General features: G+C 45.7%; 2 protein-coding genes, 2 non-coding genes and 3 pseudogenes across 5 annotated transcripts; 4 read left to right on the top strand and 3 right to left on the bottom strand.

Annotated features, from left to right (window-relative positions):
• Positions 1 to 1,836: 1,836 nt before the first annotated feature.
• Positions 1,837 to 32,976, bottom strand: PTCD3 (pentatricopeptide repeat domain 3). Its single transcript, XM_055399207.2, has 24 exons — positions 32,820 to 32,976; positions 31,305 to 31,357; positions 31,159 to 31,195; positions 27,263 to 27,308; positions 19,851 to 19,919; positions 19,256 to 19,360; positions 17,720 to 17,843; positions 16,141 to 16,256; positions 15,530 to 15,600; positions 14,250 to 14,337; positions 13,752 to 13,812; positions 13,216 to 13,301; positions 11,992 to 12,136; positions 11,047 to 11,097; positions 9,315 to 9,404; positions 8,996 to 9,024; positions 8,055 to 8,161; positions 6,866 to 6,944; positions 6,677 to 6,767; positions 5,732 to 5,817; positions 5,039 to 5,187; positions 3,363 to 3,404; positions 2,743 to 2,901; positions 1,837 to 2,465 (listed from the first exon to the last, which is right to left on the bottom strand). The coding sequence occupies exons 1-24, from the start codon at positions 32,921 to 32,923 to the stop codon at positions 2,387 to 2,389; spliced, it is 2,067 nt and encodes a 688-aa protein (XP_055255182.2). The 5' UTR covers positions 32,924 to 32,976; the 3' UTR covers positions 1,837 to 2,386.
• LOC129540144 (small nucleolar RNA SNORD94) lies at positions 3,839 to 3,974 on the bottom strand. The gene has a single exon (XR_008682602.1). It is a non-coding gene; the product is annotated as a small nucleolar RNA SNORD94 (small nucleolar RNA).
• A 298-nt stretch (positions 32,977 to 33,274) lies between the features above and the next one.
• POLR1A (RNA polymerase I subunit A) lies at positions 33,275 to 122,199 on the top strand. 2 transcript variants are annotated; one of them, XM_088841346.1, is made up of 34 exons: positions 33,275 to 33,461; positions 39,943 to 40,147; positions 41,503 to 41,652; positions 45,286 to 45,393; positions 46,525 to 46,610; positions 47,009 to 47,112; positions 52,026 to 52,112; positions 52,736 to 52,841; positions 53,109 to 53,271; positions 55,083 to 55,253; positions 56,321 to 56,443; positions 59,040 to 59,270; positions 66,347 to 66,601; positions 72,105 to 72,296; positions 93,823 to 93,972; positions 95,610 to 95,793; positions 98,376 to 98,458; positions 98,574 to 98,732; positions 100,369 to 100,467; positions 101,453 to 101,605; positions 102,884 to 102,966; positions 103,419 to 103,584; positions 104,403 to 104,624; positions 105,738 to 105,952; positions 108,560 to 108,727; positions 109,766 to 109,901; positions 110,373 to 110,530; positions 115,223 to 115,349; positions 116,947 to 117,057; positions 117,679 to 117,975; positions 118,631 to 118,831; positions 120,074 to 120,191; positions 120,667 to 120,831; positions 121,210 to 122,199. In XM_088841346.1, exons 1-34 carry the CDS (start codon positions 33,385 to 33,387, stop codon positions 121,308 to 121,310), a joined length of 5,154 nt encoding a protein of 1,717 aa, XP_088697472.1. In that variant the 5' UTR covers positions 33,275 to 33,384; the 3' UTR covers positions 121,311 to 122,199. The 2 variants fall into 2 exon arrangements, with proteins under 2 accessions (XP_088697472.1, XP_088697471.1); XM_088841345.1 differs by having other exon boundaries at positions 116,941 to 117,057.
• LOC129540143 (small nucleolar RNA SNORA76) lies at positions 41,252 to 41,378 on the bottom strand. The gene has a single exon (XR_008682601.2). It is a non-coding gene; the product is annotated as a small nucleolar RNA SNORA76 (small nucleolar RNA).
• LOC148776151 (protein FAM171B pseudogene) lies at positions 80,528 to 81,265 on the top strand (annotated as a pseudogene).
• On the top strand, positions 81,375 to 83,247 carry LOC148776150 (protein FAM171B pseudogene; annotated as a pseudogene).
• An 893-nt stretch (positions 122,200 to 123,092) lies between the features above and the next one.
• LOC148776149 (small ribosomal subunit protein eS19-like) lies at positions 123,093 to 130,915 on the top strand (annotated as a pseudogene).
• Positions 130,916 to 243,793: the final 112,878 nt, after the last annotated feature.

Raw genomic sequence — 243,793 nt, 5'->3', positions numbered from 1 at the left:
TCTGTATGCAGGTCAAGAAGCAACAGAACTGGACATGGAACAACAGACTGGTTCCAAATAGGAAAAGGAGTACACATGTCAAGGATGTATATTGTCATCCTGCTTATTTAACTTATATATGCAGAGTACATCATGAGAAACCCTGGGCTGGAAGAAGCACAAGCTGGAATCAAGATTGCCAGGAGAGATATCAAAAACCTCAGATATGCAGATGACACCATCCTTAAGGCAGAAAGTGAAGAACTAAAGAGCCTCTTGATGAAAGTCAAAGAGGAGAGTGAAAAAGTTGGCTTAAAGCTCAACATTCAGAAAACTAAGATCATGGCATCTGGTCCCATCACTTGATGGGAAATAGATGGAGAAACAGTGGAAACCGTGGCTATTTTTTTAGGCTCCAAAATCACTGCGGATGCTGATTGCAGCCATGAAATTAAAAGACGCTTACTCCTTGGAAGGAAAGTTACAACCAACCTAGACAGCATATTAAAAAGCAGAGACATTACTTTGCCAACAAAGGTCCGTCTAGTCAAGGCTATGATTTTTCCAGTGATCATGTATGGATGCGAGATTTGGACTGTAAAGAAAGCTGAAGAATTGATGCTATTGCACTGTGGCATTGAAGACTCTTGAGAGTCTCTTGGACTGCAAGGAGAAACAACCAGTCCATCCTAAGGAAATCAGTCCTGGGTGTTCATTGGAAGGACTGACGTTGAAGCTGAAACTCCAATATTTCAGCCACCTGATGCAAAGAGCTTACTCATCTGAAGGCTGACGCTGGGAGATTGAAGGCGGGAGAAGGGGACGACAGAGGATGAGATGGTTGGATGGCATCACTGACTCAGTGGACATGAGTTTGGGTAGACTCCGGGAGTTGGTGATGGACAGGGAAACCTGGCGTGCTGCAGTCCATGGCATTCTGCAGAGTCGAACATGACTGAGCAACTGAACTGATAACCAGCTAATGATAGTTACATTCAAGTCTGCATGGCATCTAATGTCCTTTGATTTGGGAATCCAGTAGTCTGTTTTGGCCTGGGTTGGGGTTAATTTTGTGGTGTCCTAGTTCTTCCTTGCTGCTGGAGGGTTTTCTCTAATTGTGGATAGCAGCAGCTACTCTCTAGCTCCAGCTCATAGGCTCAGTATGTGGTGTATAAGCTTAGTTGTTCAGCCACATGTGGAATCTTCCTGGACCAGGGATCAAACCCATGTCCTCTGCATTGCCAGGTGGATTCTTGTTCACTCTACTACCAGGGAAGTCCCTCAAGTCTTTCTAAGCTCTATAAATCTGTTCTTTGGTTTGACCTTCTTTCTAAAATCTTTTATAAAGCCCATGGTTGTGCAGGTCAGCTAGACAACATTCTTTTACAGGTTAGTCTCCTTTCTGGGCCAGGCTGGAGACTCCTTCACCACCTCCCACCCTCTTTTGCGTACCTTTCATTTCAGTGTGCCATGCCCTAGCAAACTGCCTTATCTCAAAGAAGTAAGCCCATTTCTCTGGTATACTGCCACTCCACCACTAAGATTTAAATGATTCTATAATCCTTGCCTTACCCGTACACACTAATGACTGCTCTCACAGCAGGTCCTGTTACCAGCAGTAAAACAGCTTTACATCATGACCAGGTACACTTACATGATTTGTTTACTAGCAACAGGCAGTCATGTCAAGGAAACACTTCAGTCCTCTATCACAAGGCTTCAGATCACTGGAAGTACAGCACACCTGAAGAGAGTGCCAGCACTCGCAGAGAAAGGGAGAGGACACACCCTTGTGTAAGCCGCAAGCCTACTGGGAGACTACGGGCTGTACAGAAAGAAGGCAAATGCACACATACATACCTTTGTCACAGTATTTATTTACAGCTTTCATCTTCCCAGCGGTGCAGCCTAAAGTCCTGTGGTTGTTCAGTTCTCAGATGCACCATGTTCCACATACAAACATCCCTGAACTTGGGATACCACTGACCCAATATCAGTGTGATCAAACTGCACAAAAACTTCCTTTAGACTCTTGCTCTGAATTGGAGGAAGTGCCACTGTCACAGTATCAGCCAACAAAGGGTACAGTCCACAACAGGGGAGGGCAAACGGCACTGACGTCAGCTGACAAGACGCCTGCTGCAGGTGTGCTCGAATGAGCCGCACCCCCCACAATGTGTCCAAAGAAATGAGAACAGTAGCGCTGCTTCTGTTCACACGGTAAACCTCACACAGGTGGCTTAGCCTAGGAACTTAACCTAAATAAGCTAGTTTGTAGCAACTGTATTTCAAGGTTCACCAAATCTGTACCCTGTTTTCTTCATATTACAGATACTAACATCGCAGGTATCCAGTGTAATCACAGGCACGCTGGTCACAGCCGCTCCTGCTTCACCCACTTTTCATCTTATTTGCCTTCGCTGATATCACTATCGCTGTCACTATTGCTGTCACTGGTCAGTGCAGTTAGGTCTCCCAGGGCTTCCCTGTAAGAAGAATAAATAGGAGGGTCACACTGCAAGTCAGGCTTCGGGGCTGGGGGTCTCTACAGCTGCACTATAGCAACAGAGAACAAGATCCAGTAAGTCAACGTATAGGCCTCCCTGACTCGTATGACAATATCATTAAACCAACACGTCCTGACTTTCTGCAAAGAAAGGGAATTCAGGGGTAGAAAGCTACAGACATGTGAATGGGCAGAAAGATGGGCTGCTCCATCTCTTTTCTTCATGGTGATGACACAGAGCCCAAGAGCCCACTTACTTCTGTTCTTGGCTGAGGGTGAAGTCGGCAATTAACCTCTGGGTGAGACCCTCACAAATGGGCAAGCTGAAGGAATTTGCCAGCTTAACGACCTCAATGGCCTGGGCAGGGCTGCTGGATGCTTTGGCACTATCCATAAACTCATTCAGCAACTCATTCCTGTAAAAGGCAAAATGTCAACATCTGCCAACCACACCCCGCACAGATTTACATACAGAATCTAGTATTTTACAAAGATCAGTAGCTTTGGAGACAGTTACATGAAGTTTAAAGGGCTAATGAGATAATGAATACTGTTAATTCAACATGCCTTCATCCTCAACATCTTCATCATCAAATTTACCATCTTTAACATGATTCAGCATGCCTTCATGTGGATCTATCCACAGTGTATTAACAACATGTTGTGATCACTGAGCACAGAGTAAGAAAACTGCACTTGCCTCAGGATGCCTTAGATGGTGGGAGTGACTGTTCATTTGCTTGCCTAACAGAAAAGTGCCCAATTGCCACCACTGAGGTACATGAGAAAATTCCACACCACCCCCCAACCCCGTAAGAATGAAACCCACATGGCTAACCTAGGATGTATGCAGGCAGGCCTGTTAACTTGAACTTACCTGGGGATCTTATTATGTTTCCTGAAAAGCCCCAGCATTCTCCTGTTCAAGATGAGATAGGAAAGAGATTAGGAACAGTAACAGAACAGATGGCAATCGCGTGACCAGAGCTATTCTCCTGGACGCAGACACTAAGTGTCCTCCTTCGACCTACAGCGGAAGCTCCTGGAGACGTACATCTCTAAGCTCTACCAGCTCCCAGCCCTGTATCTACATGAGAATCACTCCAGGTGCCTCAACCCTCCTCTCCAACTTCATGTGTGAACATTACACACTGCACAGGCAAATGTGTTTTGTTATGAGCGTTGAGAATTGCTGGGGTTCACCCTCCTCTAGAGGATCACTTCAGTCCCCCCAGGGAGGGACTATATCACGTGGGCAGAGGGAAGGGAGGGAGGCAAATACTGTATAATCTCTTCTCTCATTCGTGATCCAGTGTGTGAGTCCAGTGTGTCTTAAGCTGACATTATGAAGAGCAGGCTCAGATTAAGGCACAAGTCTCATGTAAGTGCTCACCAGCATCCTGCCACATGCAGGATGAAGGAGAAGCACATACACTCAGCTCCCATCATCAGCTGAGGTCCGTACCCCTGCGCCAATCATCACAGCCTGATTCACAACAAGAACGTGTATCAACCTGCCCGAGTCAACGACTCCAAGCATCACAGGTCAGCAGCTGTGCAGCAGGTCGTGTGATTCACCACCAGTCAAGACCAGTTGAGGCAGCAAAGCCTCCACCAGTGAACACCCACACACAACTACCCCCTCACTGGCCCTCAGAACTAACATTTACATCCAAAATAACACACAGTGGAACCACGCAACTGTGACCACCCCAACCAAGTACTCCTTTGTTGACTTCCCTGCTTTTGGAAAAATGAATATGCATAAGGTCTCCATTCACAATGAAATACTAGAAATGAGTATGAGAATGAAGTGCCAACATGAACTCACAGAAATAGAATACAGTGGCACAAACCAAAGATGGGTTCTAGACAAGGCTAGGTTTAGTTGATACTGGTAAATGCCACTTTTTCCTTAAGTCCCAGTACACAGGCCACATTTTAAGCCGGGACTGAGGGTGTGGGGAAACCATCCATAAATGAGACATCAATGCCCAAAACACTTTCAAAATTAAGATTCTCTGGTCACTGTGTTCTATTTAGGTGACTAGAGATACAGAAAATGAAAATAAAGAGACTGAGCCCACTGAATCACATTCTCTCTTAAACACGCACATTGATTCTTCTTCCCCAAGTTTGCTTTTTAGTTAGTATTTGGATGTTCCCATAGAAAACTCATTACAGGGCTTCCCTGGTGGCTCACTGGTAAAGAATCTGCTTGCCAGTGCAGGAGACATGGGTTCGATCCCTGGTGTGGGAAGGTTTCACATGCCGTGGAGCAACTAAGTCTGTGCATCACAACCACTGAACTTGTGCTCTAGAGCCCATAAGCCACAACTACTGAAGCCCTGGAGCGTACGCTCTGCAATGAGAAGCCTGTGCGCCACAACTAGAGAGGAGCAGGCGCAGCAATGAAGGCCCAGCGTGACCAAAATTAAAACCAAACCAAAACACACCTCATTATGCATAAACCCGTCTGTCTCCTGAGAAGCCACACATCACACAGCCGTATGAGAGATGTTTCCAGTGACACGTGGTGTTTCGTGTACTCACCAGGCTTCCTGGCTTCTCCCAGCCCTTAAGAAGAGGATGGCGATGTAGTTCAGAGAACTGGCTGGCCACTCTGAAGCAGTCTGTCTAGCATCCTGGCTTTCGTAAGTCGATGTGATGTCTGCAGCACAGTCAGCAAACGCCGCCTGCAGCTGAGAGGCCCGGAAGTCAGCAGAACTGCCTCGCTAGTTTTATGACAATTTAAGATCAGCAGACTCCACAGGACCATTAAAATTTTTGAGCACTGCATTTTACCATTTGCACACATCACATGTACAGCACATAGTAATACATATTAACAACAACAAAAAAAGGCAAAGCACCCGACCCTGATGTAATAATTTGTTTAGTCATGTATTTCAAATCCAACCAAGCATTTTCTCTTTAGAGATTTAAAAAGGAAAGAAAAAGGAAGGAAGGGTATTCTAACTGGTTGGGTATGTTGAGATGTGTCTTTTTTATCTTTTCAGCCACACCACACATATCCAATATCTTAACTTGGGACCCCTGTTATGGAAGTGCGGAGTCTTAACCACTGGACTGCCAGGGAAGTCAGATGTCTAGATTTAAATCTGGGTTTAGGTGGCAGAATTCTGCACAGTAGATGAAACCATGGGAATTACCCTCCCCAGGTCCTCAGTATTAGAGGATACGCTGGCTAGTGTATATCTAACAACGAGAGCAAAACAAGCCTACCTCTGGTGGGTGCTGATCCCTTGCCATGAGCATCAGCATCTCTTCTTTTAGGTCATTGCGAAAAGTATGACCATATTCTTTACTATCTTAAAATAAAAAGGAACAGAGCGAGACATGATCACCATCATGTAAAACTAATGTTCTTTGACCTTTGTCCACTGTCAGCAGTCATCCATACTGGGGCAGAGGGTGGGGGGTGGGGGAAGGGAGAAGAAAATAAGGAAATTCACTGCTGACATGTATTCCAGGATTCTAGAAACTAGCATGATTCACCGTAGGAAAAGGAAATAGTGAAAGCCAGTGCCAGTAACTGGCTCCCGGGCAACTGCTAACAGCATGTGGGCCACACTCAAGCAGACTCCCGCTCCCTGTGGGAGTCATCCCATTGATGATGGGAATCATCAATGGTCCCTGTACATGATCATCAGAGCAGTGTCATAAGGCAGGAAGGCAGTGTCTCATATCAACTTGAGGCAAACGGGAATGGATTTTATGATCACAGTTACCTAGTGGGTGAGCTACAGCATCTTCTGCAGTCAGTTCACACGCATAACCACACACACAAACCCAGTCATGGCTGTAACTTGGAAACCATACTATCACCAATATCACTGTTAGCTACTGAAGCACAGAGATGCATCACAGTCCAGTGAATGAACGGCAAAGGCTTTGCAGGTTGAGATTTCAGGTGACCCGTGTAACTAACAAGTGCACAAAACCCAGCCTTTTCTGGTCACAAAGGAACCAATTGAAGTCCTTTCCACCCCACTGTTACTCATGCAATCCAACATGAAACACAAGCAAGTCACCCTGAAGACCTCAACTACAGAGTTTAATGTAGTGAAAAACTGGTAGCTTTCTTCCCTGACCTCATTAACACTCTTGTGAATCAAAATGTTAAGACAACAGAGTAAGATGGGTTGGGACAGATAAACTGAAACTGACCTTTCCAGATCTGAGGAATCATTTCTAGTCGATTGGCCACGTCTAATGCTTGGAGAAGATCTATCAGTGTTTGGGAATGGGGAAAGAAGACCTGGCAAAGAAAAATAAAAATACATTTTTAAAGTGTAACTCAGCAAAGACACCCACAAACATCTACAATTATAAATGTTAAGTCATGAATCATCTTACCGAAGGTATCAGGTCCTTATACCACTTCAAAGTGACATCAATTTGTTCCATTAGACAAAGCAAACTAAAGAACTTGGAACTGTGATGGAGAAAGAAAGCACGTTTAGTCTAAAATCCCTGCCTAGTAGGGGAATGATTATACTACAGCACAGTCATATAATGACATTACACAGAACTTAAAGACAGTTTATAAGTCACAATTTCAAGTGACACAGGTCAATGCGTGACCCAGGAGGTGCTGCTAACTGTGCTTTCTGGACTTAACAGTTTGACACTTCCTTATCTTCAACTGGTCACTGATGCCACCTCTATACACTCTCAGCTCGTGGTGGAGAGGAGTGAGGATACTACTCAACAAGTGTTCAATGTGAAGAGAGGACCTGGACACATGGAAGAGAACCACCACACACCTACGAACAGGCTGCCTCCTTACGTTCTTGTTTTTATCTGCCTAAAAGCAAACCCATGTAAGGAGTCTCTCTGGGCTCCAACATCTTTAAAAACAAAAGAGGCTAAGATGAAATCTTTAGGGATTCACATTGCTATGAATTTGAAAATATAAAATAGGATGGCGTGGCTTCCTGGGTAGCTCAGCTGGTGAAGAATCCGCCTGCAATGCAGGAAACCCCATTTCAACACTGGATTAGGAAGATCCCCTTGAGAAGGGTTAGGCTACCCACTCCAGTATTCTTGGGATTCCCTGATGGCTCAAAGGGTAAAGAATCCACCTGCAATGCGGGAGACCTGGGTTCAATCCCTGGGTTGCAAAGATCCCCTGGAGGAGGGCATGGCAACCCATTCCAGTATTTGGCCTGGAGAATCCTCATGGACAGAGGAGCCCTGTGGGCTACAGTCCATGGGGTAGCAAAAAGTCTGACAGGACTGAGCAAATAAGCACAGACAGCACAGGGAAAAGATACATGGATTCAAAGTTACAAATACAAATAGCTTAAAAGATACACAGCAGACACCTGAGTCTGACAAACCAGTTTTACCACTGTTTGAATCTACCAAGTGTTGACAAATTAGTTTTATCATTGAATCTTCCAAGTGTTCAACTAACTCGTATTGTTAAAGTCAGGATCATGCTACCTAAAGCAAGACTGCCAAGTCGCCCACCTGCAGAACTGACTATTGGTTGCATACAGGTATTCCATTAATGCAAAGGATATATTTCCAATACACTTACTAATAAAAATTACGCCGAGGATCGGGGCCAATGAATTTCCGGTTGTCTCCAGTGTTTAAAAGGCCATGGACCTGGTAAGCAAGTTCCAGATCTCTGAGAGAAGAGCACTGAAAATGCATAAGTAGTGAAGAACCATCACTCAGTGGAAAGGTGGCTCATTACATAAAGCGAAAAAGTAGATATCTGGGGAAGCACGTATACTGATTTAACACATTACTCACTGACAGCAGATGAATTATAAGAAATTGGGGGTGGGGGTCAAATCATCAAGTTCAGTGAAATTTAAAACAAAATAATGTTCATCTAGTAATTACACCTGTATTTAGTATTAGACAGAAACACCTGGGATGCCATGCATAAGACAGATGGAGTGCTATATCTAGCATCACTATACTGGCAAAAATCCCCATGAAATAACTCCAAAACCCACCCAATGAGAAGTCATTCCCTTCTACGGAATACTATACTGCCATCAACAAACAAGATACCATGGAAATGAGTGTGGACATGCATGTCTGAATACCCAGAGCAAAGAACCTGGAAAGACACATACTAAGTTGTAAAGCAATTATCCTCAGGGAATAAGACTGCTAAATTCATTCTGAAACTGCTTGAAAATTTTTCCTATAATTAGCATGATAAGCTGAAAAAACAAAATTAAACATAAGCATCAATCTAATAAGTTACCAACAGGCAAATATGAAATACTCTGAAACCTTATCTGAAGAAAGGTAAGAAAAAAGACAACAAACACAATCAACACAGGGTAGGAATGCTGTGATTTTGTAGAGATTTTAGAGGAATAAAAAATTAGGACTAATGACATGAAAACAAGCTAAAGTTAGGGAGTGAAAGAAGCAGGGAGAGTCCTTCCAACCACCAATGACTAATTTAGGAAATGGAGAAAAGAGAAAATGTTTTAAGCAAGAAATGATACTTACAACCCTCATGGCTGACTGAAAAAACATATCTGAAAAATCAAAGTTCAGAAGAGCCTTGGTTACTATGCATAAAGTATATTTTCAGGGCAGTAACATTAATTAAAAGTCCTGACAACAAAACTGGTAAGGTGTAGGACAAACCTCAAAGAATGAAAACACAAGGAGAAACAACACACAGCACAAGCCACTGACACTTCGCTTTCTCAGAACAATCACCCAAAGATGACTAAACTAAAACAAACCCCATCCTCACCATAAGGCTCTATAACCTGGCACTCAGGAAAAGAGACTGTCTTACGGCAGCAATTTCTGAACATACCGTCATCGGGGTCCTTTGGAGAAAACTTCTTTCCCGTTATTTCATCCATGATATCATAGATGATGAGGGATGATCCTTTTGAAGGGCTTTCTGCAGAAAAAGAAGGCAATTGGGTTTTCTCAAGAGCCCACTTCCTGCACAACCATGAGGGAGGCAGAACTAGTCCTCCACCCAAGCCATGGAGCTGGCCAGGCATATCCCTGTGAGAGGAATGAGTGCACCCTCTGCTGAGTGCAGCTCTCCCCAAGGCCTGGGTCAGTCACACTGCTCCCAACAGACTCAGACCCTCCTTCTTAGTCTCCTCACAGGGCGGACTTGCACTGAAATGGGAGACAGACGGACACCCTCACCAAGCCTACATACTTAGAAAACAAACATGTTTTTTGCTAATAAACATTTGTGCTCCTTTTAAATATAACCAGGATGAGAGCCAAGAAACAGAAAACTGTAGAATTAAAATGCATCTATAACATTTCCAGTTGAACATTTCACATTATTTATCTGTATTCCCTCCCCCACCTATCCACTTGCAAGTGATAATATAGTTTCAGTGATAGCACAGATGTACTTTTGAATGCCCTCAAGGATGTTTGCATTTGTTCAAATTATTCTACTATCCTAATAACCTATTTTATATGTATCATCTCTTCATTATTTTAGGCTTTTTCCTTTGGGTAAATTCCTAGCAATTATTACAATCAATTTATATCCCTAAGACACACTGACACTCCTGTCCTTGTGACCCTGGGTGTTACTTACAAAGCATAAGCACCAGTGACTTTAGTTAGCAAAGGTGATGTGTGATGTTGTAGTGGAATAGGCTTTAGGGTGAGAATTACTTAGTTTTAGTACAATACCACCAAAGTTTAATAAAATTTTAGATGACAAAATTACCGTGGAAACGGTTCACCTGTTTTCAAGATAAAGTGTGAGAATGTGAATTTTGCAAAACTACCCTTTCAAAATAAAGATTTTCTGTTGTTTTCACACAAAAAGCCCATTACAGAAAAGATTGGAACTGTCATTTCTAAACCTAGGGCTGTTTCTCAGGTTGGGGCAAATGGCTAAGAACCTGCAGACTGTGAGTGCTTACTACATGCCTCCCAAGCATGAACAGGACACTACACATAATTCATTTCAACATTACATTGTGATGGCATCACTCAGATAAGATATCCAGTCCCTTCCCACACATCTAGTAAATGGTAGAGATGAAATTTCAACTCAGGTGTGCCTTGCTCCAAAATCCATTCAATAGAGCACAGCTGACCTAAAATTAGCTAACAAATGGAGCCTTGAAGTTCTCCCATGAGGCTTCAAAATAATGTTAAGGTTTACTGTGGAGCAGGACTATCCAACAACTTCCTGCAAAGATGGAAATGTTCTATAACTGCATCACTGACGATGCAATCAGCAGTCACAAGTGGCTGCTGAGCACTAATGCTATGAAGGAATTTAATTAAACAGCCGTGTGGCTAAGTAGCTGCTGTATTGGATGGCACAGTTCTGGAGGGCAAAAGGAATTCCAAACTCTAAAACCACACACTGCCCGTTAGTACACCGAATGACCTTCCTCCACTCCGACTTAAGTTTTACATCACAAAAAGATGACGCTACTCTCAAGAGTAACTTTTTGCACAGGCTGTAGACAATGCTATTCTGTGAACTATCCAATCTTAATTCATTAGCAGTTAAATTAGTCTAATCTCTACATAAATAATGACATACATACCATGTTGATAAAACAACTGAATAATATGATGATATGTCGCAAGCGAGGGTTCTTATGTTACCAGGTACATAGAAAAAAGAAAAAAAAAAAAAGAAACGTCAAACACAGCTATATGAAATACAGCTTACTAAGGTACAGTGAATAAAAACATTAATGGTACAGAAGTAGAAGAGGCATTCCGTTCCTCTGAACAAAGACATTTCCCAGCTGATATGATTAATGGAAAAGTGGAAAGGTGTCACAGAGATCAAATTCCTCTTAGACAGTCCAGACAACTATCACTAAAACATTACAGTCGATACTCTGTGAGTTTCATTTAAGAACACTAAAGGATACTAAAGTGAACTGATTCAATAACATAAGTACTGAAAAATATACAACATACTAGCTCACAACTCGGAGAAGGCAATGGCAAGCCACTCCAGTACTATTGCCTAGAAAATCCCATGGATGGAGGAGCCTGGTAGGCTGCAGTCCGTGGGGTCGCTAAGAGTTGGACACGACTGAGCAACTTCACTTTCACTTTTCACTTTCCACTTTCACACATTGGAGAAGGAAATGGCAACCCACTCCAGTGTTCTTGCCTGGAGAATCCCAGGGACGGGGGAACCTGGTGGGCTTCTGTCCATGGGGTCACACAGAGTCGGACACGACTGAAGTGACTTAGCAGCAGCAGCTCACAACTGGGTTCAAATACTTAAATTATGCCAGAAAATGTCATGAGATTTTAAAACCAGCCAACTGTAAGTGAACAATTCTCCCTAGAATCAAGAAATCCATTAAAAAGTATCCAAAATCCTAAGAGTGTAATTTGCTACCAACAGCAAAAATTCCTACCATATTATGTAAACAGCACAGAAAAGTTTAGTCTCTTTTTTGATCACCTGGACCTGAAACCTCAGGTCAGCAATGCCTTCAGTGAGGGACATGAGGACACACCCTCACCTATCCCGATGGCTTTCATTTCCCGGAAGGTCTGTAAGGCTGGCCATTTTCCAAATGCATAAAATCTTCGGAGACATTTGAGAATAGTGTTGAAAGTCTGTAGACTGGGCTTCATGTTCTGTGCAACCATTTGTTTCAGCAGGTCCTAGTTGAATCAAAAGCAGGAGTATTATTTTTTTTAATACCTGGTGGGTAATTTGTCCAATAAACTAACAGAACACACTAAAAGAATTGGGCTGTCTGCCTATGTTTAAAGCAGATTGATAAATAAGCTCCCCATTTAAGAATTATCTAGTGCCCTCTAAACAGTCACTCTAACCCCCATGTGATGTCGGTGTCCAACTGTCTTTAGCGGCCTAATGAGTCTAAGACTGAAGCGAAAGAAGAGACTAGAACAGTTTGGTCTTTTCCTTTTTACATGAGCAATATGGTATGGTATGCACTTCTCTGGTGGCTCAGTGGTAAAGAACCCAGCTGCCAATGTAGGACACGTGGATTCGATCCCTGGGTTGGGAAGATCCCCTGGAGAAGGAAACGGCAACCCACTCTAGTATTCTGCCCTGGAGAATCCCATGGGCAGAGGAGCATGGTGGGCTACAGTACATGAGGCCGCAACGAGTTTGACACAACTGAGTGACTGGACAACAGTGAATGGTATAGTGTGGTTTCTATTCCTGTTACTTTGTTCCTGTGATACAGTTTTTAAAAACTTTCCTAGTAATTTTTTTCAATAAATATTTTAATGAAAAAAAAAAAAAAAACACACACACCACACAATTATAAGGAAATAAATGAATACAACATAGTAAACTGGTCTTCCTGGATTCTAGCTGTATGCTTGGGTCACATGTCAGATACAGCTACTTAAACTAAGGGTTGCTAGAAGGGTGTGAACAGGTCACTACAAGTGGAGTGCCCAGTGCGGTGACCACCACAAAGATGCTCAGTGAGCGCTCTCTCTACCCTGTGTACTCCTAGTAAAGGATGTGGTTGCTGGCGGTGCAGTAGGTAAGTCATGTGCAACTCTTGCAACCCCATGGACTGTAGCCCACCAGACTCCCCTGTTCATAGCATCTCCCGGGCAAGAATAGTAGAGTGGGTTGCCATTTCCTTCTCCAGGAGATCTTCCCAATGCAGGGATTGAACTCACGTCTTCTGCATTTCAGGACTCCCAGCAAAGGATATTTTGGCCTATTAGTAGCCAAAGTGAGGGTTCCTCCTTACCAATATATTATTCCACTTTTCTTCAAATTTTGCATTCACCACCAATGCTGTTGCTTCAATCAATGAATTGAAGGTGTGCACATCAGCTGTAAAAGAAGAAAACTACTTTAACAAAATTTGGGGTTGGCGATTAAAGGCCAAGTGGTCATGCACATGAGTCCACAAAACTAGTAAACCGCTCTTTTCTCTGGCTCTGGACTCTCGCTTCAATCACCAACATCACAGGAAAAGATTAAGAATGAGCGAATCATTAAGGTAAAATCCTGTGATTTCATAGACTCGATATAATGATGCAGAGGTAAAGAATCCACCAGCCAATGCAGGAGACGCAGGTTCAATCCCTGGGTTGGGAAGATCCCCTGGAGATGGAAATGGCCACCAATTTCAGTATTCTTGCCTGGGAAATCCCATGGACAGAGGAGCTTGGCAAGCTACAGTCCATGGGGCGCAGAGCTGGGACATGACTGAGCATGCACACACGCCCACACAAGAGAAGGGAAGGAAGGACAGAGGGGAATTCTCCAAACACAACTCACCACGGAGTCTGTTGTTTAATAGTTCAGTGTACAGGCATAATGCCTGTGTATGAGCTCGGTGCTGGAAGAGGGAAAGGATGAAAATTAAACACCATAAAAGTTGTCTTTAACAAATATTTGCTTATCTACTGTTCTCAGAAGTAAAAGGACAGACCAGAATGGATAGTGTTTTTCCTTTTTACATGAGCAGTGTGGTATAATTACTGTTTCTATTCCTGTTACTTCAACCCAGTGATTTCAATTTTTAAAAACTTTCCTAATAATTTTTTTCAGTAAGTGTATCTTATTTTAATTAAAAAACAACTATGAGAATTACGTTGTCAGAAGTCGGGGATGGGAGGATGAATTACTGGCATGAAGCGGGTAGAGGCAGTTCCCAAACATCCTTCAAGGCTCTGGAAACCCGCAATGAAAACAAACTATGTGGCCCAGCTGTGAAGGGTTCTGAGGCTGAGAAACCCCGATTCAGAAGATAAAACTACCCAGAACAAATATTACCTTCACCATTCCTCGAATCATGGTGCAGTAAGAATGTGCATTTTTCTCAGGCATCAGAGCAAAGATTCTCTCAGCATGGTTTTTGGCTCTAGACACAAGAGTAAACGTGAACCAGCGGAAACAGATAAAACCAGCAACAGCTACCGCGTGGAGTATTTACACCGTTGCTTGGAACGGTGGCAAGCCACTCCAGTACTCTTGCCTAGAAAATCCCATGGATGGAGGAGCCTGGTAGGCTGCAGTCTGTGGGGTCACTAGGTCGGAGCGACTTCACTTTCACTTTTCACTTTCACACGTTGGAGAAGGAAATGGCAACCCACTCCGGTGTCCTTGCCTGGAGAATCCCAGGGACGGGGACCCTGGTGGGCTTCTGTCTATGGGGTCACATAGAGTCGGACACGACTGAAGTGACGCAGCAGCAGCAGCAAGCACTTTCTGCATATAATTTCAAGTAACTCTTCCCACCCAGAGAGGGAGATCTGGTTACTATCATTTTAAAAATGGGAAAAACTGAGGCTCAAAGACCTTAAGTTGTCCAAAAATTTACTGGTTAAGTGGCAGAACCAGGACTTGAAAGGTGTAATATACACTCAGCATTGTAAACAAAAAGCAAACTGCACAGTAGAGTACACAGTGAAGTTCCTTCACCCTCTTTCAACTGGATATAATTAACCAGAGGCAACCACAGACATGTGGTGTCCTGCAATCCTTTGTCCTATTCTAGCTTATATAATCTGGCTATTTCAGTCAGTCAGTCAATGTGCTATGTTATACAAATCATGCTGCATCTTTATTTTCTCTGTTACCAACACATCTTGGAAAATAGAGCCTAATTTTGGGCCAAAATGGTACTGACAAGTCCCTGCTCTTAACTACTATAAGAAATTATTAGTATCTACTGAAGAACTTTAATTTAGAACTATGCTCTGGCATATGTGTATTCTAACATAATTTTAAAAATTCTGAACCTTTTTAGAATTAGAGATCTATAGTGCAAGGTAGGACTACCAATGAAACTACCAAAAGAACCATAACCATGGAGTTAGGCGGGGGGGAAAAAAAGAGAAATCAACACCAGTCCTGTACCTCTAGCTGGTTGGAGGTAAAGATCTAATAAAAAACAGTCCAAACACATACGAAAACCAACTGTGACATTTATAGTGCACACAGAGAACAAACTGCAATTCAGAATACTACAGGGTTGTATCTTCTTCGGGGGTGATGGAAAACATTCCACAACCGTACAGATCCATAAAAGTTCTAATTATCCTGTAACATACTTCCAAGTAACTCCAAGCTGATGACCAGCCTTCTTCTTAGACTTCACGTTCTCTCCCTCTTCGGCCTCTTCCTGAAATGAGCCATCACCAGCAGATATAAAACAGAATACGACAACGGAAAGCATTCTCCGAGTTATACTACTCAAAACCAGTAAGGCAAAGGAAATTTCAGAAAAGCAAAGGAAATAAAGATTCGGTAGAAGGTAAAAAGGAGACCCAGTGTTTATTAAGAAATATTAATTTTGAGAGTATGCTCATTCCTCTCTGCCTACATATGCATGAATTTTCAAGAGGGCTGGGGCCAGGGGTTTCCCTCTCTGTCCCATAAACAAACATATTGTCACTTTAAGGAACAACAACAAAGGGGCCCATCCAAACATTTCTGGTCACTGGTTTCTGCATGTGGCACGCAAGGTAAAAATACTTTTAAGGAGGGAACCAGGGTAAAACAATCATTAAAATCCATCTCCTCCTCCACATCACCTTTCATCCAGGCTACATACTGCGCTACACCACACCTCTGCACAAATCTCTACCCTAACATAAGGCACGAGAACTCGCCTTAGAATGAGAAAGAATTACTACCAAAAGAAACTTTGAAAAATCATTACCAATTCTTCTGATTGTTCCTGTTGTTGGAAATTATAATCAGTGGAGGGTTCTTGGTTACCATAGTAACATAACAAATCCAAGAGACTGTTAGTTGTTTCCAGAGATACAGTGGTTCCTGTGGGTGGGTGGAAAAAAAGGGTGGGGGGGGAGAAACTTTGAAACATCAAAGAACTAAAGCCTATTGGATTAAAAGTCTTCACTTTTCCTATGAGCTGTGGCCCTCCTGGCTACATATCCAGTGTCATCCATTCTCCAAGGGCGTGTATGCACACCCCACCAGCTTAAACATCTGGAGTGATGCAGACAGCACACGATCCCTAACAGTGCTATTTTTCTTAAGAAAATACACTGATAATACAAATGACCATTAGGAAACTTAAAAGCCTTTTTTAGAAAAGACAAAATGGCAGAATGGAGGAAAAACAGGTGACGGAGTATAACTTGATTGCCTCATAGCATCTCAAAGCTGTATGACCCTGAAGATTAAAGTCAGTCAGTTTCCTTTATAAATGACTACAAGCAGACCAACTCATAAGGTGTTATAGAATTAAATGCCTACAAAGTGCTTGGCACTTATTAGGGCCTTGATATTAAATGTTTCTATATTTCCTCTCTTAGTATGTCGACTCATTCCATTATGCTGAATGAGTTGAGTGTTACGGCTCTGACCCTGTCCTTAGTAAGGTTCAAACAGCTGCTTGCACCTACACCACACAGTGTATAAAACAGAGGAAGACAAGTCTTAATATAAATGATGTTTATCATATTTGACAAGCAGAGGGAAAAGTCTCCCTGAATGACAATCTGCACAGCAATTCATTTGTACACCTGATGCTTTAACATGCTACACACTAAAATTCTTAGTTTTCTGAAAATGTTTCTTGCCATATTCAAGACTACACTGAGTGATTCAATCCAGTTTCTGTCTCTTGTATGTTTGGCTGATTTTTATCCTAAACCACTGAGCAGCACTCCAGATTCCGAGTAAGCAAAGTTGCTGCCTTCCATAATACTACAGGTATATTCTCATCTTATGGTAGCTTACAAGCCCTGCCACCTACACCCCTAGAGGTTCATCCACATCAAATTCAGACAGCCACAGGATCTGAGAGACAGAAGGATTAAAGGAATTGAGTTTTTCAAGGCTACAGTGCTAATTAGTGCCAGAACCTACCCAAGCTTTTGATCTTGCAGCTTAGTGCTCTTTCCTTTTTAAGTATTTCTTTCTAGTCTGTTTTATGCCTCTCAAACATAGTTAAACAACGTAAGAAATGTGAATACAATATGAACAAACCTGATGTTAAAAACAGAAGCTAAGGAAGAAAGGCTGTAAGATTTCTCTACCTGCACAAGAGGACAACACATCAGCATGGACAACTCTATCCTACCCACAGTTTAAAAATGACACTAAAGCAGAACTTGAAATGTGACTTCGGTACCAAGCAGAGGAAGTAGCATAGCACTTGTAACTCGTACTCACAACTATCTAGATCACATGCACAACTGTGGCCTACTTCCACGCCCACATTCCCAGGGGAGCGTCACATGAACGTGGGGGCTTCAAATGAACTTAGTCACCTGCTTGCAAAAGCTGATCAAATATGTCCACAGAAGCTTTGACTTTTTTGAGCTTGATTCGTTCCTGCAGAGCAGCCTCACTTATTTCTTCAATCTGAGGTTCAAAGTACTCAGGCATTAAACACTAGAAAATAAGACGGTTGAAGTTAGTGCAAACAGGTCAATGGGAAAGCACAAGAGAGTAAGACAACACATTATAATATTTGTTCAACACACCATAATATTCATGCTTCATGAATTAGATACTATCTATCATTTTAACATGAATGTCTCTTTAAGGAATCTAACTACCTCTCCAGTCACCAAAACAGGATTACTTAGAGACCTCCTAAGTTGGGGCAGAGAATTTTAAAGCTCCTAATTATAAATATTTAGCCTGTATTTGAAGAATCCTGTATCAAAGAACTAAAGCCTATTGGATTAAAAGTCTTCACTTTTCCCAGTGAACTAAATTCACTAATTTCAAGCTGAACTTACTATTTTTCCCTTGCTAAAACCATCCTTCCTACTTTCCTTTCAATCTTGGTTGAAGGTTCCACAATACACCTAGTTTGTAAAGACAGAAACCTTCCATCCCTGATAACTTCTTTAACTGTAAACATTCAGTACTACCAAGGTAGGTTGATTTTACCTCACTCACCAAATTACTCAAATACTTAGGGACCCTCGGAAGGCTTCAAGCAAAAGTGAACTGAACACTGAAGAGAAATTATTAGTCAGAAACACAGAGGGGTGAGAGTAGGCCCAACAAATGGTCATTCCACTGCTGTCACTGTCTTAGTTCAGGATTTCAATATCTTTACGGACACAATCACACCGACGCCCTAATTTGTCCCCAAGATCTGCTGCTTGAGAAGCACAAGGGGTATCTGGGTGGCTGGGTGTGTGCGCTTAGAAAGTAGGGAGATGAGACAGGAAGCAGTTTTAGACACAATGAGTCTGAGTTACTATTTCCGCTACTTAACTCAGAGGCAGAGCCCACGTTCAGCTGACCACTGTGTGACACACTGTGTGACACACTGTTGGGTGTTAGGCATTGCACTAACACCCAGCAGGCCCTCCACACTTACCCCTCACGACTACAGAACAGAGAGGGCTGGAAAAGTGTCTGGAGTCCAGAGTAGAGACATTGAGGCCAACATAAAAGAATGCCAAATGAAGTATAAGGGTTATTGAAGCAGGAAGATTAGAGTCAGAAAAAAGAGAGTGACCAAGTACAGAATCCTGAGAAAAAGACACCAAGGTTTGAGGAATGGATGGAAAACCAACCAATGGAATCAGAAAAGGCAGTCAGAGGTGAAGATCTGAGAGCCTGGTGTTGCAGAAGCCAAATGAAGAAAACAAAATGAAGAGCAAATACATGTAGGTTTCAAAATGACAATAAAGGTTAGTACTGTGAACAATGATAACCATAAATAATAAGAGACTTTTCACCCAAATACTGTAGGCATTCAAATGGCTACTTAAACATTAGCTATGACAGCTTAGTTTTTATTTACATAGTATTATCTGAAAATTGCAATTACCTCTCCTTACCGGTATATGAGGCTCAGCTATGTCCTTCTGAAAATATTTGGGATATGAATTAATAATAAATTTTGCTGCATTCTCTCCAGACTTCTTTGCCAACAAAAATGAATGCTGTATAAAGAAAAAGAGTTAGATGTAAATTGATATTACATATAATTTAGATCAAAGTTACACCCTCAGCAAGAATTATTCTGCCCTCCCCTGCCCCACCCAAAGAACATTGGAATACACAGAATTCCAATTAGAAGTTAAACTACCTAATTATTATTTATCCAGCCCTGCTGAATGTGACATAATTTCAGGTTGGATCCTACATACAGCTTGAGGTGTGTAAAAACAATACATTTAAACTGAGTGAATTGCTCTATAGTGGGAAAGATTTCTAAGTACTAAAAATCCAAACCAAATACCTTCTCCATAGCCAACCTCTAAAACTTTTTGATAAAAGTAGTAAAAGAATCAGAAAATGTACCAATTTATCTATCAGCCTCTATGAACTTTTCAAAGGTGTCTACAAGTAAAATAAGTCCCATATGTCATCCTGTCACCCAAACCAACAAGGTAAAACATAATACTAGCCAAGTTACATAAAAATACTCACAGATTCCACAGAGGATGTCGGTATGAGGTAAGGATCATCCTGAAATGCGTAAGGTACAGCTGTGGTATCCTGTGGGGAAGACACACAAGTCTCTTTAGATAGGCTTTTATTAAGAGGACCTTGTGGAAGTTTTAACTGCATGTATCACAAAGCAGAAATATGTATGTTGGTAGACACTAACACCTACGCTGTACCCTAGGCTCTGTGAGACTTGGTTATAGTTACTCACAATTTAAAGCAAACAATGGCTCAAATCCCCACGACTGGCTTTAACTAGGGGCTGCTATCAGCAGGGATATCACTGTTTTAAATGCAAAGTCAAGACCTCTGAATTAACCAGCCTGGGCACCAGTTTCCTGAACTAGGGTGTCCCTTCAACCCATGGCACTAACCACCCAAAAGGCTCCTTCAAATGGAGGTTAATATTTATGGGGCCCTCTCAGGAAGTGGGAACAGCAGCAGCGTCTCCTGTGTCCTGTTTCCCAAGGTTCCAAACTTCTGTAAGTTGTTTCAGGTAGAAACCTGAAAAAGATGAACTCTTTGGCACTAGCAGCCTCTCTCAGAACTGCCCCCAAATTACTTCCTCTATTCTTCCCCTCTCCCTCACAGCCCCCTTCTCTGGGCCTTCTGGCAACTTTGTTTCACAGAAAAAACTCAACCTACATCCCAAATCTCTTCTGACAGTCCCCCTGCCACCCTGAAGTTTTCCGCTGGACTCTCTGGGGGAAGAGCTTCCCTGTGGTTCTTAACAGAGGGATGCTCTGATCTACAGCCTGGAAGCAGTACTTTTTAGGGCTCTCACTTCCTGATACCACTTTCAAATCCTGTATTCCCTTTGCATTCCTCTGAGGCTCACTTCATCTGGTTCACAGGTGGCGAAAGTGGTAAAGAACCTGCCTGCCAACACAGGAGAAGTAAGAGACACAGGTTTGATCCCTGGGTTGAGAAGATCCCCTGGAAGGAGGGTATGGCAGTATTCTTGCCTGGGAAATTCTATGGATAGAGGAGCCTGGTGAGCCACAGTCCATAGGACCAGAGTTGGACACGACTGAAACAACTTAGCACGTATGCATCCACTCTCTACCAAGATGTGACGGGTATGAAGGACAACTCAGAGGAAGCAGTTCCAGGATGGCTTCCTTAGACCATTACTCCGATTCCCAACTGCTGCCTGGCTCTGTCCTGTCCACCATCAAATACCTGTTTGGGCCTCTAGTTTTCAGTCACATGCCAGACCTATCTCACTAGATTTTATTCTTGTTTCCCACATTTTTCTCCCTCAGTGATTTCTAAGCCCTTAATGGTTTCTGAGAAACTAATCGACTCTGGCCCTGTAGCTCAGATGCCTCACACCAAATCTACCCCCAACTGTACTTCTCTGACAGAGCGACCTCCCCTCTTATCGTCTCCATTTCAGTGAAGGGTACCAAGCACTCTGCAATCCAAATCAAAGATCCTCTCCTGTTACTTCCATTCAACTAAGCTGTCATCAGTTGTGGCTGACTCCAGATCCTTAAATCCTCTACCTGCTCCACGGTCCCTTTTCCCAGACACCACTGGCTTAGTTCAGTGCCTGCCTTATTCACTCATTCAATATTTACTGAGCACCTCATATGTGCCAGGGAGAGAACAAAATCCTATCTTCCACAGAACTCACAATCTAGTTGGGAATAAAATCTCCAGAAAACAAAGCAAATGAAACATATAGTAAATTTAAAGGAGATAACTGCTATGGAAAAGGAAGGGAGGGAGGACAAACTGTCTGAGAAAATAAACATACGATTTTATATGGTGTGGTCTGGGAAGACCTCAAGGAAAAGACTTAAAGAGATAAAGGCAGAAATTATGTGGATATCTCAGGGAAAAATAAACTAGGCAGAACAAATAGGAGGCATTAAAGCCTCGGGGCAGACCTGTGCCTGATAAGAAACTTGAGAATTAGCTAGGAGGCTGCCTGGTTAGAGAAGGGCACAAGAAAGATGGCAGGAAATGTGGTCAGAGCTGGGGTGGGGATGGGGGTGTCACGTAGGGTCTCAGGCCTCCTTGGATGGACTTCAGTTTTTGTTTCATTTGTAACAGATGAGAAGCCACTTGAGTTCTGAGTAGAAGAGCGATGTGAGTCAACGTTTTAGCAGGGTTGCTGTGGCTGCTTAATGGGTTGAGGAAGTCAACAGAACAGAGACTGCTGTAATTAACCCAACCCGGTAAGAGATGACGCTGGCTTGGATGACCTGGTAAGCACCGTTAAGGGTAGAATGTGTGGTTCCTGAATGAATGAATGATTGTCCCCTGGATTTTAAGAGCCCAAGCCCAAATCAGACAAATGTGCACGTAACTCTACAACTTCTTTGACTTAAATGCACCCTGGGTCAATCTCACTGAAAAACTGACAGCAATCTCTGAGGTCTATTTCCCGAGTTTACATTTCAAGTGCCTAAAATTTATGGATATGTGAGCTGAAAATCTAAGTATCTTGCTAGTATGGAGATGCAGTATTTTAAAAGCAACATCAGAAACTTCCAGGATGTATTTGGCCCATAAGTTTAATACCCACAATCGAAGAACAGTTCTGGAAATCTGTGACCACTGCCTCTAGGAAGGTGAGAATCCACACAGACATTGTGGTTAAAAAAAAAGAGAACTTGAAAGTTCTATTTCTGAGGTATTTACTATGGTTTCAGTTTATCTATCAAGACTACAGACCCCATTCTTGAATTGTGAAGGGAGGAATTTATTCACAAATAAATCAGATAGCTGGAGCAATAATAAAATAGCCAGCATTTACTGAGCATGTCCTTTGTGCCAGGTGATGTCCTAAGCCCTTTCATGTGTACTAACTTATTTCTCACCCAAAACCTCAATGTTTGGTGCTATAAGTAAACACCCATTTTACAGATAAGGAAACAGATTATAAACCAGATGTATTTTTCTAAAGTAAGTTTGACATAACATTCATAATATAAGCCATTAAAAAAAAAGAACCAGCTTTTGGCTTTGTTGATTTTTGCTATAGTCTCCTTTGTTTCTTTTGCATTTATTTCTGCCCTAATTTTTAAGATTTCTTTCCTTCCACTAACCCTGAGATTCTTCAATTCTTCCTTTTCTAGTTGCTTTAGGTGTAGGGTTAGATTATTTAGTTGACTTTTTTCTTGTTTCTTGATTCTCACCCTCCTAGAGGCAGTTGTCACAGATTTCCAGAACTGTTCTTCGATTAAACTTATGGGTATTAAACTTATGGGCCAAATACATCCTGGAAGTTTCTGATGTTGCTTTTAAAATACTGCATCTCCATACTAGCAAGATACTTAGATTTTCAGCTCACATATCCATAAATTTTAGGCACTTGAAATGTAAACTTGGGAAATAGACCTCAGAGACTGCTGTCAGTTTTTCAGTGAGATTGACCGAAAGCCAAAAGCTGGTTCTCTGAGAGGGTAAATAAAATTGACAAACCACTAGCCAGACTCATCAAGAAACAAACGGAGAAAAACCAAATCAATAAAATTAGAAATGAAAATGGAGAAATCACAACAGACAACACAGAAATACAAAGGATCATAAGAGACTACTATCAGCAATTATATGCCAATAAAATGGACAACGTGGAAGAAATGGACAAATTCTTAGAAAAGTACAACTTTCCAAAACAGAACCAGGAAGAAATAGGAAATCTTAACAGACCCATCACAAGCACAGAAACTGAAACTGTAATCAGAAATCTTCCAGCAAACAAAAGCCCAGGTCTAGACGGCTTCACAGCCGAATTCTACCAAAAATTTAGAGAAGAGCTAACATCTATCCTATTCAAACTCTTCCAGAAAATTGCAGAGGAAGGTAAACTTCCAAACTCATTCTGTGAGGCCACCATCACCCTAATACCAAAACCTGACAAAGATGCCACAAAAAAAGAGAACTACAGGCCAATATCACTGATGAACATAGATGCAAAAATCCTTAACAAAATTCTAGCATTCAGAATCCAACAACACAATAAAAAGATCATACATCATGACTAAGTGGGCTTTATCCCAGGGATGCAAGGATTCTTCAATATCCGCAAATCAATGTAATATACCACATTAACAAAATGAAAAATAAAAACCATATGATTATCTCAATAGATGCAGAGAAAGCCTTTGACAAAATTCAACATCCATTTATGATAAAAACCCTCGAGAAGGCGGGAATAGAAGGAACAGTCCTCAACATAATAAAAGCTATATATGACAAACCCATAGCAAACATTATCCTCAATGGTGAAAAACTGAAAGCACTTCCCCTAAAGTCAGGAACAAGACAAGGGTGCCAACTCTCACCACGACTATTCAACATAGTTTTGGAAGTGTTGGCCACAGCAATCAGAGCAGAAAAAGACATAAAAGGAATACAAATTGGAAAAGAAGAAGTAAAACTCTCACTGTTTGAAGATGACATGATCCTCTACACAGAAAACCCTAAAGACTCTACCAGAAAATTACCAGAGCTAATCAATGAATATAGTAAAGTTGCAGGATATAAAATCAACACACAGAAATCCCTTGCATTCCTATACACTAATAATGAGAAAACAGAAAGAGAAATCAAGGAAATAATTCCATTCACCATTGAAATGAAAAGAATAAAATACTTAGGAATACATCTACCTAAAGAAACAAAAAACCTATATATAGGAAACTATAAAACATTGGTGAAAGAAATCAGACAGGACACTAACAGATGGAGAAATATACCATGTTCATGGATTGGAAGAATAAATATTGTGAAAGTGAGTATACTACCCAAAATTTATAGATTCAATGCAATTCCTATCAAGCTACCAATGGGATTTTTCACAGAGCTAGAACAAATAATTTCACAATTTGTATGGAAATACAAAAAACCTTGAATAGCCAAAGCAATCTTGAGAAAGAAGAATGGAACTGGGGGAATCAACCTGCCGGACTTTAGGCTCTACTACAAAGCCACAGTCATCAAGACAGTATGGAACTGGCATAAAGACAGAAATATAGATCAATGGAACAAACTAGAAAGCCGAGAGATAAACCCACACATCTATGGACACCTTATCTTTGACAAAGGAGGCAAGAATATTCAATGGAGAAAAGACAATCTCTTTAACATGTAGTGCTGGGAAAACTGGTCAACCACTTGTAAAAGAATGAAACTAGAACAATCCTTAACACCATACACAAAAATAAACTCAAAATGGATTAAAGATCTAAATGTAAGACCAGAAACTATAAAACTCCTAGAGGAGAACATAGGCAAAACACTCTCCAACATAAATCACAGCAGGATCCTCCATGACCCACCTCCCAGAATATTGGAAATAAAAGCAAAAATAAACAAATGGGACCTAATTAAAATTAAAAGCTTCTGCACAGCAAAGGAAACTATAAGAAAGGTGAAAAGACAGCCTTCAGAATAGGAGAAAATAACAGCAAATGAAGTAACTGACCAAGAATTAATCTCAAAAATATACAAGCAACTCCTGCAGCTCAATTCCAGAAAAATAAACGATCCAATCAAAAAATGGGCCAAAGAACTAAACAGACATTTCTCCAAAGAAGACATACAGATGGCTAACAAACGCATGAAAAGATGCTCAACATCACTCATAATCAGAGAAATGCAAATCAAAACCACAATGAGGTACCATTTCACGCCAGTCAGAATGGCTGTTATCCAAAAGACTACAAGCAATAAATGCTGGAGAGGGTGTGGAGAAAAAGGAACCCTCTTACACTGTTGGTGGGAATGCAAACTAGTACAGCCACTATGGAGAACAGTGTGGAGATTCCTTAAAAAACTGGAAACAGAACTGCCATACAACCCAGCAATCCCACTGCTGGGAATATACACCGAAGAAACTAGAATTGAAAGAGACACATGTACTCCAATGTTCATCGCAGCACTGTTTATAATAGTCAGGACATGGAAGCAACCTAGATGTCTATCTGCAGACGAATGGATAAGAAAGCTGTGGTACATATACACAATGGAGTATTGAATTAGTTCTAATGAGGTGGATGAAACTGGAGCCCATTATAGAGTGAAATAAGCCAGAAAGAAAAACTCCAATACAGTATACTAACATATATATACAGAATTTAAAAAGAGGGTAACGATAACCCTCTATGCTGCTGCTGCTAAGTCACTTCAGTTGTGTCCAACTCTGTGTGACTTCACAGACAGCAGCCCACTAGGCTTCGCCATCCCTGGGACTCTCTAGGCAAGAACACGGGAGTGGATTGCCATTTCCTTCTTCAATGTATGAAAGTGAAAAGTGAAAGTGAAGTTGTTCAGTCGTGTCTGACTCTTATTGACCCCATGGACTGCAGCCTACCAGGCTCCTCCGTCCATGGGATTTCCCAGGCAAGAGTACTGGAGTGGGGTGCCATTGCCTTCTCCTAACCCTCTATAGGAGACAACTAATCTTCGAATGTATAGGCATAAAGTTGTTTCTATTATTTACATTCTTAATGCTTCTATGAATAATTCCCATTTTGAATATTATTTGCAAGATTTTTCTTGTTGATTATTGTTACCTGATGTTTCCCTTTTTAGAGAAGCTTTTTAAGGCAGCTTTGACTCTGTTGAGACTCTCAATTTTATTTTTATTGCATTAATACCTGGTATGTATTAGGTGCTTTCTTCTCTTTATGATTATTCTGTTTATTTTGCTAACTTCTTAAACTGGCTGTATACTTGTATAGTCACTGCTTTTCCTTTTTATGTGAAGTCTACTACATTTAAGGCCTCAGTGGTTAATGTTTTCCATATCCCGTAGGTTTTTAGACTTTGTATTTTTGTTATCTTTTTTTAATGATGTTGTTTTTAAATCCATGTACTCAGTAAGTGATATAAACACGTTAAAAATTTTAAAAAAAGTAAAAAAGAATTAAAAAAAAGAAAACATGTAGGAAATTTTACATGTCAAAACTAATTCCCTGATGTATCAAGAGAACAGGTAACTTTGTGGTAAAGATGAAACAGAACATTTGGCCCCAAGACCCAGATTCTTAATCACTGAATTTCTTTGAGTATGGTGGGTACACTGTTCTCAAAGTGGTTCTACAGGTCACTTGCCTTAGAGTACCACACTCAACCATTCCCTAGGAACATGTGTTTCAACAAGCTCTTCAGGTTAAAAATCACTGGCATAGTATAAAAACACTGAATCTGGAGGGAAAAAACCATGGCACCAACTCAAGGTTTTAATATCCTAAGCAGCCCTGAGCTAATCACTTTAAAAGCTTTAGATTTCTTATTGGTCACATGAAGAGTCTGAACTAGATAGTGCTATGAAACTCTCTAGATCCACAACAGTTTAATTGTGAATAAAGAAGAGGTATGAACATTAAGTTTATTACTAGCTGAATTAGATACAAAAACCTGAAATTCCTACTTACCCTGTGCACCGTGGATGCAAGTGCTTGAAGTACAGCAACTTTATCCCTAAGAATGAGAATCACAAGTTAACCCTCATCAGGGTTTCTCACACTCACAATGTGAACAAGTGACTCGACTCTCAGAATGGACTGGCCATTAACAAAGATCACATCTCAAGTAAAGCCAGTTCTGATCTCTAGAATAATAAGTTAGAAAATGAGAAAACTGTTCAATTCTTTTGACCAAAGGTGATTAGTACATGTTCCTACTATGCTTTGCTATCCTCTCTGCCCTGGTCTCTATAACCATCACCCGGGCTAGCAATTTCCACCCTCATCTCATAAAACTTTCTTAACTCTGAACCTTATGTCCTATCCATTTTCCTCTGCATTCTTACTGCAGTTTTCTGTAATATTCCTGCCTTTATTAACTAAATTGGTGACTTCCAATTCAGCTATATATGGGAATAGATATGAAAAACAGAGAAACCATCTACAAAACTTTACACGTCAAGACTAATTCCCTGATGTATACAATATCTACTGGGTTTTCTAAAATAGCAGTTAATGTAATTTTAGCTAGAGAAAGACATTCTTTTCTCAGTATTCCCTAATTAAATCTTTCATTAGCATATTTAAGTCTTATCAAGTGAGTAATTCTGTGGACATGAGTTTGAGTGAACTCCGGGAGTTGGTGACGGACAGGGAGGCCTGGCGTGCTGTGATTCACGGGGTTGCGGAGAGTCGGACACAACTGAGCGACTGAACTGAACTGAACTGAATCTTCATAACATACTCAACAAACGCAAGTGAAAACACCAAGAACATTCAAATCAGTCACCAGTTCCTTAAAGGGTTATTTTAAAAATAATCTCAATGAATACATTACACTGAAAAAAAAATTTGGCAGAAAACAACAAAATTCTGTAAGGCACTTATCCTTCAATTAAAAAATATATTTTAAAAAACCCCAAAAACTAGACTATTCTATCTGATGTTATTTTGTGACTCCCTGCGACTTCACTTTCACTTTTCACTTTCACACACTGGAGAAGGAAATGGCAACCCACTCCAGTGTTCTTGCCTGGAGAATCCCAGGAACGGTGGAGCCTGGTTGGCTGCTGTCTATGGGGTCGCACAGAGTCGGACAAGACTGAAGCGACTTAGCAGCAGTAGCAGCCCCCACTCTACTATAGGTTTAGTGTTTATATTTCCAGAACTTTAAAGGGTACTTTTACACACACATCCACCATAAAAAAACAAAACAAAAACAAAAAAACATGTCCCCATTATGAGTATGTGTTCCACAAGTTTGCATTATCCATGTTACTATGTGCAAATCTAATTGATTTCTTTAAATGTTATGTTGTATGATAGCCATTTTTTAATCATCTCCTTACTATGGGCATTGGGGCCATTTCACCAAGTAGTCAAGAGCACTCTTGTCCATGTCTCTTTGGGTGTAATGGCTAACCAATTAGGTACTGCACGTTTTAAAATTGCGGTTCTGCCAGATTTCTCTCCAGTGTGTTGTTCCAGATGACTGCCCTACCAACAAATGCATCTGAGTATCCATTTTCCACATCTTCTTGCCAGTGTGGTAAATTTTAACACTCATTTCTTTAATGAGTCCAGTCACCTATGCACTGATCATAATTGGGCTCCATGCCCTCCCTAAAGTAACTACACAATACAGATTAATGCACTCAGAAGACTCTTATCCTGTCACAGTTGTATATGAAAACTCAGAATAACCCTCTACAATTTGTTAAAGTCTTCTATAGCACTTGTGATCTGGGAAATCACAGCCTTAAAAGATGCTTCATCTTTCAAATAAGGCAAGAGGAACTTATAGCCTTTATAGTTTCTTTTCGATCTAAAGCACAAATTCCTGAGCCTGGAAAGCAGAGGCTCTCTATTAGAGAACCTCTATCAATCACTTTGTCTCTAAGGGGACAGACAGTAAATATTTTAGGCTTTATGGGCCATAAGGATTCTGTTACAACTACTCAGCTCTGCCTTTGGAGCATAAAAGTAGCCACAGACAGTAAGTTATTAAGTGACTGAAGCTGTGTTCTAAAAAAGAAAAAAACTAATTGACACCTAGATTTGTGTTACGAAATAGTCTTCTTTTAAAACTTTACTTAATGGGCTATAAATAAACAGGCCTCAATCTGTTAACCAAGGCTCTATATCAACTACTCTATTTCTCCTAAAAGAGCATTTTTTAGAGGCTGGCCTGCATGGTCTCCCACCACCAGAGTTAGGTCATGATCACACCCCACCCTGCCTTGCTGTTTTCCAGATTTGTAGGGCGTGTACAGAAGAATTACCTGCAGGAACATGCATTTTAAACAAAATTCCCAGGTGATTCTGATGCCAATAAAATCATCTGACCCATTTTAAGGTACAGTTAAACTGTGTTTTCAATAAAGAAAAGTCAAAGTCACTCAGTTGTGTCCCACTCTTTAGGATTCCATGGACTATATATATCCAGACCAGAATACTGGAGTGGGTAGCCTTTCCCATCTCCAGGGGATCTTCTCAATCCAGAGAGCGAACCCAGGCCTCCCAAAACTGCAGGTGGATTTTTTACCAGTTGAGCCACCAGGGAAGCAATAAAGTATAAAATATGCCCTCTAACTAGACTGTAGGCCATCTGAACACACTCTCAATACACTTCCTCTCTTGTATTCCCCGTGGGACCTTTGTCAGAAGGGAAAGAGGCACAATGAGTTGGTAAAGCGCACTGGACAGGAATGCCATTCGAGAAATGCCTCATTGACACTTATGTATATTCCTATTCTGATCTAGGTTCTGATTCTCAGGCCCGCGTTTTAGTCACTGGGTCGTATCTGACTCTTTGCTACCCCATGGACTGTAGCCCACCAGGTTCCTCTGTCTATGGGATTTCCCAGGCAAGAATACTGGAGTGGGTTGCCATTTCCTTCTTGAGGGGATATTCCCGACCTAGGGATCAAACCCCATCTCCTGCATTGGCAGGCAGATTCTTTACCACTGAGCCACTAGGGAAGGTAAAAGTGAATCTGAATATATCCATACAATAAAATACTATGTAATCACTCAAAATTAAAATCAGAGTACAGAACAGTACATCTAACAAATCACTACTAAACTAAATATCCACATAAAACTTATGTATAAAAGGTTATACTGCAGAACTTTAAAATAACAGCTGCCATCTACTGAGATCTGATTATGTGGTAGTAACTGTTGAAATGCTCATGTAATCCTCTGAGGCAGGTGGTATATTACCTACATTCTACTATGGCAAAGAGAGATTAAGTAACTTGACTTTGAATATGGTGATTGGTGGTAATTTTATTTCCTTTTTGCATGTTCAATTTATCCCACTCCCCTTTTGGCAATGATCATTAATTTAAGAGAGCTTTTTTTTTTTTTTAATGAGTCTGAATCTTCAAGTCATACTCAAAAAAGACTTAGTTTTTTGAAGGATCTTTCAATGCATTCAGTAAAATCATTACTATAGAATTTTTGTAAGTTTTAATTCTTACATATTCACAGATGTTGAATATGTATAAGGCAATTTGTTCAAGGATCTATCCAGTGGGTTAAAAAGCTAAATTTTGCAGTTTGCACCATTTACCTACTAAAGACCACAAAGATAATTCTTTTTTGGGGTCTCCTAACAATGTGAAACCTCCTTAAGAAAGAAAAACAGGAATTATTCTAATAATGATACTCATGACTGACCATCACTATGTAAATATTAACCCAAACTTAGTTCAGATAGGTCTTTTAACTCTTAAGTAAATCTCACTCCCCATTCACTCACTACTCTCTACCTCCAACTGCCATTCCTGTCACTGGCTTCTTACCTAACAACATTTCTCATAAGCACTTAACCACTTTTTGAATGAGTGCTGAATACTCACCAAGTTTTCTTTCTTGGAATGACTATTTCTTCAGTCCCTTAATGTGAAAAATAAAACAAAAGCAAATCAGTTTCCAATACTACTACTATAAAGAAGTACAATGCATTAACATAAAAATGGCGTTATTTCAATACGTTTTTATATACCTGCTACATCAGCTCCTTCAACCTTTGTGACAGCTGTACTTCCAGAATAAAATCTGCAATAAATAATGAGAAGACATGGCCTCAATGGCAAGTTCAAAACCATTACAAAATAAGTATAAGATACAGATATAATATGGCCAATTTTTAAAATCAGGCAGTCTTATTAAATAAAATCATAGAAAAAAAAAAAGGAAAAATTTAGTAGTACTTGAACATCTGACCTGAAATATAAAGGACTTTCAACTCTGAAGACCTAAAACACTGGGGCTAAAAGATTTAATGGGTTCCTGATTATACATGGATGATGATCTAATGATCATAATGATCTAATGATAATAAAAGACAGAGCCATTTAAAGCGAATTATGAAACTAAGATCACCATGGTTTTTCATTCCACTTTCTTCAACAGTCAGGAATGTACCTAATACCTGTGTCTTAATATAAAGTTGGAACTGTTATTATTTTTTTAACTCAAAATATAGAACTGACCCCTGAATGAGTTTTAAAATGTTATCACGTTAAAAAAATAAAGTCAACATACCACACAGACCACATACACTATCTTCTAAGTATTTTCCTCCTAAACAGCACTGATACCCTTCAGAAAATTGCCAAGATGTGATTAAGATAGAAAATTACTTCCTTCACTGGTTTTGGTCTCCAGTGTCCCCTTAAATCAACCCCTCTCTGCACTACCTGGTGGAGCAAGTTTTCTTTTTTATGAGCCGAGTTGAGAGAAGGCCTTAATATAAAATGTATACTGTAAATTACACAACTCACTTATTCCTCACTGTTTTTCCATGGCTGCCGCGAGCTCCAGTCTACACATAAGGGAATTTGTCTACTATCACCTCACAAAGGAAATGCAAACATCCAGTCTAAAATTAGGTTATTTCCAACTTTCACAAGTAATTGCTGGCTTTCATACTTCCACAACGCTATTGTTTGTATTGGAAAAAACACACACACAAATGATACACGTGCCAAGTTTTAACGATCACAGCGATTTCATTCAGATTGTGTTCACATCTTTTGGGCTTTCCTGTTTTTATGAACACTGGGAAAATTTCTTCCGTCAAACATCCCCACAACATCCAGTGAACTCGTAATCTGCCTTTAATCTGGGAAAACCTGACTTTCCCCCGTTCCTCCCGGGTGGGAGAAAACGAGTAAGGGCGGATAAAGTTTTCCTTTTCTAAAAAATACGAAGAACGGGGTGACTAATAGCCACACTTATTAGAATGCAGGATCCCCAACAGAAGAATCCTAATCTTCCCGAGAGTTTAAACCCCGACGTAGACCAGCCAAGTAAGAAATCTCCACTCCAAAACAGCGCGTTTGGAGCCCTTGCTCAAAAACGTGCCGCACCGCGAGCTGGCTTGCCGGGTCGCGCGACCACGAGCGCGCGCATTCCACTCCACCCCATCTAGTTCCCCAGCAATAAGGGGGAAAGGGGATACAAAGAGCCAAGGTGACCCCGGTTCTTTCTCTTGGGTTCTCCAAGCTTCTCTTACCTGCTACTAGGGGTCCGTCCACAGGGACCTGCCCGCCCACCCTTTAGCGGTACGCGAAGCCCACAGCTGACCCTCAGCCACCTTGCGGACGCCGCGGACGCCATATTTGGCGTCTTCGCATAGTATGCTGGGAAAGCACGCCCTCCACCTTAAGGCGGGAGGTGGGAGGTGGGCGGGAAATAGCTCGGCTATTGGCTGAGACGGAACAAGAAGAAATCAATCATAAAATAGGTTACAAGCTCACGGTTAGAAAGACTTTGCTTCAGAAGTTGAAGGCTCAATAGGCCTCATTTCCCTCGAAGGTATTTCCTAAAAGGTTATTTTAATTTCTTATATATAGTCGATTATTTTCAAAATAAAAGGACGCGCGAGAGTCGTGAAATTATTTTCTAACCCCCCTCGAGCGGAAATGATATTGTCCCTGTAAATCTCTTTAAGGCGAGCCTTTCTCCCGCGCAAGCGCAGTTTAAAATCACATGGTGGCGGACCGGAGGTGGTGTGAAAGGTACAACAGTGGTGACTGGGCCGTCTCTCTGGGTGTAGGAGCTCGGAACTGACCTGGAGGATGTTGGGCTCAAAGAATATGCCCTGGCGGCGGCTGCGGGGCATTTCCTTCGGGATGTATTCGGCCGAAGAACTCAAGTAAGGAGTTGGTGGGAAGCATGCAGGAGTCCCTTGGGGTCGGGGCCGTAAACTACTGTTCCCAGCAGGTCTTGCGCTCAGTTTCTCCTCAGAGTCCATTGCTGTGTAGCGCATGGCCTGCTGGGAGCTACAGTTCTGGGAACGTCTTGGGCTTACGAGCACTGGCCCGGTGTGGCTGGTTTGCACTTGGGTAGGTGGGGGTTCCCAGATGGAAGCGTTATCGTCCACCAGTCTCCTCGTTAAATCAACCTGGTTTGTGGAGTTACTGTAATGTCTCTGACGCAGTTTATTAAAGCGCATGATGAGTCTCCTTTGTAAGATGTTTATTCTTCAAGACTCAGTTCATGGGACAACTTCTTGGTTGGATGTCTATATTCTCCGCCTAGTTATTAATACTAAATCAAAAAGAACCTCTTAAGTCCTCATTTTCATCGCCGTAGCTTTTGACAGAGCTTTATTGTTTTCTGGCTTTTCTATTTCTGTGACATGTATTGTTTTCTTCCTGACTCAGTTTATCAACCCATTAACATTTATTGATCATCCAGTTTTTGCCAGGCACTAAGCTAGGTGTTCATGAAAAGTGAAAATGTTAGTCTCTCAGTCCTGTTCAACTCATTGCGACCGTGTGAACTATAGCCCGCCAGGCTCCTCTGTCCGTGGAATTCTCCAGGCAAGAATACTGGAGTGGGTTGCCATTCCCTTCTCCTGAGGATCTTCCTGACCAAAGGATCGAACCCAGGTCTCTTACATTGCAGGTAGATTCTTTACCGTCTGAGCTGCATTCCTGACACATTGGTGAACAAGGTCCTTGCATTCACTGGCTTATATTCGAATTCATCTCAGGCTCTTTAGCTGATTCCTCTTTTCCTTAAATCTTGCTGTTCCTCGAGATTCTATTCTAGTCAAATAGCTTTTCTTTCCCAAAATGTCCTCCCTAGACAATTTCACCACTTTCATGATCTGTACTCTCAAATTTAAATCTCCAACCCAAATTTCTTTCCCTGATTTTTCAGACTTCTTTTTTTTCAGCTGCAGTTGAACATCTCTGTTTGAATTTCACACCAAGATCTTAAACTCATATACCAAAAACTCAACAGCTATCCCTACAGGGAGGGAGAACTTGCCCCTCCAAAATGGTATACCTTAATCTAGTGCACAATGTTCACTATTTTGTAACAGGGCTGTAATTCTAGACCCATTTCTCCTGACATCTCATTTGCTTATTGGGTTCTTATTGTGTGTCATCTATATATTTCTTTGTTCTCTACTCTCTTTTTCATCAGACCGTATGTCTTGTTTGAATTGTCTTTTTCTTTTGTCTCCCTGCCCTTACACCACTCCAGTCCATCCTCTACCTTGCTGTTAAAATTATTCTTCAGAAGTGCAAATGTGATGATGCCCCTATTCCCCTTAAAATTCTCCAAAGGCTTTCCATTTTCAACAAGTAAATGATACTTTCTTAGCTTAGCCTACAGGTTTACCCACAATCAGGCCAGTGCTGATTTTATGTATAACATCATCCCTTCTTTCGCCCTACTGAACCACTTGCACATTCCATAAACTGCCATCAGGTTTCATCATCTGCACCTTTCTTCAAGCTGTTTCCTCCACATGCATTATCCTTTCTGCCAGTGGGGTCTTCTTCCCTGCTCTCACCCTACCGCCCCGCCCCGGAGGCATCTGGAGAGCATCTCTTACACTGAAGGCGCATCTCAACCTCCCTCATTTCTGAGATCTTTCCGCAACTAGTACAGTTGTGTCATGGTTCCTCGGTTACTTTTTGTGCTTATTTGTATTTTTGTGTCTCATCACTGGCTTTTCTTTTATCCTGAACTCTCATTGACTGACTGGATGAATAAACTCCTGAGCTACTACAGTATGCTGCTCCTGAAATTTCAGTTGTATCATCACTATCCATAAATTGATACTATTTCATTCAAAAGCAATAGAATTGATTTTTTTAGAAGTGAATTGTGGAGTTTTCAGAGAACTGCATGAGTGAATTTATACCCATTACTAACATTTGATCTATTTGAGTCTAGGGTGGAGAAATTTCAGTAATTATGCTACCTTTTGTTGTGCTAGGTTCTAGTAGCTTCCTAGCTCACTTGGAGTAAAAGCCAAGTCCTTAAAATGGCCCGGAAAGGTCATTCTGGCCCCTGGTATTTCTCTGAACTTACCTCTGTACTCACTCTGGCCTCCTAGCTGTTCCCAGAGTGCCATAGACACACATCTATCTCAGGACCTTTGCGCTCCCTGCTTCTTCCTCCTGGGAAGATGGCCAGCTCTGTCATCTTCAGGCCTTTGTTCAAGTATAAGCTTCTCAGTATGGACTCCCCCCAGCCATTGGCCCACTCTGTCATCCTCCCCTTTTCTGCTTGCTTTTTTTCGTAGCATTTTCTTCCGTCTAATAAACTATGTGCTTACTAATTTTGGTTTTTGTCTGCCTGCTTTCAATAGGATGTAAAGCCCATGAGCGCTGGGACTCTTGTCTGTTTTCCCAGCATCTAAAAGTGTGTCTGGCACATTAAAAGCACTATTTGTTAAGTGTGTGCATGGGTGGGCGGAGGAGCTATCTGTTCAGCTCCTGGTCCTTTCCATGTTTACTATAACCATTTGTGAGGGTGACGCTAGTTATAGGAGAGGAAATTCCTTCCCAGAGAATAAGGCGACTCTGCTTCTGCTGCTGCTGCATCACTTCAGTCGTGTCCAACTCTGTGTGACCCTATAGACAGAAGCCCACCAGGGTCCCCCGTCCCTGGGATTCTCCAGGCAAGAACACTGGATTGGGTTGCCATTTCCTTCTCTAATGTGTGAAAGTGAAAAGTGAAAGTGAAGTCGCTCAGTCGGTCCGACCCTTAGCGACCCCACGGATTGCAGCCTACCAGGCTCCTCCATCCATGGGATTTTCTAGGCAAGAGTACTGGAGTGGCTTGCCATTGCCTTCTCCGAAGGCGACTCTAGGAGGCAGCAAAGGTCATCCCGAATCCCAAGTTTGTTAGTCTTAAACTCTGTTCTCTCTGGTGGAATTCTTGCTGGTTGCCCTTCCTCTACATCCCATTCTTCCAATAATTAGAGGAATTTTCTCCTTTTCCCCATCTAGAGAGAGGAGCTTTGTTTCTTACCGTAGAAAGACTGAGGATGAAGACAAAAACATACATTCAGTTTTGGATGTGAGCTCTTTGTGTAGTCTTTACAAGCACAGGACACAGTTCTTCTGCCAGTTGGCACAGGTCTGTGCTGAACCCACCTGCCTACTCTCTTTCCGTCATTATAGGCTCCAGGCAAGGAAAGTGAAGTACCAACTTATGGAACATGATAGAAAGAGGATCTAGTGGTAAAGGCTTTGCACCCAGACCTAATTGGTGTTTGCCTTATTCTAATTAGTTTGTGTTTGCCTGACGCAATAAATGTTTTTCTTATTTATAATTCCAGTTAAGTTTTAGAGCTCCAAGTAAAATAAGAGACAGAAATGCAAATGAATATTTCTCCAAGTCCGGTGAAGAAGGATTTAGCCTAAAGGTAGTGGGAGGAAGTAGTAATAGTAGTGAGTTTAAATCATTAAAAAATTTTAGACTATGCAAACAATATCATCAAGAAAGTGAAAAGACAGGACTCAGACAAAGTATGTGCAAATCATATGTCTGATAAAACACATGTGTTCAGAATATATAAAGCAGTCTTGCAACTCAGTAATAAAAGAGTGAATAACCCAATTAACAAATAGGTAAAGGATTTGAATAAAGGTTTCTCTGAAGAAGGTATACAAGTGGCCAATAGGTACATGAAGAGATGTTCACCATCATTAGTCATCAAAACCACAGTGAGATACTACCTCATACCTGCTAAGATGACTGGAAACAGAAAGATCACAAAATATGCTGGCAAGAATTTGGAGAAATCAGAGCCTTGGTGGAAAAGGAAATGGCAACCCACTCCAGTACTCTTGCCTGGAAAATTCCATGGATGGAGGAGCCTGATAGGCTACGGTCCATGGGGTCACAAAGAGTCAGATATGACTGAGCGACTTCACTTTCTTTTATTTTATAGTTTCTTTTGGAGAAGGAAATGGCAACCCACTCCAGTGTTCTTGCCTGGAGAATCCCATGGACGAAGGGGCCTGGTGGGCTGCAGTCTATGGGGTTGCAAAGAGTCAGACATGACTAAACAGTACACACACACAGAGCCTTGGTGTATTGCTGCTGGGAATGTAAAATGGGGCAGCCACTTTGGAAAACAGTCTGGCAGGGTCTCAAAAAAGTTAAATGTGGAGTTACCGTGTAACTCAGCACTTCCATTCCTTGGTATACATCCATGAGAAATAGACAAAATATATTCACACAGCAACTTGTATGCAGAAGTTTCTGTCAGCATTATTTATAATAGCCAAAGTGTAAAAGTAAGCCAATAAAAGTGGTATAGCCATACAATGAAATATTGTGTGTATGTGCTCAGTCTCTCAGTCATGTCCAACTCCTTGCGGCTGCATGGACTGTAGCCTGCCAGGCTCCTCTACCTGTGGGGTTCTCCAGGCAAGAATACTGGAGTGTGTTGACACTCCAGGAAACCTTCCCGATCCAGGAATCGAACCCTAATATCTTACATCTCCTGTGTTGGCAGGCAAATTCTTTACCACTAAGGCCACCTGATGATGCTAAAGCTGAAACTCCAGTACTTTCGCCACCTCATGGGAAGAGCTGACTCACTGGAAAAGACTCTGATGCTGGGAGGGATTGGGGGCAGGAGGAGAAGGGGACAGCAGAGAATGAGATGGCTGGATGGCATCACCGACTTGATGGACATGAGTTTGAGTGAACTCTGGGAGTTGGTGATGGACAGGGAGGCCTGGCGTGCTGTGATTCATGGGGTCGCAAAGAGTCGGACATGACTGAGTGATTGAACTGAACTGAACGCCACCTGGGAAACCCAAAATGGAATATTATTTGGCTATTAAAAAAATGTATAGATACAAGCTATGATGTGGATGAGCCTTAAAAATATGCAGGGAATTCCCTGGTGGTCCAGTGACCAAGACTTTGTGCTACCAGTGCAGGGGGCTTGGGTTCAGTCAGGGAATTAGATCCTGTGTGGTACAACTAAGAGTGGCACAGCCAAAATAAATAAAAATAAATATTTTAAAAATGCATGCAAAGTATAATAAGCCAGCTATCAGTTCAGTTCAGTCGCTCAGTCGTGTCCGACTCTTTGCGACCCCATGAATCACAGAACGCCAGGCCTCCCTGTCCATCACCAGCTCCCGGAGTTCACTCAAACTCAGGTCCATCGAGTTGGTGATGCCATCCATCCATCTCATTCTCTGTTGTCCCTGTCTCCTCCCGCCCCCAATCCCTCCCAGCATCAGAGTCTTTTCCAGTGAGTCAACTCGTCGCATGAGGTGGCCAAAGTACTGGAGTTTCAGTTTTAGCATCAGTCCTTCCAATGAACACCCAGGATTGATCTCCTCTAGAATGGACTGGTTGGATCTCCTTGCAGTACAAGGGACTCTCAAGAGTCTTCTCCAGCACCACAGTTCAAAAGCATCAATTCTTCGGTGCTCAGCTTTTTTCACAGTCCAACTCTCACATCCATACATGACCACGGGAAAAATCATTCATTTATGTGATATGTCTAGATGGGCAAGTCTCTGGAGACAAAAAGTAAATAAGTCACTGCCTAGGACTGGTGGAGGGAGGTAGAGATGGATGGAGAGTGACTGCTAAAGTGTATAGGATTTCTTTTAGAGCACGAAATGACTACCCACTCCAGTATTCTTGCCTGGGAAATCCCTTGGACAGGGGAGCTGGGCAGGCTATAGTCCATGGGATTGCAAAGAGCCAGACATGACTGAGTGCTAACACTTCCCCTTTTTTGAACTGTGTGGGCTTTTGCATTAGGTCTGCTCCATATCTCTCTCCCACCTTCAACACTGCCTCCACCATTCTGGGCTTTGTCACCTGGATTAAATCACCTGACCACTCTAAGCCTGTTCTTCTGAAAAACGCATATTATAATGCCTGTCTCGGAGGGTGAAAGTCACACATGCGTGCATGCTCAGGCATGTCAGACTCTTTTGCGACCCCATGGACTATAGCCCCCCAGGCTCCTCTGTCCCTGGAACTTTCCAGACAAGAATACTGGAAAATACTGGGTAGCTTGCTGCTTACAGAGCATTTGTCATGTAGTGAGTACTTAACTCCTTCGTGTGAACCCTTCCGGTGTGCTCAGTTAGTGCAAGGTTTGTACTAATCTGGCTTTCAGAGACGTTACCACTCACTCTTCTTCATTCAGCCCCTGTCATGTGCAGCCTCTGTGCTAAGTGCTGAGCTGCAATGAGGAGCAAGGCAGACCCCAAGTCTGCCCTCTGGAGCTGTCAGCGCAGCTAAGGATCTGGATGTTAAATCATGAATTTGTAAGTGCCGAAGAGCAAACGGCCGAGAAGTTGGGTAACCTTAGTCTTCCCTGGTGGTTTTTATCTCCTTAGGAAATTAAGCGTGAAGTCCATTACGAACCCTCGGTACCTGGATAGCCTGGGGAACCCTTCGGTGAATGGCCTGTATGATTTAGCTCTGGGCCCTGCCGACTCCAAAGAGGTGTGCTCCACCTGTGTGCAGGACTTCACCAACTGCTCTGGGCACCTGGGCCACATCGAGCTCCCGCTCACCGTGTACAACCCTCTCCTCTTCGATGTAAGTCCTGTCCGGGCCGCCCGGGCCACGTGGATCTCAGGGCTGCAGGTGGGATTCGTGAGTGCCAGCCCTTTCCCCAGGGCAGGTGTCTCAGGAGGAGGTTAGCTCCAGACACTCTGAGTGAAAGTGCTGTTTACTTTGAGATTTAAAACCTGAAGGAGCCAAAGCCAGTACATTCGACTTAGCCTCTAGCCCTGCCTAGACGAACTTCAGTCTGATTCTTATTGAGAATCACCAAAGCTGAGTTATCTTTATGCAAAGCTAGTGGGAGGGAACGGAGAAAGGGGGGCGAGGGGAGCAGTGTTCAGATCCATCCCCTTTTGTTTCAGAGGCTTTGTGCCTTTCAGAAATGTGGGTGGGGCTTCCCTGGCAATAGAGCAAGAGTCCCTAACCGCCCCCCCCCCCCCATCTAATGCCTGACGATCTCAAGTGGAGCTGATGTAATAATAATAGAAATTAACTGCACAATGAATGTAATGCACTTGAATCATCCAGAAACCATACCCTCCCACCCCATCTTCTGTGGAAAAATTGTCTTCCATGAAACCACTCCCTGGTGCCAAAAAGGTTGGGAACCACTGCCCTAGATAACTTTGGAATTCTCTAGGCCTCCCTGAGGCCTTCAGGCAGATTTGTAGGCTCTTGCTTAGTGGCAGGAGGAACAGAGCGCCAGTAGGCCCAGCGCTGAGCTGAGAATGATGACCATCCAGTCCTACTTGGACATTTCTGGCTTCTTAAATCAGTTAACTCAGCCTCAGGGATTCACTTTAAGCTACTCAGTGTACATGGACGTGATTTTTGTCTTAATCGTATTAGGGGAAGAGAAATGTCTTGTTAAATACTAAATATTTTAAACATTAAATATTTAAATAATTTTAATATTTAAATAAGTATTAAATTTAGTATTTAAATAAAATAAAGGTAGTTCCCTACCTCAGATCCAAAGTAAATGTCTAATGTTAATGAATTAAAATAAAACCACAAGTGAAAAATACAGAAGAATATCTGTCAAGTTCTTAAGGTGAAAAAGGACTTTCCAGGTACATAGGATGAGATGGAATTCTTTTTTTTCCCCCATACCCCAGCCCCAGCAACCCAGGGCTGCCCTGTCACTCAAGGGTATAAAAGGGCCGCCTCTGAGGGGGCTGACGACCCCAGTTATGCCTGAGCACACGTGCTCTGGCACTGTAGCCTGCCACACCCAGGCTAGGTAGGGGCTCAAAGGCAACAGGTCAAAGTGGAATTCTTAAAGGGATAAGCTGCTGACATAGAAATTATAAGTATGTATGTTAAAAATAACTTTGATTGCTATGTCACTTTCTAATATCCTTTCTCCTTTTATTCCCTCTCTTCAGAAACTCTACCTGTTGCTCCGGGGCTCCTGTTTAAACTGTCACATGCTGACCTGTCCCCGGGCTGTGGTTCACCTCTTACTCTGCCAGCTGAGAGTCCTGGAAGTCGGGGCCCTGCAAGCAGTGTATGAGCTGGAGAGAATTCTCTACAGGGTAGGTAATGTGACTGTCCTGGTAATCAGACAAGCCAGAGCGGCAGGCACAAGAGCTGTTTGTGTATGAATAGTCCCCTAAGAATAGTTACCAGGGACTTCCCTGGTGGTCCAGTGGTAATGCAGGGTTCCATCCCTGGTCTGGGAAGCTTCCACATGCCTTGGAACAACTAAGCCTGTGGGCCACAACTACTGAACCCACACTCTAGAACCTGAGCTCTGCAACAGGAGAAGCCACTGCAATAAGCCCCGAGCAGTGCAACTAGAGAGTAGGCCCCACTTGCTTAGATGCACAGCAGCTAAGAACCAGTGCAGCCAAAAAGAAAGGTCACCAGAATGCTGGAGCTTTAAGTCTTGTTATGAGTACAAATAACTAGGCTTGAAAGCATGAAGCTCTAAGAATAATTAAAGAAATGTTCTTGAAAACAACATACAAATAAAATGTTATCCATCAGTGAACTTCCCCGCCCCCCCCCAAACCCAGGATCCAACCAGAGTTCATGCATCACTTTGGATGGTTATATCTCTTTGGTCTGCTTTAATGTAAGATTTTTTAATATAGGGAATTTCTTTCCTTGACACTGACTTTTTTGAAGACATAAGACTAGTTGTCTTGTGGACTTCTCACATTCTGGATTTGTCCAATTATTTCTTCATGAGATTCACATTTCGGTAAGATTATACCTACCTGATGTAGAATCCTTGTATTGCATTATTTTAGGAGGCACCTGTTGTCCACTTGTTCTGCTAATGGTAATGCTGGGTTTGGTGATTTGGAATGGATGGTGACCACCAGATCTCTCTTGTAAAGAGACATTCTCTTCGTGATTAATAATAACCTGGTGCTATTATAAATATATTATTCATGATTAATAATTAATAATCTGGTAAAAGTGAAAGTTTCAGTCTCTCAGTCATGTCCAACTGGTTGCAGCCCCATGGACTGTAGCCCACCAGGCTCCTCTCCATGGAATTCTCTCCAGGCAAGAATACTGGAGTGGGTTGCCATTTCCTTCTCCAGGGTATCTTCCTAACCCAGGATTGAACCCAAGTCTCCTGTGTTGCAGGCTGATTCTTTACAGTCTATGCAACCAGGTATGACCTGGTGTTATTATAAATATCTTATTTAAAATTCATTTCTGGTTGGTAGATTAAAATATTACTCACTTTTGTATGAAATAACCTGGTTATTCATCAGGGTGTGACAATTCAATGAGACAAGGATCTCATCAATTCTAATACTTTATTTGTAGATTTTTTCAGATTTTCGACATACTCATATTACCTGTGAATAATAGTAAGTTTATTTATTTTCAGCCTTTATATTTTTCATTTCTTGTTCACACCTTATTAGGTGCCTAGGATCTACATGACTTTGTTCAAGGGGCAGCATGCATCCTTGTCTTGCTTCTTGTTACAAAGGGGAACTGTTCACCTTTCCTCTTCCCCTTCCCTTTCCTGAATAATTCAGTCTTAATGACATTAGGTGGGTAGAGCAGGTAGGCTTCCACACAGAGATGTGACCTGGTGTGGATTGTCAGAGCCCAAACGAGGTGAGAAAAGCATTCAAAACAAGACCATATCTGTGTGTGCATGTGGCTAAAAAGTGAATCTCAGGTCGGATTTGTCCAAGAGAGAGCTTGTGTGTGTGAGAGAGAAGGGTTTTCTCAAACCTCTACTCAGAGTAAATTATACTTTTTTGGAATCCCAGGTGGCGCTAGTGGTAAAAAACACACCTGCCAGTGCAGAAAACATGAGATACGGGTTCCATCCTGGGTCGAGAAGATCCCTCGAGAAGGAAATGGCAACCCACTCCAGTATATTTGCCTGGGATATCCCATGGACAGAGGAGCCTGGCGGACTATGGTCCATAGGGTCGCACAGAGTCGGACACGACCGAAACGACTTATCATGCAGGAATTTGTCCATTTTGTCTAAAGTGTCAGATCTATTCGCGTAAAATTATTTGGGATGCCCACTACCTTAAAATATTTTGGGGTGAAGTAATACTCACAGAAATGCATTAATTATACCCATAGTCTAACAAAGAGTCATAAAGTAACCATCACTGGTATGAGCGCCTTCAACATCAAACTATAATCCTTATTTCCAGAAACTTCTTTTCTTTCTCCTCTTGGTGTGCTCATTTTTGACAGTTTGTCATTGTACTTACTTCCCTGGTGGCTCAGTGGTGAAGAATCTGCCTGCCAGTATAGGAGATGTGGTTTCAATCCCTGGGTCAGGAAGATCTCTTGGGGAAGGAAATGGCAACTCACTCCAGCATTCTTGCCTGGGAAATCCCATGGACAGAGGAGTCTGTTGGGCTACAGTCCATGGAGTCACATAGAGTCTCACACAACTTAGCAACAACACTGTACTTAGCAAATTCTTTGTAGGAATAATTTGAGGGCTAGGATGCTGCCCCCTTTCTCCAGAGAGGCTTCTTATTGCTTCTGCCCTGTGCTTGGTGACCCGCGACCATCAGAGTCCATAGTCAAGGTTGAAGGCTTCCTGGACTGCAGGCTGTGGGAATCCAGGTGTTCTGTTCAGGGCTCATCTAGTTCCCAAGGACACAGACCTTCAGGTCCCCAGCTTTCTGTGTTTGTAGGATGGGATGTAGCAGGAAGATACCTTGTTTGATTCCTGTCCTTTCACTAACTCTAGGCTTTGATTTCTGTCCTGTTCATCATTTAAGACCCTCAGAATGAAAAGTTCAAAATTACTAGATTGTAAAATGTTTCCAAGGCCACGTGGGCATGTTGTACAGCTCCAGGGAGCATCCCAACTCTGTCAGCATCTTCCCCAGAGGAACATAGCTATACTGAAGGCTGCCCCAGTGCTAGGCGGTGGGGCAGCCCTGCTCAGAGCAGCATTGGCCCCTGGGATCTTTGACGTGGATCCCCATTTTCCCTTCATTATGGCCCGATTATCCCTCACAGTTCTGATAACTCTTTGGAACTTTACATTTTAAAAATATTTTATGCTGTTTTGATTTTTTTTTTTTTTTTTACTTTTTCATTTGGTCTTAATAATCTGTGTGCTGTGCTATGCCTAGTCACTCAGTCATGTCTAACTCTTTGCGACCCCATAGACTGTAGCCCGCCAGACTGCTCTGTCCGTCGGGATTCTCCAGGCAAGAATACTGGAGTGGGTTGCAATGCTCTCCTCCAGGGGATCTTCCCAACGCAGGGATTGCACCCAGGTCTCCAGCATTGCAGGCAGATTCTTTACTGTCTGAGCCACCAGGGAAGCCTTAATAATCTAGCCCACTACCATTGGAAGCTGAATAATCTCATTTATATATATTTGTTTATTTATTTGGTCATGCTGGGTCTTCGGTGTGGCAGATAGGATCTTCATTCTTCGTTGTGAAATGTGGATTCTTGGTTATGGTACGTGGGATCTAGTTCCCTGACCAGGGAATTCCAGGACATCCTCAATTTTGGGTTTATTTTATTTTTTTGAAAACCAGCAACGTGGCCAAACTGTTTTGAAAAGGCACCAGAGCAGCCCTGAGGTTTCTCCTTTCTCTCCCCTCAGATAAAGCTTTCCCCGCCTTGGAGGCGCTGCCCCTGGTGCTGCTCATCATGCACTTGGTTTACTTTGATCACATGGTTTTTCTCTTGTTTTTCAGTTTCTGGAAGAAAATGCTGATCCTACTGCCTGTGAAATTCAGGAAGAACTAGAACAATATACAAGCAAAATCCTGCAGAACAACCTCCTGGGATCCCAGGGTGCACAAGTGAGTTATCCCATCTCTCTGTTTCCTGAACACTTGGTTTTTGGCATAGTTATCACAGTTCGTGCTGCACTGTCTTTGACTTATCCCTTGTCTCAAACGATAAAGAATCCCCCTGCCATGCAGGAGACCCTTCAGGGTTTGATCCCTGGGTCGGAAAGATCCCCTGGAGCAGGAAATGGCAACCCACTCTAGTATTCTTGCCTGGAGAATCCCATGGACAGAGAAGCCTGGCAGGCTACAGTCCATAGGGTTGCAAAGAGTCAAACACTTTTGTTTTGGCTTCCCAAAGCAGACCTGGGTCAGCTTTGAATCCCAGCTCTGCCTCTCGTGAAGCCTGTGACCTTGTAAGTTACATAACCATCCCCAGGCCACTCGTTCCTCATGTTTGATGCCTGCATGTAGAACTGAGGAGAAGGTTAGAAGACATTAGGTGCTTTGGGTACAGTGTCCAGTGAGGTTCTGGCTTACGTCTCACTTGGAGAATGAGGCCCGTGTCCTGTTCTTGTTTCTCTCTCCAATGCTAAGTGACCACTGCCTCCCCATTCCCCCATAGCATCTGTGTTAAGTGTTAGTTTGTTCAGTGAATGAATGGTGTAGGTAATCAACCTGCAGGGCTAATCTTGAGATCTGGTTCACCTAATGCCTGTTTCACACCAGAGATTATGACTTAATTGATCTGGGTTGGGGCCCCACGAGGGGGTACAAAAGCCCCCCGGGTGGGTCTTGTTTGCAGAACTAGCTCCGAACCACTAGTGTTGCTTAACTGTGGATGTGCCTTCCCTCAGAGCCCTGAGGTCCATCCAGGGGAGATAGCAGCTGCTGCCTCAGGTTTAATTTAAAATTAAAGTAGTATTTATTTATCCTTGCTTCTTGCTGTCTTCCAAGCCTCCCACTGCCTTCATGATCTCGTCATCTTAGTGACAGCTTGGTAAGTTTCCCCTATTATGAATGAGGAAACTTAAAGAAGTCGCTTAGTGATTGGCAGTGTTTGGTTATGTTAGGGTTTTGTGGAGAATTTTAAGAAATGGGGTGACTTCCTCTGATTTTTCCATAATAGGTGAAAACTACAAAATGTATGCCTACTCGATTCTCTTCAGCATGGCACTCAGGTTTTTTGACTTTTTTTAACAGGTGAAAAATGTCTGTGAGAGCAGGAGCACACTCATCTCTGTCTTCTGGAAGGTACATATGACTGCTAAGAGATGTCCCCACTGCAAGTGAGTCCTAGGCACTTCCCTCTGATTTTTTAAATTTTATTTTATGGATGTATAGTTGATTTACTATATTGTGTTAATTTCTGATATATAGCAGAGTTATTTGGTTATATACATATATATGTATTCTTTTTCATGTTTTTTCATTATGGTTTATTGTAGGATATTGAATATCATTCTCTGTGCTGTTTATCCATCCTATACATAATAGTTTGCATCTGCTAATCCCAAATGCCCAGTTCTTCCCTCACCTACCTGCCCTTTCCCTTGGCAACCACAGGTCTCTTCTCTAAATCTGTGAGTCTGTTTTGTTTCCTAGATATGTTCATTTGTATCATATCTTAGATTTTACATTGTTGGGGTTTTTTTTCCTCTCTCCTCAAAACTGTCCTCATGTCTAGAACTGGGCGGTCCGTGGTCCGAAAGGAGCACAATAGCAAACTGACCATCACGTATCCGGCCATGGTGCACAGGAGAGCTGACCAGAAGGACACTGAACCCCAGGGTAAGCAGGCCCTGGGAGGCCCTCTGTGTTTTTCACGTGTGGCCATCAGACATGTCCCACGACTTGGGGATCCCTGGCCCTCTGTACCACATGCTTCTTGGCTGCATGTTTGTGGTGGGCCAGCAGATGGGGAGTGTCTGGGGTCTCAGAACCGGCGGGCATCCTGGTGCATGCTCAGTCCTTGCCATGCGTGTACAGTGCGAGGCAGTGCCCCACGGCCTGAATGAGGCACCTCTTGCCACAGGTGGTCACCGTTCTGAAAGATTTTTGAGGAAGAAGAAATTTACTTGATTAATAGTTCAAGCCATTTTGTTGTCAATCAAGTGTGGATATATTTTGAATTAAAATGTAGGTGAGGGACATTTTCCTTGGTGGTCCGGTGGTTAAGAATCTGCCTTCCAATGCAGAGGACACTGGTTCCATTCCTGGTCCAGGAGATAAGATCCCACATGCCTCGGGACAACTCAGCCTGCGTGCCACAACTCCAAATCCCATGCACCACAACAAAGGCCTAGCGCAGCCAAAATAAAAAATACAAATATTTAAAAATGAAAAATGTAGGTGAATTTTAAAGAAAAACTGTGAGCATCCAGAGAACATTAGCTCCTCCTGCAGGCTGCTCTAGCTGTCCTCCCAGATCCCTGGAGTAGTGTCCCCGCCTCAGCTCTGCCCTGCCGTTAGGGGTACCTGGGAAGAAATTTGAGAGACTTAGTACTCCTGCTTTTTCATTTTTGTCGTTTTAAGTTTGTTTAACAATGCTTTCTGGTTTTTCTTCCAAAGTAGTGAAGGTTAAATAAGATTTTCCATTTGAAATATTGAGCCCAGTGCCTGCAATGTCAAATATGCTATGTAGGTACTGGCCATTCATTTTTGATTATAATGCAGTCAGTGTGCCAGGGCAGAAAAAGCACCACCTATTTTGGACACCTTGCGCCTATGTGCATGCCAGGTCACCTCAGTTGTGCCCGACTCTTTTCGACCCCATGGACTGTAGCTTGCCAGGCTCAGGCTCCTCTGTCCATGGGATTCTCCAGGCAAGAATACTGGAGTGGGTTGCCATTTCCTCTTCCAGGGGATCTTCCCGACCCAGGGATCAAACCCAAGTCTCTTGCATCTCTTGCGTTGGCAGGTGTATTCTTTACCACTGATCCACCAGGGAAGCCCTTTCAACACATGAATCTTGAGGAAATATAAACATTTAGACCATAGTATAGCAAACTTGTTTATTACTTTAAAATAAATCTTCTATTTTAGACTAATTTTTAGAGGTATAGAAGAATTGTAGATATGCTGCAGAAATTCCTATGTACTTTTTACTCAGTTTGCCCTGATGAAACATCTTAGATCACCATGGCACATTTATCAAAACTAAGAAATTAACATTGGTATACTACTGTTAACTGACCTGCAAACTTTATTTGAATGTCACCAGTTTATCCAGTGTGAGCTTGGTTATTAAGTCATGTCTGACTCTTTGTTACCCCATGGACTGTAACCTGCGTTGGCAGGTGAATTCTTTACCTTCTGAGCCATTGGGAAGCCTAGTTTATCCAGTAATGTCCTCCTTATGTTCCAGGATCCAGTCCAGGATACTACACTGCATTTAGAAAGTCTGTTTGATGCTTAACCATTAACAGAAACAAGGATGGATTTTCCTGCACTATACATAGCCCTTAAAACAATTTTTAAGGTTGGAAACTGCTACTTGAGACTTCAGGGCACTTTAGGGAATATTCATAGCTCGAGAAGAAGGGTAGTCAGAATTCTAGAGGATAACTATTTGGGGCAAATATCTAACAGTTAGGCAGCCTTTAATCGCCTTTGCCAAGCCAGTTCTTTGGAGTAATTGTCACTGTAACTATGAGAATATGATGGTGCCAGCCAAAATCCTGTGCATAAGAAACAAGTCAGCAGTGGTCGTGGACAGTTTTCGGATTGGATTGGTAGTATTTAGCAGGCATTTACTTGTTGGGCGCTCAGCCTTATGCCCAGGAACATCCTGTGGCTGAACCCAGTGCCAGGCTGGGGACCTGACCTTGTGGCCTGCATTCTCAGGGAAGGGTGCTGGTGAGGCAGGTCAGTTATTCCAGGGAGAGGTGATGCAGAGGCAGGTAAGCATTTGGATGAGTGATCTGGCCACGTCCCTGGTATTGAATGGGGCCATGCAGTCAGGCCTGTGGCTCAGTGGTCCCCACATACTCCTGATCTCACTGGGAGTGCTGTTAGCTTGTGAAATTCACACTTGACCAGTGTGCTATTCAAGCCCCATTATGCCCGCTAGCGTTTTCAAGTGAGACCTCTTACAGCCAAGGTGCTTCGCCCACCATGATCCAATCTTCCCCACTGTTTGACTTCCCAACTTTTTTTTCTTTCATAAAGGAGCTCTTAGAGCTAAACTAAATACATTTTACAGCTGTTCTGAAGTCCTGTTGAAGCGGATTTCATTTTTTTTTTTAACAAGGTCACTGGATAGTATTTTTTCCTTAATATTCATTTTTATTCATTTATTTGGCTGTGCCAGGTCTTAGTTGTGGAGTTCAAACTCTTGGCTGTGGCATGTGGGATCTAGTTCCCCGACTAGGGATGGAACCCGGGCCCCCTGCATTGGGAGTATGGAGTCTTAGCCACTGGACCATCAGGGAAGTCGCTAAGGCAAATAGCATTTTTGCAGGCTCAAAAAGTGCCTGGTTAGGAAGGGTGCAGTCCATGTGAGGAGGTGGCATTCTGCAAGTCTCTTCTGACTCAAACCCAGTGAGTGAATGACCTCCATCTGCCTTAACAGGGGTTAAACTGTGCTGGGGCCACTTCCTGCACTAGCAGCTCTGAGTCAGGAGCTGAAGAGAGCTACCAGATGCCGCTCATCTTCCTCAGTTCATCAAGCCAGATTAGTGAGAAAGAAGTTTCCAGAAACGCCCACAAAATTGTCCTTTAGGTTAATGGGGTCTTTTCTCCCCACTGAACACCCATAGCTTCCTATGTCTGGCTTATCCCCAAAGGTCAGAGCCTCTCTGCATTGCATCCCCACACTTCCTTCAAGTGCATTAACTGGTTGAAATGTTTTGCTTTCATAGGAATCAAAATTTTAAATGTGTTAACTCTTGACCTAACAATTCCGCTTTTATGATCTTATCCTAAGAATTATGCATGCCTACAGTATTAAGTAGTTTTGCGTTGGAAATAGCTTAAACGCCTGTTAGTAGAGACTAATTAAATAAATTATGGTACATGTTATTAATTGTTTTCTAAGTTACAGATTTCTCTAAAAACTTTCCATGATGTATCGTCTATAGTTGGTAAAGAAACCAAGTAGAGAATTAGAGGTGAATGAAGCTGGGTTTTACAAATATAGAACAAAGCAGAAGAGTGGGGTTTTTTAATATAGATTATCTTATAGTATTTTGAACATGTTTATTTAAGCCAGTGAAAACTTAGTATCTGCTGGGTCTTAGATGCTGTTGTTAGGAACACAGACAAGACACAGTTTCTACCCTGATAAGTGCATTAAAAAAATTTTTTTGAGCGATTTTGTGGGGAGAGGTGGGGTGCTGAGCTTGTGGGATCTTGGTTCCCTGACCAGGGGTCAAAGCCAGGCCCTCAGCAGTGAGAGCACTGAGTCCTAATCACTAAACTGGCAGGAAATTCCCAAGCAGTATATGGTTCTGATGAATATGTTCCAAAAGAGGTTGATAGTTTTGACGGGAGGGGATACTCACCACTATACTAAAGCTGAAGTTGATAGTTTTGAATCTAGAGGTCACATTACTCCCTTTTTTAATCATATAAATGCTTGGGGCCACACGTCCTGAATGTGACTTACTCTGGGAGTGGCTGATTAAAGACTATCCCGAGTGATCTTGGTTAATCTGAGAAATCAAGATCCATCTACTTATCACCAGCATGATAGTTGTAAGAAGAAACTGAATATACATTTACCCATAAAAATGTTCATCTTCATTTATCCATAATTCTCCTGCTGTGAACCTTTCTGGTAAAAGCCATGTGCCTAAAGCTATTTATCACAGTGTGACTTACAATAGTAAAAAAAATTGGGGTCAGCTCAGATGTCCAACTATTAGAGCATGGTTAAGTCACTTACAAAACATCTTCTCAGGAATATCATGCTGCAATTAAAAATGATGGCGAGGGACTTCCATGGTGGTCCAGTGGTTAAGAATCCGCCTCGCAGTGCAGGGGTTGTGGGTTCAATCCCTGGTTGGGGCACTAAGATCCCATGTGCCATAAAGCAAGTAAACCTGCACACTGCAACAGAAAATCCTGTGTGCCACCACTAAGTGACCCGATACAGCCAGATAAATAAATAAAATAAAAGTAATGGTGAGACACAAACTATGGGACAGAAATGCTCATAAGGTGACACTAAATGAGCAAAGTGGTACAAAGTAAATCCGCACCTGAAATTATAATGATCTAAAACTGTATAAACCAAAGGACCAGAAAAGAATATATAAAAGTGGTCATGGTGATAACATGATATAACTGCGGGTGATTTTTTTTTTCCCTTTAGCTCTATCTTTTAGGTTTCATACAATAGTTGTTTTGTTTTCATTACTTTAGAAATTAGATTAAGGGGGAAAAAATCCACAGCAGAGAGTCGGTTGTCGTAGAGATTGACTTTTTAAAAAAAATATTTATTTATTTTAATTTGTTTCTTTGGCTGCGTCAGATCTTAGTTGAAACATGTGGGATCTCGTTCTCCTACCCAGGATCAAACCCAGGCCCTCTGCATTGGGAGTGTGGAGCCTTAGCCACTGGACCACTAGGAAAGTCTCTAGAGATTGATTTTTTGGTCAGATTGTAGGCTTGGAGGAGTGGGGAAAGGAATTGATAAATCCCATTACGGAAAGAGTGTCTCTAATTGACTTACTGTGCTCGATTACTTTCTTCCACTCCAGGAATTGAGGAAGCTCATATGGGAAAACGAGGATACCTGACACCTTCCAGTGCTCAAGAACATCTCATAGCTCTTTGGAAAAATGAAGGTGCTGTGCCAGGCTAAAGAAACAGCCCATTGACTTCCTGGACTCCTTTACCCTGCCTTTTTATTTTTTCAAAATTGTGATTCTTGCAGATCTCTCCTGAAACTGAACCATAGATTTGGGGCAGGCTTCAGGGTACATTGTCATTGATGATTTATAGTGTGGGAAATGTCTTTATTCCTTGAACCATGAACTTGATGATTACTATAACTCAGCCTGATCACTAAATGATAGCTGTGGGTGGGCATCGCTTAATACACTTTGACGTGTGTCTTGAAGGTGCAGTGTAACTCACCTTTTTTTTTTTAATGTATTTTATTTGCTTATTTATTTTTATTATGGTTTTTTAATATTGCATTTTTGTTTATTTTTTTTGCTGCACCATGTGGCATGTGGGATTTTGGTTCCCTGACCAGGGATGGAACCTGTGCCCCTTGCAGTGGAAGCAGAGAGTCTTAACCACTGGACTGCCAGGCAATTCCTTCATTAGATTTTATGAAGACACATGTGATCTTACTCTCCCTATTGTTCTGTATTCTGGGTTTTTTGTTAAAATTTTTGTGGTCATCCTTCCATGCTCTTAATGTATAGGTTTAAATAATCTTTTTGATTTATTTCAAACACAGGGTTCTTTCTGAATTACCTTTTTTTGGGACTGGAAGATGTTGGCATGGAGTCCAGGTTCAACCCCAGTATGTTCTTTCTGGATTTCTTGGTGGTACCGCCCTCAAGGTAATACCCTTTCATTTGCTTTATTTCACCTGTAAAAGGTTTATGGAATAATTGAATAATGACCTCTGGTAGAGAAGGGAAGGGTCAAAGGTGCTAAAAAATAGAGCAGCAGTTCCACTCCCAGGTGGCAGGTGGTGGGACTGTTTTCCTCTTCATTTTTCCTGAGTGCAGGAGGAATGTGGGTTTCTTTTGGAGTTTGGGGCTTGTGAGTAGGGGCGGGTGAGAGGCAGAGGGAAGTGTTCACTGATTCCACATGTCCCACTGCAGGTATCGCCCTGTCAACCGCCTCGGGGACCAGATGTTCACCAACGGGCAGACAGTGAACCTGCAGGCTGTCATGAAGGACGTGGTTCTGATCCGAAAGCTTCTGGCACTGATGGCCCAAGAACATGAGCTGCCAAGTGAGGTGGCAGCACCCACCACAGAAGAGGTCAGGAGCTGATGTCATAGTTCTAGCTTCCTGCGCTGTGGGTGCAGAATGCTCTGGGTCCTGGGAGATACTGGTTGGCAATTCTGTATGGTTGTGTGTGAGCCTTGGGTTTGGGAGGACTGGGCAATGTCTGGGGGAAAGTGTGGGTCTGAGCATGACCCCAGTGGCCGTGCCCAGTGACCTTGATTGAGTTGCTTTGGTTTCTTGTTCTCATCTCCACAATAAAACGAATGATCTGTGGGGAGGTTTTATCTGTGGTTGTGGTCTGGGCTACTTGCTCTCACTGGCTGTTCTAGAAAGAATCGTCTGTGGTCCTCAGGCTTTAAGCCTGTCCCTACTGGGCTCTGGTACCAGAGACCCATGCCACCTAGCTCTGATTTTGGCTCATGAAGATCTCTAGTATCAGGGTCAGGAAGGCAGTGTTGGCATTTGGAAGCGTTTCCCGGAATAGGAGTGTCAGATTTGGGGCTCCGTTTTCTGCCCAATAAATGGTGGAGCTGAATTCCATTTTCCTGTTTCAGCAAACGTTTCCTGACTCCCTTTTAGTGTGCTCTGTCTATGGTGGGTATAAAGATGAGTCAGGCACTCAGGAAGTTTGTTGAGATTGCTGACATCCTTCCCAGCTTTAAGATGCTTTCTTGATGCAAATAGGAAGGACTGTCTTAGCCTTGAGTAGACTAGGCTCCCAGGCTCCCTTCCCTGGGTGGGACTGGCCCGTCACCAGGTGGCGCCACAGTCTGTCAGGGACACCCATGCTTGGGTTACTCAGCCTTTCTGCTTGGGTTTCTTTGATTTTCCTTAAGTTTTCTGATCTGCCTCTGTAAATGTGCTTTTTAAAAAAATGCTCAATATTAGAGATATCTGCCATCTGCAGGTCCTGGTCTAGTTTCAAAGAGATGGCCATAGGATTGCCATGTCCAGTGACCAGAGCTAATGTTGATGTCTCTTGAAAGTAGGGTAGCCTTTGTCCAAGAAAAAAGCTAAATCTCGGCAGAAATGAGCAGCATCCTCTCAGATTCCTGAGGTCATTGCTGCCTGAAGTCACAGTGCCTCTTTCCATCTGATCAATAGCAAGAGTCGTTTCTTCCCATACTTGCTCCGCGGTGGCCCTCTCATGAATCATGAATGCCTGGGTGTGACTAGGCATGCGCCTTTCCAGGCACCGAGGATACACCAGTGAGACTGGTCTCACCCATTTCACAAGTAGGCATGTGGCCCTGAAGTAAAGTGAGTTCAGAAGTGAGTTCCTTCAGCAGTGAGTGCCTTCAGAAATGAGTTAGTCTGACAGGGGTGCTGTCATCATACAGGGGGCCCTGGGAGGCTCCTTCAGCCAGAATAGAAACCACACCTGTCTTCTCAGAAGACAGAAGTCTTCTGAAACCACAGAAATCTTCTGTTCCTCAGGATTTAGGACAAGCCCACTTTATCACCAGTGGGTTCCATGACATTCTCACTTACTGGATCTCCCTTCCATCAACGCCGACAGGTTTCTTCTCTCTTCTCACCCACTGTTTGAGGGACCATCTGTCTCTCTCCCGTGTCATACATACCCAGCCCCATGGGGCCAGTCCAGGTGGCCAGTCAGTCGGTGGTGCTCTGGGGCAGCTTGCCGCCTCATGTGTTGTTGATGTACACAGACAAGATCGATTTATGAGCACTTGGGCCACGAATCTGTCAAGTTCAAAAGACATACAGGCCAACCTCAGAGTTCATCATTTGTCAGAGCTCAAGTGAAAAAGAAAAGTGGAACCAGGCCTGGCCTTCTTGAGGGCTTTCCATCACGCCCATTTTTCTCGGTTGTGTCTTGGCAGGAAAAAGACTCTTCGATGGCTATGGACCGATCCTTTTTGAGTCAGCTTCCGGGGCAGTCCCTCACAGACAGACTTTACAACATTTGGATTCGCCTTCAGAGCCACGTTAATATTGTGTTTGATAGCGAGATGGACAAATTAATGATGGAAAAGTACCCCGGCATTAGACAGGTGAGCAGTAAGTTGGATCCCCATTGCTAGCCAAAGGGGTTAAATAATAAACATGTTTATCTTAAGGGAGAAAATAGTAACCATACTTTTTTTTTTTTTTTCTAGCCAATGACTGTTTTATTTTAACCAATTGGCACTACCATAGTTTTGGTTTACTTTTTATTTTTATTTTATAAATTTTTAATGTAAAATATGAAAGATTTATCTCAGCTGTATAGATTAATTGAAAGAGGGGTAAAAGACGATATTAATAAAAGATGGTCCTAACTGAAGAAGTGAGTGAAACTAGAATTGCAGACCAAAAAACCCAAACATAATAAAGATGTGCATAGTATTGGGTTGGCCAAAAAGTTTGTTTGGGTTTTTCCATACTTTTTAGCCAACCCGTTACCATTGTATAAGCTTGTGAATAATCGAAGTGTCATCTTTCATGCTCGTGCTCAGTCGCTAAGTTGTGCCCACAATTAAATATGGCATATATATGTTCTAGAGCTTCCCTGGTGGCTCAGTGTTAAAGAACCCACGTGCCAGTGCAGGAGATGCGGGTTCAGCCCTTGGGTTGGAAAGATCTCCTGGAGAAGAAAATGGCAACCCACTCCAGAATTCTTGGCTGGAGAATCCCATGGACAGAGGAGAATGGTGGACTACAGTCCATTCAGTCACAAAAGAGCTGGACACGACTTAATAACCAAAGAACAGCAACATATGTTTTCTAGCAACTTAATATTTTTAAGTCTTGATTTTTTTATTTATGGCATATATATGTTCTAGAGCTTCCCTGGTGGCTCAGTGTTAAAGAACCCACGTGCCAGTGCAGGAGATGCGGGTTCAGCCCTTGGGTTGGAAAGATCTCCTGGAGAAGAAAATGGCAACCCACTCCAGAATTCTTGGCTGGAGAATCCCATGGACAGAGGAGACTGGTGGACTACAGTCCATTCAGTCACAAAAGAGTTGGACACGACTTAATAACCAAAGAACAGCAACATATGTTTTCTAGCAACTTAATATTTTTAAGTCTTGATTTTTTTATTTTTTTAATGATTTCTGTGGACCTTTCCCCTATAAAGATCCTGGAGAAGAAGGATGGTTTGTTCCGAAAGCACATGATGGGGAAGCGAGTGGACTACGCAGCCCGCTCGGTCATCTGCCCGGACATGTACATCAATACCAACGAGATTGGAATTCCCATGGTGCGCACTGTGAGGCGGCAGGTGGGGGTGGCGAGGAGGGCTGGGGAGAAGGTGTGCCAGCATGGTGCCTTGGGTGAAGACGGCATCTGCCTGTCCCCATATTGAGTCCTTAGAAGGGGACCCTGAGGCCATGGCGTGGCGTTGCTCTCACTCCCCTCCAGGTCTCCAGACACCCTCCACCCACAAGGAAGACAGACCCCTGCTCCTGGGCTACCAGGGCACAGCCTATAGGGTGCATATCCCACCTGCCTCTCTTCCTCCTGCCCATCCTGGTCTAGTCATTAAACCTTCCATGACAGAGATGAGGAGGGAGGGGGGCTTTCTGTCCTGTGTACTTGCCTGGCATCAGGAGTCAGGGCCATGGAGGAAAGATGAGAGCCCCAGGGAGCAGGCGCCACTCCCGGTCCTCAGGGGTAGGCGGTTTGCCCCGTACACCCGTTAGTGTTTCCTCAGGGAGCTGGTTTTATTTTCTCACTTCCCCACCACTTGAGGCTGCGGTACTCATTAGCAGCAGCCCCTTCATCCTCTTCCTCCGTAATGGGCCTCGAGGTCAGTAATAGAAGATGGCTTAATTCGCCCCACAGAGAGGCTCATTTCCTTGCACACGGCCCTGCTGCCACTCTCAGGGGAGGACTGGCAAGGAGCAGAGAGCGGAGCTCAAGTGTTCTGATGGCCTCCTGCGTGCTGCCGCCTTGTCCCCCAGGCACACGTGGGCTTCCTAGGCAAGGGTTCTCATGTGAGGGGACAAGAGTCAGAGAACACCCATTCCTGTGTCCACTGCCTCCTGGGCACCAGGGGTCTCTGCCTCTGGAAGCTGGGTCAGGTGGCAGGGAAAAGCACTGGGAAGCCCATTCCTCAGTCCGAGGCCCGTGACCTGTTCATTGCTTGCTTTGGGCAGAGGAGGACAGGGACCTCTGTTGGCTTTAACCTCATGGTGCGTCCAGGGTCCCCAGTTTCAGGAGAAGCCGCTAGTGGTGCCCCTCTTTCCGCCTTGAGCAGTCTTCTCTTCCTTGGATCTGGGTTCATCTGGTACTGGAGGGACTCTGAAGGTCCCCCTCTGCCCACCTTCAGGCCTGCCCCAAGCCTCGGCCCATGGTGGCCCGTTGCTCACAGGATGGTTTTCAGGAGCAGAGCGTGTGAAACTGTTGGTCTCTTGTGCACACCCTTCCCATTGAGACTGTGGACAGGTGTTACAGAAACAGAGCAGGTGTTACAGAAGCAGAGAGGGTGAAGGTTGGGGGATAAGCTGGAGGCCCAGTCGTGAACCAGACAGACTAGTGTGTCCCTGTGAAGCTTATATTCCAGTGGTGGAGACGCATAAACAGATAACACAAGTAAAGACATTCCTTGACTTATGATGGTGTGGTGGTAAGTTGAAAATGCCATATGTCAAAAGTGCATTTAATGGACCTAACCTACTGAACAGCGTAGCTTAGTCTAACCCACCTTAAACCTGCTCAGAATACTTATGTTAGCCTACCGTTGGGCAAAACCATCCAATGCAAAGCTTATTTTGTAATAGTGTTGAATGTCTCATGGAAGTTATTGAACGCTGTCCTGAAAATGAACAACAGGATGGCTCTAAGTGTATGAGATATTTATGATCCCAGGGCTGACTGCCCCTGCCCACCTTCTCAAGAATATCGCACCATGTCTCCCAAGCCCGGAAAGAGACCAGAATTCAAAATGGGGAGTATGATTTCTACCAAATACGTGTTGCTTTCACAGTTATAAAGTCCTAAGTTGGGCACAGTCTGTACATAAATACTCTGTCAGGTAGTGATCAGTGCATCGGCAGAGGTGGAGAGGGCCACAGGGTGGGGAGACCAGGCAGGGTGGTGGGGGTTGGGGTTGGGGTGCCATTCACACAGCAACCTGGCCGGTGTTCAGCGAGTTCCTTTCCATGGGCCTTCTTAAGAGTCTCTAACGTAGTTATATGCCTTTTGAAGCATCAGAGGGTTTTAATATTCAGTAGCTCAGAAATCGCTTAACCAGGGTACTCATTTTGCTTGGAGTGTGGTGCAGGCCTGGCGTGTCAAAGGGAACATTGCCATTTTTTCATGTATCAGGGGACCGAATCAGGTTTATCTCAGGCCAAGTAAAGAGATTAAGATGCCATGTCTGGGCTCAGGCCACCATCAATTAGTGATGACTGCTGGGGGGTGAGGGGAGGGGAATTATTGGTGGAGGAGGGTGATACTTGAGAGCAGGTGTTCACCAGTTCTCTAAAGCTCATGTTCCAGGCTATATTCCATCCTTTGGGACTACGAATTTATTGGCAGACTAGGAAATGATGAAATTTTAAAATACATTAAAAAAAATTCTGCTGCATAAATTACTATCCTCAGATAACTTTTTTGGGCAGATTACTCTGCTAGAAAAAGAGACCTGTTCTCTTCCTTGGAGGAAGCAAGTCTGGAAAAATGGTTGTATAAAAGACAGGGAGATGTTGGTTTTTTGGCTGAAGGACCTTCTTGGCTCAGGGAGCATGTCCGCATCTTAGGGGAGAAGTCACACAGCCTGTTGAGTCACACTGGGAGTCCTTCTGACCTTTCTCTGCCCACCCTGAATTTTCATATCCCCTCCTTGTTTCCAGGTGTTTGCCACAAAGCTGACCTACCCTCAACCTGTCACCCCCTGGAACGTTCAGGAACTGAGGCAGGCGGTCATTAATGGCCCTAGCGTGCACCCCGGAGCCTCTATGGTCATCAACGAGGATGGCAGTCGCACAGCCCTGAGTGCCTCGGACCTCACGCAGCGGGAGGCCGTGGCCAAACAGCTCCTGACACCAGCTACGGGGGCCCCTAAGCCCCAGGGGACAAAAATTGTGAGTAATGGGCATGTTTGGTGAGGGGCTCAGGCTGCTCCTTTTGGGCTCCCCCATGACTTCAGCTATGGTGCCAGTGCAGGAGGGCTATGAGAACTGTTCCTGCTCCCCCGACCCCACCCCTATCCCCCGCAGCCCACAGGGGGCTGACCCCACCTGTGGGTGTTCCCTGGGGCCTCAGCACCATGAATAAAACTTCATTTGATCATCCCATGCAGGCAGCACAATTCCGGTTAAATACCAGGGGCTGGAGAAATGCCCTTTCATTATAACTCCACTATGATTTGCTGCTCTTAAACAGGGCTGCTCAAAGGTGGTCTTTGGCAGCAGCATTCCTGGAGCCAGTGGGAAATGCACGTTTGTCTCCCTTTTTCCCCCTTCCACGCCCCAAATCAGACTCTCTGGAAATGGAACTCAGGGATCTGTTTGTTAACAAGGTCTGTGGAGGGTTCCTCTGCATGCTGAATTCTGAGAGTGCCCTAGGAAGGAAACTTTCTGTGTCTGTGAAAACTGACTGGTTTCAGCTGATGCTTCACTTTCTGGAGATTGCTAGTTCTCACCTGTAGCACTATGTTAAGGGATCCCCACGCTTTCTCTGGGCTCCCACGGAAAGAGTACAAGATTGATTAGCAGTGTCTGCTGAGGGCATAAGATGGGTGGGTGATACCCCTTCTGTCTGTGTCAGGTAACAACCATTCCAGCTGGGCGGGGTATAGCAAACAACCCTTAACCAGGCAAGAGTGGCAGAAATTGTTGGAGTGAAACGGATTTGGGATTAATTTATGGTGACTGCCCAAGTCAGGGAGTGATGGAGTGCGTCGTCCTCACCCATCTAGGCTTGTTAGGCTTCCTCTTGCCCTCTGACACGTCTGGACCCACTAGGCTTTCTTTTTGGTGGGTTCGAGCTCTGCAGAGGACTGTTGAAGCTTGAAGGAGCTTTGGTTGGAGGACGGAGAGGAAGCCTTGTCTCAGTGAGCACTGGTCCCCACTGCTCTTCACCGAGGCCTGTCCTCTTGCTTCCTCCCCATCTCACCATTGTCCCGAGGTCCAGGGGTAACAGGCCTTGCGTCTTCTGCTTTGGCAGCCAGGTCCAGCCACCTGTTTGTTCTGATGCGTTAAGTGATGTTTGTGTTCAGGTTTGCAGAATTATCCTGCCATTTTTATTTTATTTTTTTAATAATGTTATTTGGTTTTGAGTGTGTTGGGTCTTTGTTGCTGCATGGGGCTTTTCTCTAGTTATGGCGAGTGTGGGCTGCTCTCTGGTTGTGGTACACAGCTTTTTACAGCAGTGGCTTCTCTTGTTGCCGAGCACCAGCTCTAGAGCACAGGCTCAGTTGTTGTGGCCCTTAGACTTAGTTGCTCTGTGGCATGTGGAATCTTCTGGACAGGGATTGAACCATTATCTCCTGCTTGGTGAGATGAGCCACCAGGGAAGCCCCTATTCTGCCATTCTTAAGAGCCCCATGTTTTGCTTGGAGCTATGTGAAAGATGCAAGAGAAATAAAGGCGTATTTTTCTTAATTTATGGTGAAACAAAACAACCGCAAGAAAACTTTCATGCTATTAATAGTCAAGCATGTGAGACAGTAGGATACTTTGAGAGAAAAATTGAGAGAGGAGAGCAGAGTGGGGTCAGGTGGTGGCAGGGCCCACGGCAAGCTCTGTGTTGCACTTTGCCAGGCACCATGGACAAGTTCTTGTTGCCCTAGGGTGGACAGCCTGGTGGGGGCACCCCCAGCGAATGAGTCCATAAGGGTGTCGCCACTGTTGAGTGGTGTGGCAGACGTAAGGGGACAGTGATGGAGGGTGGTGACTGAACCCACATGACCCTGGAGAAGAAAGGAGGCGGGTGGGCATGCAGGGCAAGTTTGGAGTCATCAGAAGGTGATTGAGGACCAGCCTGGGAGCTGCATGGGGACCCCAGGGTGAAAGGAGGGTATGTTTCCGAAGGAGAGGATGGAGTTGGGGGTAGGCTGGGTGTCAGGGCTGTAGAAGAGAGAAGATGAGAAGGAAGCCATGGTTTCCAGTGCAGGAGATGGAATGCTCTGGAAGGAGGTACGTCTGGGCCCCTCTGAACTGAGGTGATGGTGGAGAACCTAAGGGCCTATCTCATGTAAAAGGTAGAAGTGTGGGACCTCAGTTAGGGTTAAGAAATAGAGTTAAAAAATGAAATTATCAGGACTTCCCTGGTGGTCCAATGGTTAAGACGCCACACTTCCACTGTAGAGGGCACAGGTTTGATCCCTGGTTGGGAAACTTAAGATCTGACAAGTCACATGGTGTGACCAAAAAAAAGAAATGAAATTGTCAGAGTTAAGCTCTTTGAGCACAAAGAAGGACAGACAGAAAGTAGGGGGACCTGTGGGAGCATGAAGCCGGTGGGGAGGACGCTGAGGGAGGGTGGCCAGCCAGGCTTGCTCTCAGTGCCAGCATCGGCCCCCTACCTGTGGTCAAGATCAGCCCCAGAGTACCTTTGCATATTCCTGAGGCACACAGGAGGTGTTTGTGGAATTAAATACGAAGTTTAAGGAGAGGGAGAAAGAAAGATGCATCAGATTTGCCCAGATGGAGACCACCTGTTACCCAGGAGAGCCGTTTGAACAAAGTGGGAGGAGTTGGGCCCCAGAACCTTTGTCATCTCCAGCTAGAGCAAAAGTAGAAGGATGGTGGGGTTCCTGACATTATTGGGATGTGATGATGAGGCAGATACACAGGGACACTTCCTCCATGTGGCCTCTTTACATCTGTGGGGTCAGGAGTTGGCTTCAGAGAAGGCAGGTTGGCCTCACCGCACTCTCTGGGCAGCTTCCAAGAAGGGATGGAGATGAGTTCTGAGCTGTAGGGAAATAAAGGAGGTTGGCCTTATCTGTCTCCCGGCTGAAGTTCACATCACCCTATTCCCCTTCACGTCCTAAACCCCTGAGGACAAGGGCAGGGTATTAGACCCTCCACTCTCCCCAGCACCCATCATGGAGGAGGTACTCAGGAAACCCCTGTGGACTGGATGGGTCCACGTTGAGGTGCAGGAGGCTCCATGGAACGAGCTGAGGATGTGGCCCCCTCCGGGGCAAAGACAGGAAGGGACCTTTTGAAACAGAAGTGTTCCTTATATCAGGACCTTGGGCTTCCCAGGTGGCGCTAGTGGTAAAGAACCCGCCTGCCGATGCAGGAAATGTCAGAGATGTGGGTTCGATTCCTGGATCAGAAAGATCCCCCGGAGGGAGGGCATGGCAACCCACTCCAGTATTCTTGCCTCGAGAATCCCATGAACGGAGAGCCTGATGGGCTACAGTCCATGGGGTCACAAAGAGTCAGACACATCAGGACCTGGGGACTAACAATGATTCTTTTTAGTTTCCAAAACCTCAGTGATGTTATGTAATGTTAATACGCATAGTCATGTATGTGTGCATTTACAGCCTACGTGTAATTTGTAAAGTAGTTTTCTTGCTGAACACCTTCCATATAGATAAGAACTAGGCCAAAGGACTGGGTTACGTGACTGGGAGGGAGAGACCCAGGTCAGGACAGACTGCAGGTTCGATGAGAAGGGGGGGCAGTGAAGTCTCTGGCCCTCGTAAGTGGAGGAGGAAGTGACTGGGTTTGCCAAGCCTCATTTCCTGGCCCAGCAGTCAGCCCCGAGAGCAGCTCTTTGGCTCTGGGTCTGCCTCTGAGAACTCTGACCCGGGCACTGGAGCATGCTAATTTTCACAGCGGTATTTATTTAGAGACAAGAGAAAGGAAGGGCCTCTGGTTTGGGTTGGCAAGGGGAGCACCCTGTGCTCCAGGGCTTCTGTTTGGATTGGCCAGAGCCTGCCAGATGGGCCTGCGAGCCTTCCCAGCTGTGGGGTTTGCTTATGCCGGAGTATGTCTCGAATTTGTGAGACTCCGATCCGAGCCCGAGCCTGGGCTCTGGGGCCTGAGCCATAGGTCTGAGCAGTTCCTCCCTTGAGAAGCTAAAGAAATAGACCTTCAAAGTCAGCTCAGGCTCCATGACGTGCCCTGGGAAGACACTCATGGGAATCTTCACAATCCACATCTCCTTGGAAACATGGATGTGGGGGCAGGAGAAGGATGGGTTTGGATTCCTCGGGGAGCAGAAAGAGTGAGTTCCTGCTCGCTGCTTTCAGGACTGCCTTTTAGAATTTGAGGGGTTTGCTCCCTGCTTCCCTGAGTTGGAGGAGACTTTCAGCCCAGCTGAGCAGGAATGAGGGGAGGCCGGTGGGTGCATCTCTTGTTAACCTTTAGCCTTTCTCTGTAACCAGCTCTCTGATCCAGCTTCGTAATGTGGATGACATGAGAAGAAATAGACTCTGAGTAATTTGTTTCCTCCAACCTATTACCTGCTGAGTAAATTAGGGAAGACTTGGGGTGGGAGGAGCGCTCACTGAGTCTCCATAATTCCTCTCGTCTGTTGAGGGCAGCATGCGGAATGATTGGGGTAGCAGTTGCCTCATGCATTTGTTGATTTTTTGTTTGTTTTATATTTTTGGCCACACCTTGTGGTTTATGGGATCTTAGTTCCCCAACCAGGGATTGAACACAGGCCCTTGGTGGTGAGAGCACAGATTTTTAACCACTGGACCCCAGGGAATTCCCATGCATTTGTTTTTTAAAATAGTATCTCTGTGCATCAATTAGGAAGCCCAGTAATTAATTATGCTGAAGCTCCAATACTTTGGCCACCTGATACGAAGAGCTGACTCATTGGAAAAGACCCTGATGCTGGGGAAGAGTGAGGGCAGGAGGAGAAGGGGACGACAGAGGATGAGATGGTTGGATGGCATCACCAACTCAATGGACATGAGTTTGAGCAAACTCTGGGAGGTGGTGAAGGGCAGGGAAAGCTGGCATGCTGCAGTCCATGGGGTCTCAAAGGGTTGCACACAACTTAACAACTGAACAAAAACAAAGATGAAAGGCCTTATACTAAAATCAGCTTTGTGGGAGGAGGTGTCCTATCAGGAGGACATGACCAGTGGCATATTGATATTGGTAAAGAGGAAGAAAGTGTGAACAGAGGTTATCTTTGAAGAGTAAAATTACTTGTGGTTTTTATTCTCTTCTATATTTTCTATGTTTCCCCCCCACAGTAAGCATGTCTCTTGTGCAGTTTTTCGTGCTTTCTTTAGAAATAGTTGAAGATCTTTAAAAAAAATTTTCCTAAAAGTGGCACACGCTCATTGTAACATGAATAGCACTAAGACGTGTAAAGGTCCAGATGGTGATCTTTCTCTTCTTCCATGTCCCCCTGCCCCGAAGATACCACACAGCAGCTCAGTAAGGATCTAAATACCTTTGTCCTCGTGTGTATAAACACGTAGAGTTGGATTGGGTTTAAAATCGCCTCATCCCATCACCTTAGATGGTCTTCTCTGGTGGCTCTGCCTGCAATGCAGAATACTTGGGTTTGATCCCTAGGCTAGGAAGATCCTGGAGAAGGGCATGGCTGCCCACTCCAGTATTCTTGCCTGGAGAATTCCATGAACAGAGAAGCCTGCGTGCTACTATCCATGGGTTACAAAGAGTCAGACATGACTGACACTAATACATTGCCTTAGATGGCACCTGGATGGTTTTTCTTTTACTGAAATACATTATTGTCATTTTTTCAAGACTGGTATACATTTAAATCATCCTTTTTAAAGGATCCCTGGCAGTCCCTGTTGACTCAGCTTCCACTTCTGGGGACCTGGGTTCAATCCCTGGTTGGGGAACTAAGATCCTGTGTGCTCCATGGCCTGGGCGACCCCTCACCAAATCCCTTTTCATTATTACATAATATTCCACAATACGTACTATGATTTATCCACTGATGCTCCATCTTTGGGGCAGCCAGGTTTTTCCCAGTTTTTGCCACTGTTAACACAGCTACATAAACATCGTTCACAGACCCTTACATTGACACCTTTTTCGTTCTGAAAGCCCAAAGGAAATGAGTTTTTAATGTTCTAAAATCTGCTATGAAATTGCTTTCCCAAAATACCGTGGCAATTTAAACTTGTTATTAATTTTTAAGTGCCATAAAATATTTTCCGGGAGCATTGAACTGGGAATCAGGAACCCTGAGTTTCGGTCCTGACTCTGAAGGATGAGGTTGGGCAAGTATTTCTGAAACGTGGAGTTCACATTTGGACTGACGTACTCAGATGTGGCTACAGTGGGGATTCTAGCGGTCTGCCAGATCCTTTCAAGCCCAGGACTTTTATGCTTATGTGTAGACCTGCTGTCTTAGGATGTGTCCATTTCTTTTTTCAGGTTAATTCTCAGGTAAATTCAAACTCCAGAAAGGTCGTACATGTCTGAAGAAGACAGACATTACTGGACAGGGGCCTATAGCATCATTGACTTATCGGAGGGAGGAGGAAATGGCAACCCACTCCAATATTCTTGCCTGGAGAATTCCATGGACAGAGGAGACAGGCAGACTATAGTCCATGGGGTCGCGAAGAGTTGGACATGGCTTAGCAACTAAACAACAGCAATAGTCTGAGCCCAGGGCTAGGACAGGACTCTGCTAGGTTAGCAGCTGTTTCTCAGAAAACCTTCAGGCATCTGTCTCGTAAACCAAAGAACCCTAACCATGCCAGTTCAAACCCTAATCATGCCTGGTTCTTGAATTTGGATTCGGTAGTAGGGGCCTGTTTCCTCTGCAGAGTGGCATTTTGGGATTCCTGGATGGCTCAGTAGTAAGGAATCCACCAGCCATTGCCAAGAGACCTGGGTTTGGTCGCTGGGAAGATCCCCTGGAGGAGAAAGTACAACCCACTCCAGTATTCTTGCCTAGAAAATCCAGTGGACAAAGGAGGCTGGTAGGCTACAGTCTATGGGGTCACAAAAGGATTGGACACGACATAGTAACTGAGCATGCACACACACTCCGAGACCCAGAGGGGCCTAGTAGTTATTTCTCGTAGATTTCTAGGGTTTCACTCTGGACTGAAAGTTCCCCTTTTATTGAGTAAAACATGAGACAGACAGAAGCCACACTCAGCCCAGGGCGAGGTGAGCCCTTGGCATTGTTGCAGTGATGCCAGAGTGGCCACTGCTCAGCCCGGCCTCTGCTCTGCCCGCAGGTGTGCCGGCATGTGAAGAACGGGGATATTCTCCTCCTGAACCGGCAGCCCACCCTGCACAGGCCCTCCATCCAGGCGCATCGCGCCCGTGTCCTCCCCGAGGAGAAAGTCCTGCGGCTCCACTACGCCAACTGCAAGGCCTACAATGCCGACTTCGACGGAGATGAGATGAACGCCCACTTCCCCCAGAGTGAACTGGGCCGGGCCGAGGCCTATGTCCTGGCCTGCACCGATCAGCAGTACCTTGTTCCCAAGGTAGGTCTGACCTTCAGACTGTTCCATGATCATCATCGGCTTCCAACTTGGCAGTTCAGGTCTGGGCCCCAGGCAGCTCCTGGAGTCAGCAGGGTCTGTTAAGCAGGGGCTATGGAGCAGAGGGTCTTGGATTCTTCTGGGTGGGGTCTTCAGCCCCCTAGTTGCTTAGAGATAGGAGGTTTCTCTCTTGCTGCCTCTTAAGATATCAGGAGAGAAGTTGTAACAGTCATCCCAGGAAGCCAGGTTCAGTACCTGCATCTTAGGTCTTGTCTTCCAGCCTGTTTGGATTCTGCAATATATCAGCCTCTGGCAAGCCTTAGCACCCCACCTATGAGGGTCCCCATAGTCCACAGATGACTTTGATCCTTTAAGATAAGGAGGCTTTTAAGAGACAACTTAACCCCCAGGGTCTGATCCCTGGGTCAGGAAGATCCCCTGGAGAAGGAAATGGCAACTTAGTCCAGTATTCTTGCCTGGAAAAGTCCATGAACAGAGGACCCTGGTGGGCTGTAGTCCATGGGGTCACAAAGAATCAGACACAACTGAGTGACTAACATAATCCTGAGGGTCCAGGTGAAATTCCCTGCAGTCCATGAGGAATCTCCACTGTGAATCCCTTCTTTTATAAATTATATGCATCGCAGCAATTCGCGAATTACACACCATTCATTTGGGTTGTAATGTGGGGTAGTAATACAACAATAAAGAACCATGGCTGCCATTTACCAAGCACTTCTTCAAGGACAGACACCATACATAGCATCTTGGAGGCCTCTCCTTTTCTCCTCCCCACAGTCCTTGGAGTCGGTGCTATTAACTGCCACAATCACGTGTGAAGAAATGATGTAACATGTCCAAGGACACAGAGCTGGAGTGGAAGCAGGTGGGGAGGAGGGGCTGGGAGCTCCCAGATCTTTGTGGCTTTTCTTCTTTTCCCTGGCATGGGCCCTGCCACCCTTCCACAGAAGAGACAGAGATGTCTGCACCCAGGAAGCATAAGAGGCTGGTTAGAGATTGTCCCCCATCAGTTGGTGACCTCTCCTCCTGGGAATTTCTCTTCCCCTATCCTACCTGGAGAACCAGGCAAGTGACCAGTATCCCTGCATTCCAGCCTCTTTTCCTACCAGACACACCAGTGTGGCTTCCTGTAGGTCCAATTAGTTGAATATAACTTTCTTTCCCTTCTCTGCCCACCTTGGCTGGCTGTTGATTAATGAACGGGCTGACCGTGAGCAGGAAGGGTTAAGGGCCCACTCAGGTCCCCAAGAAATTAGAAGAAATAGTTTGATTAATTTTTACTAACGGGGTTTCCCTGATGGTCCAATGGTTAAGACTCTGAGCTTCTACTGCAGGAGGTATGGGTTTGATCTTTGATTGGGGAACTGAGATCCTGCATGCCTTGTGGTGCAGCCAAAAAAAAAAAAAAACATTAAAAAATTTTTAAATTAATAGTTTAGAAGAAATAATTATAAGGAAATTGACTAATTTGAAAATTGGCCTTTTGTGTTTTCGTGTAAATTGCATCAGTTGTAGCTATGATGGTGGTGGCAGTAAAGCCGCTTTGTCCTGAGCACTCCGTGTGCCTCAGGTACCACCCTGAGCAGTCTGCAACATTCAGGTGAGTGACTTGTCAACCAGTGAAGAAGCTGGGACTCGAACCCAGCACCTTTGACCCTGCCAAGACTGTGTGCTCAGCCTCCTGTGTTCTTAGTCCCCCTTGACAGGCGAGGCTGGGCCTGGGTGAGGGTCTATGGAAAGAAGTGGCTAACAGGACTGTGCTAGTTGTCTAGGCTGCTAAATAGAATGTCGCATTTCACCACGGTGGACTCTACCAGTAAACAGCAGATGGTTCATTTTTTTTGTGGGCAGAGTGACCTCTGGACATTAGCCTCATGAAGAGTTGGGGTGCTCTGAAGTGCTTAGGCCAGTGAACTTGAGTATTCACTAGACCAATGTAAACTTGATTTTCATTGAATAAGATGGAATAGGGGACTTCATTGCGTACACTGTGTCCTGCAAAGGGCTGGCCTGTTTAATTCCAGATGTGCCTCATCACATGCTCACCCGCCTATGAGTATAGTATCAGCGATAGAACAAAAATAAAGTCTCATCAATAAATTAATTTCTTAAAAAAGTAAAAAATGGGACTTTTCTGGTGGTCTAGTGATTAAGACTCTGAACTTCCCCTACAAGGGGGCAAGGGTTTTATCCAAGGTCTGGGAACTAAGATCCTACATGCCACCTGTGCAGCTAAAAAAAAAAAAGAAAAATCAGGGAAAAAAAAGTAAGAAGCAAAAACAAGACAATTCTAGGAGATGACCTGAGAATTCACTTTACTTTCAGACAACTTCTTTTGTCAGTGGTAAAGAGCCTTTGATTCTTGATAAATTTTGTGTAGCCTTAGTACCAAGAGGAGAAATCCTATTTTTGGTGATAGTTGTAAAAATGAAGGGCTTTCCAGGTGGCGCTAGTGGTAAAGAACCCACCTGCCAATGCAGGAGATGTAAAAGATGAGCAATTGATCCCTCTGTAGGGAAGATCGCCTTGAGGAGGGCATGGCAACCCACTCCAGTATTCTTGCCAGGGAAATCCCATGGACAGAGAAGCCTAGTGGGGTACAGTCCCTGGGACCACAAAGAGTTGGACACGACTGAAGTGACTTAACACACACACACATACATGCATAAAAATGAAAACATGTGCTTTGATGGCAAAGCCCTGAGATGGCAAGAGTCAGTTTTCTTAATCCAGGAAAGCCATTTTTTGTTAATTGTTCTTAATGTATCTTTATTTCCCTATCATTTTCTTTTCTCTTAGTTCATTGTCCCATTTCTTCTCTATTTTCAGGTTTCTTTTCCTTGACTAACCATAGTACCCAATTTAAGTACATTTTATCAGTAGTTTTATGTATTTGATAGAGTTGCTTATTGTCTTCTTAAAATAGATGAAGGGAACTTGAGCTGTTTCCTTTCTAAGAAAACAGTTACACTTTTTCATTTATATGTTTCTTTGTGGATTCTTTTTTTTCTCTTTTCTGTTTGTTTTATCTATTAAGGGCCACTGCTTCATGCAGTTTTTTTAACAAGGCTTGAGACATACTTTTCTGACTTTGTCTTCCGTCTGTTCCGTTCCGTTGCTCAGTCGTGTCCGACTCTATGCAACCCCGTGGACTGTAGCCTACCAGGCTTCTCTGTCCATGGGATTCTCCAGGCAAGAATACTGGAGTGGGTTACCGTTTCCTTTGTCTTACTCAGCTAGAAAATTCAAGTCACAGAATACCCTAATTCTCCAAGAATCCTGACCAAAGACCTCGATTGTAATGTCATTTTGCTGTGATGTTAAGTGGAATAGGATAGCTGACAATTATGTGGGTTTTTGATCCAGAGATAGTCTTTCTGATCCTAAGCAGATTTAGAAAATTCAGAATTATAAGTAGACCCTTAGTAAATTGCTTTAATCAGCACTCCTCCCTAGAATTCATGATTATTGCATTGAAAGCAGTTTAGCCATTAAGGTAATTTTCTAGTCATGGAAAACTCTAGATGTAAAGAGAAGGCACTGACTAGATCCTGTAACTTGTAATTATGTTCTTTAAAGGAAAAAAAAAAGGCAAAATCTATATCTGCCCCCAAAGACTGTTGTTGTCTAGTAGCTCAGTCATTTCTGACTCTCTGGGACCTCATGGGCTGTAGCCTGCTAGGCTCCTCTGTCCATGGGATTTTCCAGGCAAGAATACTGGAGTGGGTTGCAGTTTCCTTGCCTAAGGATATTCCCGACCCAGAGATCAATGCATGTCTCCTGCATTGCAGGCAGATTCTTTAACCACTGAGTCACCAGGAAGCCCCCAAAGGGCTGTGGAATGAGTCAAATGCTTAATACTGTTTTCAGTTTTTCCCCTAAGCAAAGTGAGACCTTGTCTTTGGAACAAGTTGCAGAGTATAATTTTTTGTCTGTGTTCATAACTCAAAGCCTTCATAAGAAGGGCTGCGTGCCCCATCTGATTTCGCCTTCCGTCTGCAACACCTATTTGGCTCCTCGGTAATAATTATCTCTGAGTTTGTATAAAGCCCATTGCCATTGTATTCAGACTGTTTGACAAGAATCCTTTTTAGCCTTTGAATTAGTGTGTGTGGCTAAATTCCTGGCACTTCTCCGTGGCTGCACTTGAGAGTTCCTTAGTTATGCAATACAGCCATAATGTTGGACAGTATTTAACAAATAAGCAAATGATAACAATCTTTAGATCCAAGATTTTTCTCTAGTTCCTATAAACAGGGAAAAGTTAGAAAAAATGCCTTCTTAATAAATGTCAGTGGTCACGACTATTTTTACGTTACTGTGCCTTATGTTGCCATGAATGCAGACCTGGCAGATAGGGTTCAGGAGACTGGGGATCTAAAAAGATGAATGTATCCATCCAGACTGGGGCTGTTATAAAAACCCTTGGGTTTGGGTTTTCTCGGTTTTTTTCTTTGGCCCTATTGCAGTTCTAGTGGGGTCTTAGTTCCCTGACAAGGGACTGAACTTAGGACCATGGCAGTGGAAGAGCCAAGTCCTAGCCACTGGACCACCAGAGAACTCTCTAAAAGTCCATGTTTTGGCATCTGGTGGATAACAGCCTATCATGAATACATGCAAGATCATGAGGACACACTGACATCAGGCATTCTTTCCTTCAGCAGTAACATACATCAGAGCTCCCCCTCCACCCATGACTGTCTCAAGGACCCTTTCCCCAAGACCCCACTTTCTGCACTGGCTGAGTCCAAGTCACTCCGCAGGCCAAACTGCAGTACTGTCCATGTCCCCAGAGAGACCATTCCTGACCATCCCCTCCTATCCCAAATCTATGTGATGACCCATCCCGTTCTTTTTCCTCCACAGGCGTTTAAAATTCTTTGTAATAATGTATCTCTCCAGTCATTTGTTTACCATCTAGCTCTTTCTCATTGTGAGGGATCTGTGTGTTTCAGCCACTAAAATAGACGGAAGGTTGGTCTCGCCCAGTGCCTCGGCATGCAGTAGGCCCTCCATAAATATTTATTGAATGGGTGACTGGTTTAGAGGAGAACCAGGCCAGAAATGTGTGAAAAACACCAAAGCATAAAACCAAAATATAAAAACAAGAACACAGCCAGCAGCAGCCAGACCGAATTTATGCGTAAATGCCAGAAATATGCCGAAGTTAACAAGAAGCAGATGGGATTAGAGAGAGAAGGCCAGGGGGCCTGCATGAGTTTGAAGCACTTTTGATATTGAACAGTGGGCAAAAGGCAAAGGTGGGAGCCAGTCAGGAAGCCCTGGTCACGTGCTCTGGGAGGCAGTTTGCTCTCAAGATGGGAGGCCCAAGCACTGGCTAGGTACAGCTATGACTGGACAGCATGCGGATGTAAGGAGGGCTGTTGCTGGTGGGTGGCTCCCAAGCACAGGATTAGGAATTAGAATGTGACTTCTGTTTGTTTTTTTTTTAGTTTGTTTTTCTCTTACCTATTTTGGTTTGTAGGATGGCCAGCCATTGGCAGGGCTGATCCAAGATCACATGGTTTCAGGAGCAAACATGACCATTCGAGGCTGCTTTTTCACCCGGGAGCAGTATATGGAGCTGGTGTACCGAGGACTCACAGACAAAGTGGGACGCGTGAAGCTCTTTGCTCCTGCCATCCTGAAGCCCTTTCCTCTGTGGACAGGAAAGCAGGTAATTAGGGGGAAACAAATGGTGGATATTTATTAAAAAAAAAAAAAAAGGAAACTGGCCACTCAGTAAAAAGGTTTTGTTCCCAGGAAAGTCCAGGCCAGAAACGGAAATGACAAATCAAACTATCTCTTTGATAGAGTTTTTGGGTGTGGATGGTTTCAAAGGAGTGTCTCCAACTGTGTATTTTCTGTCCTTTGCCTCTAACTGAAACTTCTGACTTAACACTGACCTCATCGTCTAGATATGGTAATAATAGGCAGTGGTGCTGATGGTAGCAGTGGTTATGTTTGTTGGGAGTGCTTCAAATATGTTAGATTACTTAACCCTCACAACCAACCTGTGATGCAGACACTATCATTACCACCATTTGTCACCATTATCACCAGATGAGGATAATGAGGTTTAGAGAAGTTGTTACTTCTCCAAGTCCATAGGAGGTAGAGTTGAGATTCAAGCTGAGGACTTTCTGACACCCAGAGCATCATTTTATACTTAATCAATTATGTGATTTTAGCTCAGTGGGCCTCATTTCATTATTTACAAAGCAAGAGTGTTTAGGTTGATGAGCTCTAAGGTCTCACCCCGCTCTGCAGTTCTTTAAATCCATGGACCTGGTACTTGACTGGTTTTCTTATTAAGCCAACTTGTATTTCTGGGATAAACCTTACTTGGTTATGAGATAGTATTTGCTAAATTTTTGTTCAGAAGTTTTTGCAACAGTGTACATGAGGAATTTTGATGTGTGGTTTTCTTTGCTTGTCATACGTTTACCTGGTTTTGCTATCGGGGTTAACATTGGCTTCATAGAATGAGTTAGGAAGTATTTATTCTTCTTCAGTTTTCTGTAAGAGTTTGTACAATATGGATATTGTTTTTTTCCTTAAGTGTTTGGTAGAATTCACCAGTGTAGTCATCTGGACCTAGAATTTTCTCTTTCAGTTCAGTTCAGTCGCTTAGCTGTGTCTGACTGTTTGCGACCCCGTGAACCCCAGCATGCCAGGCCTCCCTGTCCATCACCAACTCCCGGAGTCCACCCAAACCCATGTCCATTGAGTCGATGATGCCATCCAACCATCTCATCCTCTGTCATCCCCTTCTCCTCCTGCCCTCAATCTTTCCCAGCATTAGGGTCTTTTCAAATGAGTCAGCTCTTCGCATCAGGTGGCCAGAGTATTGCAGTTTCAGCTTCAGCATCAGTCCTTCCAATGAACACCCAGGACTGATCTCCCTTAGGATGGACTGGTTGGATCTCCTTGCAGTCCAAGGGACTCTCAAGAGTCTTCTCCAACACCACAGTTCAAAAGCATCAATTCTTGGGCGCTCAGTTTTCTTTATAGTCCAACTCTCACATCCATACATGACCACTGGAAAAACCATAGCCTTGACTAGATGGACCTTTGTTGGCAAAGTAATGTCTCTGCTTTTTAATATGCTGTCTAGGTTGGTCATAACTTTCCTTCCAAGGAGTAAGCATCTTTTAATTTCATGGCTGCAGTCACCATCTGCAGTGATTTTGGAGCCTAGAAAAATAAAGTCAGCCACTGTTTCCCCATCTATTTGCCATGAAGTGATGGGACCAGATGCCATGATCTTAGTTTTCTGAATGTTGAGCTTTAAGCCAACTTTTTCACTCTCCTCTTTCACTTTCATCAGGAGGCTCTTCAGTTCTTCTTCACTTTCTGCCATAAGGGTGGTGTCATCTGCATATCTGAGGTTATTGATATTTCTCCCAGCAATCTTGATTCCAACTTGTGCTTCCTCCAGGCCAGCGTTTCTCATGATGTTTTCTCTTTAGGAAGGCAATTTTTAACTAAAATTTCTGTTTCTCTAATTACATGTAGGGCTGTTTAGTTCATCTCTTTCTTCTTGAATGAGCTTTACTGCTTTGTTTTTTCTAGGAATTTGTCCTTTTCATCTAAATTGTTGGATTTATAGGCATGAAGTTATTCATCGTACTCTTTTATGTTCCTTTACTGTCTGTGAAACCTGAAGGTAGTCCCCTCTCTCATTCCTGATAGTGATAATTTATGTCTTCTCTCTTTTTCCTGATCAATTTGCTCTGAGTTTTATTCTCAAAGAACCAGCTTTTATTGACTTTAATATTCTTTTTCTGTTCCATTTATTTCACTTTCATCTTTTTTATTTCCTTTCTTCTGCTTACTTTGGGTTTGATTTGCCCTTCTTTTTCTAGTTACTTAAGGTTGGAACTGAAGTCAATAATTTGAGACTTTTTTCCTTTTTTAATATTGGCATTTTATATATAAAATTTCTGCTGAATATACTGTATTTTCATTTTCATTCTCTTCAAAAGACTTGCTAACTGCCTTTTTTATTTCTGTTTTTGACCCCTGAGATATTTAGAAGTCTTTGATTTAGTTTCCAAATATTTAAGAATTTTCCAGATATGTATATTACTGATTGCAATTTTAATTCCACAGTGGCCAGAAAACATACCTTGAATAACTTGAATCCTTTTCAAATTACTGAGATTTGTTTTGTGGCTTTGAAGATGGTCTGTATTGGGGAAATGATCTGTGTGTCTTTAAAAACCACATGTATTCTGCTGTGTTGGATGAAGTGCTCTATAAATAGCAATTAGATGCAAGTCTGAAGAACAGTGGATGGAAGTTCATGACCTTGTACAGGAGGTGGTGATCAAAACCGTCCCCAAGAAAAAGAAATACAAAAAGGCAAAATGTCTGTCTGTGGACACCTTACTAATAGCTGAGAAAAGAAGAGAAGCAAAAGGTAAAGGAGAAAAGGAAAGATACACCTATCTGAATGCAGAGTTCCAAAGAATAGCAAGGAGAGATGAGAAAGCCTTCCTAAGTGAATAATACAAAGAAATAGAGGAAAACAATAGAATGGGAGAGACTAGAGATCTCTTCAAGAAAATTAGAGATACCAAGGGAACATTTCCTGCAAAGATGGGCACAATTAAGGACAGAAATGGTATGGACCTAAAAAAAGGAGAAGATATTAAGAAGAGGTGGCAAGAATACACAGAACTACAAAAAAGATCTTATTGATCCAGACAACCATGATGGTGTGATCACTCACCTAGAGCCAGACATCCTGGAGTGTAAAGTCAAGTGGGCCTTAGGAAGCATCACTATGAACAAAGGTAGTGGAGGTGATGGAATTCCAGCTGAGCTATTTCAAATCCTAAAAGATGACACTGTGAAAGTGCCACACTCAATATGCCAGTTAATACAGAAAACTCAGCAGTGGCCACAGGACTGGAAGAGATCAGTTTTCATTCCAAACCCAAAGAAGGGCAATGCCAAAAAATGTTCAAACTACTGCACAATTACCCTCATTTCACATGCTAGCAAAGTAATGCTCGAAATTCCCGAAGCCTGGCTTCAACAGTATGTGAACCGTGAACTTCCAGATGTTCAAGCTGGATTTAGAAAAGGCAGAGGAACCAGAGATCAAATTGCCAACATCTGTTGGATCATAGAAAAAACAAGGGAGTTCCAGAAAAACATCTACTTCTGCTTTATTCACTATGCCAAAGCCTTTGTGTGAATCATAAAAAACTGTGAAAATTCTTAAAAGAGATGGGAATACCAGACCACCTTACCTGCCTCATGAGAACCTGTATGAAGGTCAAGAAGCAACAGTTAGAACTGGGTATGGAACAATGACTGGTTCCAAATTGGGAAAGGAGTATGTCAAGGCTGTGTATAGTCACCCTGCTTATTTAACTTAACATGCAGAGTACATCATGCAAAATGCCAGGATGGATGAAGCAAAAGCTGGAATCAAGACTGCTGGGAGAAATATCAATAACCTCAGATATGCAGATGACACCACCCTTATGTCAGAAAGTGAAGAGGAACTAAAGAGCCTCTTGATGAAGGTGAAAGAGGAGAGTGAAAAAGCTGGCTTAAAACTCAACATTCAAAAAATGAAGATCATGGCATCTGGTCCCATCACTTCATGGCAGCTAATGAGGAAACATTGGAAACAATGAGAGACTTTATTATCTTGGGCTCAAAATCACTGCAGGTTGTGACTGCAACCATAAAATAAAAGATGGTTTCTGTTAGGAAGAAAAGCTATGACCAACCTAGACAGCATATTAAAAAGCAGAGACATTACTTTGCCAACAAAGGTCCGTCTAGTCAAAGCTACGGTTTTTCCAGTAGTTATGTATGGATGTGACAGTTGGACCATAAAGAAAGCTAAGAGCCAAAGAATTGATGCTTTTGAAGTGTGGTATTGGAGAACTCTTGAGAGTCCCTTGGACTGCAAGGAGATCAAACCAGTCAATCCTAAAGGAAATCAACCCTGAATGTTAATTAGAAGGACCGATGCTGAAGTTGAAGCGCCAATGCTTTGGCCACCTGATGCGAAGAGTTGACTCATTGGAAAAGACCCTGATGCTGGAAAAGACTGAAGGCAGGAGAAGGGGACAATAGAGGATAAAGATGGTTGGATGGCATTACTGACTCAATGGACCTGAGTTTGAGCAAGCTCCCAGAGTTGATGATGGAGAGGGAAGCCTGGCATGCTGCAGTCCATGGGGTCACAAAGAGTTCGACATGACTGAGTGACTGAGCAACAGCAAAACAAGGTTCAGGTCTACCATATCCTTGCTGTTCTCTGTCCTTCATTTCCTAATGTCCACTGTATGGAAACCACTGTTTCATATTCATGTCTGCTTTTGTTATTGTTATTTCTGGTGGATGGCTCTGTCACCATGGCTCTGTCCTGACCAGAAACAGAAGTTGATTTAATAGAATAGTAGGGAAATTTTGCAGTTTAAGATTAAAATCTATAATTATGGATAGTCTAGTTCAGGAATGGTAAGCTTTTTTTATAAAAGCCAGGTAGAAAATATTTTAGGCTTTCTTGGCCATACGATCTGTGAATTACAGCTACTCAGCTTTGCCGTGATAATGTGAAAGCAGACAAGGCTTTGGAATGAACTTGATTGTGATTCATTTCAACTTCTTTTTTACATAAACAGATGGTGGGCCATGTATGGTCTATAGGCTGTAGTTTGCTAGCCCCTAATTTAGTTGGATATGTGTATTTGTCCAGGTTTCCCTGGTGGCTCATTCATAAAGAAATCCACCCACCAATGCAGGAGATGTGGGTTTGAGCCCTGGGTTGGGAAGATCCCCTGGAGGAGGGCATGGCAACCCACTCCAGTATTCTTGCCTGGAGAATCCCATGGACAGAGAAGCCTGGCCAGCTACAGTCCTTGGGGTCATGAAAAAGTTGTACACAGCTTCATGATTAAACAACAGCAACGTTTATTTGTCCACTTATTATCCCTATTTATAATCTTTTATTGTTTCTTTTTTATGTATGTTTATTTTGTAAGCCATCTCAAGTTATCTTAGAAATAAAGGGATTTTAAGTGTTAAGTAAACTAATAAACTAAGATCATGGCATCTGGTCCCATCACTTCATGGCAAATAGATTGGAAAACACTGGAAACAGTGGCTGACTTTATTTTTCTGGGCTCCAAAATCACTGCAGATGGTGACTGCAGCCATGAAATTAAAAGACGCTTACTCCTTGGAAGGAAAGTTATGACCAACCTAGACAGCATATTGAAGAGCAGAGACATTACTTTGCCAACAAAGGTCCATCTAGTCAAGGCTGTGGTTTTTCCAGTGGTCATGTGTGGATGTGAGAGTTGGACTATAAAGAAAACTGAGCACCGAAGAATTGATACTTTTGAAGTGTGGTGTTGGAGAAGACTCTTGAGAGTCCCTTGAACTGCAAGGAGATCAGTCCATCCTCAAGGAGATCAGTCCTGGGTGTTCATTGGAAAGATTGATGTTGAAGCTTAAACTGCAATACTTTGGCTACCTGATGTGAAGAGCTGACTCATTTGAAAAGTTCCTAATGCTGGGCAAGATTGAGGATGGGAGGAGAAGGGGACAGTAGAGGATGAGATGGTTGGATGGTATCACTGACTCGATGGACATGGGTTTGGGTGGACTCTGGGAGTTGGTGATGGACAGGGAAGCCTGACGTGCTGCGATTCATGGGGTCACAAAGAGCCGGATACAACTGAGCGACTGAACTGAACTGAACCATCCAGAATTTATTAGAATTTTGTTTAAATGTAAGCAGTGTGTTCAAAATAGAACCAAATAGTGGACAAAGACTACATAACTAGAGCTGCAGATATGATCATCCACCTCAGTCTGAGAATCCAGCCAAAGGAAATCATCTGAAATGTAGTGTTGATAAAAGCTACTTGAAAAAAGCAGTCCATGACATCATGGTTATCAGTGGTGGAATATTAGAAAAACCTCAATACTCAGGACTGGGGCTGAGTAAGTTGTGGGACATCTATTTATTAAGATATTGTGCTGTGCTATGCTTAGTCACTCAGTCGTGTCCAACTCTTTGCAACCCCATGGACTGTAGCCCACCAGGTTCCTCTGTCCGTGGGGATTCTTCAGGCAAGAATACTGGCGTGGGTTGCCATGCCCTTTTCCAGGGGATCTTCCCAATGCAGGGATCGAACACAGGTCTCCCACATGCAGGCGGATTCTTTACTGTCTGAGCCACCAGGGAAGCTTTGTGTAGTTTAAAATAGTGGCTTTAAAGCATTGTGTAACAGTCTGGAAAATTTTCAACGTAATGTTGAAAGAAGAAATAGACTACACAGTTCTGTACATAATAACAGTTAGAACCATGTTAAAAATGGATATGAGCAAAAATCTGATACAAAAAAGATCAAAATGATAGAATAATTTGGTTTATGTTAAGAATAATTTAACATCTCTGGGCTTTGCTTACTGTATAACCGAGTAAAATTAGAAAATAGGCCCGGATTTTATTTATGTCACAGTTGAGATTTTTCCGGGTTTCTTGAAAGGTTGGTACAGGCTGTTATTTCTGTACAAGTAGGTGAAAGACGGGAACAGTTACTGCACTGCATAAGAATTTGTTAGTGACCCAATCTAATTCTACAGAGAAAAGCCATGTTTTGAATCAGGAGATAAGGAACTTAGCTTGGAAAATTTATTTGTACTGCCCTGAACTGAAAAAATTAAGTCTTAGGCTGTTTTTCCAGGGCATTTCATACAGCCTCTTGAGTGGTTTTCTTATATTATGTGACTCTACCATTATATACTTGTTCACTTTACCATTAATGGATGTTTGGGTTGTCTTCAGTCATCTTCATTTGGCTGTTACAAATAGGGCTAGATGACACCACCCTTACGGCAGAAAGTGAAGAGGAACTAAAAATCCTCTTGATGAAAGTGAAAGAGGAGAGTGAAAAGGTTGGCTTCAAGCTCAACATTCAGAAAACAAAGATCATGGTAGCTGGTCTCATCACTTCATGGGAAATAGATGGGGAAACAGTGGAAACAGTGGCAGACTTTATTTTTTTGGGCTCCAAAATCACTGCAGATGCTGATTGTAGCCATGAAATTAAAAGATGCTTACTCCTTGGAAGGAAAGTTATGACCAACGTAGACAGCATATTAAAAAGCAGAGACATTACTTTGCCAACAAAAGTCCATCTAGTCAAGGCTATGGTTTTTCCAGTGGTCATGTATGGATGTGAGAGTTGTACTATAAAGAAAACTGGGCCCCGAAGAATTGATGCTTTTGAACGGTGGTGCTGGAGAAGACTCTTGAGAGTCCCTTGGACTGCAAGGAGATCCAACCAGTCCATTCTAAAGGAGATCAGTCCTGGGTGTTCATTGGAAGGACTGATGCTAAAGCTGAAACTCCAATACTTTGGCCACCTCATGTGACGAGTTGACTCACTGGAAAAGACTCTGATGCTGAAGGATTGGGGGCAGGAGGAGAAGGGGACGACAGAGAATGAGATGGCTGGATGGCATCACCGACTCTGTGGGCATGAGTTTGAGTGAACTCCGGGAGTTGGTGATGGACAGGAAGGCCTGGTGTGCTGTGATCCATGGGGTCGCAAAGAGTCGGACACAACTGAGCGAGTGAACTGAACTGATGAGCATTTTTGTATATGTCTCTTATTGAACATATATATGCATTTTGATGGGTAAATATCAGGGGATCAAATTGCTGAGTCATAAGATCTACCTTCAGCTATAATAGATAGTTTAGTAAACAGTTTTCCAAAGTGATTGTAGGTCCCCGCCGCCTACGCGGCCACCTCCTGCGGAGCCAGTGCAAGGCAGACTGTGCGAGGGGGCGCGAGCGGGCAGCCACAGCCGGAGCCCGCAGCCCCGCAGTATGCCGCCGCGGCCCTCTGGCTCTTGGCCATGGCAAGGCTCAGCCGGTGCGTCCCTTGCACCCTGCTCCTCGGCCTGGCCACGCTGCTGCTGAAGGCGAGGCTGGTCCCCGCGGCCGCTCTGACCTCAGCTTCATCCAGCGGCAACAGCAGCAGCAACGGCAGCGGGAGGAGGCTGAGGAAGCGAGGCCGGAGGCGCCGGGGGCATCCTCTACAGCCGCAGCTCCAGTGTCTATGTTTATGCTGAAAGTCCAGGTGAACGACATCATCAGTCGTCAGTACCTGAGTCATGCAGTTGTAGAAGTGTTTGTCAACTACACGAAGACAAATTCCACAGTAACTAGAAACAACGGAGCAGTGTTGATAAGAGTGCCCTACAAGTTAGGACTCAGGTTAACCATTATTGCTTACAAAGATGGCTACGTGTTGACGCCTCTACCTTGGAAGACCAGAAGAATGCCAATATATTCATCAGTTACACTTTCATTGTTCCCACAAAACCAAGCAAATATATGGCTATTTGAAGACACTATTTTAATTACTGGAAAATTAGCTGATGCCAAATCTCAACCAAGTGTTCAGTTTTCAAAAGCCTTAATTAAACTACCGAACAACCATCATATTAGCAACGTTACAGGCTACCTTACAGTTCTCCAACAGTTTTTGAAAGTGAATAATTTTCTGTATACAACTGGCATTACTCTCAATAAGTCAGGTTTTGAAAGCACTGAATTAACTCCTCTTGCTGCTGTGCTATGCTAAGTCACTTCAGTCGTGTCCGACTCTGTGTGACCCCATAGACGGCAGCCCACCAGGCTCCCCCGTCCCTGGGATTCTCCAGGCAAGAACACTGGAGTGGGTTGCCATTTCCTTCTCCAATGTGTGAAAGTGAAGTCGCTCAGTCGGTCCGACCCTTAGCGACCCCACGGACTGCAGCCTACCAGGCTCCTCCATCCATGGGATTTTCTAGGCAAGAGTACTGGAGTGGCTTGCCATTGCCTTCTCCGCCTCTTGCTGCAATACGTGTGAAAATATATTCTGGAGGAAAAGAATTAAAGGTGGATGGCTCTATTCAAATTTCTCTTCCTCTTCTACATACAAATGATGTAAATGCAGGGGATCAAGTACCTGCCTGGACATTTGATATGAACACAGGTGCGTGGGTAAATCATGGCCAGGGAATGGTCAAGGAATATAACAGTCATTTAATTTGGACATATGATGCACCACATTTGGGCTACTGGTTAGCAGCTCCACTTCCAGGAACTAGAGGGTCAGGTATAAATGGAGATTCAAAGGATATAACTGCCTACCACACAGTATTTCTTACAGCCATATTAGGAGGAACAATAGTCATTGTCATTGGATTTTTTGCTGTACTTCTTTGTTATTGCAGGGATAATGTGGTACTCCACAGAAAAGAGAAAGAAATACCACTAAGCTTGAAGTCCTCAAGAGAGACCAGACAACTTCAACAACTCACATAAATCACATCAGTTCAGTCAAAGTTGCATTAAAGACTGAGGACAAATCACAGTTATTCAATGCCAAAAGCTCCTCATATAGCCCTCAGAAAAAGGAATCATCCCCAAGGTGGAAGCAGAAGAAAGAGTTTCCATGGTAAAAACTCGGGACAATTTAAAATCTACAACGAAGATATTTCGTTTCTGTCAGTCAATCAAAATAATTACTCCAGAAACCCAGCACAGTCTTTGGAGCCCAGTGTAGGGTCCAAACAACTTAAACATGTTAACAACAATATGTCTTCATCTCTCGGTGATACGCAAGAGGAAAAGAGGTATCTCACAGGTAATGAAGAGGCATATGGGCATTCCCACATTCCAGAACAGATCATGTACGTCTACAGCCAGCCCATAGCCATCCTACAAACATCTGACCTCTTCCCCACTCCAGAGCAGTTGCATCCTGCTAAGTCGGCTACTCTTCCAAGAAAGGGACAGTTAGTCTGTGGCCAACTGATGGAGCCAGTAAATAGAGAGAACTTTACAGAGACATTACCAAAAATGCCAATGCATTCTCATGCCCAGCCCCCAGATGTCAGGGAAGAGAATATCCCACTGGAAGGTCAACAGAGTTTGCCATGCCAAACTTCAGATTGGAGCCAGTATTCAAACAGCCTCCTGGAATCTGTTTCTGTTCCTGGAACACTAAATGAAGCTGTTGTAATGACTCCCTTTTCATGGGAGCTTCAAGGAATTTCCGAACAGACCCTCCTAGAGCTGTCCAAAGGGAAGCCCTCCCCCCACCCCAGAGCCTGGTTTGTGTCTCTTGATGGGAAGCCGGTCACACAGGTGAGGCACTCCTTCATAGATCTGAAAAAGGGCAAGAGGGCCCAGAGCAATGACACGAGTCTAGACTCTGGGTTGGACATGAATGAGCACCACTCAAGTAGAAAACTGGAGAGGGAGAAAACGTTCATCAAAAGCATGCATCAGCCTAAGATCCTTTACTTAGTACTTAGAAGACTTAGACCTGAGCAGTAGTGAGAGTGAAACCACTGTCTGCTCTCCAGAGGACCCAGCTTTAAGGCACATCCTAGATGGAGGGAGTGGAGCTATCATGGAGCACCCTGGGGAAGAGTACCCGGGAAGAAAAAGCACCGCTGAAGATTTTGAAGCCAATATATCCCCCACTAAAAAAAGGGGCAGACCACCACCACTAGCCAAGAGAGACAGGAAAACTAACATCTGGAAGAAGTGAGAGGAACGCCCACTGATTCCCATAAATTAACACCAAGAGTGGTTGTGTGTCTGTTGTCTCGTGTTGTTTATTCTTGTTTTTTATTGTAAATTGCTGCGTGAACTTCTAAAGAAGCTGAGACTGAGCAATCTCATGGTCCCTGGACATGTCTCAGGCAGAGTAAATAGTAAAATGGTAATTCAGTAGTGAGAAAGATACCAAGAAATGCTTTTTTCTGGCCTATGCTTTTTATTTATTTTGGGATGATGAATTTGAAGTATCTGAGGGTTCAAAATGTAAAATAGTATCTGAAATTCTTGCTCAGTCATCAAATTGAACCCTGACTCTGAAGAATAACAGTGAAAAGTATACTCCTAAAGTTGCTTTCAAAAATATTGCTTCTGCTTTGACTACCCCTGTGAAACATTTAGAAATGAAACTGTATTACTCTTGTGAAATGTTACTATTATATTCTCCACTGCATATACTTGAAAATAACTGGATAAATGTTCTGGATTGATGTTATTCTAGAGTTCAAAGGCCAAACCACATTTTCTTTCATTCTTAAACAGCATGTATATTGTATCAACCCAAAAGTAAATTCCATACTCACCTAAGATGGGCAAGAAGCTGCTTGGTTGTTAGAGAGGAAAATGCCAGCTCTTTGGTTGTTTTTGGATAAAACTTCACAGAATAAAATGGTGTTAGTTTATCTAGAAATCTGAGAAATGAATGTTCTGATACTGAATTTTTATTTAAAAATTTCTTACCCCCTTCCCTATCACCAAAAGGGAAGTAAGCTTAGCTGTCAAGAAAATTTTTTACCAGTCTTTAAAAAAAAAGTCATTCCTCCCCCTCCCCAATCTTTAAGGCTCACTGATACATATAGACTGAAATCAGTTTTAAGATATTTCTATTCAAAAAAAGTCACTTAAACTATTAAACTTGATTTTTAAAAATTAATGAGTTGAAAGTTTCTTGTAAACATCTAAACTTAAAATATGTGGAGCTAAAGGAAATAAACATTTCAATTTTTTCTGAAATGTCAAGCAGAAAAAACGTGCCATTTCTCTTGAGATTCAAGAATACCTTCAGGATTCCAGGTATACATCCAGATTTTTTTGTTGCTGACATTCTAAAAAATGTTTGGGAACAACAGTTTCAATTTCACAGGAAAATTAAAAGATTTTTCTTAAATCACTTAAATGCTTTTACGTTATATAACATTTTTCCAGGTTTGGAAGTAATATATTCTTTTCATCATAGCAGAGAATTAGTGTGAACACATTCAATAGCTATTTTTAATTTTAAGTGCTTTCAACTCTGAATTATCATTCATGTCCTAAAAATGAAACTTTGTTAATTAAAATCAACTCATCTCATTTTTCTTAAAATTTCCATAAAGGCAAATGTCTGAAGCAGCTTACCCTTTTCCTTAGGGGGGAGGGAAATGAAACTAAATTGCTTTATTTCTCATTCACTGCTAATTAAGATGGGAGCAACATAGAGACCCAAGGCACATAAACAAGTTGTAAGAACTAAAATTAACCACATTAGCTTCAGTCAAACTGTAGATAGATATACAACAAAAGACAACAGCTTTTCACCCAAGACAGTAGACTTCAGCCAGGTTTTTCCTGTAACCATGTCTGAAGCATATAATCTGTCAGATAACATTCCTTTCTGTATTAACCCAAAGAATTTAAAGATCTAGGTGAAAGTTTGCAATGTTCTACCCCAATCCATAGAAGAGAGAAATGTTATGGTTAATACCTACATTTACTTTTTTGAGGGAGGAGTGATAAGGTCCAAAATTAGATGCAGTTTCTTACTGGTTTTACACAGAAAGATGTGTTAAAGGTGACATAAATGAAAATGATTTGGAAAAGGTTAAGGAGTTAGTGCTCTGCTGAAGTGCCTTTGATATAGACTTGCTTTATTAGAAGGATATGATAACATCTTTCTTAAATGTGCATTTTCTTTCTGTTAGCCAAATTAAACAGATGTGCAGTTTTTATTAAAAATATAGACTTAGTGTTTCACGTTGGAACAATGAATTTTGCATGCCAGTAACATCAGTTTGTGTATTTCTTTTTTCAATCTTTAGTTTATATTGAAAACATTATGTTGGAATGAAGTTAGAAACTATATAGTAATATACTGAACTTTGACATTTTAAGTGTATATTTTTCCCACCCTTAAAAATGTTCACTCTCTCATCTTGGTAATGGAATACACACTTTGATATAAGGGTATGCCATTAAGGTATGCCACTTACTCATTCTTGTGTAAAGGAAATGAGAAGGTGTATCCCCAAGGGCTTTTCTAGAAATACTTTTATTGGTTTCAGAATAAAATCTTATTTTTTTATACAATGCAAAAAAAAAAAAACAACACAAAGTGATTGTAGCAGTTTACACCTCCGTCAGCAGGGTAGGAGAGTTATGGTTGCTCCTTATTCTCAACAGTACTTGCCTGCCAATGCGAGAGAAGTAAGAGACGCGGGTTCAGTTCTTGGGTTGGGAAGATCCCCTGGAGGAGGACTTGGCAACCCATTCTAGTGTTCTTGCCTGGAGAATCCTATGGACAGAGGAGGCTGGTGGGCTACAGTCCATAGGGTCGCACAGAGTCAGACCCAACTGAAGCGACTTTAGCACTCTCAGTAACAAATGAGTTTGAGCACCTCTTTATATCCTTATGGCCATTGGGATCTCACCTTTTATGAAGTTCCTGTTCAAGTCTTTTGCCTTTTTTCAATTCTTTGCCATTCTCTTATTAATAGGTAAGAGTTTTAGAATTGTGTCCTTGTGTAGGTCCATTACCAGATTATAGGTATTACAAATACCTTCTACTTGATGGCTAGCCTTTTTGGCCTTTCACTTAATGCTGTTTTCTAATGATCAGAAGTTCTTTATTTTATGTAATATAATTCACCAGGCTTTGCCTTTTATGGCTAGTGCTGTATAAAAATTATTTGCCTGCCCCACGGTCATTAAGATATTTCCCTGTATCACTGTTTAGCAGTTTTATTGTTTTACCATTCATGTTTAGGTTTACTTCTGCCCAGAGTTGGTTTTTGTGGGTGTGTTGATATGAGGTAGGGGTCAGGATTCATTTTTTTCCTGTAGGACTATCCCATTGATGTGACATAATTGATGAGAAGATGCTTGCTTTTCCTCTGCTCTTTAGTACCTCTTGTGTCCTAAATCAACTGATTGCATACATGTAGGTCTACTGGATTCATTTCAGTTCCTTTGGTTGTTTGATTCCATTGTACCAATGCTACACTGTTAATTATTGTAGCTTTATAATAAGTTTTTATTTTTGATAGTATAGTCTCCAGGATTGTTTTTTAAGACTGTCTTGAATATTCTTGGCCCCATGAATTTCCATATAAATTTCAAAGCCATCTTGTACATTTCTGCCAAAAAATAGCTACAAAGAGTTTTATTGGAATTACATTGCATCTACAGATCACTTTAGGGAGAATGGACATATTTCCAGTACTGAATATTCCATTCTTTCAGTGACATAGAAGTCTTGTTCATCTTTCCTTAGATTCATTCCTAGATATTGCTATTACAGATGATTTTATTTATTGAATTTCCTATTTGTTTATGGTTAGTATATAGAAATACAACTAATTTTGTATATTATCCTTGTATTCCACAACCTTGCCGATTTCATTTATTATATTAACTATAGAAGTGTAATGTAAGCTTTTATTTAAAGAGATAGTAATATCAAAGGAAAAAGGAAAAATTTCTTCTCTCTCCAATTCCATTGTTCATCTAAGTGCATACTCTCACAGAGGAGAAATAAAAATGGAATCATGTACCTACTTAGGGGAACCATGATTAAATTTGACAGTCAATTTTGAATTTGTATTTAAGACTGCTTCTTTATTCATGTTATTCTATTGCCTGAGACATACATTTTCCTTATCCGTAGGTATGTGGGCCTCAGTTTTAATTGATCTATAAGATGGCTTACTTTAAACGAGCTGTCAGATCCTCCAAAGGGAATGCCATTATTTCCATTATTTCAAGAAATCCCATTATTTCAGGCAGTTTGAACCACCCTAACATACTTCAGATATGGCAAAAGTTTATTTAACTCTTTTCATGTGCTCGGGTGATAGAATGTTTCTTTTAATTGCTTTGTGACATACTTAGTTCACTTAATGACCTGTGGGCTTCTCAGAGGTCACAGTGATCAAAGAATTTGCCTGTCAGTGCAGGAGATGTGGATTTGATCCCTGGATCGGGAAGATCCCCTGGAGTAAGAAATGGCAACCCACTCCAGTATTCTTGCCTGGAAAATTCCATGGACAGAGGAGCCTGGTGGGCTACAGTCCTTGGGGTTGCAAAGAGTCAGACATGACTGAGTAGGCATGCTCTGATAATGGTCTATTGTGGAGTTCATTCTTTGTCTGTACATGTAGATTGACTTCGTTCTTCTTAACCCGTTCTGTGTTGTACCTGGTAATATGGATATTCTATAGTTGATTTAACTGTCCCTCTAATGGCAAATATTTAATGAGTGTCCAGTTATTTTCCTGTTTGACCATGCCATGCAACTTGTGGGATCTTAGTTCCCTGAGAATATTGTGGATGGTCTCTTATTCCTAGCATAGTTTATGACCAGAAAGTAAATTATACACTTCTATAATATTAGTGCAGGAAGAGACCTAGAATCTTGTCTGCCACCCTTGTTTGTTTGTTTTTTAATTGAGATATAATTCATACCATAAACTTTACCGTTTTTAGTAAGTGTATAATTCAGTGATTATTTTTAGTGTATTCTCTGTGGTGCAACCATTTCTACTGTCTCATTCCAGAACATTTCCATAATCCCCAGAAGAAACTGTTCCTATTAGCATTCAGCCCTAATTCCTCCCTCCCCATCCCCTGGCAATCACTTTCTGTCTCTATTGATTTGCCTGTTTGAGACATTTCATATGAATGGTATCATACAATAGGTACCTTTTTTATGGCTTGTTTCTTTTAGTTAACATAATGGTTTCAAGATTCATCCATGTTGCAGCATAAACAATACCTCATTTCTTTTCATGGCTGAATAATGTTCCATTGTATGGATATTCCACATGTTATTCACTTATCAGTTGATAAATGGATAATTTGGCTTGTTTCCACTTTTTGGCTGTTACAGATAAGACTGCAATGAGTATTCGTGCATAACTGGTGCATGAAACTGATGTACTCATTTTTATGAACATGTACTTTCAATTCTCTTGAATATATAGCTGAGAGAGAAGTCACTGGGTCATATGGGAATTCTGTGTTTAACTTTTTTGAGGAACTACCAAACTGTTTTCCAAGGCAGCTTACAATTTTACGTCCCCACCAACAGTACATGAGGGTTCCAATTTCTCCATATTCACACCAACATTTATTTTTCTTTTGTTTTTAAAATAACCATCTTAGGGGAGTTCTCTGGCAGTGCAGTGGTTAGGACTTGGCACTTTCACTGCCAGGGCCTGAGTTTGAACCCTGATCAGGGATCTAAGATCTTATAAGCCGAGTGGCACAGTCAAAAAATAAAATAACCGTCTTAGTGGGTGTGAAGTAGTCTTTCATTATGATTTTCATTTGCCTTTCCCTAATGATTAATAGCATCAGTCCTTCCAGTGAACACCCAGGATTGATCTCCTTTAGAATGGACTGGTTGGATCTCCTTGCAGTCCAAGGGACTCTCAAGAGTCTTCTCCAGCACCACAGTTCAAAAGCATCAATTCTGCTGGGAGGGATTGGGGGTGGGAGGAGACGGAGATGACAGAGAATGAGATGGCTGGATGGCATCACCGACTCGATGGACATGTGTTTGAGTGAGCTCCGGGAGTTGGTGATGGACAGGGAGGCCTGGCGTGCTGTGATTCATGGGGTCGCAAAGAATCAGACACGACTGAGCGACTGAACTGAACTGAACTGAACTGAATGATTAATAATATTGAGCAGCTTTTCATGTGCTTACTGGTCATTTGTAATATCTTCTTTGGAGATATGTCAATTCATGCCATTTGCCCACTTATTAATTGGGTTGTTTGTCTTCTAATTGTTAAATTCTAACAGTTCTTTATATATTCTGGCTACCAGATCTGTATCACATGTATGATAACACAGGTATTTTCTCCCATTGTATGGGTTCTTTGTTTCTTTCTTGACAGTGTCCTTTGACACATTTTTTTTTTAATTTTTATGAAATCCTTATATCAACTTTTTTTATTCCTTGTACTATTGGTGTCATATCTTAGAAATTTTTGCCAATTCCAAGGTCACACAGCTGTGTTTCCAACTAAGAGTTTTATGCTTTTATCCCTGACATTTATGTCTTTGATACATTTTCAGTTAATTTTTCTGTGTATTATGAGATAGGGGTCCACCTTTATTCTTTTGTTGGTAGATATGCAGTTGTCTCAGCGTCAGTTGTTAATAAAACTATTCTTTCCCCATTGAATGTTCTTAGCACTCTTGTTAAAAATCAATTAGCCACTGAGGTATGGGTTTACTTTTAGACTCTTATTTCTGTTCCGTTGGTCAGTATGTCTGTCTGTATGCCAGTGAGTGCTGTGTGCTGTCGCTTCAGTTGTGTCTGACTCTTTGTGATTAGAGTGACTTGCTATGCCCTCCTCCAGGGGATCTTCCCAACCCTGAGATCGAGCCCATGTCTTATGTCTCCTGCATCTGCAGGTGGGTTCTTTACCACTCGTGCCACCTGGGAACCCATGTCCTGATTACTGTAGCTTTGTAATAAATTTTAAAATCTGGAAATATGAGTCCTTCAGCTTTGTCTAATTTCTCAAGATTGTTTTGACCATTTGGGGTCCCTTGCATTCCCATTTGAATTTTAGGGTCAGCTTGTCAGTTATGCAAGTTAGAATTTTAATAGGGATTGCATTGAATCTGTATATCAATTTGGAAAACGTTACCATCTTAACAATATTAAGTTGTCCAATCCATGATGTCTTTTCATTTACTTAGATCTTCTTTAACTTTGTTCAATAGTATGTTATTGTTTTCCACTTAAAAGTCTTAGACTTCTTTGGTTGAATTTATTCCTGAGTATTTTATTCTTTGTGATTCTGTTGTACGTGGAATTGTTTTTCTAATTTCATTTTTAGATTGTTCATTGTTAATATATAGAAATATGATTGATTTTTGAATATTGATCTTATATCTTCTAGTTTTGCTCAAGTCATTTACTAGCACTAACAAGTTCTTCTGAATTCTTTCAGGTTTTCTCTGTATCAGGTTATGTCATCTGCATTCAGAGGTGGTTTTCTTTCTTACTCTCCAATCCGAAAGCCTGTTCTTTCCGTGCCTGATTGCCCTGACTCAGGTCTGAGTCAGGACATTATTGAATAGAGCGGCACAAGCATGCATTCTTTCCTTGTTCCTGATCTTAGAAGGCATCATCTCTGCTCACTGAAAATGGTAGTGGTAGTTTTTACAGCAGTGCCTCCCCTTTATCAGGTAGACGATGTTGCTGCCTATTCCGAATCTGTTGGCCGTTTGTATCGTGAAAGGGTATTGAGGTTGTCAGATGCTTTTCCTGCTCCCTTGATTTTACAGATGAAGTGGTAGGTCCACCTCCCTTCCTTACATATATTGGCTGCATGTGTTACCCTTCTCCCAGGCTTTCCATCCTGACTATGCCCAGCTGGCAGTTCCCATTGTGCATGTGGCACTGTGGTTTGAGAGCAGCTCGTAGTCAGCATCCAGGGAAGTCACCCTCCTAGCTTTCCTCCTTACCCTCTGTCCTGGCAGTGCCAGCCTTGTGAAGACTGAGGGCCAAGACCTTCCTGGTCATTTTCCTGGGAGATAACAAGTATTGTCTGCTTTCTGTAACAGTGTTGTTGCCAGCTGTTCCCCGGCTCCTGTGCACATGCATGGAAAGACAGCTTCTCTCATAACCGCCCTGACCCCATTGTGTACATACAGATCCTTCTTTATGGGCCTGGTACAGGCATACAAAGAGCTGTTGATGCCAGCTGATGGCTCCCAATGCCCTCTAACCCTGCCTCGCCTACCCACCCCATCGCTGCCCCAGGACCTGTCCAACCGGTCTGCCTGCCTCAAGCCTTTTGCTTCCTTGGGAATGCATGCTCTTGGCCTCTCTAGAACTGACCCATGGTCATCCCAGGTACAGCTGCTCCCATGTGGGCTGCTCGTGAAGTTGCCTCCCTTGACCTCCTGTTAGTAGCTTCATAGGTGGTTCAGTGGTATAGAATCTGGCTGCCCATGCAGGAGATGCAAGAGATATGGGTTCGATCCTTGGGTTGGAAAGATTTCCTGGTGGAGGAAAGGGCAACCTGCTCCAGTATTCTTGCCTGGAAATTTTCCGTAGACAGAGGATCCTGGCAGGCTACAGTCCATGCGGTTGCAAAGTCGAACACAACTTTGTGAGCATGCAAACACATAGAGTGAATGAGAGCTTCCCAGGTGGCTCGGTGGTAAAAAATCCGCCTGCCAGGTGCAGGAGACATAGGAGAAGCGGGTTAGATCCCTAGGTCAGGAAGATCTCTTGGAGAAGGAAAGGGCAACCCACTCCAGTATTCTTGTCTAGGAAATCCCATGGATAGAGGAGACTGGCAGGCTACAGTCCATGGAGTTGCAAAAGAGTCATACACAACTCAGTGACTCAGCAACAACAGATTGAGTGGATGGTCACACTGATTTAAGGAGGAGAAGGACTCCCCAGCCTTTCAAGTAGCCATAATTAATTCCAGTCAAATCGATTTCTGGGATCAGCTCTGTAACAGTGAATCGTGTGGAAGCCCAACTGGTGGCCGAGCTGTCACCTCACCAGCATGCCCTCTGATGGGCCTCACACAGAGACTCTGTCCTTCGTGCTCCTGACTTATGTTGCCTTAATGACTGCTTCTAAAGTGCCAAGTCTTCTTGTCAGTGTCACTTGGGAGGCTTATTCTCTGCATCATTGATTTAGCCTCGAAGTCCAGGCTAGGAATATGTTGGGTTGACCAAAAAATTTGTTCGGATTTCTCCATAACATTCTATGGGAAAACCCAAAGGAACTTTTTGGCCAGGTCAGTATGTGGAACAAGGGATCCTGCTAAAAGTGAAATCTGAGCATGTCACTCCTGTGATCAAAACCTTCCAAAATACCTTTCCCTCACACTCAAATGAAAAGCCTCCTGCCCGAATGAATGATCTGACTTCCTCAGGGCTCCCTTCTCCGTTGTGGTAAGGCCCTATTCAAAATCCCAGGTATTCTCTCTCCCCTTGCTCTACCCTAGCTCTTCTTTCCCTGCTTTATTTTCCTCCGAAGTGTGGATCCACTTGGGACTGGAGGCTCCGCTGAGGGCAGCAACTGTTTTATTCACCACTCCCCCCAGCACCTGGTTCATAGTAAGCACTCGACATATAATTTGTAAATGAATGAACGGATTGTAACTGTATTCTACGTTTGCGCAATGCTAAGGCTAAGAGAGCATAACTGTTTGCCCCACAACTCATGACCAGTATGATGGAGTGGACACTGGGACACCCCCTGAGTCTCACGGCTTCACTGCAGCTCACTTCTTGGGCCTCCTCTGTGAAGCTCTTTCGAGGGAAAGCTCTGAGTTCTTAGTCTTCACATCCTTTCCTCCTTGGTGCCAGAAAGTCGACGCTATTCTGCAGGAGGATGTTATTGATTGTATGTGATAATTGTCATGTGCTTTGATGTGGCCTGAAAATGGGAGAAGGATGCTTCCGATGAGCGTCCCTGGACCTTCGCCCCGGTCCTGGGGCTGACATGTCAGGGCTGCCTTTGCCTCCCTCAATCCTGCTGTCCTTTTTTTTTTTTAAACCACATGCAAATTTAAGTCTTTCTCTGCTGTGAGCCTGCAGCAGTTTATTTTGCTTTCCTTCCCTTGGTCTATTCGGGAACTTAATTTTCAGGTCAGGGGGTTAAGTGAGGTTCTCAGTGACGTGTGTGTTTCTAATCCTGTTGTTGTTATTCACTTGCTCAGTCATGTCCGACTCTGTGACCCCTGGACCGCAGCACACCAGGCTTCCCTGTCCTTCACTGTCTCCCAGAGTTTGCTCAAACTCATGTCCGTGGAGTCAGTGATGCTATACAACCATCTCATCCTTTGTCACCCTGTTTTCCTGCCCTCAGTCTTTCCTTGCATCAGGGTGGTTTCCAGTGAGTTGGCTCTTCGTTTCAGGTGGCCAAAGTTTTGGAGCTTCAGCATCAGTCCTTCCAATGAATTCAGGGTTGATATCCTTTAGGACTGACTGGTTTGATCTCCTTGCTGTCCAAGGGACTCTCAAGAGTTTTCTCCAGCACCACATTTTGAAAGCATCAATTCTTCAGTGCTCAGCCTTCTTTTTGGTCCACCTCTCACATGCTGTGCATTATACATAAGTCACATAAGCAGAAAAGTAAAATCTGAGAGCAGCTTGTCCCACAGACAAGAAACTGTCCCTTTGTTGTTGGTGGTGGTGGTGGTTGGTTGGTTTTTTTTTTTTTTCTGCTTTACCTATAGCTCATCAGAATGGAGTTGTCTGCCTTTCAGGATTAAGAAAGACATGCGGACCTAAAAGGAAACACTTTGGCTTTTCTTCCTGCCATCAGCTTTGTCTTCTTTTTTCTTTCCAGGTCGTGTCCACATTGCTCATCAACATAATCCCGGAGGACCATATCCCCCTGAACTTGTTGGGAAAGGCGAAGATCGGTGGAAAGGCCTGGGTGAAGGAGTCTCCTCGGCCCGTTCCCGGCTTTAACCCCGACTCCATGTGCGAGTCCCAGGTATGGCTGCCGAACTGTGTACGTTGGAGACTTCCAGTCCCAGGTTTAGGCGGCTTGATTTAAAACCAAGACAGAGAAGTGGAGGCACATGTATAGAAAGAGGAGTCATGCCTCGAAGGAAAGAGTTGTACCAAGCCGTGTAGAGTCAACCACTAGCATTCCTTTTTAAATTTATATTTTTTAGTTTCTTTATGTGTTTGGCTGTAGGCTGTCCTAGGTCTTAGTTGTGGCAAGTGGGATCTTTAGTTGCAGCGTGTGAACTCTTAGTTGCAGCATCTGGGATCTAGTTCCCTGACCTAGGGATTGAACCTGAGATCCCTGCATTGGAAGCTCAGACTCTTAGCCACCAGATCACCAGAGAAGTCCCCGACCATTAGCACTTGGCTCTTATGTAAATTTCATAACCAGCTTGGGAAGGCTTTTCCAGCAGAAGGCCACAAACTTGACTCTGCAAAGCTTGGAAATGCAGACCCTGAGACCAGTGAGTGGCTGGCTATCATCATCCTGTGCTGAGGTTTCACACCTCCCAGCTCCATGCCTAGGAACCAGGCCTCAGCAGCAGCTCCAGGACAACCAAACCCCAGGGACACAGCGCTGTTGCAGGAGAGTGAGACTGTGACCCCACACTTAAGATTTCCAGGGCCTCACGTGCTCTTGGTGGGGAAGTATCCCCAGGGCCCCTGCTCACAAGGGCTTTGTCACAGGGTCTAACACACATGCCATTCATAATAGAACCCAAGCTGCCCCTTTTCTTTCCCTTCATAGATCATATGCTTAATGTGTACATCACTCTTCTTTAAATTAAAAATCCTTTAAACTAGAAATTTAAATTTAGTTTTAAATTTAAATTCAAACTAGAAATCCTTATTTAAATTAGCTTCTAATGCTTGAAACAAGCTTTAGGGAAGTACAAATTCAGGCCTTAAAGGATATTAGAAAGGTTCTTTGTTTCTTACTCCCAAGGTTCCAGGGAGGAAGTGCCTAGGCCAAGGTCACAGTTATGAAGTTTAGACTCAAAGTGTACTTCTTTCCAGTCACAAAGTTTTTGTCAAGGATACATAACGCCAAGTCAGAACAGATGGGTGATGGGAGTGGGGCACGTAGGAACACACTGAACTGTTTATAGTGGGGGGGGGGGTTATAGTCCCCAAAAGAGAATTTTGTTTAATGTTCTTTTTTTTATTCTTATTTTATTGTTGGCTGTGCTGGGTCTTCGTTGCTGCGTGGGTTTTTTTTCTCTAGTTGCGGAGAGCCTGTAGGCTACTCTGCAGTTGTGGTACACAGGCTTCTCATTTCTGTGGCTCCTCTTGTTGGGCAGCACAGGCCTCAGTAGTTGTGGCTCCTGGGCTTTAGAGTACAGGCTCAGTAGCTGTGGCTCACGGAGTTAGTTCCTCCAAGGCATGTGGGATATTCCCAGATCAGGGATTGAACCCATGTCTCCTGCATTAGCAGATGAATTCTTTACCACTGAGCTACCAGGGAAGCCTTGAATGTTGTTCTCAATGTTCTCACCTGCTTTATCCCCTTCTTTGCATCAAGAATTTGAGGCAGGTGAGGGTTATAAGGTGAGTAGGACATGGAGTGAGGGAGGGGCTGGGGGCTCCCCCGACCCAGCGCCAGTGGCCATCCGTCCGCAGGTGATCATCAGAGCAGGGGAGCTGCTGTGCGGGGTGCTGGACAAGGCGCACTACGGTAGCTCCGCCTACGGTCTGGTCCACTGCTGCTACGAGATCTACGGTGGGGAGACCAGCGGCAGGGTTCTCACCTGCCTGGCCCGTCTCTTCACCGCTTACCTGCAGCTCTACAGAGGCTTCACCTTGGGTGAGTGAGGCAAGTGCCTCTGGGGCCCCACCCCGCTCAGTCCGCTTCCCCAGCCAGCACACCTGCCAGATTGTCTCCCGCTTTCAGGGGAACAGCCGGGCTCCTTTCACGAGGGCATCTTCACAGGGCCACCAGTGACGCTGCACAGCCTTGCTTCTTCTCTGTGCTTCTGCACCCCTGCTACACACACCCAAACCACCCCAGTCGCTTCATCTCTTCATAGAGCACAGAGTGACACCCCTCCCACCATCTGCATTTCCATTCTGTCCCTTTCTCAATGCCTTTCTTTATGGTCTCCAGTCTCCTAGACTGATTTTTCTTCACACTCATACCTCCATTCTCTCCTGCAAGTGCCCTTCCAGAATCTTTCAGGCACTCTGCGCTCTACCTGGAGTCTTCCCTGTTGTCAGAACAGCCCGCACCTCCCAACACAGGGGGTTCTGTTGGAAACACCACGTTGGGGCAGACCTGTCAAGTGATCCTAAGACAGAAAGAGGAACTTTCTCCCTGGAAATGACAGCCCACTGTTTTAGGAAGTTGACTTTGATAAAGAAAACAAGGAGACCGATATTTTCCATGCTGTGAGCTCATTCAGAGCAGTGTGCATAGCAGAGTCCGAGCCCTTCTGCAGTTTCCCATGCATGAGGAATGGGTGTCAGGCCTCACACTAAGCGGGACCCCCAGCAAGTGTGGGAATCATCCAGCTGATGAAACTGAGTTCATGGATTGGCTCACGTGCAGACAGGGAGCCAGTGGGTCTGCTAGAATTTGCTTATTGGCCTGAAGCAAGGCCGTCCTAATCATAAAAATTTATATTGTGGAAAAGTCAAAATAAACACAGACATGAAAATAATTAAAATTCACCCATCATTCAACTGCCAGAGATAACACCAATATTGACTTGATACTTGTCTTTCTAGACTTTCCAAGGACAAACACTTTCAGAAAAAAAGGGGTTCCTACAGTAATACCTAGTGGTTTGTAATCTGCTCCCCTCCACCATTTACAGATATGTTTTATAAATGTCCTGTGAGCAAATATAAACTGATTTCCTCAGGTCCGTGGCTATAAACTATTCTGCTTTTATAGATGTACCATGGTTTATTTTACCAGTTCCTGTTATTAGACATTTTAAGCTCTTTCCTGGTCCTCACAGTATTTCTCGGATGAGCTTCCTTGAACAAATATCTTTAAAAATGGAAAGTAGATGGAATTTCCTGGTGGCACAGTGGATAAGAATCCACCTGCCACTGCAGGAGACATGGGTTCGATCCCTGGTCCAGGAAGATCCCACAGGCCGCAGAGCGAGTAAGCCTGTGTGCCACAACTACTGAAGCCTGCACGCCTAAAACCTGTGCTGTACCACAAGAGAAGCCATCACAATGAGAAGTCCACACAGAACCCCCGCTCACCACAACTAGAGAAAGCCTGAGCAAAGCAATGGAGACAAAAGCCAGTGCAGCCAAAAGTAAATAAATTTTAAAAATAAAAGTAGAGGAAGAATCCACAGCCAGACCGTGATGAGGACCAAACCTAACAAGCATCTCTGCTCAGCATGTGATCTGAGGAGAAACCGGCCAAAGTGCAAAAACTGTTTGGTGCCGAGACTGAGAGGGAGCAGGGCCAAGCTGGGCGTCAAGCTTGGAGGGAAGTCCAGGCTAGTGGAAGTGCCTTCAGCCCTCGCAGCCAGAGGTCACCGAAGGGACAGCAAGATGGCCTGGAGCTGACCCTGAGGAAGGGCCCATTGTCATGGTGTGGCTTGCTCACAGAGGGACAGATTCTTTCTCCTCCTCAAGTTCTTTAGAGGCACTCAGGCTTCCAGGACATTGCATGTGGGAGTCCCAGACATCTTAGCCCAGCTTTGCAACACCGCAGCCTTGAATTCCCTTCCCCCTGAGACCTTGGCTGAGGGACTGTTGAGGTCAGTAGCTCTCAAATGTAGACAGAAAGTAGTTCATTGAAAAATGAAGTGGGAAGACTTCCTGCCTAAGATGGGGAATTCCTTAGCCGTCTGAAGCCAGAAGGACAGGCTTCACTGAAGTGGCCCAGGCTCTCTTCCTTCCAGAGCAACAGAGAGGACTCCGCAGTGGTTGTCCCTGTCAGCCAGGCTTGGATGTGTCTCTGTGTGCTTGCCCATGGATTCGCACAGCTATACAGTGTGGTCCCTGCTGACATGTGATTTCTGGAAGTCAAACCCGGAATGTCTGCTCCCTCCCTCTTCTTTTTTCCTCAACCCCAGTTTTTCACCGAGAATGTCATCTTCACCTCTGTCCCATTCATCCAACATGTATTTTTTGAATGGAGGGCCTGTAGCTGGTGGCCAAGTATGGGACTTGGGCCTGGGTTGGCTTTCTACCTCTGTACCCGTGGGCTCAAGTTTGAGCCTTAGCTTTGTCATTTGTAAGATGATAAGCACTTAAGAGATGGTAGCAGTCTCTTTGAGGTGATGGGAATGTCACCATCATTATTCAGGTGCTCCCTGGGTGCCTGACGCTGTGCCCCATGCCCTGACCTCACCAAATTCACAACCTGGTGAGAAGTCAGGCCCGGTTGCATCCAAACTGGTCTGTTTCACTTCACAGGAGTAGAAGACATTTTGGTCAAGCCGAAGGCGGATATCAGGAGACATGGGATCATTGAAGAGTCCACCCACTGTGGGCCCCGGGTGAGGAGGGCCTGCGGGCTACCGCCTGCCACAGAGTCAGTCGGGCTCCAGCAGGATGGAGCGCACACCTTCCTCCCTTGCCTGCAGCCTCCAATGTTTCCTCTTTTAATCCTAGGCTGTCAGGGCTGCGTTAAACCTGCCAGAGGCAGCATCATGTGATGAGATCCAAGGGAAGTGGCAGGATGCCCATCTGGGTAAAGACCAGAGGGATTTTAACATGATTGACCTGAAGTTCAAGGAGGAAGTGAACCATTACAGCAATGAAATTAACAAGGTTAGTCCAATGGCATGTGCACTTACCACCACCATTTTGAATGCGTTTTTTTTTTTAATGACATTGTGAGTCTTACTCTGGGCCTCTGGGAGCAATTTGCCTCTTGAACAGCTGACTAGGTGAAACTCGAGATGGGGCGAGTAGAACTGATCACTTTGAAAAGCCAAGGGATTTGTACCCTCAGTTAGGGTCTGGAGAGGTCTCCCTTAATTAATGCTGAGCATGAAGGCATTGCATTATTCTTTCTTTCTTTTATTTATTTTTTGACTCACAACCTGGCTTGTAGGATCTTAGTTCTCCAACCAGGGATTGAACCCAGGTCCTCAGCAATGAAAGCACCTAGTCCTAAGCACTGGACCACCAGGGAATTCTGTACTGGTTGTCGTTTTAAATGTTTGTATTTTAGAGTAGTGGCCTTAAAGGGGACTGAAAAAAGTCTTTTCCAGGGGCCTCTGCAGGGTGCAGGGGCACAGTAAAGGATTAGCACCTCCAGTGCTGCATGTTTAGGAAAGCTGGTGTTTGAATCCTGGCTCTTCCATGGACTTTCTCTGAGATCTCCGGCCTTGTGTGATGTGAGCGGTCTGAGCGACATGTCCTCCCCTGGGGCAGGGATGGGAAGAGCACCTGCCTCACGGATTTGCTGGCAGAATTCAGGAACTCATCTGCACAGTGTCCTGTGTGAGGTCTAACTGCCCCGCCAGTCCTCCAAAGCCCCGCAGCTGAGAAAGGAGAGGGAGCCCTGCTCTTGCCGCAGAGCTGGGGCTCCCAGTCCTGCAGCTTGAAGGAGCCTACTGGCTCTCACCCGGCCTCCTGGGCCTTGACACACCACCTGAGGAGGAGAAAGGGAGGGAGGACCAAGCCCAGCAGCAGTTAGTGTTGGCTGACTCAGTTCTGACTGGCTCTCAGCAGACCTTGTGGTACAGTTCCGTCCTTGCGAGGCGAGGGTCGTTCCAGCCTTCCAGCACTGCTCGAGAACAGGGAGGCTCAGCTTCCAGGACTCACTGGGGATGCTGCGGGTGGGGCGTCATCTCAAGCGTCTCAGGATTACTGTATTTCTTGTCCTCTGTCTCTTCACATCCACCTTGTCTTTCCTGCATGAGGGTAGGTGTCTGCATCCACAGGCAGAGGCTTAGATAAACTCAGAACCACCCCACCTCTCCACAGCATCTCCCCAATCCACCTGGGGGCTTTGGCTACTCTTCTGCCCCAGGAGCTGAGGTGAAGCGCCTGCTTGGCGCTTGGGCAGCATGTTGGCAGATACGAGTATGACACGGGCACTGGTCATCATGGCTGCTTGTCCAGGGCCAGGCTGTGCTCTGATGGGTGAGTTCCCAAGGGCACCACCTTAGGTTTTATTTTTAATCAGCTGCATATCAACATCACGAACTAAAGCTGCTGGCCCCTTTGCATCTGCCTTCTGGCTTCCTGGCAGAGGTGTCAAGAGCGTGGCACCCGGGGCCATTCTTTAGACCTCTTTCCAGGGCTTCCAGCCAAAGGGTTAATGCTGACAAGACTTCTCCAATGGGATCTGGCACTGCTCTCCAGATTCATAGTCTAAGCGGGCTCCTGCATTTACCTTCTGAACCTGAGATTCCCAAAGGGGAGTCACTGACCGATGCGTGTGTTCCATCCGCAGGCATGCATGCCCTTCGGTCTGCACAGACAGTTCCCAGAGAACAATCTGCAGATGATGGTGCAATCTGGAGCCAAAGGTTCGACAGTGAACACCATGCAGGTGTGAGCAAAGGCGGGCTGACTGCTTGGCAGAAGGCTGGGGTGGTTGAGGAGGCAATTTTCAGATTTGTTTCTGTGTTTGAAAGAATCCATGTTGCGTGTAAAGCATGGCAAGTACTGTTCTATACAGAATTATATGTAGAAATCAGTATAGGAGCTAACCACTGTTAACATACCAGTATTATAGACACATAGAGATAAATATCCAGATAGTGTATCGTGTGTGTACATGTTAAGTTGCTTCAGTCGTGTCCGACTCTTCGCGACCCCATGGACTGTAACCCACCAGGCTTCTCTGTCCATGGGATTCTCCAGGCAAGAATACTGGAGTGGGTTGCCATTTCCTTCTCCATAGTGTATCATATAGATAGCTATTATAAATTTAGATACTGTGTGGTTATATATTTTCATGTTGTGGTGCTATCACAATGATTTCACAAATCTTAGCAACTCTTTTTAAAATTTGATGACCTTGAGAGAGTCTTAAGGACCATCTCATTGTTCGATGAGTACAGAACAGTAGGAATGGGCTTACAAGGTTCGAGGCCATCAGGAAATCCTTTTGACTAAGTAAAATCCCGACACACTGCCCCTAAGAGCATCACTAGGCAGTTTCATTCTCTTTTGACCTGAGAATGTTCAGGATTACAATAAACTATATTTTCTGCTCGTCTCAGTTTCCCTGTTAGGAAGGTCCCTTTCAGGTATAACACGAGATTCTTCCGAAACATGGCTGCTTTTGCAAAGCACTATCTATTTCAACTGATTCCAAATGTGAAAATTCTAATCAGTCAGTGAAAGGAAGATACAGTTATTTTCCTGAAACATCAGCTTTCCTGGTTCTTTAAGAAATGTAGGTTGACCTTCAGGAACTCCATTTCCATGCAGTTTTTCTTGACAAGCAGGTGCTCCATCCCCTGCTGGGACAGAGCATCACTTAAGGCGTGTGTGGGTCTTCAGTTCCATCTGGGTTTCCTTTCTCCCAGATTTCATGCCTGCTGGGCCAGATCGAATTGGAAGGTCGGAGACCCCCGCTCATGGCATCCGGCAAGTCGTTGCCCTGCTTCGAGCCTTATGAATTCACCCCCAGGGCTGGTGGCTTCGTCACTGGCAGGTTCCTCACTGGCATCAAGCCTCCGGTATGTATTTTTTGGTTTTTCCTTTGGGCTTTCCTCCTCATTTCTTTGCTCAGGAGTAGGAAGCCTGTGACCTTCACCAACAGCTTTAAGCAAAGATAGTCAAGAAATAAATGCCACCACATCCTTGCTTATCCTTTAGATGGAGGGGGCCCCTGAGGACTGTAAGAGCCACATCATATTTACCTTTGTAATGCCAGAGCCCAGCGCGGTGCCTGGCACATCGTGGGTGTTCAGGCAGGATTGCTGATGAGTGGGAAGATGAATAAGATCAGTCCCAGCTCGACCTCTTCCTGCCTCATGCCTTCTCTCAGCCGGTTCTTCCCTTCCTCTGAGGGCAGCTGGGGAAGGGGAAGCCCTCCCCAGAGTGCTCTCCATTGCCAAAAGGAGCATCACAGAGATTTAGTTTACCAAGCTCCCCTAAGAGAGCCTCATGGCTCTTCCTTGACCCTGGGGAAACTGACCAGTTGTAGCAAATGCCTAGTTTTTCCTGCATCAACGATAGAACGCTCCCCTAAGAGAAAGGTTTTCTCCTCACACTTTGAGAAATGGCTTTTTGATTAGTGCTTTCTGTTGCCTAGTCCAGTGCATCTCTGCAAAGATGCCTCTTGTGGTCAGACAACTAAGTCTAGGTTGTGGAGAGGACTGACCTTTGGGTCAAGGCCATTGGCTATGCCCAGGGCTTCTCTCTTTGTCTCACACAGACTCTCCAGTGTTTGTCCATGGCCTCTGGCAAAGGGTGCTGGAGAGCCGATGTAGACCAGAGAGTTCTAAACTCTGGTTGCAACCCCTAAGTGAATCATGAAACCACGGTAAAAGATAGCAACTGGCTTTATGTGATGAGATAGAGTAGGGTGACAAAGAAGGCAGCCGAGTGAGGGCTGGAGTCATTTCATAAAGTTTCATAGCTTTAGCTTGAATCGTGTGTCTTTATCCACACACGTGTGTGGATGTATGTACATGTTTGCCGATCATTGTTATAAGCACATGTCTCATTGTGGAAGTTTGGAAAACACTACGTGATGAGGCAAAGGTGCCATTTCTGTTTGAAAAATGGAGTGTGGCACTGAGGATGGACTCCTGAGAATGAGAACTGGCCGTTCTTCTCCACTTGCCCCTCTGCTGTCAGGCAGGATAAGACAGAGGTCACCCCAGGGGAGGGCAGATGTCTCTGGTGTCATCAGAGCCTTCAGAGCTGCGGGGGACATTGGCCTGAGCCGCCCTCCAGGAAGCAGGCTATCCTCACTGTGCCACCCCTGGATCTTCCCGCTTCTCCCACAGGAGTTCTTCTTCCACTGCATGGCCGGGCGAGAGGGTCTGGTGGACACTGCTGTGAAGACCAGCCGTTCCGGCTACCTCCAGAGGTAAAAAGCACCTGCCCTTCCACTTTTAGGTGGCTCAGCGTCCCAGGTCCATTCAACCTCTGTCACTTTTTCACATTTTCATTGCCAATTCGCTTAAGATCCCTTTGCGGGGGGGAAAAAAACTTGTGAAAAGTAATTCATGGGTGTTCTGAGACAGAAAATAGCCAGTATTCTTCTCCTTCTAGAGGATTGGTCTAGCGTGAACTCAGGTTTACAGGAAGGGCCCAGGTGTCAGCAGGTGTGCCCTTTCCTGGAGAGTGACTGGGCAGGCAGCCACGGCTGGAGATGGGAGCGAGGATCGCACAGGGGCATGGGAGCTAGCCTGTCCCGGGGCTTGCTTGGCTGTGGAACAGCAGTCCCCCTTTCTGCCTCTGCCTTCCACCTGCCCCATCAAAGGCTGCTTCAGGAGGTGTGAAGCCCCAGTAGGCACTGAGCTGAGGATCTTTGTACAGGTGCATCATCAAACACCTGGAGGGGCTGGTTGTGCAGTACGACCTGACAGTCCGTGACAGCGACGGCAGCGTGGTGCAGTTCCTGTATGGTGAGGACGGCCTGGACATCCCCAGGACACAGTTCCTGCAGCCTAAGCAGTTCCCCTTCCTTGCCAGCAACTATGAGGTAGTGTGCCGCCTTCAGGAGCCTGGGGGGTGGCGGGGTAGGGCCTGTGCGGTGGACCTCCCACCCTGAGCTTTGCCACCCAATCAAAGTGACCACTGAAAACTAGAGTAGGGAGAATTTAAAAGCACCAAGCAATGCCCTGGAACACCTGACATGGCAGACGCTTCAAACAGCTGCACTGTTGGGGGCATTTACGGTCCTAAACTCGAGTGCGCTGTGGCTGCTGTCTGCCTGCCTCCTCTCTGCTGCCTGGGCACACAGGGGCCCCCCGCCCATTTTACAGGCAAGACAACTGAGTATCAGAGTTTAAGTGACGAGCTGGTGAGGTGGAGAGCTTGTGTCTGCACCCAGGCCCTCTGACTCACAAGCCCGTGCTTTTCATTCCATGCCTTACTGGCCCAAGAGGGATCGTCAGCATAGGCTGAGCAGTGTTCCAGGTTTTGCAGATTGGGAAACTGAAACTGACATGGCCTGTTCAAAGTCATGAGCAGGTGGTCAGATTGAAAGTTAAGGGCCAGCTCCTATCCACCCTGGTGCCTGTCCCCTCCTCCTTTCTTCCCAGAAATACCTGTGTTCTGGAAGGACTCTGAGTGTCAGGGTTTCTGCCCCATGACCTCAGCTCCCGAGACCGCCAGCTCCCGACTCTGGTTGGCACAGAGTGAGGCCCTGGTTAGCGGCAGGTGCTCAGCCCCCTAGGGGGCATCGTGAGGGCTCCACACAGGCCACCTCCTACGAAGTTGTGTGAGTTGTGCGCCATGGCCTTTGTGTTACACCTTCACCTCTTCTTTCTTGCTTGTGTGGTTGGTCTGTCTGTCAAGGTGATAATGAAATCGAAGCATCTCCATGAAGTTTTATCCAGAGCGGATCCCCAGAAAGCTCTCCGTCACTTCAGAGCCATCAAAAAATGGCACAGCAAGCATTCTAGCACCCTCCTGAGGAAAGGCGCCTTCTTGAATTACTCCCAGAAAATTCAGGCAGCTGTGAAAGCCTTGAACCTTGAGGGCACAAATCAGAATGGCCGCAGCCCCGAGACTTACCAGGTGATGCTGGAGGAGGCGGGGGATCACTGGGGTTGAGGGGATGAGGGGTTGTTTTCCTGGTGGAAGGTCCAGCCATGAAATCTAGCTTCATTCACTATTGGCCAGGAAAAAATGGCACTCAGATATCAATTTAAGGGGGGGAAATCTTTACAAAGAGGCCTCCCCGGTGGCTTAGAGGTAAAGAATCCACCTGCAGTGCAGGAGGTCGGGTTCAATCCCTGGGTCAGGAATATCCCCTGAAGGAGGGCATGGCAACCCGCGCCACTATTCTTGCCTGGAGTATCCCGATGGACAGAGGAGCCTGGAAGGCTATAGCCCATAGGGTCCCAAAGAGTCAGACATGACTGAGGCAGCTGAGCATGTATGCTCGCATCTTTACTAAGGTGTGGGCAGGGTTCCAGGCAGCTAACTAGGGCTGGTGAGTTGGGTTCCCCAGCCTCCCTGAGGACATGAACAGTCATCAGGAGTGGAGAAGGTGGCCGTAGGCAGAGACCACATGACAGGAGCCCTCAGTTGAGAGACTGGGCCTCAGAGACCCCTTAGGGTGGGAACTGGATGTCCAGCCTTACCCTCCTCCCTCTGTCCCCTCTTCTTCTGCGATCTCCCACCGTCTAAGCATAGCTGAGCCAGGAGGCAGGGGAGCGCTTTGAAGCGGTTGCTATGCGACAGCTTTGGGGCATTGGGCATGTGAAAGCCTGGACAGGGGACAGACGGGGATCAGCACGGTCACTTGGCTCATGCTGACTGTGTCCTCGTTGGCCTGAGACAGCCCTGGTTTGCCTCTCATCCCTGGATGATTATTAATAATGTTCCATTTTATTCTACAAGAATTGCAGTTTGGAGAGTAGCTTACATGGTTGCCCTGCTTGTGCTTGAAGGGCCACAATGAATGGCTCCTAGAGTTGTGGTCAAGCAGTACGCCCTGGGATGGATTCGGTTTCTCTGTGCTTCCAATGTCAAAATGGCTTTCCTATGCTGTCAGATTTCTGTCTCTTTCCCATGCTGTCATTTGAAGCAAGGGCCTTTGATCCTTCTTATCCAACTGGACACCCCAGGAAGAGAAGCCCGTTCCTGGTGTTGTCCCACATAGCTGAGTCCTGTCCTTCCTTCCAGATGCTGAGGATGTGGGCTGAGTTAGACGAACAAAGCCGGAGGAAGTACCAGAAGAAGGCGGCTCCTTGTCCCGACCCCAGTCTGTCTATCTGGCGCCCAGACATCTACTTTGCATCCGTGTCAGAAACATTTGAAAAGAAGATAGACGACTACAGCTGCGAGTGGGCAGCTCAGGCAGAGAGGAGTTACGAGAAATCGGGGCTTTCTCTCGACAGGTAATAACATTGACCTTTTGCACCTGCAGAGGGAGACTCTGCTTCTCTCAGGCCCTTCCCTGCCCAGTCTGGCAGCCTCCTGGGTCTGAGACTCCAGTAGGAGGGAGGGAAGTGAAACAGAGGGCACCTTGCAAGCCCAGAGGGCTGCAGGACAGATGAGAGCTTAGGCAGGAGTGTATCCCCCACCTGGACCAAGATGGAGGAGACTGCTCTTCAGGGAAGGAGACTTACATAGTGACCATTCTCTTGAGTGTGGGATGGTAGGCATGGCTCAGTGACAGGCAGGGAGTCTGGTCAGCAGCTGCCAGCCTTGGGACCTGGCACAGATCATCCTTTGCCCTTTGACACCACATTTCAGCCTTTTGTAAGGACCTGGGTCTGATGATTCCAGTGACCCTTTGAGCTTCGAGTTTCAAAGCTTCGAGGAAGAAGGACCACATGGAGTCCCCAGCTTGGACTTGTTCACAGAAAAATAAAACAGGGAAAAGCAATTAATTAATATGAAAAATACTTTTGTCAGCTGTAAATTTAGTATGGCGTAATGTGATATTGTTGCTCAAAGCTAATGTAAATAACTATAGTGATTAAAAGTAGAATGTTAAGGAATTAATGAATGGCTCCTTGATCATTTCTGTCTTTGACTGCATTTGAAGTAGTGTTTGGGCTTCCCATTCCCAGGTGGTGCAGTGGTAAAGAACCTGCCTGCCAATGCATTAGACACAGATTCAACCCCTGGATCAGGAAGATCCCCTGGAGAAGGGGATCCAGTATTCTTGCCTGGAAAATTCCTTGGACAGCGGAGCCTGGGAGGCTACAGTCCATGGGGTTGCAAAGAGTCAGACACGACTTAGTGACTAGTGACTTAACAAGACAAGTGGGAAGCCAGGCATGGACCAGCACTGAGCCAGAGTGAATTGAAAGGTGGCATGTGCCCCCAAGGAATGTCTGCTGGGGCACTGGTCTCAGAGCAGTATCAGGGGGTCCTTCCCGCTCAGTTCTCTTAGCCTGGCCTGCAGAGCTGGAGGCCTGAGATCATCTGCTGTAGCTTGGCTGCATGTCCTGCACCTGATGAAACCCTGCCAGATACACAGGGAATCTGAGGGTCCATGGAGTGGGACTGTGACAGGGGAAGGAGCAAAGACAGATTCTTGGGTGGAGGACCTGGAGTGGAGGGACAGCTGTCACTTTTTACGCCTTAAACTGGTTTTTCCAGCCAGGCCTCAGAGGTATGAAGACAGAGTACTAAATCACAGCAGGTTGTGGTTTAGCTGCCAACTGGGTTTTCCCTGAAAGAGCAAGGCCCTGATTCCCTTTCACCTTCCTCCCTGCCACTCAGGATGCTGCCATTTACTTTCAGAAGGACCATGTGGGTCCTCCCTCCAACTGTGCTGCATCAGGAGTGGCGCAGGCTTAGCCTCGGGGAGCATCACTTAGGTTCGGCAGGCCGAGATGGGGAGGCAAGTGTGCTTCCGTGACTCTTACAGAGGCTCTGTTAGCAAGCCCCAAGCTCTGGGGACAACCCCAAAGTATTTGAAGGTTTTTTCTGTCAGGAATATTGATATGCACTCAAACCTCACTGGTTTGAAGTAGTTGGGAGAGAATACACGTCAGGTTAGTGAAAAGTCTGATTTTTATTAATAAAAAGAACTTGCGTAGAAATGTAGTTTTATTACTTCCCTCTGCACTCACACATAAGGTCCATTTAGTCTTGATTTATTGAGTCGATTCCTTGTCCTGTGTGCTGGGGTCACACAGTGTTCCTGTGGCTGTTCTGAAAATAGGAAGAAATGTTATTAGTAAGTTACAAAGGTTACAAAATCATATAGCACGCATACTTCCAAAGTGGTCCGTAGCCATTTGCGCTAATTAAGATAAGTGCCCTATTCCCGCCTCCCCCACCATATTCACACGCTTGTTCCGTGAACCTCTCCCTAGTTTGTACAGAGCGAGGTTTCAGCCCTCTCCAAGCTGTCATAGCCAGTGGGGAATAAAGAATTAGCCAAGAGAAATGTGAACAGTGAGTTCACAGGTTCCATGACATTCTCTGGGTAGACATGAGCAGTCTGAACATGGACATCGAGAGCTTTAGCCACCCAGTTGGGCTTTGTGCTGCGTCATTTAGGACATTTCAGGGTCATTGGCAGGAATTTAAGGCTTGCTGCTGCTGCTGCTAAGTCACTTCAGTCGTGTCCGACTCTGTGTGACCCCATAGATGGAAACCCACCAGGCTCCCCCGTTCCTGGGATTCTCCAGGCAAGAACACTGGAATGGGTTGCCATTTCCTTCTCCAATGTGTGAAAGTGAAGTCGCTCAGTCATGTCCGACCCTTAGCGACCCCACGGACTGCTCCATCCATGGGATATTCTACCAGGCTACCTACCAGGCTGCTCCATCCATGGGATATTCTAGGCAAGAGTACTGGAGTGGCTTGCCATTGCCTTCTCCGGAATTTAAGGCTTAGAAGGACCATTTGCCTGGTAAAACAAGCCCAGAAGGAGGAAGAGGTATCAGGTTCACGCACCCTGCTCACAGGGTCTGTCATCGGCTCATGACAGGCAGGTGGTGTCTGTGTCTCTGACCCCTGATGTCCCCCCACCCTGTTTCCAGTTTGAGGACTCTGCTGCAACTCAAGTGGCAGCGTTCACTATGCGACCCGGGTGAGGCCGTGGGCCTGTTGGCCGCCCAGAGCATCGGGGAGCCCTCCACACAGATGACGCTGAACACCTTCCACTTTGCCGGCAGAGGCGAGATGAACGTCACCCTGGGCATTCCAAGGTGGGCTTCAAGGGTACACGGGCTGGGTCTGTCCAAGCCTGCTCCTGGGAAGGAGGGCATTTCATTAGGGGGTAAAAGTGTGTGTGTGTGGATGAGTGAGAGTGTGTGTGTGTGGATGTGTGTGAGTGTGTATTAATGTGAGAGTGAATGTGTGTATGAATGTTGGAGTGTGTGGGTGAGCGTGTGTGTGAGTATGAATGTGGGGGTGTGTGTATGAAGTTTTGAGAGTAAGTGTTTGTGAATGAGAGACAGGGTCATCAAAGCGGGGGTCAGGGTTGGAATTTCCGGAGCCCAACTGGTTTCTGCACTTGGATCCATGCCCAGGCCTCTCAGCATCTCCATTTAGCTCTCCACCAACTCCTGAATCCCAGTGTCCTGGAACGCTTGTGAAACTGCAGGCTCCCAGGGTCAGGCCATCTGGTTGCCTGGCTCTGGGGGTACCATTCACCTAGAACAGAATCCAGAGGGACCCTGGCCCTTCAGGTCAGAGTGTGCACCCTGCAGGATGATGGCTGCTGGGCAAGAGGAAAGAACAGAGATCACACTCGCCTGCCCGGCCCGGCCACTTTCTAGCTGAGTGGCTCAGGCTCCTCAGCTTTCTCAGCCTCGGGGTTTGTGGGGAGGAGGAGGGCAGGGGCCACAGTGCACTCTGGCCAGGCTGGCTCACGGAGCCGTGGCTGAGGCCTGGCCGTGGTCCTTGTGCCCAGTAGGAGCGCTGCAGACACTGGTTCCCTTCCTTGCGTCTCTCGTTTGTTCAGTAAGCCCTTAGTCAGCACTGTAAGTGAGGCAAAGGTGACAGGAAGCAAGAAGACACAGCCCTGTCCTCGAGGAGCCCATGCTTCAGTGGAGGAAGCTGCAGAGTCCCTTGCTGTCACACACAGGGCCAGAGCAGGGACACCCTGATCAGCGTATTTCCTCCTCAAGATCTTAAGGTTTCTTGCAGATCCTGAAAGAACTCCAGCATGTTGATGAGAAAGACTTTGCAAAATAGAGACTCCGGTGCTTCTTTGGCTCAGATGTGCCCTTGTTCCATGACAGGTTGCGGGAGATCCTCATGGTGGCCAGTGCCAACATCAAGACGCCGATGATGAGTGTACCTGTGTTCAATACCAAGAAAGCGCTGAAGAAAGTGAAAAGCCTGAAGAAGCAACTCACCAGAGTGTGTCTCGGGGAGGTAATGATCTCCCTCAGATCCGGCCCCGGGCGTTTTCCTGTGTCCCCTCCATCCATCCTCCTATCCAGGAAGAAGGGCCTTTGTCAACTCTTCTGACCCTGGGCTCAGACTTCACCAGTGAGAGAGGCAGGCTTCCTCTGCCAGGTGCTGAGCAGGGGTGGGTCAGGAAGCTTTAAAAGTAACCACTGGTTTTGCAGCATTCTTACGTGCCTTACAAATAAAGATATTGTCTTGATTAATTTACCAGCCCCACTGAAGCCGTCCCCCACAGCCTCAGGCCCTTCCCAGGAGGTGTGACCTACAGGGTGGGGGTCCTTCTCCCTACCCTGAGAGGGATCTACATCAGCAGCGTTCATTTGAAACTTTGGCTTGTGGTCCCAGCCCCTGTGCCTGCAAACGCAGTTTTCCTACTTACAATGCTCAGTCCCAGGCATGGGGCACACTGGGTCAGGTCTGTCTGTCTGGTTCTAGGTGTTGGAGAAAGTTGATGTCCAGGAGTCCTTCTGTATGGGGGAGAAACAGAACAAGTTCCGGGTTTACAAGCTGCGGTTTCAGTTCCTGCCGCACGCGTACTACCAGCAAGAGAAGTGCATGAGGCCCGAGGACATCTTACACTTCATGGAAACCAGGTGAGGACTCAGGCCATTTGACTTTGGCAGATTCTTATTGTAGGACTTTGTCATCAACCTCGAGGGCTCCTGGCCACAGAACTCCCAGGGCCTGAGGGCTCTTGCCCAGATGATTCGCTCAAGGGAAGTGTTTAGGAAAACAGGAGGTCCTGCAGCTTCATCTGGCTTGTGGGTATGATTCCATTGCCCTGCCTGCCTCCTACTCTCTGGCCCATGAGTTTAAACTACTCATATTTAGAGGATTTAAGATGTAGGCATACACGGACCATAAAGAGAACAGAACTTTATCGAAGTGATGTTGTGGTGATGTCAGACCAGCCTGTGGTGGTCATTTCTGACATGACGTGGTTCCTAATACACTTATATTCTGTCAGGAAGGAGCCCTGTGCTAACAACATGCTGCTCTTAAACATAGTTCTATAACTGGGATTAACCTCCAACTTTTAAAAATAATTTTATTTGTTTATTTATTTTGGCTGTTCTGGGTCTTGTCATGGCACAGCCTTTTGTCTAGTTGCGGCAAATGGCGGTTACTCTCTGGATGTAGTGCAGAGGCTTATCGCGGTGGCTTCTCTTGTTTTGGAGCACGGGCTCTAGGGCACTTGGGCGTCAGTAGCTGCAGTGCATGGGCTCAGTAGTTGTGGCTCCTGGACTCCAGAGCACAGGCTCAGTAGTTGTGGCACGTGGACTTAGTTGCTGCGAGACATATGGTGTCTTCCTGGATCGGGAGCAAACCCACGTCTCCTGCCTTGGCAGGCAGATTCTTTACCACTGACCCACCAGGGAGGTTCTGCCTCCACCTTTTTATGGAGAAGGTCTGGTTCCCTTCTGGTAGGGAGATTGAGCATCCGTTTTTCTCTCAAGTTCAAGTCATTGTTCGACACTGGACAGCACGGGCTACAGTGCTGAGTGCCCAGGTTGGAAGGGGGTTTCATATCAGGGCTGGTGAGAACCAACAAAGCACTGCTGACTTTCCAGCTGACCTTGGATGGTGGAGCGCAGACTCAAATGGCTGCGGGGTCGGCAGGTAAGAAGGCCAGTGATCCATTTGGGAGCCCCTGGCCAGTTGGAGAGCATGTCATCTGCCTCGAGAAGGCAGGAATGTGGGCCAGGGTGGTCAGACCTTCTGATTCAAAAAAAGTAATAAGAAAACTAACTACCTCTTTTTTTTTTTCCTGTCTTTGGTTGGTTGTTTTTTTTTTTTGCGTCTGTGCTTGCTCAGTCGTTTCAGTCATGTCTGACTCTTGGCAACCCTATGGACTGTAGCCCACCAGGATCCTCTGTCCATGGGGATTCTCCAGGCAAGAATACTGGAGTGGGTTGCCATGCCCTCCCCCAGGGGATCTTCCCGACCCAGGGATCGAACTCACATCTCATGTCTCCTGAATTGCGGGTGAATTCTTTACCACTAGCGCCACCTGGGAAGCCCTTGCTTGCTTTTACTTTTATAAATGAGTCTCTAATTTGTAAGCATTGGCAGCTAATTCATGTCTTTGTAAAAGCCCGTTGAGGCTCAGCTAGATATGTTAAAAGGATTTGACCACGGACCCCTGGCCCCTGTCTTCCGTCTGGAACAGCCCTCAAGTCTTCCAATGCTACTGAGATTCAAAGAACCAAGGGCAGAGTGGAGGCAGGATGTCCACCCACACAGTGGCCACAAATATTTGCTGAGTGCCGCCCACTTGCAGGGCAGTCCCAGGGAAGCGTGGCCAGGAGGGAGCGACTGTCTTGCCTAGGCCCTCTTCTTCCCTCTCACCTGAAGACTCAGGCTGGCTGCAGCCTGGCCTCACTAAGCAGGTGGCGTATAGGACGGCCAGGGTTGTTTAAATGACCTTGGATGTGAGCTCAGCCCTTTGGATGGTGGAGCCGGCCGGGCCCTGGGGAGCATCTGCGTCACCCCTCGCCAGGGTGGAGGAGGCTCATTCTGTCAGGAGTGCTCTCGGGGTGCTGGGTCATGTCGCAGGAGACCGGACACGAGCTCATTAATTAACTGGAAGGAACATCTCTCCCAGCATGCCACGTGTTTGTGCTGGCCAGGCAGCCCTTGTCTGAGAAACGGGAATTAGGATCATGTGGCCTCTTGAGAATTACCGAGAGCAGGCCGATCGGCCTTATTTCCATGCATCTCAGGTGCAGGCAGGAAAGTCGCATGAGGTGTGCACCATGCTGTGCCCAGAGTTCTTTCTTTTTATTTTCATTTGGGGGGTCGAAAATCAATCACTATTTAAAAATTTCTTCTTGTTAGGGAGAGCCCTGACTTCTCTTCTCAGTGGTGAAATACTTAGTCGGCTCCTACTTTGCATTTGGCTGGAGCACTTGAAAAGCTGTGATAAACAAAGCCATGTGCCCTCGCCCTTGGTGGAGCTACTCTGTGGCTTGGGCAGGCAGGGCTCAAGCGAGGGAGTGGCATGGGGGGGTGTGGTTGGGCTGCCTTTGCCAGGCCTGCCTCATGCAGGCCCCATGCAGACCACGCAGGGATGAGAAGCTTTATCTTTTTTCTTTCTCCTTCCCCCCTTTTTCATCTCTCTCCACTTCTTTTCTGTCTCTTTTCCCTTTTCCCCTCCCTTTCTTCCCTTCTTTTGAATCATGAGACTTTATTTTTTTGACCGCACTGCGCGGCTTGTAGGATCTTAGTTCCCCAACTGCAGGGATTGAACCCGCAGCCCCTGCAGTGGAAGTGTGGAGTCTCAACTGCTGCACTGCCAGGGAAGTCCTTCATGAGACATTTTTTTCCATAAATGGGAGAGAAAAAAGAGAAACACATGAGGTGCTTCCCTAATGGAGAGAAATAAGCCATGAAGCTCCCCTAAATATTCCTTCTGGCGCCCATCCCTTTGGGTGTGTGTGTAAATGATTCAGAAGGCAGGCTAGGGCTGTGAGGTGGGAAGGATACTGAGCTCAGAGGCAGGGGGTGAGTTCTGACCTCCGGTCCCCAGCTGTATCACGCCAGGTTGGCTTCTGTGAGGCTGACCCTGCACACGGCAGGTGGTGGAGCTGTTGGCAGGCACCTTCGGAAACAGCCGAGAGTCACGTTCCCTGTGGTAATTAATTCATGTGGGAGGGAGGTTTCTCCGCTGCTGCCCCGGTCCAGCTCCACCTCAGCTGTCACATTCTGACAGATGGCACGACCTTCAGAGAGTGGTCACTGTGAGCCTCCGGTTCCCTGACTGGGCGTGTGGTGGGAGTGGTCCCCACAGTTGCAGACGAGGTCAAGGCCCTTGTCTGTCTCTCTCCAGACTCTGGCAGAGTGGAAGCCTGAACCTATCCTTTCGGAAGCATTTCCTCCCTCTTTTCCCAGTTGATTATATCTTTCTGAAGTCAAACCGGGCATCTCCCTATCTGGCCCTCTCATTCCTGTTCCTCCTGCCTGGTGACCAGGCTTTTTCCTGGATCAGTGGGTAAGGAGCCTTCCAACAGCAGAAACCTCAGCCAAAACCATGTACAGCTTTAAAAAGTTGGGGGAAAAAATTGGGAGAGAGAGTAGCAGTCTGTTGCTTTTATTGAACAAAATAGTAAACATGTGACCTGCCCACTCCTCCAGTGAAGGCTCTGAGTGCCTCTCTTTTCATCCTGGCTTTGCCCCCAGGGTTGGCACGTGGCAGGCACATCACAGATGCTCAGAGAACACAGGCTGGCTGGCTGGGCAGTTGAGAAACTGATAGTTTATATAATTAAAAGCAGTCCATTTGGTGTGCTGTTATAGCCTGACTCAGAAGACAGGCAAGAGGATATGTGAGGAAGGGGACAGGAAAGGCCTGCTGGGCTTTCTGCCTCGTGTTAGTCCTTTTAAATTCACTTTGTTCTAACCTGTTGATGGGCTTCCCTGGTGGCTCAATGGTAAAGAATCCACCTGCCAATCAAACCCGTGGGTTGTGAAGATCCCCTGGAGAAGGAAATGGCAACCCAGAGGAGCCTGGCGGGCTACAGTCCATGGGGTCTCAAAAGAGTCGGGCAGGACTGCGCAACTAAACAACCAACCACCACCATCTGTCAGCATGATTTATGAACACAAGGCGCGTCACCGCTGCCTTGGAGATTCTGATAAGCTCTTCTATCTTAGTTCTCTCATGAAATTGTTGGGGTTCCCACACCAAGGAGACGGAAATTGTCAGCCCCAAGCACTTCCTGGAGATGCAGTAGGTGGGCTGAGGGCAGCCCTGGTTCCAGCCTGGATACCCCTCCTACTGCAGGCCCTGCTGTACCAGTTAGATGGCCCCATGCAGCACCAACAGCTGTCACTTACTGAGCAGCCAGCCTGCCAGGCCCCGTGACAGGTATTGGTGGACATGGGATCAGATCAGACATGTTTCTGATCCCTAAAGCAAGATTGCATGATACCCACACACTTTCCAGACAAGAGAGGTAAAGTTCAGGAGATCATCGGTAGTAATCGAGGCCACACCCCCTGAGAATGGCTCAGGAGACCATTGACAGTGATCCAGGCCATGCCCCCTGCGAATGATGGAGCACGCTTTCAGCCCTGCCATTCTGATGTGCCGTATGCGCCCCCCGACCCCAAACATCAAGAGGGGAAAAAATGAGCTGACTGGAGAGGTAGGGGCTCAGTCTTCTAGACCAGTCCCCAACATCACCACAAGTGGCTGAAGTCCTTAGACCATCTTATCCCCGCAGTGAAGGAAGAGTGGAGATGCTGGTATTGAACGGGGCTGCGGGGCTTTCTTCTCATTTTAGATTCTTTAAAATTCTGATGGAAGCCATCAGGAAGAAGAACAGTAAAGCATCAACTTTCAGAAGTGTGAACACGCGGAGAGCCACTCAGCGGGATCTAGACAATGCTGGCGAGTCAGAGAGGAGTCGGGTGAGCAGGTCCCCTGGGGGCCCCATGGGGACCATCACAGGGTGGTCCAAGGCTGGGACCCCCTTAGGGTGGCGACTCACTGAGTCTGCTCTCCTGGGATGGCTCTGACTGTTTTCAGTGCTCCTTGCACCCCTTCCTAGGGTTGCACCCCTTCCCCTCTCTCTGCTTACCTTGGTGTGTGTGCGTGTGTGTGTGTCCACATAGCATGTGGGGTCTTACTTCCCTGACCAGGGAATGAAGCTGTGCACCCTGCATTGGGAGCATGGAGTCTTAACCACTGGACCACCAGGGCAGTCCCTTACCCAAGGGTTTATCTGCTGCTCTGAGAGCTGAGAAGCAGTGTTTCCTTCTTGGGTGTGGAGGGCCACAGAGGGGAGCTGCCACCTGCAGCATGGCCTGCCTCGTCCTGGATGCAGGCCCCAGCTCATCCAACTGTCTGCTCTCAGGGACCCCTCTCCTCTGTAGGTAATTTTTTTTATCCTGAGGATAGACTCAAAGTAATGATACCTACTAGACTTTTGGAAGTTTTTTATCTGTTTTCATTGGCTCTGCCTTTGACTTACCTAGGCCAGATGAACTGAGACTCACAGAGTACTGGGCAGGGACCAGAGAGGCATTCGGAAGCAGGCAAGTTGGGCTCCAGTGATGGAAAAGGAAGGAGCCAGAGGGAAGCCATTGGAGGCAAAATAATCCAGGAATGATGATACCCTATCTGGGTCAGGAAGATCCCCTCTAGAAGGAAATGGCGACCCACTCCAGTATTCTTGTCTGGAAAATTCCATGGACAGAGGAGCCTGGCGGGCCACAGTCTGTGGGGTTGCAAAGAGTCGGACACAACTAAACGACTAACACATACACATACACATCTGCCCAGAGACACAGAGGCAGTGTGGGGCCAGCTCCCTGGGTCTTGTCTGAGCCAGCAGTTGGCTGTTCTCTCCTTGGACAGGGGTACAATGAAGACTGGTCCCATCCTTTTCCAGCTCCGTGATTTCAGCTATGACACCTCCTCTCCCTGGGCCTGTCTCCTTATCCCTAAAATGAGGGTCTGGCCTAGACAGAATGCCAGGTCTTCTGCCCTGGAGTCTACCAATTGGAATGTCTTTGGAAGGCTGCCCAGTCTTAATTCTTAAATCACCCAGAAGGAGATCATAAAGAACTAGGTGCCAGGGTCATGAGAAAGGAATAAATACTTAGTTTCTAAAATGCCAAGGTAATTCTTTCTTTTCATCTCCACCCATAACATAAATACTTGGAACAATATTAGTACCATCTTCTTTCAATGACTTGGAAAGCCTTGGCGCTTTTTTTTTCCTTCTTAATACGAGGTTTTACGAGTGGTATGTGTAAAGATTTAGGCTGAAGAGAAGGAAGTATGGAATCCAGGGGTGGGTAGGTGGGTGGAAGGGATGCAGATGGAATTGGGAAGGTGGTAGGTACTGTGTGATGAATGGATGGGTGAGAGGCAGGTGGGTGGCTGGATGGTGAGTAGGAGACAGGCAGGTAGATGGGTGACCAGTTTGGTGCATGGATAGATGGATTCACCAGGCACGTGGTATTGGAGCTCATCTTTCTCTTCCTTCTCCTGGAGCCCCAGGGAGAGCAGGAGGGCAACGAGGAAGAGGAGGGGCACATTGTGGACGCTGAAGCTGAGGAGGGAGATGCTGACGCCTCGGATGCCAAACGCAAGGAAAAACAAGAGGAGGAGGTGAGGGGCCTTTGGCCGAGGTGACACCTCTGTCACACCTGAGGGCTCCCCACTGGTGTGTAAGGACTTGCCTCTGCATCATGCTGGAACCATAGGGAACCTTGAAGCAAAACCAGTCTGCCTAGCACAAGCATTCGGTGGAGAAGGTGGTGTTCACGGGGTGGCGAGTAGGCAGGAGCCGGCCCAGGGCTGCCCTTCAGGACTGGCTGTCCCTGTATCTGAATCAAATTGGGGGACATCGAGGCCTTCACAAGGGAAAGTCAGGCCACCTTCTGTCTTTACCATGAAAATGCATCCTTCCCCTTCTCCCTTTTAGTCCTTTACCGCTACAATCGCTGCCAGGACAGAGGGTGGTGTGGAGGGGCCAGTGGGGCTCCCAGGTGAGAGAGCTAGTGTAGGGGGCACCCAGCTCCGAGGAGGGGTCCCTGGAACTGAGGGACTGGCGTCCCCACGGGACAAACAGAGGGCAGAGGCCAGGCCGATAGAGCCAGTGGGGCTGGGGTCGGCCAGCAGATGAGAGCTCTTCTAGGGGTGGGGAGGGGAGTGGCACTTGTTCTGCAAGGTCAAGTTCAGGTTGCTGGTTGGGCCCAAGTGACGTGGCCTGCATCCCGTCCCCGCCAGGTCGACTACGACAGTGAGGAGGAGGAGGAGAAAGAGGAGGAGGACAAGGAGGACGAGGACGTTCAGGAGGAAGGGACCAGCCTCAGAGAAGGCGATCAGCAAGAGCAGGAGGAAGGCGGCTGGGTCCCCGAGGAGAACGCGCTCCCTGGCGCCCCCCTGACACAGCCGCAGAAGCGTGCCCGAAGCTGGGAGCCCCAGGGCGCTGAGGTGGTGGAGCGCCGGGTACGGGCGGTGCGCGAGTGCCACCCATTCATAGCGGACTACCAGTACGACACACAGGGCGGCCTGTGGTGCCAGGTCAGTGCCCGTGAGGGGCTCAGTCCACCCCAGATCACAGCCCCCTCCTGGGCCCGCTCGCTCTGACTTGCCAGTAACAGCCTGGGCGTCTGAGCCATCGGGCCCTGTAGGTACTTTCACCTGGGAACTTCAGGCCTCAGTGCAACCCGTGTATGGACGCACATCATAGAGGCTGGCAGACACTGCATTCCTCACACCACCTTTCTGCCTGGTCATCACTTCCAGAACTGCAGTGACCCTGGAAGGCTCGCTGGTCTGGATGCCTAGACGTCTACGCATACACTGGGTTTAGTCCTTTCCTTTGATCCAGTTCAGTGATTCGTAAATGGTAGCACAGATATGAGTCATTGACCAGGAGTACACGTACAGAGGGATGCGTGTTACGCTTTGTGGTCATTGAAAGGATATTGAGGGTGATGTTGAGTGGAGGTGATTTTCACTGACAACATCTGTGAAAATGGTGCTCTGCCGTTTTCACTTCAATCTCTGTGACCGGACATGGCTGCCATGTGGTCATTAAGTCAGCTCATGTTCACTTGCCAAGTCCACCGCCCGGCTTGCCCCAGTGGGGCTCTGGAGGGGTCTCTCAGGGACCCTGAGTGGTGTGGGGCTGGGGCAGCCCTGTCCTCTGGCTCAGCTCCCCTTCCTCTTGCAGGTGACGCTGAAACTCCCTCTCATGAAGGTCAACTTTGACATGAGCTCCCTGGTAGCGTCCTTGGCCCAAGGAGCTGTCATCTATGCAACCAAGGGTATCACACGGTGCCTCCTGAATGAGACCATCAACAGTAAGAACGAGAAGGAGCTTGTCTTAAACACAGAAGGCATCAACCTCCCAGAGCTGTTCAAGTATGCCGAGGTGCGTGTTTCCTCAGGGTCACCTGCTGTCCTGCGGATGGGTCCTCACGTCAGCTCAGGCTCCAGCCGCTCTGTCCTGGCCCTTCCTGGGCTATTCACACTTCTAACCCAGGGTTCCCAAACCAGATCTGCAGCCCGGGCCACCTCTTGGGCATCTCCAGTGCACTTGAGCCTGGTTAAGGTTTGCAGAATGAAACCTGCTTAACTTTACTGAACCCAGAGTTTCCCAAATTAATTTGCATGCAGTTTCTTTTCTTTGAAATCGAAACCTCTGAACATAGACTTGTAAGAAATAGTTATACTGAGTGCTGGCTAGGGAGCTGCTCAGTTTATCTGGTGAAGGGGCCCCAGGCCCCCACACCCGGCAGAGTCCTGTGTATCCTGTTCCCCCTGCTTCCCAAGCACACCCATCCTTTCCTCTGAGATCTCTCTTGCTTCCCCCCCAGTTCACTTCATCTCCCAGAACCTTCTGAGATGCTCTCAACCCCCAGGCACAAGTTTTCCCCACTGCATTCTGAGTTGCTCAGACCAGCCCACTCTTCCCTCGTCTGCACTAAGCTGGCAGGGCCCTACAGCCTCACACACATCCTCCCACAGTACTGCCCCATACACGCCCCACCTCTGCCCAGAGCCTTTTATCAGCTGCTTCCCCAGAGGACAGAGCAGGAAGGGCTCAGGTCTCCCCAGTGTCAGCCACTGACAGGGCACACTCGAGTCATGCCCGTGGGATTTGTCTTAACAAGGCCAGGTGACCCGCCGGGGTCTCTGCTGTCTCCTGTGGGGGTGACATGCCCTAGTGCACAGCCACTGTGAGCCCCACCCCGGGATGGCTAAATTAGAGCTTCAGGCCCCTGGTGAGGCCTGGCAGACCCCCCGTGCCCAGGGAAGGAAATTGAATCTTTGCCAGGGAACTTGCCTCACCTACCAGCGGAGCCTCCACCCTCGGAAACAGGTCTCTCTGTTATATAAACAAACACCTTTGTTCCTGACTCTGAAAGTGGGTAGGGAATCATCTCCCAGCCCTGGCTGATGGTGAGAGAGACCCGGGGCCCAGCCAGCATGCTGTCGGCTGCTCTGCTCACACTGTTTCTTAGGCTAGTCCTGGGCCGCTTCACGCCCACTTTGTCATTAGCTGCACCCAAGCACGCCAGCAGAGGAGGCAGCGAGGCCCCGGGGTGGGACACGTACGTTGGAAGGAGCAGAAGGCAAGGCCCTCCACGCCATCCTCTCCCGCCTCCCCCAGGTCCTAGATCTGCGCCGTCTCTATTCCAACGACATCCATGCCATGGCCAGCACGTACGGCATTGAGGCCGCACTGCGCGTGATTGAAAAGGAGATCAAGGATGTGTTTGCCGTATACGGTGAGAAGGGATGTGGATGGCAGGCAGGAGGCCCGGGGTGCCGGTCTAGATCCTCAAGGAGCTGAAATATGGGTGCAGTGAGGGTGGATCCCACAGGGGACCCTCAGGGCCCCCATCAAGAAGGGTCCCTTGTGTATCAGTCTTGTCAGTCCCTTCCCCACGGCCTCCCTACCCCCAGCATGTTTCTGATCTTGGCCTCATAGGGGAGAGTCTCTTCCTCACCTCGCCTTCAGGATTTCAATTCCCAAAGGCACACAGTTCTGTAGCGGCTCGTGTCCTGCAAGGCTGCTCCCCACGCTGCTAGATGCAGTCGTGATGCCCGGGGACACAGGGCTGCCCACTGAGGTAGGGTCTGAGAGTTGAGTGAGTAGGTAACGGAACTGGGTCGGGGGGAGCCCTGGGGTTAGGTGACACTGCTCCCCCCATCCCTTTTCACTGCTGAACCCCCATCCTGCTGTTGCCACCCCTGTGACAGGCATCGCCGTTGACCCCCGCCACCTCTCCCTGGTGGCTGACTACATGTGTTTCGAGGGCGTTTACAAGCCACTGAACCGCTTTGGGATCCGGTCAAACTCCTCGCCACTGCAGCAGATGACATTTGAGACCAGCTTCCAGTTTCTGAAGCAGGCCACCCTCATGGGTCAGTCGTGGGCACCTCCTTGGCCTTCCCCACCCCCACCTGAATCTGTTCTGGGCAGACAAGGCTCATCCCTCAGGCACCCTTTCACAGCCTTGCATGTTGGGGAGAGCCTGGGCTGTCACTACAGGAAGCGCTGGTGAGTGGGCACCAGACTGGAGGTGTCTGCCTCTGCCTTTTGGAGGAGAGGGGAGGGTCTTCCTCTCTTCAAAATGCAGAAGCAGTGCGGCCTCGTTCCCACCAGGCCCCAAGCTTCAGGACCACCCTCATGGCCCTGGAGGTGCCCTAACCGCCAAGCCTCTTGCTGAGTGCCCCCGACACCCGTCTCTTCCCCTCCCATCATCCCCAGCTACACCTCACAAGCACTCTTGTGTCTCCTAGGATCCCATGACGAACTGAGGTCCCCATCAGCCTGCCTCGTGGTCGGGAAGGTCGTCAAGGGTGGGACCGGCCTCTTCGAGCTCAAGCAGCCACTAAGATAGTGCCCCCTGCACACCGGCCCGCCCATCACAGGAGAGAACCGGGAGACCAGAGTCCTGGGCAGTTCACAGTGATGGCGCAGGGCCTGGCAGTGACTTTGGGAGTCCAGAGAGCAGCTGGCCTTTGATCTGGACTGAGATCACCTGGAAAGTGGATGAGTTGCTCATCCTCACCCCTTCCCATCTAAGGATGTGAATGAAGTCCTTACCAGATACCCATCAGACCCCCTAACCCTGGCTCAAAGTGGCCGGACCTCCCCCTGTGCTGCAGGACACCTCGGAGGTGGAACCCGGTGAGGTCTCAGTGCTGTGAGCAGCCAGTGACTGCAGGCAGGCTTCCTGGGGGCTCACGACGGGCAGAACACTGCTGCCCATTGGCCTGCTTCTGGCTGCACCAGCCCCTGGGAACAGAGTTCTATAAGAGTCACTCCTGAGGCTCTCTGAACCAAGCACAAGATGGTAGAGACCTCTCCCCACCCACTTTCTATGCTTCGGGCATGTGGCTTCACACCCTAGCTGGTCAGATCAACCCTGAGCCTGGGGCAGGGCTCTCCGGAGCCCCAGCAGCTCACCCCAGCATGAAACCCTGAATCCCCAGCAGGGCTGCACTGTTGGAGTGAGTTGCCTGGCTGTCTTTCCCTAGCTCTGCTCTCAATCCAGCACTGAGGCCTGTGTCTCTCTGTAGGCTCTGCCCCATCTGGGGTCATCCAGGCTCCCTTGACCTCTGGTACCAGCAGCATGGGGCCCTGGCATGGACAGAAACGTCAGAGGACTTGGACCCAGGCTTTGTAGAACCAGAGGCTGTTTCTATTTTTGTCTAATGTTATTCCGACTCAGGCTGAGTAATAAACATCGCTGGAACCAGCCATCGGGAGAAGAAACGTGGAAAAGATTTCAGGCTTTTCGTTTTGTTCTTCTTGGCTCTTTGGTTTATGGTTTCTGCATTGTGATTTGAGAGCCCACGACTGGAATTACTCAGCACAGTCACAGCTCAGGTTCCTCTTGCTGTTTTTTGGCAGAGGGTGTAGAAGGAGAGCTCAGCCTTGGCAGCCTCCCCCTCTGACCCGAGCCAGTCCCTGCGGTATGCCCCTTCCACAACCAGCTTCTAGCCCTGAGGCCAGAGAAGCAGAAGCCGTAGGAAGGAGCGATGGCTGGGCTGGGAGGGGAGGCCTCGTCTGAGAAGAGTGGCCACGCTACTCCCTCCAGACGCGTGATGACCAGACTCAGCCTGTGTGTCCTACACCGGCACCCAGGGAAACCTGGCAGAAACAGGACTCACCTCGGATTTCCTGGGTGATCCAGTGGTTAGGATGATATGCTTCCACTGCAGGGGCCACGGGTTTATTCCCTGGTTAGGGAACTAAAATCCTGCATACCCCACATGTGTGTGTGCTCGGTCGTGTCTGACTCTTTGCGACCCTGTGGACTATAGCCCACCAAGTTCCTCTGTCCATGGGATTTCCCAGGCAAGAATACTGGAGTGGGTTGCCATTTCCTTCTCCAGGGATTCAGGGATCGAACCCGAGTCTCTTGCTTTGGCAGGCAGATTCTTTACCACTGAGCAACAAGCCTGAGTCTAATATGAGCAGGGTTGAGAATCGCCAACTTATGGAATAAACCCTGGGTTGTGCCAGGTCACAGCCAGCATCCCCTCTAAATGGTGGTGAGTTGACTTCACTACGTGAGTCAGACTCCTGATTTCCCCACAAAGATCTTAAGGTCTGATACCTGCCCTCAAGAAGCAGGGGTGGGTGGGTGGGGGGTGGGGGGGTGGGGTGTGTGTGTGTGCGTGTGTGTTGAGTTGACTTCGCTACGTGAGTCAGACTCCTGATTTCCCCACAAAGATCTTAAGGTCTGATACCTGCCCTCAAGAAGCAGGTGTGTGTGTGTTCTGATGCCTCAAGAAGCAGGTGGGTATATGTGTGTATGAGATGAAGCTCGCATGGTGCCAAGAACAGGTGGGTATATGTGTGTGTGTATGAGATGAAGCTCTCATGGTGCCAAGAACACAGTATGGTTCAAAGGACGCCTTGATTGACCGTACCTGGAGCCTCAACAAACAAAGAGGTGGTGATGCTTCTGGCCAGAAAGCAAGAGGTCCGTAGCTGCCTCCCAGCCCAGCACATCAGGGCACCTGCTTGCTCAACTTATAAGTTCCTAGCAGCAGGGCTCCTGCAGGGGCAGGAGGAGGGGACATGACCAGCAAGTATTTCTAGAAGCAGCTCTGAGAAGTTCCCGTTTAAAAAGCTAAGCTTGAATTACTGAAAGAGAACCGTGCCTTGAGTTCTTTAAGCAGCTCCTCACTCCTCCCTGGAGAGGTAATCAAGAACTCTGTTACAGAGTTCAGACAGCTCTGGTTTGTTTACAGCTCCAGGGAGAGGCCAGAACCTGGTATCTGGAAACAGGGCTGAGCACCTCAGCTCACCTGGGGTGGGCTCAGGTGTCCCTGGAGCTGCTCAGCGCTTAAGCAGTTGCCCCTGTTTCCCTGTCCTTCCCTCATCCTGCACTCCCCCAGTCTTTTTTTTTTTTTGATGTACTATCTCTCCATGGGTATCTTTTTTTTTTTTTTTTTTTAGAAAGAGGTGGCAAGCTTCCCCATAGGCTCAGCAGTAAAGAATCTGCCTGCTGATGTAGGAGACTCAGGTTTAATCCCTGAGTCGGGAAAATCCCCTGGAGGAGGAAATGGCAACCCACTCCAGTATTCCTGTGGAGAATTCCAAGGACAGAGGAGCCTGGCAGGCTACATTCCATAGGGCCACAAAGAGTCGGACACAACTAAAGCAGCTGAGCACAACAGGTTGTTTATTTTTCTGACTGCATGCCGGCATGTAGGATCTTAGCTCCCTATTCAGGGATCAAACCCATAACCACTGCTTTCTGCAGTGAAAGCTCAGTGTCCTAACCACTGGACTGTCAGGGAATTCCTGCACACATGCAATCTTGATGCCCTCTCCACCAGGCTCCCAAAGATACAAGAAGTACACAGGCCCTGCTTTCACAGAGCTCAGGGTTTAGGACCCCAAACTGACAAGCATATGGGAAATTCAGCCTCTGACCCAGCCAGAGGCCGAGGATGTCACGAGGCATTGCATGAACATGCACCCTGCCCTCTCCTGCCACTTGGGGTGAGGCCCTCACCCACACAGCTGGCTTTGGAGAGAAGCCAGAGTGGGAAGGAAAAGTGAAGAGGCACTCGGGTGGCCAGAAGCCAGAAGGGAGGAGAATGAGAAAGAACCAGCAGTCCAGTCATCTCCACCCTCCTCATGTACCCACTCCCACCCCAGCTCCCCCACATTCTCCCTCTATGGTTCAGCCCCCCAGTCCTTTATCTTTGCAAGTGGTAGTCAACCCTGTTCAGAGGTCAGGCATCCACTGACCACTACTTTCCACACTGACTCCCCAGCACTATTATCTCAGGGAGCCAAGCCAGCCAGAAACCACAGGCCTCGGGTCTTCTCTGATCCATGGTTCTTGCCTGGAAACATGAACTTGAAGTGCTGGTATGTTGAACCAGTCAAACCTCAAGAATGGAGCTGAGCAGCATGGCTTCATTTCAAGCAAGAAACTGAGCTGTGAAATCGGACTCCTCCTGGAATCTCGGGACCTCAGCTGGCCTCTCTGTGCCTCAGTTTCCTTATCTGTAAACCAGTGATTAAAATTAAATCAGTGTTCATAAAAGCACATGCGACTATAAACGTTTACCTATATAGCAAGTGGTTTTTTAACAGAGTGGGGGACAGTTTTGCCCCCTGGACCTTTGGCTGTGTCATCGTTGGTCATCACAGCTGGAGAGCAGGGGCTGCTAGTGTTATCTAGTGCTTTGGGGCCTGAGATACTGCTACATAGCCTACAGTCCAGGGACAGTAAAGAATCACCCCTCCATGTTCTGCTTGCTGGCGGGCTTTCCTGGTGACTCAGTGAAGAATCCCCCCTGCTAATGCAGGAGACTCAGGTTCAATCCCTGGGTGGGGAAGATCCTCTGGAGGAGGAAATGGCAACCCACTCCAGTATTCTTGCCAGGGGAATCCCATGGACAGTGGAGCCTGGCGGGCTACAGTCCATGGGGTCCCAAAAGTCAATGAGGTCGCAAAGGTCCATGGGGTCACAAAGAGTCAGACATGACTGAGCCCATGAGCGCATTCCCCTGGGTAGCAATGCAGAGGCCTGGACATGCCTGGAGTTACCGTAAAAGATGTGAACCAGCTGGAGTTCATCAGGGTCCTGGCAGCCTTCCTCACAAAGTCAGGAAGCTGAAAGGTGGATGCTGTCAGGCTGGCCAAGCATAAAGAGCTCACTCCCTGTGGTTCTACACACGAGCTACTTCCACAGCACAGCATCTGTACTTCCCAGGTGGTGCCGAGGTGGTTCCATGACCAACATTTCTAGAGAGTGTCAGAGAAATGCTGCCTGACCACTTCAACCCCAAGAACAGGGCCCGCCAGGTCCTCCTAGCCCTGGAGGGTCCTTGGTGGAAAAGGACCAAGACGGGAGCTGCCAGTGGACATGTCCAGGACAGAGAGATCTGGACAGAATTGCCAAACAGTTGGCTTGCGTGAGTGCAGAGTGGCTTCAGTTGTGTCCGACTCTTTGTGACCCTATGAACTGTGTAGCCCACCAGGCTCCTCACTGTCCATGGAATTCTCCAGGCAAGAATAGTGGAGTGGGTTGCCGTGCCCTCCGCCAGGGAATCTTCCTGACCTAGGGTCTCCTGCGTCTCCTGCTTTGGCAGACGGGTTCTTTACCGCTAGCATCACCTGGGAAGACAGGTGACAGCTGCAAACAAGAAGCATTACAACAGGGACGTCCCTGGCTGCTCAGTGGTTAGGACTTCGCTTTCCAATGCAGGGGTTGCAGGTTGGATCCCTGGTCAGGGAGTCTCCAGGCCAAAAAACCAAGACATAAAACCGAAGCAATATTGTAACAAATTCAATAAAATAAAAATGGTCCACATAAAAAAAAAAAAGCATTGCAACAAATGATACTGGGTTAATAAACTGCTTGATTCATAAAAAGAAAAACTGCATTTCCAAGGTGGTCCAGTGGTTAAAAACCCACCTGTCAATGGAGGAGACATGGGTTCAATCTCTGGTCCAGGAAGATTCCACTAAGATTCCACAGGCAACTAAGCCTGTGCCAGAACTAGAGCCCGTGTGCTGCAACTACTGAAGCTGGTGTGCTCTAGAGCTCATGCTCAGCAGAGAGAAGCCACTGCAATGAGAAGCCTGCACAAATAGAGAGTAGCGCTCGATCGCTGTAACTAGAGAAAGCCCATGGGCAGCAGTGGAGACTCAGCACGGCCAAATAAAGAAATGAATAGAATTTTCTGGCCCCAAATGTTGATGGTGCTAGAGCTGAGAAACCCGGCCTCCTACACATGTATGGGAGTGGGGGTGTGGTGGGGGTGTCAGGGGGTAGCATTGTTTCTTTTACAAAATGGAATCATTTAAATTTTAGCCACTCAGAGTCAAACAACAGCATCTCATTGTTACTTTAGTTTGCAATTCCCTCATAATTCTGAGCATTTTTTTCACAGGTGTATTGGCTAGTCTGATTTGCATTGTGAGACTGTCTATTTGTATTGTTTGCCCATTTCCTATTGGTTGGTTTCCATTGACCTTTACTGTCAATTTTAAAGGCCTCTGATTTCCGACAGCTATATTAATAGATAACCTTTTGTCAGCTGCATTACTCCCCACCCCACCACCCAAATTAAATGAATGAGATAAAGAAAAGTGAAAGTGTTAGTAGACTCTTTGCCACCCAGTGTACTGTAGCCTGCCAGGCTCCTCTTCTGTCCATGGAGATTTTCCAGGCAAGAATACTGGAGTGGGTAGCCATTCTCTTCTCCAGCGGATCTTCCCAACCCAAGAATTGGGTGGCTTCCCTGGTGGCTCAGAGGGTAAAGCGTCTGCTTACAATGTGGGAGACCCGGGTTCGATCCCTGGGTCAGGAAGATCCCCTGGAGAAGGAAATGGCAACCACTCCAGTACTCTTGCCTGGAAAATCCCATGGACTGAGAAGCCTGGTAGGCTACAGTCCATGGGGTCGCAAAGAGTTGGACACGACTGAGTGACTTCACTTCACTTCATACTGCAGGCAGATTGTTTACCATCTGAATCACCAGGGAAGCCCGAAGGAGATTATACAGACCAAGAACTCACCACCTTGTGGTTAAGGAGATTCACTGCTGGTTGCGTAGAAGCTGTGCTCACTTCTTGACTCTAGTTAGGACAGCTGGTCGTCTTCTGAGGTACAGAGTTTAACAAAGCAAGTTCTCCCTTGTGAGGGACTAACAAGAAATCTCCACATGTGATAGCATTTCCATGGTGCTGGAGAAACCATGGTAACCGCAGAAAGTTTCTGAAGTCAGGAGCAGAGTGTGGAAAGCCCTGCACTCCTGGGTGGCTGCTCTTAGCTGGGTTCCAGGTGCAGACACCCACTCTCTGCTGCATCTCATCCAGGGCGGTGAGGGATGCGGTTATGCTCCTCCTTTCGTGGCAACGCTGCACAGTCAACACATAGAAGCACGAGGATCTGAGCCAGGCTGCTGGCTCCCGGTCTCCACACTGTGCCCACCACCTCTGCTGAGGCACTGCAGAAAGGGTCTCACATCAGAGGAGCCGGTGAATGTGAGGATACCACATGCCTCCCCAGGCCAAGGAGCACCCCTTCAGAGTATGCCTCCTGGGCCTATAGACGGGACAGCCAGGTCTGGAGGGGGGCTCCTGTGCTTGCCTGGCTGGGGAACTTGCCGCTCACAAGATGAAACTGGAACAAATAAATGGCCAGCAGCCACCTTAAGGAACTAAGAACCCCAACCTATGGCCCAAATCAAAGTGGAGGTAAAATTTTTAGTATTTACTTCATGTATTTATTTGTCTGTGCTGGGCCTTAGTTGCAGCGTGTAGGATCTTCAATCTTTGATGCGCCGTGTTGTTGCTCAGTCGCTAAGTTGTGTCTGACTCTGCGACCCCATGAACTGCAGCATGCTAGCCTTCCCTGCCCTTCACCATCTCCCAGAGTTTGCTCAAACTCATGTCATTGAGTCGGTGATGCCATCTAACCATCTCATCCTCTGTCTTCCTCTTCTCCTCCTGCCTTCAATCTTTCCCAGCATCACGGTTTTTTCCAGTGAGTCAGCTCGTCGCATCAGGTAGCCAAAGTATTGGAGCTTCAGCAGCAGCATCAGTCCTTCCAATGAATATTCAGGACTGATTTCCTTTAGCAATGACTGGTTTGATCTCCATGCAGTCCAAGTGACTTTTAAGAGTCTTTTCCAGCACCAGCGTTCAAAAGCATCCACTTGCACCATGCAGGATCTTTAGTTGTGGCCTATGGGATCTAGTTCCGTGACTAGGGATCAAACATGGGTCCCTGCATTGGGAACTCAGAGTCTTAGACACTGGACCACCAAGGAAGTCCTTGGAGGTAAATTTTGAAGAGTTGGGGAAATATATCATGTGTGTTACTGGAAAGAATCTCAAAACCTGGGTGCTAGCCCTTGGCTGCAGAGGAGAGCAGTACCAGGTAGGAAGGATTCCTGTGATATTATCTGGTATGATACCCTCAGTCCAGCATCATTCATCCGGTCCACCCCATTTCATGATTGAAGAAATAGATCTAGAGAAAGTGAGAGCAATGCTCTGGGGTCAGCGCAAATTCCAGGGAAGACGCCCAGGTCTGGCATCCCTCTTGGAGCTAAACCTCTGCACACACATCTCCTGGCAGTTGGACCATTAAGAAGGCTGAGTACCAAAGAATTGATGCTTTTGAACTGCGGTGCTGGAGAAGGCTATTGAGAATGAAAACGTAAGCTTAAAACTCAACATTCAGAAAACATGGCATCCAGTGCATCACTTCATGGCAAATAGATGGGGAAACAATGGAAACAGTGAGAGATTTTATTTTGGGGGGCTCCAAAATCACTGCAGATGGTGAGTGCAGCCATGAAATTAAAAGACGCTGACTCCTTGGAAGAAAAGCTCTGACCAACCTAGAAAGCATATTAAAAAGCAGAGACATTACTCTGCCAACAAAGGTCCATTTAGTCAAAAATATGGTTTTCCAATAGTCATGTATGAATGTGAGAGTTGGACTATAAAGAAAGCTGAGCACTGAAGAACTGATGCTTTTGAACTGCAGTGTTGGAGAAAACTCTTGAGAGTCCCTTGGACTGCAAGGAGATCCAAACAGCCATCCTGAAGGAAATCAGCTCTGAATATTCATTGGAAGGACTGATGCTCAAGCTGAAAGTCCGATACTTTGGCCACCTAATAAGAACTGACTCATTTGAAAAGACCCTGATGCTAGGAAAGATTGAAGGCAGGAGGAAACGGGGACGACAGAGGATGAGATGGTTGGATGACATCACCAACTTGATGGACATGAGTTTGAGCAAGCTCCGGGAGTTGGTGATGGACAGGTCCTGGTGTGCTGCAGTTCATGGGGTCACAAAGAGTCAGACATGACTGAGTGACTGAGCTCACTGAGGATGAGTCTTAGTTTCTGTTGATCAGATGGGTTTGTGATCTCCTTTGAAAATAGAAAAGGGAGCCCTGGGAAATGAGACCCAGGTCTGTTAGGGACCACGTTGGGAGCTGGGGTCGGGGAGAAGGTCCAGAGAAGTCTGTTGGATGAGTCTTTGGGAAGCTGGATGGCAGGGTTCACTGTGGGTCACGGGCGGGACAAGGGTGATGAAGCCTTCAAAGAAAAATATCACAACCTGGCTGGCCATCTAAGGCCAAGGGCTGGCCATTCCCAGTGCCCATGGACCTCTGCCCCTACTCGCTGAGCCTCTCAACCTGCTTTACAGTCTTGCCTCAGAAGGCCTGGGCTGGCAAGCACCTTGGGGCCTGACTGCTGCACCCGGCACGGTACTGTGTTAGGTGCCTCTCCCAAGACCAGTTCCTCACCCAGCAGTCTGCTGCCAGGGGACCAGCTGACCCCGGGTGAAGGCTGCCTCAGCTTTGCACTGTGCCCTGGGCTCTCCCAGACCAGGGGTATTTTCCCTCCCCCAGCAGCTAGATTCACTTGGACTCCTCCACATCCGGTCACAGCTCAGGCCCTGGGCAGCCAAGGACTATCTGGTCAGTCCAGGCCAGACTCTGTGCTCTAATAATACATATCCGATGAAGGAGGAAGGAAAGAAACAAGAAAGGGAGGGGAGAGGAAAGGGGCGATCCAGGGAGCTCATGTGTCTTCAAAATAAGCACATTTTCTCCTCTGTGTTTCAGAGCCATGGTTCGCAAAGTACGGTCCCTGGGTCAGCAGCCTAAGGGTCACCCAAGCATTTGTAGAAACATGAATCCTTGGACCCGACCATAACCTTCCTGGGTCAGAGACTCTGGGGTGGGCCCCTGCTCTGTTTTTATAGCCCTCTGGGGGATTCTTGGTCAGGCTCTAATTTGCAATTCACTGCCCCAGAAATGTCAGGAGGAAGTGTTCTTACCACACTGTCCTTTTTTTAAAAGCTAGTTCAGCCCCAGGGCTCTTCTGGCCTTCAGGAAACAGTCTCAGCCTTCCCAGACAGTTACCCCTGCACTGCCCGTCTGACCCATGGGGCGGGGCAGCGCGTGGAGGGCAGCCTTTGCGGGGAGGTGGATATCTAGCAGGCTGCGGCACCTCTGTGTCCCTTACATTCATTAATTCATTTGAGCCGCCTGACAAATTAAAAGACGCGTACTCCTTGGAAGGAAAGTTAGGACCAACCTAGACAGCATATTCGGAGAAGGCAATGGCAAGTCACTCCAGTACTATTGCCTAGAAAATCCCATGGATGGAGGAGCCTGGTAGGCCTCAGTCCGTGGGGTCGCTAAGGGTCGGACACGACTGAGCGACTTCACTTTCACTTTTCACTTTCACACATTGGAGAAGGAAATGGCAACCCACTCCAGTGTTCTTGCCTGAAGAATCCCAGGGACGGGGGAGCCTGGTGGGCTTCCATCTATGGGGTCACACAGAGTCGGACACGACTGAAGTGACTTAGCAGCAGCAGCAGCAGACAGCATATTAAAAGCAGAGACATTACTTTGCCAAAAAAGGTCCATCTAGTCGAGGCTACAATTTTTCCAGTAGTCATGTATGGAAGTAAGAGTTGGACTATAAAGAAAGCTGAGCCCTGAAGATTTGATACTTTTGAACTGTGGTGTTGGAGAAGACTCTTGAGATTCCCTTGGACTGCACGGAAATCCAACCAGTCCATTCTCAAGGACATCAGTCCTGAATATTCATTGGAAGGACTGATGATGTTGAGGCTGAAACTCTGATACTTTGGCCACCTAATGAGAACTGACTCGTTTGAAAAAACCCTGATGCTGGGAAAGATTGAAGGCGGGAGGAGAAGGGGACGACAGAGGATGAGGTGGTTGGATGACATCACTGACTCAATGGACATGAGGTTGAGTGAAGCAGTTTAAATAACCATATGGAACTTCCTCCACTTGAGTGGTAGGTCTGACCTCCTACAGCCCCACCTCTCCCCTCAGTACATGTGTGCCTGCGTGCTAAGTCACTTCAGTCATGTCCAACTCTTTGTGACCCTATGGATTGTCGCCCACCAGGCTTCTCTGTCCATAGGATTATTTTGGCAAGAATACTGGAGTGGGTTGCCATTCCCTTCTCCAGGGGATCTTCCAGATCCAGGGATCGAACCTGAGTCTACTGGGTCTCCTGCTTTGAAAGCAGATTCTTTACTGCTGAGCCACCAGGGAAGCCCCTCAGTAGGTGAGGGGGTGCCTAACTAGGACATCCTGGGGAAGAGGAGCAGTGAGGAACAGCGGGGAGGGCCTTGGGCCTCCTCCTACAGTGCTGGTGGGCAGCATTTTCCTCTGGACCCCAACAAAGTCCACCAGTACCTCTCACCCATGTAAAGTCCTCTATATTAAAAATTCCTCCAGACAGAGCAGTTCCACTTCTGGGCATATACACAAAAAATTGAAATCAGGGGCTCCGAAAGGTATTTGCACACCCAGGGTCATAGCAGCATTAGTCACAAGAGCCAAAAGGTGGAAATAACCCAGATATCTATCAATGGATGAATATGGTAAACAAAATGGGGTGTATACATGTAATGGGGTATTACTGAGCCATTAAAATACATAGTGACCTAAATCTAATCACTGGGTTGGGAAGATCTCCTGGAGAAGGGAAAGGTTACCCACTCCAGTACCCTGGCCTGGAGAATTCCATGGACTGTATAGTCCATGGGGTCGAAAAGAGTCGGACACATCTGAGACACTTTCACTTTCACTTTTTTTTCAAATACATGGTTCAAGGACTTCCCTGGCAGTCCAGTGGTTAAGACTCCATGCTTCTACTGCAGGGAGTGAGGGTTTGATCCCTGGTCTAGGGAATTAAGGTCCTGCCTGATGCACAGGGTAGTCGAAAAGAAAAGCTTCCCCCTTCACCCACCACCCAAAACATGCTTGGGGCTTCCCTGGTGGCTCCGACAGTAAAGGAGCTGTCTGCAGTACAGGAGACCAGAGTTCGATCCCTGGCATGGGAAGATCCCCTGGAGAAGGGAATGGTAATCCACTCCAGCATTCTTGTCTGGAGAATCCCATGGACAGAGGAGCCTGGGGGGTTACAGTCCATGGGGTCACAAAGAGTCAGACATGACTGAATGACTACCACTTTCCCATTTTCAAAAACATGGTACAACTGGAAAGACATTATGCCAAATGAAATAACCCAGACATTCAAGGACAAATACTAAATGATTCCATTTCTACGGAAAAAGGTAGTGAACTTCATAGAGACAAAAGGAAGAAAGGTGATTGCCAGGGGCTGGTAGGAGAAGTAATGGGGAGTTAGCATTTAATGGGTATGAAGTTTCAGTTTTGCAAGATGAATTTCAGTGTTGCAAGTCTGAGGTGGATGGTGCTGATGGTTGTCCAACCATGTGAATGTACTAAATGCCCCTGAAACTGTACACTTAAAGATAGTTAAAATGGTCAATTTCATGTCATATCTACTTCACCACAATAAAAATTGCTATCCATTAATGAGTCCCACTGCCCCCACCCCCCAAATCCCCAGGAAACTGGAATCAATTTCAGGGAAACAAAGCATACAGATCATTTGGCAAATACCCTACACAGCCACATGACTCCACTGTGACAAGGGAGAGAAAGTTCTGGACATTGGGTTCGACTTCCTGGGCTCTCATACTCTGACACTGTGCCATGATTTCAAACTTCCAGTCTCTTCTTTTATGAAATGAACGGATACTATCTCAGGGTTCTGGTGAGGGCCAGAAAGGAGGTGATCTGAAAGCTCTCAGCACATAACCAGCGCTCAGCCAACAGTAGTTATGTATGGTGTTCCTCAGCCTGCAGGGCTAGCTCCTGTTTTAGTCTTCAAAGCCCAGCCAGCTCAAATCCCACCTTTTCCGTGAAGCCTGCAGTAGCCTACAACCAAACCACCTCCTCCTCTGTGTCTGATGTCGGGCACAGTCACGCAACTTGAAAGATTAGATGGTGCTTTTTTTTAGAGTTTATTTTTAAAAATATTTATTTATTTGGCTGCCCTGGGCCTTAGTTGTGGCACAAAGGATCCTCGATTTTGTTGCAGTGTGTGTGTGTGTTAGTTACTCAGTCATATTTGATTCTTTTCGACTTCATGGACTGTATGTGGAATTTTTAGCTGTGGCATGAGAACTCTTAGTTGCGGCATGTGGGATCTTAGGTCCTTGACCAGGGATCCAACCTGAGCCCCTTGCGCTGAGAGCATGGATTCTTAGCCACTGGATCACCCCAGATGGTGCTTTGCCAAGATGTCTCTCCTTTCTCTCTGGTCACTTGACTCCTGGGAGCAAAGCCCTAGCAACTGACAGTGGACATGTTGAATGAGTAAGAAACAAGCCTTGGTCATTGAAGCCTCTGAGATTTGGAGATTGCTTGTTTCCTCGGTGTAACACAGCTCAGGGCTACTCCAAGTGTGGTTTTGCTTTTGCAGCCTTGGCATCCCCTGGGGGCTGCTGAGAGATACAAATAATCAGGCCCCACCCTTGACCTACTGAACCAGATTCTGCATAAAGCGCTAAGCATGGCTTCTCTCCCAGAAAGGTGCTCAGTGGCTATTATTTCCTCCCCAGTCCTCTGAGGTTTCCACAGAAGACTCTGCTAATAGCCTACTTAAGAGTTGCCTTCCCCTTCTCCCTATTGAGAACTCAGGTTTCTGTTGTTGTTCAGTTGCAAAGTCTTGTCCGACTCTGTGAACCCATGGACTGCAGCACACCAGGCTTTTCTGTCCTTCACCATCTGCTGGAGCTTGCTCAAGCTCATGTCTATTGAGTCATTGATGCCATCCAACCATCTCATCCTCTGTCGCCCCCTCTCCTGCCCCCAGTCTTTCCCAGCATCAGGTCTTTTTCAGTGAAGCTCTTTGCATCAGGTGGCCAAAATATTGGAGCTTCAGCTTCGGCATCAGTCTGTCCAATGTATGTTCAGGATTGATTTCCTTTAGGATTGACTGGTTTGATCTTGCTGTCCAGGGAACTCTCAAGAGTCTTCTCCAGCACTGAAGGACTGGCAATGTGCTCAGGCGAAAACACTCAGTTTCCCAGACTCCCTTGCAGCTAAGGGTAGTCATGTGACCTGGTTCATTCATTTCTGACCCAAAGGAAGTCAGAGTAGGACTTCAGGGAATTCTTGTCAAAGGCCACAGGCCCAAGTGGCAGGTTTCTCTGGCTTTGGGCCTTGTCCTTCCCCTTCCTTCCTGTCTGTTACTTCGATGTGGTACAGATTGTTACCCAGTGGCTCCCAGGATTCATACTTTCCTGTGTTCACACCCTCAGGCAGCCCCCACCCACATTGGATCTGGGCTGGCCTTAGCCTCACTCTGACCAGTAGAATGTGGTTGCAGTGAGGTTCAGGGACTTCTCTCAACCTGGGGCTTGCCTACAGGAGATCGCTCGACAGGAGATCACATTCCTGTCAAAGGGAGGGACATCCATCCAACCCATCATCCAGATCTGAAACCCAGGAGTCACCTCACCTCCTTTTCATCTGCAGCTAATTGGTCACCAGGACTGTGCCCACCTGTGGCCTAAGTCTGTCCCAGACTTGATCCATGGGGCAGCCATCTACTGACCTCCCGTCTTCCTCCCTGCCTGGTCTCCCCACCCTGCATTGAGCCTACATGTAGATGGATGTCATAGTGATCCTTCTAGGGAATTCCCTGATGGCCCAGTGGTTAGAACTCTACACTTTCATTGCCAGGGACCCAGGGGCAATCCCTGGTCAAGGAACTAAGATCCTGAAAGCTACGTATTGCCACCAAAAAAGCAAAAACAAAAGATTGATCTTTCTAAATACAGATCTGAAGATCATTCCCCAATGCTTTAGGGTAAGTCCCACGGCCCCAGCATGACCTATACACCCATATGTGACATAGCTGGTGCCTCACACTCCAGCCTCCTCTCTCTCCATTCCCCTCGCTAAATACCGTGGACCCTGGACACGCCATGCTGCTCCCTGTTTCTCATACCAGCTTTGCCTATCGCCATGTCTTTGCTTCAGCAACGACAAATGTCATCCTTCATGTTGACTCAGTATCATGGTCTGTTCAGGCTGCTCTAACGGAATACTACAGACCGGCTGGTTTAAACAACAGAAATTTACTTTCACAATCTTGGAGGCTGGAAGTTCAAGATCAAGGTAGGTTTCATTCTCTATTTTTTTTTAATGTCTTTATCTTTTGTTCTACCTTGTTCCAAGGAGATTCCGTTCCGTTCTGTCGCTCAGTCGTGTCTGACTCTATGCGACCTCGTGGACTGTAGCCTACCAGGCTTCTCCATCCACGGGATTCTCCAGGCAAGAATACTGGAGTGGGTTACCGTTTCCTTCTCCAGGGGATCTTCCCGACCCAGGGATCGAACCCGGGTCTCCCGCATTGGAGGCAGACGCTTTAACCTCTGAGCCACCAGGGAAGCCCAAGGAGATTAGCTTTCCTATTTGGAGGCCTGGGGTCTTCTGCTGTTGTTTAGAAGTTGCTCTGTAGGAGTTGTTCCATATTTTGATGAGTTTTTTATATATTTGTAGAGGAGGCAGGCTATCTCCCCATCTTACTCCTCCACCACTTTTTTCTGCTCTCAAAGCATCTTGGTAGGTTTCATTCTGATGCTTCTTGTCTTGGCTTGTAGGCGGCAGCTATCTGGCTAAGTGCCCACATGATATGTGAGCATGGGGAGAGAGGCAGTGAATTCTCTGGCATTTCTTCTTTTAAGGACACTAATTCCATAAGATCAGGACCCCACCCTCATGACTTCATTTAACCATAGTTACTTCTGGAGGGGCCCCATATCTAATTACAGCCACCCTGGAGGTTAGGGCTTCAATGTATGAATTTGGGAGGGAAACAGACATTCAATCCATAACATACATTCAATTAGTAGTGACTGGGAATTCTCTGGTGGTCCAGTGCTTAGGACTTCATGCTTTCACCACGAAGGGCACAAGTTCAATCCTGGTTGGGGAGTTAAGATCCCACAAGCTTTGTGGCAAGGCAAAAAAGAGAGAGAGAGAGAAATTAGGAGTGGCTGCCTAGAGAACTGTATCAAAAAGAATTCTGAGGTCCTTCCCAGGTTCTGTGGTAAAAAGAGCTATGGTTGATTAGTCACGTCTACCTATGGTTGATTATTCATGTCTACCTGAGGCTTCCCCGGTGGCTCAGATGGTAAAGAATCTGCCTGTAATACAGGAGACCCATCTTTGATCCCTGGTTCAGGAAGATTTCCCTGGACGAGGGCATGACAACCTATTCCAGTGTTCTTGTCTGGAGAATCCCCATGGACAGAGAAGCCTGGTGGGCTACAATTCACAGGGTCACAAAGAGTCGAACATGACTGAGTGACTAATACTTTCACTTTCATCTGGGGCTTAGAAAGGAGGGATTGTGGCGGCTTGTGTACTGTGTATTTTTCTTGTCTGTTTTATGTGTTTATCTTTTCCACTCTCTCCTTTGGCCCAAGTACAATGTCTGACACATTCTAGGCTCTCAATACATTTTTGATGAATGAATCAAGTGAGTAGTTGTCTCAAAGCACATTTCTCATCCATGATCTCACTTAAGCTTCACAGCAGAATGTGAGGTTGGTCCGAACAATTAAAGATGCTTAGAAATCTCCTTGAAAGTGTTCACCCCTCTCTCTGTCTCCATGCTGGAGTTGCTGCATTTGACCTAGAGGCTGCATGGATGCCTGGACCAGGGTCTGTCCAGATCACAGGTGGCTCTTGCTGCCACTGTCTCCTAGAGGAGCTGAGGCCTTCGCCCTTCCTGCTGTCCCCCAACACCCCTGCGTCCTCACTCATCCCAGAGCTGCCAACCCCATCCTCTGACTACCAATCACTTCAAATGAGTCAAACACATGCTGTGGCCTCTAAGTCTGGTAGAGCAAGAGGGTGGGGTGGGAATTGATTAACCTTCTGATGGGAGTTAGGGGCATGTGTTAACATTGCTGTGATACAGGAAATTGAGAGCAGGTGAGGGTGTATGTGATAGGGGAAGTGTGTCATGCTTAAAGGGAAAATGTGACTCGGTTGTAAAGAATCCACCTGCCAATGCAGGAAATGCAAGTTCAATCCCTGGGTTGGGAAGATCCCCTGGAGGAGGATATGAAAACCCACTGCAGTATTTTTGCCTGGAAAATCCCATGGACAGAGGAGCCTGGTGGGCTTCAGTCCATGGGGTCACAGAGTTGAACATGACTGAGCAACTGAGCATGTGCTGAAGTCTCCAGTATACCTGTTAGCAATGCAGCTCATGTAATTGTGAGCGTGTGTCTGAGTATGTGTGTGTTGGGGGGCTGCCTCTCTCCAGCCTGTCACCCCTGTGCCCATGCTCAGCCATGCTGCCTCTGCCAGCCTGGCTGTGTGCCATGTGCCTGAGCCCCTTCAGGGCTGCGGATAGACACCCTGCCCTGGCCTCGCTCCTGGTCTGCCTGCTAAGACTTCTCCCCACAGGGCACTAGTTCTCAGGCAGCGCCATGCTGGTCCCTGTAACATGTGCTCCTGCCCATGAGGAGCTCGTGGCCAGTGTCAGCAGCTGGACCACCCTGGGCTGTGTATTGGGAAGACCAGACATCATGCCCCCATCTGGTTGGGTGGCAAGGACAGGTGAGCAGGCACAGTGGTGTGTGGGTGTGTTTCAGGCCAGTGAACCCTGCTGTTTGTCTGCAGTCATGGTGGGAGCATGGGGCTGGGAAGGGGAGACCAGATGTGGGGGGTTGCTGGAGCCACATGCTGTTGGAGTCACTTCAGTTGTGTCCGACTCTTTGCGATCCTGTGTAGTTACTATAGCCTGCCAAGCTTCTCTGTCCATGGGATTCTCCAGGCAAGAAAACTGGAATGGGTTTCCATGCCCTCCTTCAGTGGATCTTCCTGATCCAGGGAGTGAACCCCGGTCTCTCAGATTCTTTATTGTCTGAACCACCAAGGAAGCCCCAGGCAGCAAAGAGCAGGCACTAGCGCCTGCTCTCTGGGTCTCGCGACCTCAAGAACAAAGCAGGATTTCTTGCAGCCCATTCACTCAGGGTTCTCTCTCCTTACCATGGCCACTGTCTCATGAAGTTACTACTAGGAGAGAAGGAAGCTGAGCCCAGTTCTGCTACGTGCTTAAGGTGGGGGTCCAGGGCCCAGCTCTCAACCAGGGTCTGGCATCCAGTGAGTTTCCCAAGGCTAGATAAAGCCGGTGATAATCTCCCAGGCCCTTCCCAGGTCATCTCAGGAGATCCACAGGAGGCCGCTGGCCTTTCCACTTCCTCAGCATCTTCTTGCAGGTGCAGCTAGTCCAGCCAAGAGGGCAGTGGAGCCCCTGGGGTGGACTCACAGGGTGAGGCACCCATGCTCTGGGGGAACAGCCTCGCCACTGAGTACCCGACCCCTCCAGTGGTGTATCGAGAAATGGTCAGGTCTCTGTTCAAAGCTTGCTTGTGGACAAACCTGAGTCCTGTGACAAGAACCCAGGGTGACTCACTCTTTATGAGGCTCCTGACTCCCCAGGAAAGTTGTTTCATGTTTATTGCTTTGTAAGAATGGAATTGGGGAATTTACTGGTGGTCCAGTGGTTAGGACAAGGTGCTTCTACTGAAGCGGAGTGAGGGTTCAATACATGGTCAGGGAACTAAGATCGCACAAGCCACATGGCTTGGCCAAAAAATAAAAAGTAAATGGAATCTTTCCACAGCCATTTTCTGCCCATCATGTGTCTTCTACTGTGGGCTCCCAGAATTGGGCCAGGGCTGTACAGCCCCTATCAGCAACCCTGGGCCCCCAAATCCCTTACTAATAGAGCCCCAGGCTCTGTTTTCAACCAGGCTGCAATATACTCTGCTTGGTCTAAGCCAAGAGTAACTCCAATCTCTTTGCTCTTGACCCTGGCTGATGACAAGTAAGTAACTTCTGGGAAAATACATTTTTCACTTATATAGGGAAAGGGCCATTCTGATCATTCCTTTCCTGCTGTGTGTGGTCCTGCAAGGATATAGAGCTGAGGCAAACATCCTGCCTAGAAGACCACATAACCTCAGAGGGCCACCTCTGGTTGACATGATAGAGCCTGTTGTCACTGAGCAGGACCCTGTGGGGGCCTTCTGGGACAGACCTCTCCCCTATATCCTCTGCTTTAGCTCCTCTGTGTAGTTCCTAGATAATAGTATCTGATGCACACTTGCAGAGTTGTTTTACAGATGCTAAGACCCCAATCAAATGGAAGAAATTAACTAACTGATGACTAAAAGCATATAGCCCCCAGACCTACTGGTGCCTAAGGATTAATAAAGTTAACCCCTGTGACACCACCATGTTCCCTCACCATCAGAAAATCAGAGAACTGTGATGAGCTGATCACATACCCTGGGACGCCCTCCCTCACCTGGCTTTTAAAAGGCTTTGTTGAAGATTGGGTTCTTAAAGGTACGAAATTGATAAGTCCAGGTTTGATGCATGATATAGGATGCTTGGGGCTGGTGCACTGGGATGACCCACAGGAATGGTATGGGGAGGGAGGTGGGAGGGGGGTTCTGGATGGGGAACACGTGTACACCCGTGGCAGATTCATGTCAATGTATGGCAAAACCAATACAACATTGTAAAGTAATTAACCTCCAATTAAAACAATAAATTTATATTAAAATAAAACAATAAAGTAAAAAAAAAAAAGGTTTTGCTGAAATCCTTTAGGGAGTTTAGGGACTTTGACCGTGAGCCATGTGGTCTCTTTGCTTGGTGCCTTACAAGAAACATTGCACTTTGCCCCAGGCTGGTATCAGTAGATTGGCTTTACTCCATGTGGGTAAGCAGACCCAAGTTTGGTTCGGTAACACTGTGACCAATTTCAATTCTGCTTTGCATTTATTTAATTTATTTTTGTCTGTGCTGGGTCTTTGCTGCTGTGTACAGGCTTTCTCTGCTTGCAGTGAGCAGGGGTTAGTCTCTAGTGGCAACGTGTAGGCTTCTCATCGCAGTGACTTCTCTTGCTGTGGCACTTCAGTAGTTGTGGTACACAGGCTGGGCTGCCCTGTGGCATGTGGAATCTTCCCAGACCAGGGATTGACCCTGTGACCTCCACACTGGCAGGAAGACTCTCAGTGACTGAACCAACAGGGAAGTCCTCTGCATAGTATTTTAAAGTTCATCTATTGTCATCACTCTTACATTTTACAAAGAGGACCATGCCTTTCACTAATTTCCTAATTTTAAGAAAATCTGCACAGTTCTTGTATGAAAGTTGAGGAAATGAGAATGGATCAGTGAGGTCAAGGGAAGTTCACTATCACCTGGACCAGTGGATAAGATCAAATGCTTATTCAAATGGAATTTGAAAATTTATGTGAACAAATTAGAATCCCTTAGACAGAGGAGCCTGACAGTCCTACAGTCCATAGGGTCCCAAAAGTCAAACATGACTGAAACGACTTAGCATGCAGGTGAACAAATGCAGTTTTCCACAACAAGTGTCCTAGTAAATATTGCTGGAATAAACATATTCTGGTTTCAAGGTTTTGTAAGTCAACATTTCAAGGTTTTGTAAGATTCTTAAACCTATGATTGCAAAGTTTCCCTATTTCAGGAGAGATCTTGTCCTTCTCCATTAAGAAGTAAACCAGCAGAAACTGAATTTTATGATGAAATTATACCCCCAAAAGTATAGTTTTAACTTCCATTGTATAGTAATAGGCATGTAAATATTTTCTTTTTTTTTTTTGTATAGTATTTTCTTTTTCTTTATCTCACAAGATATAATGGCTGGCTCAGGGCCTGTTTTCCTTAAGCATCTGTGTCATTGACTCCCATTCTGTCAAAGTTGTTCATTAACCTCAGGCTTGCAGCCTGGGATTAAACTTGTCTAGCCAGGGCTAAATTAAAGAATATGTGGCTCATATAGCTTCCTCTTTCCACAAATTGCTGAACCAACTTGGTACTCTTGTTTTGCAGGCCTTTGTTACACAATGTAATTAAACCTCTTTATCATTAAATCCCAGTCATTGGGTTTTCTGTCACTAGTAGCCATTGCATTCCTGATTAGCAGAGAATTTTCAGGAAGGATTCCAAGGAGGTATTTCCCTTCTAGGATTCCCCATCACAGCTACTCACACCCAAAGCAGGAAGACATTGTTGACTCTTCCTTCCTTCACTGACTCCAACCCTCCCAACCTGTCACCTACCTCCCAAGTATATTTTGAACTAGTCCATCTTTTTCTGTTCTTTGCCGCTAGTGGAGTCGCAGCAACTGTGTCATCTTTTGCCTCTGCTCTGTCACCTCAGTAGCCTCCCAAATGGTTCCCCTGCTCCCATGCTCACCTTCTTTAAAGCAGATGAGCTTTAAAAAATTTATAGATCTGATCCTGACACTCTCGTCCTTAAAGAAGCCCATAGCTTCTCCTTGGACACAGGAGAAGATCTTAGATCCACAATAGGCTATATTAACTTTGTATTGGTTGCCTAACAAATAACCACAAACTTTATTTAAAAGAACACCCAAGTATAATACAGTTTCCTTGAGTCTGGGCATGACTGAATTGGGCTGTTGCTCAAGGTCCCACAAGGCTGCAGTCAAGGTGTCCACTGTCTGTGAGTGCTCACCCAAGGACTCATCATGGAATGTCTTCCCACTCACATTTCATTGGCCAAAGCTATTTACAGGATAACACCTGACTTCAAAGAAGGCAAGAAAATGCAACCCTGCTATTGATACCAAGCAGGACCCTGTGGGGTTCCTGGGCACAAAGGCCTTTTCTGTGTCCCCCATTTATTTATTTTGTTGTTGTTGTTCAGTCCCTCAGTCCTGTCCAACTCTTTGTGACCCCATGGACTGTAGCACACCAGGATTCCTGTCCTTCACCATCTCCTGGAGTTTGCTCAAATTCAGGTCCATTGCATCAATGATGTCATCAAACCATCGAACCATCTCATCCTCTGCCTTCCTCTTCTCCTCCTGCCATCAATCTTTCCCAGCATCAGGGTCTTTTCTAATAAGTCAGCTCTTCACATCAGGTGGCCAAAGGATTGGAGCTTCAGCTTCAGCAACACTCCTTCCAATGAATATTTGGGGTTGATTTCCTTTAGGATTTGCTAGCTTCATCTCCTTGCTGTCCAAAGGACTCTCAAGAGTCTTCTCCAGCACCACAATTGAAAGTTTGTTTTTTTCAGTTCAGTCTCTCAGTCCTGTCTGACTCTTTGTGACCCTGTGGACTGCAGCATGTCAGGTTTCCATGTCCATCACCAACTCCTAGCGCTTGCTCAAACTCATGTTCATTGAGTTGGTGATGCCATCCAACCTTCTCATCCTCCAGCATCCCCTTCTCCTCCTGCTTTCAATCTTTCCCAGTATCAGGGTCTTTTCAAATGAGTCAGTTCTTTGCTCAGGTGGCCAGAGTACTGGAGTTTCAGCTTCATCATCAGTCTTTCCAATGAATATTCAGGACTGATTTCCTTTAGGATTAAATGGTTTGATCTCCTTGCAGTCCAAGGGACTTTCAAGAGTCTTCTCCAACACCACAGTTCAAAAGCATCAATTCTTCAGCACTCAGCTTTCTTTATGGTCCAACTCTCACATCCATACATGATTACTGGAAAAACCAGTAATCAGAGTCAGCAAAGTAATGTCTCTGCTTTTTAATGTGCTGTCTAGCTTGGTCATAGCTTTTCTTCCAAGGAGCAAGCCTCTTTTAGTTTCATGGCTGTAGTCACCATCTGCAGTGATTTTAGAGCTCCCCAAAATTAAGTCTCTCACTGTTTCCATTGTTTCCCCATCTATTTGCCATGAAGTGATGGGACCGGATGCCATGATCTTAGTTTTTTGAATGTTGAGTTTTAAGCAGATTTTTCACTCTCCTCTTTCACTTTCATCAAGAGGCTCTTTAGTTCCTCTTTGCTTTCTGCAATAAGGGTGGTGTCATCTGCATATCTGAGGTTATTGATATTTCTCCCAGCAACCTTGATTCCAGTTTGTGCTTCATCCAGCCTGGCATTTGTTTTTTAATATTTATTAATTTATTTGGCTGTGCCAGGTCTTAGTTGCATCACCTGGGATTTTTGATCTTTGTTACGGCATGCGGTGCAGCCATGAAATTAAAAGACGCTTACCCCTTGGAAGGAAAGTTATGACCAACCTAGAGAGCATATTAAAAAGCAGAGACATTACTTTGCCAACCAAGGTCCGTCTAGTCAAGGCTATGGTTTTTCCCGTGGTCATGTATGGATGTGAGCGTTGGACTATGAAGAAAGCTGAGCGCCGAAGAATGGATGCTTTTGAACTGTGGTGCTGGAGAAGACTCTTGAGAGTCCCTTGGATTGCAAGGAGGTCCAACCAGTCCATTCTAAAGAAGATCAATCCTGGGTGTTCATTGGAAGGACTGATGCTAAAGCTGAAACTGCAATACTTTGGCCACCTCATGTAACGAGTTGACTCACTGGAAAAGACTCTGATGCTGGGAAGGATTGGGGCCTGGAGGAGACGGGGACGACAGAGAATGAGATGGCTGGATGGCATCACCAACTCGATGCACATGAGTTTGAGTGAACTCCGGGAGTTGGTGATGGACAGGGAGGCCTGGCGTGTTGTGATTCATGGGGTCACAAAGAGTCGGACACGACTGAGCGACTGAACTGAACTGACTGATGGCATGCAGGCTCTTAAGTTGAGGCACGCAAACTCTTAGTTGTGGCATGTGGGCTCTAGTTCCCTGAGAAGGGATCAAACCCCAGCCCCCTGCATTGGGCACATGGAGTCTTAGTCATCGGACCACCAGGAAAGTTCCTGTTCTCCATTTCTTTGATTACAGGAAATAGACTTCCTTCAGTCTCCATGACCTTCCCTGAGTTCCTACAACAGGTTCAAATAGCTGCCAATTAGGGAAGGGAGGGGTTGCAGAGACAGGAGTGAAAGTGAAAATGTTAGTTGCTCAGTTGTGTCCGACTCTTTGGGACCTCGTGGGCTGTAGCCCACTAGGCTCTTCCATCTATGCGGATTCTCCTGGCAAGAATATTGGAGCTATTTGCCATTTTCTTCTCCAGGGGCTCTTCCCAACCCAGGGATCGAACCTGGGTCTCCTGCATTGCAGGCAGATTCCAGAGACAGAAACAGGGAAGTAACGGCCAAAGAAACAATAGTGCTGGCTTGGGACAAGGTTCTGGTTTCCCATCAGGGGATACACACAGTATCTTTGAACTGTTTCGCAGAGTCTGAAACCCCCACCAGGTGGGAGAAGTTAAAGGTCAATGACAGTAGACTGCCCACAAGCACAAAGACACCAGAAGGGTTGGAACCAGAAGGTGGAGGATGCTGACTCCCACTTATCTCACACCAACCAGTCAGAAGAATGTCCACAAGCTGATCATGCCCTCTTTGAACTGTTACTTCTCACTAGCTCCTCCAAGTTGGAACACACAGTTTTAAGAGCATTAGCCCACAGTGGCCCCGTTTGCCTGACAAAGCAATAATGCTATTCTTTTCTACTTCACCCAAAACTCTGTCTCTGAGATTTAGTTCAGTGTTGGGGTTCAGAGGCCAGATTCAGCTTCACTACATGGGTGCGAGGAGGAGAGATGGAATCTGTGTGCTAATGCCTATCCCAGCTACTATGAGGGGCTTTATGATCTGCCGCTGGAAACCGATACACTTCACCTAATGCTCTTGGACTGTCTATCAGCCTGGTGACTCTATAAAGAAAGAAAATGAAATTAGTTTGGCATGACTTAGTAAATTTAACACTGGCTCTGGGACTTCCTGTTGGTCCAGTGGTTAAGAATCTGCCTTGTAATGCAGGGGACACGGGTCAATCCCTGGTCCAGGAACTAAGATTGCACGTGCCACAGGGCAACTAAGCCTGAGAACCACAACTAGAGAAACCTGAGGCTGGCAACTTCTGATCCTGGGTTCTGCAACTAGAGAACCCTGCATGTCACTACTAAGACCCAGTGCAGCCAAGAAAACTCCAAAGCAAAGTGACAACAGGAAAACACTGGCTCTAACGACTGGTATAGTCTCCATTCTTTTTTTAAAAAAATAGTTTTATTTCTTTCTTTCTATTTTTGTCTGTGCTAGATCTTTGTTGCCGCGCTGACTTTTCTCTAACTGTGCAGAGCCCGGGCTACTTCTAGTTGCGGCGCACGCGATTCTCTTGTTGCGGAGCACCGGCTCTAGGGCGCACAGGCTTCAGTAGTTGTGGCTCCCTGGCTCTAGAGCGCAGGCTCAGTAGTTGCGGTGCTCGGGCTTAGTTGCTCCGTGGCATGTGGGATCTTCCTGGATCAGGGATCGAACCTGTGTCTCCTGCACTGGCAAGTGAATTCTTTACCACTGAGACTCTAGGGAAGACCTCTTTTATTTTTTCAAACCTTACAAAGATTCTAATTTAATTTCCTTTTTTTTTACGTAAATTATTGAACCCTGTTTAATTTTCTCTTTATCCTAAATCTATTATTTTGAATACCATAGATCTAGGATTGCTCATGCCTGGTGATGACACAAGACCACTAATAAATGAGCATAATGCTCTTACAAAAAGGTCAGGCACAATGTCACCAGGCTGGGGGCCTTGGAGGCTCCTGAATGTCCCTTCTTTCATGGACCCACTGAAAGTTCAGCACCATATGGAGCAATTCCTGGAACAGAGATCCAGAAACTTTCCACTCACCTTCTAAAGTATGGTGCATTCTGCATTCCCCCAGCAATGAATGAGAGCTTCTGCTACCCCTCATCCTCATCAGCGTTTCGTCTTGTTTTGTTCAGTGTATTGGCCGTTCTAATAGATGAGTAGTGGCATATTCAAGTTCCTTTTGCTTCCAATCTGTATTGTAAGTGATGACTGTCTAATGTGTAGCTAATTGTTCTGGCATTCTCTCAGGGATAAAAAGAAACTTATGAATCTATGATTTCTTAACACATGCATAATCCATTGCCAAAAAAGTAATTGCATGATGTTGATTTGTAACAGTGTGGTAAAGGCATTTGTTTATAGTCAAGGCAATTACAAAGTCTGGGATGGATGATCAGAAGTGTTATGAATACTCAAGGCTCTGTGTGTGTCTGTAACCAAAGATGGTTGAAGCCAACGGAGTTTTAACTTCAAGGGTAGGAGAAGACTTGGGCTTTCTGTATGGGTGGAAGAAGGCAGGAGGTGTCCTGACTTCCATGGGCCAGGTTGGGACTCCCCATCTGAAGATAAGCAGATCATGTCGTGAGTGCACCTCTTAGAGGAAGCCCTTCCTGGTACTTGCTTAAGATTTCCAGTGAATGGAGATCAGCCCAGTCTCCAGGAATCTACGAGATGCTGACTTAACCTTTGACCCTTGACTCAGATGAGAGAGCCAGGGGGAGGGAGGCCACTGGCACCACCACATGATGGAAGCGGAGGGTGAAACCAGAGAATGGAGTGAGGAGGAGACGACACCAAGGGTCAACCCCTTGGCTTCTCTGGGATGGAGTTTGCTGAACTTCTGCACAAGTTCCCCTAAGTGACCACGAGAGCTATCCAAGTGGGCAAGCACAGACTCTTTCTTTGATGGGAACTCAGTTACCCTTCCCTTAGCTCTCCCTCCGGGACTCTGCACAGTCCTTTACAGATCATAGGAGTTCACTGAGAGGCATCACCTCTGGCTGAGGGGGCAGGGACAGCTTACCTGGGGGTGGGATTTGTTTGTTTGGTTTTGTTTTTTAATCTCAGGTGTTTTCTTTTTTTGTATGTGGTTGCACTGGGTCTTCTTGCTGTGTGAGGGCTTTCTCGAGTTGCAGCAAGTGGGGACCACTCCTCCTTTCAGTACGTAAGCCTGTCATTGCGAGAGCATCTCTTGCTGCAAACACAGGCTCCAGAGCGCAGGCTCAGTAGTTGTGGCACAAGGGCTTAGTTGGTCCGTGGCATGTGGGATCTTCCCAGACCAGAGATCAAATCCACGTCCCCTGCATTGGCAGGAGGATGCTTATCCACTGCACCAGCAGGGAAGTCCTGAGAGGTGGGATTTGGACTACATATTGGCGAAAAGATGGAGCAGGTGAGGACTGAGGATTGGCAGGACAGCATAGACTCTTGACTGGTCAGGAGCAGGAAGTTCCTGGAAGTGGTGGTGGTGGGGGGTTGGCCAGAAAGTTGAGTTGGGGATGAACTGAAGAGGCCTTGAAGGTCAGCTGAAGCTGTCAGATGCTTCACCAGGAAGCCATGGAATGATTCTGATGTGGGACTTGACATCTATAAGCCTGAGTGAAGCCAAGACTAATCTGACGGTGAGCTGTGGAACAGACTGGACAAGAGAGACTGGAGACAGGGAGGTCTATCGTAGGCTGTGGTCGTGGTCAAAGCCCAAAGTGAGATGTGCGTGGGCCAAACTGGAAAAGGAAAGGGAAAGACAGACAGGGGTTTGATCCCTGCTCCGGGAAGATCCCACATGCCTCCGAGCAACTAAGCCCATGAGGCACAGTTACTGAGCCAGTGCTCTAGAGCAGGAACTGAAACACTGAGCCCACATGCCACAACTACTGAAGCCTGTGTGCCCTAGAGCCCGTGCTCTGCAACAAGGAAAGCCACTGCAATGAGAAGCCCATGCATGACAACTAAGAGTAGCCCCCACTCACCACAGCTAAAGAAAGCCCAGCTGCATGAATGGAGATCCAACACAGCCAAAACGAAATAAACACACCTTAAAAAAAACAAACCCTCTGTTCACAACCTATATGACTGCTTGCTTTTAGGTTGCTCTGTTCTAAGAAAGAGAGCCCTAACTGAATTGGTAACATATGCATATTTCCAATTCTTTAAAATGGGAAAGACTAGAGATTTCTTCAAGAAAATTAGAGATACCAAGGGAACATTTCATGCAAAGGTGGGCACAATAAAGGACAGAAATGGTATGGACCTAACAGAAAACAGAAGATATTAAGAAGAGGTGGCAAGAACATACAGAAGAACTACACAAAAAAGATTTTCACAACCCAGATAATCACGATGGTGTGATCACTCACCTAGAGCCAGACATCCTGGAATGTGAAGTCAAGTGGGCCTTAGGAAGCATCACTACGAAAAAAGCGAGTGGAGGTGATGGAATTCCAGTTGAGCTACTTCAAATCCTGAAAGATGATGCTGTGAAAGTGCTGCACTCAATATGCCAGCAAATCTGGAAAGCTCAGCAGTGGCCACAGGACTGGAAAATGTCAGTTTGCATTCCAATCCCAAAGAAAGGCAATGCCAAAGAATGCTCAAACTACCACACAATTGCACTCATCTCACACACTAGCAAAGTGATGTTCAAAATTCTCCAAGCCAGGCTTCAACAGTGTGTGAACCGTGAACTTGCAGATGTTCAAGCTGGATTTAGAAAAGGAAGAGGAACCAGATATCAAATTAGGTCATGGAAAAAAGCAAGAGAGTTCCAGAAAAACATCTACTTCTGCTTCATTGAGTACACTGAAGTCTTTGACTGTGGATCACAACAAACTGTGGAAAATTCTGAAAGAGATGGAATCCCAAACCACCTGACCTAACTCTTGAGAAATCTGTATGCAGGTCAGGAAGCAACAGTTGAACTGGACATGGAACAACAGACTGGTTCCAAATAGGAAAAGGAGTACGTCAAGGCTGTATATTGTCACCCTGCTTATTTAACTTATATGCAGAGTACATCATGAGAAACGCTAGGCTGGAAGAAGCACAAGCTGGAATCAAGATTGCCAGGAGAAATATCAATAACGTCAGATATGCAGATGACACCACCCTTATGGCAGAAAGCGAAGAAGAACTAAAGAGCCTCCTGATGAAAGTGAAAGAGGAGAATGAAAAAGTTGGCTTAAAATTCAACATTCAGAAAACTAAGATCGTGGCATCTGGTCCCATCATTTCATGGCAAATAGATGGGGAAACAGTTAAAACAGTGACAGACTATTTTCTTGTGCTCCAAAATCACTGCAGATGGTGATTACAGCCATCTGTAATTAAATTACATCATGAAATTAAAAGACGCTTACTCTTTGGAAAAAAAGTTATGACCAAACTAGACAGCATATTAAAAAACAGAGACAATATTTTGCCAACAAAGGTCCGTCTAGTCAAAGCTATGGTTTTTCCAGTAGTCATGTATGGATGTGAGAGCTGAACTATAAAGAAAGCTGAGTGCCGAAGAATTGATGCTTTTGAAGTATGGTGTTGGAGAAGTCTCTTGAGAGTCCCTTGGACTGCAAAGAGATCCAACCTGTCAATCCTAAAGGAAATCAGTCCTTAATATTCATTGGAAGGACTGATGCTGAAGCTGAAACTCCAATACTTTGGCCACCTCATGCGAAGGGTTGACTCACTGGAAAAGACTGATGCTAGGAGGGATGGGAGAAGGCAATGGCAAGCCACTCCAGTACTCTTGCCTAGAAAATCGCATGGACAGAGGAGCCTGGTGGGCTGCGGTCCATGGGGTTGCTACTAGTCGGACACGACTGAGCAACTTCACTTTCACTTTTCACTTTCACGCATTGGAGAAGGAAGTGGCAACCCACTCCAGTGTTCTTGCCTGGAGTATTCCAGGGACGGCGGAGCCTGGTGGGCTGCCGTCTATGGGATCGCACAGAGTCGGACACGACTGAAGTGACTTAGCAGCAGCAGCAGCAGCTGGGAAGGATTGGGGGCAGGAGGAGAAGGGGACGACAGAGAATGAGATGGCTGGATGGCATCACCGACTCGATGGACATGAGTTTGAGTGAACTCCGGGAGTTGGTGATGGACAGGGAGGCCTGGCGTGCTGTGATTCATGGGGTCGCAAAGAGTCAGACACGACTGAGTGACTGAACTGAACTGATCTGAACTGATGCTGGGAAAGATTGAAGGCAAGAAGAGAAGGGGACGACAGAAGATGAAATGATTGGATGGCATCACTGACTCAATAGACAGGTGTTTGAGTAAATTATGGGAGTTGGTGATGGACAGGAAGCCTGGCGTGCTGCAGTCCACGGGATCACAAAGAGTCAGACCTGAGCAACTGAAATGAACTGAACTATGTGGGTCACATTCTCCCAGGAAAATGAAGAGTTTCTTCCAAAAGAAGTACCCTCCCCACTCTCCACCCCAGCACATGTATTATTTTTCCGTGCCAAAAGAATCCTGGCGATCTTGATTTTGGATACCCTGTGTATGATGTTTATCTCAAAGACCTTCTAGTTCTTTATCCACTTCCTGCCAGTGGGAGGTGGAGCAGGGAGACAACTACCCTCCTTGACTCATGATGTCATCTGAGTCCCAGCAGGAGAGAGATGGCAACACAGTTACAGCTGTGTTATTGCAGAGAACATAATAAACAGACCACTTTTAGACACATGGGCGAGATGAGAGGAAAACAAAGAGGATGATGCAGCGTCTCCAGGATAGATAGCAGAGCACCATCAGCACTGTCAGCTTGAAGGGACCAGGAGAGGAAGTGGTTCAAAGAACCGGGAGAGGCCTGTAGCTGAAGGATGGAGTTGCTAGAAAGCGGCTGGGGCCTTCCGCGTAGGAACCAGGTGTACAGCTGCCAAGCCATCCTCCACTGGCAAAGGCGTTAAAATAGTCAACACTCTGCTGGTGCTTTCCAACTCCCCTCCTATTTCCTGCTGGTGTCTGCAGTGGGTTGATGTCAGCCAGAACCCAGACGGGGAGGAAGATCCAGTGACAACTGACACAGGTCAGCTCCTGAGGACAAAGCACAGTGGAGAAGAGAGAATGGATTTGGAGAGATGACGGGGATATTCAGCACATTACTATTTGTGTTAGTTTGTTTTGTTTTTAAATTTTTTTATTTATTTTTATTTTTGGCTGTGTTGGGTCTTCATTGCTGTGGGTAGACTTTCTCTAGTTGCAGCGAGTGGGGGCTACTCTTTGTTGCTAGGCACAGGCTTCTTACTGCAGTGGTTTCTCTCCTCCGGGAGCAAAGGCTCAAGGCATGCAGGGCCAGTGGTCATGGCTCGAAAGCTCTACAGTGTTGGCTTAGTAGCTGTGGCCCAGAGGCTTAGTTACCCCACAGCATAGTGCGTTACTGCTGCTGCTGCTGCTGTTGCTAAGTCGCTTCAGTCGTGTCCGACTCTGTGCGACCCCATAGACAGCGTTACTATTGACATACAAATCAAAGAAACACAGTAGAAACTGGCTATTCTTTACTGAGCACCGACTATGGACCTAGCATGAGGAAATGATGTCAGGCCAAGGCTGTTGAGTAAACAGGTCTTTCTCTTTGAAAGGTGGTTTGCAGGGAGAGGAGATGCTTTGAGACCCCAAGAAGTGGCCACCCAAACACATGGAGACGAAGCAGGATGAGGAACAATGAAAATCCATTTTCAGGTCCTAGTTTCAGCTCTCTGAGAGGGACTGGGGGCCTGTTTGCATGAAAGTCCCTGAATCCCATAGAATAAGTTTCCCTTTTCCATACAGCAGCTTCAGGAAGTTTCTATTTCTTACCACCAAAAAACTCGGGATACATTTAATTTGAAACAAAAGAACATTAAGCACACATTTCCATTTAATCCATGTAACAACCCTGGGAAGTAGGTCCCCTTGTTCCCATATTATTTTATTCAGTTCAGTTCAGTTCAGTTCAGTCGCTCAGTTGTGTCCAACTCTCTGCGACCCCATGAATCACAGCACGCCAGGCCTCCCTGTCCATCACCAACTCCCGGAGTTCACTCAAACTCATGTCCACAGAGTCGGTGATGCCATCCAGCCATCTCATTCTCAGTCGTCCCCTTCTCCTCCCGCCCCCAACCCTTCCCAGCATCAGAGTCTTTTCCAGTGATTCAACTCGTTGCATGAGGTGGCCAAAGTATTGCAGTTTCAGGTTTAACATCATTAATATTTATTCATTATTTATTTGGCCGAGCCAGGTCTTAGTTTTGACATGCAGGATCTTCTAGTTGCGCCTTGTGAATTCTTAGTTGTTCATGTAGAATCTAGTTCCATGACCAGAGATTGAACCTGGGCCCCCTACATTGGCAGCACAGTCTTAACCACTGGGCCACCAGGGAAGTCCCCCCATTTTATCATATTATTTTTATTTTTTCCCCAATGAGGGACTGAACTGGGCCCTTGGCACTGAAAAACATGGAGTCCTAACCACTGGACCCCCAGGGAATTCTGCTCTTATTGCCATTTTAAAGATGAGTCCATTCAAGATTTAGGGTTTCTCAGTGGTTCAGTGGTAAAGAATCTGCCTGCCAATGCAGGAGACACAGAAGACTCCAGTTCAACTCTTGGGTCAGGAAGATCCTCTGGAGGGGGAAATGGCAACCCACTTCAGTATTCTTTCCTGGGAAATCCCATTGACAGAGGAGCCTGGTGAGTTACAGTCCATGGGGTTGTAAAGACTAAGTGACTGAGCATGCACACATTCTAGGTCTAACATTAGGCAATCTTTATCTAGGGGTCTGATACTCACACACTCAGGTCTGCCTGACTCCAACACTCTGGAATTTTCTAGGACTCCGTGAGCTGGCAAGGCTGGTCAAAAGCACTTTCCAAAACCAGAAGGTAACTCCACCCTTGACCAAGGCACTCCATGGGGACACTGGCCTCTCCATCAGCTTGCCAGCTAAAGCAGCTGGAGTCCTGGGAGGAGCCAGGAGGCCCGGCCACCCAGTGCCTAAATGTTTGAAAGGGACCAAGCTTGGACTTGTAAAACTGCCGCCAAGTTTTTTTCAAGTACTCCTGGGAAAGCAGTGTATTTGCAAATGCCGTAATTCCTCAGCTAAATACCAAGGACGAGGTTGAATGCACTTAAGATCATCTCTGTGCTCCCACATTTTAGAACCCCCAGCCCTACAGGTAGACTGAGTTGTTGGAGGAGGGTGGGCTTCCCACCTCTAGCTCCCAGGAACCCGGAGTGGAAGGGCCTCTCAGCCTCCACCAGCTCGTCCCAGCCCCAGAACCACTCCCTGTCAGTCTCCCCATCTCAGAGCAGGAAGGTGAGGTGAGGTAACGTCTCTGCTGATCAGCAGTGGCCACGAAATGAAAAGAATCTGAGCAACGCTGTGTTTAATTTAAAGCAGACCCACCCGCCTTAGCCAGGCTGCAATTTCACTCAGAATAACCAGTTTGTTTTTCTTAGACATTCCAGGAACTAACCAGCCACCCCATGTAAAACCCCAATGGGAATGTTAGGGGGGGTCTCTTGCTGGGGACCACATGCTCCCTGCCACCTCATCATTTGCTGCCTTGTTCTCCCTCAGGGACTCCTGCCTCGGGGGGGGGGGTGGTCAGGCCTCTCTGGGGGGGGGGGGGTGTCACTTGATGGCTGTCCCTTGCTCCCTGTGGCTCTTTTAGCCCCAAGCACCCGACGCAGTGCCCAGAGTTGTGGAGGTTAAAGGTTGTCAAATGGATAATAGTAGCATCTAGTCCATTCCTCCAGCGTGCTCTCTGTGCCCTGCTGGGCTTCCCAGGTGGCACTAGTGGTAAAGAACCCCACTGCCAAGGCAGGAGACAAAAGAGATGCAGGTTCAGTTCCTGGGTTCGGAATATCCCCTGGAGGAGGGCGTGGCGACCCACTCCAGTATCTTTGCCTGCAGAATCCCGGGGACAGAGAAGCCTAGCTGGCTATAGTCCACTGGGTCGCAAAGAGACAGATGTGACTGAGGCGACTTAGCGTGCACTCTTTACCATCCTGTCAGGTCCTTACCACGTCCTAGTAAGGTGTGCCGAAAGTTTTGGTTTTTCGTTTTTTTTAACGTTTATTTGTTCATTCAGCTGCGTCAGGTCTTACCTGCGGCATGTGTGATCTTGTTTCCTGATCAACGATGGAACCCAGGCCCCCTGCTTTGGGAACTCGGAGTCTTAGCCACTGGACCACCAGGGAAGTCCTTTGTCAAAAGTTTTTACTGCTCTTTTTTACAGATGGTAAAGCTGAGGCTCACGCAGGTTAGCTGACTTCTCTCAGGTCGTCCAGCTGGGACTGAAGCTCCCCCACACCCCCGCGCCCATCCGAAGCCCAGGCCCCTCTGTCGCCCGTCTGGATACCTCACCCCATCCCCTGCCTGAGGGCTTCAGGGGTTTTGCCTGAAGGCGGTGCCCTTGTTGGTTATATCATTATCTCACTCAAGTGACAGCTGGTGAGAAGGGGTGCTGTAGTCACAAGCTCTGTCATCTAGTTGTTGCTCGTGGTTTAATCACGAAGTCATGTCCAACTCTTGCGACCCCATGAACTATAGTCCGCCAGGTTCCTCTGCCCATGGGATTCTCCAGGCAAAAATACTGGAGTGAGTTGCCATTTTCTTCTCCAGGGGATCTTCCCGACCCAGGAATTGAACCCAGGTCTCCTGCACTGCAGGCAGATTATTTACTGACTGAGCTATGAGGGAAGTTGTTGACACTCCCACTTTGGATTGGGTTGACTTGGGGCCTTCCGACTCCTGGGGGTGTCTCTGTCTCCAGGGATCTGCTGGACACCTGCTCCCGGCAGGACTAAGCGGCTAAGTGGTGAGATAGCGTTGGATGGAGCGAGAGGTAGGCTTCTGGGATCTGGGCAAGTCCCACCCCCTCTCCAGCAGCAGCTTCTTCTCTATAAAGTGGCAAATGGGGATGGAGCAGGGAGGGGCGCAGATTTCTCAGGCCTCTTTTTAAAGAGCCATATAACCCATGCTGAGGGCTTTGGGTTTTTGTCTATGTATGTGTGAGTTCTCAGCCATATCTAACTCTGCGACCCCATGGACTATAGCCTGCCAGGCTTCTCTGTCCATGGGATTCTCCAGGCAAGAATACTAGAGTGGGTCACCATGCCCTCCTCCAAGGTATCTTTCTGACCCAGGGATTGAACCTACGTCTCCTGCATTGCCTGGGAATTCTTTGCCACTGAGACACCAGGGAAGCCCTTCTCAGGCCTCTTTTTATTTTTCACTTATTTTTTAAAAATTTATTTTTTGACTGCTGCATGGACTTTTCTCTAGTTGTGTTGAGCGGGGGCTACTCTCTAGTTGCAGTACCCAGGCTTCTCATTGCAGTGTCTCCTCTTGTTGTGGAGCACGGGCTCAAAGGCTTCAGTAGTCGTGGCCCATGGGCTCAGTAGTTGCAGCTCCCTGACTCTAGACCGCAGGCTCAATAGTGGTGGCACTCGGGCTAAGGGGCGGCAGTCCGCCGCATGTGGGATCTTCTAGGATCACGGATAGAACCCATGGAGAGAGGCGGGAGACACGGACTCCCACATAATGTCCCCATTGACACTTGTGGATTGGCAGGTGGATTCTTTACCACTGAGCCACCAGGGGGAACCCCTCAGGCCTCTTTTTAGATTCGTGCAGCTAGGCCTAGGCTCCGGGAGCCCTGGGAGGAAGGTGATGGGAGGAGCGACATCCAGGAAACAGGTTCCAGAGCAGTTTTCAAACTCAAGTGAGGAGAAGATAGTGGGCTGGGCGTCACCTGAGCCTGGGCCTGGGTGGCTCAGATGGGTTTATTCTAGTGCCCCAAGGCCAGTTCTGGAGTCTGGCCTTCCTCCTCTAGGCCAATGGGACACAGCAGTTGGCACACTCTGGGCATAAAACTGCCCCAACCAGAGCACAGAGACTGGAGTGCCGTGACCTACCAGTCTCCCGGTCCCAGCCTGGCGTCTTCTCCGCTCTCAGGACTCAGAGTGTCTGGGAAATGAGCTCCCTGGCCTCACTCCTGGGCTGCCTTGGGTTTCACGGGGTGTGTGTAGCGAGAGTAGGACGGGTGATGGCTCCCTGGAGGGGGGCAGCAGGGGAAAAGTGGGTGCCTCCAGTTGTGTGCGAGCCGAGGCCTGGCAGGGGGCAGCAGTGATAAGGGTCCACTGAGGGAGGTCAGCTCAGGGGACAATGGGCTCAGTGTGGGAGGCCTGGGTTATTGCTTTCCCTCTCTGCTCCCAAGAGAGGTTTCCATGGCACCCAGCCCCGACTTGGCCACAAGTGTCAATGGGGACATTGTGTGGGAGTCCTTGTCTCCCGCCTCTCTCCGGGGGGTGGAGGTGGGGGAGGGAAAACAGCCCTGTGAATGGCCCCTAGCGCTGTGCAGAGGGACCATCTCCACTATCCCCTCCTCCACCTTGGGAAAGTGGGGGGATGTCGAAAGGTTTTCCTGGTATGGCACTGTGTGGGGTCTCCGTTTAGGCTTGCTCATCCCAGGGGAGGGACAGCCAGGTGACACAAATCATTTCTCTGCATTTTCCCCAAATCTAAGTTAATTAATGAGTCCCCTCTACTGACTCATCTATAGGAATGATAAGTTTATTCAAGTTGGAGCAATGAGAGGTATTTTACAAGTTACCAAGCCTTGAGGACATGCCACTCACTTTTTTAAAAAAACCAAAAAGGCATTTTTGTAGCTAGTTCACCTAGTTAAGCCTTAGCACAAGGCAGAGCTAATGGCAAATGCTATCATTGTTATACAAAGAAAATACTGTGACAGTGGCCTGGGGATTCTCAGAAGGGTTTGGAGAAGAACTGGTAAAAGAGCTGGACCTTAGCAGGTAGAGTGGGTAAAAGCAAAGGTGAAGAGGTGGGAATGTTTAGAGAATCTTGGGGCATGGGGCCTCTTGATGAAGGTGAAAGAGGGGAGTGAAAAAACTCTTCAAACTCAAAATTCAAAAAACTGAGATCATGGCCTCCGGTCTTATCACTTCAGGGCAAATAGAAGGGGAAAAAATGGAAGCAGTGACAGATTTTATTCTCCTGGGCTGGCCTCTGAGAGCTGTCCTGAGTTGGGAACAAGAAGCTTGGCACCTGGGGAAATAGGCCCCTCGGTCCTGGAGGAGGGTCCAAGTGGTACCACACACAGTCCAGGTGGGACCAGCATCACTGGCAAATGCAACTTCCCTCTGAGTTCGAGAGGTCACATTCCTGAGATGCAGAATGTGACTGACCCAGTCAGTAGTTTTTTCAGAGCCAGGCTACACAGGTCAAAGGCCACTGGCCAACCGATCTATTGGCTGTGTTTGGGTAAGCCATGCAAGATTCTCAAGGCTAGAATTTCTTTCTTTTTAAAATGAGCATGTGTAACTTTTGTACTTAGGAAAAAAATGACATTTATCTTGTAAAAAATGGACTTTTGTTTGTCCATTTATACAGGGAGGAGGAAGGTGAGAGATTTTTGCATGGTCTCGGAAGGAACTGAGGGACAGGCGGTAATAAGTGTGTGGGACTACGTGCACACCTATGACTCTGAACACCTGAAAGGCCTATACTCAGTCTCAGACAGAGAGACAAATCTCAGAGATGTCATGTTGAGCAAGACATCCCCAAAGTGTACGTCTTGCAGTATTCCATTTATATGAAATTCAGAAACAGGCAAAACTATGATGGAAATCTGAATGGAGGTTAGATAGAAGGATCTGACCTGGGAGGGAGCGGAGGGAGCGGAGGGAGACTTCTGAAGTGATAGAAATTATTGGTGGTGGTCTGGGTGGTGCTAACCTGGGAGCAGGATCTATCTATCGTCTGTCTGTCTGTCTAATCTATCCACCATCTAGGTAATAAGTCATTCAGCCATACTCTTGATGTGTGCTTTTTGCACTTCCCTGGTGGTTCAGTGGCTAAGACTCCATGCTCCCAGTGCTGGGGGCCCAGGGTTTGATCCCTGGTCAGGGAACTAGAGCCCACACGCCTCAACTAAAGATCCTGCACGCATCAACAAAGATGCCGTGTGCCACAACCAAGTGCAGCCACACACACACACAAAGTGTGCTCTTCATTACACATGTTGAGTTAGAATTTTAAAAGAGACAATAAAAGAGCAATTTTCTTCTGAATTTTCACTGAAGTTCAGTGGGGATCTAGGCCAATAAAGGCACTGGCTCTAATGAAAGAACTTGCCATTTTTCAAGAAGGCCAGCAGAGTCTTGAGGACCCCTTCTAGGCTGTGGGATTCCATTTTTGCCAGTTTTCTCAACTCTGCCCCTGAATTTCCTGATTCCCAGACCATTAATATCCTGCCCCACATGATAGGGACTATTTTTAGAGATGGTTCCAGAAGAGCTTCCTCTGGACTCCCCCTATCTCTCGCCTACAGAAAGGGATGCTGACTGAGCACAAGGCTCCTTGAGGGCGGTCTGTGCCTTGTGAAGACCCGGGCGGTCCCTGGGCCCTGGGCTTACGTTTAAAGACTCTGTTCAATAGCATCAAGGGCTGCCCTGGTGGCTCAGTGGTAAAAGATCCGCCTGCCAATGCAGGAGACGTGGGTTGCATCCCTGACCCAGGAGGATCCCACATGCTGCAGAGCAAATAAGCCTGTGCATCACAACTACTGAGTCGGTGCTCTAGAGCCTAGGAGCCCGTGTGCAAAAACTACTGAAGCCAGAGTGCCCTAGAACCCATGCTCTGCAATGGAGAAGCCACCGCAATGAGAAGCCTGTGCCCCCCAACTAGAGAAAAGCTCCTCACACCAAAAAAGACCCAGCACAGCCAAAAATAAATAAATTTGAAAAATAACATATCAAACATGTTAAATACAACCCACAGTGACGATGATAGATATATGCATATATATATACATATACTCACATACATGTTGTATGTATTTTTTATTGCAAAGTATTTTTAACTGGCTTTAATAATTTTGCTTTTTAAAATAATAGGATTTGAACAGCAAGTGTTATTTCTTGGTGATCTCCACACACTCTTGCAGAGGAGAAAATGTTACTTTCATTTTTCAAATGTAATGAAATTATTATAAATACTAAATTTACCAATTATTATAGCTGACATAATGGTTCACTTTGTAGGCATTTAATTACACTCATGTTCATTTTGATTATGCATGATTTTTTGTGTGTGTACTTTGGAGCAAATTAATTTTTTTCCCTAGAATACAAAGTTTTCCTGTGAGGATAGTGGTCAGTGGATAAACTGGATCTGCCTGGGTTCACCTTAAAGGGGCTTCCCATGTAGTGCTAGTAGTAAAGAGCCTACCTGCCAATGCAGGAGACATAAGAGACGCAGGTTTGATTCCTGGGTCAGGAAGATCCCCTGGAGGAGGGCATGGCAACCCACTCCAGTATTCTTGCCTGGAGAATCCCATGGACAGAGGAGCCTGGTGGGCTATGGTCCATAGGGTCACAAAGAGTTGGACAAGACTGAAGCAACTTAGCATGCATGCTGGGGCTCACCTTTTAGGCCAGGTAGGGGGGCCCAGTCAGGCCCTTAGGGATCAACAGCAGAGCCCACAACAGGGGTAGGCAGACAGGCTGTGGCTTGTGGGCAGAGAGCATGGGATCGTCTCAGAGAAGAGGTGGCCATTTCCTGGGAGTTGGTGAAAATCAACTTTTCTGTCCTGTGGTGATGAGGAAAACATCAGATTTAGCAAACTCTCAGAATTACAGCATTCTACTGAGTCTGACAAAAGTACGAATCTGATGAATCATTTTATTATTTATTTATTTGGCCATGGCTCACAGCATGAGGGATTCTATTAATAGTTCCCTAACCAGGATTGAACCCATGCCCCTGCCATGGAAGCTCAGAGTCCCAACCACTGGACTACTAGGGAATCATTTCAAAAAGTCCTCTCACATGGTAGATCTTTACACACAAGCACAGACAAATCTGGAAGAATGTGCCAACGACTAGAAACCCTGATCATAGCTAGAAGGCATAATTATGGGGGCATTTTCATTTTCTAAGTCACCCGTATCTGTAATGTTTGAATTTTCACAATGAGCTTGTAAATCCATCTTTCTCTCTTTTTAAAAGTATTTATTTCTCTAGCTGTGCCAGGTCTTACTTGCAGCATGTGGGTTCTTTTTAGTTGAGACATGCTGGATCTTTAGTAGCTGCATGTTGAATCTAGTTCCCTGACCAGGGATCAAACCCAGGCCCCCTGCATTGGGAGCATGGAGTCTTAGCCACTGGACCACCAGAGAAGTCCTGTTAATCCATCTCTTGCTTTTATGTGATGAGTAAGCTCTGAAATGTGCCAGTTCACTCAAGATGCTTACCTTGAAACTTCAAAATAAAATTTTTCCTAAAAAAATAAAGAGAATACTAGTGATATGTTCCAGGAGATTGAAAACGGCATGCCAGGAATGTCCTTTTTGTCATTGATTAAAAATCAACAGAAAATTACCCATATAAACATATATTAATAATAATTCAAAAAAGGCCACCTGGCAAAGACTAGTGAAGCTATAGGTGGTGGTTTTGATCTGTAACCATTAAGAATGTGTTTCTCATTTTTCTCCATTTTCAAAAACCTTGCTTCCAAAATATTTGTCATGGGTGTAATTTCAGTCTTGGTCCTTTTAAAAAATGTGTGGCTGTGCTGTTTGACAAGGTGAGATTTGGTCGAAAGGTGAAGCTGGAGATCATTTCTCTAAGGGCTGACAACATTTTGGTGATAAAGCTTTGGCCATTTGTTCATTGAGGCCCTCTCAAGGGTACATGCATGGCTAGTCGCTTCAGTTGTGTCTGACTCTTTGCAACCCTATGTACTATAGCCCGCCAGTCTCCTCTGTCCATGGGATTCTCTAGGCAAGGATACTGGGGTGGGTTGCTGTGCCCTCCTCCAGGGGATCGTCCCAACCTAGGGATCGAACCTATCTTCTGCATTGCAGGTGGATTCTTTACCCACTGAGCCACTTGGGAAGCCCCCGCCCAAGGATATCAACTAACAATTTCTAGTCCTGAGAGCTGTACAAGCTAACCTACCCGCCTGGGGAAATACACATCACAAAGCATCATCTCTGAACACCCACAGAACACAGCCTCCAGGCTAACTGGGAGCCCTTGGCACTTTGCATTATGCTATGATTGTCACCAGGCAAGATTTTGAATTTGGTGGTCATAGAGAGGACCCAAAAAAGGGAGGCATGTAGGTTACCCCAAAACAAGCTCCGTATATTTTAAAGGAATTAATTTCTTTGGCAATTTTTTCCTAAAATGTGTAGATGAATACTATGTAAGTTGACTAATCAGAGGAACTTCTGCAAATGAAAATTTCAAAAGAGAGGCTTCACCTCTGGGTGTCCAACTTTCCACTGCTTGATTGACTTATTCATTTATTTAGAATTGGCTGCCCCTGAAGGAAGGGCTGGGGGAGGCTGATGTAGCAAGTGGAGGAGATGTGTAGACAAGCCTTGTATGACTGTAAGGAATTCACAGTCTAAGGATTTCCCTGGTTGCCCAGTGGCTAAGACTCTGGCCTCCTAATGTCAGGGGCAGAGGTTCAATCCTTGGTCAGGGAATGAGATCCCACATGCCACAGCTAGGATCAAAGATCCTGCATGCTGCAACCAAGACCTGCAGCAGCCAAACAAAGAAATAGTAAAAACAAATATCTTAAATAAATTTCTGTTGTTGGTAAGCCACTCTGTTTATGGTGGATTTTTTTTCCTATAGCAGCCTGCACCAAGGCAGTATCGCTGTGAAATTATAGACTGAATGTGATAGTCATAATTTTTCTAATACACATTACAATAAATGAAAAGTATAAAAAGTGGCCAGTGGCCATACAGTATGCAGAATCTTGTTCCCCAACCTGGGATGGAACCTGCACCCCCTTAACCATTAAACAGCCAGGGAAGTCCCTAAAATATTTTAAATACCTGCTCACATATCACCTAAAGGTATCTTGTGTGTCAGCCACGATGTGAACAGCACTTGAAGAAACACTGACTCTGTAGAGGAAATTTGATACACACAATATGTATTAATAATCATATCCTAAAACAGGGCCCAACTCATGGATGTGAGACCAGGGCAGTCACGGGCCCCATGGTCAGAAGGGTCCTTTATTGGGGGTTTAATGCTTTGCTGTGCATTGTCTTGAAGTTTTAAATTTCTTTTTAAGTTGAGATATAATTGACATATAACATTATGTTAGTTCCAGGTGATGCATGTTAGTTTCATAATGAGTCTATACTGCAGAATGTTCACCACGCTAATTCTAGTCAACATCAGTTACTGTTCTTTGTTACTAATTTTTTTTTCTTGAGATGAGAGTCTTAAGACCTTTACCACTTTCAAATATGCAATACGGTATTATTAACTACAGTGACTATGCTATACATTCCCATGACTTATTTATTTTATAGCTGAAAGTTTAACTTTTGAGCACCTTTACTCATTCCTCCCACCCACATTCCCACTCCACCCCCACACTATCCCTCCTCTGGCCAGTCTATTCTCTGTATTTGTGAGCTCAGATTTGTGGGTTTTTTGTTTTTGCTTTGGAGTCCATGTGTTAGTGAGATCATACAGTATTTGCCTTTCCCTGTTTAACTCATTTCACTTGACGTAATGCCCTCAAGGTTCATCCATGCTGTTGCAAATAGCAAGGTTTCATTCTTTTTATGGCTGAGTAATATTCTGCCATGCATCTATCTATAGATCAATAAGGGTAGGTAGATAGAAATCACATTTTCTTTATTCATCTGTTGATGGACACTTAGGTTGTTTCCACATCTTGGCTATGGTAAATAATACTGTAATGAACATAAGGGTGCATGAAATTTTTAATTTATCTTTGAGTTCTTTTTTTAATTAAAAATTTTTTTTTTTGGCTGTGCCCCATGGTGTGTGGGATCTTGGTTCTCTGACCAGGGATTGGGCCTGAGCCCCCTGCTTTAAAATTTTTTTTAAATTTGTTTTTGGCTGCATAGTGTCTTAGTTGAGGCCCATAGGGTTCTAATTATGGCATGCAGTCTTAGTTGCCCTGTGGCATTGTTCCCGGACCAGGGATCGAACCCTCATCCCCTGCAATGATGGGTGGTCAGTCTTAACCACTGGACCACCAGAGAAGTCCCTTTGAGTTTCTATTTTGTAAGTGAAGTCCAATGAGACAATAAAGCATGTCCCAGTGGCTTGGAACCTTCTCTCACACACCACACTGTCTTCTGCCACCTCCCTAAGATGTGGTTTTGACTGTCCACTCCTCTGACTACCTGTGTCCTAAGCTCTCCCAACTCCCTTTCTTACCTCTGCCCAGAAACCACTGCCCCTCTTGGCCCTGGTTGGAGAGTTCTGGGCACATGGGCCCTGCTGCGTCTTGGGATAGGGGACAGGGGCAGCCATCTCTCCCTTGGGCTGCTATCATGGGCCACTCAGCTCAGGCAGGGTTCTTGCTCTCCCCTGATCCATGTACCTAGCACATCCCCCTCAGGATCACCTGTCTGCCAGAGGTTGGAGCACAGGCCCACAGAAAGAGAGATGCGTGGTTCCCCAGGCTGATCCAGCAGCTATGGTGGGGGAAGAATCAGACAACCAGTGATGTGTGAGCATCCAGTTGAGGAGAGCAGGTTGACTGGATGCCTGTGAGCATCTGCCATCAATATCCCCAAGCCTGAGGGACCAATAACACTAAACAGAAAACAAAAGCATCATGACATATAGATGATCTTATTTGCAAAGCAGAAATAGAGACACAGACATAGAAAACAAACGTACGGATACCAAGGGGGAAGACAGGGATGAGATGAATTGGGATTGACATATATACATGATTTTTTAAAAATTATTCATTTATTGCTGCATTGGGTCTTTACTGCTGCCCGGACTTTCTCTATTTACAGCCAGTGGGGGCTGCTCTCTGGTTGTGGTGCACGGGCTTCTCACTGTGGTGGCTTCTCTTGTGGCAGAGCACAGGCTCTAGGCATGGGCTTTAGTCATTGTGGTTCCCTAGGGCACAGGCTCAGTGGTTGTGGCACACTGGCTTAGTTGCTCCGACACATGTGAGATCAGGGATCAAACCCTCATCTCCTGCATTGTCAGGTAGATTCTTTACCACTGAGCTGCCAGGGAAGCCCAACATATGTACACTATTGATGTTGTCGTTCAGTTGCCCAATCATGTCTGACCCTTTGTGACCCCGTGGACTGCAGCACACCAGGCCTTCCTGTCCCTCACCATCTTCCAAAGTTTGCCCAAGTTCATCAAGCCCATTGTATTGGTGATGCCATCCAGCCATCTCATCCTCTAACAATACTGATACTATGTATAAAATAGATAACTAATGAGAACCTACTGTAGAGCACAGGGAACTCTACTTAATGCATTTATGAAGACCAGATTGTGAAGGAAATCCAAAAAAGACGGGATATATGTTAACATACAGCTGATTCACTTTACTGCACAGCAGAAACCAACACTATATTGTAAAACAATTACACTCCAATTTTTAAAAGAAAAAAATAAACACCATGACAGGTCAAGAAAGAGCTTTCAGCAGAAAAGAAAAACTTAATATTTTAGTACCTTTAATGATACTTTCTCTTTTTTTTGAACAGGGGCTGCTATATTTTCCTTTTGTACTGAGCTCACAGGGCTTCCCAGGTAGCACCGTGGTAAAGAATCTGCCTGCCAATGCAGGAGACTCAAGACATGCCGGTTCAATTCCTGGGCTGGGAAGATCCCCTGGAGGAGGAAATAGCAACTCAATCCAGTATTCTTGCCTGGGAAATCCCATGGACAGCGGAGCCTGGTGGGCTATAGTACATAGTGTCACAAAGAGTTGGACACAGCTGAATACTTGCCCTCCCCCCACACACACATGCACACACTGAGTCCACAAAACATGCAGCCAGTCCTGACCCAAAGCAGCACCTGGGATGTCTTTCTGGGGCCATGCAGATAGTTTCTGGGGGGCTCTGGAGGATGTTTGCTGGAGTCTGGAGGCTCCAGGGAAGCATCAAGATAGACGGAGTCACTGCTTTGGGACTCTGAGTTAGATGGGATTTTAGACCTACAAGGCTGGGGCGAGGCAACCTCAAAAAAAGGAGCAGAGGTGGAAACTCAGGGTCTGCTCCGCGGACTGCAAAGGCATGGTCTGGCTGGAGCACTAGTCAGGGAACAGGAACCATGGGAGATGACTCAGGAAGTGGGTGGGCTCCTGGAAACTGATCCCGGAAACTGGGCTTGGTCTGTGGTCACAGCCAGGAAGACCCAGATAGTTTCTGATGAGGGAAACAACAGGTGTGAAATGTGATGGTGAGGTTGGCAAAAGGCCTAGAAAAGGAGATCTCTAAGGCTGGGAAGTGGCCAGATCGGGCCTCCTGTGTTGATCATACAAGTAACAAGTTACACTTTTTTTCCAATTAAAAAAAATTTATTTTTAATTTCTGGCTATGCTGGGTCTTTGTTGCTGCATGTGGGCTTTCAGTAGTTGTGGCCAGTGGGGGCTACTCTCTAGTTGCGGTGGGCGGGCTTCTCATTGGGGTGGTTTCTCTTGTTGCCAAGCATGGGCTCTAGGGCATGAGGGCTCAGTGGCAGCACCTCTCGGGCTTGGTTGCCCCAAGGCATGTGGGATCCTCCAGGATCATGGATCGAACTCCCATCCCCTGCACTCTAAGTCAAATCTCAACCACTGGACCACCAGGGAAGTCTCACACTTGAAAAAATGTGTGTCTATTTCTTTCTTTCTTAACAGGTCTTAGTTGTGGTGTGAGGAATACAGTGGGATCTAGTTCCCTGACCAGGGATCATGCCCAGGCCACCTGCATTGAGAGTGCGGAGTCTCGGTCACTGGACCACCAGGGAAGTCCCCACAAGTTACACTTTTCTTTATAAACCTAAGAGGTTAAAAACTGAATTGCAGCAAGAGGTAACTCTACGAAGAAAGACTGAGACTAAAGGCAGGGTGGGGTGTTCTAAGAGTTCAGAGAGGAAAGAGGCCAGATGTATGTTATCCAGGCCAAGAAAGAAAGATCTATTCCAAGTGTCTCCAAACTTACTGGATCACACACTAATAATGTATTTTTAAGCACACACCCTAAGATCTGTATCTTATTTACACATAAATTATGCACTTGCACAATTCTGTTATGGCTGTTATGAAACAAAAGCAAAACCAACTTTTAAAAGGATAACTGGAAAATTCCCTGGCAGTTTAGTGGTTAGGATTCGGGTCTTTCATTGCTGGGGGCCTGGGTTTGATTCCTGGCTGGGGAACTAAGATCCCAAAAGCTGTATGAAGCAGCCAGAAATTTAAAAATAAATATTTTAAAATAAAAATAACTGAAAATGAAAATGGGCTTCCCTGGTGGCTCAGTAGTAAAGAACCCGCCTGCCAATGCAGGAGATGTGGGTTTGATCCCTGGGTCAGGAAGATCCCCTGGAGAAGGAAATAGCAACCTACTCCTGTCTGGAGAATTCTTGTCTGGAGCATTCCATGGACAGAGGAGCCTGGTGGACTATATAGTCCATGGGGTCGCAAAGGAGTCGGACACGACTGAGCAACTAAACAACAACAAATGAGGATAAAAAGAAGTTCTGAAGTCCTCTTTCAGCCCGCAGTGGGCTGCCATCTTGTCTCTGTTGGAGCCCGGGAGCCTGATATTATACATGGACACTTCTTGTCTCTCTCTATGTTCCCTATGGCAGCTCAGGACTGTCCTCCCAGATCTTCTCAAGTAGAAGGAGGCTGGGCTTCTAGACAGTTTGTGTTTGTGTTTGTGTTTGTGTGAAGTGAGTTGTGTCCAGAGCTGCACAGAAGAGTTGGATGCAGGGGCAAAAGATGCCGACTTAGTTGAGTGTTGAGAAATTCCTGGGTGAGGATGCCTCAGGGGATTCCCCCTAGCACCCTGTGGGCAGAAACTGTGGCCATTAGGTTACTAGGAGGATGCTGGGAATTTCAGTAACTCTCCAGAAATCATACAACTCAGGCAGGAATCGTCCCCAGGTTTGACTGACTCTATCGCCCATGTCTGCCCCAACGGGCTGCACCACCTCCCCTGGTCAGCTTTGACTCAAGTCTAAGTTTCTGGAGGAGCGAGTTGTTGGGGTTTTGCTCTGTTGCCTAGGGCTGGTTGCCCTGCTGGGACCCTGCTCACACTTGCCAGGAACATCCACATGCAGGCAGCCACCCCCATTCCAGGGCTTTGAATTGGGGTTCACCAGAAGTCAAGGGGCATGGGAGGACATCTCCATTCCTCTCCTCTCAGGAGGGACAAGTCTGAAGTGTGGTCCCCACTCACTCCTGGAGGATTCTTTACCACTGAGCCACCAGGGAAGCCCTACAATACCTCTGTACATTTAATCGCAAATCTGAAATCATTTGTCCTACTACAAGTAATGTTTTTTGTTTTTTTAATATGGAGACCCTGATCACTGTGTCTGGGCCAGACCTCCAGAGGGACTGGGGTGCCATAGAAAAACAGTATTAAGTTAAGGGGTGTCAGTCACTGTTGCTGGCATTTCTGAGCCACTGGCCTCCGTTACGTCTTTGAGTTGGGCCTCCTTCTTTGGAAGGTGGGACTATCGAAGCCTTGGGGACAGAGTGATGCTTCCTTTCTAGTACACCCAGCACATTTGCATGCTTTCTTTTTGCATCTTGAACGTTTCTGGGAAGTGCTACAATTTTGTGTTTCTTTTTAAAAATATTTCTTAAACTAAGGAGTCAAGCTGCTGCATTTCCACACAATTGAAATGTATTTGCATTCAGCATAGATTGTAAGAAACCCAGTTTCTGCTGTAGCTTCCTGTGTTTGGGATGCACACCTGGGGAGGTGAGGCTTCTGGGAAGAGCCGTTGGCACTCACCAGAAGCCAGAAATTTACCCCAGAAACTTTTGTTCAGTGTCCCCTCCTGCTCCTTAGTTGACCCGTCCCAACAAGCCAGCTCTGTGTAGACCCAACTGTTGAATTTTAAGCCCAAGACATCTTTCCCAGTATGCCCCACATTTAAGATATATATTTAACACCTCTTGAAGGGTGACAGAAGGCTCAAGCTGGGTGTCCCCGAAGGCTGAGGGACAGGAAAATCCCAGACTCCAGAAATGTGAACTTCCTTCTTGTCTGAGCTGTGGCAGTTCCTCTCGGTAATGTTCTCCTCATGACTGTATACAGGCTTTGCTTTCCTCTCATCCGGTCCTTCCATCTGAATCCTAGTCTGAGATGATGGTGTTTAAAATCCTGGATTTGCCTTAAGGTGGAGCAGTGGTAAGAAACCTGCCTGACAAGCAGGAGATGCAAGAGACACAAGTTTGATCCCTGAATTGGAAAGATCACCTGGAGTAGGAAATGGCAACTCATTCCAGTATTCTCGCCTCAAAAATCTCATGGACAGAGGAGCGTGGATGGCTTCAGTCCATGGGGTTGCAAAGAGTCAGGCTTGACATAGCAACTAAACACAGACACTGGGACTAATGTGAGGCAAATGAGGATGCCAGGGCACAGAGTTAAGGAGGCATTCATTTTCAGGATTTGGTTCCTCACCTGCTTTACCCTAGTCCCAGCTTTGGCTGCACAACAAATTATTCCAAAGTTGGTGGTTTCTCTTGTGGCTCACACAGAAAAGAATCTGCCTGCAATGCGGGAGACCAGGTCTGATCCCTGGGTTGGGAAGATCCTCTGGAGAAGGGCATGACTACCCATTCCAGTATTCTTGCCTGAAGAATTCCATGGACAGAAGAGCCTGGCCGGCTACAGTCCATGCGGTTGCAAAGAGTCAGACGTGACTGAGTGACTAAACATGCTCACACATTTGCCTGTAGGAAAGTCTTGGTTTTACCTCTTCTATAAAGTGAGAACTCCAGCCTTTTCCTCCTAGAGTAAATGTAGGGTTAAATTAAATGAGAGATCCTGGGAGAGCTCTCACAGGGAGGTCTACCTTCAGAGGAGTGGGCTACCCCAGAAGGCGAGGCTGGTGACATGTGTTCACCACCTCTGTTCATATCTGTAAATGGCGATGGTTATGTTTCACTCACAAGGGATTCTTTTTTTTTTTTTTCCTTTTCAAAATCTTTATTGAATTTATTACAGTACTTCTTCTGTTTATGCTCTGATTTTTGGCCATGAGACATGTAGGATCTTAGCTCCCTGGCCAGGGATTGAACCTATACACTTTTCATTGAAAGACCAAATCTTAACCACTGGACTGCTAGGGAATTCCCTCACAAGGGATTCTTGTGAAATGCAAATAAAATATTCCACGTAGAAAGTCCCTCCCAGTAAGTGGCGGCAATTAGTTCCCTGTTGCTGACAATTGCTCAAGAAGGTCTCTTGTCCCACCTAACCCCAGAACTATGTGAATGGTGAGATCTGTGAGTCAACCCTTCACAGGGAAACTAATGGATACTGAGGACAAACCGAGTGTGAAGGACTGGGGATCAGAGATGGAGGTGAGAGATGAGACCACATGGTGTCTTTAAGGAGCTGGCAGACAGACCAGAGGAGAAAGACAGACTGGTCCTCACCACCAACAAATGCTGGGAGAAGGTGTGCAAAGCAGAGTGTGGTGTTGCAGGATGGTGGGACCCTCTCCGAGGGCCCAAGAGCAGGCTCTTGTCTAACACTCAGATATGAATTGTTTGAGGCGACATGTGGGCTGACAAAGGAGAGACTTTATCGGGAAGAAGTGCCCAGGCTGAGAACAGCAGGGTAAGGGAACCCAGAAAGACTACTTTGCCACGTGGCTCGCAGTCTCAGTTTTACAGTAATGGGGTTAGTTTCTGGGTTGTCTCTAGCCAATCATTCTGACTCAGGGTCCTTCCTTGTGGTGAACGCATGGCTCAGCCAAGATAGATTTGAGTGAGAAGGATTCTGGGAGGCTGGTAGGACATATGGGCTGGTGTCTTCTCTCCTTTTGACCTTCCCCATGCTCCAGGTGTTTGGGAAGAGAGTGACAAGGATACCTGAGCAGGAAGTCACCTGGAGGTGTGCAGGGAAGCTGGGCAGCTTGAAACATAAGACATGAGGGGAGGCTGGAGAAGCGCCAAGGTTTGGCTTTTGTTCCAGCATCGCTGACAGAACATCAAGGGCCCTGCCCTTCCCTGTTCTCTCTCTGTCTAGTGTCTTGGAGCCGCCACCCTGAGAAGAAAGAGTAAAGCAAGACTTGAAGGGGACAGGAAGACAGGGGCAGGGGTAGGCTTGACACTTCTTGATAAAGAGCAATCAGAGAAGTCCTCTTCGATAAGGTGACATCAAAAGTAAAGGAGCGTGTGACGATCTGGGAGAAATTGTCCTAGGAAGAAGGAGCAGGAAAATGAAAAAATCCTAAGACAAGAATGTGCTCAGTGCATCCAACAGGGGCCAGTGAAGCTGAAGCGGAGTGATGTGGAGAGGAAGGAAGAGATGAGGTCAGTGGGTTGGTGGAGAACAGGTAATATAAGGCCTGTGGGCCATTGTAAGGACTTGGGCTTTTTTTCGGGGGTGGTGCTGAGTGGCATGTGGGAACTTGGTTCCCCAACCGGGGATTGAACCCACACCCCCTCCTTTGGGACTGAGGATTTTTAACCTCTGGACCACCAGGGAAGTCCCAGAACTTGGGCTTTTGTTTTGTACGAGATGAGAAGCCACAGGAGGGTTTTGATCTGACTTGAGCTTTAAAAGATTTTCTGTAGTTATTTGAGTGGATGGTAAAGATGACGGCAGGGACCGGGAGACCAGGTAGGAGGTTATGGCGATAATTCAGGTGAGAGACGGTCGTGGCTTGGACCATGTTAGAAGCAGGGAAAAGAAGCACTGGGTTCTGATGTATTTTGAAGGTAGTTCAGTTCAGTCACTCAGCCGTGTCCGACTCTCTGCGACCCCATGAATCACAGCACGCCAGGCCTCCCTGTCCATCACCAACTCCCGGAGTTCACTCAAACTCATGTCCACAGATTCAGTGATGCCATCCAGCCATCTCATTCTCGGTCGTCCCCTTCTCCTCCCACCCCAAACCTTTCCCAGCATCAGAGTCTTTTCCAGTGAGTCAACTCGTCGCATGAGGTGGCCAAAGTATTGCAGTTTCAGCTTTAGCATCAGTCCTTCCAATGAACACCCAGGATCGATCTCCCTTAGAATGGACTGGTTGGATCTCCTTGCAGTCCAAGGGACTCTCAAGAGTCTTCTCCAGCACCACAGTTCAAAAGCATCAATTCTTCGGCGATCAACTTTCTTCACAGTCCAACTCTCACATCCATACATGACCACGGGAAAAACCATAGCCTTGACTAGACGGACCTTGGTTGGCAAAGTAATGTCTCTGCTTTTTAATATGCTCTCTAGGTTGGTCATAACTTTCCTTCCAAGGAGTAAGCGTCTTTTAATTTCATGGCTGCAATCAGCATCCGCAGTGATTTTGGAGCCCAAAAAAATAAAGTCTGACACTATGTCCATGGTTTTTCCATCTATTTCCCATGAAGTGATGGGACCAGATGCTATGATCTTTGTTTTCTGAATGTTGAGCTTCAAGCCAACCTTTTCACTCTCCTCTTTCACTTTCATCAAGAGGCTTTTGAGTTCCTCTTCACTTTCTGCCATAAGGGTAGTGTCATCTGCATATCTGAGATTATTGATATTTCTCCCAGCAATCTTGATTCCAGCTTGTGCTTCTTCCAGCCCAGCGTTCCTCATGATGTACTCTGCATATAAGTTAAATAAGCAAGGTGACAGTATACAGCCTTGACGCACTCCTTTTCCTATTTGGAACCAATCTGTTGTTCCATGTACAGTTCTAACTGTTGCTTCCTGACCTGCATACAGGTTTCTCAAGAGGCAGGTCAGGTGGTCTGGTATTCCCATCTCTTTCAGAATGTTCCACAGTTTATTGTGATCCACACGGTCAAAGGCTTTGGCATAGTCAATGAAGCAGAAATAGATGTGTTTCTGGAACTCTCTTGCTTTCTCCATGATCCAGCGGATGTTGGCAATTTGATCTCTGGTGCCTCTGCCTTTTCTAAAACCTGCTTGAACATCTGGGAGTTCACGATTCACATATTGCTGAAGCCTGGCTTAGAGAATTTTGAGCATGACTTTACTAGCGTGTGAGATGAGTGCAATTTTGCGGTAGTTTGAGCATTCTTTGGCATTGCCTTTCTTTGGGATTGGAATGAAGACTGACCTTTTCCAGTCCTGTGGCCACTGCTGAGTTTTCCAAATTTGCTGGCATATTGAGGACAGCACTTTCACAGCATCATCTTTCAAGATTTGAAATAGCTCAACTGGGATTCCATCACCTCCACTAGCTTTGTTCGAAGTGATGCTTTCTAAGGCCCACTTGACTTCACATTCCAAGATGTCTGGCTCTAGGTCAGTGATCACATTATCGTGACTATCTTGGTCGTGAAGATCTTTTTTGTACAGTTCTTCTGTGTATTCTTGCCACCTCTTCTTAATATCTTCTGCTTCTGTTAGGTCCATACCATTTCTGTCCTTTATCGAGCCCATCTTTGCATGAAATGTTCCCTTGGAATCTCTAATTTTCTTGAAGAGGTCTCTTGTTTTTCCTATTCTGTTTTTTTCCTCTATTTCTTTGCATTGATCACTGAGGAAGGCTTTCTTATCTCTCCTTGCTATTCTTTGGAACTCTGCATTCAGATGCTTATATCTTTCTTTTTCTCCTTTGCTTTTCGCTTCTCTTCTTTTCACAGCTATTTGAAGGTAAGCCAACATGATTTAGTAATTATTGTATGTAGGGCATGAGAGGAAGTGAGGAATCAAGGATAACTTTCAAGGATTGTTTCGCCTGAGCATTGATTTGCCTGGGATTGTCCTTTTCAAGGAGGAAGAAAGTCAGGAGGAACACTTTGGAGGGATAGGAGATGGTAAATCTGAATGTCCATTCGCCATCCAAGTCGAGAGGTCATGTTGTAAGTTGGAGATAGAAGTTTGGAATTTGAGGGAGAGGTTTGGGCTGGAGATCTAACTCTGGGGCTCATTCAGTCCCTGAGATCTGGATGAGGCAGTAAGGAGTGGTGGAGGGAAGGGCCCAGGCCTGCATCCTGGTGCGTCCCAGTGTTTAGGGTCAGAGAGATGTGAAGAATTGGCCAATGAGGTTGAAGAAAATCTGGTGGGGGAGGGTGCACGTCCACACCAGGAGTGTGTTAGGAGGGTCGGGTGAGCTGCTCCATCAAAAGGTCAAACAAGATGAGGTCAGAGAGTCACCCATTAGTTTTGGCAACAGAAGGTCCTCAGAGGTCTTGACACAAGCTGTTTCAGGGGGTGAGGTAGCAAAGCCAGTAACGTTAGAGTTCCAGCAGGAGGGGAGAAGAGGAATTGGTGATAGTAAACAGATAACTGTCTTGGGGGAAGCAGAGAAAGGAAACAATGGGAAGCGGGATGAGAGGTAAAGGGAGAGACCTCTGTGTTGCTTTGTTTCTCCATCTTGTCACTGAACAGGCCAGCTGTGCTCAGATTCTGCTAGGCACATACAACAGAGGATATGGGTGTGGGCAGGAAATTCTGTAATGATGAGCTATGAGTTCTAGGTTGGGTCAGATGGGGAAAGAGACAAAGAAGGGGCTAGTTATCAGTGAAAACATGGTTGAGTCAGAGATTGTAGGTCTCAACTGGAAGAAGAGTTATTGAAATCTAAGAGAAGGAGCGAGCTGGAAAGACAGGGTGTAGTGGCTGGAGAGTGGGCCGCCAGCAATGAAGATAAGGAAGAGCTGTAGTCAGTGGTGACCAGGTTCCAGGGTATGAGGGTGGGAGGGAGTGCTCGGGTTGGAGGTGTCAAGGTCAGGAGTGGAGAGTAGGTCATGACCTGAAAGGACACTGCATGCTTGTGCCCCCTCAATTCTTTTCTTAAAGATTTATTTACTTTTATTTTATTTATTTACAGCTGCACTGGGACTTTGTTGCTGCGCGTGGGCCTTTCCCAGGTGCAGCCAGCGGGGGTTCCTCTCTAGTTGTGGTGCTTGGGCTTCTCATTGTAATGGCTTCTCTTGTGGTGGAGCACGAACTCTAGGCACTTGGGCTTCAGTGGTAGTGGCACACAGGTTTAGTTGCCCCGAGGCATGTGGACTCTTCCAGGACCGGGTATTGAACTCTAGTCCCCTAACACTGGAAGGTGGATTCTTTACCATAGACCACCAGGGAAGCTCTCCATTAAATTCTCACGTAGAAACCTAGTCCCCAAGGTGATGGTGTTAGGGGGTGGACTTTGGGGAGGTGATTAGGTCATGAGAGTGGAGCCATCATGCATGGGTTTAGGGTCCTTGTAAAGAAGACCCAGAGCATTCCCTTGCGCTTTCCACGAGGTGAGGACACAACAGAAAGATGGCCTGGTTCTAGGAACCAGGAAGTGGGTTATCATCTGTGTGTGGCTGGATGGTTTGACTTCCCAGTGTCCAGAAATGTGAGAAATAAATTTCTGTTGCTTATAAGCCACTCAGTCTGTGGTCCTCTGTCACATCAACCCAGACAGACGAAGTCACTGGGATGTGGAGAGGATCTTCTATGTGGGTGTTGAAATCATCATGAGATAAATAAAAGTAGTGCTGGAGATGGAACTTCCTTGGTGGTCCAGTGGTTAAGGGGCTTTCCAGGCAGCACTCCTGGTAAAGAACCCACCTGCCAATGCAGGAGACATAAGAGACACAGGTACTATCCCTGAGTCAGGAATATCCCCAGGAGGGAGGTCATGGCAACACACTCCAGTATTCTTTCCTGTAGAATCCCATGGACAGAGGAGCCTGGTGGGTTACAATCCATAGGATCACAAACAGTTGAACATGACTGAAGCGACTTAGCAGGCAGGCCAGTGGTTAAAATTCCCAAATCAGGGGACTGGGGTTCTATCCCTGGTCAGGCAACTAGATCCCACATGCTACATCGAAAGATCCTGTGTGCTGCAACTTAATCCTGGCATGGCCAAAAACAAAAAAGAAAGTAAAGAAAAGTAGTGCTGGAGAGAGTGAGTGTGAACTCAAAATCCTCATGGAGCCTGGGGTCAGCACGTGCTGGCAACAAGCAAAGGGGTCAGTGGCAAAGTTTGATGAGATTCAAAGGAAGATTTCACTGGGTGGTTTATTAGGAAGGAAGGAGGGAGAATGGTTTGGAAGAAGCATTGAGGAGCTAAGGTGACATTGACCTTCCCTCCCCTGAGACCTGAGGTCTGAGAGCTGGCAAGCGAACAGAACTTGACTGGCTGCAGGAAACTAACAGCCTCTCAAGGAGCATTTTCTGAGCCTCTGACTCAGTTTTCTACATTTTCACATCATCTAAATCACTTGAGAGGTGGTACTTCTGAACACACACGTGATGCTGACATTGGAAATCTCACCCCCAAAACAATTACCCATCCACACAACATTAGGACAGTTTTTCTCCTGCATTTACCCAGTAGGTATATATATAGCTGTCATCTTCAGGGCTTGTATTTTTAAATGACCTTTAAAAACCTTGTTTATGAAAACACACCACTCTTTTTGTGGTGAGGTCTTATCCCCAAGGAGACTCACTCTATTTGTGTTTAAAGTTTTTTGCCTATTTTTTTTTCACCAGTGTCATCAGAATACCTTTATAAGCAGACAAACTAACACTGGTTGAGGTCATTTCAGGCTAAAGCAGCCTCTCCAGACAGTTGTCATCACTTAAGCAGAGGAAAGAAGAAAGAAAGGAGGGAGGGAGGGAGGAAAAAAGGAGGGAAGGAAGAGGAATGAAGGAAGGGGTAGGAAGGAAGGAAGCATACAAGCAAGGACTCCCAAGTAAGACACCTCGGAGTTAGTCTTTTCTGGGGAATCATTTTCGGAAAAAACATCCTTGCCTTATATTCATCCATCTTTGGTGCTCATTTTTATAGGCTCAGTGTCTAGAACAGTGGCTATTTGAAGAATGAATTATTACTATTGGTGCAATGGTAAAGAATCTACCTGCCAAAGCAGGAGATGCAGGAGACACGGATCTGATCCCTGGGTTAGGACGATCCCCTGAAGTAAGGAAATGGCAATCCACTCCAGTATTCTAGCCTGGAAAATTTCACGGACAGAGGAGCCTGGTGGGCTACGGTCCGTGGAGTCAAAAAGAGTTGGACATAACTGAACACACGGCACAATAATATTGCCTCCTAGCAAGGATTCCTTCTTGGCCCTTAGGACCTTGTGCCTATGGTCCTGAGAGAACCATCTTCTCTCCAACGCCCACCCCATGCCCTATGTTTGCTCAGTTGCTGAACTCTAACTTGCTTCTTTTCTCCTCCAACATGTGTATTCAGAAGTTCTTTGGCTTTTATTAAATGCAACTCTCCTGTTAATCCATTATAGAACTCCATCTTGCGCCAGTCACATGCTGGCTCTGGACCCCACTGGGCAGAGGGCCAGGTTTGGAAGAAAGTTCTCCCCGTCAGTGATGAAGTATGGTTAAAAGGTGAGATATTCACTGCCGGATACAAAAACTCCAGAATGTTTTCCATCTGCATTGAGGAACCTGGTGATGGAGTTTAGAGGCCATCTCACCTGGGAGGGATGAGAGGCAGGAACTATAATAGAAAGATGTAAATAGGGCTTCTGGTGGCTCAGTGGTAAAGAATTCACTTGCCAATGCAGGAGACACAGGTTCAAACCCTGGTCCGGGAAGATCCCACATGTGGCAGAGCAACTAAGCCCATGCACCACAGCTACTGAGCCCACACCCCATAAAGCCCATGCTTCACAACAAGAGAAGCCAACACAATGAGAAGCCTGTGCACTGCAATGAGAGAGTAGCTTCTGCTTGCTGCAACTAGAGAAAAGCAACAGAGACCCAACTACAAATAAATAAATGATTTCTTTAAAAAAGAAAGATGTCAATAAAACATAACTGAGGACAGTCAGAGAAGCTGGGTCTGGACAGGAGGAGGAGAAAACAAGCTGTGTTGCTAAAAGCCTCTCCAACCTTCTATGCCCCTAACCCCCTCTCTTTCTCCAGGAAGCCTGTCAGTGAAAATTCAATGAACTATCAAGTTGAGAAGGAAAAAAGGGAAAGACTTCCCAGGCAGTCCAGTGGTTAAGACCCCCTGCTTCCATTGCAGGGGGAGTAGGTTCGACCCCTGGTGGGGTGACTAAGATCCCACATGCCACACGCAGTGTTAACAAAATATAGGGGGGAAAAAAAAAAGAGAATTTTAGTTAAGCCAAACTCAGTATTATAACTTAAGAAACAGATTCTCAGAAAGCTCTGAGAACTGTTCCACTTGTAGAAGTCAAAGGCACAATCATATACATCTTTGAGTCAAAGCATCACACATTAAAATGACATATTGCTATTTCACATGAAGTTCATCAAGGATACATAGTCCAAGTAGGTGGGTACAAAGCAAGCAGCAAGTCACCTTGCTGCTCATGACCTGCTACAGAGCTGGGAAAGAAGCCTCCTTTAAGAAGTAAACCAGTGCTGTGATGACCTAGAGGAGTGTGACCAGGTTGGAGGTGGGAGGGAGGCTCAAGAGGAAGGGGACATATGCATACCTATGGGTGATGCATGTTGATGTATGGCAGAAGCCAACACAATACTATAACTATCTTTCAATGAAAAATAAATTATAAAAATAATAAGTATAACAAAAAAAAGAAGTTATATGGCTAACATCAGAAGAAAGAAAAAAAAAGTGGATCTTGTATGTAGGATCAGGTCCCTCATCTTTGAGGAGTTCTGGTTAATGGGTAATGCAGATAAACACTGCAGGCTAGGGGGAGGGGGAGCCCACACACACAGAAAATTTTATATTTAATTGTTTATTGTCCTACCTTAAAAATATAAATTTTATTTCAGCAAGCAATTGTCTGGACTAGAGTCGGCTTTGAGAGTTCTGAGACTGCACATTCTGATAACACATAAAGAGTTTCTGAAAAGTGAAAGTGAACATGTCAGTTGCTCAGTTTTGCTCGACTCTCTGCAACCCCATGGACTGTAGCCCATCAGGTTCCTCTGTCCATGGGACTCTCCAGGCAAGAATACTGGAGTGGTTGCCATTCTCTTCTCCAGGGGATCTTCCCAACCCAGGGATTGAAATCCAGGTCTCCCACATCACACAGGCAGATTCTTTACCATCTGAGCTACCAGAGATGCCCCAAATCATATTGAGGTGGTTGTCATCAAGGAAATATATTTTGCAGCCTCCTGTGGGGTTGAGTACCTTTGTTTGGTTCCACGAAGCACTGTTTCAACCATGAGGGCATAGGGCTACGGCTTGGGGAAGAGTCCTCACAAGCCATCCCATTGGCTCTTGAGTATATGATACAATCCTCATTTGATGACCAAAGTGCTTATGTTCTCCAGCAAGATGAAGAGGAGAAACTTTTAGAGTGAGGCTCTCACAGCACTTTTGATGATGCTCTGCTGCTGCTGCTGAGTCGCTTCAGTCATGTCTGACTCTGTGTGACCCCATAGACGACAGCCCACCAGGCTCCCCCGTCCCTGGGATTCTCCAGGCAAGAACACTGGAGTGGGTTGCCATTTCCTTCTTCAATGCATGAAAGTGAAAAGTGAAAGTGAAGTCACTCAGTTGTGTCCGACCCTTAGCGACCCCATGGACTGCAGCCTACCAGGTTCCTCTGCCCATGGGATTTTCTAGGCAAGAGTACCGGAGTGGGGTGCCATTGCCTTCTCTGTGAGGATGCCCTAGGAAACATCAATCAATAATAATGACGCGAAGGGACTTTCCTGGTGGTCCAGTGGTAAAGAATCTGCCTTCCAATGCAGGGGACATGAGTTGAATCAGAGTAACAGGAGAAGCCCACGTGCTGCAACAAAGAGCACTCATGTTGCAATGAAAATCCAGTGTAGCAAAAAATTTAAAAATAATAAAAATTAAAAATCAATTATAATAGGGTTGGAGAGGCAAGTGTTCTTCCCATCTCTACACCTGTTTTCCTGGAGTCTGGGAATTCCTGAGACCTCCACAATGCACTCAAGGCTGAAAGTGAAAAAAAGTGTTAGTCACTCAGTTGTATCCAACTCTTTGTGGCCCTGTGGACTGTAGCTCACCACGCTCCTCTGTCCATGGGATTTTCCAGGCAAGAACACTGGAGAGGGTTGCCATTTCCTTCTCCAGGGGAATCTTCCCGACCCAGGGATCAAACCCATGTGTCCTGCTCAGCAGGCAGATTCTTTACCACTGAATGGAGACAAATAAAATTTTAGCATAAAAAGGTAGAGAAGAAATGCTGGCAGGAGGTTTACTCTTTGTATAATAGATTGAACATCTAACGCTATAGATGTACCACCACAAAGCTGATCCTTATGAGACCTAGTCAAATGTACCATCCCACCTCTTACCTCTCCTTGCCCATTAACCCGCCATGGAACCAAACATGGCTGGGAAGTACCTGCCATCCTATACTGGAGGCCAGGCGCAGTGGGAAGCACGTAAAAAGGACCCAGGGGCTAGAGGTGTGGGGAGAGTAAGAAGTAGGGACTCCAAAGGAAAGAGAGCGAGCTTGTGGTCACATCAAGTGCTCTGAGTTTTCCACTCTGGGACACATTTTCCATAGGGACACATTGAGTGGGATGGAGGGGTCACATCAAACCCTGATACTCTGTGGCTTCTCTGGGAGACACCTGAAGCCAGGGATCCTGGGAGGCCCTGGCATGGTGGAGGCCAGGTGGAAAGATGGTTTGGCTTGTGCCCTGGGCACAAGAGCAAGAGCCCGAGTTGGGGTTACTCTGACCTTGCTGACTGCCTGCTGGGTGCCAGATACTCTCACACACATTGTTCCCCCAGCTGAGAGAAGCCACATCCCCTGGCCAAGTTTCCATGGCAAGTGACAAAACAGGGCAGCGGCTGAATTCAGGCTGATGTGTACACCCAGACGAAGCCTTCTTTCTTCCTTCCGTCCCTTCTTTCCTTCTTCTCTTCCTTCCTTCCTTTCCTTCTTTTACAGACTGAGGCCCACCTCTGAGACCCTGGCACACCTGTCAAGTCCTCCAGCCCAGCTGCTTTCCTGCCTGGCTTGCACGTGTGGAGTGTGAATCTGTTTCACACCCCTTTTGGATTTGTTCCACGCTGCCAAACACACCACACCCATTGTGTTCACTTTGGCATTCTGATGAAGGCAAAAAACCCCCACAAAAAACCCATGTTGGATGAAAGCTGGAGAATAACCAAAAAAAATAACCACATTCTTGATGCAATTTCTTCTTTTCATCCTATTTCCTCCTTGGCAAAGACCCTAAGCACAGATCAACAGTCCCGCCTCGGGAAAGGCAAGATTACAGACGCCGTCCACACATATATGCTCTCGTTTGTTCCCTTCTCAAACCTTGTTGTGCCAACGAGGCACCTGCAGAGCCTGCTAAATACACTACTAGCCTCCCCACCTCCAAACTGAAGTTTCAGTAGGTCTGGGTTGGGTGGGGAAGAATCATCATTTCATTTTTTATTTTTTGGCTGCACTGCAAGGCACGCAGAATCTTTGTTCCATGCCCAGTGATGGAACCCATGCTCCCTGCAGTGGAAGCTGAGTCCTAACCATTGGACCACCAAGGAATCCCTAGAATCAAAATTTCTGACAAGCTCCCAGATGTACATAATGGGGTTCAGGATGTGTGTACATGCTCATTCGCTAAGTCATGTCTGACTCTTTGCCATCCTATTGACTGTAGCCTGCCAGACTCCTCCATTCATGGGATTTCCCAGGCAAGAATACTGGAGTGGGTTGCCATTTTCTTTTCCAGGGGATCTTCCCAATCTAGGGATTGAACCCAAATCTCCTGCTTTGCAAGTAGATTCTTTACCACTGAGATACCTGGGTTCAGAACATACTAGCACAAAATATGGTCCTTTGACATGCTGAATATCTTAAACTGAGTCTGAGAAAACGGCAGAAACAGGCAGGTCATTCTGATCACTGCCCACTTCTTGCCTGAAACAAGTCATGAAACTCCCATGTGAAAGGTAGGAAGAAGGAATACATTCTCATCACCAGAGACAGGGGACCAAGGCCCAGAAATCTGTACAAACCCTCTTAAACCAACCCTTATCTTCCTAGTCAATTCTTCACCACTTACTGCCCCTAACCCCAATCTCTTTGTTTTGTAAAGTCTTCACAAATTATTTCTTTGTCTATCAGTCCATGGGGTCACTACGAGTCAGACACGACTGAGCGACTTCACTTTCACTTTTCACTTTCACACATTGGAGAGGGAAATGGCAACCCACTCCAGTGTTCTTGCCTGGAGAATCCCAGGGACGGGGGAGCCTGGTGGGCTGCCATCTATGGGGTCGCACAGAGTCGGACACGACTGAAGTGACTTAGCAGCAGCAGCAGCAAGGACATGGAAGTTCTTGCTCTGGTCACTTCTTTGTGTTTTCATTTTCTTGTGAAGGCTCCATGTGCATGTAAAAGTTCAATAAATTTTGTATGAATTTAATCTCCTGTTAATCTGTCTTTGTCCATTTAATTTCCAGATCCAGTCGGGGTGGTGGCTAAGAGGGTTACGGAAAACTCTCCTCATCCACATATTGGCTCTTAGTCAGCAAATTTACTGAGTGCCCTGCCTTAGGCCAATTATAAGTGGACCCTCTTGCATCCTGGCTGGATTTGTCTGCCAGTGCTGGGAGAATGAATAATTTTCTAGATTGTCTTGAGGGTTCCTGGGAAATGTGGTTCCTTAGGGTGTTACTCTCACCCAGGAATATCAGACTGTTTTCACATTTCTTTTCTTCAAACAAACTTGCTGAACAATCATTTTGCTGAGACCATACCTGAAAAGGTTTGTTAGAAATCAATAGCTGTGTTTGACCCAGATCTTAAGACTTGAGGTTGGATGTGCATATTAGTTTCCTTGTTAGTAAAATGCAAAAAAATTCTACTACCTAACTGTTAGGGTTAAAGTCACAAATAGTAAGTGAAGCACCAGAGCCCAACTCTGGCTTCTCAGAATCTCAAAACAGTGCATGTATTAGTAATAACAGTATTAGTGGTTCCCATGGACTGAGTCCAAGCACAGTGCTAACTGCTCCACAATGTTCCATTTAAACCTCACAATACCCCAAGGAGGAAGATATTAGTCTTCCAGCACCTTTGCGGAAGCCCAAGCTGCGAGATGAAATAACTTGCCCGTGATCTCAGAGCCAGGGGTCCCACCCACAATCAGGTTGTTACCACCTCATGAATTCTATCAGTGGCAGAAAATAGAAGCTAAACATCTAAGTCAAGTTCAAGTCAAAAATACAGGATCCTGACATTTTCTGAATCAAGATCCAGGATCCCAGGAATAAACCAGGTCTTAGAAGACTACTTCAGTTCAGTTCAGTTCAGTCGCTCAGTCATGTCCGATCCTTTGCAACCCCATGAATCACAGCACGCCAGGCCTCCCTGTCCATCACCAACTCCCGAGTTCACTCAAACTCAAGTCCATCGAGTTGGTGATGCCATCCAGCCATCTCATCCTCTGTTGTCCCCTTCTCCTCCTGCCCCCCATCCCTCCCATCATCAGAGTCTTTTCCAATGAGTCAACTCTTTGCATGAGATGGCCAAAGTATTGGAGTTTCAGAGAATTGCAAATCAAAACCACAATGAGATACCATTTCACACCAGTCAGAATGGCTGCTATCCAAAAGTCTACATGCAATAAATGCTGGAGAGGGTGTGGAGAGAAGGGAACCCTCTTACACTGCTGGTGGGAATGCAAACTAGTACAGCCACTATGGAGAACAGTGTGGAGATTCCTCAAAAAACTGGAAATAGAACTGCCATATGATCCAGCAATTGCACTCCTGGGCATACACACCGAGGAAACCAGAATTGAAAGAGACACATGTACTCCAATGTTCATTGCAGCACTGTTTATAATAGCCAGGACATGGAAGCAACCTAGATGTCCATCTGCAGATGAATGGATAAGAAAGCTTTGGTACATATACACAATGGAGTATTACTCAGCCATTAAAAAGAATACATTTGAATCAGTTCTAATGAGGTGGATGAAACTAGAGCCTATTATACAGAGTGAAGTAATCCAGAAAGAAAAACACCAATACAGTATACTAACGCATATATATGGAATTTAGAAAGATGGAAATGTTAACCCTGTATACAGACAGCAAAAGAGACACAGATGCATAGAACAGTCTTTGGGACTCTGTGGGAGAGGGTGAGGGTGGGATGATTTGGGAGAATGGCATTGAAACGTGTATATTATCATATGTGAAACGAATCACCAGTTCAGGGTCAATGCATGTTATAGGATGCTCGGGGCTGGTGTGCGGGGATGACCCAGAGGGAGGATAAAGGGAGGAGGGAGGTGGGAGCGGGGTTCAGGAGGGGGAACTTATGTACACCTGGGGCGGATTCATGTCAATGTATGGCAAAACCAACCAATATAATATTGTAAAATAATTAGCCTCCAAATAAATAAATAAATAAATAAAATGGATAAAAAAACAAAACAAAGTATTGGAGTTTCAGCTTTAGCATCAGTCCTTCCAATGAACACCCAGGATTGATCTCCTTTAGAATGGACTGGTTGGATCTCCTTGCAGTCCAAGGGACTCTCAAGAGTCTTCTCCAGCACCACAGTTCAAAAGCATCCATTCTTCGGCGATCAGCTTTCTTCACAGTCCAACTCTCACATCCATATATGACCCCTTGAAAAACCACAACCTTGACTAGACAGACCTTTGTTGGCAAAGTAATGTCTCTGCTCTTCAATATACTATCTAGGCTGGTCATAACTTTCCTTCCAAGGAGTCAGCATCTTTTAATTTCATGGCTGCAATCACCATCTGCAGTGATTTTGGAGCCCAAAAATATAAAGTCTGACACTGTTTCCCCATCTATTTTCCATGAAGTGATGGGACCAGATGCCATGATCTTAGTTTTCTGAATGTTGAGCTTTAAGCCAACTTTTTCACTCTCCTCTTTCACTTTCCTCAAGAGGCTCTTTAGTTCTTCTTCACTTTCTGCCATAAGGGTGGTGTCATCTGCATAGCCGAGGTTATTGATATATCTCCCGGCAATCATGATTCCAGCTTGTGCTTCGTCCAGCCCAGCATTTCTCATGATGTACTCTGCATATAAGTTAAATAAGCAGGGTGACAATATACAGCCTTTACATACTCCTTTTCCTATTTGGAACCAGTTTGTTGTTCCATGTCCAGTTCTAACTGTTGCTTCCTGACCTGCATATAGGTTTCTCAATAGGCAGGTCAGGTGGTCTGGAATTCCCATCTCTTTGAGAATTTTCCACAGTTTATTGTGATCCACACAGTCAAAGGCTTTGGTATAGTCAGTAAAGCAGAAATAGACGTTTTTCTGGAACTCTCTTGCTTTTTCCATGATCCAGTGGATGTTGACAATTTGATCTCTGGTTCCTCTGTCTTTTCTAAAACCAGCTTTAACATCTGGAAGTTCACGGTTCACATATTGCTGAAGCCTGGCTTGGAGAATTTTGAGCATGACTTTACTAGCGTGTGAGATGAGTGCAATTGTGCGGTAGTTTGAACATACTTTGGCATTTCCTTTCTTTGGGATTGGAATGAAGACTGACCTCTTCCAGTCCTGTGGCCACTGCTGAGTTTTCCAAATTTGCTGGCATTTTGAGTGCAGCACTTTCACAGCATCATATTTCAGGATTTGAAATAGCTCAACTGGAATTCCATCACCTCCACTCGCTTTGTTAGTAGTGATGCTTTCTAAGGCCCACTTGAATTCACATTCCAGGATTTCTGGCTCTAGGTGAGTGATCACACCATTGTGATTATCTTGGTCGTGAAGATCTTTTTTGTACAGTTCTTCTGTGTATTCTTGCCACCTCTTCTTAGTATCTTCTGCTTCTGTTAGGTGCATACCATTTCTGTCCTTTATTGAGCCCACCTTTGCATGAAATGTTCCCTTGGTATCTCTAATTTTCTTGAAGAGATCTCTGCTGCTGCTGCTAAGTCACTTCAGTCGTGTCCGACTCTGTGTGACCCCAAAGACGGAAGCCCACCAGGCTCCCCTGTCCCTGGGATTCTCCAGGCAAGAACACTGGAGTGGGTTGCCATTTCCTTCTCCAATGTGTGAAAGTGAAAAGTGAAAAGTGAAAGTGAAGTCGCTCAGCCGTGTCCGACCCTTAGCGACCCCACGGACTGCAGCCTACCAGGCTCCTCCATCCATGGGATTTTCTAGGCAAGAGTACTGGAGTGGCTTGCCAGTACCTTCTCCGGAAGAGATCTCTAGTCTTTCCTATTTTGTTGTTTTCCTCTGTTTCTTTGCATTGATCGCTGAGGAAGGCTTTCTTATCTCTCCTTGCTATTCTTTGGAACTCTGCATTCAGATGCTTATATTCATTCAGAAGACTACTTAGATATCTGTAATTTTCCTCCAGTTAGCAGAGAAGGGGCTTCTGCATTAATGAAAAATTTTAAAATCTAGATTTAAATACAAAATCTTCTAAGAAAATACAAATTACCAAAATCTATACAAGGGGACATAGAAAACTTGAATAGACCAATAAACACAGAGGAAATTAGAACTGTTGTCAAAGTTCTTTCCCTTAAAAAAAAAAAACCTCAACAGGCTAAGATGGTTTTATTGGTGAATTACATCTAATTTTCAAGGATCTGATCATTTCTACAATGCATAACTTTTTCCAGAGTGTAGGAAATGAAGAAGACTTCACACCAAGCTGGAAAAGGTAGCGTGTGTGTGTCAGCTGGGGCTCTGGGAAGCAGATGCTGACTGGAATTGGGTGTGCAGTCTTAGGGCAAGTAACAGCTGTGAAACGGAAAGGGCAGAATCCAAATGGGCAGGGAAAGCTGTCAGACCAGGAGGTAGATCTGACCAAGTCTTTGCTAGCCTAACAAGAAGCTCTAGAGCAAAGACTGCATTAGAGCAGGGGTCCCCAACCTCTAGGATATAATGCCTGGTGGTCTGAGGTGGAGCTGATGTAATGATAATAGAAATAAAGTTCATAATAAATGTGATGCCCTTGAATCATCCGGAAACTATCCCGCCAACCCACCCCACCCCCTCATCCCAGTCCATGGAAAGATTGTTTTCCACAAAATCAGTCCCTGGTGCCAAAAATGCTGGGGACTGCTGCCTTAGAGGATCCTACAGACATGACCAGGCACTTGTACCTTTTTTTGTCTTGCTTAGTCATTACCTGGAAGCACCTAGAGAAAAGCGTGACCTTGGTTCACCACATCCCACTAAGGAAAGACAGAAGGAAAGAAGGAAGGGTGGAAGGGAGGATAGAAGCAAGGGAGGTAAGAAGAAAACTAATCATACTAGACACTTAGAGGCAAAAATTCTCAACAGACCATTAGTCAAGGAAATCCAATGGTATTTTAAAAGGGTTATATGTAAATAATCCAAAGATGGTTTTAAGCAGAGAACAATTAATTTGCTTTAGGAATAGAGTAAAAGTGAACAAATATATTCCCATTACAATAAATGTTTTGATAAATGAATTAGATAACATAGACGCCTGCCTATTTGTAAGTAAGACCATAAAATTCTTGGGAAGTTGAGGTAGAAGGAACTTTTCTTACCTTGATAAAGGCTAACTACCAAAAACTGTTTGTAATTATCCTATTCGATTATGAAAAATCAGAAATTCCAGAAAAATGAGGAAGGAGACAAAGTTGACCCTGATCATCATCACTATTTAACAGTCTACTGGTGACACTAACCAATTCCGGAAGGGAAAATTTTTCCTTTAAATTGCCATTCGTTGTTCTGAAGTTGATTATGGTGATGGCTGCCCAACTCTGTGAATACACTAAAGAAACTTTGAATTATACCCCTTAAATAGGCAAATTGTGTGGTATGTGAATTATATCCCCAAAAGCTTTTAAAAATCAATATCTTCTCTACAACAAGATTTTATACTTAGAAGATACTTCTCTACTTAGAAAATCAAAGAGAATAAACCCAAAAACTAGTAGCCAATTTCAATGGCTCAGCAGGTGTAGGAGACACAGGTTGGATCCCTGGGTTGGGAAGAGCCCCTGGAGAAGGACATGGCAACCCACTCCAGTACTCTTGCTTGGCAAATCCCATGGACAGGGGAGAATGATGGGCTACAGTTCATGGGGCTGCAAAGAGTTGGACATGACTGAACACTCCACACCACAGCACATTTCAAAGCAACACAGTAAAAGAATCCTATTTACTACACACAAAACTAAGAATAGACCCAATAAGAAATGTGGAAGACTTAAATTTAAAAACAATACGGGTCTTCCCTTGTAGTCTAGTGGCTAAGACTCTGTACTCCCAATGCAGGAGGTCAGGGTTCAATCCCCGGTCAGGGAACTAGATCTTGCATGACTAAGACCTGGCACAGTCAAATAAATAAATGAAAATATAACAAAGTAACTTTAAAAATAAATAAAAACAATACAATTTTTACTGCTGGAAACAAACTGAGGTGTAGAGCATTTTCCCTGTGTGCCCCCCCTCCATTCAGGAATGGCTGTGGGGGGAATTCTTCTTAGAAGTGCCTCTGAACCTCACAGGGACCGTGAAGCATGTGACTAATGAACTACTTTAAACACCTGGCACAAAGTCTGGGAAATAGCATTTAACAAACATTAACTATTTTTCCAGATTCCATGCATGGCTAGAATTCAGGGTCACAGAAATCAAAAGTTGAATTTGATCCAGTGGTGTTAGCAGATTGGCTGGACTGACAGAAATGCTCAGGAAGGGGTGTGACATTTCTCTGAACTAAATATGCCACTGAGATGGGGGGAGTTGACTGGAGGTAGGGCTGCCCTGGTAGCTCAGCTGGTAAAGAATTTGCCTGCAAGGCAGGAGACCCTGGTTTGATTTCTGGGTCGGGAAGATCTGCTGGAGAAGGGATACGCTACCCACTCCAGTATTCTTGGGCTTCCCTGGTAAGAGATAGGAAGAGACTGGAGGTAAGAGCTCATAGGAAAATGAGCCATTATAGTTTAGAAACAAGACCCACTCAGTTGTGTGTGCGGGTGGGGAGAGCAGATCATGAGACAATGGGGCACGCTCAAGTCCATCCCCAAACACCCCAAATTAGCGACCTACTCCAGTCCCCTCTGCATGGAACATTAAGCTCAAATTCCTCTCTAGCTGTAATCTGGCCCCACACGGTGGACAATGCCAGTGCTTAGCTTGACTTTTTTAAATCACTTTGTTCTCCTTCCCCCACCACACCCCCCAACATCCAGCACCTGCAGTTCATTCTCAGAAGGCCATCCTGAGGCTACAGAGAGCTGAACATGCCTGGGAATTTACTTTCCCCTAACAATTAACAGAGTGCTACAGCTGACCTCTGTTCCAGTAGGCTGGGGTCTGAATTAATTAGGATAAAGTACTGGAGGCTCAGACTAAAAAATCTGCCTATAAGGCAGGAGATCTGGATTTGATACCTGGGTCAGGAAGATCCCCTGGAGATGGAAATGGCAACCCACTCTAGTATTCTTGCCTAGAGAATCCCATCGACCAAGGAGCCTGGTGGGCTGCAGTCCATGGGGTTGCAGAGTCAGAAATGATTGAACAGCTAACACTTCCACTTTTTCAAGATGCTGTAACAAAAAATGTAGAGTGACTCAAGGATGAACACAGCTTATTTTTCAGATAATGTCCAAAGTGGGTATCCCTGGGACTTCCCTGGTGGTCCAGTGGTTAAGACTCCACATTTCCAATGTGAGAGACGTGTGTTTGATTCCTGATCTGGGCCTTCCCTGGTGGCTCACATGGTAAAGAATCTGCCTGCAATGTGTGAGACCCGGGTTCGATTGCTGGATCGGGAAGTCCCCTGGAGAAGAAAATGACTTCTCACTCCAATATTCTTGTCTGGAGAATTCCATGGACAGAGGAACCTGTTGGGCTACAGTCCGTGAGGTTGCAGAGTCGGACATGTCTGAACAACTAACATTTTCACTGGGAGTTATGATCCCACATGCCACAGGCTTAACCAAAAAAAAAATATATATATATAAGAAGACAACAAAGTGGCTATTCCTGATTTGTGTCTCCTCTAAGTGGGCATCTGGAGCCCAGGCTTCTCCTTCTACACTTTGCCCTCTGAATGCATATCTTCCAGAGTCACTGTTCCAAGTTGGAAGAGGGAGAAAGACCATGAAGGGTCTTGGTGTGAAAGATTTGGGGGTAGGCTGGGAAATGGCACACACCACTCTAATTACAAGGAGGCTGGGAAATCTAGTCTAGGTGTCGATCCAAGAAGAAGAGGAAATGGGTTAAATTGCACCACTTTCACTGTTAATTATTTTGGATGCCAAGTCCAGGCAGAGAATGTAAATTTGAGGCTATGCTTGAATTGTAACTGAGACACCTTGAAGAAGATTTTTAACCCTTCTGAACCTCATGTTTTCTTTAGCCTAGAACAGTTATGATAATAATGATAAAACAACCACTTCAGGGTTATACAGAAGGCTGTTGGCTAAAGTTGCTTCAGTTCAGTTCAGTTCAGTTCAGTTCAGTTGCTCAGTCGTGTCCGACTCTCTGCTTATAAACATCAAAATCCCCGGACATGCTCTTCATTCATCTACCTGGAATTCACTGTCCCTCATCCCCAACCTTTATCTAATTTCTATCCCCCATTCAGAGTCTGGGTCTAATTCCCTGCTTTTTTTGTTTGTTTCATGGAGTTAGGTAGTATGTTATTATGTTGTTCAGTCACTAAGTCATGTCTGACTCTTTGCAACCCCATGGCCTGCAGCATGCCAGGTTTCTCTGTCCTCTCCTGGAGTTTACTCACATTCATATCCATTAAGTTGATGATATCATCCTCTGCTGCCCCCTTCTCCTTTTGCCTTCAATTTTTCTTAGCATTAGGGTCTTTTCCAATGAGTTGGCTCTTTGCATCAGGTGGACAAAGTACTGGAGCTTCAGCATCAACATCAGTTCAGTAGCTCAGTTTTTTTCAACTCTTTGGGATCCCATGGACTGCAGCACCCAAGGCTTCCCTGTCCATCACCAACTCCCAGAGCTTGCTCAAATTCATATCCATCAAGTCAGTGATGCCATCCAACTATCTTATCCTCTGTCTTCCCCTTCTCTTCCTGCCTTCAGTCTTTCCCAGCACTGGGTCTTTTCCCAGACTCACTGGGTCTTTTCCAATGAGTCAATTCTTTGCATCAGGTGGCCAAAGTATATGCTTCAGCATCAGTCCTTCCAATGAATATTCAGGACTGATTTCCTTTAGGATAGACTGGTTGGATCTCCTTGCAATCCATGGGACTCTCAAGAGTCTTTTCCAACACCACAGTTCAAAAGCATCAGTTCTTCAGCACTCAGCTTTCTTTATGGTCCAACTCTTACATCCATGCATGACTGTTGGGAAAACGATAGGTTCGACTAGAACAACCTTTGTCAGCCAAGTAATGTCTCTGCTTTTTAATATGCTGTCTAGTTTGGTCATAACTGTTTTCCAAGGAGCAAGCATCTTTTAATGTCATGGCTGCAGTCATCATCTGCAGTGATTTTGGATTCCAAGAAAATAAAATCTCTCACTGTTTCCATAGTTTTCCCATCTATTTGCCCTGAGGTGATGAGACCAGATGCCATGATCTTTGTTTTTTGAAAGTTGAGTTTTAAGCCAACTTTTTCACTCTCCTCTTTCACTTTCATCAAGGAACTTTAGTTCCTCTTCACTTTCTGACATAACGACGGTGTCATCTGCATATCTGACATTACTGGTATTTCTCCTGGCAATCTTGATCCCAGCTTGTGCTTCATCCAGCCTGGCATTTCACATGATGTACTCTGCATATAAGTAAATAAGCAGGGTGACAATATGCAGCCTTGACGTAATCCTTTCCCCATTTGGAACCAGTCCATTGTTCCATATCCAGTTCTAACTGTTGCTTCTTGACCTGCATACAGGTTGCTCAGGAGCCAGGTCACGTGGTCTGGTATTCCCATCTCTTGAAGAATTTTCCACAGTTTGTTTTGATGCACACAGTCAAAGGCTTTAGCATAGTCAATGAAGCAGAAGTAGATACTTTTCTGGAATTCTCTTGCTTTTTCTATGATCCAGCGGATGTTGGCAATTTGATCTCTGGTTCCCCTGCCTTTTCTAAATCCAGCTTGAACATCAGGAAGTTCTCAGTTCATGTACTGTTGAAGCCTGGCTTGGGGAATTTTGAGCATTACTTGCTAGCATGTGAAATGAGTGCAATTGTGCAGTAGTTTGAACATTCTTTGGCACTGCCTTTCTTTGGGATTGGAATGAAAACTGACCTTTTCCAGTCCTGTGGCCACTGCTGGGTTTTCCAAATTTGTTGGATATTGAGTGCAGCACTTTCACAGCATCATCTTTTAGGATTTGAAATAGCTTGGCTGAAATTCCATCAACTCCTCTAGCTTTTTTCATAGTGATGCTTCCTAAGGGCCACTTGACTTCGAATTCCAGGATGTCTGGCTCTAGGTGAGTGATCACACCATCATAATTATCTGGGTCATGAAGATCTTTTTTGTACAGTTCTTTTGTGTATTCTTGTCACCTCTTCTTAATATCTTCTGCTTCTGTTAGGTCCATACTGTTTCTGTCCTTTATTGTGCCCATCTTTGCATGAAATGTTCCCTTGGTATCTCTAAGTTTCTTGAAGAGATCTCTAGTCTTTCCCATTCTATTGTTTTCCTCTATTTCTTTGCACTGATCACTAAGGAAGGCTTTCTTATCTCTCCTTGTTATTCTTTAGAAGTCTGCATTCAGATGGGTATATCTTTTCTTTTCTCCTTTGCTTTTCGTTGCTCTTCTTTCCTAAGCTATTTGTAAAGCATCAACATCAGTCCTTCCAATGAATGTTCAGGGTTGATTTCCTTTAGGATTGACTGGTTTGATGGTAGGAAGTATGTATACTTATTATTCATTTATTTATTTGGCTGTGAGGGATCTTCGTTTCAGCATGCGGGATCTAGTTCCTTAACCAGGGATTGAACCTTGGCCCCCTCCTTTGGGAGCGTGGAGTTTTAGCCACTGGATGATTAGGGAAGTCCCCAGTTCCCTGTTAAGAGTGCTAGAGTCCCCTATTCTAGCAGCTATAGCCCTTTGGGTCCTGGTACCAGTAAAGAGAAGACAAAATCCAGATTCCTTTGAAGTAGTTTGGGACTTTTTGTTTTGTTTTGTACTTTTCTTTTCTTTTTTTGGCTACCCCATGCTGCTTGTGGGATATTAGTTCCCTGACCAGGGATGGAACCCACAGCCCCTGGATTGGAAGGTCAGAGTCTTAACCACTGGACCACTAGAGAAGTCTCAGCTTGAGAATTTTTATTAGCTGGGAAACCTGTGAGCAATCCTGGCCACTCCAGCACGTGTGTTATGCTGTCACTTCAACCATGTCCGACTCTTTGTGACCCTATGGACTGCCTGCCAGGCTCCTCTGTCTATGGGATTCTCCAGGCAAGAATACTGGAGTGGGCTGCCTTGCCCTCCTCCAGGGTATCTCTCTGACCCAGGGATCGAACCCACGTCTCTTCTCTTTCCTGCATTGGCAGGCAGGTTCTTTACCACTAGAGCCACCTGGAAAGCCCTGGCTACTCCAGCACTTACTCCTAACTCAGAAATGTTTGCTTCCTTTCCTGGTGAGCTTTTGACGATTTGTGACATTCCTCCCAAAACACTGAATTATTGACCATGAAGTAGCCAAATCCAAGAACCAAGAAGGTGAATAACTCAGCTTAAGAAACATAGAAAAAGTTGGTTAGCACTCTTAACTAGGGAGTGGCAGTTTCTTAAAATAAGTAATTGACAAGAAGGAGAAAGGGGAGTAATTAAGGAAATGGGTAAGTGGAGGTAGTCAGGAAGTTCTTGTGGTTCTTTTGCCAGCTTTGACTTTACTTCAGCTAAAGTCATAGAAGTGACGTGAAAGTTGCTCAGTCATATCCGACTCTTTGTGACCCCATGGACTATACAGTCCGTGGAATTCTCTGGGCCAGAATACTGGAGTGGGTAGCCTTTCCCATCTCCAGGGGATCTTCCCAACTCAGGGATGAAGCCCAAAGTCATAGGGACAACTGCAACTTAGAACTTCCTAATTACCACTGATTGTCAGAAAGTTGGATTAGAAAACTGAAAGGCATAAGAGGTAACTTTATCCAGTAAAGTGATTTTTCAACAAGTAAAATATTTCCTTGTGTTAGTTTATCCAAAAGTGAGATTTAGTCTTTAAATGGAAGACTAATATCTGGAAACATACCTGAAATGCTCAAAAGCACACTTTGAAAACTGGAAACAAAATTGGGCCAGTTGGCTTTTGCTGTTGGTTTTTTTTTTTTTTTTAAGAATAGTTGTTTTGTAAGCTTCCTTTACCCCGATCCCAGTTCATGTCTTGCAAACAAATCGTTAAAAACAGCTTTATCATTTATTGCATTGAAGATTAGAGCCAATGGTATAAAAGCTAATGTTCTCAAAGGAAACAGATTTGAGTTGTTGGGTTAGAAGGAACCAACTCAAATATCAGTACTGTCATGTTTACCATTTGCAGTTGTGGAAAATATGCAGAAATTTAACCCTCATTTTGATAGGCTCTTCCAATCACAGATCATGAGGGTATTGACCAAATTTAAAAAGCCATTGCACTTACACAGCTGTCTTCCTCAATCATTCTGTAATCGAAATTACTTGGGTCTATGCTCCCAAGGACCTTTTGGCTCTTGAGACTTTATTTAGGTATCTTGAAGATAGTGTAGAACATAGAGACTAATCATAGTAAAACAAATACTAAATTGAAGAATGTTTAATGACCAGACAGCTATTTGGCAAATAGTTTACTGACCCAGCAGACTTATTTCTGCTCCTGTTGGGAGAAGAATTGGTCTTGATTCTTCTGGATTTATACTGGTTGTAAAAGAAGCAGAATAACGTGTTTTCCTTGTTTAACTGGTAGTTGAATATAGTACTTAGATATAATAGATGGTTTTTCTCTTTTTGGAATGTTTTGTATTTGAACCTAATAAAACTTGACGTGCAAAAAAAAAAAAAGAAACATAGAAAAAATGATAGAGACTTTTTAGTGCTTCATATTAGAAGAGCTGTGACTTCAGGACCTCCCAGAGGTAAGTGGGGTGCCTACAGCGGCTCTCTAATCCTCATGAATGTCCCTTTAACAGCCGCCTCTTTGATATAATATTCTCAAATGTTTCCAGCTCAAATTAGGCTCCCCTTTCCCCAAGGGATTGTGTTTCCTAAATGTCACAGGACAGAGCTCCCACTTCAAATCCTTTTCTGGTTAGTTTTCCTTCTCACAGAGATTAAGTTACTGGAGATCAGGGACTGTGTCTTTTGATTCCACACTAAAGATATGAAGATTTCAGTAAAAATGTGTTAGTCAAGGGCATCCCATGGAGAGTGTCATTCCTGGAATGGGATAGGTGTGTTCTGATTCTAAACACCCAATATAATGTTTAAGATATCAGGATCTTTGAAACGTGATGTTCTTGGGCATTTATCAACCCAGGTTCTTGAGTGTGTGAGCATGCTCAGTTGTGTCTGACTCTTTGCAACCCCATAGACTGTAGACTGCCAGGCTCCTCCATCCATGGAATTTTCCAGACTAGAATACTGGAGTGGGTTACCATTTCCTACTCCAGGGGGTCTATCTTCTCGATACAGGAATTGAACCTGCATCTCCTGCATTGGCAGGTGTATTCTTTACCATTGGCACCACCTAGGAACCCTGTCGGAGAAGGCAATGGCACCCCACTCCAGTACTCTTGCCTGGAAAATCCCATGGACGGAGGAGCCTTGTAGGCTGCAGTCCATGGGGTTGCTAAGAGTCGGACACGACTGAGCGTGACACGACCGCATAGATGGAAGCCCACCAGACTCCCCCGTCCCTGGGATTCTCAAGGCAAGAATACTGGAGTGGGCTGCCGTTTCCTTCGCCAATGCATGAAAGTGAAAAGTGAAAGTGAAGTCGCCCAGTCATGTCTGACTCTTAGCGACCCCATGGACTGCAGCCTACCAGGCTCTTCCATCCATGGGATTTTCCAGACAAGAGTACTAGAGTGGGGTGCCATTGCCTTCTCTGGACTCAAATACATAGTACCACTCAAAATTGAACAGAGAAAGGGTGGATGATAGAAGGGTGTTCATCCACTCCACTCATTCATTCATTGAACAAATAATTATTAGGTTCTACTGAGCGACTGAACTGAACTGAACTGAAACTGTTCCTATCCACTCCCTGGTGGCTCAGACAGTAAAGCTTCTGCCCACAATGCAGGAGACCCAGGTTTGATCCCTGGGTTGGGAAGATCCCCTGAGAAGGAAATGGCAACCCATTCTAGTACTCTTGCCTAGAAAATTCCATGGATGGAGGAGCCTGGTGGTCTACAGTACATGTGATCGCAAAGAGTTGGACACGATTGAGCAACTTCACTTTCTTAAACTGTTTCTAGGGCTTCCCAGGTGGTGCTAGTGGTAAAGAACCTGCTTGCCAATACAGGAGACCTAAGAGATACAGTTTTGATCCCTGGGTTGGGAAGATCCCCTGGAGAAGGAAATAGCAACCCACTCCAGTATTTGTGTCTGGAAAATCCCATGGACAGAGGATTCTGGTGGGCTACAGTCCATAAGGTTGCAAAGAATCAGACAGGACTGAAGCAACTTAGCATGCATGCATGCATGCAGGCATGTTAGATAGTTCGGTTCTTAGCATTGGCAAGGACCTTAAAGAGAAAAGGGAGAGAAAGACTCATGTTCCAGTCTAGTAGAGTGAGACCAGAGCAGAAGAGACTGATAAAGTTGAACAAAGGACCAGACAAGCAATTTAGAAGCAAGGTTGGGGGTAGGCAACTTTAGGGGCAGGCATGCACGAACATGACCCATAAAGAGGCCCAGAATGGAACAGATTTCAACAGCTGTCTTCTCTTTTCAGGCTGTCAGACATTTGAAGACTGACAACACCAGGTGTTGCCAGGGTGTGCAGAGCCAGCACTCACATGTTGCTGGGCTGGTGTAAGTTTGGGCCGATCTTCCCACAGGGCAACTTCGAGCAATGTGCCCGTGTTGAAAATGCACATACAAATGACTCAACAATTCCAAACCAGGCCTATGCAAGTGACTGGACACATGGAAAAAGGTGTCTGTGCCAGTATAGTATATTCATTGCATCATTACTCAACGAGGGGGGATTGGTAAGCACTGGATTGGGTCATGTGCCCTTATGACAACCAGAGGGATCAGGTCCTCTGACTGGCTGAGCCTCAGTCATGCATCTCTCCTTTGTTGCCAGGGGATGGAGGAGAACCATGATGGACAGGATTAAGACCACGAGAGGGGAAGTTCCCTCAAAGGAAAAAAACAAGAAGAGTACTATTACCAGAATACTGAGGATGAGAAAAATTATTGAATAAATAAAATTTATAGGTACTTCCAACCACTATCGCAGGAGTAATGGGGCAGAGAGAGAGATGTTTCATGTAGAGAGAATACCGTTTTTTATTTATTTATTTTTATTTATTTGGTTACATCAGGTCTTAGTTGTGGCATGCAGGATATTTGATCTTCACTGTGGCATGTGGGATCTTTAGTTGTGACATGCCAACCCTTAGTTGTGGCATTTGGGATCTAGCTCCCTGACCAGGGATTGAACCCAGGCCCTCTACATTAGGAGCATGGAGTCTTGGCCATTGGACTACCAGGGAAGTCCCTGTACTACTCTTAACAGATCCTCAGAGAGTCTCTATAGTCTGTGATGAAGCTCCTTGTCCTGAGAAAATGAGAAGGGGCATTGGGGAAGCTGGATTGATAAGTCCAGATACATGAATAACTGAATAACTTGAAAGATGTGGTTGAGGTCAGGGGAGGGGGCAGTTTTAAGAAAAACACAAACAGGACAATTGAGAATGCTATGAGTGGGGTCAGGAAAGGTTTGGATGGGCTCGTGTTATGTCCATACATGCCAGTGTGACATTGACCAGCAGTGCCTGGTCACCTTGAACAGATGATTCAATGATTCAATCACTCAAAAACTGTTTCTTTATCTTGAAAACAGAGAGAAATAACCCATCTCATGGGCTGCCTGGGAGAATTTCATGAGACTGTGTAGGTGGAAACCCCTAACACAATGTGGCTTGAATATAAGGACAAGGGCAGACCAGAAGGAGCCCTCAAAATTAAACAAAAGGAAAAACAATTTGCACGGAAGACATTAATTATGGTGGCCCCAGGAAGTCTGAAAGGCAGAGCTTTGTTCAAGGGCAAAGGGAGCCTGGAATTTAACTTGGGCTCAGTAATAAGGGTTACAAGTCTACTTGTGACCTGAAACTATGTAGAAAAACCAGAAATTGCCCTTCTGCAAGCTCTTAACTGTGTACAAATGGAACAACTGTTTACTTTTACATTTTTATTTTTCATGCACACTTTGGCTGGCTGACTAACACTTCAGGACAGGAGCTACTTAAACTCCTGGAGGCAAGGATAGGGAACCCACACCCCACCACCCTGTTGCTCCACTCTGCCCTGTGCTCAGAGCACTGTGGGCTCTGCTTCCATCTGGAATGTCTTTTCTCAGGATAGAGGATGGACCATTCTTACAGAGACTGCCCTGAATTTCCTTCATCTCAAGCTCAAAACCAGTGAATCACATGCCACCAGGGTGGCCAGTGTGTGTTTCTCTGTCGAGGAGTGAAGGAGAGGGGACTCCCCTGGGAAGTAGAGGAAAGGGACAGATGCTCCCATCGCTTCTGACCCCCTACATGGTCCGGTGTACAGAGAGCCTTGAACCAGAGTGATATGGGACAAGCCCCAGCCCCCTTCTTCACTCTGAACATGGTGGCCATGTTTTCTCAGAGGGCAGCCGTGGAGAATGGGAGAAACCCTGCGACGACAGAGCCTCATAAACAGTGGGGTCTCAAGCAGGTGCCTGCTATTATCACCCTGCCTCGGCCCACGGGGTTTCCAGGGTGTCGGAGCTACCGTCTGTGTCCTAGGATGAGAAGCAGGTGGTCAATCTGGGTCAGATTACCAGGCACGAAGCCAAAGAATCAGCAGTCGTTTCTGAGAGCCCGCTTGGCTTTCTGTCTGGGATTCAAAGCTGTGTTGTTGCCATGGACACCAGAAGTCCCTTGCCTGCGTCCAGAGGGAAAACTGAAGTGGTGGCCAGGAACTCTCAGAGCTGGTTGGGGAACAGGATGGAAGCAACTCAGAAGCGAGTGCCCACAGACAGTAGCAGGGAACAGGAAACAAGGAAGGAAGCAGAAGGGAACTTTCTTTCCCTTCCTTGGCTCCTCATCTCACGTCCAAGGCACAACCAACCCTAGCGTCAGAGCCCCAGATGAACCAAATGGCCCCACCTATTATCTAGCTGCGGGCTCTTACTAGAGCTGAGGCAGGGGCCCCATCAAAAGATGGTAGGGCCCCATAGTCTAACAATGCATTCCAAGCCACACCCAGGACACAGTTCTATGTACCTGTCCAGTACTTGCTGCTTTGGGAAGAAACCACAGACACAAGAGAAAGGACCTGTGGCCACAAGCTGCTCATAACAAATAGCTGTTTTTGTACTCCCAACCCTAGACCTAGAGAGGGGCTTCCCTAGGTCTAGTTCAGTTCAGTCGCTCAGTCGTGTCCAACTCTTTGTGACTCCATGAATCACAGCACGCCAGGCCTCCCTGTCCATCACCAACTCCCGGAGTTCACTCAAACTCATGTCCATCGAGTCGGTGATGCCATCCAGCCATCTCATTCTCTGTCGTCCCCTTCTCCTCCTGCCCCTAACCTTTCCCAGCATCAGAGTCTTCTCCAGTGAGTCAACTCGTCGCATGAGGTGGCCAAAGTATTGCAGTTTCAGCTTTAGCATCAGTCCTTCCAATGAACACCCAGGATTGATCTCCTTTAGAATGGACTGGTTGGATCTTCTTGTAGTCCAAGGGACTCTCAAGAGTCTTCTCCAGCACCACAGTTCAAAAGCATCAATTCTTCGGCGATCAGCCTTCTTCATAGTCCAACTCTCACATCCATATATGACCACAGGAAAAACCATAGCCTTGACTAGACGGACCTTGGTTGGCAAAGTAATGTCTCTGCTTTTTAATATACTATCAAGGTTGGTCATAACTTTCCTTCCAAGGAGTAAGCGTCTTTTAATTTCATGGCTGCAATCAGCATCCGCAGTGATTTTGGAGCCTAAAAAAATAAAGTCTGACACTGTTTCCACTGTTTCCCCATCTATTTCCCATGAAGTGATGGGACCAGATGCCATGATCTTTGTTTTCTGAATGTTGAGTTTCAAGCCAACCTTTTCACTCTCCTCTTTCACTTTCATCAAGAGGCTTTTGAGTTCCTCTTCACTTTCTGCCATAAGGGTGGTGTCATCTGCATATCTAGGCCACCAAGTAACATAGGTGCCACTAGGCTCACCATCAGGCTTCCCAGGTGACACTAGTGGAAAAGAACCTATCTGCCAATACAGGAGACATAAGAGACATGGGTTTGATCCCTGCGTTGGGAAGATCCCCTGGAGGAAGGTGGGGCAACCCACTGCAGTATTCTGCCTGGAGAATCCCATGGACAGAGGAGTCTTATGGGCTACAGTCCATGGGATTGCAAAGAGTCAGACATGACTGAAGCAACTTGGCATGCACGCACGTGTATGCTCACCTCCAGGCCCATCGCTGGTGTTGTGACCAGAGGGATGGCCTGAGCCCCCAGCCAACATGGAAGAGGTCCTCTGGAGGTTGAGACAGATTAGTTAGCTTGAGAGAAAACACCAGATCAGGACAGGGCAGATCTAGCAGAAGGAAGCCTGGGCCACCAAAGGGTGGCAAAGGCTCCATGAGGAATATGAGGGCCAGGCAGTTGACAAGGGGCAGGGCCCCTGCTCGCTTACGGCTCCTGAGGATCAAGCCCTCTTCCTTCCCTCCCTTCATGCTTCCTCCTCCCCTTTTTCTTTCTTTTTCCTTTGATTTAGCAGCAGTTATTTCAAAAATAATATTTATTTATATTTATATATTTATTTGGCTGCCCTGGATCTTAGCTGTGGCATGTAGGATCTAGTTCCCCGACCAGGGATTGAAACTGGGCACCTGCATTGGGAGTGCAGAGTCTTAGCCGCTAGACCCAGTCTAGCAGCTTTTGACTCGGTTAATTCCCAAACAAACAAAGCCACCCCAGTGGTTCCAGTTCCTCGATACTCCTTGGTTGTTCAAAATCATTTCTTCTGAGGTGAAAGAGCAGCTGTGCCTCTCAGGCTTCTGTTGATCTTGTGTCAGTTGACTCCTACCCCGGGGTTGGGGGAGACTTTGGGAGGACACGTCCTGCCACAGGAAACCCCGGGTCTCATCAGTAGCATGCGGCCATCTCTTAGGTGGATCATTTCCTTGCAAGGTCACAAACTTGATCCAACTCCCTGGAGTGTTGCTGTGACACTCTGGACCACGTGGATTGACTCATCCCTCACGTATATAGGCATCAGAACTCTGTTCGCCTCTAGGCTCTTCCTTGGGTCGTCACAGTCTCACAGGGTAATATTTGCCTGAAGCTTAGCTGCTCAGAGTGGAACCAGCCTTCTCACCATGGCTGGGCACACTCAGCCCATATAGTTCCTGTGGAACTCATGCCCTGGTGTGTCGAGACCTGAATGGACTCTTTCTAGACCACAGACACCTTATCAGCCTCCCTTATGTCCTTGACCACCCCCAGGCTGTCCAGAACTACTTAAAATGCCCATCTGAGCCGATAAGCATATCTGATCTTCACTGTTACATCTGCATCTCAATTGCCCTTTATTCTGCCCCAACTGCTCAGAATGACTCTACCTTCCCTCCTGCCAACATGCACTGCACCCAGCACTGGTTCCTAATGACATCCTGTGAGCACACACTGTACCTCTCCTAGAAAATTGGTCCCTGTCCTCCTAGATTCAGAGCAAAAGTGGTTGCACCTTCTCTTTCCATGAGCATGCTTGTCACTCTGTTCTCAGAAGCTTGCTGTGACGTCCACACGGGGCCTCAGTGCCTCAGCTCTATACTGTCTGCTCCCTCATGTGCTCTTCCAGGGCAGCCTGAAGGCAAGGGCTGAGCTTAGCACCTGGTAGGTGCTTGTTACTTACCTATTGCTACAGATAAGACAAGGCTCAGTTGAGTTCAGTTCAGTCGCTCAGTCAATGTCCAACTATTTGCGACCCCATGGACTGCAGCACGCCAGGCTTCCCTGTCCATCACCAACTCCTGGAGCTCGCTCAAACTCATGTCCATCAATTCAGTGATGCCATCCAACCTTCTCATATTCTGTCATCCCCTTTTCCTCCTGCCTTCAATCTTTCCCAGCATCAGGGTCTTTTCCAATGAGTCAATTCTTCCCATCAGGTAGCCGAAGTATTGGAGCTTCAACTTCAGCAGCAGTCCTTCCAGTGAATATTCAGGATTGATTTCCTTTAGGATGGACTAGTTTGACCTCCTTGGGACTCTCAAGAGTCTTCTTCAACACCACAGGTCGAAAGTATCAATTCTTCGGCTCTCAGCCTTCTTTATGGTCCAACTCTCACATCCATACCTGACTACTGAAAAATCATAGCTTTGATAATACAGACCTTTGTCAGTAATGTCTCGGCTTTTTAATATGCTTTCTAGGTTGGTCATAGCTTTTTTCCTCCAAGGAGCAAGCGTCTTTTAATTTCAAGGCCATAGCCACCATCTGAAGTGATTTTGGAGCCCAAGAAAATAAAGTCTCTCACTGTTTCCATTGTTTCCACATCTATTTGCCATGAGGTGATGGGATGGGATGCCATGATCTTAATTTTTTGAATGTTGAATTTTAAGCCAGCTTTTCCACTCTCCTATTTATCAAGAGGCTCTTTAGTTCCTCTTTGCTTTCTGCCATAAGGGTGGTGTCATCTGCATATGTGAAGTTACTGATTTTTTTCCCCAGAAATCTTGATCCCAGCTTGTGCTTCATACAGCCAGGCATTTCGCATGATGTAGTCTGCATATAAGTTAAATAAGCAGGGTGACAATATGGAGCCATGACGTACTCCTTTCCCAATTTGGAACCAGTCTGTTGTTCCATGTCCCGTTCTAACTGTTGCTTCCTGACCCGCATATGGGTTTCTCAAGAGGCAGGTCAGGTGGTCTGGTATTCCCGTCTCTTTCAGAATTTTCCACAGTTGTTGTGATCCACACAATCAAAGGCTTTAGCATACTCAGTGAAGCAGAAGTAGATGTTTTTCTGGAATTCTCTTGCTTTTTCTATGATCTAGTGGATGTTGGCAGTTTGAACTTTGGTTTCTCTGCTTTTTCTAAATCCAGCTTGAATATCTGAAAGTTCTTGGTTCATGTATTGTTGAAGCCTGGCTTGGAGAATTTTGAGCATTACTTTGCCAGTGTGTAAGATGAGTGCAATTGTGCAGTAGATTGAGCATTCTTTGGCATTACCTTTCTTTGGGATTGGAATGAAAACTGACCTTTTCCAGTCCTGTGGCCACTGCTGAGTTTTTCAAATTTGCTGGCATATTGAGTGCAGCACTTTCATAGCATCATCTTTCAGGATTTGAAATAACTCAGCTGGAGTTCCATCACCTCCACTATTTTTGGTCATGGTGATATTTCCTAAGTACCACTTGACTTGGAACCCCAAGACATCTGCCTCTAGGTGACTGATCACACCATCATGGCTATCTGGGTCATTAAGATCTTTTTTGTAAGACAGACACTAGAAGCTCTATTTGAGACGATAACAATGCATTGAGGGATCTTCCCTAGTGGTCCAGTGGTTAAGACTCTGCCTTCCAATGCAGGAGATATGGGTTCAGTCCCTGGTGGAGGAATTAAGATCCCACATGCTGAGGGGCAACTAGGTCCACTCGCTAACAATTACTGAGCCCATGTGCTCTAGAGACTATACTCCAAAACAAGAGAAGCCCAAGTGCCACAACTAGAGAAAATCCTTACACTGCAACGAAGACCCAGTGCAAAAAATTGGGGACTTCCTTGGTGGTACACTGGATAAGAATACGCCTGCCAGTGCAGGGCTTATGGGTTCAATCTCTGGTCCGGAAAGAGTCCACAGGCATCGGAGCACCACAACTACCGAGCCTGTATTCCAAAGCCTGGAAGCCACAACTACTGAAGGCCTCACGCCCTAGAGCCTGTGCTCTGCAACAAGAGAAGCCACCACAATGGGAAGCCTGTGCAGTGAGAAGCCTGTGCAGGGTACTCTAGCCTGCAAGGAAGAGTAGACTCAGCTTCTCACAATTAGAGAAAGCCCACACACAGCAGTGAAGACCCAGCACAACCAAAAATGAACAGATAAAGATTTTTTTTTTAAAGTGCAGTAAGTACCTACTATATGCCAGGCATTATTCTACGCTCAGTTAACAATCAGAACAACCCCATGAAACAAGTACCATTCCACTCCTTCAGTTCAGTTCAGTTCAGTCGCCCAGTCATGTCCGACTCTCCACGACCTCATCAATCACAGCACGCTAGGCCTCCCTGTCCATCACCAACTCCCAGAGTTCACTCAAACTCATGTCCACAGAGTCGGTGATGCCATCCAGCCATCTCATTCTCTGTCGTCCCCTTCTCCTCCTGCCCCTAACCTTTCCCAGCATCAGAGTCTTCTCCAGTGAGTCAACTCGTCGCATGAGGTGGCCAAAGTATTGCAGTTTCAGCTTTAGCATCAGTCCTTCCAATGAACACCCAGGATTGATCTCCTTTAGAATGGACTGGTTGGATCTTCTTGTAGTCCAAGGGACTCTCAAGAGTCTTCTCCAGCACCACAGTTCAAAAGCATCAATTCTTCGGCGATCAGCCTTCTTCATAGTCCAACTCTCACATCCATATATGACCACAGGAAAAACCATAGCCTTGACTAGACGGACCTTGGTTGGCAAAGTAATGTCTCTGCTTTTTAATATACTATCAAGGTTGGTCATAACTTTCCTTCCAAGGAGTAAGCGTCTTTTAATTTCATGGCTGCAATCAGCATCCGCAGTGATTTTGGAGCCTAAAAAAATAAAGTCTGACACTGTTTCCACTGTTTCCCCATCTATTTCCCATGAAGTGATGGGACCAGATGCCATGATCTTTGTTTTCTGAATGTTGAGTTTCAAGCCAACCTTTTCACTCTCCTCTTTCACTTTCATCAAGAGGCTTTTGAGTTCCTCTTCACTTTCTGCCATAAGGGTGGTGTCATCTGCATATCTAGGCCACCAAGTAACATAGGTGCCACTAGGCTCACCATCAGGCTTCCCAGGTGACACTAGTGGAAAAGAACCTATCTGCCAATACAGGAGACATAAGAGACATGGGTTTGATCCCTGCGTTGGGAAGATCCCCTGGAGGAAGGTGGGGCAACCCACTGCAGTATTCTGCCTGGAGAATCCCATGGACAGAGGAGTCTTATGGGCTACAGTCCATGGGATTGCAAAGAGTCAGACATGACTGAAGCAACTTGGCATGCACGCACGTGTATGCTCACCTCCAGGCCCATCGCTGGTGTTGTGACCAGAGGGATGGCCTGAGCCCCCAGCCAACATGGAAGAGGTCCTCTGGAGGTTGAGACAGATTAGTTAGCTTGAGAGAAAACACCAGATCAGGACAGGGCAGATCTAGCAGAAGGAAGCCTGGGCCACCAAAGGGTGGCAAAGGCTCCATGAGGAATATGAGGGCCAGGCAGTTGACAAGGGGCAGGGCCCCTGCTCGCTTACGGCTCCTGAGGATCAAGCCCTCTTCCTTCCCTCCCTTCATGCTTCCTCCTCCCCTTTTTCTTTCTTTTTCCTTTGATTTAGCAGCAGTTATTTCAAAAATAATATTTATTTATATTTATATATTTATTTGGCTGCCCTGGATCTTAGCTGTGGCATGTAGGATCTAGTTCCCCGACCAGGGATTGAAACTGGGCACCTGCATTGGGAGTGCAGAGTCTTAGCCGCTAGACCCAGTCTAGCAGCTTTTGACTCGGTTAATTCCCAAACAAACAAAGCCACCCCAGTGGTTCCAGTTCCTCGATACTCCTTGGTTGTTCAAAATCATTTCTTCTGAGGTGAAAGAGCAGCTGTGCCTCTCAGGCTTCTGTTGATCTTGTGTCAGTTGACTCCTACCCCGGGGTTGGGGGAGACTTTGGGAGGACACGTCCTGCCACAGGAAACCCCGGGTCTCATCAGTAGCATGCGGCCATCTCTTAGGTGGATCATTTCCTTGCAAGGTCACAAACTTGATCCAACTCCCTGGAGTGTTGCTGTGACACTCTGGACCACGTGGATTGACTCATCCCTCACGTATATAGGCATCAGAACTCTGTTCGCCTCTAGGCTCTTCCTTGGGTCGTCACAGTCTCACAGGGTAATATTTGCCTGAAGCTTAGCTGCTCAGAGTGGAACCAGCCTTCTCACCATGGCTGGGCACACTCAGCCCATATAGTTCCTGTGGAACTCATGCCCTGGTGTGTCGAGACCTGAATGGACTCTTTCTAGACCACAGACACCTTATCAGCCTCCCTTATGTCCTTGACCACCCCCAGGCTGTCCAGAACTACTTAAAATGCCCATCTGAGCCGATAAGCATATCTGATCTTCACTGTTACATCTGCATCTCAATTGCCCTTTATTCTGCCCCAACTGCTCAGAATGACTCTACCTTCCCTCCTGCCAACATGCACTGCACCCAGCACTGGTTCCTAATGACATCCTGTGAGCACACACTGTACCTCTCCTAGAAAATTGGTCCCTGTCCTCCTAGATTCAGAGCAAAAGTGGTTGCACCTTCTCTTTCCATGAGCATGCTTGTCACTCTGTTCTCAGAAGCTTGCTGTGACGTCCACACGGGGCCTCAGTGCCTCAGCTCTATACTGTCTGCTCCCTCATGTGCTCTTCCAGGGCAGCCTGAAGGCAAGGGCTGAGCTTAGCACCTGGTAGGTGCTTGTTACTTACCTATTGCTACAGATAAGACAAGGCTCAGTTGAGTTCAGTTCAGTCGCTCAGTCAATGTCCAACTATTTGCGACCCCATGGACTGCAGCACGCCAGGCTTCCCTGTCCATCACCAACTCCTGGAGCTCGCTCAAACTCATGTCCATCAATTCAGTGATGCCATCCAACCTTCTCATATTCTGTCATCCCCTTTTCCTCCTGCCTTCAATCTTTCCCAGCATCAGGGTCTTTTCCAATGAGTCAATTCTTCCCATCAGGTAGCCGAAGTATTGGAGCTTCAACTTCAGCAGCAGTCCTTCCAGTGAATATTCAGGATTGATTTCCTTTAGGATGGACTAGTTTGACCTCCTTGGGACTCTCAAGAGTCTTCTTCAACACCACAGGTCGAAAGTATCAATTCTTCGGCTCTCAGCCTTCTTTATGGTCCAACTCTCACATCCATACCTGACTACTGAAAAATCATAGCTTTGATAATACAGACCTTTGTCAGTAATGTCTCGGCTTTTTAATATGCTTTCTAGGTTGGTCATAGCTTTTTTCCTCCAAGGAGCAAGCGTCTTTTAATTTCAAGGCCATAGCCACCATCTGAAGTGATTTTGGAGCCCAAGAAAATAAAGTCTCTCACTGTTTCCATTGTTTCCACATCTATTTGCCATGAGGTGATGGGATGGGATGCCATGATCTTAATTTTTTGAATGTTGAATTTTAAGCCAGCTTTTCCACTCTCCTATTTATCAAGAGGCTCTTTAGTTCCTCTTTGCTTTCTGCCATAAGGGTGGTGTCATCTGCATATGTGAAGTTACTGATTTTTTTCCCCAGAAATCTTGATCCCAGCTTGTGCTTCATACAGCCAGGCATTTCGCATGATGTAGTCTGCATATAAGTTAAATAAGCAGGGTGACAATATGGAGCCATGACGTACTCCTTTCCCAATTTGGAACCAGTCTGTTGTTCCATGTCCCGTTCTAACTGTTGCTTCCTGACCCGCATATGGGTTTCTCAAGAGGCAGGTCAGGTGGTCTGGTATTCCCGTCTCTTTCAGAATTTTCCACAGTTGTTGTGATCCACACAATCAAAGGCTTTAGCATACTCAGTGAAGCAGAAGTAGATGTTTTTCTGGAATTCTCTTGCTTTTTCTATGATCTAGTGGATGTTGGCAGTTTGAACTTTGGTTTCTCTGCTTTTTCTAAATCCAGCTTGAATATCTGAAAGTTCTTGGTTCATGTATTGTTGAAGCCTGGCTTGGAGAATTTTGAGCATTACTTTGCCAGTGTGTAAGATGAGTGCAATTGTGCAGTAGATTGAGCATTCTTTGGCATTACCTTTCTTTGGGATTGGAATGAAAACTGACCTTTTCCAGTCCTGTGGCCACTGCTGAGTTTTTCAAATTTGCTGGCATATTGAGTGCAGCACTTTCATAGCATCATCTTTCAGGATTTGAAATAACTCAGCTGGAGTTCCATCACCTCCACTATTTTTGGTCATGGTGATATTTCCTAAGTACCACTTGACTTGGAACCCCAAGACATCTGCCTCTAGGTGACTGATCACACCATCATGGCTATCTGGGTCATTAAGATCTTTTTTGTAAGACAGACACTAGAAGCTCTATTTGAGACGATAACAATGCATTGAGGGATCTTCCCTAGTGGTCCAGTGGTTAAGACTCTGCCTTCCAATGCAGGAGATATGGGTTCAGTCCCTGGTGGAGGAATTAAGATCCCACATGCTGAGGGGCAACTAGGTCCACTCGCTAACAATTACTGAGCCCATGTGCTCTAGAGACTATACTCCAAAACAAGAGAAGCCCAAGTGCCACAACTAGAGAAAATCCTTACACTGCAACGAAGACCCAGTGCAAAAAATTGGGGACTTCCTTGGTGGTACACTGGATAAGAATACGCCTGCCAGTGCAGGGCTTATGGGTTCAATCTCTGGTCCGGAAAGAGTCCACAGGCATCGGAGCACCACAACTACCGAGCCTGTATTCCAAAGCCTGGAAGCCACAACTACTGAAGGCCTCACGCCCTAGAGCCTGTGCTCTGCAACAAGAGAAGCCACCACAATGGGAAGCCTGTGCAGTGAGAAGCCTGTGCAGGGTACTCTAGCCTGCAAGGAAGAGTAGACTCAGCTTCTCACAATTAGAGAAAGCCCACACACAGCAGTGAAGACCCAGCACAACCAAAAATGAACAGATAAAGATTTTTTTTTTAAAGTGCAGTAAGTACCTACTATATGCCAGGCATTATTCTACGCTCAGTTAACAATCAGAACAACCCCATGAAACAAGTACCATTCCACTCCTTCAGTTCAGTTCAGTTCAGTCGCCCAGTCATGTCCGACTCTCCACGACCTCATCAATCACAGCACGCTAGGCCTCCCTGTCCATCACCAACTCCCAGAGTTCACTCAAACTCATGTCCACAGAGTCGGTGATGCCATCCAGCCATCTCATTCTCTGTCGTCCCCTTCTCCTCCTGCCCCCAACCTTTCCCAGCATCAGAGTCTTTTCCAGTGAGTCAACTCATCGCATGAGGTGGCCAAAGTATTGGAGTTTCAGCTTTAGCATCAGTCCTTCCAATGAACACCCAGCATTGATCTCCTTTAGAATGGACTGGCTGGATCTCCTTGCAGTATAAGGGACTCTCAAGAGTCTTCTCCAACACCACAGTTCAAAAGCATCAATTCTTCGGCAATCAGCCTTCTTCACAGTCCAACTCTCACATCCATACATGACCACGGGAAAAACCATAGCCTTACAGTTAAAAAAGAAAGGACTGGTTAAGTAACACACTAAATCTCTCAGCTACTAAATAATAAAGCCAGGATTTGAACCCACAGTTTCCAGTCTTAACCACTAACATGTGGGGCTTTTCAAACTAAGAATGGTCAAGAACTCAATTTTAGAAGTTTAGAGCCCTCAGCAGCAAATGAACCAGGGTAAAAATTTAGGTTCTGATCTTCACCTTACTCAACCAGACTAAGCCTCAATTTCCTCAAATGTAAAATGAGCACAGGGACTTCTCTGGTGGTCCAGTGGCTTAGACTGCAAGCTCCCAGTGAAGAGGGCCCGTGTTCAATCCCTGGTCAGGGAACTAGATCCCATATGCTACAACTAAAGATTATGCATGCCACAACTAAGACCTGGCATAGTCAAATAAATAGATTACATAAATAAATATTTTTAAAAAATCTTTAGGGACTTCCCCGGTGGTCCTGTGGTTAAGAATCTGTCTGCCAATGCAGGGGACACAGGTTCAATCCCTGGTCCAGAAAGATCCCACTTGCCTCAAAGGAACTAAACCCATGTGCCACAATTCCAGACATGAAGCCCACATGCCTAGAGCCCATGCTGCACAAGAGAAGCCACCACAATGAGAAGCCCTCCCACCGCAACTAAGAATAGCCCCCTCTTGTTGCAAAAAAAGAAAGCCCTCAAGCAGCAAAGAAGATCCAGCACAGCCAATAAAATAAAATAAAGAGTTTTTAAAAATCTTTTCAAAATGAGCACAGTAATAGTATTTTACCCTATTTTTTTCAAAGCAAACTGTGATTTTATTCTGAAATTCTCATAGATGGAAAATTAAATTGAATATTTATTCTTTCCATTTCATTTTACAATAATCTTACCACTTATTTTTGTACCATGTATTTCAATTGCCTGTTTAGTGAAAATAAAAAAACCTATCATTCTTGGCTTGTTTTTAGTTTAAATTTTATCACTGAATTAAAGACCCCACCATAAAATGTGTAGCCAACAGCCACATCCCACACCCCTAAAGTAAAGAATATTTTGGTTACTGTTTCAACCTGAAGGAAATAATCTTTGACTTCTATCGCCTTAAAATGCCAGAGTTAGCAAAAGATTTTTGTTCCCCCACAATAAAAACAAACCCTAGGATCTTTAAGGTCCTAGTTAACAAAATTTATTTTATTTTTTTTTAAGTTTTAAAGTTTTAGTTGCTCAGTTGTGTCTGACTCTTCGTGACCCCATGGACTATAGTCTGCCAGGCTCCTCTGTCCGTGGAATCCTTCAGGCAAGAATATCATTGGCAAGGTAGCCATTCCCTTCTCCAGGAGATCTTCCCAGCCCAGGGATCGAACTGGGTCTCCTGCTTTGCAGGCAGATTCTTTACTGTTTGAGCCACCAGGGTGATTTTAAAACTGCAGATCTGCTCTACTCCACAACTGCAACTCCAGAGTGTGGTGGCCTTGTGAGGCTTTTAGATTTGAACTACTGCTGCCATCTCTAATCTCAACCCTCACAGAGAATTTTCTTGAGAACCCTCAGGGTATGTATCCTTCAGATTTGATGGAGCCAGACTGCACTTGAGTTCAAGGCTATGCACTTGAACTCCTTCTTTTGGATACTTACTCTCCCTACAAGCCTCCCACTTGCTTCCACGGCCGTTGACCTTGGGTTCAAGGTCCACACTGTGTACTTGAGATGACTGGGTTTCTTGTGGGCATTGGTGGTGGACGCCCTGAACATGACTCAGTGTCCTTTATGTGAGGGTCACAGGGACACTTCTCTAACACAAGTGTTGGCTTCATTGAAGGCACAATGCTAAAAGGAGGGGAACTGTTTTGAGCTTCAGTTGCTGGTATTGCTTAGGCTGAAGATAGTCCTTGTTTGGGAAAATATTCTGATAAACTGTGAGGCATGGGGTAGGAGCCCAAGATCTATAAGTTACCATATATATATGGCCAAGCAACTTAAGATATGGCACAGGCTGCTTTGCCTGAGATAAAGAGGGGAATTTGACCTCTGAGAAAGAGAAAAGGATATTCAGCAAAGACAGAGGAGTTATGGGGAGGGACGTCTGTAAGATGGTGGGTGAGGTGAAGGCCAATGGCTGGGGGACCTATATTAATTTGCTAGGGCTGTCACAATAAAGTACTGTGGGCCGGGTGGCTTAAAAGAAATTTAATTTTCTCACAGTTCTGCAGACTAACAGTCTGAGATCAAGGTGGCCACAGGGTTGATTTCTTCTAGGTCCTCTTTCCTTGGCTTGCAGGTGGTTGGCATCTCCCTGTGCCCTCACATGGTCTTCCGTCGGTACATGCCTGTGTCCTAATCTCCTCATAAGGACACCAGTCATACTGGAGCAGGGCCCCGTCTAGTGACTTCATTATAAACTTCATCACTGTGTATTTATTTTTTATTGTTTATAAAAATTATTTTATTTTAAATTAATTTTTATTGGAGTATAGTTGCTTTATAATATGGTATTAGATTCTACTATACAGCAGTGAATCAGCTATATATATACACCCATTCAGTTCAGTTCAGTCGCTCAGTCATGTCCGACTCTTTGCGATATCCCCTCTTTATTGGATTTCCTTTCCACTCAGGTCACCACAGAGCACTGAGTAAAGTTCCCAAAGTTATACGGTAGGCTATCATTCAGTTCAGTTCAGTTCAGTTCAGTCGCTCAGTCGTGTCCGACTCTCCGCGACCCCATGAATCACAGCACGCCAGGCCTCCCTGTCCATCACCAACTCCCGGAGTACACTCAAACTCATGTCCACAGAGTCGGTGATGCCATCCAGCCATCTCATTCTCCGTCGTCCCCTTCTCCTCCCGCCCCCAACCTTTCCCAGCATCAGAGTCTTTTCCAGTGAGTCAACTCGTCTCATGAGGTGGCCAAAGTATTGGAGTTTCAGCTTTAGCATCAGTCCCTCCAATGAACATCCGGGATTGATCTCCTTTAGAATGGACTGGTTGGATCTCCTTGCAGTATAAGGGACTCTCAAGAGTCTTCTCCAACACCACAGTTCAAAAGCATCGATTCTTCGGCGATCAGCTTTCTTCACAGTCCAACTCTCACATCCATACATGACCACGGGAAAAACCATTGCCTTGACTAGACGGACCTTGGTCGGCAAAGTAATGTCTCTGCTTTTCAATAGCTATCTATTTTATACATAGTATCAATAATGTATGAAAGTGAAAATGTTAGTTGTTTAGTCAACTCTTTGCCACCCCGTGGACTGTAGCCCACCAGGCTCCACTATCCATGGGATTTCCCAGGCAAGAATACTGGAGTGGGCTGCCATTTCCTTCTCCAGGGCCAACCTAGGGATCAACCCAGGGTCTCCTGCATTGCAAGCAGATTCTTTACTCCCTGAGCCACCAGGGAAGCTTGATGTCAATAGTATATAGGGCATCCCTGGTAGCTCAATTGGTTAGAATGAGAATCCACCTGCAATACAGGAGACCAGGGTTCTGTCCCGGTTGGGAAGATCCCCTGGAGAAGGAAATGGCAACCCACTCCAGTATTCTTGCCTGGATAATTCCATGAACAGAGGAGCCTGGCAGGTTACAATCCATGGGGTCTCAAGAGTTGGACATAAGTTAATGACTAAACCTAAACCACCATCCATCTACAGTGTATAGATGTCCATCCCAATCTCCCAATTCATCCCACCACCACCCCTTACTTCATCTTTAAAGACATTATCTCTAAACACAGTCACATTCTGAGGCACTGGGCTTAGGACTTCAACATATCAATTTGGTCAAGGGGGGTTAGCACAATTCAATCCATAATCAGAGCCAAAGGATATTTGAAGACCACCCTCCATCCTTCCAACCTTGTCTTCCTGTGAAAATCTTCACTAGCTACTTTGTATGAGTGGAATCTTTTGTAGAAGTCAAATAAAAGGTAAGCCTTGTGTCTGGGAGCCATGTGGAGGGGAGGTAGAGCTTGTGGGATCAAGAGCCATGAGAAAGGAGGCTCCAGGGAAACAGAAGGAAACTTGGGACATGCTGTGGACTTCCCAGGGCTTGGAGACCTGGACTAGTATCTGTTTGTATCACTGATCATGTTTCCTTCTTGGTTTTCATTGTCAGGAAACTCAGAGTCGTATTGGAGGTCCCTTATAAGAAATGTTCAGGAACTTATGCGGAATTACTCCCCAAGCCTCATCCTACTCTTGGGCCTTGGTTTTCTCTTGCCCCTCTAGTGTGAACTTGTCTTGTCTTTGTCTATTCAGCATCCCTTCCTTGAAAGCACTTTACTCACCTCCATATAGTCCCGACAGAGCTGTCAATCATAGTTCCGGGGCCCCTCCCCTCCCCTCACTACATGATGACCCAAGTGTCCCACCCACATGGTCACTAGGATGGTCATGTCACTCAAGATAAACCAATCAGAGAATTACCTGAAATGGATATAGGGAGACAGATGTTCCCTTTCAGTTTAGTTCAGTTCAGTCGCTCAGTCATGTCCGACTCTTTGCGACCCCATGAATCACAGCACGCCAGGCCTCCCTATCCATCACCAACTCCTGGAGTTCACTCAAACTCATGTCCACAGAGTCGGTGATGCCATCCAGCCATCTCATTCTCTGTCATCCCCTTCTCCTCCCGCCCCCAATCCCTCCCAGCATCAGAGTCTTTTCCAGTGAGTCAACTCGTCGCATGAGGTGGCCAAAGTATTGCAGTTTCAGCTTTAGCATCAGTCCTTCCAATGAACACCCAGGATTGATCTCCTTTAGAATCGACTGGTTGGATCTCCTTGCAGTCCAAGGGACTCTCAAGAGTCTTCTCCAGCACCACAGTTCAAAAGCATCAATTCTTCAGTGATCAGCTTTCTTCACAGTCCAACTCTCACATCCATACATGACCATGGGAAAAACCATAGCCTTGACTAGACAGACATTTGTTGGAAAAGTAATGTCTCTGCTTTTTAATATACTATCTAGGTTGGTCATAACTTTCCTTCCAAGGAGTAAGCGTCTTTTAATTTCATGGCTGCAATCAGCATCTGCAGTGACTTTGGAGTCCAGAAAAATAGTCTGACACTGTTTCCACTGTTTCAACATCTATTTCCCATGAAGTAATGGGACCAGATGCCATGATCTTTGTTTTTCTGAATGTTGAGCTTCAATCCAACCTTTTCACTCTCCTCTTTCACTTTCATCAAGAGGCTTTTGAGTTCCTCTTCACTTTCTGCCATAAGGGTGGTGTCATCTGCATATCTGAGGTTATTGATATTTCTCCCAGCAAACTTGATTCCAGCTTGTGCTTCTTCCAGCCCAGTGTTCCTCATGATGTACTCTGCATATAAGTTAAATAAGCATGGTAACAATGTACAACCTTGACGTACTCCATTTCCTATTTGGAACCAGTCTGTTGTTCCATGTCCAGTTCTAACTGTTACTTCCTGACCTGCATACAGGTTTCTCAAGAGGCAGGTCAGGTGGTCTGGTATTCCCATCTCTTTCAGAATTTTCCACAGTTTATTGTGATCCACACAGTCAAAGGCTTTGGCATAGTCAATGAAGCAGAAATAGATGTTTTTTCTGGAACTCTCTTGCTTTCTCCATGATCCAGCGGATGTTGGCAATTTGATCTCTGGTTCCTCTGCCTTTTCTAAAACCCGCTTGAACAGAAGCCTGGCTTGGAGAATTTTGAGCATGATGTTCTCTTCAGTTCAGTTCAGTTCAGTCGCTCAGTTGTGTCCGACTCTTTGCGACCCCATGAATCACAGCATGCCAGGCCTCCCTGTCCATCACCAACTCCCGGAGTTCACTCAAACTCATATCCATAGAGTCGGTGATGCCATCCAGCCATCTCATTCTCTGTCGTCCCCTTCTCCTCCCACCCCCAATCCTTCCCAGTTATTGGCTAATTTGAAAGGGTAGGAACTCAGGCTTCCAGGAACTATTTTTCCCACCATCTGGACACAGACTGATTTAGCATGTGGCCAAGTAGAAGCAAGCAGAACTGACAGATGGAAGATAAGAGTCTGGACATCATTTGAGCTTCAGGATCTAGTTCAGGTTTATAATCAGGTCTGGGGCTTCCCAGGTGGTACTAGTGGTAAAGAATTCCCCTGCCAATGCAGGAGAAATAAGAGACATGGGTTTGATCCCTGGTTGGAAAGATCCTTTGGAGGAGGGCATGGAAACACTCCAGTATTCTTGCCTGGAGAATCCCATGGACAGAGGAACCTGGCTGTCTACAGTCCTTAGGGTTGCAAAGAGTCGGACATGACTGAAACAACTTAGCACACACTCACACACAACCAGGTCTATCCCTGAATCTACCTGTAATTGGAGTTAATAAGTTGTCTCTTTCCCCATCATGCACTGGGATACAGACTGGAGGTAAAGGTCAGAGTAGCTCTGTTTCTTCCTTCAAGTTCCCGAGACAGGCCTCAGTTAGAGCATGAGACCAAAGGGGCAATGCTTATCTCTGAGTCAGAAACCATAAGGGCAAGTCCAGTTCCAGATCTATGGCCTGGATAGACCTCTGGAGTTAGTTATTAGCTAACAGAGTTTGTAAACTCAAATAGAATAAATGCCCACTAGGACTGCAAGGATGTATTTGCAGAAAATCCCCAAGTTTGGCGAACAGTGGTCTGTGATTGCTCAAACCCCAGGGCGGTCCAGGCCTTGCAAGCTTGCTGAGAAGAAGGGGCCACTAAAGCAGCCTCTGATGGGGAGTCCTCCCCTACACCGTACTTAGCAGTAGCCTTGGAAAACTCCCGAGACAGGGGTGTCATTGCAGTTAGTAGGAAGGGGGGCAGTTGGGCTGGCTGGCCTAGATACTGACTGCTTTGCCTGGGCTGTCCCTGTTTCTGCCCTTTAGAGCATGGAGCATTCTAGGAGCTGCTCTGCATGGTTTTCCCTTCTTTTCACCTAATGGAGTGAACACTATCAATTAGTGCAGAATTCTATGCAAGTCAAGCATTTTTGCATTGTGCAAATCATCAATATTCCTACTGATTTTTAATTTTTATCTACTTGGCCTGTAAATTACAGAGAAATGTATTAAACTCTTCTATTATGATAACAGATAAGTCAATTTCTTCTTGCTATTCTGATTTTTGCTTTTCATTTTTTTAACCTTTTTTTTTTGGCCATTCCTCAAGGCATGTGGGATCTTAGTTCTCCAACCATGGATTGAACTTGCACCCCTTGCATTGACAGCACAGAGATTTAACCACCTGGATTATCCAGGAAGTCCCTTGCTTTCCATTTTTTAAAAACAACTACTTTTTAAGAGCAGTTTTAAGTTCACAGCTAAATTGAGCAAAAGGCATAGAGATTTCCCATATAGCCACTGTTTACACACACACGCATAGTCTCCCCAACATCAGTATATCCCACCAGCATGGTACGTTTGTTACAACTGATAAATTTACATTGATGCATCATCGTGCAAAGTCCATAGTTTACATTAGTGCAGCTTGGTGTCATATATTCTATGAGTTTAGATTAATGTATAGTATGTATCCACCATTAGAGTCTCATACAGGCTTGTTTCACTGTCCTGAAAATCCTCCTTTTATCTCATCACTCCACTGCTTTATAGCCATGGTTCCCTTACTCAAGGTCCAAGTTGGCTTCTGGAGCTCCAGCCCTCACACCTCTATTCCAGTCAGTTGGATGGTGTAAGGGAGGAAGAGACTCTATATGATATAAAGCTCCTTTGTGCTCACAGCTCTGCCTTCTCAGGTTCTTCCCTGTCTCTCATCCTCCATGGCCACATCTTGGGTGGGCACTAGAAGGTCTACTTCTTGGAGCTTCATTGCCTTCACGGTCTGCTTCTGCTGGTGCAGACTTGGGCTTTAGAGTGTGCTTTGGAAGGGAATGGATTAACTCTCAGAGGTTGTACCAGGCCAGTCTTGGGAGGTTTTTTTTTTGCAATAAAGTTTTCCCTTGAAAACTTAGTAGGCTTCCACGCTTTTTTCCCTTTCTCTTGGAACCAAGATTGTTTCTTTTAAACCTCAAAACCATCACCTTCCAGTTACTGTCTCTGTTCTCTCCATACTTCTCCCCCTGAAATACTCCATTTCATTGCCTCCCGGGAACAACTTTCTTTAACTTTTCACTGAAAGGTAACATACGTATATAAAAGCGTACAAGTTAGAGTAAACATTTTGACAAGTTTTCACAAACTGATCACACCTGTGTGACTGATACTCAAGAAACAGAACATTATCCACAGTAAAAATCTTCCAGCCACTACTCCCCTCAAGGGCAACCACTATCCTGACTTCTAGCATCATGGATTTGTTTTGCCTATTTTAAAATTATATAAGATTATGTATAAGTAGAATAATCCGTGTACATTCTTTTTGTGTCTGGATTCTGTTGTTCAAAGCCCTAAATGTTTATGGATATCATGTATGTTGTTTTGTGTGGCCATGATTTGTTTATTCTTATTGTTGTATAGCATTCCACTGTGTGAATATACTGTAAATTATTTATTCCACTGTTGATGGGCATTTTGAGGGTCATCAGCTTGGAGCTAGTACAAATAGTGCTTCTATTCTCATATTTATTTTTTTAATTTAATTTAATTTTTTTAATTGGATGCTAATTATTTTACAATATTATATTGGTTGGTTTTGCCATACATTGACATGAATCCGCCCCGGGTGTACATGAGTTCCCCCGCTGAACTCCCCTCCCATCTCCCTCCTCCCTTTATCCTCCCTCTGGGTCATCCTCGCACACCAGTCCTGAGCATCCTGTAACATGCATTGACCCTGAACAGGTGATTCGTTTCACATATGACAACATACATGTTTCAATGCCATTCTCCCAAACCATCCCATCCTCACCCTCTCCCACAGAGTCCAAAAGACTGTTCTATACATCTGTGTCTCTTTTGCTGTCTCGTATACAGGGTTATCATTTGCATCTTTCTAAATTCCATATATATGCGTTAGTATACTGTATTGGTGTTTTTCTTTCTGGCTTACTTCACTCTGTATAATAGGCTCTAGTTTCATCCACCTCATTAGAACTGCTTCAAATGCATTCTTTTTAATGGCTGAGTAATACTCCATTGTGTATATGTACCAAAGCTTTCTTATCCATTCGTCTGCAGATGGACATCTAGGTTGCTTCCATGTCCTGGCTATTATAAACAGTGCTGCAATGAACATTGGAGTACATGTGTCTCTTTCAATTCTGGTTTCCTTGGTGTGAATGCCCAGGAGTGCGATTGCTGGATCATATGGAAGTTCTATTTCCAGTTTTTTGAGGAATCTCCACACTGTTTTCCATAGTGGCTGTACTAGTTTGCATTCCCACCAACAGTGTAAGAGGGTTCCCTTCTCTCCACACCCTCTCCAGCAATTATTGCATGTAGACTTTTGGATCGGAGAAGGCAATGGCAAGCCACTCCAGTACTATTGCCTAGAAAATCCCATGGATGGAGGAGCCTGGTAGGCTGCAGTCCGTGGGGTCGCTAAGGGTCGGACACGACTGAGCGACTTCACTTTCACTTTTCACTTTCACACATTGGAGAAGGAAATGGCAACCCACTCCAGTGTTCTTGCCGGGATGGGGGAGCCTGGTGGGCTTCCGTCTATGGGGTCACACAGAGTCGGACACGACTGAAGTGACTCAGCAGCAGCAGCAGCAGACTTTTGGATAGCAGCCATTCTGACTGGTGTGAAATGGTATCTCATTGTGGTTTTGATTTGCATTTCTCTGATTATGAGGGATGTTGAGCATTTTTTCATGTGTTTGTTAGCCATCTTTATGTCTTCTTTGGAGAAATGTCTGTTTAGTTCTTTGGCCCATTTTTTGATTGGGTCATTTATTTTTCTGGAATTGAGCTGCAGGAGCTGCTTGTATATTTTGGAGATTAATCCTTTATCAGTTGCTTTCATATTTATCTTTTAATGAATTTATGTACAAGTTTCCGTTGGGTGTTGTTTCAGTTACCTATTGTTGTGTGACAGTCTGATTTTATTTTATTCTATTTTTGTGGCCATGCCCTGTGGCTTTTGACAGAATTCAACATTCATTTATGATAAAAACTCTTAACAAAGTGTGTATAGAGGGAACCTATCTACGTATAAAGGCCATATTTGACAAATCCACAGCCAACAAAATGTTAATAATGAAAAGTTGAAAGCATCCTTGCATCCCTGGGATAAATTCCACTTGATCATGGTGTGCTGTGCCATGCTAAGTTGCTTTAGTCGTGTCTGACTCTTTGTGACCTGTAGACTGTAGCCTGACAGGCTCCTTTGTCCATGAGATTCTCCAGGCAAGAATACTGAAGTGGGTTGCTGTTCCCTCCTCCAGGGTGATCACGGTGTACAAAACCTTTAATGCTTTGTTGAATTCAGTTGCCTATTATTTTACTGAGGATTTTTGCATCTATATTCATCAGTGATGTTGGCTAGTCATTTTCTTTTTGTGTATCTTTTCTGGTTTTGGTATCAGGGTGATGCTGTCCTTGTTGAATGAGTTTAGACGAATTCCTTCCTGTACAATTTTCTGAAATAGCTGTAGAAGGATAGAGGTTAATTCTTCTTTAAGAAGAATCACAATGTTTTGTGGAATTCACCTGTGAGGTCATCTGGTCTTGGACTTTTGTTTGCTTAGAGATTTTTAAATTGCTGACTCAATTTAATTACTCTAACCTGTCTGTTTATATTTTCTATTTCTTCCAGACTCTATTTCTTGGGAGACTGCATATTTCTAAGAATTTATCCATTTCTTATAGTTTGTTCATTTTATTGGCATATAGTTGTTTATAGTCATCTCACTATATTTTATATTTCTGTAGTGTCAGTTTTAACTTCTCCTCTTTGGCTTCTTTTTTTTTATTCTCCAGAGACATAAATGGTTACATGGATGGGGGAACTCACACGTCTGAAACAAGGCCCTGGAGTGACAGCCTTCCATGTGCAACAGACAGAGGTAGCAGTCTTTGTTCTCATCCCAGATTTTATTTATTTGGGCCCTCTCTTTTTTCTTGATAGCTACCTTACCCTTTTTTTCCCTTGACAGCTACCGTTGGTGGCTTAGGTGGTAAAGAATCTGCCTGCAATGCGGGAGATCCGGGTTTGATCCCTGGGTTGGGAAGATAACCTGGAGAAGGGAATGACAACCCACTCCTTGAAGAATCCCATGAACAGAGAAGCCTGGTGGGTTATAGATAGTCCATAGGATTTCAAAGAGTCAGACATGACTGAGTGACTTACACTTTTTTGTTTTGTTCTTGATGAGTCTGGCTAAAGGTTTTGCATTTTTTTCAAAGAAGCAACTGTTTCATTGATGTTTTCTATCATTTTTCAGTCTCTATTTCATTTATTAATATTTATGCTCTGATATGTATTATTATTTATTTTCTTCTATTCATTTTGGGTGTTGTTTGTTCTTCTTTTTCCAATTCTTTAAGCTGTAAGAATAGATGATTTAATTGAAGTTTTTCTTGTTTCTTGGGGTAGGGCTGAATCACTATAAAATTCTCTCATAGAAATGATTTTGCTGCATCCCATAGATTTTGTATTGTTCTGTTTTCATTTTCATTTGTCTCTGTGTATTTTTAAAACTTTCTCTTTGATTTTCTTTAGTGGTTTTCAATTTCTCTTTTTATATTGTTACATTTGCATTATGTATTTAAGTGTTTCTATTTAGGATGCATACATATTTTCCAGTGCTATCTTCTTTTTGTATTAATCCATTTATCATTATATAATGTTTTTGTCTCTTGTTTTAAATTCTGTTTTTTTTTTTTTTCTGATGTAAGTATTGTTCCTTCAGTTTTCTTTCTTTTTTTTTTTGCCACGCAGCTTGCAGGATCTTAGTTCCCTGACCAGAGATCGAACCTGGGCCATGGTAGTGAAAGCCCAGAATTCCAACTATTATCATCAGGGAACTCCCTCCCAGGTTTCTTTTCATTTCTGTTTACATGAAATACTCTTTTCCAAACCCTAACTTTGAGTCTCTGTGTATCTTTAGATCTGAAGTGAGTCTCTTGTAGACAGCACATATGTGGGTCTTGTTTTTGTATCTATCCAGCCTCTCCATGTGATTAGAACATTTACATTTAAGCAATTATTGATAGGTATTTACTTAGTGCCATTTTGCTAATTGCTTTGTTGGTGTTTTCATAATTCTTTTGTTGTTGTTGTTGTTATTTTCTTCTTCTTTTGTTCTCTTTATTTGTGATTTGATAATTTTTTTTTAAATGGCCTCACAGCTTCTTAGTTCCCCAACCAGGAATCAAACTTGTGTGTTTTTCTAGTTCACCCACCAAGAGTTTTACCTTTCAGAGGTACTGGTTTGATGAAAGAGTCTAATCCTACTGTCCAGACCACACAGATTCCAGAACTTGTGCCTACTGCCAGTACACAAGACCTAGGACAATACACAAGCCCTAGCCCCTCAAGGATTGGCAGGTGTCTTCTGGATGAGTTCTAACTTCAGCGTTTGCTTAGCCCTGTATTTCAGTTTTCTCATCTTGAACCTCTGTAAATTTCTCTTACTTTCCCTCTACTTTAACTGTCTATTTTAAAAGATGTTTGTGAAAATATTGTATCCAGCATTTCTGGGTGGTCTATTTGTCAGGGTTTCTCTAGCACTTCTTCTGGGAATGATCACGTTTGGATGGCTGCCTGATGGCAAATCCAGCTCCAAGTTGACCTGAGCATGTCCAAACCTATCAGGTGATCAGAGCTGAACCAAAAGGCCTATTGCATAACAGATTTTCTTCTTTATAAGGCAATGGGGGTTGATCATAGAATTTTTTCCCTGCTGCTACAAGTCATACAAACAATTTGACAATGATGAGTTGCTCTCAGAGAAGGACAATTTTGTACCTTCTTTCCCTACAGGAGACATTTGGCAGTGTCTGAAGACATTTTTGGTTGTCACAGTTGAGAAGGGGGTGCTGTTGGCATCCAGTGGGTAAAGGTCAAGGTTGTTGCTAAACAACCTATGATACACAGCTCCCAGGCAACAAAGATGATCTGGCCCCTAATGTCAAAAGAAATTTTGGAAAATAACTATAATGTCTCTTAAAAATCTTCCTATCTCATACAGGATATGACTGCTGTTTCTTCTAACTCCTCTGGCTTAGATATAAACTTTGAAAATGTTTATTTGTCAAAAAAGGATGAAGGAAAATGAACATTGCTACCATTGACAGGCCATCTTTTCTGCTTCAGGCATGCTGTTAAATGTATTAAATGAAGATAGTACCATTCATTTCATCATTTTCTCCAGTACTCTGGGTCAAAAGTTGACATAAAACTTTCAGATAAAACCATAAGTAGATTGCAATTTTCAAATAATTATGCAACTCAAAGCAGAAACAACTTTAGTTAAATTTCTAGGTATGAAAACATGTGGCATTTCTTTTTTTTAATTTTTATTTATTTTTGGCTGTGCTGGGTCTTCATTGCTGCTTGTGGACTTTCTCTAGTTGTGATGAGTGGGGGCTATTCTTCGTTGTGGTACTCAGGCTTCTCACTGCAGTGGCTTCTCTTGTCCCCAGGCGCAGGCTCTAGGGTGCTCAGGCTTCAGTAGTTGTGGCACACGGGCTTATTTGCCCCTCGGCATGTGGAATCTTCCCAAACCAGGGATCAAACCCATGTCCTCTGCATTGGCAGGTGGATTCTTAACCAGTGGATCGATCACCAGAGAAATCCTACTTGTGGCATTTTAAAGTTTAACTTTACAAGGTCAGCGCATCATAGTGTGATCAATGTAACCAAATAACTTTCTTCTGACTTTCGGAAAAGCTAGAGATGCAAACACAAGCCTCACTTTGCAGCACTGTGGGTCAGGCTGCGGGTAAGAAACGCTCCTAGGATCACACCCCGGTCTCCATCTTAGACTCTACCTGTGCCAGCCTGTAAGGTCGTCCTTGCAGGGTCTCCCTTTCAGGGAAGGGAAAATTGAATAATGACTTGAAAATCTGATCGGCAGCATTGAGCCTGACTGGTTAGAAAGAAAATAAGAGAGAGCTTCCCTGGTGGCTCAGTGGTAAAGAAACAGCCTGTCAATGCAGGGACATGGGTTTGATTCTTGGTCCAGAAAGATCCCACGTGTCCAGCGGCAACTAAGACCGTGTGCCGCGACGACTGAGCGCATGCGCTGGAGCCCAAGAGCCCTGACTACTGAAGCCGTAACCACTGAAGCCTGAGCTCTGCAACAGAAGCCACCACAATGAGAAGCCTGAACACTACGATTAGAAAGCAGACCCCGTTCGCCACAACTCGAGAAAACCCAGCACAAACAGCAAAGAAGACCCAGTGCAGCCAAAAATAAATAAGTTTTTTAAAAAAAGAAAGAAAAAAGAGAATAAATATCCTCACAAATATAGTGCCCTTTGACTTGAGGAATCACACAGGGTTGTCCAGAGAGCAGGGCAGGGGACAGGAATGGAGCAAGCAGTAATGAATAAAAAATGGAATAAAAGTTGTGTCTTGATTAGGAAGGACTGTGTAGATTATACTGAGAATGATTCTGAGGTAGTGTCCAAATCCAATGGGAAAGACTACAGTTATTAACTCAGGAGAGTTGGTTTATGTCTTATTTGCTTTGTCTGCTCTCATGTCCTGCTTTCGTTTGAGAAAGGCACAATTAATCAGAAAAAGTTATTGATGGTCTCAGTTATGCTATTGATACGGGGTTAGGAGAGGAGTCATTACACAGTAGAAAGGGTATAAATCCTGCTGAGTGTTGGCTCATGTCATCAAAGTCATCCACATGTCCTCATTGTCTTATAATACTTTGTGGCTTTCATCTTTCCTGGACCTAGAATTGGTGGGATTCATATTTATGATCTCGGTAGAGACTGCCAGACATCCTACAGCAGCACCACTCCATTTTATTTTTACTCCTATCAGCAGTAGATGACTGCTTGTTCACTCACAACCTGCCAAACTTGGGTGTTGTCATTCTTCTTAATATTTGTCAATCTGATGGTTGAAGATAGCTGCTGATTTTGATCCAGTCTTGTTGGCTCACTTTTCAAGCTTGTGTTCCCACGCTCCTGCCCCTAAAATTACTCTACAGTCTAACTTTTACCTAGTCAAAGGTAAATGTTTGACTCAATCACTGTGTGATTGAGCCTCTGTCACTAGAAACAGATCTCAGAGATCAGGATTCTTCTATTTCAAAATTCCCTCTCTTCTTCCAGGGCCTTAAATATTCTGTGGGGGGTAGAGGAAAGTGAAAATGAGAGTCGTTCAGTCATGTCTGACTCTTGGCGACCCCATGGACTATAGTGTCCGTGGAATTCTCCAGTTCAGAATACTGGAGTGGGTAGCCCATTCCCTTATCCAGGGGAGCTTCCCAACCCAGGGATCAAACCCAGGTCTCCCGCATTGCTGGTGGATTTCTTGCCAACTGAGCCACAAGGGAAGCCCAAGAATACTGGAGTGGGTAGCCTTTCCCTTCTCCAGTGGATCTTCCTGACCCAGGAACTGAACCAGGGTCTTCTGCATTACAGGTAGATTCTTTACCAAATGAGCTATCAGGGAAGCCCTATGTGGGCAGCCCCCAAAATCCTTCTTAAAATGAACGACCTTGGGCCAATGTACATGTGGAGGAAGAGTTTACTGTTGGCTCTCGCATGGTTGGGAATTGGGTGTGTTCAGCAGATTTGGGATGTGTAACCCCCAAAGACCTTTTAATTGGGAGGTACTATGCACCCTTCCAGAAAGGTGGGGGCAGCCTGTGTGACCATGTTTTCCTGGGAGACCCACCTTTGGCCATAACCAATTAGACCACAAGGAAGAGCTGATTCAAGCTGAGCCAATTAGATTCTTGGGCATTCACAGTAAGAGACACAGAAACCAATCTATTGTGTTATATTGTGGGCCACAGGAGTTGTAAGATCATGCAGGGTTGAAGCTGTTCGGGGTAGCATGGTAACCCCAAAACAATGAGTTATTGCAAAGCAGGAGATATCCAAAGCCTGCAGAAAAAATTCTTAACTTTGAAGCAGAGACGAAAGAACTCAGGGAGAGAGACGTTGTGGAGGGGTGGGGGTTGGGTGGAGGAAATAGTCACCAGATTTGAATTCTGGCTCCAGCAGGGGTGCTCCCTGAGGTTATTGTGAAAGTGAAAGTGTTAGTCAGTCCTGTGGACTCTCTGTAACCCCATGGACTGTAGCCCACCAGGCTCCTCTGTCCATGGGATTCTCCAGCCAAGAATACTGGAGCGGGTGGCTATTCCCTTCTCCAGGGGATCTTCCCAGTCTAGGGATTGAACCCAGGTCCCCTACAATGGAAGCAAATTCTTTACCACTGAGACACCAAGGAAGCCTTACAATAAATCCTCTTTGTATGGACCCATCCTGGCCATGACTATGAAACAACTGCCCAAGTCCAGCTCCCTTTGCTCATTTTTCACAGTACTCAAATAACCTTCTGAGAACTGCCCTTGACATCATGACATAGGAATACACACCTACCTAGGTATGTTTGCTCATCATAGGTGTATGATTGCCAAGGGGTTACTGAGTAACCTCAGGTGTCTAGCACTATGCTGGGGGTCAGGTACACAGCAGAAAAGTAAAGGACGTAGTTCCTCACTCCAGGGAGTTAAAGCGGGAGAGAAAACTAATATATGAAAGAATTATACCCCAGCCTCTAATAAGGGCTAGGCCAAGAATGCTGTTCCTTGAAAGGACTGCTGGGATCAGATTGACACGTGCCAGACCCAGCTGGAAGGCACGTGGGGAAGCTGTTGGGTCAGGGCAGCCCTAACCAGGAGATGTCATGTTGTAGCTGGAGAGACCATTCTTCATGCATCCACCCAACACCCAGCCACGTCCTGGTGACTTGGGGACCTCCCAGGAGGTTGATGAGTCCCCTGGGGAGCAGCCCTAAGGGCCAGTAGGTGTGCCTACAGTCAGGTTGCTCAAAAAACTGTCCTTTGAAAGGGAGGAGTTATTATTCTCATACTTGGCTTGGCACAGTAACAGGGGAGTGGCAGGTTGCATCGAGCTTACAGGCCCAGGCAGGATGAAGGAAACAGAGAAATTGACCCACTCTAGGCCATGAACTCTCCAGGTGAAAAATCCTTTTTCTCTAAAAAGAAGGACATTGTGCTTCCTTCACAGGAAAAGTTTTAAGACTTTGGCAAGCCAAACTGTGGAAATTATATTGCCGCTCTCAAAATGCTACTTGAAAGAGCATTGTACCTATCCTGGTAATTGTGTTGAATGTATTCTTAATTTATTTATGTTTGGACTGGCTGCACAGCCTGTGGGATCTTAATTCCTAAGCCAGGGATCGAACCCAGGCCCCCAGAAATCCTAACCACTGGACCGCCAGTATTTTTTATTTGACACTGAGTGCTTCTTTGAAGGTAGCAGCCTGTTGACTGCAGTCAGGCCCAGCCTGTTCCCCCTTTCTGGAACCACTCCTGACCTGGGATTTAGGGGCCCAGTAATGGCTGGTATGAATGGATACATCACATGCCATGAAGTTCTAGATGGACTACATGAATTATCTGTCTCCATCCTGCAGAAGTAAGCATTGCAACCATTCTACTGAGGTAGAGGAGGTCAAATGACCCTCCAAACGTCACACAGCTGGGAGGCTTATCTCACAGCCCTTGCACTTGACTCACTCACTCTGTTGCCCTTGGAAACCTGCCTGCCCACGTGCTTCCCTCCTGATCCACACCAGGCTCGTGGGCTACCCCGGCTGTCATGTGCTCCAAGCATTCAGATTTGAGAAGTTCGTTTTCACTCTCTGAATAAACCCATTTGTCTCTTGCCTCCAAGTCTTTGCACATACTGTTCCTTCCTCTTCATTAAGAGTTTACTTGAGGGGCTTCCCTGGTGGCTCAGTGGTAAAGAATCTGCCTGTCAGTGCAGGAGACACAGGTTTGATCACTGATCGGGAGGCTCTCACATACCGCGGAGCAGCTGAGCCCATGTGTGGGCCACAACTATCGGGCCTGTGCTCAAGCCTGGGAGTCACGACTACTGAAGCCTGTGTGCTCTAGAGCCTGTGCTCTGCAGTTAGAAGCCACCACAATAAGAAGCCCATGCACAGCAAATAGAGAGTAGCCCCTGCTCTCTGAAACTAGAGAAGAGTTCTCATAGCAACAAAGACCCAGCACAGCCATAAAAAAACAAATAAATAACATTATATGTAAGAAAAGAATTTATTTGAACAACTTTTCCAATTGTCAGGGTCTCAGTTTAGACCATATGCCCTCTGAAGAAGCCTTTCATGAACACTCTGGGTCTGAATTAGTGTATCTACTCTGGGCTCTGACAGCACTTCCCCTATTGTGGGGCTCATCGCTTTGGACTGGAATTGCCTTTTTCCCCCCTTAGGCCATGCCAGGCAGCATGAGGCATCTTAGTTCAACCAGCCAGGGGTAGAACCAGGCCCCCTGCATTGGAAGCACAGAATGTTAACCACTGGACAGCCAGGAAAGTCCCTGGAATTGCCTTGTTACATTTCTGTCGACCCTGCAGTTAGCATGAGCGCTGCCTACCTTTCCCCCCGGTGTTAATGGGTTAATATTGCTCCCTAAGTATCCTGAGTGGTTAGTACAGTGCTTGGCACATAGGCGTCCGGTAGGTACTGCCTGGTGGGCTTCCGTCTATGGGGTCACACAGAGTCGGACACGACTGAGGTGACTTAGCAGCAGCAGCAGCAGCAGGTACTTGCTGGAGAAGGAAATAACCCATGACTGCTTGGCCCCGCCTCCCTCACCGCCAGTCCCCGCCCTCTCTCCATCTTCGACCACTGCAGGCTCTCTGGTTTCCTGTGCCCTCAACCTGGCAATGGGGCCCACTGTTGTTTGGTGCTGACTGCTGGCCCAGAGCCTGCCTGCTGCTGTCCAGCCACCCCCGCCCCCAGACCCATCGTTCTGCTGGACTGGATGCGCTTTCTGTGCCCTGCCTTTGCCCCGCCTGGAGACTAGGTCTGGCAGGTAAAAGTCTCTCCTGGGACTCTGGGCGGTATCCTACTGAGTATCCACCTATGGCGCCATTCACAGAGATGGGCTTAATCCATACATAAGCAATCTATGTTTGACAATCATAAGATACCGAAACGAGGGCAAAGCTACTTTTCACCCATTCTTTGAGAATGGGAATGATGAATAACGGAAATACGAATAACAGACACATCTCGGACTCTCCGCTGAACACAACCCAGGACCAGAGTCTGGGGCTCTCTTTTTATGCAAAGCTATAATCCTTTAGTTGCTGAAGGTGGGGAGCCCAGGAGAGGGGCCAGAGCTGAGGGAGTGTGGTCTTCAGGTGGAACAGGACTGCAGGTATATGGCAACCAATATAGAATAATTTCAATACCTTAACAACTGATAATAGCACCTTGGTGTGTTCTAGCTGAGTGTGTTGTTTCTTCTACCAGTGACCGTGGTGGTCAGCAGAATGATACTGAAGTGGAGTGATTGGGTTGAATGATTGAAAGGATGGCTTGCCTACTGTTGCCTAAAATAGCATCATCCGTGTGCATCAGCAAATTATCCATGGTTCAGATGGGGAGATGAACAATCTACTCTGGTGATGTTTCCTTATGACCTGGGGCTTGAGAAACACACTGTGGGAATACAAAAGCTAGTCCCGACTCAGTTCCTGCCCAGAACAAGCGTTGACAAGAGTCGAGTGTGTGTGTTTGTCTAGATACACATTGTATGTGTGTGATGTGTGGTCTCTGTGTGTGTGTGATGTGGGGAGTAATATTAAAGTTTCTAAACTGTGTGCCATGGTTGTGATATGGAGGTGTGGTTGTGTGTACCAGGCCCTGCGTTCTGGGTGGGACTGCAAAGATGGAGTCTGGGGGGAAAAAAGAATGGAGGGAGCCATCTGTCAGCCACGCCCTTAGAGTGAGCTGTACACCATCATCCCAGGAGGCCGGTTGAACAGGAGAATGGCTGGGACCACCTAGCAACTGACAGCACTCAGAGATGGTCCCCCTGCTTGGGTGGGCTCCCTACCTCTGCAAGAACATTTTGACAAAAAAGGAAAGGACATCCAGTTTCCTTTGTAGCTTCTCTACTGTTTCTTGTTAGTATGCTGTTTTTTGTTTTTTTCAGTATAGCTTTTTGCCAAAAGAACTTGCCCTAGCGAACTTGTGAGGAAAACTTAAGGCCTGAGTCAGTCTCAGACCACATCAGACAAAGCAAAGCCTCCAGCCCAGAGGCGATTTTCTCCTTTCCCGGCAGAGACAGTAGCGCAGGGATTAGAGAGGATTTTGGTCATGGGAGTATCATAGTGAACAACCTGTTCTTGCCTGAGGACCCAGATAGATCCGAGGAGAGGCAACACACACCTTGTCCAAGGTCATTGCACAGCTTCTCTCTGATTGAGTGTTGGCAGGGCTGGGATGGAGTTACTGGTCAGCATAGATGATTGGGGGCTTCCCAGGTGGCCCTAGTGGTAAAGAACCCGCCTGCCAAATCAGGAGATGGAAGAGACACCAGTTAGATCCCAGGGTGGGGAAGATCCCCTTGAGGAAGAAATGGCAACCTACTCCAGTGTTCTTGCCTGGAGAATCCAATGTAGATTGTTGGAAGAGCAGAGTCCTACTCGGGGCTCCCTGGCCCCCAGCTAACAGAATCCTCCGATTCTCTGGCACCTTCAGAATCTCATGGTCATGTGGGGCTGTGACCCAACTGTCATGGTCTCTCCAAGCCCCAGGTCTGAGGGCTTGGACTGTCTTGGTCCTCAGCAAGGGAGCACCATGGGGCCTTGACACAAAAGTCACCAGTAATGACATTTGAGTTTACTGAGGTCCACTTGTAAAACTAGGGGCTTCCCTGGTGGCTCAGATGGTAAAGGATCTGCCCACAATTCGAGAGACCCGGGTGCAATCCCTGGGTTGGGAAGACCCCATGGAGAAGGGAATGGCTACCCACTGCATGATTCTTGCTGGAGAATTTCATGGACAGAGGAGCCTGGTGGACCACAGTCCATGGGGTTGCAAAGAGTCAGACACAACTGAGCGACTAACACTTTCACTTGTAAAATTATTTTAAGAAACTAATTGAATGGGCCTCATTCTCCATTTTTGGAAAACCCTTTCCTAAATGACTGATGATACAAAATGAAAATGTGTCCAGCTGGTTGCCAACCACTTCTCAACCATCTCTTCAGCTTAAAGGTCTTTGATGTCTCCATAAATGTTCAGGACACAGTTCTCCCAAGTTCACTCTTAGACCACTTGAGGAATAGCCTGATTTTTTAAAAAATCTTTTTTATTGAGGTATAATTTACACACACTGAAATGCTCAGATCTAACCTATAGAGTTTGATGAGTCTTGACATACATTTACAGAGTGGAACCACTACACCAATCAAGACATAAAACATTTCTATTTCCTGGCAAGTTCCTTCTTTTACAGTTAGTCCAATTCTTCTAACTTCTATCGCCATAAACAGTTTTTTTTTCTTTTTTCTAGTGTCTATTACAGACTGAATGTTTATGTCGCTCCAAAATTCATCTGTTGATGGTATTAGGAGATGAGGTCTTTAGGAAATGATCAGGTCATGAGGTAGAGCCCTCATGAATGGTTGTGCCCTTATAGAAGGGATCCTGGAGAGATCCCTCACCCATTCCACTATGTAAGACACAGTGAGAGCATGGGAACTCAATGAATCAGGAAGAAAGCCCTCACCAGACACCAAAACTGCTGGTGTTTTGACCTGGGACTTCCCAGCCTCCAAACTGTAAGAGATAAATTTCTGCTGTTTTTAAGTCACCCAGTCTGTGGTATTCTGTTATAGCAGCCCAGATGAACTAAGATTGTGTCATATAAATGAAATCAAACAGTACATAATCTTCTTGTTTCCTTCACTCAGCATAATGTCTTTGAGATTCATCTATGTTGTTTAATATATTGGTAATCCTTTCCTTTCTATTGCATAAGAGTTTCCCATTGTATGTATAGTCCACAATTTGTTTATCCATTCATCTGTTGATGAACCGTTGGGTTTTTCCAGCATTTGGCTACCAAGAATAAAGTTGCTATAAACATTTACACAGATTTCTTTGTGTGGGCTGGATATAAGTTTTGTTTGTCTAAGGTAAAAGTATCTAGGAGTAAGACTGCTGGGCCATAAAGCAGGTGGATATTTAACTTTACAAGAAAAGTATGGCTTGTTTTTAGATAACTTTTGTGAAAGGACGTTTAGAAATCAGCTTGCAAAAACCACATCAAAAAAATCTTTACAGGGAGAAGGTGGTAACAGAGAGGTCACAGCCTTTATGGAAAATGGCTGTTTTAACCAACTCCTGAGTATGCGCTAACTTTGGGCTGTACTCAAGAAAATGCTGTTCATATTACTAATGGAAATAAGACTAAGTAGAGTGGCAATACTGAGATACACAGAAGGTTATTTGTGCCAAAATGTTGACCAAACCTTTCGGAATTTTGCCTTAAGCTCAACCAATTACAATTTAGCAGGTTGATTTATTGAGAATGTAAACTCCGGAAAGGTCACACTTTGAAAAGCTCATCTGAGTTCTAAATTTTCACTTCTGTAGACTCCGTCTTACCCCAGGAAAGATAAACAAGCTTTTCTGTGATTTGAGGGTTTGGCTAACTGGGCCTTCACTGTCTGCCAGATGTACTGTCAACCCTTATTCTATGAGACAGCAGCTCTAGGAATCTTTTGCAATTTGAGGGACTAAACGGGAGAAATGGATCTGACGTTGGCTGGACCCTTGAGAAGTGGAGTAAGGGAAATTGATGGCTGGTCCCACATGGGGGAGTCCAGAACTGCATGGAGACCCTGCTTCTCTTGGCAAGACCTCCAAGGAAATAACTACAGGGTAACTGGTGAGGTGGGGAGCCAGGAATTATGGCCTAGAAAGCTTATATGAGAGGCTGGACTTGTTCTCCCACCTGGAAAGTGGGGCCGTCAGAAGTAGGAAAGTAGAGCATGAAACCACAGTTAGAGAAACAGCAGCATCAGTAGGCTCCTGGGAGGTCTCAGGGGACCAAAACCACGGATACTGCCTTTCCTGGCAATGTTAGTTGTTCTCTGTCATGGGATGAATCATTGTTTACTGTTTTTCAGACCCTTCACATATTAGAGTTTTATACTTGCATCCTAACTTGTGACTCTGAAGTGGTACACGTTAGCATGAAGGAAATATACTTTTGCCTTTGATGTTGGCATGGCCACGTGACCAGTTTTAATCAATGAAGTGTGGGCAAGAGGTACTCATGAGGCCTCAGGAGGCATTAAGGGTCTCTGCTCAACTTCCTGGGCTCCTGCCACTTGCCATGAAAGGAACATGCCCTGGCAGGGCTAGTCCAAAGAAAATAAAGAGGAAGATGGATATAAGCCAATTTGAAGGCTTAATCCGCGCCAGGGAGGTTTGCGGCTTCAAGCAGAGCTTTCCCAGCCAAACTACAGATCTGAGAGAGAAAAATCAATGCTTGTTGTTGTATGCCATTGAGTTTTGTGTGATTTGTTATGCAGAATTATTATAGCATTTGCCGACTTATACATAACACTAATATTGATCTCCTCTTCTTTCACAGTAATGCAAATCCCAGTTTTCATTTGGGCTTCCCTGATGGCTCAGACTGTAAAGAAAATGCCTGTGATGCAGGAGACGTAGGTTTGATCCCTGAGTTGGGAAGATCCCCAGGAGAAGGAAATGGCTATCCACTCCAGTATTCTTGTCTGGAGAATCCCATGGATGGAGGAGCCTGACAGGCTACAATCTGTGGCGTCACAAAGTTTTCACTGGCTTTTTGGAATAAAGCTAAATACCCCAGCCTTCCTTGCAACTAGATATGGTCATGTAATTGAGTTATGGTCAATGAGATGTTAGTAGAAATGTTGTGTGGTAGCTTCTGAGACTTTTCTTTGAAGGCCAACGACATGCAATGTTCATCCCTTTCTGCATCCTGCTATCTGGAAAAAGGATATAATGGAGCTCCAGCTGATATTTTGGATCCTGAGGAAGAAGGCCATATCCTTTCTCCTCCGGCACTCTCTTCCCTCTGGCCACCCTCTCTTCTGTCAACTGCCCTAGTTGTTCAGCATCCCTGCCCACTCTATTTTACAAGCATCCTTGTCTAGAAATATAAGAAGATATTTGACTGATATAAGTTAACATATGACATAATTGCAAATAGTTTTCCCCACACTGCCAGGTAGCCAACTCCCAAGTGTGCCTCCCCTACCACCAAGGATGATTAGAGGTGGAAAGCCCCTCCATCATCTGCAGGGCTTTCAGTTGACACCAACACACATTTATGGGCGTTTTTCTGCTGCTGCTGCTAAGTCACTTCAGTCGTGTCCGACTCTGTGTGACCCCATAGACGGAAGCCCACCAGGCTCCCCCGTCCCTGGGATTCTCCAGGCAAGAACACTGGAGTGGGTTGCCATTTCCTTCTCCAATGTGTGAAAGTGAAAAGTGAAAGTGAAGTCGCTCAGTCGTGTCCGACCCTTAGCAACCCCACGGACTGCAGCTTACCAGGCTCCTCCATCCATGGGATTTTCTAGGCAAGAGTACTGGAGTGGCTTGCCATTGGGTAAATTTGATGAATGCTTAGATGCATCTAACAAATTTCCCCACAATCCATAGGATATGGACATTGATGAGCCCATTTTATAGATAAGGAAACTGAAGTTCAGTGAGGTTAGGGAACCGACCCAATTCTTACAGAGTGTGAGTGACCATGCCAGGGTCCCAGCCCAGGTCTCCCAATTTGAAGTCCCACATCCTTTTCATTTCTTCCGTTCCGTTCAGTCGCTCAGTCGTGTCCGACTCTTTGTGACCTCATGGACTGTAGCCTACAAGGCTTCTCCGTCCATGGGATTCTCCAGGCAAGAATACTGGAGTGGGTTACCATTTCCTTCTCCAGGGGATCTTCCCGACGCAGGGATAGAACCCGGGTCTCCCGCATTGGAGGCAGACACTTTAACCTCTGAGCCACCAGGGAAGTCCTTCCTTATTTTGCACACCCATTTATTTCTCAGTATCCCCATGGGGTCTACCACAGACCTGGAGCAGTGGAGATGTTCAGAAAGGGGGTGAAAAGAAAGTGAATGAAAGCTTATCTTTGCCAGGTTGCTCAAAGGTCTTTTTTTCTTAAAAAAAATTTTTTTTCCACTATATCATTTATTTATTTAATTTATTTTTGGTTGTGCTGGGTCTTTGTTGTGGCCCACAGGGCTCTTCATAGCTGCATCAGAGTTTTCTCTAGTTGTGGCAAATGGGGGTTACTCTCTAGTTGTAGAACTCAGGCTTCTCATTGCAGTGGCTTCTCTTGTGGAGCACGGGCTCAAAAGCATGTGAACTTCAGTAGTTGTGGCTCCTGGGCTCTAGAGCACAGGCTCAGTACTTGTGGCACAAGGGCTTTGTTGTCTTGCGGCATGTGGAATCTTCCCGGACCAGGGATCAAACCCATGTCCCCTACATTGACAGGCATATTTTTAACCACTGGACCACCAGGGAGGTCCCAGGCCTTTCTTCCTCATGTAAGATGAATCAGTCTTCACCACCAGCACACACATGTGTGACAAGAATACTCTGGGAGATTCATTTGCAAGAGAAGAGTACCCACTGCCCTGCATGGGCACAGTTGGGGGCATAAAATGGGCAGTAGAAAGATGCAGATGGGGAGAAAGGCACAGAGGTGTTGCTTGCTCTTCTGAGAGGCAACAAGAGCTGCCTAAACATCTGCTGAGAAGATGGAGAGAGGAGTCTGAGAGAGGAATCCCTTGGGAGAGTTTGAAGGAGATTGAATGTCAAGGAAACTCAGAAACCACAGAAAGAAGAGGAATGTTGGAAAAGGCACAGGCTGGCAAGATGCAGAAACTCTGGAAAACCTAACATCCTATCACATCATCTGTGACATCTGGCCTCTTTCATAATGGACTGTAGCTAACTGGATGCTAGACCCTCTGTTTGCACTGTGGCTGCTGCTAGCCCGGGTACTACCAATGCCACCAGACACTGAATGCCTTAGCCATCGGTCCCATCAGAAGGAATTTCCAATACATTGTTCAGCCTGGATTGAAAATACAAGAGAGGTTCTGATGGGTTTTGCTTAGTTCATGTGTCTGTGCTCCTCCTACCAGAGTTCAAGGGGAGCTTTTTCACCCCTTCAGACTCCAGAGCCAGACCCTCATGCAAGGGCAGATTCCCCACAATCAGGAAGTAGGCTCAGATGCTACACAAACTATTAATCACTGCTCTGTAATCCTCTCCAGCACCACATGTCTGGGACAAACCACCGAGGGACTGCCAGCTTCCACTGCTGTGGACCATGCCTTTGCAAACCTCAGCAGCCAGTTCAGTTAAAGCTGCCATCTTTTCCACATTTGCGTTTGCTGGGCTGGTTTGCATTTTTATGCAATTGGTTTTAAATCAGTCTTTCCCCCCATTGCCTAGGAATATTGGCAGGAGTAAAAAAAGAAGTAAGTGAGAAGATGCCAAAGATGGATGGGATGGGAGCAATACCATTTATAGGGTCATGTTTGCTTTGCCATGACACAGCCTGGCAGGAGATGGGCCTTTAACCATTAGTTTTCCATTAATTCTTGGAACCAGATCCTTTGTGGCACAGTGGTGAGGAAGGCAAGGTTGATTTTTATACTCAAAAATGTTGGGACTGGGAATCCCCTGGCTGTCCAGTGGTTAGAACTCTGATTTCACTACTGAGGGAAGGGTTCAATCCCTGGTTGGAAAACTAAGATCCCACAAGCTGCATGACATGATTGGAAAAAAAAAAAAAAATGTTGGAACTGGAAGGGACCTTAGAATTATCTAGTCCACTTTTTTTATCAAGCATTTTTAAAGTCTTGAAATTCATGCTTTAAAGCAGTGGTCCCCAGCCTTTTTCGCACCAGGGACAGATTTCATGAAAGACAATTTTTCCATGGACCAGGACTGGGGTTGGGGGGATGGTTTTGAGATGATTCAACCATGTTACATTTATTGTGTACTTTATTTCTTATCTAAAGCTGCTGCTGATCTGACTGGAGGTAGCAGTCTGAGGCCTGGAGGTTGGGGTCCCCCGCTTTAAAGGAAATCTTCATGAAAGCCCAAATTCTAAAAATAGATCAAACAGGAAACACTCTGGCTAAAGTGATATTGAAGGCCCAGGGCAGCTAAAGAATCACTGAGTCCACACAGACACAGAAAACAAACATGTGATTATCAAAGAGAAAATCAGTTAGGGTAGGGAATAAATCAACAGTTTGGGATCATCAGATATCAGTCAATTCAGTTGCTAAGTTACGTCCAACTCTTTGAGACCCCATGGACTGCAGCACATCAGGCTTCCCTGTCCATCACCAACTCTCGGAACCTGCTCAAACTCATATCTGTTGAGTTGGTGATGCCATCCAACCGTCTCATCCTCTGTTGTCCCCTTTCCTCCTGCCTTCAATCTTTCCCAGCATCAGGGACTTTTCCAGTGAATCAATTCTTCCCATCCGATGGCCAAAGTATTGGAGCTTCAACTTCAGCGTCAGTCCTTCCAATGAACATTCAGGATCAATTTCCATTAGGATGGACTGGTTGGATCTCCTTACAGTCCCAGGGACTCTCAAGAGTCTTCTCCAACACCACAGTTCAAAAGCATCAATTCTTCAGAGCTCAGCTTTCTTCATGGTCCAACTCTCACATCCATACATGGCTACTGGAAAAACCACAGCTTTGACTAGATGGACCTTTGTTGGCAAAGTAATGTTTCTGCTTTTTAATACGCTGTCTAGGTTGGTCATAGCTTTTCTTCCAAGGAGCAAGCATCTTTTAATTTCATCAGATATGAACTATTATAGACAAAATAGTTAAGCAACAAGTTCCTACTGTATAGCACAGGGAACTATATTCAATATCTTATAATAACCTATAATGAAAAATATATATATGCTCATATTCATATATGAATTACTTTGCTACACATCAGAAACAAACACAGCTTCATTTCAATTAAAAACCAAAAAAACAATAAATGAAAATGACCATGACCAGGGGCTTCCCTGGTGGTCCCGTAGTTAAGAATCTGCCTACCAATGCAAGGGGCACAGGTTTGATCGTTGCTCAAGATCATGTGGGATCAAATTAAGATCCCACATGCCTCAGAGCAACTGAGACCATGTGCCACAACTACTGAGCCTGCGTCCTGCAACTACTGAAGCCCTTGGGCTCTACAGCCCATGCTCTGCAACTAGAGAAAGCCTCTACACAGCAACAAAGACCCAACACAGCCAAAAATAAATTTTAAATTAATAAACTTTTTTAAAAAGAGAGAAAATAAGCAATGCAAAAAAAAAAAAAAGAAGAAGAACACTAAGTCCAACTCTTGTATTACAGATGAGGAAACTGAGACCTAAATATGAGAGTGACTTATGTAAGGACACAGAGCCATTTAGTAGCAGAGCCAGCTCCCAGACCCAGACCTCTCAGGACTCCTCCTCCAGCCTCATGCAGGTCAAAAAAGAGCTATTTCAACTTAAAATTCTAGAAGACATTGGAGCACAAGCAGTACGTTGCTCAGACCCCCTCTAACAGAGGGACACAGAGTGGGGACACGGCCTCTCTCCCACGCTGAGGTAGGCTCTACACTGGGCAGGACTGGGTAGAATTATTGGTGATGCCCAAAGGGAGGTGGGGTGGCCTGAGGATGTATATCCAGCGGAAATAGCAGTGGTCTGGGTTCTAACAGGAAGCAAATGGCATCTCAAACTGAGGAGAGTGTAAAGAAGGACCACGTACAAAGATGCGGGCAGTGTGAGGGGCTTCCCAAGTGGCACAGTGGTAAAGAATCTGCCTGCCAATGCAGGAGACATGGGTTTGACCCCTGGGTCGGGAAGATCCCCTGGAGGAGGAAATGGCAATCCACTTCAGTGTTCCTGCCTGGGAAATTCCCTGGAAGGAGGAGTCTGGCGGGCCACAGTCCATGGGGTCACAAAAAGTCAGACATGACTGAGCGACTAAGCTCTCATGGGCAGGATGAAGGGAAACTTGCAAGTGGTGAGGAATCCCAGGGTGAGCAGGCTTCATCTCTCCTAGACCTGAAGGCACAAGTGCTGAAGTGGTTAGAATATGGCCACCTGGTCAGAGCTGCAGCCTTTGTTAGGAGAATTAGACAACTCACTGCAAGTTCGAGTAAGCAATAACTTCCTGCCCCCAGTGCCTTCCATTGGCTGAACCGGACCAGAAGCCAGGGCAAAGCAGCCTTGATGAGCCCATTCACAAAGGTCAGCATTGCAGGACACTGAGCATGGCTGGAGGGTGAGGAGGTGGTCTGGAGGGGCAAGTGAAAGACACCTACCACAGTGTGGTCTGGTGGAAGCACAGCGTCCAGTAGACCTTGGCGTGTTCATGAGCACACCCCCCAGGCGCTCCCAGAAATTTTCATGGGGCACAGGCACTTTGCAGGGGAGGATGCTGGCAAGAACTTGAGAAACAAGGTCATGAATGTGACCTCACTTGTACCTACAGGGCCTGGGGAAATTTGCATACTTCATTACTGAAGCCCAGCTTCTCTCACGTTGGCAGTGAAGGAACATGCCCTGCTTGCAAGATCAGGTGAGGTCTGTAAAGGTGCATTTTGCCCTTGGAGATTTTCTCATCTCTAGCACTTGCTACCATGGCAGCCTCAGGGGAGTGTGGCTTCCTCTTTGCTTTTCACATCTGCATTCCTGCAATGTCACTCCCATCCCAGAATATGGGATCTGGGTTAGCTCAGACTCCACAGGCTAAGGGCACAGTCTCCGATGAGACTGCCTTTGTAACACAAGCAAGCCACAGATTTGGGTTGCAGGGTTGCGAGGGGGGCAGTCCTCAAGCCACCCAGATTTCTGAATAACCAGCTAGATATTTGGGGGATCCCATTACCCTCTCAGGTTGATAATTCACTAGAATGACTCAGAACTCAGGCAAGTACTAGACTTATAATTTCAATTTTATTATAAAGGATACGAATCAGGTGGCATTAGTGGTAAAGAACCTGCCTGCCAATGTGGGAGACATAAGAGATGCAGGTTCAATTCCTGGGTTTGGAAGAGTCCCTGGAGGAGGGCATGGCAACCCACTCCAGTATTCTTGCCTGGAGAATCCCACGGACAGAGGAGCCTGACCGGCTACAGTCCATGGGGTTGCAAAGAGTTGGACAGGACTGAAGTGACTTAGCATGCACGCACACAAAAATTAGGACCAGCCAACTGAAGAGGCACATAGGGAAATGTCCAGGAGGGTCCCAAACTTGGACCTCCTGTTTCTTTTCCAGGTGGAATCCAGAGTACATCGCCCACCCAGCACATATACGTATTCACTAGCCAGGACTTCACACCAGCCTCAGTGTCCTGAGTTTTTCTTGGGGTTTCATTACACAGGCTTGATTAATGGAATCACAAGCCATGTAATTGAACTCAATCTTCAGCCCCTTGACCCCTCTGAACCAATATTACCTGACTCAAGCCCCAACTCTGTAATCACACAGTTGGTCTTTCTGGCTTGGCCAGAAGCTGAAGCTCTTGGCCAGCCTGAAGCTCTCTAGGGCCAATCAGAAGTCACCTCATCAGCATGAACTCAGGTGTGGCCCCAGTGCCCCCTGCAAATAACAAAGATACTCCTAACAGTCAGGAAATGCCAAGAGTTTAGAAACGGCATCCCAGGAGTACAGGACAAAGACCAGATAAATTATTATACAATGATATCCCATAACATCGTTGTCACAGGCTGAAACATTTATTTTGGGCCTGACTAAAGGTGAGCAGTGGGATGGTTAGGATTTTCCTTGGGTCCCTACCTACCATGATTTCAGTGATGACATAGAGTGCTATGCAGGGTTTGGGGAGGATATTCTGAGGCTACATCCAGGGTCAACTGGAAGGAGTGGTATGATTAACCAACCATACCAGTCTTGTGGAATTTCCAGTAGTGGCTCAGTAGTAAAGAATCCTCCTGCCAGTTCAGGAGATGCAGGAGACCCGGGTTTGACCCCTGCATTGTGGAAGATCTTCTGGAGGAGGAAATGGCAACCCACTCCAGTATTCTTGCCTGGGAAATCCCATGGACAAGGAGCCTGGCAGGCTATGATCCATGGGGTCACAAAGAGTCAACTTAGCGACTGAGCACACATGCACGCATGCCAACTTTGGCATAGAAGAGGATTGAAAGGGGAAGGCGAAATCATACAGGTACTTGCTAGGGATAAAGGGTTACAAGTTTTAAAAGGGAATAGTGAAAGTGAAGTCGCTCAGTCGTGTCCAACTCTTTGCGACCCAAAAGCCCCAAAAGGGAATAACCTCAGAGTAATAAAAATGATAATACTGTTTGCAAAGACTGCTTGTTAGAATACACAAATCCAGTCCCACTTTGGCTCCCATCCTAAAGCCAAGTAGTGGGTACCGTGTTTAACTTGTTCCACCCAGGAGGTCATATCTTTTAATTTCTCCTCCTTAAAATCTAGCCTTATGAGAGAGAGACTCAGAGAGAGTTGGGAGTGCCTCTCCTGCCCACCACATTTTAGTTTCCAAGCTAAGGAATCACTTCTACACCCAAACAACTGTCCTAGTGGATGTGGATCCTCTTAAGGAATATCATGTCAACCTACTCTGGGCTGATATGCACTAGTTGCCATACAAATTGTTAAGTGAATCAAACACTTCATAGTACTAGTACTAAATCACTTTAGTCGTGTCCGACTCTTTGTGACTCTACAGACCATAGCCCTCTAGGCTCCTATGTCCATGAGATTCTCCAGTCAAGAATACCGGATTGGGTTGCCATTTCCTCCTCCAGCGGATCTTCCTGACCCTGGGATCAAACCTGTGTCTCTACATCCATCTGCTGCACTGGCAAGTGAGTTCTTTACCATTAGCGCCACCTGGGAAAAGCCCCAAACATTTTGTACAGGTTGGCTAAAAAATTGCTGCTTCCTCTTTCTAGAATGTGCTTCTACTATTGTTTCATAGCCCCTCCATTGGACCAGGAAGTCTACTTACAATGATTTCCAGAGCCCTGTGCAAAATAAAAATGCAAGGCTCCTTGTTTAAAAATTATGGAAGGTTTCAAGACAGTGTCAGCTGATCATTAAAGCAAACACAGGACTCTTCTGAGCACATGCAGGTCTATTAGGCTGCACAAGTCACGTAACCACGAAACCAGCCCTGTCTGGGACCCCTCCACACCGCCTCACAATCTCAGGAAAGAACTGATCCTGGCACATCTGGCACCTCTAGGATCTTGTCCAGCTCCACAGCCAGCATCCTTCTGATGAACTGTAGTTGGCAGAATATATCTCCTGCCTCCCGCCTCACCACCAATGCAGAAGGAGCAGGGAGTGTGAGCAAGAAATAAATCTGTTTTAAGATACTGATGGAAGGTTGATTGTTACTACAGCATAAAATGGTGCAGCCTTTTTTTTTTTTTTTTAAATTCTGGCTATGCTGGGTCTTCATTGCTGCACAGGCTTTTCCTAGTTGTGGAGAGGTTGGCTACTCCCTAGTTGCAGTGTGTGGGCTTCTCATTATGGGATCTTTTCTTGTGGAGCATGGGCCCCAGGGTGTGTGGGCTTCAGTAGTTGCAGACATGGGCTCAGTAGTTACTGTTCTCTAGAGCAAGGGCTCAGTAGTTGTGGAGCAGGGGCTCAGTTGCCCCAAGGCATGTGGGATCTTCCTGGACCAGAGATCAAAATGGCGTCCCACGCATTGCAAGATGAATTCTTAACCACTGGACCACCAGGGAAGCCTGCAACCTGGTGCATCCTGACAAATACATACCAACGCTGGGTGTTCAGTCTAATCATGTCCAACTCTTTGCAACCGTATGGACTGTGGCTCACCAGGCTCCTCTGTGAAATTCCCAACTCAGGGATCAAACCTGAGTTCCATGTGTTTTCTGCATTGGCAGGCAGATTCTGTAAAACTGAACCACCTGGGAAGACCAACATGTATCGATATTGTATAAACTCTTCCATATTCTGACAGTCATCCTGCCCATGTGGGTGTCTCCTTGATGCCCAGACAGGACAAGCCTGGTTGTTTTCCTTGAAGGAACATGACTTAACTCTATTATCAGAAACTCCAAATTACACAAGGCACAACTATATCACCCAATGCTGTTTTTAGCCTGTGGACTTTTCCAGAAAACCAAGGCAGATACTTTCTACCAACGTTCTAACAAAAGTAAAATGTACATTTATAAACTCATCGTAATAGGTCACCACAAAATAAAAGGACTTATGTTTTCATTGGATGGCGTTCTTAAGTAAGTGCCAATTGCTTCTCACTGCTGGATCTGGGGTGATGCAGCTCAAGAAAGAGGAAGGGAAGGAAAACACAAAGGTTCAACTTTTACTGATTTGTGGCAATTACCTCCTTCCCAGAGAGGTATTGTGTGAGCGGAAGAAAAAAACAAAGCAATGAGAAATGCAGCCTCCTCTGGAAGCTCCCAGCCCCTTCACCCCCTCCCCACTCCATCCCAGTGAAGAAGAGCACAGCGGTGGATATGATGGGTACATCAACTTTTAAGTAGAGTGTTCAAGATTCAAAAACTAAACATGTATGTTAAGTTGTTTCAGCCGTGTTCAACTCTTTGTGACTTTATGGACTATACTTGCCAGGCTCCTCTGTCCATGGGATTCTCCAGGAAAGAATATTGGAGTGGGTTGCCATTTTCTCCTCCAGGGGATCTTCCCAGCCCAGGGATCAAACCTGTGTCACTTAAATCTCCTGCATTGGCAAGCATTGGCTCTTTACCACTAGTGCCACCTGGGAAGCGCCCCCCACCCAAAAAAAAATTAAACATAGTCAGAGGATTTTTTTTAGGGCAGTGAAAATATTCTATATGACACTCTAATGGTGAATCCATATTATTATACATTTGTCAAAGCCCATAAACTATACAGCACAAAGAATGAACCCTGGACTTCCCTGGTATTACAGTGGTTAAGAATTTGCCTGCCAGTGCAGGGGATGTGGGTTTGATCCCTGGTCTGAGAAGATTCCACATGCCCCAGGCAACTGGGCCTGTGTGCCACAACTACTGAGTCTATGCTCTAAAGACCGTGCTCCACAACAAAAGAAGCCACAGTGATGAGAAGCCAGCATACCACAACTAGAGCGTAGGCCCCTCTGGCTGACACTAGAGGAAGTCTGCACGCACCAAGGAAAAGCCAGCACCACCAAAAATAAATAAACGAAAATTAAAAACAACTACAGCAACCAAAAAAAAAAAACCACTTTTTGCATTTACCTTTCTTCAGAGTCCTAAGGAGTGGCAGGTTGTGGGGAGACCTGTGCATGGGAAGCCCAGAAATGGAAACTCTAAAGCCGGGTCACCCAATTGCAAAGGAGAGATGGCCCAGTTCAGCCACAAGGTCAAGGCTCAGAACGCACACGTGGAGCTGAGCTGTGTTGCTTCCTGAATATAAGAGTGTAAATGGCTTCAGGCTGTTGATGTGGCTGGGGGTATCCAAGGCAGGGCGCCTGATGCTCTCAGCTCCTCCACTCAGGTGGCTGAGACCACTGAGTTTTGTGCCTGCCTGTGTGAGGTATGAGGGGGAGGTGAGTCCAACCGCTTGTCATCACCTTTTGCATGGCTTATTTGCTGTTTCAAGAGCATGGCCAAGTAGGTGCCCTGAATGCACACAGACCTGTCCCTTGCACTTGACTCACAGTGTGGCCTCAGGCAGGACACAGGTGTGGGGAGTTGGCAGTGGCAAGTCAGATGTGTGGGCAACTCTTTCCATAGAGATAAACATCTCTCGGCCAACTAGCATACTTACAGAGATGCTTTGTGTGGAAGAATCTGAGGAAGAAATAATAGCAATAACATTTTGGAAGCAGGAAAGCAAACCAAGGTAGAATAACTGGCTGAGCAGCCTTTCGAACCCAATCCCAAGTGTGACTTGGAAACAGATAGAGCAAATGTTTCACACCACAGACTCCTCAGA

The sequence above is a fragment of the Moschus berezovskii genome, chromosome 11, assembly GCF_049115385.1.
Source record: "Moschus berezovskii isolate FMDL1 chromosome 11, NW_MosBer_1.0, whole genome shotgun sequence".
In the NCBI taxonomy this organism is placed as follows: Eukaryota; Metazoa; Chordata; class Mammalia; order Artiodactyla; family Moschidae; genus Moschus; species Moschus berezovskii.
The sequence above is the reverse complement of the archived record's forward strand: the minus strand, read 5'-3'. Positions and strand labels throughout refer to the sequence as shown.

What these genes read in the sequence shown, in the direction of transcription:
- PTCD3 (XM_055399207.2), bottom strand. Translation starts at nt 32,923, where the DNA reads ATGGCGTCCGCGGCGTCCGCAAGGTGGCTGAGGGTCAGCTGTGGGCTT. An exon ending in ATTCCAAGAAAGAAAACTTG is followed by an intron (nt 27,309 to 31,158) that starts GTGAGTATTCAG and finishes TCTCATTCTTAG; the next exon opens with GGATAAAGTTGCTGTACTTC. An exon ending in TTCAGTCAGCCATGAGGGTT is followed by an intron (nt 8,162 to 8,995) that starts GTAAGTATCATT and finishes ATGCATTTTCAG; the next exon opens with TGCTCTTCTCTCAGAGATCT.
- POLR1A (XM_088841345.1), top strand. Translation starts at nt 33,385, where the DNA reads ATGTTGGGCTCAAAGAATATGCCCTGGCGGCGGCTGCGGGGCATTTCC. An exon ending in AGCTCTTTGGAAAAATGAAG is followed by an intron (nt 52,113 to 52,735) that starts GTGCTGTGCCAG and finishes TTTCAAACACAG; the next exon opens with GGTTCTTTCTGAATTACCTT. An exon ending in GCGAGTCAGAGAGGAGTCGG is followed by an intron (nt 115,350 to 116,940) that starts GTGAGCAGGTCC and finishes CTTCTCCTGGAG; the next exon opens with CCCCAGGGAGAGCAGGAGGG.